This window comes from Cuculus canorus, chromosome 19 (assembly GCF_017976375.1).
Source record: "Cuculus canorus isolate bCucCan1 chromosome 19, bCucCan1.pri, whole genome shotgun sequence".
Classification (NCBI taxonomy): Eukaryota; Metazoa; Chordata; class Aves; order Cuculiformes; family Cuculidae; genus Cuculus; species Cuculus canorus.
This window is the reverse complement of record NC_071419.1, coordinates 2,422,626-2,674,858: the sequence shown is the minus strand read 5'-3', so window position 1 is coordinate 2,674,858 and position 252,233 is coordinate 2,422,626. Positions and strand designations below refer to the sequence as shown.

The following is a 252,233-nucleotide window of genomic DNA, read 5'->3' as shown; positions in this document are numbered from 1 at the left end:
TCGTGCGACCGCTCCAATATTTCAAACTGATTACTTATAAACACCATTTCTAAAATTAGGTCTTTGGTGTGCGGTATTGTCAGAGTGGGTGTATTATGATCTGCAGAGAGTATAAAAAGATAAATGAGTTATTTAACCAAGTAAATGATGTTGCCGTAGAAATGTGCAGAGGGAAAGTGTGCGGGGGGGGGGGGACAGGACTGGGATGTGATGGGATGGGCATTGCGGCAGCCGAGAGGGGAAAATGGTGGAGTAAACGCAGGGTGGGTGGAGGAAGGTTTCCTTTTCATGTTATTGTTATTATTTTTATTGCGATTGTTATAAAACAGATGATCTCTCTCTGCCCGGAGCGCAGCTGGGATTTCAGCAGCGCCCTGTGGGTGAGAGGGAGGAGGCTGAGCCTCAAGGCGATGGGTGCATCCATAGGTGCCGTCTTCCTCAGGGCATTAAAAAATGACATTTTATCAGTGCTGTATGATCCCATAGAATCATGGAATGGTTTGGGTTGGAAGGGACCTCAAAGCCCATCCAGTTCCACCCCCTGCCATGGGCAGGGACACCTCCCACTGGATCAGGGGCTCCAAGCCCCATCCAACCTGGCCTGGAACCCCTCCAGGGATGGGGCAGCCACCACTGCTCTGGGCACCCTGGGACAGGGCCTCCCCACCCTCCCAGTGAAACATTTCTGCCTAAGATCATCGAAGAAGGTGGTGCCCATTGCAGATGTCGGTCGTTGCAGAAGGTGGTGCCCATTGCAGATGTTGGTTGTTGCAGAAGGTGGTGCCCATTGCAGATGTTGGTTGTTGCAGAAGGTGGTGCCCATTGCAGATGTTGGTTGTTGCAGAAGGTGGTGCCCATTGCAGATGTCGGTTGTTGCAGAAGGCGGTGCCCGTTGCAGAAGGTGTTAGTCCTTGCCTTTGCAGCAGGGGGATGCCGGTGGGTGGCCAGTGGACACCAGAGGCTGTGGTATCCCGGCTCTGTGCTGCTCCCACATGAGCCCAGCACCACCCCTGCTCTCAGCCCTGTGGGAGAGAGGAAAGAGCAAGAGCTGCACTTGGCTGGAACTGAGACATCAGGAACGGCTGAATCCACCCCAGCTCAGCTCCCTTTCCCCAGGACCGCTGCCCGGGACGGCGGCACAGGCTCGGTGCACGCCCGGAGGTGCAGGTGCACACCTTCTCCCTCTCCCTAACTCCACACACATGAATGAAGTGTGAGATTTATGCCAGAGAAGCCCATCGAGCAGATGCTATAAATCACGGCCGCGAGCGCTCCCCGCACCAGCGGCTGAGGAACACTTCACAGCTTCTCTTATTTATATGCATCTTTTGCACCAAGGCGTTTTATAATAGACTGTGGAGCGGCACTCCAGCACCGGCGCTGGCTGAGATATATTGTGCAGGACAGAAAATACAAATAAAGGGTGAAGGGTAGAAACTGCATCATTCCCAGCGCACGCTGCCGTGCCCGCCTTGCTCCGCGGGGCTGACTTGGGGGCACCGGCGCTGAATTAAGATTGCCACTGGCACATAAATCAGCCCCAGCAAGCAGGGCTTTGGAGCGTTATTGTAGGGTACCTTAATAATAATAATAATAAAATAAGGATAATGCCCCGGGGTTGGCAAATGGATGATGGGGAGTGGCAGGGATGGGATGGGGTACGAGTGTGGCCCCCAGCCACATCCTCCAGCTTACACTGGGATGGTGACAGTCAGCAGTGAGGTGACAATTAACACGTTCCTGGGGTGTTTCCTGCAGAAAGCTGTCGCCGGCGAGCAGGTAATTAATGTGCGCCTGCTCCCCGAGCAGCTAACGGAGGGATGCGCTGAAGGAGGGTGGCTGAGTGAAGCAGACACTTGATTTTTGGCCCCAGTTGATGCTGTTTGTGCTGGGGTAGAGGCAGTGAGGAAGGTGGCACCCCAACCCCCCTGTAGCCCTCGCCCAGCCCTCATCCTCTGGAGCTCTGCTCCCTCTGGGAGAGGAATTAGATCAGTCTAATTCGATGGAAGGACAAAAACAAAAAGGAAGAAATGTTGAGCCACAAACCAAGATGACAGATAAATCCAGGAGGGGAATGTAATCTCACTCCCTGGGCCCAACCAGAAGTTACGATACATAAATTATTGCGCCTAAAAGCTTCTGTAATTTCACTTCTATTTGATTCACCATAAAGTACCACAATACCCTCTGCATCTGCCCGTTTGATTATACATTTGTACCAAGACACAGCTTATGCTTAAAATAACATTACTGGAATAGAGATGGACAAGAGAATTCATTTGAATGGAAATCAATTTGATTAGAAAAGTAAATTACCCGGAGTACATGAGCAGCGTATTGCAGGGCTGAAGAATAATCATAATACACAAAGAAAAAAATAAATCAGTGGTAGCAAAGGATCTTAAACTCATCGAATGGAGCCACTTGGGCAGTGACTGAGCTGTGATGGGTGATGAACACAGAGCCAGAGTGGGTCCCTGTGCTGGGGCACCCCATGTCCCCAGGGACCCCCTTTCCCCGGACCCGCTGCAGGTGATGGATGGGGCTGTGCACGCTGATCGATGTCTAAAGGGCAGGAGGAGGGGGGCACACTGCTCAGTGGTGTCCAACAACAGGACAGGGGGCAAAGTGGAACATGTTCCACCTGAACACGAGGGAAACTGTCTTTCCTGCAAAGGAGCCCTGGAAAAGGCTGCTCCTTCTGCGGAGAGATCCGAAGCCTGTCTGGATGTGATCCTGTGCAACCGGCTGCAGGTGACCTTGCTTTAGCAAGGGATTGGATTGGAGGAGCTCCAGAGGTGGTTTCCAACCTCTATGAGTCTGTGAGACGGTGATGTTGGTGTCATCGCGGCGCTGGCCCGGCTGCGCGAGGGTGGCAAAGTCCCTTTGTGTCTGCCCTCCCCTGCCCAAAAAGCTGCAAAGGAGGTGGATGAGGTGGCCAAGAGCCACCGGAGCCCGGCAGGAGCCAGGGCAAGACCCCAGTCGCTCCCCAAAGGTGCGTTTCCCCGGCGCCAGCTGCGGCGCGAGAAGGCGGCTGAGTCGCAAACTTTGCTGAGCTGTGATATTTTATAAATAATCAATCGGTATTTAATTCCCGTGTGATAACTGTCTTATTAAATCTAAATTTAATGTGTATTTGGGAAACCCTAACTTAAAGTGTTACTGCATGCACCATCTGGTGTGCTCTCTAAATACAAATGCAATAACATAATTCAGAATTACATCATAAAAGTAAGTTATAAGAGATTAAAATGCACAACTATGTTCCTCAGTCAAGGCAGCTTTTATGCTTTTTCTCCTGATTTAGACACAAATCACAGCCCAAACATCCCTGCCCTGATGAAGTGATTTTCTGCAGGGTTTTTTTTAATGGTTTTAATGGTGAAGAGGAGCGCACGGGAGGGAGGTTAGAGGGAGCAGGAGCAGGTGAAGGGTTCTGTTGCCATCAAAGACACCGGAGCTGTGGAAATCCGCTGCTCCCCAGCGCCAGGGAGGTTCATGTTCCGGAGCAACCTGGGATGGGGAGAGGCGATGGGCGCGGGGCACCCCATGCTGCTGCATCCCCCAGCCCAGCAGCGAGCAACCCCGGCACAGGGGAGGACTGCTCGCCTGAAGCACTGCGTTTGTTATAGGGAATCGGAGAATCACAGAATTGTTTGGTTGGAAAAGACCTTTGAGATCATCGAGTCCAACCATACCTGTCCACTACTAAACCATCCCTGAGCTCCTTATCTGCCTGTCCTTTAAACCCCTCCAGGGATGGGGACTCCACCACCGCCCTGGGCAGCCTCTGCCAGGGCCTCAGAACACGTTCAGCGAATAAATTTTTCCTAATATCCAATCTAAACCTCCCCTGACGCAACTTGAGGGCATTCCCTCTTGTCCTATCGCTTATTACTGGGGTGAAGAGACCAACACCCACCTCACCACAACCTGCTCTCAGGGAGCTGCAGACAGTGATAAGGGCTCCTCTCAGCCTCCCTTTCTCTGGGCTAAACGGTCCCAGATCCCTCACCGCCTCTCATAAAGCTCGTTCTCCAGCCCCTTCACCAGCTTGATTGCCCTTCGCGCTGATCACAGCATCCCCTCCCGACCCCTCTCAACCAGCAAGGGCTGAGCCGAACACGGAGGAGACTCAGCGACCCATCAGGCTGCGGAAAACCTGGTCAAATATAACCCAACCCTGGGTGCATCAATGATCTTTTATAGTGGCAGCAAATCTAATATCTTAGCAAAAACTCCTATTTTCTCTCTATGTTGAATGAAACATGAGATTCCTTAATAGAGAGGGAAATTAAAATCTAGTTTTATTGCAGTTCCTGTAACTGGTATCTAAGCTATTAATAATCAATCCGTTCTTGCTTAAAAGCTAACATTTATCACGCCAGCTAAGATGAGCTGACAGGCACTGGGGGGAAAGTACAATTGACTGCAATTACACTTTGAAAAATGTTATCTGTGCCACTGACCACTGGGGATAAATGATGAGATTTCATTTGTTTCTTCAAGCTTCAGATTCTTTTTCCCAACTTTTTGAGTTTGTGTTTGGTTTTGGTTTTTTTTCTTTTCCCTACAGGTTGTCTCAACGCTGAGCTCCTCAGGGCAGGACCCGGAGGAAGGGAACTGCACTGTCCCGAAGTCGTGAGGATCCTCCATGCTGTGCCCTGGTGAGTGCAAGTGCCACCCCTCTGCTTCAGTCTCGCTTGGGTACATCACGCGTTCGTCATCCCCACCTGAGGGCATCACAGTTAGGGACATTGCACCTTCCTTGTCCTTAAATGGGGACATCATGGCTAGGGACATCACACCTTCCTCATCCTCACCTGGGAACATGGTATTTGGGGACATCACGCCGTCCTCATCTTCACCTGGGAACATGGTACCTGGGGACATCACACCTTCCTCATCCTCACCTGGGAACATGGTATTTGGGGACATCACACCTTCCTCATCCTCACCTGGGAACATGGTACTTGGGGACATCACACCTTCCTCATCCTCATGTGGGGACATAGAATCACAGAATAGTTTGGGTTGGAAGGAACCTTACAGATCACCCAGTTCCAACCTCCCTGCCATGGGCAGGGACACATCCCACTGGATCAGGGGCTCAGAGCCCCATCCAACCTGGCCTTGAACACCTCCAGGGATGGGGCAGCCACAACCCCTCTGGGCAACCTGGGCCAATGTCTCACCACTCTCATGGTGAAGAAATTCTTTCTAATGTCCAGTCTAACTCCACCCCTCTCTAGTTTATACCTGTTCCCCCTCATCCTATCACCACAAACCTTTGTGAACAGACACCACACTACAGACACCGCACGTTCCTTGCCCTCACCTGGGGACATGGTACCTAGGGACATCACACCTTCCTCATCCTCACCTGGGGACATCCCACCATCCTCATCCTCCCCAAGGGATGGACGTGGTGCTCGGGGTGAGCAGTGGTTTCTGCAGCTGGGGGCAGGTGCTCACCCTGAAGGACACCCAGGAGAGCCTGTTGAGGCTGAATCGCCCAGCTGACCACCAGCTGCCCTACTGGGGGGGGCTTTCCCCTGATTTAGGATAAAATGCTGTTGCAGAGAGGAGCCGCAACCATCTCCAGGTCCAGCACAAGCACGGTGGCTGGGAGTGGGACTCGAGAGCAGCCTTCTTCTGGGCTCACCAGGGCTCTATTAACAGAGACCCCGGCACAAAAGTTTATTACTTTTATTCCTGCATTTTACAACGGGAAGGAAGAGGCTGGTGAAGGAATTGATTTGCTTGATTTACCGGTATTAATGAAAGAGCTGACCGTAGATCTCCCGCAGCAATAGCACGCTCCCCACGATAATTCTCCAGACTCCAAACTTTTCAAATGAGTTTTTGCAATTTAAAATTAATAATTGTTCTGTCTAGAACAAGGATAATTAAATGCCTGTTCATCCTCATTATTGTCAGCCTTGTGATTTGTTGTTTTCTCTGTAATAAAATTAACCAGTTTAACTAATGGGTGCCAAAACTTGATAATTAAAGCTGAGCAAACAATTTGCAACAAATAATTTACCCACTGGATTTGGCGGGGTCTGTGGCAGACACAGGGCTGACAGCGAGGGGCCGGGAGTTGGCGGTGGCGCCCAACCCATGCGAGGCACCCCAGGCAATATCCTTTTTCTTACAGTGGTCATTCTTTTCAATAAAAATGCTTTTATGTTTTCTTTCTAGGAGGTTCCCATCACAGGTTTTTCCACACTGCTGGAGCAAGAGGTGGATTGTTCATCAAAGTGTCGTCGAGCAGTCCATTGATGAGGAGGCCCATAAGAATCATAGACTGGTTTGAGTTGGAAGGGACCATGAAGGTCATCCAGTCCGACCCCTTTGCAGTGAGCAGGGACATCTTCACCTTAATCAGGTTACTCCAATCCTCGTCCAACCTGACTGTGAACACCTCCAGGGATGGGGCAGCCACCACCTCTCTGGGCAACCTGGGCCAGTGTTTCACCACCCTCAGCATAAAACATTTCTTCCTAAGGTCCAGTCTAAACCTCTCCACTTTTAGTTTAAACCTTTACCCCTTGTCCTATTGCTATGGACGCTGTTAAAAAGTTTTTCCCCATCTTTCTTATGAGCCCCCTTTCAGTATTGACAGGCTGCAATAAGGTCTCCTCAGAGTCTTCTCCAGGCTGAACAACCCCAACTCTCCCAGCCTGTCCTCACAGGGGAGATGTTCCAGCCTTTGGATCATCTCCGTGGCCTCCTCTGGGCTCGCTCCAGCAGATCCATGTCCTTCCTGAGCAGAGGACTCCAGAGCTGAACGCAGGGCTCCAGGTGGGGTCTCACGAGAGCAGAGGGGCAGAATCATCCCCACACTTCTTTGGACGCAGCCCAGGAGATGTAGGAAATAGCAGCTGCTCTCCGGTAAATCCCAGCGATGTGTAGGTGGTCCAAAAAATGGGAACTGTTGCGGGGAGGAGAGAAATTAAAATAATGAGCCTACAAAGGGAATTTGGTCAGACACATTCTTCTAATAAGAATGGACTTTAAAATTATGGTTATTAGCCAGGTTTCATTTCAGCAGCAGTTAAATAAGGTTTAGAAGGTATTGCAATTAATTTGTAAGTTTATATTACACATTACAAAGCAAGGGGCCGTTAACGAGGCGGTGATATTATATTTAATGTTCTTGGTGGATGGGACAGTTTGTGTCTCTCTCCTGGGTAGATTCCCAGATGGAAGCCAGGGTTTGGCACCGCCGTATTTCTCCCTGGCGGGCAGTGATGCCAGAGCTCCCTGATGCTCGAGAGGTTGGGTCGGGCTCATGGGCACGGTCAGTGCCCGCAACACCGGGGTGGGCTGTTGTGATGCCCCGCTGTGCCAGGGCTGGAGGGCACCGCGTGGATGAGACATTGTCCCAGCTCTACGGCATGGCCAACAAGGCTCAGATGAATATAAGGAGAATATGAAATGTCTCATACCTATAACTTTAAATTAAAAAAGCAATGTACTGTTTATTGGTTCTTCTGAGTGTCTCCGGAGCGGCAGGCTCATAAAGATCATATTACAGTACAAGCCATTATGCAAAGAGTTTACTATATATACATTTCTAAATGCTTCAGCAAACAGCAGCCTACTTACGAGCAGAGAAGGATAACTGGTTCGTTTGGGGTAACAAATGATCCTTGATTTGATTTTAAATGCAATGACAGCAAAATTTATTTCTTATTTAATCACTTGCCAGAGCTGTTGAGGACAAGATGGTATTAAACTGCACAATGCAGCATATGACTACTGAATCAGTCGAAATAGGCATAAGAATATATTATGTTTATAGGATAAAAAAAGATTGTACAGCAATGCGTATAACTAGAATGGGTATTTTTGTCATTTATACAGTAGCTTATATCATTATTTCTTCCCACTTCCAATTTTTCTGTAATAAAAATACAGGGGATGTGATTCTCTTTGCATTACAGATAAACCATCTTGATTCTTTATTAAATATTTTTATTAATCTGAAGTACTACAAAGCATTTGAGCAGATAAATCAGGCTCCGAATAGTCATTTCCCCTCTGCTATGGCTCTATAAAGTGGATTCATTTATGAGTGTGCAATACCAGAAAAGAAGGTTTCCATATTCATTAATACGCTCCCTTATGGTCTTATTTTTATATCCCGCTGTACCGTGCAGAAGGGCTGGCACTAACTTGGTCCCCAAAATGAAATAAGTCTTGGTAATCTGCTCTGCAATCCCTGCCTGGTTTGTGTCCCTTTGAATTCCGGATCACCCCTTGGTCCCACCCGACAGCTCCAGCGAGGAGGATACCCGGGGTTCTACCACCCCCAGCTCCCCCTCTTCGCTCCGGTCAGCAGTGGGGGGACACCAGCATCTTTGGGGTGATTTGGGGATGGATTCAGCCCCGGCACCGTCTCCTCCTTACCAACACCAGATCAGTGCCTTCACGCAGAGGGCGTGAGAATCCTTCGCCCCATAGGATATGGGGATCCCATTATGTGGCAGAGGGACTGATGGGAGACTTGGGGACCAGCCCCTCCTGGGATGGTGCCCGATACCACGGAGCTCTGCTGGAGCCTCTTCAACGCCCTAAGGTGTGTCTACCCTCTGGCTCCCCCTTCTCCCCATCACCCTACATCCCCCCATCCCACAGAAAGCAGCATTTTGGGGGCAGCATCGCAATTTTGGCCAAATTCCCCCATGCCCAAGTGGCTCCAGGCCAACCCAGGGGATGCTGGTGCAGGGGAGGGAACCAGTGTGGGGGCAAGTTGAAGCCGGCAGCGTTCAGCCTTCGACAGCTGACAAGTCATTTAGTCATCAGAGGAAGCTGCGGAGAGGCACAAAGGAATTAAACCTATTTAAAACAGCCAGGTGTGCAAACAAGTTTATCCTATTGTAACAGCTAATGGTGAATCAGGATAAAGGTTACAGCAGCTGTGGGGTTATTCAGGGCTCCTCGGGAGCTGTGACATTTAGTGCCCACCTTTGTTGGGGTCGTGGGACCCCCAGAGCTGCTGCCCTCACCCCGCGGAGCCCAGGGCTGCGCTCCCTGCCCCACACCAGGCTCAGCCTCATCCTGCCCCATTGCCTCTCTTTGCAACCCGCGGGACTTGGCTTTGATTTCAAGTTTTACTGCAGCAGATGTCTAACATTTGTTTGCTGTTTGAAAACAGGAATTACGGCACTCTGCGAAAGGCAGGGTCCCTCTGGGAACGCTGCTGGCAGCCGGCACAGCCCTAGACCTGCACCCTGGGGCTCCAGCATCCCAAGATGTTCCTCCTGTTACCGGTGGCCTTTTGCAGGTGAGCTGCGATTTCCCCGGGCACGCGGGAGTGCGGCTGCAGTGGGATTCAGCTGGACTTCTGCTGCTTTTGAGCCCCCCCTGCTCTCTCCAGGGCATCCTCACCCCCTGCACCAGCACAGAGGGGCCACGTACGCCCACCTGGTCCAGGACATCCAGAAGATCCCACCGGCATCGCAGAAGGGATGCAGATGGGACTTTCCCTTGTGTTTCCCATCAACAGCACTGGGCTAAGAAAGATGAAGAGGGGCCTTGTCCCCGCGGGGAAGGGTCTGCCTGGGAAACCACTGCAGGATGGCTGATTGGAAGCGTTCCACCAACGAGATCAGAGCTGGTTTGGGGGCAGCGGAGCGGGGTTGTTGCATCTCTCCATATGTGCCGGGTGCTTTCCTTGCTGGGAGCCACTGGGGCTGCGCATAAATCTCCCGTCAGCCGCAACTGTGTCACAGATGTCCCAGGACATGAATTTTTTCTCCAGTTTTAGTGCTGGCGTAAAGCTAAATTATGGTAGTTGTCAGCATTAGCAAAAATCATCATCTTCATCCTGCCCATAAAACGCACGGCGGTGGGGCCTGGGGGCTGGAAGAGGCGGAGGAGAGGTGGGTTAGCTCCTGTTTTCCTTAAATTACAGGGCCCAGGTTACTGTGCATGACACAGAGCTGGGACTGGTGCTGGTGGGTCAGCTGTGGTCAAGGTCACTGGCACCACGGTAAAAGCCACGGCAGGGAGGCAACGCAGACGCTTTGGCCGCAGGAAGCTCTTCTCCATCCCACCACCTTCCTCAGCAATGTCAGCAAGGACTAGCAGCACACTCCTCTCCGGTCTGCAGCTGGTCCTTCTCATGGTGAGGATGTTGGAAGCTGCCTTCAAGCTAAATCTGACCCAGAAACTCTTATGGCACCAGCCAGGGCTTGAACACGGACACCTTGGGAAGCGCTGACGATCTGCACCTCCACGCTACAGCAGATCGCTGGTGGAGTAGAGCACCGGCCCCGTTTCCAGGACACACTGATGCTATTAAGCACCAACTTAGGAAAAGCAGGAACGGAAGAATTTTACACCTTTGCAAAACAATGTTCAAGAAGGAAATGAGCAGCCAGCAGTTGTAATTGAGATGGATGAAAGGGCATCCGGCTTCCCCCAAAGCGTTTCAGGCAACGTACTTGAGAAGAATATGAAGTGCTGCTGCTCTCTAAAGATCGCCACGCTGAGGCTAAATTATTAATGACTAGGAATGATTTCATATTTAATCTAAAGACTATTAATTACACTGCAGAAGAGCAACACGCCATCCTGAAAACCCCTCTTACCAACTGAATAATTTAATGATGCCCCATATTTTACCTCAATGTCAAGGCGGGAGGTGACACTCCTCCTGCATGCGCAGCCCGGCGGCGTTTGGGGTAGACATTGATGTCCCAATGGGGTACATGGTGCTGAGGGCTACCCCTGAGCTCCCTGGGGGCTCTGGGTGAAGGAGGAGGACGTGGGGCTTCTGTGGGGCTGAGGGCACGGCCGCTTCCCCACCCCAGAGAGCCCATCGGCGGCCCCAGATGTGGAAATGCCGAAGACAGATGTTTATTTGTCCAGGATTATTTGCTGATCACTGTTACGGTGATCCAAGATGATCATTAAAAAGTGAAATGGGCTGTTTAATAATAATGCTCAGAGCACGCAGTGCGCCTCGCATTACGAGGATGTTTAAGCATGAGCCCAATTAAGCCCTTCACATCCCTACAGAATTACCCCAGTTGTGTAAACTATTAGGCAAACTCCAGGCTCCCCGCACTCGCAGGCAATCCTGGAGCCTGGCACTCTGCTAGAGACCCATTTCTACCCTGAAGCTAAATTAAAATCCTATTGTGCCGGTACTGCTAATATTTCCTGCTCTTGTTCCCAACAATTAAATTGTGATATTCTGCCAAGGAAACTCGGAAATGCTCTCGTTTGACTGGAAAGAGACGGCAAATCCTCCCGGCTGCCTCCTGCTACCCAGACACAACGGTGATGGGTGTGTAAAATGGCACCGGCGGGACGAGGCGCGGCGGGTGGATATGGGGATTTGTTCTCCGCCGATGTGTGGGGGAAGTGGACTTTAAATATGAAATCGAAAGGTTCTTCTCCTTTTAGGAAAGAAGTCTGTGAAGCAGATCCACACAGGACCAAAAAGGAAAATGCTGATGATAAGGAAGGACTTGAAGGGCTATTTCCATCACTGCCACCCCCAGCGCTGCCAGTGGCCTGATCCTGCCACCCTTCCCACACAGGTACTGTCACAGCCTTTTCATAGAATCATAGAATGGTTTGGGTTGGAAGGGACCTCAAAGCCCATCCAGTTCCATCTTCTGCCATGGGCAGGGACACCTCCTGCTGGATCAGGGGCTCCAAGCCCCATCCATTCTGCCCTGGAACAACTCCAGGGATGGGGGTCAAACAATGCTGCAGCTGCTCCCGGGGAAAAAAGACCTTGAGGGTCCCAGAGGGTGGAGTGGGGACCCCAGCAGTGGGACAGGAGGGGGCTGGCATCCGGAAAACCGTGGATCCCGCAAAGCTGGTGAGAGCAAGTTAACCGGTGGAGGAATAGAGGTGAAAAATAAAAGGCTGTTTAAGAAAGAAATGACTATTTGGTCATGGCTTAGGAGTTGGTACTTAGAAATTCCATGAATTTTAAAATAAAGACATTGTGAGATTTGAACTTTCTTTTGAATACTCACCAACTGCAGTGCCTAACGCCTTCCCTGGCCATTACGGAGCTGTGCTGGAAAGCGGAGAGTGCTAAGTACTACACTGATAGAGCAGTTAAACACCGTAATAGAATTGTGTTTGGAGAGGCTGCAAAGCCAGGTATAGAGCCCATACATAAACAAGGCCATTACCAGCCAGGGTAAGTAGTGATAGAATTTCATGAATATCCCCACAAAAAGCACTGTGTATTTATAGCAACCTACCGAGTCGTTTGGAGCACAGTCAGGGGCCGCACAGAGTGATTCCGGAGTTAAATTGTACAACAGATCTGCTGTCTCCACACTGGGGTATCAGCACTGCACGTGAAGCTGATGGGGCGGAGATGTCCTGGGGGGCTGAGGGGGGAGCTGGATGGGGCGGAGATGTCCTGGGGGGCTGAGGGGGGAGCTGGATGGGGCAGAGATGTCCTGGGGGGCTGAGGGGGGAGCTGGATGGGGCAGAGATGTCCTGGGGGGGCTGTGGGGGGAGCTGGATGGGGCAGAGATGTCCTGGGGGGCTGAGGGGGGAGCTGGATGGGGCAGAGACATCCTGGGGGGCTGTGGGGGGAGCTGGATGGGGCAGAGATGTCCTGGGGGGCTGAGGGGGGGATGCAGCCCTGGCTGGGTGCTCTCCTGCCCCACTGCAAGCCTAGGTTGCTGCTGGTGCTGAGCCGGTGCCAGCAATCACAGCCCGGCTGATACTGCCCACAAGTTTTCCAGTTTCCAACATAAAGACATTCTTTTTAGAAAGTTTTTTTGAGGTGATCCTCTGCCTGCAGGGAAGGGGAGGCAGGAGGGGGCTGCTTCTCCAGCTGGGATGGAGAGGGGAGCAGAAGGGCTTGCTCCTCCTCTGTCTGCCTGGAGAAGTTGGTAAGGGGTGAGAGAGAGAAGTTTCTGTGTCTCAGATAAAAGGAAATAAATCTGGAACCCACTGGCTTTGAAGCATCAGGACAGGGCTCTGGTGGGGCCTCAGAGCCGCACTCAGAGAGGGCTCGGAGAGAAGGTGGGACTGCGGCGAGGCACCAGCGTGGCTGTGATGGACGCAGCCAAGCCCTCATACTGGGGCTGTTGGGCACAGATGGATCTTGGGGCTTCCCTTGGCTGCTTTGCAGGTGACTCTGAACATGATATTCATGGGATCAGCTGTTGAAGATGCACGCATGCTTCCAGAGCCCAGGCAAGGAGAGCCATGGGAACCACCGCCCCTAGAAGCCTCTGCAAGAAATCTACACTTCCAACCCCTGCAGGTAAAACTCTAGAAAGCAATCTCTTGAGCATATTTATTGCTTTAATTTAAATAAATAGGTACTTTAAACTTACAAAAACTTCACTCTGCAACTCCAGCAAAACCTGAAGCCAAGCTATAGGTACCCAGCTCGAGAACGAGCCATAATAAAATGCTAATTGCAATTCATAAATTATATCAGGATGCCTGGGACTATTGAAGATCCTGGATGAAGTGTAGTGTTCAATTTAGCCTGTGCATGTTGCCGACAGTGCTGCCAGCCTCCTTCTTGTCCCTCTGTGTTGTTTTGTCATCTCTGTACTATCACCAATTCATCACAAAGTCAACTGAACTCTCCGATGTCCACCCACCAGGTGACTTTGTCTTCGCTACTCTATGACTTCTAAATTAAATTGTCAAAACACATTACTGAGAAAAATATCGTGAAGGGAAAGTTCTTTACCCTTTTATCCCATCTGAAGAGGGATTTGGTTTGATTTGAAGAAAACATGTCTGCTTCATTATCCCGTTCGAGATCATATTTCTTCACTCAGCAGCAGCAGGAGAAGGGAGTCGATACACAACTCTTGGATGAGATGATGTAGCATCCCAGAGGAGCCATCTCAATAAATTCTGAGATTGCCCAGGAAAAGCTGTTTGTCTGTGTAATTTTCACACTCTCTTATTCCTCCCACTCTCAGACAATTTAGAAGACGTTATGGGTTTGCTGGTGTGGATTTCCCTGAGATGGATCTTCCCGCTCAACCAGCACTGGTTGGTCTGGAACGAGCTCCTTGGAGTCCTCGCAGCAAAAAAAATCAGCCCAGGAGAGGAACAGTCAGCGCCCCATGTGTGCCAAGCAGCCCTTGGACCTGTGACTGCTCTTTGGGGGCCACCGACAACTTGCAAGCAATCCAGCAGTCCCCAGACTGCTCCAGCTTGTACTAACGAAGACCTTGGGCAGGAGAACCTGCTCCCACCCCTCTCCTCTTTGATTCCTGAAGGAATCAACACTAACGCTACTCTGCTCCCCAGGTGCAGCCCAGAGAGCCCCAACATGGGGTGTCTCACCGTGGGTGGCTCGATCCCTCCCTCTCCTGACTCGCTTCCCATAGATAACTCAGGGTAGCTCCCAAGACAACACCTGCAACCATCAGATCCACAGCGTTTTGCACCCATCTCCCCTAGGACTGCTACCACCCTCGGTAACGCAGGAGGTTCCTGCTGTGATGTGCAACCACAGAAAATAATTCACCTGGAGACATAAAACAAAAGGAGACATTTCTCAGAGGAAAAGAGCAGTTGATTTCCTCCTTTTCTCATTCACACGTTGGGCTCTCGGCATAATGGATCTGTCATAAAAAGCAAGTAACACATTGTGCACTCATTCTTTTGGCTTTGGACAATATTAACATAATACACACATATTGTTTATTTATTCTGCTATAGTGCAAGTAACGGAGGCGATGCCCGATGTTTAAAGAGGGTATTTTTAAACGCTCACATTCCCTTAGCCGTTATGATGCATTAGCCATCAGTAGTCAAATTGCTTTGTATTTGCAATTTTATGGGTACATTTTATCAAGCACACAGGAGCCAGGAGCCGCATTCAAAGCATGAAAATAAAGTCTTCCACTTGTGTTAGGCAAGCACTGTTTTGATGCAAGATATGGCCAGAAAGCTGAAATCTCTTTTTTTTTTCCTGCCTCAGCTTCAGATTCGTCTCCAGATATTGCTTCTACTTGCAGCAGTGACTGCTAAGAGCCCCCTTTATGGCTGCGTAACATCCACGCACCCTCCCTGCACTGAGAGCTCTCAGCCTGCTGTGAAATCACCCCATGTTTCGCTGCTGTTTTAAAGTACCTCCCAATAAAATGTTATCGTATCTGTCCCCTGCAGAGAGAGCGGCTGCCAGGGTCACCCAGAGTTGCCTTCCTGAGTCAGCATCCAGACTTTCCGCTTCCCCTGCGAAGCAGGAAAAGTTGCTGGGAGTAAATAATACTGGTGACAAGAAGGAAAGCGTGGTTCTCACCCAGCACCCTTACCAGTGCCTGCACCCATCGAGGGCAGCTTCGGCGGCGGGAATGCATGGGGCAGCTGGTGCCTGTCCTGGAGCTGGAGCCAGGGCTTCCTTGCCCTTCGCAAGGGCAGGACTTGGGGATGCCCCAGTGCTGCCCCCAGGCCCTGCGCTTGTGTTGGCCCTGGCGGACACCTCACAGCTCCAGGGCCACGCTCGTGGAGGGGAGAAAGTCATCCAAGCTGTCCCCGAGAAGAGCTGCTGGCAGGGAACTTGCTCCCTCTCCTGGGCTCTGGGAGCTGGTGTCAGCCCAGCACACCAACGATGGTTGCAGAAAGGGGTAGGATTCCTCAGCATCCTGGAAAACAGGGAAGAAACTCTCCCATCCCACTCCAGGGCAGGGAGACAAAAGACCGAATACCCCAGAGGTGCGTTCCTGGATCGGGGCTTCAGCAGAACCTATGGCTTTGGCACCCCAAAACGCAGTCTGCTTTTTGATGGGATAGATTTTTGTCTCCCCGGAGCTCTCAGCCCCTTCTCACATAACACTTTATTGCCTCTGAGTCTGCTAATTGTGTCTGGATTTATTTCTTCCAGGGAGCTTTAGCTGCCCTTCAACCAACTCCAGACTGGGTCTGTAACATGAATATTGCAGCGTTCACCCTCAGAGTGGAAACAATAACTTAATTCCTCCTATTTTCTAGACAAGTACAGCTGCATTTAACGCACGCAGAAAAAAACAGCAGCTATAGCTGTAGTGCTCTTTTTTCATTTCAAGCTTCCTTTAACAGTGTATTTAACACCAAAAACCTCACAGCCCATCAGGGTGTGGCAATAACCTGAGAAGGGAAAACAAGACACAGCATAGAAAGCGTGTGAGCAGCATTTTACTATGGATTAGCCTTACACAGCACGTGTGCCCTGGGAAATGAATCACGGCAGCCTGCAGCGCCCACAGGCACGGGACGAGGGTGGGAGGCGGGCAGCGAGCTGCAGACAGGCCTGGACAGACAGACAGGCCCGGACAGGCAGACAGGCAGGGCTGAACAGAGACAGGCAGACAGGGATGGACACACAGACAGAGCTCGACAGACAGATAGGCCCGGGATGGGCAAACAGGGCTGAAGGACACTCAGGCCCAGACAGACAAACAGGGCAGGACAGCCAGACAGGCCCGGACGGACAGAGAGGCCGAGAAAGAAACGGGCCTGGACAGACAGGCAAAGCGGACTGCAGTTCCCAGTGTGCATCGCGGCCCTCGCGGGAGGGGTAGCCAATGTTCCCCGCTGAAAACCACATCTCCCAGCATGCACCGCGACACTCACTGCAGGCGTATACTTGCTCCCGCTAAAAACTACATCTCCCAGCGTGCACCGCGGCCGTAACGGGATGTGTAGGGGCTGTTGCCTTGGGGAACTACACCTCCCATCCTACATCGCGCGCCCCACCGGCTGCCTTAGCCCCGCCTCTCGTAGAAACCTACATTTCCCGTCGTGCCTCGCGCTACACGTATTTCCGGTTCCGGCGGCACCGGGCGCTGCTCCCGGTGCTTTGGGAGGGAGAGCGGCGGAGCCCTGAGCAGCGGCGGAGCCAGGGCTGCACGGAGCGCCTCTCCGAGGTCTCTAGCGCGGCCCGGCCGGGCTCGCCGCTCCCCTCGGCGTCCCCTTCATGGGCGGGCGGTAGCGCGGGGCGCTGCCCGGGGCCTGGCGTGAGGCGGCGGCGGCGGGGCAGAGCGGCGCCCGGCCCGGTGCGGCGCCGCGGCCCGGGGCCATGTTCGTGCAGGAGGAGAAGATCTTCGCGGGGAAGGTGCTGAGGCTCCATGTGTGCACCATGGAGGGCGCCGAGTGGCTGGAGGAGGTCCCCGAGGACACCACGGTGGAGAAGCTGAAGGAGCGGTGCCTGAAGCACGTAAGGAGCCCCGGGGGCCCGCGCAGCTCCGCCCTGGGCCGGGCCGGGGGAGGAGGCAGGCAGGGGCCCCCGTGAAGGAAACGTCTTTTTCCAACGCCCTGTAAGCGTCTCCTCAAAAAAAAAAACCCAAAGGTCAACTGAACAAGTGTTTCTGTGTTCTTGTTTGCTATGTGTGCCACCTCCCTGAGTTATGTAAAACTGCCCTATATGGAAAGAAAACACCCGCTTTTGTGCGTTGGAAAAGGAGAGTTTAGGAGGAAATTACTTTGCAACCTCTAGGTACAGATCTTGGTGTGTGTTTTGTAGTGAAGTTGGAGACTACTGACTCCTGCCTGTGCTTTATGGGCTGATGGTCATGTGAAGGGAGAAGCTGGTGAGCTGATGGTTGCCCCTTAAAAACTATAGCCTGGCTTGCTGCTTCGTTATATTTTGGAACAGAGAAGGAAAACAGTGACTGTGGAGGAGAACTTCCCTGTTTGAACAAGTCTTAGGTGGCACTGTAGCTAGGGGCGTGGTAACAGATTTCTTTAATGCTCTCCCTGTGCTCTAAGCAGTGAGGTCTTAATGGGAGTGTCGGAAGGGTGAGTTGGTGATCACTGTCTGGGAGAGAAAATATGTGCAAATACACAGGCAAAGTCTGTAGGAGTTGAGCTGGCAAACCCAAGCTCTTTGTACTCCCGTACTCGATTACCATTGGTGTGTTTGTGGATGTTGAATGTTAAAACCACTGTTTTCAAAATTATTGGACTGGATTTCAAAGATCAGCCATGACAATGTCTTAATTTATAGCAAAACCGTGATTGACAACAACAGTACATAAGGTTGTGGCCTATGACCAGGCTGTCCTAAAGTCATTCTGGAACAAACAAAACGTGGCCTGGTGCTGGAGTCGCAACCTGCTGCGTCTTTTACTGAGAGACTATAACTTCTGCATGGCAAAAGCAAGAGCCACTACTCCCATCTCTAGGATCACAATTCACTGAATCACATTTAATAGCATTTTATCTTCAAAGCCTCACAAAGCCATTTCTTTTTCATAAAAGACAGGTGCAATAGGAGCACAGAGCTATAAAGTAATTATTTTACCCCCATTTGGAGGGTAAAAGGTTTTATTCTCTGAAGGAGCATGCTGTGCCTCTGCCTCGAGCCTGCTGGTTTGCCTTCAGCTGTAACCTCTGGAAACCACAGGTCACAGCACTGGTGTTCCTGTCCCATAGCTTCTGTAAGTGCCCTTTCATATAGGGAGAAGGGCTTCATCTGGGGTTTGTTCACCTGAGGTAGGTGTGATCCTTCTTGAGGGAAAATGGAGGTGCTGTGCAGAAAGCTGAGGGTTTCAGGATCCCCCGCCCCCGTGCTGTTTTTTTCCTGGAGGAAGACTTGTGTTCCCCTTTCGTCCCCCTGCAGCGCAGCTGAGTGGTGCAAAGACTGCCAAAACAGGGAGAGGTAATGATTATAGGCATATGTGTGCAGCTGAAAGGCCTTCAATTATCAGGAAGCTTAATTGAAAAGACACTCGCAATGCAGTGCAAGTCAGGGCAGAAGACAATTGATAACTTGGCACGATGTTTGATTTCATTCCCTCTACTGCTTTGTGTTGATGGTGTAGATTTGCATAACCATTATGGGTAATATATAGTTTTATGGAGGGGAAAAACAGAAAGGGAGGAATCATGCCTCCTGATCATGGCAATGTTGCAGTGAATCTTGAAAGCACCTTGAGATAATTTATGCAGCCATCTCTTGTAAGATGCTGATCATCATGTTCCCTGAAATCTGTTTGAGATTTGAACTAGGAGAGTGTCTAACATTGAAGTGCTCACTGGTCTCTGAATCATCACTCTCAATGTCTTTTTTTTTTTTCCTGAATTTTATGTGACTTTTTGTTACAGATTAAAAGCAAACTTCATGCTAGTTTTTTCTCTTGACCAGTAACAGTTTATTGATGATTGTTATTAAGCTACTGCCTTTAGTAATGCCATCTATGCCATCTGTGGACAAATACCCGGTAATAAATCATTTCCCTTCCTAGTTATTTTTTAACCCAAGTTCCACCATCAAAGCATTCTCTTGGAGCAGGCGTTTGTCCCCACCACCTCAGCAGGAGCAGACCCTGAGCTCTCCTCTGGCTTCCCTTAAAGAGCGACTGTTCATTCCAGAATGAGAATGAATGGAGAAGGGTCAGATTAGCCACAGAAACCCAAGCTTAATTTGAGTACTTTTCTGCTGCATAACCCTCGTGCTGGCGGGGCTCTGGGCAGGCCTGGTGCTGCGTTCGAGGGAGACCGTTGCTTCTTGCTGAGGCTCAGTGGTGTTTCTGAAACGGTGGTAAATCACGATCCTTCACTTGGGATGCACAAACACGGGCTATACGCATACTGAAGCCCTACCTGTGATTTTTCTGGCAGTGCTGGGCGAGCTTTTAATGCTTCTGTGCTTCTCTTCCCCTTTTTTTGAGATGCCTCAGCGATACTCGCCCGGGTTTTCAGGTGTGATAAGGAGTATCTGTGGAACAGAGATGCAAGGTGCTAGTTCTCAGAGTGCAAAGATAAGGTAGGTTGGTGCCCCCAGGCATGTTTTGGATTCTTTGAGGTATGCAGATGGTTTGACCCACCCGAGCTTAGTTGCAGGGAGTGTCAGTGCTATTTTCAGATGTTTCTGTTAATAAAAGCAAACAAAAAATGATTTTTCTTATTTTAAACACAAACAGAAAGCCTCATGGTTTGTCAGGATTGCAAGCTTCACAAATGGCACTTGACATCACCAGGGTTTGCAGTTTCAGCAGCTGCTCATCCTGCTGCAAACATACACCTCCCGGCTCCCATTTACAAGTTCTACCTTTTGGGTTCTGACTCTAAGGATCATAACAGCAATATTTTGAGCTCGTTGGGAGAGGAGAAGTTCCACTGATGCACTCCTATGCATTTTGGGTAACTGGTCGGATCAGTTACAGGAGGTGCTCCCAGCTGGTTCCAGGCTGCAGTGCGTTCTTTGGCGTTTGTTCAGCAGTTAATATGCTGAGGGATTAATAAGTAGCTACTGTTGTACAGAGCAGGACTCAGACATTCTCCCCTTAGTCTTACTGAGGCATCAGAACTCTACAGAAGTTCAGATGAGGAACTGAAGATCCATGTTGAAAACAAGGGCGTTATGTCTGGAAAAAGCCGATAGCTGGGTTTTCCATCCAGTGCGGTCACAACAGAAAAGGTGATGATGGACTGAAAGGGCTCTCTCATGGGAGGCTGGTGATCCATAGTGTGCTGGACAGGACTAAACGCTACATCGGAGCACAGCGCTGATTGCAGTAGGGTTTCTGGAAATTTCTTCCATGAGGGGTGAACGCAGCCCTCTGCAGACATGGTAGAAGTGGCTTGGTAGAAACACGTATTGAAAGAAGTGGCATTAAGAGCTGGTTTCTGCGAGCAGGGCAGGTGAGGGCAGTATTAAGCGTCCTATTTTCTGTCAAGAACAGCGTCAATTTTGTGGGTTTGTTAGGTGGTTATTTTTAATTCTGCCTTTCTGGAATTGCAACCACTCTGCTTTCTTCTTCCACTCAAGCAAATTAGCAGCCTGATGTAATGTTCTTGAAATCTGCTGCTGTGGATTTGGGAACTGCTCTGGTGTGAAGATGAGTCAGTTCAGGGTCTATGTGTGCACGTACTCTTTCCAGGATTTGGACTTGATTTCCTAGTGGATTAATAGATACAATTTAGAGTTGTAATAAAGGAGTAGAGCACAACTTTCATGTAGAAAAAGAATCAACTTTATGCTGGTTGCTTACACTTGGAAAGAAAATTTGGGAATAAAAGTTGTGAATGAAACTTTTGTTCAGCCCTTTCAGCAGGGATCCAGGTTAGGGCTCCAGCATCCAAATCTGTTGATTTTGACTTTAGGTGCAGAAACTGCCATTTCCTTCCCTGTTTAAGGTCAAGAATACCAAAAGCACTGCTGGCAGTTTCTTGTTAGTCTTGACAGTGTCTGTAAATAATTATTAGATGGAGCAGAGTCTCTCCACTATTTTGATTCAAGTTGCACATGAGAAACAGCACTCCCTTCCATAGACATACTGAATACTCTTGGCAGATGTGCATCCTTAGTTCATCATACTAGTTGCTACTCCCAGACCTCTCACTGAGACTGAGTGACCTTAGCAATCTTCTGCAGAATTAACGTAGCTGTGGGTCCCCGAGCATCTTTAGGACCAAGCACTCAGAATGAAGTGTGACAGAGATGTACTGTACCGCGGAAGTATCAATCCACTTGTAAAGACTGGTGTCCTTGAAGGGCTCATTTGGGGTGGTAGGGCTGTAGTGTTAGGTCTTGGAAACTGTCTGTTTAAAGAAGGGGTTTAGAGCATCGTAATCAATTGGAATTTAAATTATAGAATCATAGAGTGTCTTACGTTGGAATGGAACCATAAGGATCATCAAGTCCAACTCCCTGATGTAGCTGTTGATTTAACAGCAGCAAGGAAGGCAGGCTAGAATCCTTTTTTTTTTGTTGATAATTCTCCCCAGCTAGGAGCTTGGATATGTAGGTAGGAACCTACCACAGTCAGTAGTGTTACAGCACAAATCAAGCCTCAGTTTCTTTAATAAAATACAACCTGGCTCATTTACTGGCTTCTTAACAACTTGAGCTAGAGGCCAGTGCACAGAATGTATGTGGAGAATCTCAAATGCAGAGTGCAGTGATTCATGCAGTGGGCTCATTTCTGTCTTCTGATCTTCAATATTTATTATCTCTGCAGTGTCTACCCGGGAGCTTGGAGGATCCAAAAACCATGACACATCATAAGTTGATACACGCTACTTCTGAGAAGGTGCTGACAGACACAAAAACGGTCTTGGAGGAAAACATTCAAGATAGAGGTAAGACTGGCTGCGATTTAATCCCATCAGCCTGGAAACATGAGTTTATGTTGAACTATTTGGCAAATTCCAAACAGTAAGCTCTTTAATATCTACTCTCTGCTTTAGTATAGGAAGCTAAAAAGGTGGCAAAAAAAGAAGAAAAAGACACCTTTTTTTCCCCTCAGAGAAAGTGCCTTGAGCAGTTTGCTTTTCTTCACTCTTTCCTCTAAGAGCTGAAAATGCATTAGGAGTGCTCATTAAGTCAAGAAGTTATACAGATCAATTTTTTTATCTCCTTTTAAAGGAATTTTTTAAAGCTCCAGGACAGGATTTATCCTTCAAAATGATTCCAAAGCAGTGATTGTGGCTCAGTATTTCAAGATACAACCCAATGCTTTTGAAGGGTTTCTTGAGGTCTCTATGTCAAGCAGAAGGATGGTTGTTGAAGTGTATCTGAGTGTCTGCAGCTGAGATCTCATTCAGTCTTCTGCAAACCTTAGGTCAGAATCCATCACACTGTAGTATCGCTGATAGCAGTAGAGTATGTGAGGTAGGTTTTTGCTCAGGAACTTTAAAGGTGCGAAGGATTAATGTGAAACAGAAGATCTAAGTGTGGAGTCAGTTTTTACTAGACAGCTTAGGCTAATGGCTCTTTCTGGAGATAACAGGCAGTGGTGCAGAAAGTGAGAGAAGCAGGGCTGCTGCAGACAGAAATGTTGTCTGAACCAGAGACTCAGCAGGAGCAGAGTTCCTCAGTTTGTGCCTGAGTTCCTGCAGGCTGGACAACTGCTGCCATGAACATGAGCAGCATAGTGTCCCTTCCAAGGCAGTGTCACCTTTAGAGCTGAACAGGAGCTGAGAGGTGCCATCCTGGGCAGACACGAGGGACAGTGTTTTTGCTGATGGGTGGTGTATTATTTCTAGGTGAGGTGCCTGCTCCTGCGTAGTTTTGAGTTGCAGTTTGCAGCAACAAAGCAGCATTAACTGTGTAGTCATAGCCAACTGTCATGTGAAAGCCTCTCCACTCCTCTTTCCTCTGCAGCGTGCTCTACCTTTCATGTGCTTCGCTTGTCAGGGAGACGAGATTGCAGCCAGCAGCTGATTGCCACCGGCTGACTGCACAGGGCAGCCAAGAGTCAGCGTGTGGATCCTTTCGCACTCTGATCAGCTGGACAAATGCGTGTTAACAGCTTCCACCAGCTGTTGCTCTTGGCTGTTACTTGCTCAGCCAGACCAAGGAAACTCGTTGTGCACAGCATGCTTTGTTTGCTCTTTACCTGCTTAACGCAATGGACTAGAAACTGCTTTTTGGCTACATCTGGCTGATGGACCACGGGTGCTGCATGGGCCTATTTTGGGCTCCAGCTGGTGTGTCTGCATCTTTCCACCCTTAGAGTGTGCAGGATAGTAACTGAAGCACTAGAAACTTCTAACGCATCATGTAATCTCCAGAAAAGGGGTGCTGTGTAGGGGGAACATGTTAGTCTGAAGAGCCCAAATCAAGCTCGTATAGGCTCACATGGGATAGCTGAGTCTGAAGACTTGTTTGCCCTCGAGGCTGTCTCTGGTGGGCTCCAGTGATGCATCCCTGCTGCAGACCATGAATTACTCTGCTGCAATTCACACTCAAAGGTAAGATTCAGCCTGCTTGGGAAGTTCTTCTTGCAGCTTGGTACTTGCCTTGCTACAGCTTACACCAAAAAACACCCTTGTCCAGTCCCTACTGCTTCCTTCTCAGAAGAAGCACTGAAAGTGCTGATGTCTGCATACTGTGATGAGCCAATTGATATACTGTTAACGTATGAGAAAACCGGAGCCTGTAATGGGCTTTCTTTAATGGTGGTTGAGGAGAAGTAACCAGTAACAGTCATAGCATAGCTAATAATGGACCATGTTTTGAATTCACTGTGCACTAGGGGATTGCAAATACTGAAGGGCAGTGTGTAAAGGTTTTAAAGTCTTAGAAAGGTCTGCTGTTACAGAGGAATTAATACAAAGTCCAGGAAAAAATGAGTTTGTGAGGTATCTTACAAGAATTGTTTTCACATTAGAAAATAATGTGTTTTGGTGTCATTCCCTTTCTAGATGTCTTGCTTTTAATAAAGAAGCGGGCACCACCTCCACTTCCCAAAATGGCAGACGTCTCAGCAGAGGAGAAAGTGAGTTTGAAAGACTTCTTAACTTGGCCATTTTGATTAACTGCTTTATCAATGAGCTGCAGAAGGATTACTGTGGTGTGCTCTGTTTGTTTGTAGAGGCAAATGCCGCCAGTTGAGTTCTAGTGCACTTGCCTGTGCAACTGCTTGCTTTCTTCTAAGACGGCAGATATATTCTGTGGAAGGATAGGACTGTGTAAGAATAGTTCAGCAAGTGCCTTGCTTTGTCTCTGTCTGAAAACCCAGTGGAAAGACATTGCTTTGCTGTCAGGCTGTCTTCTGTCTTTATCTGTGTGGCTTGTCACCCTCTAACCCAGTCTGTAGAGCTGAAGTGTTGACCCCTTTTTATGCTTTTCTATTTTATTTTATTGGAATGTAACTGTTACTGAGGGTTGGCTATCCTAGGATGATGCTTAAGCACGAGTGGTACTGCAGTTCATGTTATCACATAAACACTTCCAACGATGCTTGTGTTTGACATTGTGAATTTCTAGTTCTCTCTACTTCGTCTCTGTTTCTTCTTGCTTCCTGTAGGTACTGGTTTGTGTCTCTGTATCCCTTCCTGTAGGTACTGGTTTATGTCTCTATACCCTTTCTGTAGGTACTGGTGTATGTCCCTCTCTTCACTATGGAATTGCTGTGCAGAATGTCACTGTAAGAATGTCCCCGTTATAAGACTGGGAATTATTTAGAGTTTGTACCCTGCTATGTTCTGTCCTGGAGTATGAGCATGTACAGAAAATCCAAGGCACCGTCTCTGCACGATACTTGCAAGCAGCGAAACACTTGCAGCGTTCAGCAGTTCAGTGTTAGTCTGTGCACAGTGTTTGACGAGAGTGTGCTTTGAGGAGACCATGTGGAGCAGGATATGGTCCTGGGTACTGAGGCCTCAGAGTTCTCCATATTTGATGCATCACTTTCCCTCTTTATGCTGGAATTTCCCCACATGTTTAGATCACAGAAATAGGTACAAGGACTGAAAGTGGGGCAACTCGACAGGTCCAGTTTTGCTCTGTAATTGCAAAATGATACTGGTGCTGTTAATCCATTCTCTTGCTAGACTGCTGTTTCTCTTAGTTGCAAGTTACAGAGCAAGTTTGATGGCTTGGTGAAGAATATGAAACTGCTCTCCGCTGTGCTGTGCTCTCTGTTCTGTGGATAATGGGTTATGAAATCTGATCGTGTTTCCTGTCCTTCAGAGGAAACAAGAGCAGAAAGCTCCTGATAAGGATGCTATTCTCAAAGCAACTGCAAATCTGCCCTCTCGCAATGCAGATCGCACTGTGGCCCATCACAACATGAGGGATGTAAGTATTGGACTGGACTTTTCTCTTACATGTGAGTGTGATTCTCTTCTCTAAGACAAATTCAGCTGTGTATAGTGTATATTAAATCAGATTGCTTAAGATTTAGACACAGGTCATACTATTTAGTGATAATAAAACGCTCTGTTCTAAATTACGATTTTAAATATTTTATTTCTCAACGGGAAACCCTCAGTAAATATATTCAAGATCTGGCAGATGTGAACTGGGGGGGGGTTTATTTCTTCGGTCTTAAATAGTTCAGGTATTTGCAGTGCTTTTTCTCTCTTCCATGCCTTTAAAAGAGAAATTAGGCATAAATTTTAACTTCAGTAATTGAATACTAATAGAGTCTGTAATACCTCTAACTATCTTCAGCAGGGCAGGGAATGCCCTTACCCTTCTGCATTTGGAAGGTGTGTGTAGCCGCGAATCCGCCGGCATCCTGCGTGCTCTCAGAGTGCCCTAGCGACCTGAAGAGGACAGTTGGCATTTAAGCTGTTTAATGGCCAACATGACTTCCTGAGCATGGAAAGAACAAACATCCAACCAAAAGGAATTTGTGGTGCTTCGGTTTAGAAAGCAGCTTTGATCTGTGTTGTTCAAATTTTGATGACTAGAAAGTAAACGATAGACCAGGAATGCTCATTCGTTCACAGAGGCGAGTGGTACTAGTACGGAGCTACCACAGCTGTCTTTGTCGTTTTGTGGTGATACTGGGTGGCAAGCAGTGCTAGAAATAAAAGGACATTTCTGCCCAGTAGCTTTTACGGATGTGTAGTGCTTCACAGGAAAGGCCCAGTGCTTTTTGAGAGACTAAAAAGCTGCTAATAAAGCCCTAATAAAGCGGCCTTTTGCACAGAGGGCTAGACTACTGCTGAGATACTAACAATAGATAGGTATTAAGATTTAATGATGTCTGGTAACTCCCTGTCTAAATGTTTTGACAGTTTCCTTTCTTGCAGTTCCAGACAGAGCTCCGGAAGATCTTAGTGTCTCTCATTGAAGTTGCACAGAAATTGCTAGCGCTGAACCCAGATGCAGTTGAACTGTTTAAGAAGGCAAATGGTATGAACATATCTTTATAGTTACTGGTTCGAACATGGGAAGTTGTTTGCTTCTGTAGCAGAAGAGTGGGCTTGCAGAGTGAAGTCCAGCCCTTGATATTAATAGTAAAGCCACTATAAACTTTGTGGCAAAGATTTTGCTTTGTTTGGTATAAGTTTGGTATAAGTTAAACGAACCTTATGAATTTATAAGGTCCCTTTGGGATGGACAAGAAGTTCAGTTAAAAAATAAAATCATTAGTAGTGGAAAAAATGTAAAACTTCAAGAGTTGTGCTTGAAGTATGGTTAAAAGTACCTGAAAATGTGTGAGGAGATGGTAAAATGGGGAGAAAGCGCAGCTGTTGGTTTAGCATGTGGGTAGTGCATGCCCTTGATCTGCCAGGACCAGATCCAACTTACTTTCATCAAAGATCTATTTTTCAGTTATCTACAATCTCCTGTATGTTTACTTATCTGGAAATACTATCATAATGTGAGAGTCAGCTGCCTTTCATTTGAGATCTTGAACGTATCTGGACAAAGTCTTTGTCCAGGAAGAATCTGTTTGAGCCTGATCAAGCTGAGTGCAGCAAAGTAAATGGTGAGCTAGCAGATTTGAGGCAGAAACAAAAGCAGGGATGGAAGAGAAGAATGGGGTTTGAACTTAACGCATGCCATTCCATTGAGAAAGGGGTTTATTTTAGTTCAAAGTCAATCTGAACGTTGTATTGTTTGTGTATGTGTAGCCATGCTGGACGAGGATGAGGAAGACAGAGTGGATGAGATTGCTCTGCGACAGCTTACAGAAATGGGGTTTCCAGAAAGCAGAGCTGTGAAAGCCCTTCGATTAAATCAGTAAGTGTACTCAGCATACTGCCTGTTAGTTATTTGATCTGGTTGAAAACAAATTGTATTTTTTTCTAAAGTCTTCTTATTTGGGTCACCTAAAACTGGGTTAAAAAAAACATCAACTCGAAGAACAGCGCTGCCTCAGGCAGCCTACAGGTGCAGATGGCACAGGGAAGGGGAAACCGTGCAGTACTTGCTCTGGAGAGTATTGCTGGGCTGCAGTTCACAAGGCTGCCAGGCTGGCACTGTTTCCAAGTAGTAAACTTACATTTTCTTTACTTAAGGATTCAGATTTTGGAGAGAAAAAAGCAAACCCAGCCCATCCACATTGGTCTTTCAGCTGTAGAAGAATACTTTGTGGTGATCTTTTAAAAGCTTTCCAAGAGTATTGTGAAGTCCAGAGAGCAACTGTCAGAAATCTGTAGGAGACAATGTAGTTCTTCGGCCCTAAGAAGAATCAGGTGTACTGCCTCGGAGAGGGAGAAATCCACAGAGGGATTTGTTAGGCCACTTTTGAAAATTTCTAACAATGCAGAATCCCCGATGTATTCCAGTCACTCTTTTCCAGCCTCTCTCCCCTCTGGCTCAGAAAGAATTTTTCCCCTGAGGTCTTTTACATTGTAACTGAAAAGCTAAAAGTGCTGGTACTCTTTTTGCACTGGCACCCTTTCATTATCTTTGCTTCCTCTCTCTTCATTGGGAAGAGATGTGTTGAGGCTGTCAGGATCCCTCAGCTTGAGCACTTGCACTTGGCAGCAAGTTCCCGTGTTACGATCGTGGTGTTCTGTTCCCTTGGGCTGGTCTCTCCTTTGAGGCATCACAGAGTACTTCTTAAGTCTGAGAGAAGGAAGAACAGGGTGGTTTATGTCCAAGTGCGATTGCCTGCGCTGAATTTTGTTCCTGTCCAAGCCGTATTGTGCATTATGCTTTTCATCCTTTTTCTTTCTTATGTTGTTAATGACATTCCGCGATCACTAAATGAATGTCAGAGACATCTTACAAAGCAACATAACGGTTCGCATCTGAGATGTGGTACCATGTAAATTTGGAACATGCTTTGTTTGCAGTTTTGTCGACAGTTGCAGGTCGTCAGTGTATGCCTGCTGTGAAATAAAGCAGATGATGTGGAGAACAAGGTGACTCCCACAGAAATGCCTTTTAAAATCTGGGTTGCAGCTGTCCAAGTTGAACTTCATGCCTCTGTCTTCCTGCCTTCAGAGAAGATTGTGGTGCCCTGAACACAGAGAGAATTAAGTTACTCTGAGATTTGCTCCTAAACTTAATTAGTGGTTGAAAAGTCATAAATAGACCTGCAAGTCAGTTATGGGAATAAATGGGAAGTATGGAATGCTGCTGTGCACCTGGAGTGCTTCTCACCGCTATGTGTTGGTTTGCTTTTCAGTATGTCCGTGACCCAGGCCATGGAGTGGTTGATAGAACACGCAGATGACCCTGCAGTGGATGCTCCACTTCCAGGTCAGACTCCATCAGAAGCCACAGCTGAAGCTGGTGCAGCCTCTGCGGAAGCGACTGCGGGTCCTAGCTCAGAAGCAGAAGGGGAAGAGGCCAAGGATGAGCTGACAGAAATATTCAAGAAGATCCGGAGGAAAAGAGAATTTCGTCCAGACCCACGAGTATGTGCTCTTTGTCTCAGCGTTTCTGTAACGGTTCAAATTGGAAGGGACCGTGGGCACTGTGTAGTTGAAATAAATGCTTAGTTAATTGGTGGAATGGGACATCTAGGTAGGTATACGTCATGTTGACTTGACAGTGTTTTAGGGACTGTTTAAACTCAGGTTACTGAAGGGATGTTACCTACTACATGGCAGTTTCAGATGCCAGTATCTAAATTACTGACACTATTACTCGTATACCTAAAAATTAACTGATGGGACTGAAAAGAGCTGCCAGACTCCTGGCATTGCTTTTTGACTGCTGTCTGGGAAGGAAGGGCTGCAAGACAGGAGCAGGTCCTTTTGGTGCAGGAAAGGACCAAAGAGCATTATTATATTTAGGGGCAAACAAAAATCTTACTTGCAGGTTTAAGTCTGGCAGCAAATGCGGTGGTTAGCCTTTTTTCAGAGCACGGTATTAGCTGACAATCTGTGGTGTTATTGCACTGTAAACTCACCAGGAGGTGCTCTTCAGAATCCAGCACTTTGCTTTTACAACTCGCTGTTTCTTGTGATTTCCATCAAAAGCTGCGAAGGTATTGGATGACCTGGTTACTGCTCCTAAATGATGCAACATTCTAGTAACAATATCTTGTCTAAATATATAAAGTTCACTAGCAATGTAATAATGCAGGAAGTAACGTTAAATTGAGCAAATACGACTACAAATGCATGTGGAGCTTAATCTGTGAGTGAGATGGGAACAGAAGCTTTTTGACATTAGAGACATTCTAAAATCAGATGTTTCCATCCACTCTTCTCCTTTCTACTCCAGGTACACTTGCTGTTTGCCTTTCATTCAGCTTTCAGTGCTAAGGATAGAAACTACATTCACCCTTAAGATTCATGGGAGAAGAATAATAAAGGCACTTTTGATATAGAGTATTTGAAAACTTTATAGATAAGATTTAGTGGACTGCAGATGGAAATAGTGGGGTATTTTACTCCACAAAAAGCACAGAAGGTGAAAGAATGTGACTGTTCTTATATCTGTTTTAAATGTTACACTTATTAAGCTGTGTAAATGTGATACAGGCTGTCATTGCCCTGATGGAGATGGGATTTGATGAAAAAGAAGTGGTAGACGCACTCAGAGTAAACAACAACCAGCAAAATGCAGCCGTGAGTACAGTATCATTTCTGTTCCTTATTGCTACAATTCTTCCCATCATTGAATGGGTCGATGTTTTGATCTATCATAAAGCGCAGCTGTTACTGGAGATGAAATGGGCACTATATATTCTGTGCCTCTTTCAAATTAGATGCACAACTAGAATGCGGTGGTTCTGGACTTCGTAGAGGAACACAGCATGCATGAGGTTGAGGCTCATCGGGTTGGGAGGGCAAACTAAATGTCTCAAAAGTTTTGAGACATTTCTGTTCTGATGGAACCAATCATGACATTTGTTGTGCCTGGTGATTTCTTTCAGTGTGAATGGCTGCTGGGAGACAGAAAGCCTTCACCAGAGGACTTAGATAAGGGCATTGACACCAATAGCCCACTCTTCCAAGCCATCTTAGAAAACCCAGTGGTACAGTTAGGGTTAACCAACCCTAAAACTCTACTAGGTAAGTCCTGCTTGGGTTCTTGGTATGTATACACTGTCTTTGTAGTTGCTAAGAAACAAGAGTCTGGATGATGACAGCATGCTTTGTGAGATAGGTGCAGCTCTGTGCCCTTTTCCTCACTTTCTGCAGCTGTATCGTTTGTTTGCTTCATTCTGCAACTCAGCTAAACCCAGGGCAGAACTTGGGGCTGTCCCAGAAACTATATTAATTCCCCAGGCTGCAGGATTACACTGACTGAACTCAGAACTTTAATAGCTGCTGGCTGCAATGCTTTTGTGGATTTAGGAGACCTTTTTTGTGCTCACTTTGGCCACAAGGGCAAAAATCAGGAATGTGTGTCTAGAACTCCGATTATATCACAGAAAAAACAAGGCTGTCTCGTGCTGTACAACTTATTCTGTGCAAGGACCTGATCACTGAGATGGAAGATAACGTGTGGAAGAGTAACTAAACAAGAAGTTGGAGCTAAGGCCCTGCCTATCAAAGTAGAAATAACATCTGTGAAAATACAGTTCCCCTTGCTCATGGTCAGACAGGCTGTGAGCACAGCGAGGGCCCAACTGATGAGTCTGACAGTGAAACAAATCTCTGAATTGGTCTCTCTGACGCTGGAGGCCGGTACGGAGGAATGAGGTTATCTCTGTGATGTATATAAAAAGTTTTGCGCTTAGTCTTTGGCTTTGAAATTTATTTGAAGCAAGGGCTTAATGTAAAGGCTGTATGTGCAGCACTTCCGAGACAGCCTTTAAAAAGATGACTTTAAATGTGATTAGGAGAGTTTGCAAGCCTTTAAATAATTCAAGAGCAGAACCTTCCCACTCTGATTTCTGAACAAATGGTCTCTTCATTTCCAACGAGGGTTCCACACTGCAGCTCAGCATATAAATAGAAAATGAAATGCCATTATATGTGCTTGTAAAGCTTGGATGAACATCAGAGAATGTATTCCTAATGATACATCTGCAAATTGCTTATGTCACAGATTTTAATAAAGAATGTTTGCATCTAGTTAGATACTCGCCTAAACTTGATAAATCTTTAATTTTAAGCTTTTGAGTCACTGTAGAAGAATATAGTTAGCGGTGAAAGGTGAGACCTGTACTTCATTCCGGGCTTCTCCGTAGGCACGCCGCATGACCTTGAGCAAGGTATTAATGATGAGCCTTCCCGAGGTGCTGCGGACTTACAGCTCCCACTAATGTCAGTTGGAGCTTTGCACACTAACGCTCCTGGGAAAATTAAGACACTGACCTTAGTGCCGCTCTGCCAGGCTCTTACAACACTGACATTTTGGTGACTCCTGAGTAGGTCAGCTGTGCAAATGCTTTTTCTGTCCTGTTCCATAACCACTGCCTCAAATGTCCAGTAGCCCAGCTCAGTGTCTGTCAGAAGGGTTATAAATTATTGCCTGGACATTCTCCTGCCAAATTTGTAGCTCAGCTCTTGCAGTAGCTGTCTGTTCCTCCAGTGTGAGTAGAAATTAGCATATTTTAAAAACAAACAAAACAACAAATCTTATTAAAAAGCAGCTGTGTATAGAAGGAAAAAAAACTTCTCTTAAATATTTGGATCAGTGTCGCTATTCAGAAATGGAGGTAATTGTTCTGCAGAGATGGCTTTTCCCCTTCTGCCCGTGTCTAGGCAGGTGGAACTGGTCGCCTTATTGGCATCCTCTACTCTCCAAAAACCGGGAAGAAGGAAGCATGTGCTGCTCGGAAGGAAGGTGATGCTTCCCTTCTGCTTCTATGAAAAGACAGAGCTCTGAGATTTGTAGGCTCAAGTGTCTACAGTTGGGCTGGCTCTGCTGCTTATTCCTGAGTAGCCTTTGTCACAGCTGCTTCCTTAGCTGGCTTCGTTTTACCTTCAAAGGATTTAGGAGAGAGCAGCCATGGGACAACCAAAGGGCAGCAGAGGAAAGCAAAGGTAGCAGAGGCAAGGGGATGATGGTGCTCTCTATGAACTGTGTTCGTTAAGTACCAGGGAGGAGAAAGATACCAGTGCGAGTAGTAGCCATTAAGAAATCTGGACTGGGATATGGAAAATCTTTGATCAGCAAGATTGGACTTGCAGAATGGTCTTCCCGTAGGAGTATTGGCAGCAAATGGCCCAGTTCTAAGATGGGCTTTCATAAATGGATGAGTTGTACGGCAGGTTCCCTGCTACTGCATGTAGACATCTGCTAAGGGTTTAGCTCTTCAAACCAATGTCCTTGAGGTTTTGTAAGATGGACTGTAATGCAGGCTGAGTATTTAATCAGCCTCTGTCTGCAGTGAATTTAATGCTGAGGAACAGGGAAGACGGAGCAGCATCCCATCTGTGGAGACTTTGGAGTCCAAGTGGTAAATGTATGAACCATATTCCCACTATCCCTGGGTGATGCTTGCCTTTGAGTTGCAGCTATTTCTAACTGTCTTGTTGTTGAAGTATCCCAAACATGGAAACCTTTAACTAAAGCACTGAGTGTTGCAATTTCCCTCTCTTGGCAGCCTTCGAGGATATGCTTGAAAACCCCTTGAACAGCACTCAGTGGATGAACGATCCAGAAACTGGGCCTGTCATGCTACAGATCTCTCGAATCTTCCAGACGCTGAACCGCACGTAGAAGGGAATGCCAGTTCACTGTGCAGCTTCCTCCTGCCCCTCGCTTCACTGTCTCCTCGCCAGGAGGATGCATGGATTGTCTGGGGAGAGGGGCGGCTGGAAGGCAAGAGGGAAGATCTGAACGGGTCTCTTGCACGAGAGCTTATGTAGTTATGGCCAACTGAAGTTAATTGCCTTGTGGATTTAGTGTTAGTGGAAGAGGTTTGAAGACTTGTTTATGTTTTCAGGTATTAGGTTTAAATCAAAGTATATAAAAGAAAAAAATAGGAAAAGGTTTTGTGAAAACAATTAAGAATCTAATTGTTGGAAAGAAATATGATATTGCTTGTTAAAAAGGCCTGTGACAGTAGTTTTCTAGCCAGTTCTGCTAGCATCTGGCTAGTGTTTACAAAAGGTCACTGACCACTAGCATAGACTATTAATCATCTCCATACAGTATTAATTTATGGCTATATCGAATTATGAAATGCTTTTAAAAATTGATTCCTAGGAAATGTTTTTTAAAAGTCCAAATATTGGGAGAGCAGGCGCATTTTTATCCAAACTTGTTTATCCTGCATTATAACTTAAACAGAACCATCCAGAGATGGAATTCTTTTAATAAATAGCATTACTTTTTCCTATTTATTTCCTGCATTAGTGCTGTTGCAGTCCCACAGTGGTTAGCCTTGCAGGAGATTCTCTCTCAGCTACGTTAAAGATGCAGTATCTCTTTCACAACAGAACTCCAGGACTTGGATTCTCAAGCAGGCTGCAGTTCTCAAGTTCAGACTCTGATGTATCCTAGCATGAGGAGAGATATACTCACGTAGTAGGTTTCTTCCATTTTTATGTGCGTGTTTGGAAAGGAAGACATGTGGGGTTTTACTTTGGTTTGAAGTGTTTACAAAAAAGCAACTAATTCACATGAGTTTTTCACTGGTGATATATAAAGCAGAACCACTTCAGTTTTGATCTTGTTTAACGTATTTAAAAGCACACTTGAAATTATCTTATTTGACATAGAAGTGGGGTTTTACCTCGGAAATATAGAGAATATCGGGCAGCATCTTCCCTTGGTCAGAAGGCTGACTTGAGATTTCAGATGGGAGTTGTGAGCTTTTAAAAGCAGAACTCTCTGAGAATACCCAGCTGGTTTTTATGATTGAGCTCTGCAGGTTTTACTGTTTTAACAATCTGAACAAAAATGGGTTTGTTTTAAAGTTAATGAAACCTGATTGACATCTGTCAATCCCCGCCACACCTTGCCCTTCACAGCCCTTTTTGGGGAAGGCAGGCTGGGCAGGAGTAACCAGATGGAGACCTTAAATAGCACAGAGGTCTCCTCTCAAGCTCCTGCACAGCTCTGCTTTTTCAGTGTGGAGTTTTCTTGTGCAATTGGGTTTTTTTAAACGAAAATGCAACACGATGCAACCCGAAACCCTACAACAAGTTTTAGCCTGAACTTGGCATCTGATCTCTGCTGTTATGCAGTCAAGGTGCTGAAGTTGCCAATTTCACATAATTAATATGGAGGGTGGGGAAATCAAAACAGCCTGAGATTTTTATCTTGTCTTACTATCCCAGGATTTTTTTTGTTACTCATAATTTCATTTTAAGCTTTGCAGTTTGTGACTGCTGGAATATTTTCTTCTACATTTAGAAATTCCAAGCCTCAGAGAGATGCTTCTCCTGCTCAGAATTGACAGTAAAAGTGTTTTCCTGGACTTGCTAAGAACAGATTGACAGCAGAACTTTAAATTATAGCCTTGTCCTGTAACTGTGAAAGCAAGGAACCTGATCCTGCAGCTCAGTGAGTTCAGCACAGTGACTTAGTTGTGACTAAAGGTTGTAGTGATGTGAAAGGTTTTCATTATTTTGCCCACTTTTTTCTTATTCCCCAAAACTTTTTGCCTCTGATACAACCAGAAGACGCTGTCACTCGAAGCTTTAATGTTAGAGGCACATGTCCTTCTCTACCGAGCGAGATTCTCGTAGGTGCTCCTTTTAATGAATGTTTTCAGAAGACTGAAAGTTTTCCTCTGGGAAAAAGTACCGTGAGGATTGGTGGGTTTTTTGGCTTCTGAATGAATGAGAACAGGTTCAGCCTTAATGAACACTCATGGTCTTTGAATGTAAAAGGCTTGTTAAAATGTTTCTTTTTATTTCAGTGATGCATGATCAGAGTCTGGAGGGGCTGTAGAGCTACCAGACAGATAAGGCAAGGATCATGTCGGCATTAAAGTCATCTAAAAGTTTGGCATCTGGTTTGTGGGCAGAACCTCGGGATGAGCCATATGTCAAGAGTGAGCAACCCATCTTGCCTGTGCTGGCGCAGGAGGAGCTGCTGCCAGGACCGTGTGGGTGATGAGCCTGAACCAGGCTCCCAACTTTTAGAGGGCTGAAGCTGGACACGTTCCTGATACGCAGTGTCTGACCTGTCTTGAAGGAACAGAGTCGAGCATTTCTAAGGGTAGAGGTTCTGCTGCTTGTGTATCTCTGCATCAACCCCACAACAACGGGAGCAGAGTGTGATCCTGCCAGGTCTGCTGATGAACTGGGCTCGTGCTCCAGTGTCAGTTTGATCAAGGTGATAAGTTATGGGAGCTGCTTCCCTTGGTGTGCCAGAACACAATCGGTGCCACTGAACCTTTTATAAAGTAAGGAAAAAACTGTTGGTAAAGCCAATCATGCCTCTGTAATAGCAGAACCCAGGAATGCTCAGGTTAAGCAACAGAACCTGATGTTGCAGCAGCAGTTAGAGACTGTAGGGATAAAGGAATACTGCATCTTTAAAATGATTGAAGACTCTAGAATATGTGGTTATTTCTGGATTTTATTATTCCAGAGTTCAACACTTACACAGCTGAAGTGTTGCAGAGTGTGTTCTTCCCGATCTGCCAAAGTTTTCTTGCTTGGTATGGCTTTAATGTAGCCCTGCTTGTCTTTTGAGGGCTTAGTTTCCAGTGGCCAATAGCTGAAAGAGGCCAGAGTATAGGAGGTGTGATGTTTGCAGCAAGGCAGAAGAGCTGATTTAAAACAAACAAAACCTACCCTTGAGGTTAAATGAATGCTTAGGGAATTAATCCAGGCAGGGAGTGTTAGACTATGGATTAGTAGCAGATGAGGGAGCTGTGTGTCCTCACCACACCTGGCTGTGTTGCTGTTTCATCCTAGTAAGTGGAGGGGGCAGTTAAGTCCTATGTGCTTGCAAAGGTATTGATTATCCCAGTTTTTACAAAACCTGCCAAAGCTGAAAGTTCCCTGCTGTTGAGTCAGAACGCACAGATGGGTCTCCAGGCACAAGGAGTGTGTGTAATAAGCTTTACCTGGTCATAAACTGTCCTGTTCCGTGGCTGAAGGGCAGGGCACTGGTGGAGCTGGTCTGTGAGCCACTGAGAGGTCCTGAAGCACATGGGAATAGGAAAAAAAGGAAGATTTTGCGAGGAAGAATTATTCGCAGGGGTAAAGATTTACACATTCAGGTCCCATGCTTGCATCTCTGGTGTTCAAGTTATAACTAGCAAAGACATGTTGTATTTAAGTGTCTCATAACATAGTCATGGGAACGTTTGGAAGCCTGTGGAATCGAGGAGTAAGGAAGGGGGTGGTGGATGGCCAATACAATCTGTTTCTTTTGGCTCTAGCTCTTGGCCCCGTCCAGTGATACAGACAATCTTCTGCCTTTTGATGTTAACCTGACTCCTGAAAGCTAGCTTGCTATTTATTTAAATATATAACTTATGATTTTGTCATCAAAACACTGATGTTTTTAATGGAAATGTATGGCAGTTTGTTCTCAGGGCTTCATATTTATACTCTGTATAAGGGATGCATTTAAAGGGATGTATTAGGAAAAAATGCCAGTGGCCACTTTACAACTTGGACCTTGATTGTCTTGACCTGTGAGACGGAGCTAGTGTAGCTCCCAATAAAGCTCTCGTGTCTGGTCCAGTCCAAAGACTCTGCCAGTCTCTCTCTCTCAGTGAGCAGTGACAGGAGTCTGCATTGCTCTCTGGAAACGGTCACACAGGATTACCCAGCTGCTTCACAGTTCCCTGATCTTTACACCATTTCAAGGACACTTCTGTTCTCCGTGCAGCTGGAAAATTAACTTGCACGGTTTCTGAAGCAGCCGTCAGCTCTGCTGGGGTGGAGCGAGGTTTGCCCCTGCAGGAGCTCCGAAGCCTCCAGCTCATTGCTGCCTTCTGGCTGCTGCAGGTGTCCCAGCACCTTCACCTCATTTCTTTACTCACTCTCCTGGAACCAAACTTGTCTTTTGGAGATTGATCTTCATGTCCAAAAAACACTCAAGTGGTTGCTGAAATCCTTTTTTTAGTTAGGACTGTTACAATTATTTTTTTAGACGTTGTCATTCATGGACTGAGGATCTTTTAATGTATTTTGAAAGTTGTTTAAATAAGCATTGTACCAAACGAATGTATAGTGACTCTGTCAGCAGATATTGCCTGTAGGAGGGAGACAGGTGACCAGGGATCTGGACTTCAGGGGCAGTTTTAGAGAAGCAGTGCGCACAGGATAGCGAGTGTTTCACCCGGAGTAAATGCCCCATTTTTCTACTTTTAATAAATAGCATTTTTATTAACTCGCAGAATAGCGGTGCTTGTGGCTGGGTGTTCCCATTCTATCTTAAGTCCTTGTGCTTTGAGGCACAGGCAAAGCCCTGGCTGTGTCCTTTCTGGTTTTCCAGCTGAAGGGTTTGTGTTGCTCTTGTTGGAGGGAGGGCACGCGGTGGGCTCGGCAGCACGGCCCTGCAGAGGGAACAGCAAGCGGTGTGAATTATGCCTGCGAAAGTGCTGTCGTGGTTGTTCGCACCTGCATCCTGACATCTAGGCATAACAAAAGAGGTTTTTAAGGACCTCTTGCCCTAGATCTGAAGGTCTTCAGTGCAGATCCCGTTAGCAGCACGTGAACCGCAATACATGTAAATGCCTTCAATTCTTACTGAATTTGGATATAGTTTTGTATCGTGCTCTGGGGAAGAGGGATGAAATTGGATCATGTTTTACACTAACACCCACAAAACGGTGTCTTTGTCGCAGCAGGTAACAGGCCTGTAGAGATTTTTAATTAGCATATTTTTATCATAGTTTTAACAAACAGAACACGAATGTGATTGCTCCCCGGCGCTTCCCACAAGGCAGCACCAGTACAGTCCTAGTGCAAGGTACTGACTTCACATGTTCCATTTCACCTGTGTATAAAGTAATTAGGTGCAGCATAGGATAACTTTTATATGGCACTGACACCGATGTGTGGCATGCGCAGCTGTTTCAAAGATGTAACGTTACTTTTATGAAGCTTAACTAGGGCGAACGTCCCTAAGCCTGTGGAATTCAGGGTTCATTCTGGACATGCTCCGTGGGTGGCTGACCTCTCCTGATGGGAATGCCTGCAGGCTTTGCTCCACTGAAACAAAGCAAGAAACTTGGCTGATTTGTTATCCTTTCAAGCAGCCACTGCTGTCTACTGAAATATTCCTGGCAGTTATTGAGGTTGGTAGCGAAGCTGAACCTGTTTGGACTGAAACAATTGTGTACCTTTGGTGTGTAGAGAAGTCGTACCCATGAATGAGACTAGAATGAACGCTGAGTCTGTAAACCTGCTCACACAGACACACTGAGACACTGATGTTACGTGTGTTGTAAATTTATAATATATCTTAAAAATAAAGGGTTTTTTTGGTTTATTACAAGGTGTTCTGAAACATCATTTTCAGGAGCAGCCAAGGTTTGTGAGTCCACATTGTTTGGTGTTCCTTGTGTCTGCATGCTGTGAGAATTCTTTCTTGGAAACTATAGTATTTCCATAGCTGTTCCAGAAACCTGTAACGAAATGTGGGCAAAAAGGCTTTGCTGGTTTTGCACCTGGAAGTTCTTTGTTTTCCAGGAAAGCTGCATTGGTAAGATTCATTGTAAGTGCCATGTGAAACAAGATTTGGTGATGCCCTGTGATGGACTGATGCCACTGCACAGGTTGCCCAGAGAAGCCGTGGCTGCCCCATCCCTGGAGGTGTTCCAGGCCAGGTTGGACGGAGCTTGGAGCAACCAGACCCAGTGGGAGGTGTCCCTGCCAATGGCAGGGGGTTGGAACTGGATGGGCTTTGAGATCCCTTCCAACCCAAACCATTCTGCGATTCAGCTAAGAGCGAATTGATTGTTGACTGATAAGTTGGAAGCCTTTTCTTCCACAACAAGGGAACCCTCGTCAAGGCAAACAGGCTGAGCCAACAGCAGCTCTCGGTGTGGCAGGATGCACCAACCTGCCTGCGACGAAACCAAAAGGCCTTTCTCGCTTCTGCGATGCCGGGGCTGCTGTTGGCTGTTTGGCAACGAGCAGGGAAGCGGCTCCAAGCTTTGCCCACGTGTGTGTGGTTGCTTGGAGGCAACTGATTAAGAGTGTAAATGCAGGAGGGTGTCTCTAAAGAAGAGGTGGGGTTATTAGCATTTTCACACTGTGTTCAGAGCAAGGAAGAGCACCTGCAGCAGCCTGTTTGTTCAGCACACGTTGAACTGGTGAGGAGTTCACAGTAATTTTTGTTGCATCCCATAAAAGATGGAGGATTGGCATGAGGCATCTGGATGCTTCTGGTTTGGTGTGGGTTTAATTGCGGTGTTACAAAATGCCAGTGTTCTCTTGGTAGCCTCTAACTCAGATTTCCATCAGTGCACAGGTTAGCAAGAGGCTGCGGGACAGTTCAAAGGTCCAGCTCTCCAGTAATTTCAAATTAAACCAAAACTGAAACCCCTTAAAGCAGCTTGTGGTGTGTCATTAGATAATGGTTCTTCTGAGCCCAAACTGGTACAGCAGGTCAGGGCAGAAATCCACACCTTGAACATGAAAAAGGGCTGCTATCTGAGTGACAAGATGGGCTGTAATTGGCGTCGTGTTTGTTGGCTCTCAAGGAGTGTGCTTTCAGCATGCAAACGTGTTGCTGGCGTGCAGCAGCGATGAGGAGAGAGGCTCGCTGCTACGTCGGCCCGGGAGCCACCTCCAGCAAAGCCGAAGTCTGCACCACACGGAGTGGAGAAGGTAGGAACAGGTTGCACTTGGCTGTGAAAACACAACCTGGCAAGGTGAGATGTGACAACACAACAATGAGAGTCGTTCCCATGCCCTCAATGGCCGGGTTACCGAGAGGTTTAGATTGGATATTATGGGAAGGTTTTTTTTCTCTGAAAGGGTTCTGAGGCACTGGCAGAGGCTGCACAGGGAGGTGGTGGAGTCTCGATCCCCAAGGGGTTCAAATAGTGTGTGCATGTGGCACTTTGGGAAATGGTTTAGTCGGCACGGTGGGGTTGGGCTGACGGTTGGACTGGATGAGCTTAGAGGGCTTTCCCAACCTCAATGATTCCATGAAATGGCAGGTGCTGTCCTTGGGAGCTTCTGCACCCTGGCAGCCAGATGCGCTCAGATCAAGGCTGCAGTCCCTGCTGTGACAATCCAATCGTTTGTCCTGTTCTTGCTATTCTTTTTTACTGGCGACTTTTACTCTAAGAGAAGAATTAGCCGAGGGAAGCAGCGGCAGCTCTGGAAACTGCTGGGGATGCTTTGCTATAGGGAAAGTGGATTTGGGGCAGAATTAATGAAGCAAATTCTTATGCTGTTCAAAAGCTTTCACTTCAAATTCAAGGCTTGCACTTCAGAGCTGCACCTTCGCTCCAGTGGTTTGGTCCTGGAAAGCAGCTTGAAAGCGGGCAGGTCTGTAGCGTAAATGTGCAAAACGCGCTGGTACGACTGCCAGCGAGCGTGACCGGAGAAGGGGCAGCCGTGCTCGAGCCCGTGTATCCAGTGTCACCAGGAATCCCGTCCCTTGGAGGAGGGACATCAGTAACTCGAGATGTGCTGGACCAAACCACACCAGACCAAAATAAATCTGAAGTACGGACCTGCTCTCTCAAACCCAAGGGTGCAAATGAGATGTCTGCCCCAAGAGCTGGTACCCAAATAAATGGCTTGAGTTCAGAGTTCACGACTTCCCTGGGGCTCCTGGGGAGCACCGTGGGTGCCAGCAATGTGCCTGCTGCCTCTCCAGCGCAGGTTGCTTGGCTGCGGGTGGTTTATGCAGCAGGTGGGAGGATGCAAACCCCGCCTCTTGGGGTCCTGCCCAGATCGTGCACCCCAGGATGCAGCGCTGGCTGTCAGAAAGAAGAGTTGCAGCTCTCAAACAGGTTTCATTAATGATGCCATCAAGCAGTTGCATAACGAGCTCTCCCACTCTGAGAAGCGGCACGCATGCGGTGAGCTGGTTGAGCTGGTTCAGCGCCAGGGCTCTGCGTGCGCCGTGCAAGCGGTGGCTGCGGAGGCTTCGCGCTTAATCCTTGGTGAGGGCTGCGTTGCACAGGTGTGACTGGCTGCATTATTCATGGAAGACTTGTAGTGCTTATGCATGATGTGGTTACTCGGCTTTTGAGCTGTAGCTTGGCCATAAACCACATTTATGTTGATGGGAACCTCTATTTGTCCTCTGAGGAAGGGCTGCTCCACAGGGAATCTGTGCCCAGGAGTCCCATACCTGCCGCAGCTCCCACACACCTGGAGTTTGGGTGAATTATTCAGCTGCTCCTCAAGCTGCTGTGCAGGGCAGCCCTTGGAATCACGCAGCATCCAGTGCTGCGCTAACAATGCGATCCCTGCAGCTGGGCAGCAGCACGGCCCTAGCTGGGGGGAGCCAGGCGATGCAGGCTGCTGGACCCACACGCTCCACGCAGCTCCTCTGTGAGACATGCAAGAAAAGGAAAATAGTTCAGACTCTTCTAAATCATCCTTAAAAGGGCACCAGCTGACTATTTCCGTGCTCTGGCTCGGCACTGCAGCAGCTCTCTTCCATCTGTGTTTTCCCCTACACAGGCGCCCGTTGCCAGGCTGCGTGCGATGAATCACGGGATACTCGCCGCATTTACCCCCGTGCGCCCAGTTTCCTCCCAGACGGGCACCTTCCTCCTCTGCTCCCACATCCAAAAGCTCACCAAGGGGAGGAAAAAATGCACAATCCGCCATAAAACCTGCACTGTGGCCCTTGAGTGATCCTTGCCCATCCCTCCTCTCCCCGCTTTCCCCCAGCGCAGGCAGGAGACGGCAGCAGCCCACTCCTCCTGCCAGCCCCCTGTCCCCCCTTGCAGGAGCATCCTGCCTGGTGCAGCCGAGCCTACAGGTGATTTGAAGTATCTTCCTTGGATTTTCATCCAGACCAGGTGTCCGGAAGCGGGACGGTGCCTTTCCCCACGGGACACCCAGTAGTGCAGCTCCAGCCAGGCAGCTCTGGCCATCGCCGGCTTCCCCAGTGCCACCGCTTCCCAGGCCAAGAAGTCGCTCAGATTCCCCTGGGTTACCGTGGGCTGTATTTATAGTTTGCTGTGCTAAAAATAAAAGCCCCGAGTGTTGTGTTTCCTGGTGCCCAGAAGCCCCGGAGCGGGTGGCTGGTGGTGGGAGTTGAGTGATGCCCGGGTGCTACTCCCACAGGGGGTTGGTGAAGTTAATTTCTTGGCGATTGCGTCGCTGCTGCATCCCTGTCTGATCCAGTGCTGCTCTTGCTCAGCACAGGGACTCATGCAGGACTATTGTCGTACTAAAAATATTTCATTCTGGCTCATCAGCCTCAGTCTAGCAGAGCCCGTGAGCGAGAGGGGATGGGGCATCAGCGCTTCTGACTGTGGCTATCAGCTGGTGCGTAAGGAAGCCCTACGCGGCACAGCTACAAGTGAATGTGCTACCAAAATGCTCGGAAGAATATCTGCGCGTGGAGCATTTGTGTGTGGTGGCTTTAACCTCCCCTGTATTTGCCCAGCAAATATTCCTCCCTGCTTGTGTCTACTTTCCAAGCGAGGCCCCTTTCCAGCTCCCACGGTGCGACTGTGCCGGCGCTGAGGAGCTGCGAGTGCCTCCCAGGAGCAGGCAGGGTCCCATGGGAACGATGTGCAGGAGCAGCAGAGCTGAAGACAAGGAGCCCAACACATCCTCCTGACGATGACCTCCCTCTGTTTGTGTACAAAGGTGAAGCCAGTCAAGGCAAGCAATTTCTAAACTGGTTTCCTTAATCTGGTTGTATTTTGAACAGAACTGAGGCATGGGGGAGTGGGACCCCGTCTGCCCAGAGTGTCCCTCCGGCTCTGCCCCAGCGCCCTCCGTGCGGAGCTGCCAACACAGAATTTTCAGAGCTGATCCATGAGGGGCTCCAGCGTCTCCTCTCCTCCCGACGCCAGGATCCTAACAAGTCGCTGCCTGGAGGGGGCTGCTTCTGGATATTTTCCCTGCACAAAACATTCCAGCTTCAACCAGCAAAACCAAACCAGGAATATCTGCTCCCGGCATCGCCCTCGTTCCCTCCAGCCCCCAGCCTCCTCCTCCACATCTCTGATGTCACTCATAAATGAGCGTGAGTCATTCAGTGGTTGCCATGGTGATGCCAGTGATGCCGGGGAGCGCAGCGCTGCCCCGCTCCCCCCAGCCCTTTCCAAGGAGTGGAGGGGATCGAGTCCCCTGGCACTGAGCCCCCAGAACGTGCCTCGGCCTCCCATGTCCCGAGCTGCTGCCCACGGCCCCCCACGACCCTCAAGGCTGCGGCGATGTCGACGGCTGCCATCGGTAAGTCAGCGCTGTAGGGGATTTGCCTGTCTCGTGGGCTTCTGCCAAGCACTCATGTGTCTTGCCCAACAGGAGTGGCACCCAGTGCCCCAGCCTTTGCAGGATCCCCTTCTCTGTGTGCTCCCGGCAGCCCCAGGGGTGTCGTCACCCCGATTCCCAAGGCCATCTGTGGGGTATGGGCTGCTCTCAGCCAGCTCTGAACCCCAGGGAGCAAGGAGAGCGCGGGGCAGAGCGGTGCCAGGCAAGCACCAGCCTCAGCACATACGGGAACTGCAGTGGTCTGGCACGGCACGCTGGAGAGCAGGGCCAGGCAGCCCCACGTGTGTGGGGAGCATCCATGGGCCTGAGCCACAAGCACCGTGCCTGCTTCGACGGGCACAGCGGGATGGGACCATCAGGAGCCACGTTGTGTTTCAGCCCTGGCTGCTGGGTGGTGGTGGTGCATCCTCTCTCCTTACTCAGAGCCGTCCCGGTGCAGGATTGTATTCTACCCACGCAGAGCCTCTACCAACCCTGCTGTGTGTCGAGACTTGGGAAGGGATTACAGGCGATATCCTGCTCTGGGCACCCCTGTGTGGGCAGGGAGCCCTGTGTGCCAAGCCTAGCAGCAGCGAGGGACATGCCATGCACCTCAGGGCACTGGCATCCCTGCTAGGAATGTGGGACCAGGACTGACCCCTTCCTGCCCCTCCGCCTGCTGCTGCCCACCCAGGATCCCATCCGAGGTCCATCAGCTTGGTCTATCTCGTTACCGGTGGCTCGGAGGTGCTGGTGTGGCTTGGTTTTCTGCTCGGTGTCTGAATTTTGCAGTCATGAAGTTCTTGCTTGTAAATAGGACCTGGCCAAGCAGGATTGAGATGTTTCAATTAGTCTGACTAATTTGTACATTAACATATTACTCTGGCTACAGATTTGAGAGCGTTCAAGCACTGCATGTGCACGCTGGCCGGGACCCAGGGGGATGAGGAAAGCAGCGTTTGCTTTGGCATCTCTCCCGAGGCAGGGTGAGAGCGGGCAGGGCTGGCAGGTGAAGGGCTCAGCACGCAGCTGACAGCAAGGTGAACCAGGAGATGCGTCCCACCGGCATAGCCTGAGCTAAAAATACTCACCAGAAAGGAGTCGAAATGCAGTGGGAAGGCACTGCCCACCCTCGCCCAGACCCTGCTGTGACAGAGATAGAGCAGTTTTAGTTTGCTTTTGAGGCAGTTTCTGCTCTGTAGAAGCTCTCTGGGGTGTAGCCTCGTGCATCAAAGTCACCTGAAGTGCATCGCGGTGCTGTCCTCTCAGCCAGGGCTGTGCGGTTTGCGAAGGGGGAAAGCCTCAAACTGCAGAGATGACAGCCCGTCCGTCATCCATACCCCTGCACCTCAAGATCAAAACACAAACCTGCCACGTGGAAAGGGAAACACCTGGTTTGGGTCCATTCCTCTGTCTCTAGGGTGGAAGAGGTGATTTTGCAGGACCCAGCAGGCAGCTTTTGCCTTTGTGCATTCCCCAGGGATCTGGAACAAGGCGGCCCCGGTTCTGTTCCCACGCGAACACCTCCCTCTGTGCAACCAATGTCAAACGTTTCAGTGAAATAATGATGTTGTAACATAGTTTTGGAAAAGATTGGATGGAGACCACTGTGAATTCCCAAAGGTAACGCTTAGCAGTTGTTCGGGACATTGCTTTTGGGACTAACCACGCTCTGGCTCACGAGGAGAGAGGAGGGTTATGTGCTGTTCTGCTGGAAGACAGGTTATCGGGGTGCTGAGCTTTTGTGCTGCTCTGGCTACAAACCTAACCACATTTATCAGGAGGAAGATGCTGAATATGTTCAGTTTTGCTCTCAGTTTTTGCACCTCACAAAGCGCAGCCTGGAGTAGGAGCAGATGTTGCATTTTGGAATTAAATTAGAATTTTTTTTCCTGTTCATTTTTTTCTGCCTTTAAGTTATTTATTGCTTTCCAATAATGTCTAAATAGTGATGAAAAAGTTGGAGATAAGTCATTCTCTCTTTGCATAGTTATACATCCATCGTAAATACAGTTTTACTTCCCAAGGTGTCCTTAGGGAAAAAGTGCATTTTAGAAAGAAATCATCAGGGTAAAGTGAAGCAAGAGTTCCCACTGAAACTGGTTTCTGTCTGAACACTACCCAAATAGGACTGTGAAAAAGGGTTTAATTAATATAATGGTACATGGAAATATAGAAAAATCTTGTTTGCTCATTAATTAGATCATGGCAAGGCTCAAAAACCCTTCAGCACTCACCCAGCTGGTCCCTGGGGTTCTCTGGTTGGGGTTGCTCAAGGACGAGGCATCGGGAAGGCAGGCTGGGACCAAACCTCTTCATATGAAAGCGTCTGGAAAACCTGGTGGGCTGTAAATGCTATTGATTCACCATTCTCCTAAACAGAGTCCAGGGACTTCAAAAATAAATAATCTTCTGGATAAAAATATCTGACACGCTAAAACCCCTCCTATTATTAATGTAGGCACTTAAAACCCACTGCCAATGTCTCCAGGGCTGTGATTGCCGCAGAGAACTGCAAGCTCTGCGAGGGGTCTGGCTTCCAGCGAGCCAGCCGGGCAGGGCGAGCTGTCACCCCTCCCTCTGCCAGCTCTTCCCCTGGCAATAACAGAGTCATTAATTAATGTTTGTACAGCACTTTGAGGATAAGTGTTAAATAGAAGTATTATTTCAGATGCGCTGGGGATCATCCTCGCGCTGTGCCCAGGAGCACAGAGAAGCCCCTCTCTCCAAGGACCAGGACTGCCAATGCTCCCTGCGTGGCTCGTTTGCCCCCAGAGCGGCACCGTCCAGGGTTTGGAGGGGCAGGAGCTGCCCTGGAGCAGCCCCAGCGTAGGACAAGCTCAGGCAAAACCCAGAGGTGTGAAGCATCACTTCCTACCCATCAAATGAGCATTTTAAGCAAGGGGGAAAGCCATAAAGCTGAGTAACTTGTTGCACTCACCAGCATGAAAACTGAACCGCATGCACATTACCTTTGAAATAATGAAGATGCATGAATGAAATAGAGAGTCTGTACTAATTTGTTTTATTATTTACATGAAAAATATGGCTTGTTACACGTGGTTCCCCATGCACAAGGCCATGCCACTGCAGAGTCGTTATGAGAATCAGAACTGGATATACGTAATTACTGACATCGGCGTTGTGCCATAGAAACGGCTCCCGTGGTGTCGGTAATCGCACTGAAGTGGCCATTCTATTACTAACAATAATATTCAGTTCTCTGCTCCTTAAGGCTGGCCCATGGTGAAATGATACAGGAAACCGTTTTGTACAAGGGAGAAAAGGACATTTTGAAGCTGTCGGAGCAGCAGCTGAACAAGGACTCCGCCAGCCTCCCCTTTCACCCCACGTTACCGTAACCTGGCTCCATTCACGTCAGTACTATTTTAGATGCCTTTTTGACCACATCCCTTTTTCCTTAGTGAATTTCTAGTAAGACGTGGCTATTTTTTTTGAACCTTGTAGCATGCGCTGGGGGATGTTAAAGCTCACTGGCACAGAGAAGACAGCCTTCTCCTCCCAGGCAGCCTGCAGCCGCGGTGGCAGCTCAGCCCCATGCTGTGACGTCCAGAAATGCTCAGGATCTAAGCAGATCCCACCAGAGATATTAAGTGCTCAGCACCAGGGCAAACGAGGCCTTGCAGAACTAAGCACAGGGAAGCAGATATAGTGGTATTCAAAATTAGTCCAGGGCTGAAAATAGAGGTGTAAGGAGAGGGCTGAGGCAGCCTGGGCTGCAAGAACCCGCAAGCTGCTCCTCAATGCTCTGCCAGGGCCATCCTCAGTGTTTTTGATGGAAATTTTGGAAGGATAACAGGACAAAAATCCTGTTGATTAATTTAACTCTCTTCTCTCACTGCTCCTGAGAGCACAGGGGCTGTTGAGCAAGGCTGAAGGCAAAGAACTCTTCCCAGGTCGAGCTACCCATTTTCACACGCTGCCAACAAGGATGGGTGGATTAGCAAAAAAAAGTCAGAGGAAGAAGTGGGTCAGTTTTCTCCCAGCTGTACCTTCACCGTTGCATACCGGTCACCTGCTGTAGGAGCCATAGAATAGTTTGGGTTGGAAGGGACCTTAAAGCCCATCCAGTTCCAACCCCCTGCCATGGGCAGGGACACCTCCCACTGGATCAGGGTCTCCAAGCCCCATCCAACCTGGCCTTGAACACCTCCAGGGATGGGGCAGCCACGGCTTCTCAGGCAACCTGGGCCAGGGCCTCCCCACCCTCACCATGAAGAAATTCCTCCTTATGTCCAGTCTAAATCTGCCCCTCTCCAGTTTATACCCATTGCCCCTCATCCTATCACCACAAGCCTTTGTAAACAGTCCCTCTCAGCTTTCTCGCGGGGCCGCTCACGTTCTGCAGTGCACTTAATGCCCGACCCGTCACGTAACTGCAAACATTCTTCTTGAGTTTAAGGGGATTTGGATTGGGCCTTAAGGCTTAATCTGAAAACAAGAGCAGCTTGTTACAATGATAACGTCATAAAACGACAGCCTGGAAAAACCGTATTGAAAAGCAAACTCTTCAAATGGAGATTATAAAACAACTCGCGAGTTGTTTGCGAAGGACATCTACTTTAATTGCCTATAATCATGCGACACGGCAGCAATAGAGGCTGGGATAACCTTTGAACGCCAGGTTGTATTTCCTGCTGACACGAAGCAGAATGCCCTCTGCTTGCACTTTGAGAAGATATAGGGAAATAAATGTTGAATCTTACGACCGACGCAAATTAATCTTTAATGACTTTGAAACATTTATGTGATCTACCGGGTACATACAGCAAAAAAAATAATTTATGAGAATCATAACAAAGAAACTCAGGTAGAATAAGGTCAGACCGCTGTCACTGTTGGGCAGCTAAACGTATAATCACATTTCCAGTAGCTGGATATTAAGATAATTCATCTATCCAGCACAGGCATTAAAGGCTCGAACCTCTACCCACTTAATCACAGAGCTTCACTTTTGAGATGAGCCCTGAAACTCGCTTGTCCAGTGAGTTAATCTGCGGGATCTCGCTCTGATCTCGCTCTGATCTCCAGCGTGGGGTGAGCTGGAGGCTCTCGGTGGGGCAGGGGGACAGCATAGCCGTCCGAAGGTGGTTTCGATGACAGACACCAGCAACCGCGTATCAACCCGGATGATCCGAGGGCTGGAGCATCTCCTGTGCGAGGACAGGCTGGGAGAGCTGGGGTTGTTCAGCCTGGGGAAGAGAAGGCTGCGGGGAGACCTTAGAGCAGGCAAAAGGGGCTCCAGGAAAGCTGGGGAGGGGCTCTGGATCAGGGAGTGCAGGGACAGGATGAGGGAGATGGTTTTCAGCTGAAAGAGGGGAGACTGAGATGAGACATTGGGAAGAAAATGTTTTGCTGTGAGGGTGGGGAGGCCCTGGCCCAGGTTGCCCAGAGCAGTGGTGGCTGCCCCATCCCTGGAGGGGTTCCAGGCCAGGTTGGATGGGGCTTGGAGCCCCTGATCCAGTGGGAGGTATCCCTGCCCATGGCAGGGGGTGGGACTGGATGGGCTTTGAGGTCCCTTCCAACCCAAACCATTCTGTGATTCTGTGACTCTCCCTGCCGCGGGGCTGCTCCGGGCCCGCCCGGGATGGAGGGATGCAGGGGCGGCATGGCGGCTCCCCGCTCCGCCGGGCCCCGTTCCCATGGCAACCGTTGCCTGGCGAGAGCGCCGGGGCCGCCGAGACCCCGCGCCTGCGCGGTGCGGTCACCGCCCCCCCCCCCCCTTCCTGCCGGGCGCGCGCCAGGAGGCGGGAGGGGCCAGACGGAGAGAGGCGAAGAGGAGGGAGGGGCAGGGAGGGGCCTAGGCCCCGCCCCCTTTCCCGCGGAGCGCGCGCACCAGGAGGAGGGCGGGAGGGGAGCGGGGGAAAGAGAGCCGGGCCGCGCGCGCGCGGCGGGAAGGGGAAGCGCATGCGCACGCGGCCCTGAGGCGGCGGCGGTGGCCCCGGAGGCTCCTCCCCGGCCCCGCCCGCCCCGGCCCGGCCCGCCCCGCCTCCCCGGCCCCGCCCCGTTGCGCCGCGGCGGTGGCGGCCCCCGCGCCGGGGATGAGGCAGCGGTAGCGCGGCAAGGTGAGGCGGCGGGGCCTGCAGGCCGCGCGGCGGGGTGGGGGGTCGGGGGCACAGCTGCCTTCTTCCTCTCCCTCTCCCCCCTCCTCTCTTCCTTCTCTTCCCTCCTCTCCTCTCTTACTTCTTTCCTTCTCCTCCCTCTCTCCCTTCTCCCTCTCCTCCTTGTCCCTCCTCATCCCTCTCCTTCCTCCTCATCCCTCTCCTTCTTCCTCCTCATCCCTCTTCATCCCTCTCTTCCTCCTTCTCCCTCTCCTCCCTTCTCTCTTCCTTCTCTTCTCTCTTCTCTTTCCTCCTCCCTCTCTTCCCTCTCCTCCTCCCTTTCCTGCTACTCCCTCGCCTTCTCCTCTCTCTCCTCCTCCTCTCCTTCTCCTCCCTCTCCCTCCCACTCCTCCTCCCCCTTCATCCCTCTCCTTCTCCCTCTCTTCCTCCTCCCTCTTCATCCCTCTCCTCCTCCTTCTCCCTTGCCTTCCTCCTCCCTCTCCTTCCTCCTTTCTTCCTTATCTTCCCTCTTCTCTTACTTCTTCTCCTTCTCCTCCCTTCTCCCTTCTCCTCCCTCTCCTCCCTTCTCCTCCCTCTCCTCCCTTCGCCTCCCCTCTCCTCCCTCTCCTCCCTTCTCCTCCTCCCTTCTCCTCCCTCTCCTCCCCTCCTGCCGGGCGGGGCGGGGATGCGGGCCGGGGTCTCGGGAGCCGCCGCGCCCCCCGTGGCCCGAGGGAATGGGGGTTCGGGCGCGGAACCTGTGCTGCTTCTCCCGGGCCCGGCGAGGGAAGGAACCGCAGGTGCTGCCGCGGGGGTGCCCGCCCGCATTGTTCGGTGCTGGGGGTGGGGAGGGAGCCTCATCCTTTCTTTATCCCGCAGGTGATGGGTTGTGCCTTTCTTCTTCCTTAGCCGAGGGCTTTGGGTGAGCGCATCCCTGCCCTTCCCCGACAAGGGATGCTCGGATGGCTTTTGATATCCGAATGTTTTTTTTTAAGTCATCCTTGCGATGACGATCCCGAAGGATGCAGGGCCTGCGGATTGTGATTCTATTCACGGCCAACTCCTCTCCTGCTCGGTTTTAAAAACGCGATGGGAGCGACACTGCCGGGTGTCAAAGTCCACCGCTGTCTTTTGTTTTTGTTGTAGATGGTGGATGTTGACGTTTGCACGGGTGGGGAGAGTACCAGAAGAAAAATGGATGCCCTGACAGATAGTGCGGTTGAGATTGTCCCTTTGGAGCTCTATGATTCAGCCAGAGCAAAAATAGCTGCTAATCTACAATGGATCTGTGCTAAAGCCTACGGAATAGGTAAGATTGCTTTCATCAGAAAGTCATTCTTGTTTTTGTTCTTGCTTTTTCTGTCTCCCCTGCTATTCAATTGGGCTTAAATCATCTTTGTTTTAAATATCAGTAATATGACAGTCGTTAGCCTGTGATATTATGTATTTCCCGGTACCTTTGACAAGAATAATGGAACTATATAATGTAACTGAATCAGCAAACCTAATGTGAACACTCGCGCTCTGTGCTTTGTGAAAAAAGCACACCTCAGAATGCCAAAATGCTCATTTTAGCCAGGCAGACTTCCCACTGCAGGCCTGTGTGTCACAGCGTGCAGGCCTCTCATCCCTCCAGGCTGTGAAGGCTTTAGTGTCCCTCCTTGTGCAGTCTTCTTGGCCAGTGGATGTTTGGCCTTGATACCCTTTGTGTGCTCCATTCAGACTTTTTTTTTGTCTGTTGTGGATTTGGTTTCAAAATGAATTAAAAAGCAAGCCTTTGTGATCAGCAACATTCATGTATAAGAAATGTTGAATGAACAGATATAGTCTGTCTGTGTTCTGTGACATGGAACAGCAAGGGGTAAGTGCTGGAGGAGTTCTTCTTTCCCTTATCTTGTCATTAAGCCTTAAGACATGAGAAAATAAGGATTCTTGGACTATGATTTTTATAGTATTTTCCTGGCATCTATTGGAATGTGCTTTTTTGTTTTGAACTAGATCTGTCGATTCTGAATTGTTGTTACTAGATACATCTTGAGTTTAAATAGCTTCATTATGAAGAAATATGATGGAATACTTGTGGGTTTTGTTTATACAGAACAAAGCATGCAATAAAGTCATGTACAGAATCTTGTTTTGGAAAATGAGGTAGCCCTGTTAATCTAAGTCTAATTCGCCAAACTCATAATATGCTTAATGGATTAGCACTAGCTTACTTTGTGGCAAGGCTGAAGAAAAGCAGTCCGTTCTTGCAGTTAAATATTCATCCTTGTTGGAATATTCATCTAAATTATCTTTGTTTTTTAATATTGCCAGTTCTGCCAGTGTCCTCATCATATTAATGATTGTGGGAAAAATGGGAAATGATGGGTTTGTGATATTTAATATCAGTGCAGGTATTTCATTATAAGCAGCAAGAAACAAAAAAAGCCCCGTTTATCAGATAGTGTTTAAAAAATGTGGGAATTTTGGGAAGGTGTTAGTAAAACACTGATAACTTAAAAAAAACATTACCTCATGTAAATATTTTCCAGTTTCTGGAATGGTTTGTAGTGTTTCCTGTAGACCTTTTGGTGATCAGAGATAAAGTGGATATTCCAGGCGTGGAGACAGACTATTTATGTTAGGACTATTTGGAAATAAAGCCAATCCTGTATTAGCATTGACTGGCACAGCTCCTATGCTGCAGAGAAGCTTAGGGCCCAGTGTTTCTTGGTAGCATCTTCAGGAGCTCCAGGGTTGTATCTGCACCTCTTGGACCAGTTAATGGGTTATCAGTAGGTCTATTTATGCACTTGGCAACACAGGCTTATATTCAGTAGGTATTTGGCTTTCCTTTGGCTAAGAATTTCAGAACAGAACCCTACGGTTCATAATGGCGGTGATGTGATCTCTAGGTAGAGTCTGTAGTGGCATTTGCCAGTTCTTCTGCTTGTATTTATGCCTGTCCAGATTACACTTTAATAGAAATTAAATGCCATCAGCAGTAGGATAAGATATTTTTGCTGAGGCTTTGCTGTCACATTGTTGGTTGGCTCCGGTGAGTGTGATCTTTGGAGAACCAGGGCCCATGGAAATTCAGTTTGATTTTTGAAATGGCTCCTGCAAGGCATTGTCACTTAGTAACCATTGCTTCTGGAACAGCATTGCAAACAATGTAGAAATTTATAAGCCTCTTTAATTCATGGAGCGATGGATTTAAGAAGGTTTCCTATGTGATTATCGTTTTGAATAATATTTGAATTTAATACATTACTTGTCATCTCTCAAGGGTCACTTTTTGTGTTAAGATGTTGGATGTTGTTCAATGAGTCTTGGGCAGCTACCAAGCAGTTGTGGATTTGTTACATGAAATCACACTATGCAGGGGAATGTTTTGGGGGGCATTTTTGTTATTTTAGACTGAGTTCTGGTCAATTCGGTGAAAAAAAAAAATTCTCTCTTGATAATATTAAGGCACTGTTCTGAAGTTCTTATGTTAGACAGAATTCTGTGCCTTCATCTTTCAAATGCTGGTGTGTGTCCTGGATTTGCTTTTCATCCGAGTAAGCCTAACCTCATGCTGAAGTGTGTGAGGGGTCAAGAAGAGGGATTTGATTCTAATGTAGGCTGTTACAAGAAGTCATTCATCACTGTGGCTTTTACCCAAAACTATATTTTCTGTTTACAGTCAAAGGATATTTTAATTCTTCACATATAAGCTGGGATCCAAGTAGGAGAATTCTTCATCCTTTCGTTTTTGTTTCTCAAATTACTGGGAGTATACACGACAAATAATTTGGAGTTGAAGTCCTAGTTCAGGCTTTGTTTCATTTGATGATGCATTCCTTCTTTTTTCCTTCTGGCCTTGAAAAGAGAGAGTTCTGGTACAGCTACCTTCTCTCTTCAACCAAATACTGCTGGAGGGACAGCCCCTCTGCTTGCAGATGTATTGGGCTGGACGGTTTGTGTCCGGGAGCCTGTAGCTTCTCTCTGTGGTGGCTACCTGGTTGTCAGAGAAGGGCTCCAGAGGGAGATTGTAGAACTGTTTGTCCAAATCCCAGAACACCAGAGGGGAAGGATGTTGTGGTGGAAGATGTTGCCTCAGTTGGTGTCAGCACCCTCCCTCTCCCCATATACATCTGGGAGTGGTGTCATGGATCACTCCAAAAGTCCGTGGACAGACATCTGGAAATCTTCTATTCAGTTGAGAGATGATAAAGTCCATTTAGCTGAGACAGTAGTTTGAGGGAATGGGATTTGATTGGAACAGAATTATCTTCTTCATCAGCAAACATTGATTGGAACCAAATGTGCGCTTTAAGGAATTCTATTGGCAGTGTGAATGTACAATTCATAACGTTTAAGTGGCTGAGGAGCAAGGGTGCCACTGCGTTTGTGGAACTCCAGTTCACAGGAGGCGAGCGTGGGAGGTTTAGAGGCTTGGCAAGCTGTCCGTGGGAGAGAGCGCTTTTTCACAGCTGGTGGAATGAACCAGATTGCCAGGCAGTGGTGGCTATGCGCTGCACAGAGCTGAGCAGAGGGAAATGGCCCTGTTCCTTCAGTGCTGCTGTCCCCTTGGGCTCTGAGCGGCAACAGAGAGAGCGTCAGTATGGTTTCCTTTAGTACAACTCAGGGAAAACAGACAATGAAAATGAAAAATTTGGATTTCTCAGCAGATTTAGTCAGTACAGCATTAGTTTATGTGTAGAAATCATGTTTTCCGTCATCAAGGTTATAAAATTTACATATGGAAGGAGTATATGGGAGTTTGTCAGTGTTGCACCTTGCTGTAAGTGGGTTGTTTGCAGCCCTCTCCATAACAAATGTTGTTGATTCTTTAAAACAGTTTGTAAAATCTGGATTTTTGAAAACAAACTTGATGGGGATTTACTTTTTTATTAGGGCTGGGAGCTTTATGTCGTTCATTACCCTGAGACCTTTGGCAAGATACGGGCGGGAAAGCCGAGGACTAATACAGTGCATTGTAGGAGAAATGCAAGTTGCGGATTTTTTTGGTCTTTGAAGTACTTAGCACTTAGCTGTTAAATAAGGTCTTACAGTATGGTAAAGCTGCCCACAGTTACCACTGGGTAGAAGCAGCATGAGCACGTTCCTTGGGCTAAATAAGTAGCCTAGATCCCCAGATTCCCTGCTTCTGTTCTTTGTCAGCTTTCTTCTTGGGTCCACAGTAAAAATATTTTTAAGAAAGCTGTTGTATTTTGCAAACATTTGATAGTTAAGAATTTGTTTCTGTAATAAAATCTATTTTGTAAACACTGAATGTTACTTATGTGAAGTTTAGAGGGGTGAAGAATTCCATAATTATTACTTTGTGTCTTCTTCACCCAGGTTTGTGGCTTTATGCTTGATCAAAAGATATGGTAATGAGACTGCAGTCACTCTCCCCAACAGTACACAAAGTCTTTAGCTTGTTTTTTGTTCTGCCTGTTGTATGTAAATTTTCATGTGTAATATTGTAAGTCACTTATGAAGCTTATAACAACAGTTCTGTAATGAGAACCAACAGAGAATGTTTTCATTATAATACAGGTGGTCTTAGTTGCTTGAGAATGTGTAGCTCCTGTTCATGCTCTGCAGCTTAGAGGAAATCTGTACAGAACTAAATAATTCTGTGAACAGACACTGATACTAATGAAATCTTACTCAGAACCAGAATAAGCTTCATTCTGTTTACCTTGATGCTTTGGCTCTCTTTCCATGTGAAACCAGTTCTTCATGCTTCTGGAGATAAACTAAAATCTGGGGTGTATCCATCTCTCCAGTTCAAGGGAGAAGTCAGATTTGTTCAGTTTGCTGTATTTTTCTTTATCAAATCATAATCAGGTAATCATCTTTGAACAGGTTTTTGTGAGATGATAAAGAAATGGTCCTACCCTACAGTGAGGAGAGGAGAACCTGGCAGTAATTGTCTCTCTGATGGCTGTTACAAGTGGTTATTTCTACAATCCTGTAAACCGCGTTGTACACAGTGATTTATATTTGGAACTGTGAGTTCTTTTGAGAGATTAGAACTCACTGATATGATGGAACAGGCTGAAAGAATTGCTTCATGAGAAATAGTGATGGTTTGAGTCCTTTATTTCTTAGAAAGATAGCTGGTTGAAGAACCTCTCCTGTAGGTTCAGCGGGCGGGAACACTTGCTGCTGAAACTTGGCAAGAATAAGTTATTACTTTATGAGTGTGGGAAGAAGCAAAAAATGAGCATTTTTTTCTCTCTTATAAGCTGACTGCATGCAACTCACTAACGTGATATAAAATCTGTGTGTGAAAGAGATCCATCAACTCTGATATTGAGGGTAGTGTGGTAAATTCTTTGACTGTTCATGATAGAAAACTTTGGACAAACTGAATTAATGGCCTGTTTGCAGATCTGATTATCAGGTTATGTGCCATTGTTTTTAAATTATTATGAAAACACTGGTAATTGTTAAGCTTTGTCTTCTGAACACCTCAGTTTGCCTGACGCTGGCAACTGTAAGGCTTGTGTTGAAGTTGCTGCTGACGTTGTCTTGGGGTCACAACTCAGAAAGCTTATTAGAAAAGACAGAAGGTGTTTGCAGTCTTTTCAGTAACATACAATAGTAACATAAGTGACTTCCTTTTGGAATTAAGATGGTATCAGAGACCTTTTTTGTATGCAAAAAAAAAGGACATAGTTTGATGGGTTTTGGTTTGTTGTGGTATGATTTGTTAAACTGCTCAAGCAGAAATTTTTGTAGCTATAGCTTAGAAGTTAATTGCTCAGAAGTTGTTTTTTTCATGTTGATATTTCCAAATTCTGAAGCATAAATGTGTAAAAATACAAGGTTTAATGAATGGAAGTTTTCTAACATCTAAGTTTAGTTATAAGTCACGAGAGTAGGGTGTTGAAAAAGGTGCTTATGGAAGTAGGGACTTGGGGAAGACTGGGACATTGCAGCACTGACACAATCTATAGTGAGGAACAAAAAGCGTTTGACGTTTGGGGTTTGCGGGATCCATAAAAAACAGGGAGAAAAGCTTTCCTTAATAGTGGTAGCTACTTGTGTATCCATAGTGTATTATTTAAATTAGTGCTAGGTTAGCTCTGGTGGTGTATAATTGTTCTAAAACTGACAATGTGTTTCTGAGATTTTTGGCAATGTGGCAGTTTTGATGTTTTTAATGGGTTTGTGGGAATGAGCAAACCTGGGTGCTGGCGGTGGTTTCTGTGAGTTATGCTACAGATAAGAATAATTAGCAGAGATGCGAAAGATAAGATAGGTCTACTGTGTTGTGCTTTCAAATGTGGAGTTCAGACGTTGAAGATATGTCACAGCTGGGGCACGATTTTTGTCTGTGGCTGTCTAGGGAGGCTCTGTTACCCTGCCTGAGATACTCGCTTTGTGTACAGGGCATCTACAACTGTGATATTTGGGAGTTTCTCAGTGCAGAGTTATGTGTTTCTGTAGCATCCTTTTTGCATTCCTGTTTTCCTGCCTTTTATTTCTCATTGATTTGTGCCTGCTATGTGGATAGTACGATTATGTCCAGTGTGAAATCAAACTGAATTAAATAGTAAAGTTAAAGTTACTGCTCTTGCGCTTTGATCTGTTTTTTATATCTTAACATTTTTGTGGGCAGGGCATCAGATAAGTTACAAAACCATTCCTTTCTGTCACAGATAGGCAAATTTAGCTGGCAGAGGTGGTGTGAACACCAACATAGAAAATAAAACTAGGTGAGTGTTTGCAGTGAAATAAGTTGCAATTATGGGAGAATTAATGTTTATGAATAACTTTTTATGATAGCATTCAAATTATTAATCCTGGAACTGGAAGTTGTCCCCACCCCTACCCATCTTTAATCCTGGTCAGCCCAAATCCAGTGAGTCCTTACGCACTGATCTGGAGAGCAGAAATGTGAAGTTAGAGGGTTCTTCAATATAGAAGAAAAAGATTTCAGATCTCTTGACTGGATATTAAGACTAAAGAACAGTAGCCGAGGTACAAAGTGTGTTTATTTTTAATATATTGATTTCTGTGACATGTAAACTCATCACTAAGAAGTGGATTCACTTCTTGCTAGAAAAAGACTTTTAAAAATCATTAAATTTTCTTTAATTAGCCGTATTTTAATGTGGGAAGTCTTGCTGCCCCTGTCATAGGGAGCTGAGCATCATGTTGCAGTAATTGCTTCTCTTTTAATAATTTGAAGAGGATATTTTTGCTTTCTGCAGTTACGGGTCTGTAAAATAATCTCAGCCTGTGCTGTGGAAAAGGTACCTGGAGTAAATCTGAAGTGAGCTGTCTATGCTGATGGCCTGCTTGGGCAGCTGGGGTGTGGGGGCCATTCAGGGTTTCTTTGTTCAGCCACTCCTGTCACCGCAGTTTCAGACAGTCACCTCGGCTGCCCGGCTCTGTGGGGTCTTTGTGGAGCTGGGGAGGGCGGATGTTCATATTAAAACCCTCTTATAAGTACTTCAGGTCTCAGACATATTGAATTTGCAGGTTTTTTTGCTTTGAAAAAGCCTTCAAAATATGGAGTGCTGCTGATGCTCTCATCAGAAATATACTTATTCACATGTGTTAATGGGCTAGTATTCTATTATTTCCTTTCACAAATGATTTTAGAAAAAAAAATCAATGTATTTTTGGTTGTTAAAGGTACAGCTGCTTGTAATGAAGCTAAAATACTGAACTAGAAGAGCTGCTTTACGTTTTGATTTTTAGATCTTACCCCAGTCTTTAGAAATTACAGTCTTTAGAAGCTGTAGTTCTCTTTCTGGGAGTGGCAATGACCATTAAATGGAATTAGCTTTCAACAGCCTTTGATTTTTAGGTCAGGTTGACTACTATTAAGAAGATTAAAAATATTTTAATTCATGATCTGTTTCACTAAAAAAGGACACCACATTAAGAAATGCTACTTACACAGTGAAGTGGAGTCTTATTGTGTATGTCTTGCAACTGCCTTCAGTCTGTAGGCTGTATCACAGCATTCAGTATCACATAAAGGAAAAATAGCAATCCTAATTTTTAAAAACTTAAAAAAACCTTCCCGTTCTGTAAACTAGGGACAGTGCAGTGTGACAGGCTGAGTAGCTGTTAGAGCTGGTAGGACAAGACTGGTTTATGACATTTTTATTTATTTATTTATTTATTTATTTATGTAAATGGTGGCATTCTGTCTCAGCTTCTCTTTATGAACATTAAGTGCTCTGCAGTAGGCACTACTGTGGGGCTTATTTTGCAGTTCAAAGATGCGCTGTGGGTAGGAGGATTTTTTGAATGGGGAAATTTAATTATTCTGGAAATGAGCTGAATGAAAAGTAAATATGCTGCCAAATTAATAATTCTTTTAACTGTAGATGTACATATTTAAAACAAATGAATTGACTTCAGGGGAAGATCTTCAGAGAGACTGTATAGCGTAAGATAGAATTTTATGGTTGAAAATGACAAGAGTGTCAGGCTTCTATTAAGACAACACACTTGAGGCCAGAAAGTGTTTTTCCTGAAGCTGAAGAATCTTACCGTAAGGCTGTTATAAAGATCAATAGCTTCTAGTCTGATTGCTGAATATGGGTAGAAGTATTTGTTTTGGGGTGTATCTATTTTTAACTTCAATAATATCAAGAAACCACTGCTTACAACAGCATTTCCGTCCATTTTCAACTGATGTGGTAGGTTGACGTTTGCCTCTGTTAGAGCATTACAGCCTTTAACAGTGGCAGAGTTTCAGTGCACAGTTTGGGTTTGAAGTGCCTTAGAGAGATCAGAATATTGGTGATTTTTAGTGCTTGCCTTTCCTGCCAGCTGTGAAGCTGTACTGATTCATAGCAAAAGTCCAAGTCTTTGAGGGCTGGGAGCTGGTGGGGAAGAAGTGAGTGGAACAAGGATAGAGGATTCTGTGGTGTTTATTTTAACTAGCATGTGAATTACTGCTCTTGGGATCTCTCTTGGTTCAGTTGGATAAAACCACAAGAGAACTTGTGGAAATGATGCTAGTCCAAAAGAAGTTAATTTTAGTGTTGGTTTAAAATTCATGTTCAATCCAAATCCAAGCGGAATGGTTTTGCATCGTAGGCTTTAGTTTTTACATAAAGGCTGAAAAGCTGCAATAGTTGGCTTCAGTACTCTTGTCTTCCAAACACAGATAGTCATCTTGCTTGAGACTTAATTGTTTCGCAAACCATTTGTAAAGTGCTGAAGCTATTAGTCAGATATTTCAGTCTTTGTATGAACTTGGGCAGTTTGAACCAAGAAATAGGTGGCTTAGTTTTCTTTTTCATTGAGAACGTTTGGACAGCCCCTTTCGGTGATGGAGGCTGCAGTGATTTAAAGGCTGGGCACAGATGTTTGGGGATATCGCTTGAAGTAGCTGCAAATTTTGCTTTGAAGATCTATGTGTGTTTGTATAGTTCATCTGATGTACAGAGTACTTCAGCCTGTGATCCAGTTAAATGAATTCATAATAAAATTAAAATGCTAATATTACACAGTAACCAGTGGATGTGATGGTGTGTCATTCTGAGTGAGCTGGGTCTTAATCAAGGAATGAGCTAGAGATGTGTAGGTGACAGTGGGTCCATGTTGAAGTACTTTCTTGAAAGGGACTCCAGCATCTTTAGACAGCTACCAGGTACTGTGTAGGATTTTTACTCAAGTAAGTATACGGCAGAAGCCAATTATAGATGCTTTACTTAATTAAAATGTAAGCTCTGAGACCGAAAACCCTGTGTAATAGGAAACTGCAAACTTAACTACAACCAGAATTCTTTGTGCTTGTTTTTCTGTTCTTTGAATTAAAGTTAAAATGATTATTTTTTTTATCACTGATGCCATGTGTTGAAACTTGTCTTTGCTCTTTCAGATAATGTCCCAGAGGAGCTGAAGGACCCATTTTACATTGACCAATATGAGCAAGAACACATTAAACCACCTGTCATCAAGCTGCTGCTGTCCAGTGAGCTGTATTGCCGTGTCTGTAGCCTCATTCAGAAGGGGGATCAGGTGGCAGCTCTGCAGGGGCACCAGTCAGTGATCCAGGCTCTGTCGCGGAAAGGGATTTACGTCATGGAGAGCGATGATACACCTGTGTCTGAATCTGATCTGGGCTGTGCACCAATCAAAATGGTTAGCTTAATTAAATCCGCCTAATGATCTTCTTTTTATTTAACACTATTTAAAATAGTCCATGGAATGAAGATCTCTTAATTTCTAGGTCATTAACCTCAGGAATTTTTCATTTTAAATACAGTTAGAATATGTTTTTTTTTTCTTTAAAGGATTCTATTTTTCAGTGCTTATTGTTTTCTTCTTTTAGAGTTCTCATATGGCAATGATTGATGCTCTGATGATGGCCTATACTGTAGAAATGATCAGCATTGAAAAGGTTGTTGCTAGTGTCAAGCGCTTCTCTACGTTCAGTGCCTCAAAAGAACTGCCCTATGATTTGGAGGATGCAATGGTTTTCTGGATTAACAAGGTAAAATTTACTTGGAGAAAAGCCTGTCTGTTTCTGACTGGCACTTTTCAGATTTTTAAAAACATTCTTGCTGAGTATCTTCCTTCCATCCTTCTTACTTGTGTATTTCTGTCATCTTTTCCATTTCAGATGAAGAGAACTGCTTTAATTACTGTTTTGTTACTTGTTACCTCAAGTGTAATGGTAGTTTGGTATATCCTCCCAACACAGATTATTATTAACAACGTTTGATTCCATTGTTACTGCTATGTATTGTAATTCCATCGTCCCAAGGTTTCCATATGCATTGGGAAGAGAATCAGACTGGCAGGGAAATGCAATTTCTTTTTCTTGGGGATGTTGTAATAAAGCTGGTAAAATTTTCTAGGCAAATTTTAAAATGAAGAAGAAAACTAAGAACTAAATTAGGAAGAATGTAGAAATTGGGTTCTTTATTTTTAGACAAGCTGCCTCGAGGGTATATTTTTTTAAGGTGAAGCATTGTTTCATGTTAAATAACAGGATAGACTTAATTCTGAGTAGCTTGAATACCAAAACTTTTGAAAGGGTAGAGGTTAAGTTACTGAAACCCTTTCGACTGACAGCAGAGTCACATTCCAAAGAGGATGCAAACCCACGATTCCCTTGTTGTGGTTATAGCTACTGCTAATGAGATATTATAAATGTTCTTGAAAACTGTTGTAGCACATTATTATATGAACTTTTTATGTTTGTGTTATAGAGTGGAATGACCATTAAGTAAGAGGAGGAAGAAAACTTGACTTGTGGAAACATATTCAGATGTATTTTAATATCTTTGCTGTGGTGTGTCCTTTTAGGTGAACCTTAAAATGAGAGAGATAACAGAGAAAGAGGTTAAATTGAAACAGCAAATAATGGAAAGTCCAGGGCACCAAAAGGTAAAGCAAATTTGTCTTCAGTTTTGATTTTGTGTATTGATGATTAATGGATATAAATAAAAACATCTCAGTATTTTCTTTGATGAAGAAATGTGAGGCATCCAGTCCCTGAAACTCCTGAGATGTTGTGCATGCGATTTGTTTTGTGTCTATTGTCAGTGCCCTTCCTTACCTTTCAAGCCCACCGGTATCTTCTGACTTCCCTTTAAGTTTCAGTTGGACTAAAATAACTTGTTTCAACTTAAAATAACTTGTATCAACTTTACATGGGTAAATATGACTCAGCTTTCACAGCACAAAATATATATTATATATTTTGAAAGCTCTTGGCATATTAATTTTGCATGAGTTAATTGACTATGTATATTGAGAGGCTTATTCAAGTTCTACCTAGTAATCAAATTCTTGGCATTCAAGTGTTCTGTGTATGTTTGTAGGTTTTTTCCACCTTTTTCCCTTGAAATTATATCGCAATGCACTAACATTGCAAAATATAGTACACTTTCATTTCTGGAGAATGTCAAATAGCTGTTCCTCAAACAGAGTGTGTGTCAGCTATTTCGGTTCCCAGTTCATGATTTGATGAAGCTCTAAGAAAAACTGCTATGTTTTCCTCAAATTGGCGTTGCCGTGCAAAGGGGATTAAAGTGTGACACATGAACAAGGCACAATTGTTTAACTGTTGTGTTAGTGGCAACGGGTTTTTATGTGCTTTTTATGTAAAATAGTATGCTTCAATGATAAGGGGCTAAAGAGCTGTTTAATTTACAAGTTGATGTGTGATCTGAAAGATCCCTTTAATTATTTGACTCTTTGTTTACTTTTGGGTCTCATTTTCATATTTTTAAATCTAAATTGCTAAGCTCCAACCCCTCTAAAATATGAAAGTGTTTTATTGCTGAAGTATTACTGCTTTTAACCTGCATTGCTGATGTTCCTTTCCTATTCCTACGTTCCTTTCCTTGCTTCCTGAGCAGTCTCCTTCCAAATGGTATTGGAAATTAGTACCTGTAAGTGAACTACTTTTACACCAGTTGTCATCCACAAAATCATGGCTTTTAAAATTTCTTCAGAGTGTTTGCTTCCATTACAGTGCTTCTTAGACGGTCTTTGAAAAAGAACTGTGTAGGGTGTCTGGTCATCAGGCGTAGTTTTCATAACATGACTTCAGCATACTGTACAGCATACAGCATAATCACTTCACAGCAATTCAGAATTGTTCCCACGGGGCAGGAGTGAGGGATGTGGAGTAGCAGCAAAAACCTAGAAAACTTAAAATCAAAATGGTTGCATTTACTGTTGTTGTTCTAAGTAGACAATTGAGCACAGCTCTAAGATGATGTAAAATCTGGTCAGTTTTAAGTGGTTGCTGAATCCTTGAATCCAGTTAAGATGCCCAGATGTTTGCACTAGTTCACTACATAAAGCTCTTGCGCTGCTCTGGTACAGGTTTGTAAATCTGTCAAAACCAGAGCACCTTAGTCATTGAGATAGGGTTAGAAACCAGTTCAAGCCCATCACGACAGTTGTTGGAATTGTATATTAGATTAATGAGACTGAAGTTGGTGTGATGGGAGAAAAAACAGTTTGCGTATCAGAACAAAATGCTGTTTTTCTCTCTGGTGTAGTGTGAAAATAGAATACCAATCCCACTATTTATAAAATCATAATAAAATAGTACTTCTTCTGTAGAGGCTCACTTACTTTTGACTGAATTTCCTGGTTTTATTTCAACTTGCAAAGGTTGTTCTTTGTTCCTTTGTTTTCCTCAGCCTTGATATCCCATCTCCTGCACTTCCTGGATTTAGTGGTTTTCATTTTCTCTCTGGGAAGATGAGCACTGTTGTCTCTGTTGCAAATTCCAAAGAGCAGTGTGCTTGGAAATGGCAAGTGTGACTAGGCAGTACCCTGTCCCCACAGTCTCTCTGCCTTTCCACAGAGAGCTCAGTCCCACTCCTCTGCCTCATGATCCTTTGTTTGAACCAAATGTATGGACCGCATTAAAATCTTTAAATATCTGAAATAAAGGAAATTTGAGTGGGGACCTGCAGGCTAATAAAATCCTAGACAGAGGCTTATTTAATGACCTGTGCCAACACGTGATGAAGTACTGACTTAGTGCTTATCACTTAGGTTCTAGTGTGCTTGAAGATCAACTATGTATTTGAGGCACACATTTGATGACCTGCTGAGGGGGTCAAGTAGGTTTGTTTAGAGAGACAACTCCGTGAGATTAGGAGGAGCTACAGGAGTGGGATTGACTTGCAGGATATTATTGAGCACGTTGGTAAAGGAAGGAGTAATAGGAGGTTATCTCGCTGCTAGTTCAATGCCACTGAGGTTATTCAGGTTTACTGACTGAGTTTACAGTCTCCATAGTAGTTGTCACACTGTGTCTTGTGTGTTTCTTTTTTTCTTTTGTGACTTTTTTAAATATAGCCATCACTATTTCAGCAGCACCCATTTCTGCACTTCAGTGCATACAGATATCATTAATTGTATGCATGGAGGGGAACAAACCACAAAACTTGGCTTAGAATATAAGAAAGAATTCAGAATTTTTCAGTATAAAAGCCTGAATGGTCTTTTCCATTCTCTTCTCCAACATGAGACTAATAGTTGAGACAATATAAGGAATTAAATCAAGTCCATAAAAAAACCTCCTTGATCATGAATTTGTGTGTTTTCATCAAAGCTAAAATGAACGTGGATTTCTTTTTATTTTAATTCTCAGTATTGACTGTGGCTGGTTTAAATTTCATTTAAGCCTGTTGGAAAGGAAATATTTGTATCTGCTTTGCATACAGGAGGAATTAAAGTTTAAAAAGGCATTTCTGAAGTTTACTATGCTTATTTCATCTCAGTGGATAAGGGATGAACCTTTTGAGCTAACCAGTTCACCTTAGTGAGCATACTTATCTATCGGACTTAATGACCACATTTCCAGTGCATAATGGATGTTGCTAATGCATTTGATTTGTTTTTTGTTTGAATAATCACCGTCATATATCTCACTATTTCTTTTTGTGTAAGCCTGATCTGATGCATGCCATATCGCACTGCATGCTGGAACCAGTGGAATATGCTCGTGTGGTACAGTATGATTCACATTCATTACATACTTGTGGAGTGCTCCAGGCTGGGGAAGAAGTAATTTGCACTTAGTAAAAGGAGAGGGGGAAAATAGCATTAGCATGTAGAGATAGCTTGTAGAATTACTTGTCTCTGCTAGGGAAACTGAACAGAGCATTTTTGTATTTATGCAACGTAAAGAAATCAAACAGGTTCTAATTACTCTAATTATGAGTGATGTTTGTTCTTCTGAACAGATTTTTTTTCTCAGCCTATGCCATCCTAAATTGATACCTATGAGTATGTGCGTTTGAGCAGAGAGCTTTCCCAGGTTGTCTTGGGATGTGTATGGCACCACTGGTAAAATCCAGCTTTCCTCTGGTGATTAAATACATGCTCTGTATATCTGCAGCTTAGGCCAGCACATCAGTTGAGATAGTCTGTTAGATGCTAAGTGATATTAATACATCAAACTGTGAGAGGAATCTTTATCTGACGCCGAAAGGTACCTCTGTTAGGCTCTGGAGTGCGTTGTTCTGTTGCTTGCCGCATCACTTTTCTGCTAAAGCTTAGATGCTAGTCCAGCTAGCACCTGGATGCTTAGTAGATATCAACACTCAAACATGTCTTGCAAAAACTGCAAGCAGCAATGCCAAGATCTTTTCTGTAGTTGACTGGCTTTAGCTACTCTTCAGCCTTGCTCCAAATTACGTGAGGGCTGGGGGTGCTTTGCAGAGGAGTGTGAGATTGATCCATACTGGAATCACGGAGAGCTGTTGATGCAAGAGGCTTACATGCTCCTCTTGCTGACCATTTCTGGAAAAGGCTGTGTCTTTTTCTTTTGCACGATATTAGTCTTGTATACTGGCTTGCCAGGCTGTTGTTCTGAGTCCTTCAGAGAATTTTACTCTCTGTGGAGATGGTGGCAAGTCTGTGGGTGTAGGTAATGTATGAGAAATTGAAAGCTCATCTGGATTATTTTTTGCTGTGTGTGGTTTTGTTGTTTGGTTTTTTCCCAAGCTTTTAAGTGTTTTCATGTCATTTTCTGTGTCTCTTTCTTTGGTTCTGCTGCATTCGTGTATCTGTGTGGAAGGATTATGACTTAAATTGCTTGTAATAAGTTAAAATGTGTGAATGAAGCTAGGAATTCAGCAGCACGGATTGCTTCTAGATATGAGGAGGATGATTTAAAGGGAGCACCATATTCTAAATCAGAGTTAGAGCAGAATGCTTTAAAGGATCCGCCATGAGGAGTTTTCAGTGCTTAACAGGAGTTCCTTTTTTTCTTCCTTGTTAGCATCGTATGAGCGCTTGTTTTCTGTTGTTAGGTGCGTTATCGAAGAGACCATCTCTCAAGCAGGCAGTTACCTTACTTCCCTTTGCTTGAAGATTTGATGAAGGATGGCAGTGATGGTGCTGCTCTTCTCGCTGTGATACACTATTATTGTCCAGAGCAAATGAAACTGGATGGTATGTGACAAAGGTGTTTAAAAAAAAAAAAAGTGAACATTTCTTCAATCTTTGAAACTTCAACTAGGAATACATTACCAAATAAAAACACAGCACATTTAATAGGTGGTGGACTACAGTGAGTTAGTCGGCTCACATGGAATCTGCATAAAATCAGTGTATTTAAAAAGCAACGGCTCTGCTTTTTTTTACTTAACTGTATTTAGAAGGCTCTGCCCTGTATGAGCCACAAAGTACTCCTTTCTTTTATAGAGATAGATATATCTTTCTTTGCTCAAATAACTGACCTTGGTTTCAATAGATGATAAAAAAGGAATGCACATCCCTTCCTGTTAGCTGATAATTCTCACAGTGTTCTGTGGGAGTATATAATTTGACATTTTAAAATCTAGATTTTAAAGCAGTTTCTCCCAGTCTTCAGCAATTGTCACTCTTCAGCCTTACAAACATGAGTTTTCTTTCCCACAAAATGTTTTTCTTGATGATTCAGTGTCCTCATTGCGTTTAACTTCTACAGATCAACATTTGGTATTGTTTTTTAAATTCTCAGTTATGTTGCACCTTGCAGAGCTCCTGAGTGGTTTCAGAAGGAACCAGCACTGGGAATCCTAGGAGTAACCTTTTATTATTCGCAAACCAAGATGTCTGGTTTTAATTGCTTTTGTATTTTGTCATTGTGTGTGTGTTCTTTGTAGCCTGCTTACCTTTTCTGTCACAGTGATAGACTGAATCCTATGTGGATTGTAAAATGAATGCAAAATTTATACTATGTTAGCTGGGTTTTTTTTCCCTCCTTTTCCTGTCCCTCCAGTACTTAACAGGTAGAGAAATGTCACTGGTACCCAGTAAATACGAAATGATGGTGTATAAGCAGTCCGCGAAGTTCTCATATGTAGTATTTCTGTTGTGGATGGAAGGTAAATGCATTGGAATAATGTCATAACTTACTCTTTCTCATCTTTCTAGATATTTGTTTGAAGGAGGTGACATCAATTGCAGACAGCCTCTATAACATTCAACTTCTGAGAGAATTCTCAAATGAGTATCTAAACAAATGCTTTTACCTCACGTTGGAAGACATGCTATATGCTCCTTTGGTTTTAAAGGTAAGAAACATAATGAAGGATGTATTTTTAAATAAAATGTGGATAAATCATAGGTATTTCGTTATTGAGAGGAGTGTTTATTCTTTTTTTCCGCTTTAGCCTAACATCATGGTATTCATTGCGGAACTCTTTTGGTGGTTTGAGAATGTCAAACCAGACTTTGTACAACCGAGAGATATTCAGGAAATAAAAGATGGTAAGTTTTTAACTCTTGATAAATATTAACACGTTATTTAAAAAATACTTGTATTGCAATCAGAATGTTGCACAGTGCTGTTTCCTTTGGACTTTTGTTTCTGCTCAAACTTTCTGCTTGCTAGGGGTCTTTGAAACCAGTAAAAATGGAAGGAATGTTAGTGCTAGATGTACTTGATTTCTTCAATGACAGGTAATTTTTTTCCCCTAAGCCCACTAATTCTTTACTTGTAACTTTCTTTCCATCAAGGTCACCATAAGATTTTAAATAGACTAGTGCTTAAGGTTTCATTTTAGGGCTGTGTCATGAAATTTTCATTTTAATGTACTGCAATCTGAAAACTTCCAGTTCTGTTTTGTTTTCTTATTGGCTACTACAAGTTGTGTTAATGTTATAAATATATGCACAGTTAAGACAGGGTTGCAGCAGAAGAGCAGTCGTCCACCCGTTCCTATTTCCAATGCAACCAAGCGAAGTTTCATGGCTGGTCCTGCTAGTACAACTCCAGCAGACTTGCAGCCCTCTACTCAGACAGGCCCTGAAGCTTGCAACAGATACTACCTGCACCCCGAGGAGCCTGACTATCTGTGAGTCTGGTTTTATGTTCTTTAGACTAATCATACAATCATAGAATCATTTATGTTGGAAAAGATTTTTAAGATTATATGGTCCAACTCTTAATCTAACACAGCCAAGTCCATCACTAAATCGTGCCCCTAAGCGCTACATCTCAATGTCTTATAAACACCTTTAGAGATTTAAACAGTTTGATTTCAGGTGGTAGGTTTGCTTTTGTATTGTTATATGTGAAAGCCTTTTATTGTCTTTAAGTAACTTCTTTAACATTAAAATTAATGATGTATTACTGTATTGTAAAAGAGAATGGGGGTAACTATTACCAGTGTAATTTTGCAGCTATGTAATTTCTCTCATTTTAAAAAACCTCAACTTTAGTAGTAATGAATTTTTGCTTTTCTGAATTAGTGGCAAAGGAGGAAGCCCTGCCTTTAGCCCTTCCCATCCACTGCTGCCTTTGAGACAAAAGCAACAAAAATCTTTACAGGGAGAAGACAGCCCTGGTAAGTCTGCCTGGAATAGCATTTCAACAGGCAGTGACCATCAATGTCGATATAGTGATGAATAAAGTTATAAGTTCATAAATGTGAATGGTCTAACATTGAGATAAACTGCAGTCAAGTGGTGAGCGTGTTTAGTTTGAGTAGATCATCTTTATTTGCATTAAAACCAGAAAGTTACTGGATTTAAAGAAAGATATTCTTTCTCAAATGATCTTATTTCTCAGAATAGCAAGTGCAAGAAATTAAGACTAATAATGTCCATTGTGTGGGAAAAAAAAGAAAAAAGGAAAAGGCCATTTGTTAAATGCTCTGAAGATTTCCTTTTGGAGGTTGAGAGGCTGACAGGGAAAGCAAATTGAACAGTTTTGTGTCGGAAATCTAAAAGTTAGATATGCACGTGTATTTTTTTAGCCTCTTTGTGGGGTTAATATTTCAGCAAATCTGTTTTCTGCTGCCATCTCTTGGTGAAACAGTTTATTATGTTTGCTCTTAAATAAAGTTGAAAGTGCTAATTTAAAGACCATTTCTAAACTGCTAATCATTTAAAATGTGTTTCAGGTCATCGTCATCGTTCTAATTCTCTGACCCGTGTTGACGGGCAGCCACGAGGGTCCGTTCTTGCTTGGCCAGAGAGGAAACCCAGGTAACAGATGCATTTAAGTATTACAAAACTCAGTGAAGTAGTGAACAGATTGTCTCTTTTTTTTGTTCTCTTTTATGTGCATTTTCAGGTATGACTGACTTTTTAGGGTTGCAATTGAAAACACTGTAAACTTGATTTTCAGTAAGCACTGTGGAAAATTTAAGAATTTGAAGTTGCAGTTTAGTATTGCTGGTTGTTTTGAGACTGGTTGCATCGGAGCAAGATTTTAGCTGTATATATTATGGTTCTTAGTTCAACAAATTGTGACTTTTTGTTCTTAAGTGTCAGTAAACTGTTCTTCTGTTTTCTAGGCCTCTGTCTCAGCCAACACCATTCGCTGTTCATCAGTCTGCCAGTAGTGATGTGGACCCTGGATCTAGTGATACCATTAGTCTGGCTCGGTCAATCAGCAAAGACAGTCTTGCTTCAAATGTTGTTAATGTAACTCCAAAAAATCAGCCCCATCCTCCATCATCAATGAAAACTAACAGGAAGAGCTTACTGAGCAATGTTGAAATTGAGGATGAAGATGAAGAGCTTGTTGCAATTATCAGGCCTGAAGAAAGGCCAAACCGTGTTGATCCCGAATTGCAGAATGCATCAGCCAGGGTACCCAGCATAGTTGCGACTGCCTGGTCTCCAAAAACAAACAGCGAGACTTCAGAAAGCAAACCAGAGAGCTTTTACTTGGAGCCCTTAATGCCTGCAGTTCTAAAACCAGCAAAGGAAAAACAGATCATCAATAAACTGGATGAATGTGGGGAGGGGAAACAGAGGAGTTTTATAACAAAGAGATTAAATGAGGGACACTTGTCTTTGATCCGCAAGAAAACAAATAGCAGTCATGTTGACCATGACCTCAATAGAACTTTTACTCCCATTTCTAGTTCTGATTTCACTCCAGTTACAGATCCTGGTACTGCAGACTCAGTGACACTGGTGGACGCAGGGTTAGAAGCTTCCAGACCTTTGGCTACTAGCAGTTTAGATCCTTCCACTCAGGAGCTCTCCACTGGGGGATTTTTTCTTCATGCTGCTAAATCTGATGATAACATAGCAGGTAAAGTTAATATAAGCTATGTGAAAAGTCTCAATTCGCATGTTCCAGATACGGCATGGACTATGGTGAGACAGGACTCTGATTCAGATCTTTTAGACATAGAAGATGCTGAGCAAGATTTGGTAGTCATAGATGACCATCCTATAGTTGCTAAATACATTGGTGAGGAAGAATCTGCAAAATTGCAAGAAGATATGAAGGTAAAAGAACATGAGGATAAGGATGATGCTAGTGGGCGTTCCAGCCCGTGCTTGAGTACAATTTCTCAAGTTAGCAGTGTGTCAATGGCAAGTGGGAGCGTCCGAATGACCAATTTTGCAGAACGAAAGCTTCAGAGACTTAATAGCTATGAAACTAAGTCCAGCACAAGTAGTTCACAAAAGACCACTCCAGATGGATCAGAAAGCTGCCCAGCGCCTCTGACCACATGGAAACAAAAGCGAGAACAAAGCCCTAACAGACAAAATAAAGATAATGTTAATCTTTTAGCTTCTGAATTAGTACAGCTTCATATGCAGTTGGAGGAGAAGCGAAGGGCAATAGAAGCGCAGAAGAAGAAGATGGAAGCCTTGTCAGCGAGGCAGCGACTGCAGTTGGGCAAGGCAGCCTTCTTGCATGTTGTTAAGAAAGGGAAATCTCCTGATGTTCCACAGCCTCATAAATCGGAACATTTTGGAAAAGAATATTCTCGGCACAATGGTGAAGACTTAGATGAAGTTTCCTTGGGTTCCAAATCTGACGAGTTTCTTGGGAAGGAGGAGGAGAGAGAAGAAATACTTAATGATTCTCAAGAAGTAACAAAAGTGAAAATGCAAGAAAGCATAGCTTTTGCTGAGCAACATAAACCAAAAGACTCTGCTGCTATACATGATTTGGAAAAAAATAAAATTATTTCTGTTGCCCTCCTAGAAGACAATGTGACTGATGTGGACATAAATGAATGTGATCTTTCTATTGAAAAACTGAATGAAACAATCAGTACCCTTCAGCAAGCTATATTAAAGATTTCTCAGCAACAGGAACTGCTTATGAAATCTCCGTCAGTGCCATCACCGGGAACCAGAAGTAACTCTCAGGACCAAAAGGTAAAACCATCAATTCATTTTGTTGAGCCTCTGTCTCCAACTGGAATGAACAGTCTTCGTAAACCACCGCGATTTGGTCAAGGAAGGACGCCTCGGTCAGGAAGACCAGCTGATCTGAAAGTCGCTAAAGACAGACAACAAAATTCAGCACGTGTTAAAACCCCAACCCCAAGTCTAGAAACCTTACCGCATTTAAGACCATTTCCATCCAATAGCTTGTCAAAGACACCAACAGAAATTGGCTTGGAAGGTAGTCCTGATCATGGAAGTGGTTCTCAAGAAAAGTGTTTCTTTGATACCTATAGACTTCATGATGAGAGCAATCAACGGGCGCTCATTCTCTCCACCTCCAAGGATGCAAATATTATTTCTGAAATGAGCAAAGAGGTGAATAACAGCTTCAAGGAAACAGAGCTGAATTCTTCTGATGGCTCAGGAAAAGAAAATGTCCCAGTGGATGAGCCACTGAGAAGCAAGGCTAATCTCATTGAAGTAGACTTGTCTGACTTGAAAGCTCCAGATGAGGGAGAACTTGAAAACCAGGATAGCTCTACAGATGTAATTAGTGAAGGTGATCAGAAGTCTGGTGTAGGTTTTTTCTTCAAGGTAAATACACTACCTTTCTATGTTAAGTTATTGTTACACGTTTGTCCAGCATTAGAACTGATTTTGTCCATTTTATTCTTCAGACTTCTGATGGAATGCAGTATGTTTTGGTTGCATTATTAGTATTTTAAGAAACGCGTTGGAAAAGAATTGCTTGCGAAAAAAAAAGTTTTGACCTAATATATGAAATCCTGGTTCTTGGTGACTTCACTAGGAACCAGGATTGACCTTGCTTTTCTTCTCTTTTGCTTAGTTTTTTTTCTGAGAGACAAACATGCATATATGTACATACGTGTAAATACTTGGCATAGAAGAATCACACAATGCAGGGGTAGAATTTACTGGTTTGAAATCCCAGCATTCTGTGAGTCTCTATAAACTGAAAAACAATTTGAAGAGAACACAGGTATCTGATAAAAGCCTGCTGAACAGGTTTGAAAACTTGTCAGGGAGCCAAGCAAACTGGGTTGGTTTTGGCTTTGGATCCAAATTTATCTGATTTTCAGCAGTCTAAAAGTCAAGGGTTCTGATGGAGAGTTTTGTTGTATGGCTGTAGATGCAGGTGAAAAATGAGATGGTTCAGTGAATGGCGGGAAGAAATTACTGTTTTTCATGCAGCTTTTGTTTTGATGCTATGATGGTTGTGTATAGGGCTCGTGAGGGAAATGGATTCCATTTAAGTAATGTTTCTCATTTTGCACCCAACCCTGCCATGGGGAAATGGTGGTTGTTAAAATGTTGGGATTTTGGTACAGCAGTGTTTCTTATATTGTTGGGTTGAGTTTTCCTTAAATAATGTGTCTACTCCTTCTAGTGAGGAACTGCTGTTGGAACATTAGGCAGATTAATTTGTGTTTAGCAGGGATTATTGTAACTATCTCAAATGTGCTGACATGACAATGCTTCCTTTTTTATTTCTCTTTTAAGAAAGTAGAGCTAGGCTGTCTCAGTCTCAGTGAATTAACTTCTGGTTTTACATAGCGTGATTAATATTGACTGACTCAAAGTTATTGTTGTGCTGGGGTTCTTTGTGCTGTCCATTCTAAGCTTGTGTGGTAATTTCATCGTACTTTACAGGTTTTTTAAGGTTTTGTGGTGAATAAGCATACTTAAAAACAAGTCAGAGTTAGATGAGACACATTTTTTTTCTCCTTGCAGGCTTAAGGGAGTAGTGAAATTGTCCCTCAGTTCTTTTTCATGATACAGTTCTGATTTACACTCACCGATTCTAAAAACGTAAAGATTTCCAAAAGAAATAGCTTATGTTTTCTAAGGACTCCAGGAAGTTTTTAGGAAATCTCGTCATGTCCAGCTTAATATATTTTCTTCTGTTCTTTAAAACTCTCTATCCTTACAAATTTTGCAGGATGAACAGAAAGCAGAAGATGAGCTCGCAAAAAAGCGTGCAGCATTCCTTTTGAAACAGCAACGCAAAGCTGAAGAAGCTCGGATTCGGAAGCAGCAGTTGGAAGCTGAAGTTGAACAAAAAAGAGATGAAGCTCGGTAATATCTTGGAAAAGGATACTTCTTTTTATCTCTAGGATGAGGAAGATTATAATATGGTGAATATAATGTGTTTGCTTTGCAGTCGCAAAGCTGAGGAGGACCGAATACGGAAGGAAGAAGAGAAGGCTCGAAGAGAACTTATCAAGCAAGAATATCTTAGGAAAAAACAGCAGCAAATTTTGGAGGAGCAAGGGCTTGGAAAGCCCAAATCAAAGCCCAAAAAACCCAGGCCAAAGTCGGTCCATCATGAAGAATCTTACAGTGATTCAGGGACGAAGTGTTCTTCCACTCGTAAGAATTTTGGTTTGATTGCTCTTACTGCTTCTGCAAATCTGCTTTAACAAAACATGTGTCACATTTTTGCTTTTATGTTGTAGCTGATAATTTGAGCAGTGCTCAGTCTGGTTCCAGTCTGTCTTTGGCCTCAGCAGCGACAACTGAACCTGAAAGCGTACACTCTGGTGGCACGCCCTCTCAGAGGTAAAGAGAGAGGGGTGATTTAGATTCGTTTGGGGTTTTTTTTTATTTTTTTACTGTGTTATGAATCATAGAATCTCAGCATGGTTTAGGTTGGAAGGGACCTCAATGTCTATCCAGTCCCACCCCCTGCCATGGGCAGGCACGCATCCCGCTGGATCAGAGGCTCCAAGGTCCATCCAACCTGGCCTGGAACCCCTCCAGGGATGGGGCAGCCACCCCTGCTCTGGGCAACCTGGGCCAGGCCCTCCCCACCCTCACAGAAAAACATTTCTTCCTAAGATCTCATCTCAATCTCCCGTCTTTCAGCTCAAAACCATTCCCCTTCGTCCTGTCCCTGCACTCCCTGATCCAGAGCTCCTCCCCAGCTTTCCTGGAGCCCTATTCACTGCTGGAAGCTGCTCTAAGCTCTCCCTGGAGCCTTGGGATTCAGTGTTGTTTGATTCATTTCATTGGCATAGAAGAACAGCAGTAATTAGTGAATCCATCTTCTGTTTTATGTCACTGCCAGCTCCAGTGTTCTGTACAAACTTGCAATTTTGTTTTGTTTTCTCCCAAAGGAATAATAGACTTTTGCTTTGATAATCTAGCAGGGAGAATCTGACTGTTTTGGGGGAGGAAAATGGACAACAGCCTGTTCCATTCAGGATCAGTGACTGGTGAATTTATTTGAGATTGGAAGGAAAAATACCCTAAATCTTGACATATCTTTTCTTTTTACTTTTTTTTTCCCATGACAGAGTTGAATCTATGGAATCGCTACCAATACTGAGCAGAAATCCTAGCAGGAACACGGAAAGAGACTGGGAGAATGCTTCGACAGCATCTTCTATTGCTTCAGTGGCAGAATATACAGGTGACTTCTTTTTTAGTTTTGTTACAAATAGCAGGTCATAAAATCTGTGGTGTATTTGATGTGACACGCTGCTCTTTTTGAGAAGCTGTCAAGTGTATTTTGTTCTGTTTAATAGCTCTAAAAGTGAATTATTATAGTATAATATTTAAGTTGGGTTTTTTCCACTCTGAATGAAAATCTTAGTGTTCGTAAATGCACAGCAAATGATTTTTACTCACTTATTTTCCTTAGGTCCAAAATTATTTAAGGAGCCCAGCAGCAAATCAAACAAACCTATTATTCACAATGCTATCTCTCATTGCTGTCTCGCTGGAAAAGTGAATGAACCGCATAAGAATTCAATATTAGAGGTAAATATTAAAATACACATTGTGTCTGTAATGCTCATTTCATAATCCCACTGATGCCTGGTATTGAATGCTGTTTCCTAAAATGTACCTGTATGCAGAATCCCTTCCTTCTGCATGGACTTACAGAAAACATAAGAGTTCAGTTCATATTTTATAGAAGGACTGAAAATCATAGTTACTGATGTAGTGTTTCAAATGCTTTGAACACTTACTGAGCTATGTGTTGAAGCTGAGCGTTTGGTGCGATATGAGAATTTTCACCGTCTATGTATGTGTGTTCGTTTTTAACGCAGGAACTAGAAAAATGCGATGCCAACCACTACATCATTTTGTTCCGTGATGCTGGCTGCCAGTTCAGAGCACTTTATTGCTACTATCCTGATACTGAAGAAATCTACAAGCTGACTGGAACAGGGCCAAAGAGCATCACCAAGAAAATGATTGACAAACTTTATAAGTACAGTTCGGACAGAAAACAGTTTAATGTGATTCCAGCCAAAACCATGTCTGTCAGCGTGGATGCTCTCACTATTCATAACCACTTGTGGCAAGCCAAGCGACCTGCAGTGCCAAAGAAGACTCAGAGTCGTAAATGACACTGAGTTCTTGGGAGGAGATTGCTGAATGGGATTGCATCGAAAGAAGACACGTTTACCATTTTCCTCCAATTTGGTATGAAATGTGCAGAACCATAATGATTTTTCTAAGAAGCTTCAGAACAGAAACCGTGGATGCAAGCTATTGAAGGATGAAGGAACATTGCCAGTGTTTTTTATGAATGATAAATCTGCTGTTACACCCAATGCTAACTACTGTGGCTTTCAGTTGATGAGAGACTGTGCATGTAGCAAGATCTTTAACAAGTGGATTTCCTTTTACTTGAAGCTTTTCATCGGTACAAATTGGGAATAACTTAGTTCTCTTTCCTCTCCACCTCATCCCCTCCTTTTTCCTGTCATTCTTAAAGTTGGCGAGCTCCAAACTTCAGTCGAAGGATTGAACAGATCTTGAGTGAAGTGATTTGGGTTTGGTTTGGTTTTTTAAACAGTCTTTAGGGAACTCTTCCTTTCAGACTTTTTTGAGGAACTGTTTAATACACCACGTTGTTGTACTGTATCTACTGCCAACCTAAGTCCAGTGCTCAGATTGCAAGGCCCCAACTTGTGCTGCTCAGAACAGAGTTTACTCGCAGTATCTGTTTAGGATAAACGTTGCAAGGATTGCAAAAGCCAGTCTTTTTTTACAAAAAATAGTTGGCAAATGTAAAGCTTTCTGGAATACAATCGTGAAGAGGCATACAGGTGCTACTGGCTGGAACATGCCTGACTGAAACTTAAGGCAAGCTGAAAGGAGCGCAGTTATTACTGATTTCGGTTTCAGGTAGTGTCCTAAAGATTTGTTTGCTTTAATAAAAGTGGATTTTGGTAGGTATAGAACATTTCCACTCTGAGCACGCTACTCCTGTACGATGGTGCACTTAATGATCACAAATTTTAATGTTTTTATTACATCATGAAATGTAATTCTACTTCCTTTGTCCTGTCTTTATTCTGAATGAGCAGCATGCTCAAAAATGAAGAGTGTGTTATGTTTTTTATTTTGGGTGATATATTAATATATATGGATTTGTTTTTCTCATTTAAAAGAAATTTTTAAACAGAGACATTTGCATTTGTTTCAAAAGCCCAAATAAGTCAAATGGCTTGGATTTCTTTTCATGTTGAAATATTAAATCTTGAGTTATGACCTTAAAAGTCTTTGTGTTTCAGCAGATTAAATTTTTTGTCTGTGGTAACAGGGTATATTTGCAGTTTGGTTCCATTTTTTTAAATATTCCCATCTCTCATTTTTCGGCCCTGGCTGGACTTCAAGTAGATTTCTGTAGCTCTGACCTAATTTAATCTGCTAACGTGCGCCTGCTACAGCTGACACTTCTACCCGAGGGTCGTGTAGGTATAGAACTTTGGTTTGCACATGTTTACTTTTATTTGAAGTGTTACTTGAATACGTATGTCTGCAGTGCAAAAGGCACTACACCATCCAAGAGATGAACTGAGCTCTACAATACAAGACAGTGTAATTATTAAACTTTGAGAAAAATAGAAGTTACAGTTATGTACATAAGGGGAAGGTAGGGTACGTGATAAAGCACTAACTGGATAGAGTAAAGTGAAGGTCTTCCATTGCGATCTCTCCATTTTGTTCCCCTTCCAGTCCTCCCCCGACTAGGCTGCTGCGACTTTGTAAATTATGTTAGATAGTTTGCTGCTTGTAAATAATTAAAGGCTTTATGGTTTCTAAAGTGCTAAGTATTAAACACCACCATGAGTGTAACTTTTGTTACCATGCTTTTCATGCTTGTGCTTTATTTCTCACTGTTTGATATTATAAACCATATTTATTTTATGAAACACTGAAATTTAATAAAAATCATTAACTGATTTCCTTTTTATTTCATGTGTACTTTTGTGGTTGTGACACTTCATCCTCTCAAAGCACTAATACGCTTTAAAGATGTGCTATTCTGTGTCCACTTGTGCTCTTAGAAAGCTTCACCCATAAGTAGCCTTAATAACCTTATAACAAGAGCTGAGTTCTCCTGACCCTGATTGTAAGAATTTGACCAAAAGGCTTTCAGAAAATTGGAAGGCAATTTCTGTAAGGATTTATTTCCTCAGTGTGCAGACTCCTGAATCTGACGGGTGAGTTGTCTTTGATCTATGCATGCAGTTAGTGACAGGATTCCTTTTGTTGGGCTCTTCAATATTAACCTTGCTTGTGATTTGTTAAGACAAGTTGCTTCTAGAGTTTAGAAATAAACTGGTTGTTTAAGCTTCATAATCATTCCATATCAGTTGTACAGAAGTGAAGTTTGCATTCTCTGAACTATAGACTTTTCCAATGCAGAAATAATTTTCTGTGACTGCACAATAAATTTCTCAAAGAAGATAGTTCTTGTCTGCAGAGACTGAAAAAATATGATCGGTGATTCCAGCATTTTGTGCTTTTCTTTGTTTCAGTCAGGCTGGAATACTGCTGCTCATAGAAAAGACTGGGCTAAAAGAAGGTGATGGGTTTTAGTATCCTTCTGAATTGTGTTGCACTAAATCAGCTTGTTTTTCCTGCTGTTATGTGGCTTCAGTTACTACTGGAAATAACAGGAGGTGACATACATTTGGAGAGGGAGAGGAATCTGGGAGTTCTTTGTAGGCAGTGTGTAGTCCCAGGTCCCAAGCTGAGGCTTGCAGAGGAATAAGTCATTTTCTAAGAGATTAAATTCTTTGAAAGACTAATTGTTTTAATAAAAAAAACCCCAGAACATTAATCTCAAATTCCTTGGCAAAGAATATAGTGTATTAATTTAATCTGGAAAAGGAGGAAGAGAAGCTTGTTTGTGAAGAACGTAACTTAGGATTTGTGGGTGAATGTGCAGAGGAATGTAGGAAAGCTGTAGATGTGTGTAGGCAAATGCAGACAGCCTTGTAGAAAGGAGAATTAATTCATTTTCTTGAATAGGTTTTGTATAATCAATGACCAAAAATGTCAACTTAAATGTGTTCTCAGCTTGGTGTCAGCCCGGGATGAAATGTGGTGTAAAGTTGTGACTGCACGTCTTAGTGTTGGCGTTTGTAATAAGGTTATTGAATTCTGAATGCAAAGGATTTCTAACTGTGTGTGTAGTGCCATCGTGCTTGACGCTTCACTGTAAATGGCTGGAATTCATTATGTCAGGAACAGTTAGATGATCTGCAGGCTAATAACTGTCGAGGGAGATTGGTGCTGATGAGAATACAAGGTTTTGTCTCTTCCACAGCCACTTGAGAGCCCCATGGAAGATAACAGATATTTCAGTGGCATGATTCTGTGTTTGTGGCTGGGTGCCTCCTGCAGATAAATAGAAATCATTTGTCAGCCTGCAGCTTAAGCTGTTGGTTTAGTTTGTTTTTACGGGGATTAACTGGAGCCAGGGTTGTTCCATCTTAGCCGTGTAAAAGCAAGTAGAACTGGCTTTGGATAAAACCCCCTTCCAGCTGCTCACAAAGGTTCTTGTTGGGAGTTTGGGCAGGAGGAGAGAGTGATAACTTCAGGTACAGCTACAGTGTCAGCCTTCCTACTGACTGTAGAAGGGAAATAAAATATGATAACTGCCTAAAACCGAGTGATATTTTCTTTTTTTCTGCTGAATTTTCTGGAGATATGCGTAAGCTGAACAATCTGTAAGCCTTTCGTAGCACCCTTGAAGTGAACCACATTTGCTCTGAACTAGAGGGTGGGTTTCCCACATAGCAATTAAGTTTCCCATATTGAACAGTGTGAAAGTCAGTCTCTGACCTCTCTCAATTTCTTACCAGTTTCCTAATAATAAATACAAGAATGTACATCTTTAAAGTGCTTTTAAATGCAATTTGTTTTTCTCAGGCTTTCATGCATCAGTTCGTGTGTTTGCCCATGCTGTTTGCATTTGTAGTTGATGTGTCTTTGTCTCGTTTTCCTTATGCTGTCCCATAGAATAAGGATTCAAGCAAGAATAATCTTGAGTGTTGAAAATACTGACTTTGAAAACCTTAATACAGTTCCATGCTGTGTGTGCGGCTGCTAGAACAGTTTGAAGAGTTAAGAGTATAGAAACCAGTGACCTCTGGAGTTCCTGCTTATGCTAATGGCTTGGAGCTATGGTATAAAGTAACAGTAACGTGGATGGGTTCTCAGGACTTAGATTTTCTGTTCCTTTGGCTTTTTTTTCCCCACAAGTCTTCAAAACCAATGACCAGAGGCAGTGCTGGAATACTCAGCCCCCCCCACACACACTTTGTTTTTTAAATACAACAGTGAACAAGAACTCATCATCGCTCTGAGCTCACTGTTGTTGGAATTTGGTACCTGTTGTGCTTTCTGGCAGCAGGATTTTTCTTCCATCATATATTAGTACAGCTGGTAGTTATGGTTGGGTATGAATCATCAAATCATAGAACGGTTTGGGTCAGAAGTGACCTTGAAGTCCATCCAGTCCCAACCCCCTGCCATGGGCAGGGACACCTCCTGCTGACTCAGGTTGCTCCAAGGCCCATCCAACCTGGCCTTGAACACCTCCATGTTATGTTTATGCAATCAAATAACCCTTAATTAATGAGGGGTTTATATTTAATTCGTTGTAAGCGGTGCGGGGAGGTGCAGGTGGCTGCATATTCCTGTCCTCGCTGATGTCGATCAGATGATGTACATGGAGGCTGAGTATTAAAATCAGAGAAAACATTGCTTCCTTTTACCTCTGTCATCTTCCTTGGTGTTACGGGTGTATTATGATACACCTACAAGTTTGGTGGGTGGCGAGTCTGGTCACAGCTTTAGCTTTAATTGCTTGTTGCAGTAACCAAGGAACATGGATTTGACACATCTCAAAGATTCTCTGCAGGTAATCACGAGCAGTCACAATATAAAGGCACATTTTATCCGCCTGTATCGTGTGCTTCAGAAACGTAGGAGAGAAAACAGTGAATCCTGACTTTCTTTTCAACTGGAGGGCATGACAAGCATCGTTATAGTCCTTTGTCACACACATTATCTGGGCAGAGACACCAGAATTACAGGCAGAACTTGCACATCATGACATGTAAGTATATGGCCCACCTTGTATTTAATATTTTACACTTATCTAAGATCACGTTCAGACAATGAAGTGCTGTCATGGTGTGGCATGGGAAAAAAAGGGTATTTGGATATTTTATTTGGATGCATTATAAACACAAAATTACTGTATTAGTAGAACACATCCCTTGTGGTTCTGAGCTTCCTGTTTACAGGTGTATTTGGGTTTATTTTAATTTTAAGGGGTTTGAAGGTCTCCAGATTCCCGTGTGCACATGAAAAGGTGAGGTTTTGCTCTTCTGTTCCAAACGGCAAGTTCAGCTCTTATTTTAAAACTTACTTTATCAAAAACGCCATGCCTACCACTGAAACGCTCTTAAATAGGAATATGTTGTTTGGTCTGCAGTCATTTGGGGATTGTTTTGGTGTGTACGTAAAAATATGCCAATATTCTGCAGAGTTAGCCTATGTCCAGATTTTTTTCAGCAGACTGTATCGATCCAAGTTAATAGAGAAGGACTTGTCTTATAATTCTGGTCTGTACTTAACCATTCATAGTTGGACTGCATTGAATGCAGTCCCATACACACTGTTATAGGATGGATTTATTTGCTTGTCTGTGCTGAAAACACACTACTGGTTCAGAAATAACATGGATTTATTACACTGGGGGTCAAAAAAACCTCTTGGGAAAGCTTCTTAAACTGATGGATGCGGCAGGGCTGATTAAATATTCAATATACAGCGTTTCTTAGAATTCAGGTGCAGCACTTGAAAAAAAGTGGCTTGAAGCATTCAAACCTCCCAGAATTACTGTGGTTTTACATAGAAATCTTACCGAGGAGAAAAGTTACTTCTTTTGATTGTATGTCTTTTGGGGAACAGCTCTAAAATCAGAATTTACAGTAAAATAAATAACCTTTCATGGTTTTGGTTAGCTTCTTTGCTGCCCAGCCACATCACTACCATTCCCTTTTTTCTTTTTAATGTATATTTTAGTGCTCTAGATTTTTTCACTGAAGAAGTTTTCAGTGTTAGGAGCTCATTTTTCTCAAGTGGGACAAAGTTTTGAATGAATTTTGTTTCCTTTTGCAGTATTTCCCTTCTTTTCCTGCTTCTGTTGCTGTGGAAGGTGAAGCAAGATAAAAAGCCACCACTTAAAGAACCTACAGCGGAGAGCAGCAGTGAAGTCCTCCTGGCAAAAAGCTACTGAGACACGGAGAAGGACAGCGGTGAAGAAAGACACAGCCCTGGAAATGGCAACGCAGGATGGCTGAGGTTTGAGAACTGAGGGAGATCTCAGAGCCAGAGGTTTGTAAGTGGGAACCGGAGACAACCCAAACCCAACCCACTCCAGAAATGAAGCATACTGTGATGCCATCAGCAATGGATGAGCTTTCACAGCTTCACTCGAAAGACCACAATCAGTAATAATATATATATATATATATATACATATTTTTAACCAGCTACCACAACCACCTCAGCAACACAGAGATGTTGGAAAAGAAACACTGAGGTTTGTGTTGTAGCCAACAAACTGTGCAACCAGGTCAGAATGAGCCGTTACCTGTGGCTGCTTGTAGAGTGTTAAATCCTGCTTTGCAGTCTTTAATGGGTTTTCATACCAGCGAGGGTATTCCCTTCTTCTAGTTGGAATCATAATAATTGAGCTGTTCTGGAAAATTGGAAGGAATTAATTCTGCATGTATAGGTTTGCCTCGTTTAAAGACAGGAGATAATTCACTTCAACAGGGACCTGACTGTCCTCCCTGACTTCGGTGAGTTTACAGCAAAATGACTTGACGGCTTCTAAACTTCTGGCTTGTACATGTATTATTCCTAGAATTATCTTCACTATTTAAAGTACATTGTTTGTGTCTGTCTGTATGATTTTAAATCGATCTATTATAACCTTTACAGCATTTTTTTTATCCCAAAATCTGTGTTTATGTGTGTGGTATGCTCTAGAAATAGGTTCTCTTCTTGGATGTATTGGGATGCAGACATGAACCAGGGAATCAGTGAAAGATTTTGAAGTGTTTAGAGGTAGGAGAACATGTACTGGATCCTGACTTAATGTCAGTAAATAAAAAGTATCAGTTAAATAGCCACAAAACCTAACACATTTGTTGGATTATGAGTCACCATCCCTGGAGGTGTTTAAAAGATGTGTGGATGTGGTATTTACGGTTCAGTGGTGGGCTTGGCAGTGCTGGGTTAAGGGTTGGACTCGATCTTAAAGGTCTTTTCCAGCCTAAATGATTGATTTAAAGGTAATTTGCACAGAATGTTACAGTTGTGCTGTTGCTGTAACAATGAATTTGTGCCCTCGCTACATCCATGCACAAAGACTTCTGAGAACCGGGGTGAAGAAGTTTACTCCTAGAATAAAACAGACAGCACCTCTCCTGTTGCTGCATGCAGCTCTTTTATTGTAATTTGTCTTTACAGAAATGTGAAGCATCTTCACAGTAATTGTACAAAACCATCTCCAGGTGGCTGTCTGCAGTGCGTCCCAGCAGAACATGGCACCAAAGTAGGGCTGGAGAGGGAAAGACGGGAGATTTGTCCCGGTGGGTGATAAAAATCCATGCAGGAGCTGACCTTGAGAGATGCAGGGCTCTTGGGGGAAATAAAAAGGCCACATTCCATAGAGAGGAGTAAAAAGGGGTATAACAGGAAATAAATATATTCTAAGAGTTGTTTGAATATTTGGTTTTACTTTAATGCAGGATATATGGATTTAGTCCATATTGAGTGTATGAAACCATTAGTGGACACAGAACATGCGATGCAACCCTTTGCTTGTAAACCTGAAAATACAGCAGCTGTCCTCGCTTCTGCCTGTCGGGTCTTTGCACCCAAACACAACCGTTCCCTTCAGAAAATCATGTATTTTCTCAGTTTATTGGCAGCAGTTGGCAGCGATCGTTTTTCCCCTCGTGCAGGACAGGGGTTGCAGCAGGTTGGCCCCCACCCGAGTGCTCTTCATCCCTCCAGGACAGCCCTTTCCAAGCAGAAACAGCTCTTCTTGAAGCATCAACGTTTCCAGGACCATTACAAAAATAAAATACTTTGGTTTTTACATTAGTATCGTAACTGAGTCTAAAGAATTAGAAAAAGTAACCGTTTGTTCTTCGACTTGCATTGACCACAGGTAAGTATCTACAGTATTTATTTCAACATCCCAGTAGAATGTCTGCTAGAAATGTACACCATAGAAAGAACGTATGCAAAATGGTATGGTTTATACACAGAGCTTTCCTTTTAAATACATATATTTATACATTAAACAAACAGAAGCATTGTCAAAATACAGTAATACCCAAGGTTGGGGTTTAATAGTATCACAAACCGGGTGTAGGCTATGCTGCTTTTGGTAGGTGGGGTGCCTCTTATGTTAAATATCCCCTTGAATTAAGGGCTGAGAAGAATTGAGAGTGCTGAGGGAGGAAGGAGAGGAGCCTCCAGCTGAGCCCCTGGCGGCGCTGCCCGCTGCGGGGCCGCTGCCCACTCAAACGCAAAACACCCCCATATGAAACACTTCTGTTCGGAGTAAACCCATGCAGAGGATCCCCCCACCCGCACTGCTCGGGGCTGAGGGTCTTTCTACTTGCTTTTAAACCTGTGACGCTGCTTTGTTCCACTCTGCCTTGAAAGCTAAATGGGGATTAGAAAAATCACCTAAAATCTAGGAAATTAGATATATTGATACTTGATGAGGCATTTCTGGAGTTATCTGAGCATCTGGGCACAGACCCAACATGTGCTTTTGTACTTCAACTGTGCTCACTTGTTTTAGCCTGCAAGAACTTCCTTTTATTTTTAACTTTTAATGATATTTTGGGCATGCTGAGCGACAAGTGGAAACAAATAAACCATGTATCTGAATAGACGAAAAATTAACAAAACAAAACAACCCAAAAAGGCATCAGCAACAGTTGTTTGTGCCTGAATCTCAGCGGAGCGGAAGAGTCAGGCTCGGCTGCTGGGCTGGGCTCATTGGTTTTGCCCAGCGTTCCTCTCCAAGCCTGTGCTGTGCTGTTGGCTGAGCTCATCAGGAGAAAGGAGCAATTAAAGAAAAGACAACCCCCAGAGCCCATCCAGGCACAAAAGGTCTTTCTGGACACCTGCTCGCGGCAATGCCAGTCCCGTGCAGGTCCTACCCCTGCCCTGGGCATCCTTCCTCCTGCATTTCTCCCTCCTTGCAGCTTTTCCCACGGGGGAGGCAGGACCGGCAGTGACTCCCCGCAGGCTGCGGTTGCTCCAGCACATCTCACCAACTGTTTAAAACTGCAATTTTAAGCAGGTTTGGCTTTTTTTCTTTTGTAAACAATTTTTATCAGGGGTGTCACGGGGAACGACCGGTGAATGTTCATGGCAATAAACCATTCGGTGGCAGCGGGTCGGGATGCTGATGGGATTTCACGGTGAAGTTGTGCTTTACAGGCTTTAAAAACCAAAAAAATCACGCTGGAGTTTCCTTATATGAATGTAAAAGTATATAAAGGTAACAACTTGGTTATTCATTTGGCAGTCAAATAAAACCTTTACAACATTGACGTGTAAAGTGTGCAAAAACAGATGGATAACACATCTGGCGGTTCTGCTACCTCCAGGTCTCTCTGGGTTGGCCGATAGCGGTTGGCCGGCATAAGCAATGCTGCGGCGATGGGTTGGCGCTGCTCTGGACATTCATGCACCTCTGCTGCAGGCAAAGCCGCGTGGACGCGGGGGGCTGCTGGGTTATAAAAGTCGAGCGAGGACGGACAGAGCTGCCAAGGTGCCCTCGGTGGGCACAGGGGACGGGCAGGACCTGCTGCCTGGAAGGAGGTCACCGGGCTGTGACCCAGGGGAGAGGAAGGTGCCAAGGCACCAACACACAACACCCCACGGTGTGTGTCCCCAGCGAGCCTGCCCTGTCCCACCCCCCGGTACAGACACCTCTGGGTCCGTCATCCCTGGGGGCAGCTCAGCTCCGACAGCAGCAGCGATGGGATGAGCTTGGTGGGGGATGCAAACCCGGGGGGACCGCGGGGCACCTGGGGCTCAGGCCAGAGCCGGGCACGCGTGACAACAGGCATTGCCGCAGGGACGGCGCGGCTTTCAGTCACCTGCGATCGGTGTGGTTTGGTCTGCGAGATGCTGAGACGCGCTGGAGGCATCGCAGCACCTGCCGTGGCACCGTCCATCCTCTCCCACAGCTGCTGGCGAGTCTTTCCCCATCTCCTGACACAGCTCCGCCTGCTCCTCATCGGCGTCCGTCACAGAAAACCAACAGATGAAGAACATGAGTTGGGGTGAAAGAGCAGAAGTCTGGGTACCCTGGGGGATACCTCGTGGAGGAGGAGGGTGGTGGTGCAGTTTCGCTCTTGTATTGACGAGCCCCACCAAATGCAAAGGACCTGCATCACCTTGGGGCAATATTAAACACAGTCCTCCTGTTCACACAGGGTTATTGGTTGTCTGGTCTCAGCCACGCCCCACCAGCACCAGCACAGACTTTCTCACTAGTTGCGGTATTCGTATAAAAAGTTAAAAGCCGCGGGCCGTACGACCACCGGCCGTCGGTCTGTCTGGGTCCCGGCACCCCTTCCGCAGTGCAAAGCCAGTCCGGGCATCGCCTTCCTCCAGGGCAGCAGCAGCCTTCCCCTCTGGCTGGCCATCCTCTTCCCCATCGCCTCTCCACGGAGCCCCTGCCAGGGCTGCGGGTGCTGCTCACAGCTGGGTCTCATCGCGCGTCTCCGGGTTGCAGGGACCCATCTTGTTGCTGCAGCTGCTCTTGCGGCTGTGGCCGTCGTTGGCCACGTGGGCCAGCGGGTCGGAGCGGATCAGGTACCTACGGGACAGAGCCTGGTTACGCCGCTGGGACCCCACCAGATCCGCCCCCTTCCCAGCAGGATGGAGCTGGGCGAACCCTAACTGGGGTCTGGGAGGTGTGGGGATGCCCCACGGAGCCCTGCCGGGCGCTGCCGCTCACGTTAGCGGTTCATCGCGATTCTCGCACCAGACACCGCACAGCAACAAAACTCAAGCCAAGGGGGAGAACTCCACCTCCCAGGGATGAGCAGAGCTGGGGTGGTTTGGGCACTGCTCGGAGGAGCTGAGGGCACTGGGAAAGAGGCAGCAGCTGCAGGTGATGATGAGAACGCACGGCAATCCATGGGCCGGGGGCTCCCACCGCGCTGGGGTGGGTCGCGGGGCGCGGGGAGAAGCCCGGGAGAGAGCGAGGGCAGCACCTACACGATGTCATTGAGCTCCAGCCGCGTGTCCGGCGGGGGATTGATCAGGACGTAGGACAAGGTGTTCTGGTGGTCGTTCATCTCATCTGTGAGAGGAGGGGAAAGAGCGGGTGAGGGATGCCCTGACGGATATCCCGACAGACGCCCCAGCGGCTCTCGCTCCCACAGCCCGGCTGCAGCACCCCTGGCTCCGAGGGGTCATGGATCATCCCCAAGGACAGAAAAATGAGTCCCTTTATGGAGGGAGGCCACGGGCAATGGTGTTGCCACCAGGAGAACACAGAGACCATTGCTGCCACCTCCCTCCACGCCTCCCCAGCTGCTCCCACACCGTGGCACATCCCAGGGGATGGGAAGATGTGACTCTTCAAAGTCCCCACTCCCCCCCACCAAACAAAAAATAAGATCTCTTACCTTGGTTTTATGCAAAAAAAGGAAACAGGTTAGTGTTGCCCATTAGGTATAGCACAATGACTCCAACCACAGGGTCAGGGCAGCCGAACCCTCCCCGGGCCGCTCGAACGCTCTGCCCGCTTCTCTTCTTGCACGATTTAATTTAGCATCATCCAGCAGGAGGATTTAGCTCAATGATTGCTTCTTTCTCCCGCCCGAGGGAAACAGCCTCCGTGGAGTTCCAAAGCCATCAGCGCCGTTTGGGACGGCTCTGAACCACGGTGACCACCCGGGGGGGGGGGGCTCGGGGCCACCGCGAGCTGCACCCATGGGTGCTGCGAGGGCGAACGTGCGGCCTCGAGGCCAAGGGCAGCCCTGCACCTTCTGCAACCGCTGAGAACAAGATCATGGATGAAATGAATGGGGATGCAAGGCTGCGGGCAGCCGAGCGGGGGGTGGAAGCTGCGACGAATAACATCATTTACAGACTGAGTGACCAGGTGTGGATGGACAGGATGGAGAGGGGACGGACAGGCGGACGCCGGGGGCAGCGTGATGAGGGCAGCGGGACACCAGCTTGCTGCAAGGCTTGTCACTGGGATGCCTCTCCAGGCTCTCAGAAAGGCTCCTCTGAGCAGCGTCAGTGCATTCTAGGTGTCTGCTGATCTCGGTTTGGCGGCCGGCCGGACCGGGGACCAGCCTGCATCACCTCAGAGTTTCTCCCTTCCACCTTCCACCCTGGCTGTCCCCCTGGCCGCGATCTGGAGCGGATCCCTGGGTCAAAAGCTGCCCTGGCACTCAGCAGCACACGGGCTGAGTCTCCCTAATGGTGCGCAATTGCCCTCGGCACAGGGTGGGATGTCTGAGCCAGCGCACGGGCAAGGAGTGCTGCTGCTCTCCGGCCTCAGGAGTGGAGAGAAACCTTTGAAGTGGGCTTTTATCGAGCCATGAGATGAGGCACAGCAGCACAAGCCGCTGCAGCCACCTGCGGTTTGCAAACACGTCCGCCTCTGGGCTGCCTTCATCGCGTATTTGCCCCGTGCAGACGCAGCCCAGGGCATCCCCGGCTGGACTGTGCGGGTGCCCCACGCAAAGCACTCGTGAGGTGACACCAGACCCTTGTTTTGCTGCGCAGACACATCTCTGGCACATCGGAAGGTCCCAGAAGGACTGGGACCACCCGCAGGGAGATGCTGTGCGGGATCCGCGCCCCACGGCAGGTGCCCAGCCCCGCTGCTGGCTGCTCCCTCCAGCTGCCCCGGAGCTTCGGCCATCCCAGTGCTCAGCCTTACAGCGCAGCGGGGGCAGGGGTGGCAGTGCTGGCGTGCGGGTGGCACACGGACCCTGGGACCCACAGGAGACACGGGGTTTGCCATGACGGGGGAGGCGAGGAAGGACCCTGGCTCGCGGCAGGTTTCCCTGCTCCATGGAAGCACCTTTTCCTGACCCCCCCCATGCAGCCGAGCCAGGCTCTGCTAAGCCCAACAGGAATATTGCCATATCGTCCCCTGCGGCACCCTCCGACAATTGTTTTTTGCAGGGCAGAGGCAGCGCTGAGCTCCAGCTGCCGCCCCACGCAGCCCCTGGCAGCGATGCCACCGCACGGCAGGTCCCCCGCGGGGTCCTGGCTCAGCCGGCGGCTGGGGCGCGTTCCCGGTGGGACACGGGCGCTGGCTCAGCCCCAGCTCTTCTGCGGGAAGGGGAGATGCCAGCGGGGTCTGAGCTCTGCCCAGCACCTCCTCGCCAGCTGGCAATATACTCTGCTGGTCTGGGGCTTCCATGAGCCCCCGCTGGGGCGGCTTCTCTGATGAAGGACACAATTCGTAGGAATATGCCAACTTTTCACCTTAAGCATGGGCTGCTGAAGCCTAAAATACAGCTAGGGCGGGCTATCGCTGATCTCTAGGCTGCTGCAGCAAAAAGGGGTCTTTAGACCCCTGAAAGTGCTTTTCAGAGCACTTTACACCACTGGCTAAAGGTGGAAATGTTGCAATAACCCTGCAGCTCCCGCAGAGACCAACAAGGGGTGTCTGCAGCGCGGGTGGCACCTGCGGCTGCTGCCTGGCACTGAGCCCAGCACTGCCTCGGCTAGAAACCAGCCTCTCCTAATGCTAGAGAGTGGTCCAGGAACGCAAACAGAGGATTATGAAGGGTCTTCCAAGTGCTGCCTTGCTCCTGAGCTGCAGCTGACCCACGTACAGGTGAGAGGCCAAGGGGCTGGTGCAGGACCTCCAGCATCACCTTGTAGCACTCACTGGCAGCTCTGCTGCGCTCAGCCTCCTGCAAATCCCAGTTTACAGACCAAAAACAACTTGCAAAACAGAGGAGAGAGGATTTTAACAACAGGGCTGTGATTTCCCTATGAGACTTCAGCTAGAAAAGGGTCCCTGAGCTTTCTGCCTAGAGAAATCGTGGCTGCCCCATCCCTGGAGGCGTTCAAGGCCAGGTCGGATGGGGCTCGGAGCAACCAGATGCAGTGGGAGGTGTCCCTGCCCATGGCAGGGGGGGAGCTGGACGGGCTTTGAGGTCCCTTCCAACCCAAACCATTCCATCATTCTGATTTCGTGGAGCTCTGTGTCTGCACCACTGCTGCAGCACAGTCTTATGTTTTCCAATGCCACCCAACAAATTAGTGCTTGAAAGGCTTGGGTATCTAAGGTGAAAACCGGCAAGGGTGTGGATTGGGCTTAGCTGGCATGATCTTGTTGTACGCTGCACGCCATGAGTCACGCGGGACTCCCAGGGAAAGGGAATTACCTTGCAAATATCCCAGGTTTACCCGATTCATCACATCACTGGCTGTTAAATTTGCTACATCCTCTACAGAACATACAGGGAAAGGCACAGACATAAACAGAGAGAGAGAGAGAGGTCAGCAAGCCATGATTTGGCAAATATCAGAGACGAGCTCCTGCACTGCAGCAATTAAATGAGCAAAAGAAAAAGGAGAGGGGGAGAAGGCAGAGCAACACGTTCTTCCAAAACGCCACGGGTGTCCAGACACTGATGGTGACACATGGTGACAACACTCCTGGGCACAGCTGGCTGCAGATGTGTGGCAGCGGTCAGGGAGCTCCGGTCCCAACGCCCCGGTCCTGGCCAGGCATCTCCCTCCCACCCCAAAGGAGACGGGTGCTGCACTCCCCAGCTGCTCACTGCTTCCCAGAGCTCCCCCAGTTTGCTCCAGCAAGAATTCATCGGTTCAGCCAGGAGAAGGATGCAAACTCTGACTCTAACCCAGCAAACGGTACCCTGAGCATCGCAGCGGGACCGGCTGCAGGGCAGCCTCTGGGGACCCTCCGCTGAGGCCACGCAGGTGGGGAACCTGCTGCCGCCTCACCCTCTGCCAGGGATTGCGTGTGTGGGCTCTGCTTTGGGCGCACCTCATTTCCCAGCCCCCCCCTTGCCTGGCATCTGTGTTAAACAGCCTTTTCTAAGGCGGCAAATGCCATCAGCCGCGCTCCAGACTCTGCAATAGAGCTGCAGGGAGCTGGGAGTCCCCCCCAAAAAGCAGCAGAAACTTTTGGGACCAGGAATGTAAGAAAAAAAAAGAGCTGGGAGTGGGATGCACAGTTGCAAGCTCTCGCCTGGTGTGCCCTGTGGCTTCTCTGTCCTGCCACAAGCAGGCTCTCCTGCCTTGCTCGCCAATGCCACCCCAGCCCGCCTGCCCTCCAGCTCCAACCCCTCTCCTGAGCTGCACTTCTTCCTATTTTCTCCTCCTCTTTCCCATACTTGAAGGGCTGTAAGGGGGAAGCCAAGATGGGAGAGAAAGAATTCCCCTCTGCCTTCCAAAACCAGGTCCCGTCCCAGCCAGGGCACAGCGGAGCCTGCGTGTGGGCAGGGGCTGGCACGGGGCGGACAGACGCTCTGCAAGGATGGAACAAACAGGCGGCAGCACAGGATGGCATAAAAGGAAGAAAGGAAATAAAACCAACCAAAAAAAAAAAAAAACCAGGAAAGCTGCGGGCTACAGACTTTGTTGTAACCAAGGGGTGGGGGATCATCCAGGAGGACACAGACGCCAGCACCGAGGAGCTTCATGAGAAATGCGGCTGCATGGAGAGACCCTGAGCGCTGCCCTGTGGGCTTAATCACAGCCAGAGACACTGGTTTCACACGCAACAAAGCAACCACTCAGCCCTGCAGCTACCGAAATGCTTCCCATGGAAGAGTTTTATGAAGAATTAAAGTCTATAACCAAAGGGGTGTACACCAGCTGAGGGGCTTCACCTTTCCCTGCTGCACTATAAGGGCTCTCAGGCAGAAGGGTTTTGCTGACTTGGAATCAGTGGGTCCTGAACCACCATTTCTGCATGGCCAGAAAGCGGGGTGCAAGCGGGGCATCGCGCCTGAAAGCTGCACGGTGACGCTCGTCCAGCTGCAGGCAGAAGGGAGAGAGTTACTCTGCCACCGCAAACTCCCGCCTGGACCCATCCCAGAGCCCCGAAAGGGGGGTGGCTGCCTGCAGTCGGGCGAGGAGCGGCAAGCGAGTGGGCTCTGCGCCGCGGGACCCCCGCCGTCAGCGCGCTCGTCTGCAGAAGCACAAGCAAGCTGGGGGATGAGGCGCTGCTCAGAGCTGGGTCTGGCAGTGTCCGCTGGGGTAGGCTTGGCGCGGGGTTAGGTTTGGTTTGGGGTTAGGCTTGGCATGGGGTTATGCTGGGCGTGGGGTTAGGCTCGGCTTGGCTTTAGGCTCAGCATAGGGTTACCTGAGGAGCCTGCGAGCAGGACGCACCACTGCAGAGAAGCGCAACCGAACGGCACTTACCGTACCCAGTTGTGGGCAAGCCCAAGTGCTTCATACGGTTTTTGACGAGCTCGGAAAGCTCCTGCCTCTCGGAGCGCCGGTACAAGCTGAGGCGCTGCTGGCTGATCCACTCGGCCGTCTTGCTGGAGTGCTTGTTGCCCTTCCTGCTCAGCCGCCGCGCCCACTGCATGCTCTTGCGCCGCAGCAGCGGGTGCTCGGACTGGTCGCTGGAGCACGAGTTCCTGTGGTGGCTGGTCTTGATGCCCCAGTGCTCCTTGACATCTTTTGTATCCTCACAGTCCTCGACGTTGATTGAGATCTGTGACTGGAAGCCCAGTAGGTCACGGGGGGCCAAGGGGGAGTCAAAAAGAGCCTGTCCTGTCTCTGCTGGGGTGGGGTCTCTCCCATGGGATGGGGCCTCCTTCCTCCGATTCCCCAGCGCTCTCCCACCTCTGTGCTGCTAAAATGACCTGGCCGGCAGATTTGGGATCAGCACTATCCACTGGAGTCTAACGAGCACCCAGCATCTCTAACACCATCACCCCAAGGGACAGCCGTGCCCCTGTCCCCCCTCTTTCACCCTGCAGCAGATGTGCTGTCACATCTCCAAAACACCAACGTGCGCTGATAAGGAGGAATTTATTAACGAAGCATCTCTAAGAAAGAGATGAGATGAATTTAAGTAAAACTCATCTTTTGGCTCCCCACAGCCGCTTCCTGCAAAGCTGAAACCTGAGGGTATTTAAGACAGAGCTTGGCTGCTCCTTATCCCTGTGGAATCTCCTTCTTCTGGAGATATTAAAAATCCTGCCTGGATGAGCTCCTGTGCAACCTGCTCGAGGTGAACCTGCTTGGACTGGATGAGCTCCAGAGGTCTCTTCCAACCCCAACTATCCTATGATTCTGCAATCCCAGTAAATGACACTTCATGACTTTTGTCACCCCAGCCTGCCGAGGCACCACCGCGCCAGCACCGAGGCAGATGGCCGGCACAAGGGGCACAGGGACTCTTGGTGGCCAGAGGAGCCGCTGGGGAAGCCATCGCGGCTGCTCGCCCGTGGTCCACCTCCCGATGGGGGGACCAGCGCTGCTCAGCCAGGGTAACGCCCGACACCGCCCCGGCAGCACTCACCTGCGCCCTGATGTCGTGGGGCTGCAGCAGGGGAAAAGGAAAGAAAAACAAAGTGTTAGCACAGCAAAAAGGCAGCTCTGCCTTGCCACATGCCTCCCTCTCCCCGAGGACTCGGTGCCACGTGGCACTGCCGAGCTGAGCCAAGAAAATCCCCCCACCTACCTGCAGCCAGGCTGCTGCCCAGAGAGACGGGCATTTACACCAAAGCAGCTCACCCAGCTTGGGAACCAGGACATCATCACCACAACACAGACACGGGGCTGCTAACGAAGCCAAGGCAGAGCTTCCGCTCCCCTCGCGTCTCCCCACCGCTGCTGCAACCAGGTCCAAGATGTGTCACAGACCCAGCCAGCCCCATAGACCACATCTCCGCCGGGCGGTGATGCTTAGCCGGGACCACCAGTTTCCTGGCACAAGCCACCACTGTGCCCCTACCTCAGAGGTTGCAAACATGTGTGACTCCGTCCTGTAAATCCCGATGGGAATCTCCGCACTGGAAGAGCAGAGCTTCTGGAAGAGGCGGCCGTATGTCCGGATCCACAGGTCATCTTCAGTGATCTTCATCTGAGCAACAGAGGACAAACTTCAGCTGCCCTGTGCCATGCAGAGCCTGAGGAGCAGCACATCAAGGCTGCTCCTGAACTTCATCCCAGATCAGCCAATTCAGTCCCAAAAGTGAGATGGACTCCAGAAAAAGCCCAGGGGCAATTTCCAACCCCAGCTTTCAGAACAGGGACTTTGGTTCTTGGTAGCTCTTGGTTTTTTAGACTCTTGACAGCACTGAGGTTCCTCACACGCAATGCAGGGGAGTGACGACCTGGCATGTTCTGCCTAATGTTGCCTCCCCCTATTCCCCAGAAGAGGGGAATCCTCCACCCCCACATGCCGGGTGACAGATCCACAATGACTTGGCCCGATGGTTTCAACCCAGAGGAACTTGGGCACCTACCGCACAGAGGTAGCCGGAGCCCGGCGTGGTGTCCAGACCCAGCAGCAACCGAGTGATGGTGATCATGTAGTCCTTCACGAACGACTGGAGGAGACATTTGGGCAGTCATTCACTGGGAGATGCAAAGGGGCAGCCCCAGCTGTAGGCAGGCGCTCCCCAAAGCCCATCGGGCTCTCACCTGGTAGAGCAGCGTGTCCAGCATGCTGATGCTGAAGACCCTCCCAGCCGCAAAGGGCAGCCGGAACATGAAGGCCAGGTTGGAGCCGTTCTCACGCTCTTTCTGGGAAAAGAAGGGGAAATGTGAGCACCCACAGACAAACTCCCTTGGCAGGGGTTTGCTCATGTCCTTCCTGTGCACTCGGCAGAGCAAAACCAGGCAGCCTCCCTGTGCACAGGTTGCACAGAAAGTAAAAGGCTCATGAAACCAGAGGATGCCAGGGCAGCGTTCTGGGGGTGCCAGGAGGGAACCAGGGAAGCATCCTATTGTTTTTTCTCTCCGTGGAAATGGGTAAGACATGGTTGGGTTTTTTTTTGACGTGGGCTGGATGAGGCCTTTCATACACCTCAGCGTCTGGTTCAGGGCTACTTCCCCCCTTGTCAGATCTGTGTCAGCACAGTGACCCCACTGCCCCCCTCACTGCAGTCACGGCACTAAACCTCATTCAGGGGTCCGGTGTGCCCACCACAGCAGTGGGCAAATCCAGAAACACATAGATGAAGGTAGATACTCCAAAGGTTGGCTGCCCACTTATTTGTTTGCTGCAGGTTATCTCACATAGACACACACGATGGTGGCTACAGCATGCAGAAGAGCATAGAACCTTGAGCAGCTCAAACATAGTCACTCTCAGCGCTGACTTCCCAGGCTGCGCGTGCAGGGAAAGACCTTCTCTTACCTTTTCTAGCTTGGAAAGGGCTAGGGAGTAACTGTCCTTTGCTCTGAACTGCATGAACCTCATGTTGGAGGGGTGGGTCAGCTCTGTGATAATGCTGAGGCTGGGGAAGAGCCTGCAATGGAGAGAGACCTGATGTCCTGCAGCTCACTTAGAAGTGAGAGCACTCACTGCATTTAAAGCCTGAAGAGGACCAAACCCACCCCTGTTCCTGCCTGAGGTCAGAAATAGCCGAGTAATTGCCGAGTTTCCTAGAGCAAGCCCAACAGCAGATGTGTCCCACTGCCTACAGCCACCACCACAAACACCAGTATCCTTCCCAGTTTTGTCTCCAGCAGAGGAAAGTGGCTGTGATGGAGCTGGGGCAGCAGTTCGCCCCTCACCTGAACATGGTCTGGACGTTGACAATCGTTTTTGCATCCGCCATGTAGTCCTCCTCAGCGCTCATCGTGCTCTCCTTGTCCACAACCACCAGGTTGTCAGCGTAGATGATGCCGCACTGCAGCAAGCTGTCCAGGCTGGGCAGTTCCCAAAGAGAAGAGCGCAGGGTCAGTCCTTGGAAACGACACAGGGAAGCAGCAAACTGCGACGTGCAGCGCTACAGCAAGCCCAGGCTGCTCTCAGCCACCTGCTCTTCACCTGCTCCCGTCTACCGAGGGCGTGCGACAACCCGAGAAGCCAAGAGTGGACTCAGATCTACAGAACTAACCCTGGGGCTTCGCATGGGATCACCCGAAAGTTCAGGAAATGCAACTCCTTTAGACATCACTGTAAGTAACGACTGCCACATGCGGAAACACCTACTTGTCGATCGTGCCCTCCATGTAGTAAACCATGGGGAAACAACAGATGGCTTCCAGAAAGTGATGCTCGGGCCTGGAGGAAGAGCAAAAGAGAGAAAGGTGGTTCAGCAAGTCCGTGGGGCAAAACCAGACACAAAACCTACCCAGAAGTCCCCAGGGTCAACGTCAGCCAAGGTACCTAACGTGGGCACTGCCATGCCCCCACACTCCCACCCCCACAGCGTGAGATGCCCATCGAAACACTGGGGAGGGCTCGACGTGTTGGAAAACATCTGTGAAAAAGTACTTGCTTGTTGTCCAGCAGCAATACAATCGGGTTCAACTCTTTGCGGGACCGATAGTAGGCACGGAGTGGGACAATGAAATTATACAGTCCATTCCCAGCTGTTTCCGCCGAAACGATAATCAGTTTGTTCTTAAACCCATAGGCTTTGGCATCTTCGAAGCTGTTGTGCTTGCAGCCCTGTGTGGTGAAAGGCAGCACAGGGACTCAGAGCGTGGCTCTGGGCTGCCCACCCGCCGTCCCGTGCCCCCGGGCAGTCGCCGGCATCCCGGTTGTACCTTGTCCAGCCTCAGGCAGCAGAAAGGGGCTTTCTCGGGTAAAAGGTGGCACAGAGTTGGGGAGCTCCCAATGTAGGGGGAGTTTGGTGGGTAGCCCTTCACGTACCTGTAGCAGAGAGAAAATCCATCAGCGTGAGGACACAGGGAGAGCTTTTCACACATACAACACTCAGATGCTGGGAAAAACATTTAAAAGCAGCAGACCTAGGGCTCAAGCCCATCACAGAATGGTTTGGGTTGGAAGGGACCTCAAAGCCCATCCAGTCCCACCCCCTGCCATGGATAGGGACACCTCCCACTGGATGTGGTTGCTCCAAGCCCCATCCAACCTGGCCTGGAACCCCTCCAGGGATGGGGCAGCCACCACTGCTCTGGGCAACCTGGGCCAGGGCCTCCCAATCAATGGCAAATGCTTTGCAAAACTGTCCCACAGCATCTGGAATTTTTCCAAAAATACACATATTTAGGAATTGCTTTTGCTATGCAAAGGGTCTTGAGATCACAAAATAGGCAACGTTCCCAGCACAGGTAGAGGAGGCAGCATATAGGACCATCGAGTGCAGTTGAACGATGACAGAACAGTGAGATCCAGGAGGGGAGGGTGGTGTTGAGCCATATAAAGAAGCAAAATTTTGGTCCTTATTCAAGTTTTTTCTTGTGAATAGATATTCTAAAAATCACCATATTTTTTTTTGATAGAACCAGAAGCAGAAATTTTCATTTAACGAGCACCTACATGTGGACATGAATTAAAAGCCAATTTTTGAGTTTGCGGATACTCAGTAAACTCCCTACATCGCTGTGACAGCATCCAAAGAGGTAACCAGTAAAGCAAATACTTTTTTGGCTGTCATAAACTAACAGCTTTAAAGCTGGCTTTAATAATTATTTTGCATTTTTTATTTATGTGGAATAGAGAAGAGGTTCCTCTCATGCCGGTGAGTGAAGCCAGAGGACTGATGGAACAACCCTGCCCGTTCCCAGCAGTGTTTGGCTCAGTGCAACTCTGCTGATACCCAAAGGAGACTTCTCCAAAGCTGCAGGAAAGGCTCAGGGAAAAGCAGTGATTGCCCACGTTAGAGGTGTTGGTGTGCTCAGAAAAAGTCTCCCTTAGGTACCACTGAACGCCCACCACGTGCAATGGTCCCCAACTCTCTGAAACAAGGGACGACTCGACCAAAGGTGGGCAACTCACTCTGCAACCGCTGACCCCTCCTCATCCGACTGTGTCATCTCATCTTCTGACTGGTCGCTGAGCAGGTCACAGGGCAGCAGGGAGGAGGTGTCAGCGAGCTCGAGGACGGGCGCGATGCTGGGCCGGCGGTTGCCCGAGCCGTTCTCCGCCGGCAGCGTCAGCTTGCTGCTGTTAGCAGGGCGGCACTCCGTGTTTTGCAGGTCCATGGCTACTGTACCTGGACACGGTGGGAAGGAAGCACAGCAAACACGCTATAAGGAGGGGAAGAGACCTCTGTCAGCAAAGCGTCACACCCAGGCGGTCCCACACAGGGATGAGGTGGAGCACGCGGGATTGTACATCATGCCTATTAAATACAACCTGTATGAAGATAACTGGCTTGTGGTGACCTGGTGACCTCCGCCTGGGCATTGCTGCGTGGAATATGTCCCAGGGACACAGCTCGGGCAGCTCCCGTGGTGGCTGCAGGCTGCTGTCCTCGAGGAGCATCACCCTCCCCGTCCCCCAGCCCTGGTCACCTCCCGCTGAGGCTCTCAGTCAAGTCTTGGCCAAACAATGATTTTCAGATGGTCAGGAAAGCAGAGAGCTTCCCAGCAAGCAAAGCCCAGGCACTGGGCTCGCTGGGCATGCGATTTCTCTCCTTCTCATTACCCTTCGCCAAAGGTCTGTCTGCCAATGAGCCCCATAACGAGAACACTGACAAACGTTGTTCAGCAAAGCGCTTATGGCTTGCTGGGGGACAATTCAGGCAAATTGCTGCTCATGAGTACAAATGCATAAATTATTTTCCTGAAATATAATCTGCTTGCATAGCGCCGTCTCTCCAGGCGGCCCCAAAACTCACTTTCCCCCGATGCCAGCGGGAAGTAATGACTCATGGTATTTTTTATTTGCGAAAATGCACCACTCGCTGCAGAGCAAACTACGCTCTTTGTTGGGTTGTGAATCATAAACGTGATTTAGAAGGCAGCCAACAGCACTTGTTCTTCCAGCTAGGGCTTGGGGGATTTATGCAAATACTGTTAATGATAATGGACATCATGAGTTTTAACAATATTTGAACCTGCTGAGAGCATCCAGGGTACAAGGAGCAGGGTGTATTTCACTGGCGAGGCAACCAGGACAGGGAATGGCAAAGGATTTTTGGTGGTTCCCAGCAACAGAATCATAGAATGTTTTGGGCTGGAAAGGACCTTTACAGCCCACCCAGTTCCACCCCCTGCACAGAAGCAGGGCAGCTTGAACCAGACTGAGCTGCTCAGAGGCGCATCCGACCTGACCGAGGTGTGAGCCATGGCAAGCAGTTTGCAAAGTAACACCAGACTTGGGGAAGGAGGTGAAACCAAACCTGGAGAAGGAGCCGAGCAGCATGTGCAAGATCCTATCCTGCCCTCCTGGGAGCCCCACTGCCCCCTTGCCCCCCGAGGTCCCCCCGACTCACCCATGCTGGCGATGATGCTGTGCACAGGCAGGCGGGATGGGCCATCATAGGTCCCTCTCCCTGCAAACCCCTTCTTCTTCTGCTTCTCCTCCTGCTTGAAGATGAAGGCGGAGTTCTCCTCCTTGGTGATGTTGATGTAGAAGCAGGTGTCAGATGCTGCCATGATGTGCCGAGGGCCGGGGTTCAGCAGGATGCTCTTGTTCTCCTCCCTCCGGATGCCAATGAGGCAGACGCCGTACCTGTGCCAGAGCGTGGGCATTCACAGCTGGAGAAAAGTCCCTCTGAGGCTTTGACACAGCACAAAGGACCTTGTGGCATCCTCCAGTCCCAACCCCAGTCCCCCAGAGACACAACTGGCAGGTACACTCTGCCCACCCCTGCCTGTCCCCTCCCTGCCCTCACTTCTTGTGTGCGTGGAAGGCAGCGTATGTGAAGCTCTTCCCTTCGTACTCCATGAAGAACTTGCTGTCACCCATCCGGATGTGGTAGACCTCATTGCCTGAGCAGCGTCCGTACATCCGCTGCCACTGCTCCGGGGATTCCTGGCCCTCCCTGCAACGACAGCAGCAGAGTGCTGGGATGGGACCCCATCGTGGTGCTGGGATGGGACCCCATCATGGTCCTGGGATGGGACCCCATCGTGGTCCTGGGATGGGACCCCATCGTGGTGCTGGGATGGGACCCCATCGTGGTGCTGGAATGGGACCCCATCATGGTGCTGGGATGGGACCCCAACGTGGTCCTGGGATGGGACCCCCTGGCACCAGCACAGACCCCAGCACGCCAGTGAGCTCCCGGAGCAGAGCGACACAGCAGAAGTGCCAACAGGCACCAAAGCTGTGTTTAGAGCAACAGGGGTGATATTATGGCGAGGCATTGCCACGAGCTGTTGGTGTTCACAGGGTGAGGACAAGCTCATTTTCATTACTGATTTTAAGTGCCTTTTTGTTTAATGAGGGCTCCTGGGGTGCACAGAGGCTGGGCTCAGAGCCCAAGCTGGCAAACAGCTCTGAGAGTGGGGCACGAGTCCTCTGGGAAGGATGTTCCGTAACTCTTTAATGTCACATTACCCAAAATTCAAACATTTTTGACTGACCAAGAGGTGCAGGACTCACACCACCGCTTTGCTGGGCTGGTGGAGCTCCTGCCAGCCGTGCTTTATATAAACCCACCACTCAGCCGCAGGGTCTGGGTTTGCTGTGAACTGAACCCCCGCCAGCGGGACCATGCCAGTATAAAGGTGACATTTTTATTCCCATTCTCTGGAAAGGTGGTGTTGGCCAGCTCATCGCACTGGTGTTTCCCTGCTAAGAGATCGGCTTTGGCTCCTGACCCAGCTGGGGATCCCAGGTCCCAGTGTGCTCCCACAGACCCTCCCCACACCCAGAGCCTCTTCCAGCAGCTCTGCCGTCTGCTCCACGCTCAGGTTGGGGCAGTGGAGGCGAGGGCAGGGATGGGCAGGGATGCGCAGGGATGCGCAGGGATGGGCAGGGATGGGCAGGGATGGGCAGCACTTACTGTCCACGGGAGGTGTGCACCAGCAGTGTGATGAGGGTGGAGGTGGCGGGGCAGACGCAGTTCAGCGCCAGCATGGCGTATTTGCACTCCTCTTCGCAGACGACGTGATCTGAAAGGCAGAAGGGACCGTCACAGCAGGGAGGGGGATGGATGGTCTCCTTGGCTGGTGGCTCCCGGCAATTTCAGGGTGGTGTTGGGGGCTGAGTGCTTCCTCCTTCTGCCACTCCAGGAGGGCTTTCAGCTTATCAACTGCCCATGGGGAGCATCTCGGATTAATGCAGGCTGGAAACCAGCCAGGTGGGCTCAGCTCACGGATCCCACTGCCTCCGTGCCGCACACCCAGCACACATGGGAGTGGTGTCCCCCCGCAGCCTGGAGCCAGCCCTCCCCAGCCACACTGCTGCAGCTTTAGTGTGCATTGGGATAATGAGACTGATGGCCCTAAACTGTCTTCCAGCAACCAGGAGGCTCAGCATCAGGTCATGGACTTCTCCAAGGTGGAAATACAGCTGGAAACACCCGTGGTGGCAGGTAAGACAGCTCAGACCCCTGAAGCGAGTGGCGTTGCCCACTGCTGAACAGCCCCTCCGACTTACCCGCAAACTTGACGTGAAACTTGTTTTCGGGCTTTAAGATCTGAACGTAGAGAGGACAGTTTGGAGCAAAATCTTTCACAGCCCAGGCTCTCAGGATGGTCTGGTGGTCCTAGCCAGGAGAAGAGCAACAGGCACTTGTCTGATGGCTTATTCTCCCCAACACTTCTACGCTCGGGATGCACTGCAAGGCACCCTGCCACCATGGAGACATACGGCAAGGGCTCCTCCGACACCCACTGCTAACAGGGGATAATTGCCCTCACCCTGCTCTGTGTTTCTCTGCAGTCACTGCCTGCCCACGGGGACTCTTCATCAGTGTCATTACCAGGAAGAGCGCCAAGTGCCAAAGGAGGGGAGGACCAGGAAGCACCTTGGAACAGGGAGGGAGTGCAGCGCTCCTCGCTCCACACTTTACAGCAAAGACCCCTCCAGCGGGGCACGTGGGCTCAGGACAGCGTGGGCAGACAGGAGCCACCTCCACAGCATAGGCAGCATCACTGGCATCAGCTGGCAGTGAGACTTGTCACCGCTGCCACCTCATCCCTCTCCCAGGGTTCCCAGACTGAGATCTTCCCAGCAAATTCCCTGCCTGGGCTGGGGTAAGATTGCATCAGGCGAGGAGGCTTAGGGGTGAGTGGGGTGCACAGCCCGTGCAGGTGCCCAGGGGACAGAGCTCAGTCCTCCGCCCCAGCTGCCTCCTGGCACGGTCCTGTGCCAGCCAGAGACGATGCAACGATCACCCCAGTCCCTTCCAGCCCAAGAAATTATGAATCCCCAACCATGCCACCGCCCAGGCCTGGCTCACCGCTGCCGTGCGGTCCACCTCGTTTCGGCTGCTGAGAATGAAGCAGGCTTCTCCATTGTCCATCCTGCAAACAGAGAGCAGAAACCACATGAATTGCATGGGCCAGCAAAGCCAGGCGTGCGCCTGCCCCAGCCCGGGCGCTGCCAGCCCTGCCGAGACCCCTGCGAGGGCACGCAGGGGCACCCATCGGCACCCATCTGGGCTGACATCACTGGGCACCCTCGGTGGCTCGGCTACGCGGCAGGACCAGCCTCGTCGTGGATGTGCAGGATGCCCCTTTGCTCACTTGGCTCTCATGAGGTCCTGGTCCTTCAGCGCAGAGCCCTGGAGGTAGATCACTCGCTGCGACCACAGAGGGATCTGCAGGACCCGCCGCACCTGGATATCCATCTCAGTTGGGCAAAGTATCACCACGTAGTAATCCTGAAAGAGAGAGCCTGGCGTGAGCCCCGCACGTGCCTGCCGCAGCGAGCTGAGGCGTGGGGGTTTGCTCCTGAGCAAACAGAGTTTTGGGGCTTTTGTGTGACACTCCCTGCTCCAGAGCCCTGCAAGGGCCTTGGGAAACACAGTAGCAGCGTCTCTGTTCTGCATAATAAAGCCAACACAGGCACATCCCACGGAGTACGCAAGGAGTTGCGTGCCCGTAGCAAAGCAGAGCCTCTTGCAGTTACTGCAGGGTTTTAAAGCTTCAATGTATGGAGTCAAAGCTGAGCGACGGCGATGAAACATATATGAGCGTTGGAATGAAATGCAAATCTGAAACACGTCTGTGATGCTCTTGTGCTGCGGAGCAGGAGAGGCACAGGCATTTGAAGATCACTTATTATGTGGGGGTACTCCAGTAAGAGCTGCCTAAAGCCCACTGAGCAATTACATGCCTGCCTGAGACTCTTCACTCAGCAATGACACTCCGGTCCCTCTCCATGTGCCCACACAGCGCCCTAACAGCCCGGCCCAGGAATGGGGTGGATCAAGCAGACAGAGTCCCACCGCTGAGATGACAAAGTGGGGTGGCCCCAGGATACCCCTCGTCACCTCTGGCCAGTGCAGCACGAGCTTCCCAGTGCTGGGCTGGAGGGTTTTTACCTTATTCTTCACCACATCCACCGTATCCAGGCAGCGACCTGGCCACCAGCAGCGACCTGGCCATACCCCTGGCAAGGGCGAGCGTTGACCAAGTGCAGCATGGCAACGTGCCTGGTCCTCACCTGCAGGCGCGGGTGGGCGTAAAACTCATTGAGGAAGTCCATGAGGAGATCGATCTTGAGGGAGCTGACACAAAGGACGACGTGTTTCTCTGTCTGGGCACGATGACGGCTGTAATTGCCTCCTGACTTCTGCCGCTCCATCCACAGGTAGACGAGCTCCTCGAACTGCAAACGAAGGCAGAGAGCTGATGTCCCCATCGGCAGGGCTGCCTGGGTGCAGGTTCTGCATCCCCCTCCATCCGTGGCCGCGCAGGTCTAACCTGGAGTGGCAGAACGACCAGGGCGACACAAATCATTATCACAACGAGGAGCTGGGAAGGCCAGATCTTTGGTGTCACATCTCCATAGCCCACAGTGGAAAAGGTGACGATGCAGAAATAGAAGGACTTGAAGAGGGACAGCTTCTCACCTGCTCTTTCTAAATGCTGGATACCACAGGTCCTGAAGGGAGAGAGCACACATCACAGCCAGCGCTTCCCTGCTTGGGAGACAGTGCCCATAGCACCTGCTGAAGTCAGTGGGAACTCTAAAAGGTGACTTACACCCATGTCCATGGGGGAAATCTGTTTGTAACACACTGCCAGCATCAGCAGTGGATTTATGTCATGAACAGAAATGATTCGGCTAATGGCACTTACAGACGAAGGAGTTAGTGCTCACCAAAGCTGCATGGGGAGGTCTAGGTCCTGGGTGATGGCTCACAATGAGACCATTGGCAATAAGACCATCACAGCAGCACATTGAACATCACTCGGGGCTGTCCTTGCATTGCCAAAAAACCCAAAACATGGAAGCAAGCAGCTATCCCAGTAAGACTCCGGAGGGACCTGGCCAGCAGGAATGGCTCTCAGTTATAGGGGTGGATGTGCTCCAGCAGGCAGATCCCATTGCTCACTCCCTGCCCTTGCGAGGCTATGCTGCAGAGCCACCTCGCTCCCCGTGGACAAGCAGGCGGCGTAACTCCACAAACCCGCAGTTTCAAAGTCATCTTGCTTAACACAAGTGTCATCTGAGTCGCCCTGGACACGGATTGTAGCCCTGCCACATCTGCCAAGAAACACATCCGTGGCCCCAACGGGCAGGAGATGCCACAGGCGGGGAGCAGCGACGAGCTCCAAAATTGCATTAGTCATTCACATCAGAGGATCGTCTTTATTGCCGAAGACTCAGGAGCCTAAAAGCTTCATTTCCTGTCCGTTTAGCAACTTAATGGTATTATGTGCTTGAAATCCAGACCAAGGGAGCCAGAAGAAAATTCAAGAAGTCTAATTCAAAGCTAAGCAGCAAGCAATGAGAGCTGAATCCTTCATAGAGAGATGCCCTTGTTGGCAACGTGGGGGATAAAGGGCCCAGTTAATTAGCAGGAGCCCCAGTGGTCTGTTACACAAACGAGCTCAGCAGCCGTGGTAATGATGGGGAAGAAGGACGTGGTCGGAGCCAGTGAGTGCAATGGGTCATAGTGAATGATCCAAGCCCGGGTCCGCAGGGGAAGCTGCTGTCCCTTCCCTCGACCCAGCAGCACTTGCAGCCCTGCTCTGAGACTCATGTCCACTTCACCCATCACCCTCCAAAGCTCTCAGCGTTACCATTAAAAGTTTTCTCTTAAAATCATACAATTAGGGAGGATAATTAGTTTCCAAAATAGGAATTGATCTTGCCAGTGCTCAGCGCGGTGGGGAGTGAAGCAAGACAGAGAGGACCCTGGCACCGAGATGCTGGCGGTGCAGGGGTTCCCCCCACAGCTCCACCAGACGTGACTGTGTCCAAGCCAAAGCCCATGGGCAGGAGTGGAAACGCGGGGTCCACTCTTGACGGCAGCTCCCCCAGTTCCCAAACTGAGCCCAAGGAACTGGGACTTGTCCCGTTAGTGAAGGAAGAAAGCCGGAGACTTGGGAGCTCAATCCAGTCAGCAGCCCTGAGCAGTCATGCCTTCCTCGGCTTGCACAAACCTATCGGGCTGAAAAACCAGGCTAGAAGACACTGCCTGAGGGCTGAACATCCGCTGCCTTCCCAGATCACCCTGTCCCGTCCTGGCAGTGCCATCCCCCCACAACTGGGAAGGTCCCACCCCACCGCCTGTATGCCCTGCAAGAGCCCAGCTCAACCAGTCACCCTGGGATGTTCAAAGCTGGTTTTCCCGGATGAAGAAGATGGTTTAGTGAAACGAAGAGCAACACTCACCCCGTGAAAACCAGACAGAGGAGGGTGCAGATCAGAATGAGCACCTGGTTAAACATCGCAGACTGGGTCCTTTGTATGGCACGGTGCAGATCGTTCTGGGAAGAGAGGAGAGGGCTCTCACCAGCTCGGAGAGCCTGAGGGTAAAGCACTCCTCCAAGCACCAACTGCCGTCCTGCTGCCTCCAGCAATGCCCCCTCAGATGAAGGTCAGGCCAGAATGTGGCCCTTGAAAAGGGATGTGCCTTTCTGCGAGCGGGTCTGGGCTCTGCTGCTGGGAGAGACGGCTCGAGTGGGGATGGCTGGAACATCGCATCCTGCTGTAATACCATATCCCAGGGACAGCCATCCCTGTCAGGATATAGCCAAGAGCATCAACACGGCTCAGACACTGAAAGGCTCCTGCTCAGGTCCACAGCTCAGCATCACCAGCTGGCAAAACCTCATCTCCCACCAATCCCAGCACGGCTGGACACCGAAAACCTGCCCGAGAGCAGGTGGCAGGCAAGGGCCCTCCTCCCAGACACACCGCCCTCGGCATCCCGGGGGCAGAGGGGCCCAGGCGAAAGAGGGGGGATGCGACTGGTCACTCACAATCATGTTCTCCAGAGCATACTTGGCAAGCCAGCAGTTCAGAAACACAGGAATGAACAAATTCCGCAAAGGAGGCCAGAATATCTATAAAAGCAAAAGTTACTCATAGAAAAATCGATGTTCTCGATCAGAAAAAAAAGCTATAAACAGCCAATTCGAGCCCTGTCAGGAAGGATCCATCTCCAAATTAAGCACCGGCCTCTGCAGAGGCTGTCGCCGATGCTGCCCCGCTCCCTCGGCTGCAGCAGAGCAGCTGAAAAGGGAGGATGGGTTTGGAGATAACGCTCCAGAGAAAGTCATTATGTTGAAAAATATTGAAGAAAAAAAATCTCCTGCCAGCTTTAACTACTGCTTGGCCAAACACCCAGTTTTCCTTATTTTACCACCAAAACTACTGTACTTATCAAACGTAAAGCTGCTTTATAATGTCACTGAGAAACACTCACTGTGATAATAAATGGCACTGTGTTGATCATCTCAAGGATGAAGGAAATGCGAAAAATCTGCTCCCAGATGTTCCCCTGAGGAATTAAAACCAAATAATAGTTAAACAAGCTTCAAAATCTGCCAAATGATAATTAAAACGCTCCCACTCTGCCGCAGACCCTACTAGATGGAGGAAGAACACCAGAGCAGCAGAAACATGTTGAGATGGGGTGCTGGTGGTGGGTACGCTGGAGTCACACCTTCCCACAGCGCCCCGTCCTTTCCATAGCTGTGACATCCCTCTCTCCATCACCGCTGCTGCCCAAAGCCACGGGACAACAACGCTTTGTGCAAGGACCAAGAATGAGAGTGAGTGATACAGGTCACCGGCACTCAAACCAAGTGTGGGACGCAGGGTTGGAGTCTTTCCTGCCAGCTGCCCCAGGGCTCCTGAGAAGATGCCATTCGTTAAGGTCACTTTTCTTGGCCATTTTAAGTGGCTTTGATCCAAAGGAGTCAGCCTGTGCCTGTGCCTGTCTGGCCTGGAGCAGTGCCTGCCACCTCCGGAGGCAGCAGACGTGGCACAAGTAGGGGTCACGCTGCCAAGCTCAGCTCCAGGTCCTCAACCTTAGGAAACAGCGTGCGTCAATCTTGCCCCCGCAGAAAAAAACAAGCAGCGACCCTTTGTTAAACAGGTCTGAATCTAAATGAAGGTGGCAAAAAAAGAGATCCCCCAGTTCTGCTCTGACAAACACTTATCCAGCAGCCCGAGGGGGAAGGAGAAAGGAAAACAGCCGCAGCTCTCTGAGACATCGGCGAGACAAACGTTCTCTCAGGATGCTTCAGGCTTCCGACAGCTCCAAGACAGAAATGAATTCACGCCAGGGGGTCAGACCCAGACTGCGCATCACTGTCCACCGCCCGCCCGGGGTGCTTACCTTGTAGCTGAGATAGATGAGCAGCATGGTCTCCAGAAAGCTGATTAAAGCGATGCTGACCTGCGGAGACAGACAGGCGAAGGCTGCTGAGGGCTCCTTTGAGGCAGCATCAGTTGCTCGGAGGCTGTGAGAGCCGCTGCTGAGCCCACCCTGCCCCGTGCCATGAGAAGCCCATGGGTACGGCAGACACAGGACGGTTCCTTTGATTTCTCCGCACCCGCTTGTTCCCACGGCCAAGCAACGGGCAGCCCTGAGCAGGGGTGATGGGCGCTCAGCCCTCCTGCAAGCGATTCCCCAGGCAGCTGCCCAGCCTGAAAACAGCCCTTTACCGGTACAGCTGCATCCAGGCTGGAGAGTAGCCGAGCCAGCCTCATGATTTTATCTTCCTACAGCTTGTCCTCTCCTATCCTAGGATTTTCACCCAGGGCCGTGTGGCTGCTCCCGGCAGAAGCCCCACTTCGTTTTCTCCTCACCCAAGAGAATCCATTGCCCCTCACTGCTGGGGGCAGAGGAGATGCCCAGAGACCCACCGGCAGCAAAGCTCAAACCTCAGCTCCTGCTGCGCTCCCGCACGGCCACGCCAAGGTCTGGGCGCTCACCTGCACAGCCCACAGCGGTGTTTTTCTATCCACCCAGAAGATGTGTGACCTGCAAAGAAAACGTAAAACGGATCTAAACTGCAGCCCAACGAGCAGTGCTTTGACCTCTCACCAAAGTAAAAACTAAGACCAGCACAGGATCCAGCACAGGACTGGTACTGGTGCTCCTCACCAGTTTGCTCAAGCAGCCTCTGCACTGGGAATGCGCCGTTCCCAAGGGTGCAGCCACAGGCGTTTGGCAATAGATTTGATCCTGGGATGCTGCTCCACATTCCCTGAGCAGCCCCATCGTGTTGAAACACCCACGGGCAGCTGCCGGCACCAGCAGCATCCGTCACTGCATCCCGAAAGAGCCAGACTCCAGCACTGGAGCAACTCTCCACTCACCAGTTTATCTTCGTGGACTGGTTGAATGCTGTGTAATTCTGCTTTTCGCATTCCCAGCTAGGAGAAGAGAAAGACAAAACAGGGGAAAACAGTCAGCAAGGGCGAAGAAGGAAAAGGGGTGCTGGTGTTGACTCTCGGGGCTCATGGGGTGCTCTGGCCCTGTTCCCACGCTGAGGGAGGTCCCCAGACCACACTCCCACGGGTCCAAACGCACACTGGTCCCTATAGCCAGGGCTTTCCACAGGAGCCTGTCTCACAGAGGCAGTTTTTAACATTTATTGCTGGAGAATAAGACCCGTCAGGTACCTCAGCACATACCAGGGATGCTGTGAAACGCTGATACTCACCAGGCATGGGGCTCCCTGTGCTCAGTGCTCAAAGACAGAGCTGCAGCAGGGAATTAACAGGTTACAGTCAGCAAAAGCTGCTGAGCTTTGGCTTCTGGGACAAGGCTAGCTGAGTGCCAAGCAGCAGGCAGGCAGCACCAAAGCCAAACTCTCTCCCTGCCTTGCTGTGAGAAATGTGTTCCCTCTGTCCAGCCTTTATTTTGTCCCACAGCCTCAGGAAAGTGGCCTTTCCCTGAACCACAGCTGCGCCAAACCTTTCCAGGACGTACAACTGTGTCACACTTAATTCCTAAAGGTTTGAAACCACTTTTGGACCACGCAGGTGTACTTGGTAATCTGCAACCTTTACAAAGAGAAAATCAAATTGCTAATTCTCCTAGCTCCTGGTAAAAGCCCTACACCGTATGAGAGCTGAACAAAGCAAGGACATATTAAAAATAGGCTTAAACCGAAACGCAGAGCAAAGCTGATGAATGTAATCATCTGCCACCTCGGGGATCTAAATGACAAAACATATTTCCTTCCCAAACGCTTAAACGGGATTTAGCGTAAATGTCTTCAAGGGCATCAGGGTTCAGAAAATACTTGCATGGTGATGCCCTGTAATCATGAGATCTTGCCCGTGACCGCAGGCCACGCTGCACCCCTTGCCGCGAGAGCCACGCAGCATTCGGAAATGAGCGTGACCCTGAATTTTTGTACCAGCTCCCCTCTGTGTGCCACGTAGGGCCAGCAGATGCCTGTTCAAGGGGGAGCAAAGCCCACCAGACCAGCAGGTTTAGCTTAAACTACCAAATCAAACAGCTGGAGTGGGTAAAACCACGAATCGTGCATCTCCACGCCCACCGTGAGCAGCTGCCCTCGGCTCTGCCCTCCCCGCTGCCCAGGGCGGTGCGGGCAGCCGGCGGCAGCGGTGCCACTCACCAGCCGATGCCCTCCTCCGGGTTGTCGAGCAGGACGCGGACGATGTACAGGAGGCAGGTGAGCAGCTTCAGTGAGAAGTTGAAGAGCCGGATCCTCAGGCCTGTGGCAGAGAGGAGCACGGTGTGGGCAGGCGGCGCAGCCCGGGCGCCCTACAGCAAAACCTCTTTAATTTCCCACAAGCTTTGCAGGACCCCTTGGATCCCCCTCAGGATCCCGCTGAGCCCCAGGGGAGCTGCAGGAGCCCCAGGGCAGCACACAAACGCTGCTCACACTTTGCCTGGGGCTCTGCACATCCTACCCAGTGTCAAATACATAGAAGGCTAATACAGAAATAAATAACGATGAGTCAGCTTCTTCCTGGCCCCAATAGGTATCCCAGGAAAACAAGGGAGCTGCTGGACTGTATCCCCCTCATTATCAGGGATCCAGTTCAGAGCATCAGACAGTCAGGGCCAGGGCTCCACTCTGCTCGCTGCGCTGCTAACGGCTTGCAGGACGAGGGGTGGAAAGCAAAAGCTGCGGCTTTATCGGCTCTCCCTCCCCAGCCAGTTCATTGGGTCATTACTCAAACTACAAGTGAGAAATTCATCACATTTTCATTAAAAACTTCCCCGCGGGCATCCTGCAGTGCAGCGCTCCCACATTTGAACAAAACGACAGGATGCAAAGAGGAAAAGAAAATGTGAATTTATAAATTAACGAGCAGGCTCCCTTCAGACAGTTAATGACATCACGGAGAAAGAAAATAACAACACCATCAGTCAAGTGGAGGCTAATCCAGACGGCTGAAGCTGTGAGCAAACTCAGCGCCTGCCTTGGCTGTCCCCACAGCCACCAACTCCCCGGTGGGCACGGGGGCATCACTGGCTCCATGGTGGGGATGTTTCTCCCTGAGCAGCCCGGGCAGCTCCCAGTGCCCACCCTGCTCCCAGCCAATTTGTCCCAGCTGGTTCTGTGCTGTGTTTGTCCCCAGCGAGCAAAGGTGGCAGGCAGCATCACTGCCTCCCCGTGCAACCACGTCCCCCAAACTCAGCGGGCCAACACCCAACAGAAAGGCCAACAGGCAGCAGCAGCAGCCCTGGGCTGGGCAGCCAGAACTGGGGACACCGGGGAGCAGCCACCAGCAGATGGCAATGGCTTCTCATCCCATCAAGACCCAGTATGGCTCTGGAGCTCTGGCAGGGTTTGGTTTCTCCCAGCAGACACTCACTCGATCGCTGGTTTTTGATGAAGAAGAGCTTCAGCCGCTCCTTGAAGGTGTTTTCATTCACATAGAACTCGACCTGCACCCTGCAAGGAAAGCAACCAGAGGAGCCCATCAGAGAAGTGGGAGGTCAGAGCCAGAGCCCCTCAGGAGTCGTGTCCACCCATCCCAGCTGTGTGACCCCCCCAGAGCAGCTCATAGCAGAGCCCGGGCTCAGCCCTGGGCTCCCAGCTGCTCTCACTGTACCAAAGCACGGTACCACCAACCATAAGCACCAAGACATGGCACACTGATGACTACCAAAGCAGCCAATATGACCCACGGGGTCAGGCCTGCTTTGAGTTAAGGGCTTTGCCTTCGCTCACGTGCAACCAGCTGATATCAGACTTGCAAGCGTCTCCTTTCCTACACGCTTTACAACATTCAAAGCCTCTCAGAAAAGTGGTGGCCTTGGAGCAGTCTGCCCCAGCCATGTTCTGTCTCCTCTGAACCTCTTGGCTGCAACAGAGCAGGAGCTGGCAAAGGCAATGTCCCCAGTATGGCCATGTCCTTGCTCTGCCCAGGTAGGAGCGACATTCAGCATCGAAGCTGTTAAAAACCAAATCTGATCTAAAAGGAGAAAAAGTCTCTTTGTTGCTAAGATACCACATTTGGCCATTTCAGAAGAACCCAGGAGCTGCCAACCAACTCCGAACGTCACTTGGCATCCGGGACAAGGCACAGTGGCAGAGAGCCGCCCACTGGGGCTCCTCGCGGAAACCAACGGGGAGGAGCTGCAGGTGACATTGAAAATGCCCCGTCCACTGCTGTGACCACCATGGGCACTTCTTCATCTTCATCTGCTTCAGTCTCCATCACTGACCCCATCCTCAGCCCTCCTGCTGATTCCTACAACCACACAGACAGTTGAAAGCCTCACCAGGGCTGGAGGTTCCTCCCCACCGATGCCAGCGGGGCCCGGGATGCAGCACACCTGGATTCAGGGCGTGCAGGCAAAGTTGGCCCTGGCTCGGTTCATCTGCCTCTCAGCAGCCCTTTACAATCTCGCTCACTCACACCAGGCAGGGCTATGCATTACACTCCTGTCTGCTAAGGGGGATCATTTCCTGATGTCTTGGCTTTAGATTCTGAGCAAGACGAAGTCTGTTCATTAATTTACAGCCGAGAACAGAGTTAAGTGCAGCCAATTAGCCACTTCTCCTATTTCACTGTATTCAACAAGACTCTTAAAACTAAATGTTACTGGTATTACTGTTTTTTAACTGCTTGGAAGAGGTCACCGTGATCACATTAATTGGGTGTATCACCAAGCCAAGGCATAGACCAAGGTGAGTAAATTCACGGAGAAAGTCAAAACTCTTTAACTTTTGCCTGTGCAACGCCCGTGCACGCGCGGTGCCGGCTCCAGCCGAGCGTGCAGCCCGGCACACACCACCAAACCGTGATTGATTGGAAAGCAGCTGCTACTTGCTCTGACAACAGAGAGCTAAACAAATATTTACCGAGCATTAATGCCGAGCTGATCAGGCAGCAAATTGGAAAGGGGTTTTATGAGACCGTCACTGCTCAGAAGTCCCTCATCCTCCTCGTACCCACTGGCACCCTCCGGCCTTTCGCAGCCGGCCTGACTGCTTTGGGGGAAACCGCTCAGCGTGTAAAAAGCATGGCACACGCTTGAGAGATCCTCAGGGCTTCCCGTGGACTGCCTTATCGGGTTGAAAAGTCAGATTTTTAATTTACAAGGCTTTTATATACATAAAGGAGACACAGAGAGAGAAAACCCATCAGCTCAAGCAGGATAGCTGGGATGAAATTGTATACAGGCTATTAAACTGTGAGTGCTTCTGCCAGAAGCCAGTAACCGCTGTCTGGCTTAACCTGCCTCGGGCGCCTGCTCCGGCAGCTGGCGGGGACCGGGCGCTGGGCTCAGCATGGCTGATGTGCTGCAAGAGCCCATCCCTCAGCATCACCCTAAGAACTTGGAGCAGGCGCAGCGCTGGGGGTGGGGGAGACACAGCCCCCTGAGCCCCTCTGGCTCTGGAGCTGCTGTGGGCAGAGCCAAGGGGGTCTGAGTTGAAAGGAACCTTAAAGATCACCTATTTCCAACCCCACTGCGACGGGCAGGGACACCTCCCACAGATCCCACACACATTCTCATTGATGCAGCCCGAGAGGAAAGAATCAGGAGCCTTAACTGGGAAGTAAAGACGGAGGTCCCGTCGCCCATCCACGGGCACATTCCTTGCAGACACCGCACCCTGCCCAGGTCCCTCGGTGGGATGTCACACACTGAGCAGCCCCGTAATGGAGGTGACAACAACCAGCAGCTACAGCAGGGCAGTCACCAACCCCGCTAAGACGCTCGGCCCTTGTGCTGGTTACGATGCCGACGGGATGGATGCCCAGGGACCGCTGGTAGCGCTCAGCAAACCCATCAGCAGCGATGGAACGCTGAATAGCATCAAGCGAGGGAAATGCTAAAACACAAACACACCTGAAGCGGCAGCAGTGGGATTGCACCAAGAACGTACCTCATTCCAAACGTTCCCAACCAGCAGCAGCACAGACAGGGGCTGAGCCTGCATCTCCCCTGGGGCCCCAGCCGGGCTAACGGGCAGGAAGGGCAGCCAGAGGGCTTTACACCGAACCCAGTGCGTGCTCGCCAGCCTCACTCACTGGCGTGAGAAGGGAGCAGGGAGATGGGTGGGTGACTACAGACCCCACTGTGGGGATGCTGAGCACTGAGGAGCGACCGGGAGAATTTATGAGCGCCAGCTCAGCCTTGCACGATGTGTTAGGAGCGAGCAGTTATAAACAGCTTTAACACGTGTTAAAATGAATCGTTTCCAAAGTCAGACTTGGCAAATAATTTATCTGTGTCAGGGCATAAATCAGTTGGCCGCAACTGCTCACGACACTGCGCACACAAGCTAATTGCTCCTTCTCCTGATTAAAAATGCCCAGGAAATGCCAGGAACTGGCTGACAGCTCCGTCGTGAGTGCTGGGCACCCTATTCATCAGAGTCCCCGGGGACTGAGACTTCAGGGAGCATGATTCCTCTCCCAGACATTCGCCTCCATACCGAGGAAACAAACAGCAACATAAATCTCTGTCACCAGACAGATGGTTTGCTGATCTGTAGCGTTGCAGCCCACCTCAAGACTATGAATATAAGCGCTGACGGATAAAAGAACTGAATGATTAGAAGATATCTAACTTTCTATGACAAAGTAGCCCGTGCATTCATCCGTCATAACGGCTGCAGAAAGCAGAAACTCTTGGAAATCCACTGAAGTGGATCTTGGGGAGGAAAGGGGGTATTTATCACTGCAAAGAGATGAAGACATAAAAGCATGTAGAATGAACATGTTCCTGGGGAGGCAATCTGCGCCATCCTGGGCTGCACCCCTGGAGCCGTATGGGACCCTGGAGCCATAGAATCAAGGAATGAGCAGGGACACCTCCCACTGGATCAGGTTGCTCCAAGCCCCATCCAACCTGGCCTTGAACACCTCCAGGGATGGCGCAGCCACCCCTGCTCTGGGCAACCTGGCCACGCTGATCCTCCAGCCAAGCTCCAGAGCACCCATGGGGTGACCATCCCACGGGGCTTCTGTCTGCAGGAGGAGGGAAGGCAGAGAAATGGCTTGGCACGAGGGGGACCAGGGCACCACCCTGCTCCGACAGCCTGCTCCAGTGCTGGCACCCGCTCTGCAGGCACCACCGGAACACAGCACCACAGAGCCAAACACGGCTGAACGGGTGATGGCTTTTACCAGGCAGCAGCAACCATCTCAAAGTATCTAAGCTTCTACTCCATTTCCAGCTGAAGGAAGGAGATTAAATCATCTAAAACGTACCCTTTAATTTTGTTGTCAAGAAGTTACCTTCAAACAAAAATCAAGCTCTGACTACATTACTGCCCTGAATCACAAACCCTTCTGATTTCACAGCATCTCAGCTCAGCCGGTCCATTTAAACTGCCTTCATCCCTGCTACTGCAGTCCAGCATCCCTCCTGAGGACTGGGCATCCCTCCTGAGGGCTGGGTATCCCTCCTGCCAGCCCAGCCGAGGGGCACAGGCAGCGGCACACTCTGCGGGCAGGGAGCAAACAGAACGCTGCTCCCCTCGCCTCACCCCGGCTGAAGCTCCCGTGCCGCGCAGATAATCATCACAGTACAAGTTTAGTTACAAGCCCTTTGCTTAGAAGTGTAATTACCGCTATTATGCACTTCATAATGCCTGAGCAATTTCATTTTCTTCGCTCCGTTATTTATTGTACTTTATTAATCTAAGATTAGAGGCAGTTTGTTCTAAGATGATGAGCTCCTAAAAAAGACACAATAGTTTGTTCAGGAAAAGTGCAGAATGAGCACAGCCCATCTCACCAGCATTAAAATAGGCACCGAGGAGCACAGCCCCGGCGCCTGCCTTCCCCAGAGAGCCTGGGATAAACACGCTCCCCTTCAAGACAAGTGAACCACGAAAAATAGCATCTCAGCCCCAGCCCCGCGCTGGGACAAACCTGCACAAACAGGGACGGGGGAACAGAGATGGACCCCGAGCTCCGTGCCCCCAGGAGACTTACATGGGCAGTTGGGCGCAGGCAGCTCCGCTCCGGACCCTGCAGCATGTGACAGCCACCGGGCATGGCCTGAAAACTGAGACGGCTCCAAAATCCAGCAGCCAGCCAAGGGAGCGAGCTGCCACCCCTGCGCCGGGACGCTGAACTAAACCTCCCCGCTGCTTCCCAAAGGGCTTAGGTGCACAGGGAGCTTTTGTTCGGTTTAATAATAGAGACTTCTTGCCATGAGAAGCATGTTTTCAAATACATACAGATCTTGAAAGACAAGAAAATATCTCAGCATCCCTGCACAGCTCCGGTCCTTGCCCTCACACTCTGGCTGGGACAGAAATGCTGCTCTTGTTCCAGGAAAATTCTTGAGGAACGTCCCCCACTACGTGAGGCGATGGAAATAAGTTTTTTTGAGAAAAAAACAAACCAAAATGAAACCAAAATCTCTGCAATCTGATGGTTGCCAACACCCACCCCTACCGAGACAGTGTAGTTTCAATTGAGACCCCACTTCATCCCCAACCCTGGCTGAGCCCACAGGGCGCCTCTGCATCCTCCCTGCAAACCCACAGGAGTCAAATACATATGAAATGTGGCTGCAGCAAACGGCAGCTGAAATTCCAGATGGTCCAGGCGGGCTGGGCGGTGGGTACCAGACGCAGCCCTGGAAATGCAGGTCTGCAGGGTTTCCTCCCGTGCGAGGAACAGTGGGGTGTATTGTGGAAAAGGCAGCGCGCCGTGGCCAGGCTACCGTCGGACCTTTGCTGAGCACCGGCCGGGGCCAGCAGAGCCCTGCGGAGCATCAGGGGAAGCTGAGCAGAGGCTAAAGTCCTTCCCAAATAAACCACTGAACCAGCCAGCTTGAGACTCGGACCCCTGCTGCTGGCACCCTCAGGAACTACCCAGACCATCTCCAGCCCCTGTCAGCCCTCCCAACATCCTTAGGAGATGCTCTTCCCTTTTTGCCACTGTTCTCTTGATGGTAATAGGTATTTGGGTGCAGAAACTACAGCGAGACAGATGACCCGAAGTGAGCTTTGCCTACTGAACACCATCCCTGTGATCTACGCTTTGCCATCCTCCGTCTACCCCGGGGCGAGCAGAGGACGGGGAAGCCACAGCCCTTCCCACCAGCGCTCCCGGCTCGCTGGTGCAACGAGCTGCCCATGGCTTTGAGACGGAAAGGGGAAACGACTTCACGCCTCTGTGTGTGTATAGAAAACCTGGGCGCCTGCCAAAGTGAGAAACAGGGAACAGGCTGCCCCCACGCTCAATAAGCAGTAATTGAACAATTACTCAAAGGAGGAGGGTTGTGGATTTCAGCAGGGCTGCACCGGCTCAGCGCTGGCAACCGTGCAAGGAAGCGGCTTCAGAAGCACAGAGGGCTGCATGGCTCCAGGGGGGCATCTCCTGCCACAGCCCCACTGTCCCCCGCATCCCCCCTGTGCTCCAGGACCAGCCTGCAACAGGGGCTCTGCAAAATCCGCAGGGTGCAGGGTGCAGCCCTGCACCAGGCTGGCAGCCCATGGTGCCCTGGTACTGCTGTGCTGTCCCTCTCACCAGCTGGGGAGATGCTCAGGACCACCCTTCCTGTGGAGAAGCTGGGCAGGATTGATGCTGTGCTGCAGGTGGAACACGGCAGGACACCCAGCCGCTCTCCCAGTGAGCCGTGTTGCACCGGCAGGACACTCACCAGAGCCGCAGTCGGGAGCTCTCCTCCATGAATATCTCAGCTTCTCCAGGGGGTTTGCAAACAGCCCTGAACGTCTCTCCCTGCAGCAGCTCCTGGCACGTTTTTAAAGGAGAAAATGCAAAACGACCACAGAGGGAATGGGAGCCAGGGCATTGCTTGCCTCTCCCACCTTTGGGGGACAAACCCCCCACCCTAAGAACACTGCCGACCTGCAGAGGGAAGGGCAAAGGGCAGACCATCCTCAGGGTGAAGGCTGGGGCCAGGAGGGCAGTTTCAGCGCTTAGGGGGCACACAGCCCTTGGGAGGCCGGTGGGTCTGTCTGCGTGGCCCAAATATTGCACCTTTTCCACAAATCAGTCTTGATCCCCATCCCTGGGCAGACAGAATACTGAAGCCACAGCACCCTTGTTCTGTAGAGTCCCAGCTGATCCCCAGGGCTCGTGGTACCACCCAGCTCTGAGGCGCTCAACACAACCCCCATCAGCCTCTCACAGGCACCACCGCAGCCACCACGGCATCAAACGATGATTAGCAAAATTGAGTTCCACACCAATAGACGCGCTGCACCGGGAACCACAATGCTGTGGCACACATCACCCCTGGATCAGCTCAAAAACTTGTTTCTTCAAGCTTTCATGCATTTACCGTGATTATAAACCAGTAAAAAAGCATCTCCTGTTCTATTACCGAGTGTGATTTTTTGCCCAAGGAAAAGGAGGGCTATTGCCAACCACTCTGCAGCAAATTAAACACAGCTGGATGCAGGTAATGTCATCCCGGCTCCAGCAGTAACACCGCAATTTTATTTTATGGGGATGAAAAGCGAGCTCCAAGCAACTGCTTCTGCAAAAACTCTGCCCAAAACTGAGGCCACTCATCCTGCACCAGGAGGTGAACAAAGCCCCGATCTCAGCCGCACAAGCGCTCCTGCGTCGGAAGGACAAAGGCAGGGTAGGAGGCACCGCACCGAGGGCGCAACATCTCTGCCAAGCTGGGATTGGCCAGCCCTGACGGATGCTGCGGGAAAGGCTTCACAAATCCATAGTGAGAAAAAAGAAATCCACTCCTGGACCTATCTTTTTTTTGCTGTTTTTTTTCATCAGGGAGGACACTGCAATGAAAACGCGATTTTTATGTTGCAAGAGCGCATCGATTCCTCATTCCCCAAAGGCAGCTATAATCTGTCTCCAACTGTATTTAGCGGTTGCGGAGCTCTCTTTCAGGCACCAAACAAAGCAGTGGAGGCAGCAGGGATGCACTCAGGGGTCAGAGTTGAAGTTCTCTCCATGCAAGTGCCCTCAGTACCAAAGAGCAAGGGGAGGCGATGCACGGTGGGGTGGGCAGCGCGGCACTGACCTGGCAGCACTGCGTGCCCCCGAGAACAAAAGTTCAGCTCTGGGGTGAAGCAGGACACGCTGCTGGGTGCCACCAGGGCTGCTCAGGTGCCTCCTCAGGCTGGGAGCCCCAGCTCAGGGCCACCCCCAAGCGACAGCACTGCTCTGGCTAACGTGCACCGCAAGAAGGTGGCACAAGGCGAGCATGGCCAAGAGGAGCCAGGGGAGCACCAAGGGGCTCCACACCATGCCTGTGTACAACCCTTCCGACACACCTGCACGCCTCGCTCAGCACTGTCCAAGCACATACATCCCCAAACGGGGGTCTTAGGCAAGGACACGCTCATCCTCCAAGATATCTTCCCACTGCGTCTCCCGTTCAAGGTCTCAGCAGCCTCGTGGATGCATGCAGAAGACCCAGCGCTGCTCATGTACAAACGATGGCACCGCTTGCTCTTCACTAAATAATAACAATACAAAAGCTTAAAACCCAGGAAGAGCAGAAGCACCAGAATAACACACTGAGTTTTGTTTGGCTTATTTGTTTTACAACATTGGAGATTGACACTCATGAGTCTGCTCCTGTAATTGCTTCTGCTGATGAATCTGGATTGTTTAATTAGAGTCTGCGCATGGAGCTCATCGCTAATGGATAATCATCAATTTGCTGCCAAGGGTATCACTTCTTCCCCAAGAAACTTGTCTGCCTCTGAGCACAGATAGTCCTCCCCATGGTGGGAACAACCGCTGTTTCAGAAGGGTTTGCTGGTCCCGTACACAACTCCTTAGTGCCAAGAGCAGTGAAGGACCAGCCTCGTGCTCATCAGCTCCCTTAAAAGCAGAATAACCTCCCATTAATCCAAAGCCGATGCTGACCACTGCTCCTGGCAGCAGGTATGGCCCCGAATGCTCGGCTCATGAGACACCGTGCACACGCGCACCGCACAAACACCTCCAGCTGGAAGGAATTTGCCCTCTGGAGAACGCAGCTGGCTTTTCCCTGGGCAACGGTCCCTGGGACTGGTGGGGTCATGGCAGTCCTCGCCCCCTCCCCGCCGCACCAGCGCGTGGGAATGCATGCAGCGCACTTACTGTGAGAAGGAGGAATCCACGCTGAAGTCCTCGGCGTGAGGCCTACAGAGCAAGAGCATCACAGGAGGTGAGGGAAATGTACGGCTGCCGGGCAGAAACCGGCAACAGCCGGAGCTGGGCCATGGGGAACACCATCGCCAGAGGGACAAACGGCCACCCGAGCGCTCGCCTGAGGGTTGCACAGCGCCCGTGATCTGCCCCTGCTGAGCTCCCCAGGGTGGGATGCTGGGGACTCGGTGATGCTCTTGTGGCTTTGCCAGCGTTTGGCCCCTTTAAGGACTCAGCTCCATGGATAAAAACATCTTTTATGCTTTTTTGATTGGGTTCGGGTGGTTTTTTTTTGTAATGAGTGTCTCAAATTGCATCACTGCTCTGTCTCAAATCAGTGCCACCCTGCAGAGAAATTACATTTTGAAAGATGTTGGTCGAGGTGATTTTAGGAACCTAACATTGCATTTCTCTTACACACACCCTCACAGAGCTGATTTTACACAAACAGGTGATGACCAGAGAAGGGAAAACAACAAATAAAGGGGAAAAAAAAACAAACAACAAAACAAAACAGAAAGGAACAATGAAGGTAACACTGGAGGACATGGCAGGGGGGGAAAGAACACAGAGATGTCCAGGAGCAGGTGGGAGGTGAAGGCTCTGCGAGCAGCGCCTGCAGCCCCCGTGTTTGTGTACTGTGCATCCTGAACAGAGACAGCAGCGCAGTGCTGAAACAAAGCAATTGCAGCTGTGAAGGGAGAAAAATCCCTTTGCAAAACCAACACATTTTTCAAGACATATCCATCCCCGCAGGTGACCCTGCGTGCCCAACGCCGTGAGCGCTAGCTGAGACTGCTCCTGGAGCAAGCTGGAGCCCTGCCCTGCCTCCCAGCATCCAGCAGTGCCCTCTCTCCATCCCTTGTTTAACCCGAGTCTGGGTGATCAGGAAATATAACCAAAGCAAAGAGGGCAGTTTCAGCTCACAATGGTTTTTCTTTTACTTTGCTTTGTGCTTTATGAGTCCACAGCACTCCAGTACAGTTCAAACTAAATAAAAGCAATAAATTCATATTTCAATTAAAACTTGAGTCCCGAGGACAGCTAATTCATCCCCCAACCTAGAAGACGCACAGAGCGGCTCCCTGCGACATGATTTAGTTTGCTTATACTCTTTCATTATCTGAGGGGAGGCTGCAGGGAGGAGCTCGTGACCCCAGAGCTGAAATGCCACAGAGTGCAGGCTGTGCCAGCCGAAGCCACCACCCCAGGTGACACCAACAGTGACATCCTCCATGGCAGACCCAGAAGACCCATGGGAGATGCCCACTTTGGGAGAGAGAGATGCTCACTTTGGGAGAGATGTTGGGGACCTTGTGGGGAGGGAGTCGTGGAACTGGGATGGGAGCTGAGGAAGGGTTTTGTCTAGACAAGAGGCTCCCACGCAGCTTTGCTTCTCGCGAGTAGGTGGCTCCACACCAAGGCTGGCCGTGAGCTCTCCATGGGAAGCTGCTCAGAGAACCACCAGGACTGAGCCTCTGCTATGCTCCCTGCCTTCAGGGAGCCCAAAGAGCCTCCCGCAGGCAGCCCAGCATCCTTGGGTTGGGGCTCCTGGGGCTGCAGAGCCAGCCTTGCCCGCAAATAACGCACTTGTGAAAAGACAGTCCTTGACCTGCCATCTCCCCCCGGCTGACTTTTAACTCGCTGGTGCGATGATGCAGCAAGTTAGTTCGCACCCAAGTGGTCTCTCATGCCATCCCTCAAGCAATAACAAACTCCACGCTGGGTCCATCAGCTACACCACCTCTCAGAGCAGCCTTGGCATTTATTGACGACAAACAACGCAGACTTTCTCCAGCTGCAAAGCAGAGGCAAGTGCAGCCCTGGGAAGGAGCCCTGCCAGCTCAGCCTCCCTCCTGCCAAATTGGATTATCCCACATTAGCAGCAGGGGCTGTTCAAGCCCCTCCACTTGCATTTGGTTTTGTGCAGGAACTTTTTGTGCATTGCAAGAGACGTTTATGGGAAAGAAACAGCAACTGATTTGGTTTTCTCCTAATATACTGCCAGCTGGCAACTGGGACGACTGTACCAACAGGGGCTTATTTCAGCGGCAGCTCCCGGAGGCAGAGGAACGTTCCTGAAAACCAAACAGCCATGGCACATTTTATCACACAGCGTGGTAAGGTCCTGCAGACCCCAAAGGTCTGGCATCACTGGAGCACTGGGATGAGCTGGAGCGATCCCCTAGACACCTTCCCCAGACAGGCAAGCGATGGGTTCAAATAGCAAATAAACCTCTGGCTCACAAAAAGGTACCATGAATCAAAGTGAATCCAAAGTGGTGGACAGACCATAAACCTCCCCAGCTGCAGCTGCGGTCGCTCTGTGCCATCGTTAAAGCACATGAGATAAAATAGTAACAAAAAGGTACTCTCGGCTTTGAAATGAATGAATTCCTTTCTGTCGATCACAGGGGGAGGAAACGACCCTGAGATGTCACACCCAACCCTCTCCTTCCCACCAGACCCTGAATTCCACAAGCAGTCCAAATGCTGAGAAAACGTGGAAAATTTAGAAAAAAAATAAAAAACACTTAATTTCTCAAAGAAAACCCCCCAGTTGTTTCCAGACCTCAAACACTTCTTAGAAGTTTCAGTTTGCAGAGTGGGGTTTAGTATAGAAAGGCCACATTTTCCGCTGGGACAAGGAAGCATGGACAGACCAACGGGATGCCCGGCACTGCCCCGTGGCTGAGCCATCCCCGCTCTCTGCCAGGCACCAGCCTCAAGCCTGGATTTTCCGCCTGGCTCCAGTGACCAGCCCTGCGCTGGCCTGGAAACCCAGTCCGTGTGGAGCTGCTAACGAGCTCCAGAGGGACTGCACAAGCATCCCTCGGCTTCTGCTCCTCCCAAACTCCACCCCAGCCTTTATGGACTCTGCGGTGTCACTTATCTCACAATTAATCCAGGTTATCTGCCAGAGGAGACTCGCAGAACCCTTTTGTGCACAGTCTCACTTGAAAGGAAGGAGTAGATTTACAATATAAAGATTGAAAGCCATTTAACTGAGTCAGAAAGGTTACACCAGCTCTTAATGCATTTTAAATAACCTACTTCAAATTCACCTTCTTATTTCATCTCGAGCTGCCTCCCATAGCGTCCCCTGTGCAGATAAACACGGATTCATCTCATTCCTGTCATGGGAAGTAAGGTCGACACGGGAGTGAGCCTGACCTTCGCTCCTCTCCGGATTCCAGGGTCTGGGAGAAGAGCATCATACCTGGACAGAGGAAACCCAGCCCCTCATCCTGGCACTGCCAAACATTAAACCGCGATGCCGAGCCCCCAGCGGGCACAAGCAGCGCCTCCCGGAGAGAGAGGCAAAGGAGAGAAGGAAGAGAGAAAGGAGAGGAGCAGAGGGGGAAGAAACTTTGCTGCTACAGAGACAGGTCTGTCACTGCCCTTGGAGGTGCAGCCCCTTGCGAAGTGGAGGGGTTCTATTAGAAGGTGAAGAGATAATGGTGTATTTATTATTAGAACAAAAGCCACTGATAAACCTTGCTTATGTACAAGAGAGAGCAATCACCTGCCCACCCACGCTCGCAGCAGCTCCTCGGCTGAGCTGCCACCCTTGCACCCCATCCTGCCGCCAGCACATCCCTGGCAGAGGCAGTTCTGCCCCCTCGAGCTGGGCAGGGATGCGGGCAGCACCCCCGGGGCTCTACTCCCCCAGGATTCGGGTTCTGAATCCAACCACCTTCACTCTGGAATGGGGAAGGCAGCCCCAAGCCCCAGCTCTGCGAGGTCTGGGTGGCATTTAGCTCATCTGCCTCAAGCAGATAATTTGAGGCTAAGTACTTCCCTTGTGTTTAAAGTGCCTGAAGATGCTCAGATGGAGGAGAGAGCAGCAAAGTACGGCGGCAGCTCAGTTGAAGAGAGCTGATCTTTCCCAGCAAACTCCCTGCCAGCTCCATGCCTTCGCTGTTGTCTCCTGATATTTCTAGGAGGTATTTTGGTAAAAGAAGGGTATTAAAAATTCATTTCTTGGTGTGCAGTCCTATTCAATTTACAGCCATCATTTCCAGGCAAAAAAAAAAAAAAGATATAACATCCTGTCTTTACTTAACGCTCCTGGAAGGTACAAACAAAGACACGAGTAATGACCTGCCAGCACCACGCTTGGCTTCGGGCTGCTTAATAACTGCTTGCAAGTCTCAGAGGCATTTCAGGACTCCATCTCAGAGCTGGAGGCGAGAACTATCAGATTTAGTGCCCTTAGCCCCTGGCCTCAAACCTCTCCAAAAGAGAGGCAAGGCTGAGATGAAGCGAGCAAGGTAACTGCTAAGGAAGGCTTCCCAAAGCAGTGTTCATCCTCTAAGACACAAGATGCACCACGGTTCCTACCATATTGACAGTGAGGAACTCATCCCCAAAAATAACCCGATGTGAGAAGGACAGATGGGAGGAGACAAAAAAAGAAAGTAAAGAGGGGGAGAAGGAACGAGCGAGAGGAAGGGGAAAGGGAGAGGAAGATGTACGCGCCTTGCTTGCAAACATGCGTGCGAGGGGAGGGCATGCTCAGCGCCGGGGAAGGGCAGCCCACCTCCCCGGCTGTCGGACGGAGCAGGGATGGCCCCAGGGTAGGGACACCAGCCCCCAGCACCCTTGGCCCAGAGGATGCTCAGCGGGCTGTGCCGGCAGGTACAAGGCAAAGGCACCGACTGCTCCAGGCACACGCTGCCAGCTGCCTGATGGATGGAGAAGTGCCACCGGCACAAACCCTCCTGTCACTGGCAGCAACGCGTGCCACACAGGCAGGCGGGCAGCGTGCTGGCAGCAGGGGCGCAGCTGCCTCCTCCCCAACCAGCGGCACCTCAAGGGGCTCTTGTTGAATCACAGAGGTATTTTCTTCCTTGGCATTCCTCTGCAAAACCTACATTGCAATTAAAATGCACAAAGTTAGAAACAAACTAGGAATAGTGCTAAAAACACAGCACTGTTCAGTGCAGCCAGGCAAGCCCCATCCCTGCCCTGCAGCTTCTGCGCTGCCTGCAGTTACCTTCCAGAAAGTTTTGGCTGTCCCAGCGGGGCACGCACCGCTAAGCTTGGGCTCTGCCCGTTGGGCAAAAGGGCCCTGCAGATGCTGAGGCTGCTCTAACGCACATCTCCCTGCCTTTCTTAACCAGCTAAACGATTCCCTGTGATCCCCTCAAGCGACTGAGCCTTGTGGAGGAAGGACTGCGCATGAGCTTGGAGGTGGGCTGCGAGACGCCGCTCCATCGCAGTCCCGAAGGCTGGGCTGGCAGCTGGAGCCCCCTCAGAGGGTGGCTGTGCCTCGCATCCCGCTCTCACCACAAGCAGGAAAACCTCCACTTGAGGAGGAACATGCTAATCCCCATGCCCTGATGGAACCTGACCGGGAATGAGGGTCCTAAAATAAACAGAGCAAAAGCCCAACTGCCTGTTTCGAGTGTAGGCATCCTCAGGTTAGGCGCCTCGTCAGCATGTCAGCACCTATATAGGGCACCGAGATTTTCAGCGGCGCCTGTGTCTCACCAGCAGCCGTGGGAGGAATGCTCAGCACTTCCAAAACTCAGCCTGGTCCCTGCAGGCACCCACCCGGCTGCAGCGCCGCCAGCTCAGGGGTTAGCATCGCCCTGCGCCCATTGGGGTGCTAATGCTTTCCATCAGAGCGTGTCTGGGAACAGGGACCACAAACATGGGACCAGTCACCAAAACACATCCAAAACTGAGTTGAGCTCCGAGTGGGACACAGCGGAGTGGGTCTGGTCCCTGTGCAGAGGAGTGGGTACGAAACAGGGAGGATGAGCAGAGCTCGATGACCATTCCAGCACATCTCCCAGACAAGCACAAGAATCAGCTGGGCCAAACCCCCGCACTGCATCCCGGGATGAAATCTCGGGCTGTGTTTACGAACAGCTCTGTTTAGTGCGAAGGATGCCAGCTGTCAGCTGATTGTACCGGCAGCCGGGATCTGGGATCGCTTCCCGTTCATCGGGATCAAGCAGTGCATTTGCATATTGCCCTTAAAACAGAGTTCAGCGATCGAGGACACGCGGCAGCGCTGCCACCACAAAGTGGCACAGAGGGTCCCAACTCAGAGAGGAGAAGTGCAGGAGCTGTGTCTGGCACAGACACAGAAATCATCCCGCCAAACCATCCCAATAATCCCAGGTTTTTTCTCAATTTCTGGTATAAATCCTGCTCGAGGACAGAAGCTTCAGCCCTTCCAGTGGCAAAGCAGGGGTTGGAGGTGGCCAGGTATGGGCTGACCCTGCAGCACAGCCGCCCAAGGGAGCTCCTTTTGGAGGGTCAGCAGTCAAGAGACCAGCAGCAGAGATAGCAAGGCTAGACCACGCGTGTTGGCGAGGGGTGGGGGCAAACCCCGCTCAGAAGTCCCTGCCACAGCCTTTCTCCTGCACAAAACCACCTCACTGAAAGCCAAAGTGGCAAACCAGCACATGCTACTCACTGAAGACAGGGATATGTCTCCAAAAGCTCTTTGTGGGGAAAAATGTTTGGTTAAAGAAAAATAAATTAGCTGTTGAGTTACTGTTTCCCCTTGGAGAGGATTCAGCAACACAGCACAGCGACGGTTCGAGAGCAGGGGAATGGCACGCAGGCGATTCCGGGTACAGTTCTGCTCTGACCAGCTACAGAGACCATCACCGTGAAACCTGGCTGCTAGGACAAAGCCATGCTAAAGGTTCCAATGGCCGGACAGGACCTTTCCTCTGGTCTGTTTATGTATGAACATCACAGGCAAGGAAAACTCATTTAGTAAGACCTTCTTGTTAGTGCCCGATTGCCTCGGGGGAACAAACATCGATTGGTCAGAAATTCCATTTTCAGCCACCTTTGAGCGGCTTCCTCGTTCTCCAAAGTGCTTCACTTTGACGAAACAGTGTGTTAAACTCACCCTAGCAGAGCGCTGCTATCTCTCTCTGCCTAGACTCCAGCCACCTTGTTGACTGTGTCGCGGCTGAAGCAAAGTCCCATTTATTCCTGCCAAAAATATCTCAAACTGAGAGACGAGGAGAGGCTGCGGGAGGTGAGAGCATGCAGCCTGAAGGAGAGAAAGGGAGGGAAGGATCCAATTGCTGCCCTCTGCTACCTGATGGGTGAGGCGTAGTCGGCCTTTTCTTGGATGCACACAGTAAAAGGTCAAGAGAGAACAGGCAGAAAATGCAGAAAGGGGGAAATTAATCCCCCTGAGAGCGATCGAGCCCTGACCCAGGCACCCAGAGCGGCTGAGAAAGCTCCAGCGTGGGAGACGTTCAAAACTCATCTGGCCTGGTCCTGAGCCGGTTGAGCCAACTTTAAAGTCAGTCCAGCTCTGAGAAGGGGTTGGACCAGAGCCCCCCAGAGGTTCCTTCCAACCTCAGCTCTTCTGCAATGCTAATTTTCTTCCTCAAACCTCAGCAGTTCAGATTTTGGTTATCGCAGCTCAGCAAACGCGTCTCAAAAGAGGCAAAAGTGGAAACACGGGGCAGGGAAAGGACATGCAGCGCCGCCAGCGCCTGGCCCTCCGCGGGCTTCAAAACCAGATATCTGAAGGGTATGTTTATAATCCCTTAAGAGTATCAGTGTGCCCCAGGGCTGTGGTCAGAGCTTCCTCTGCTTCCAGCAGGGCTGTATAAACACACACGATTCTTCTGTAAAAATGTTTGTTTGTGTTTTTCAATCCACATCTCCGGTATTACAGAGAGATCACCAGCCCATGAAATGTGATCCAAACGCTGATATTTACACATCCTTACGCCTGCCAGCAGCTTTGTCCCAAACACAGAGCTGCTCGATGGAGAGCACAGCACAGCATGCGGCTTTCCTGTGACTTTGTTTCTTATCTCACCTTTCTCTTTCAAATCCCACCGCCCAATACAAGCCATACAGGACCGACCTGCCTCAAGGAAAGCAAGACTCAAACTCTCACGGCTTGCTCCATCCTCACGATCGCTGCACGCATGGACAGCTTCAGTGCCCAGTGGCAGAGCCTGCTCTCTCTGGAGTGGCCAAGAGCCTACCCTGCTTGCATCCTCTTCCCAGAGCTGCCCCTAATGCACAGAAGTAGCTCCAAGCATCTTCAGCGAGAGCTATTTCTACATGAGCAGCCTGGGTCAGTGCATGCCACCCAGAGGTCTCCACCCACAGGAAAGCATTCTCATCCTGATGCTCAGGGCTAGCCCTGAACTCCCCTGTTTGCCTCCAGGTGTAGGATAATATATGTCTGTAGAGTGGTTTCTCTTCAGATGAACTCAAATGCTTTCCTCCTGTTTTGACTGAGAACCCCTAAGATTTGAGATCATGCAATGACTGAGAGTAAGGAGCAAATAAAGTAGGTGAGAATAAACTTCACTGGCTTCGGTTGTCTAGAGAATTCATTTGCATCCCCGAGAACATCCTGTAACACAGCATCTTCTTCCACCATCACCTGGTAATTTCACTCCCAACTCCCAGTGACGACTGTCGCTGCTAACTCGATAACGCTGCTTGTGTCTGGCTTTGGAGGAGATGAAGCATCTCAAACACACTATTCATCATTTCTGAAGCAATCTTCCTGCCTTTGCTGCTCGCATATGCAGTGAAAGAGAACCGCACAAATCTCAATCTTAATTGCCAACTCAATTGTCGAGAAGCAGCGCACAGGGAAGGCAAGCCCAGCAGTTGGGAATTTAGACTGCAAGTGGCGGCTTGCTGCACTCTGCCCACTGCCAGAGGAGTGTAGAAGTGTTCTCATCAACTTCTCTACCTCTCAGCAGCAGTGCCTAAGGCACCATCACTCCCTTACAACAAGACTGCAGCAAAACACTCAGAATTCCAGTGAAACCCATGGAACTAGGTTCTTTTATGAAGCCCTAAGGAACCATGGTGTGTTTTCCACGCTTGGGCTTCTGGTAAGGGTCCACCTAAATGCTATAGCTATGCAATTTTTGGAACTGTTGCCCCCGGTCCCCCCCAGATCTAGTGATGTTTTGCAGCATCTTTCCTCTGTGCTATGCTCCCCTCATGAGACAAGGAGGACCAGCCTTGAGGATGAAGGTTTGGCTCCCTGGTCCTGGGCAGGAACCTGCCAAGCCCCTGAGCACACTCCCTTGGGTGTTCAAGCCCAGCTGATTAGCAGTGGCCGCGATGTGTTTGTAAGAGCCCCTCACTTGCAAGTAGGAGTCTTTTTCCAGCCCCAGCACACCTGCACGTGAACGTCCTGGCACTGTTCTGAGGGGTACATCAACAGTAACTGAAAGGGCACAGGGAAGGAAGCAAGTTCATTCCAATGGCTCCTCTAACAGAAGTGTTAGGGACATGCCTTCAGAGATGTAGGTACCCCCAGAACAGGTCAATCCTTTATATCTTTTTGAAGCGACGAAAGCAAGACATAAACAGAGCAAAAGCAGTCTGACCGACACTGGGACCAGATACAGATTGCTTGTTAAAACGTGCTGTTCAGGGATTTAGTTCCAACGCACCCACACGATGCCCATTTGCAGCTTTTCACACACATAAGCCCTTGCCTCACGAAGTCAGAAGGCAACAACCCACAAGATCCAAGTGTCTGCTCACCAGAGAAGCAGCATCAGTGCCATCTGGAGAGTTGACACACCAGACGTTACACCAAGACAGGTACTCTCAGTTCCGCAAGTACACCAGGACTCTGCCTCCCAGACCTGAAGAAGCATGTGCCCAGCACAGCTCAGCACCAGGGGAACAACCACGCTGCTGCCTCTCCCTTGATCCCGCAGTGCACACCTCAGCTGCCCCAGTGGGGACACCATCTCTTAATCCCAGCTTGTTGCCATCCTCCCCCCAGCCCACCAGCGAGATACACCAAGATACTGAAACTGAGGTGGTTAATTCCTTCCAATCTAAAGCCAAACAAGTAAAAATCACCGTGAGCAGCAGCTTTCCTACAGTGCTGAATTGCACTGGAAAACAGAGCTAGAAGCAGCACCAAATTACATCCTAGAAGATACACAGTACACAATCACAGGTGAGGCAATTTTTGGCAAGAAGGGAGACAGCGTGGATGGGCTGAAAGGCTGAATAGATGGGGAAAAAAAACCAAAACAGAAAATGGAATGAACAACACAAGAGCTGAATTACTGCCATATGCATCCTCATCATAACCAGGGGACCTGGCTTCTTCTGAAAGAAACTGTAATTGAAGTACATTTTTATCCTCCTGAAAAGCAGCTCATTTCTTTCTGTACACATCAGCTGTGTGTTTGCAGGGAGAGGCTGCAGCATTTTGTATGGTAGCTTCTTTTTTTTACGTGTTTTTTTTCGGTTGTAAATAAATTATTCCTCAGATGAGGGATTGAGCATCTCTTCTTCCATGCAAACATGGTGCTTATGTACAGTGCAGTGTTAGCAGTGTAAATAAGCTTCAGTCTTATACTGCACAGCTAAGGTGCAATGCAAGTTAACAGTGTGGCAGCCCCACAGTCTCAGGGCTGCCATTCACACATGCTTTTGGCATATAAAAACCAACAAGCACTTATGAAAAATTTAAAGGAACTGAATTTCTTCTGCTCCAGCTACCTATTTCATAATACAACTTTGGAGCTGGCGTGGCTCTTTAACATACCTATCAGAAACATTTGATCCACCACCCCTCCAGCCCATAGTGGCACTAATTCTTTCCCTCTCATTTAAAAGATAAAAGGTGCTGCCTCCCCCACCCACCAAGCCCCACGCACCACTGCAGTCCTGCAATACCTTGGTCCGACATCACTCCCCAAGGATCCCATCCTTCGAGCCGGTAACAAGGGGCTCACCCCATGGACATCTTCTGTCGTCACTGGTGGGACAGTTTTTACATGGGCATTGCTCTCTGAAGGGGAATTCTTCAGCTTGGCTCTTGCCATCCAGCGAGCTTTGGCTGCCTCTGTGACTTCCTCCTCTTTCCCCCCTGAACTCTCTCATACATAGCAATCCTCACCGCATTCAGTTTAGAGCTGTCGGCACGTACCATCTCCTTCCGTCTTCGATCTCCCCACTCCCGGCTGCTCAGTGGAACAATCCTGCCCTGCACATTTATTTTGGTAGTGAGGGGAGTCAAGGCAAACTCTCTGGCCTTGCTGCTGCAATGAATCTGCTGCAAAACGACGGAGAAAACATCCACAATGCAGAAATCTCTGAAACGGCTTTGTTTGGTATATAATGTAATTGCCTTGGCTGCCTCCTTTAAAAAATGATTGTGTTGCTCTTATCACCACAAGCAGGGCAGGGTCTGAGGGATTATTTTTTCCCCATCCCTGTTTTTCAATAGCAACGTGAGGGGGAGGAAGCTATTTTATCTCATTCCTCCGTGCAAAGAGCAGTGTGTGGACTGTGTGCCAGGGAACAGACTCAGCATGCTTGGCTCACAGACACAAAGCAGCTGAGCAAGATCCCCTCCTAAATGCACCTGCTGTGAACTGAGAAGAGAGGAACTCACTGCTGCTTCCCCCCTTTGAGCTGCCATCAGCCATGGGGGCTCAACCACTGCTCACCCGGTCAGGCTAAAACGGCACCCGGAGAGGTGCACACTACCTGTCCCAGAACAATGCAGGTGAGAGCAAAAACCTCCTGCTCTTTGAACATACCTGGCATTGATTTCTCAAGATGTCAAACAGAATAGGGAATTCACTGTAGCCAGGGGTGTCCTGAGCAGGGACAAAACCCACGAGTCACCCAGTGCACATGTAGGACTGGAAAGGGGGATGCCACCGGCCCACAGCTGCTCCAGCTCATGCTTGATGGCAGCCCTCAGCACGGAGCATCTTGAAGCGGACGATGAGGGTGCCGTGTCGCGGTGGGATGGAGCCACTTCCCCAGGGCTTGGGGCTCAGCACCACGGACAGCGGCAGCTGGGCCCCGCCCCCTCGAGCACCGCAGCCCCACCCACCAATAACACCCCATGGTTCACCAACACTGCCCCACGGCACTCCAACATTGCCCCATGGCACTCTAACATTGCCCCGTGTTATGCCAACATTGCCCCGTGTTATGCCAACATTGCCGCATGGCATGCCAACACTGCCCCACGGCATGCCAACATTGCCCCACGGCATGCCAACACTGCCCCACGGCATGCCAACATTGCCTCACGGCATGCCAACACTGCCTCACAGCATCCCTACCCTGTCCCACGGCACGCAAACACTACTCCACAGCATTCCAACATTGCCCCATGGCAACCCAACACTACCACACAGCATTCCAACATTGCCCCACGGCAACCCAACATTGTCCCATGGCACGTCAACACTACCCCACGGCACGCCAACACTGGGTGCCAATGCTACCCCATGACACACCGAAGCTGCCCCACGGGGCGCCGATGCTGCGCCACTGCACACCAGATTTTCATAACAATGCTGCCCCACTGTATACTTGAAAGACTAAATTCGCTGACCGATCACCCACAGGGCATCGTGATGTGAAAGGCAATGCTCTGCTCACTGTTCTTCACCCAAAACTGGTACCTGAAGGTGACTTAATCCACGACACAAAGCAGTCTTGGCTGATCTGGGAAGAGAAAACAACTCCCTGTTTCCTGTTAACCAAACCCTTGTTTCCCTATTCAGAGTATTATTTCTTAATGAGATATGTCCGTAAGACATACTTTCTTTCATCATTTTGAAATGTAAAATGGATAAAAACCCACAGCCCATTTACTAATGTGCCGGCTTTCAGCATACACTTAATATACCCTTTTTGCCTAAAAAGGATTCATTAGCTCAAAGCGTTCATTTTCTATCCGTCATTCCTTTCTGCTTCATGGTTCGCTTCAGCCTCGTCTTCAACTTATTGCTCCATATCTGTTTACTTCAGGGTGTTGTTCTCAAGTCTCAGCTATAATTACTGCTGTCTGGATTGGACCGTGCCCAGCTCGGGGCTTGAGGAATCCTTCTGGACACCAAGAGTCCCTGGGACTGGGGCAATCGGGTCGTGCCTTAAGAGAGATATTTGAAAATTCTACATTGGATTGTTTTCCTAATTCCAAAGGAACATTAATTTCAGGATTGCAGTTTGATATGAAAAGTGGCTTATGCTTCAATTCTAATCGCAGCACTGATGCCGTCAAGCAGCAGCACTGAACAGAAGTATTAAGGGAGAAAACGGAGAATTTTAATAGAAAATGGAAACTCTTCTGTCAGACTTCGTGATGGTGACAAAAAACACATCGAAGAACCCCCTGAGCAACTCAGTTCCCGCTTGCAGGACCCTCTACATGAAGACACTTTTTCTGTTCAGCACTTAAACACAAATCAAGACACAAAAAGCAGAAGAAGGGAGCGATCCAATGCCGGGTCACGAGAAACTGCAAACAGGGCGGCTGGTTTGAACAGCCGTTTCCCTTCGAAGGAAGAAAAGAGGTCACCTGATGCTGAGGACCACCTCTGTGAGGACGGATAATCCCAGAGCTACTCAGACTGCTCAGATCTGGGCTGCTGAAGCAATTCCTTTGCTGTAGTTCTGTCAAAAAAAATATTCCTCTCCCATGAAATGCAATGTGTTCGCTCTTCACCTAAAGACCTACAGCCCTGGGAGTGTCTCTCCTCCCGAGCCACCTCCCAGACAGACAGCGCGTGCTGTCATCTCAGTAAGATCAGTTGAAGGAAGAGGAGTAATGCAACACAGAGCTTTCTGGGTCACGGAGCCACTAGGAACCCAGGAGAAGTGCCCTGGTCCTCTCAGCTTGGAGGTGGGATGCCAAGGCACTGGTGAGAAGAAAGGAGAAAGAGAAGTACTTGAGTTGCTGGGTTGTCGGTGGGGTACGTCATTGTCTGTCAAAGAGTAAAGGATCACATGGACTGGATAAAACAGCCTTCCCGCAACTCAGAAAGTGCAGGGCTGTTACTTAGGAAAAGATATTTAAGAGTAACTGCAGGTTCCCTGGGCTGGTTTTGCCTGTTTATGGCCATTTACCCAGAACTCAAAAAAAGTAACAGGTAAAATGCATCACTCAGTACCTCCAGGACACTCATTCTTGTTAGGAAACTGCATGTTCCTAGAAAGAGCCACGGCTTAAAAGTAACCTGAGGCAGAGCCGGGTGAGTCTGCTCTGCAGGGACACACTGTCGGCATCTCCACCTGTGGTACCCAAGGGTAAGATGTACATCAAACACCTTGTTCCGAGGGAATCCAGGAATGAAAATTAACAAAACACAACCACGGTAACATCAAAGTCCAACTAAGAATTCCTCTGGTCCAGAAACATTTGCCCAGCTAACTGAACGCCAACCATCTGACCGTGAGCCAGGAAACCAATGTTTAATTTTAGTTTGAGAGCCCATTACAAACTGCTGATATCTCATTTCAGCGTCTGCATTATGCAGAGCCCACTGCTGTGCTGGGGGCTGGAGAGATGGCTGGGAATCGCTGAGCAGCAGTTGCAGGGGTAATAATATTTCTGAAAGTAAGATTTAGAAAGAAACAGATTTTTCATTAGTCTTAATTGAATCCACAGCAATTGCATTGTCAAATATTCTCCTTTTATCCAGGTAGCTTTCAGTCCCAACTGCCAAAACTCCCTTTAAGAACCTGTTCAATTTATTATCACTGAAGCATGACCCAGCCTGTTAGAACTACTTGATGAAACAGGAAGCGGATGGGCTTTTTCTTCATATTCTTCTGGCAAAAAAACCTGTTATGTTGAGACACAACCCAAAAGTGTGAGCGTGCAAAGCCTTCTGTAGGAAAAGACAGTTTAATACACTTGGTCTTGAAAAGTCACCCTGAAAGGCATTGAGTATGCAAAGATACTTCAAGCCACAACAGGTAACTTCTGTAGGAGAGGATGTTTTGCTAAAACATCCTCGCTCATGACCACGTCAGCATCACACAAGAGGCTTTATCAACCATGGTAGAGCTGCTGCCTCTACGGCAGGGGCTGCACTCATACAAATACTTCGAGGGACCCCTGATAATTCAATGGACTCCAAGCTGAAAAGTCATTAAGATTCACCATTATCTCTCCAGCAAACCCCACAGTTCTATGGACACACCAGCAAGCAGCTCTAGGAAAAGCATCTTTCCATTTGAGCTATCGCCCAAGGACCAGTGCCCTGTGCGGCCCTTCCAGCTGCTCCTCATCAGGCTGGTTTGTGTTCCTGCTGCCTTTGCCAGGCAGCCCTGACCTCCTTTTATTTAAGAATTCCAAGGAAAAGCAAAGTCCCACGCAATTTTATTACTATCACAGCCGCTCCCTACATTTCAAGACCCCAACAAATGCAATAACACAGTATTAATGGCTTAATAAACTTCAGAGCACTATAAATACTTTGACAAATGTTAAGACCTCTCTGGCTCAGCCATTTGCTGAAGTGTTTTGCAAGAAGTGCACACACACCAGTTTGGCCCTTCAGTCACCGGGGAATGCCCTACATTGTCACCACGCATTTTGCAAAACAGCTTTTCAAACCCCGCCAGAGTTGCGAGGTCGCCAAGGCTCATGCATAGCCCTGCAAAACCACCTCCACGCTGCACCGCCAGGCCAGCACCGAGCTGCATAAAGCAGCACGGTTCAAGCACCAGCAGAAGCACCCCTCTCCAACAGAGCTGGCTGGAAATGTTAATATTTTTGAGGAAATGTAAAGTTATTGGGGTTTTTTTTTCTGTGTACTAAGCATCCTCAATGAGAAGTTAAAATCACAGAAGACGGAGCTTCTGCTTCCTCACTAGAATATCTTTTTCCACTGACATCTTTTTCAGTTAAAATAACAAATTTGCCAAAAAGCAATAAAAATGTTGATGCTCCATCCTCTTTCTTTCTGTAGGACTTGGCCCTTCCATCCCCATGGGGTACCAGCGCTGCTTCTCTGCATAGGGATGTGGCTGAGCTTGGACACACTCAGAGATCCCCAGGAGCCCCTCGCCTGCTCTCCCAAACAGACACCGTGCACAAAAGAGGCCCAAGTAACTCTTCTCCTCATAAGACAGCTCATTCTGGCCATATTTTTGACTATTGATTAGCAGGTGGAGCTGCAGTTAATGAGAGTATTGAATCCAAAGAGTTTTAGTTCCTTTTACAGTAAAAAATGCAACACCAATACATTGATTATTTCAGAGTGCAGAGATATTAGAATATAAAGAAGATGCTTGGGAATCCTCTCTGGACAGCAAGGATGTGTGTGTTTATTAACAAAAGTGCTTAGAAAATATTATTTGTATTGATCCAGGGTCAATTTAAAAAACTGCTCTCAATTTTCTTTCCATTACCTGGGAGAGGAAGGTCCTCTCTGGCACACGGCCATCAGCAAGAGAGCCGGACCTTGGCACTCAGCTGCTGCAGAGAGACAGCAGATCCTTCTCGGAGACGAGTTGTGCGATGAAAAAATCAAAGTTTAAAATGCTCAGATCAAATCCTTCCTGAAGGTTCTAGGGGAAACCCAGGGATGGGTGCTGACTCCTACCTGCTGCGGTACATCCCGGTGGCTTGGGGCTTCGCAGGGGCTGCTCCCCATGAGGAGATGCAAATGATCAGCCAGTGGCTCAGTGCTGCCTGAGCGCTGCTCCGGCCAGGTTAGGGCCAGGCAAGTCCTTAGCAGCACTTTGCAATGCAAAGCACCTGCAAACATGCTCTGCATTTCTCTCCCGTAGTGCTCTGTATCTGCTGGATCGCCGCTCCTGCCTTCCCCTCTCCTGCGGTGCCTGTGCGCAGAGGCGCTCAGCAGCGTGTTGCCAAAGATAACGGGAGGGCTTCCCAGGAATTCAGTTTTCTTTGAGGTGAATCCATGTCTTGGCGTCTCCACAAACAGGACCGGTTATGGGCTGTAAGCAGCAGGGCAGCGACACGAGAAAGCCTCTCAATGACTCTCCCACCTGTGTTCACGGTGCGCAGAGCTGCTGTTATTCACCACGTGCATTACCATCACACCAGGAGATCCCAGCCAAAACAAGGCTGTGTTTCCTTGGGCTCAGCACAAGAACACAGCCTTCTTTTTCCCCGCAAGCCTACAGTCTCAACAGGGTCAAGATGCAAGAGGGGGATGGAAAGCAAGGCAGAGAAGAAAGAAAAAAAGCCTTATCCTCAGTGACTTTGCAGGAGCTTGAGCAGAGGTTACGGCTTCTTTGAGCCCCCAGCTAAGAAACTACAAACAGCAATTATTTCAGTGTAATTTCTCCATGTACTACGCAGAGCACACCAAGACCCAGGGGACATTCAGGAGCTGGGAAAGGGCTCCCAAAGAATGGGGCTTTGAGTGGCTGGAGAGGCAAAGTGCAGCAGGAGCAATACACCCTGCGAGCAGGACAACAGCAGCTCGCTGCACTGCCTGCTCACCAAGATCTAGGGCACTAGCGAGTAAACGATGTGCCCTGTCTTGTATTCACTGGTTTCTGCTCCCTCCGCACGATGCCTTGGCAGGGTTAATGCCTTCGCACCACAGGCATTGACGAGTTCCCTGAGAAGCCGTCAGATGGATTTACACCACTGTGAGTTCTCCTTTGTATCTGGGACGGTTTCCTGATGTTTGTCTTTAAAAAGCAACACCATTCTTGGGAAAAAGTTGATTAATTCCACTTGTTATAATTATTCTCACAAATAAAATCCAGCTATTTCCCCCCCTCCCCGTGAACATGGGGGATAATGGTCCTTACCCTTCTCAGTAAAGCATTTCAGTTCCAGGGGTGAGAAGCTCTGTACCCAGCACTAAGTGTTATTATTAAATTGTCATTAAAAGCAATTTAGGAAAAGTTCACAAGCTGCAGAGATTTCTCTCATCACAGCGGCTGGCTGGGACGGCAATCGGGCTGAACGGTTACTGCCAAAACCACAAGCCTACTGGAGAGCCTGTCTCCGTTCAGGAGTCCCCACTGGAGCACATTGACTGCAGGCGATGTCACCATTGCAGCCGTGTCCACCTTTGGAAGGGTGTCACCTCCAAGGCTCTCCCTGTTCTGCCACAGTGGGCTCAGGGGCTCCATCCACTCTGCTCTTCCAGAGGGTGCTCAGCACCAACGCAAACCAACGAAACCCAACAGGAGGGGCTGGAGCCAGGCAACCCCAATATTTGCTGACGGCATCACACAGCTCTAGAAATCTTTGGCCAACCAGTGCAGCACCAGACACTCGAAGGTGCCTGGATGATTAGCACGACACAGGCAGAAATTAATTGGCTGCGTTTTATTCCCTCACTTCTCCTATTTAGTCTTGGCAGCTGAATCCGGCAGTGCAACTGAAGGGCACCTGGCAGCAGCTCACCGCCTCGCCCAGCGGCTCCGCAGCAGGGTTTGGGAGACTCCTCTAATGAACTGGAGCACTGGAGCTTCAGGGAAGAAGTAACATTTTAGAAAGCACAGAGGAAAGCATATTTAGCAGCAGCAAGAGAGCTGGAAACAGAAGGAAGCCTTTGAAGAGCTGGGCTGATGGAGAGAGATGGAAAAATTATGTAAAGTAAGAGAATACATACAGAGCTTGCAGGCAGGCTGTGAGCTCAGAGGGGGACGGTGTGTCTGATAGCAGAAGAGTCTTTGATTTCTCTCCTCTGCCCCAAGTTCTCTGCATTGACATTTCAAACGGTAACAATTACAAAATGTTAGCGTTTAGAAGAGAGGAGAGAATCTCCCTTACAGACCCAGGACTTCAGAAACTGCCCAGTAATAGGCAGTCGTGCCCTGTGGCTCCCATTCCATCCACACCAGCCCCACAGCACCCCCACTGCTCCGACTGCCGGGGGGCTCAGCCGGTTCCCCCACAGCTACACCCCGGCACCCAGATGGATGCAAGGGGCTTGCAAACAAGTTCTCCCCTGGAGGAAGGACGACAGATCCCCTTCGCCAAGCAAATCCCCAACTACCCGGAGAGTTGGCGACAGCCATTATGTAACAGCGACGCAAGAGCTTCGCACGCTGAATCCCAGAACTGTCATCACAGCCTTTGCAAACCCATTTTTACCTCTCTAAGTGTGGCTCATCAGCGACGAACATGAAAGCTGCAAAGCCAGCATGTTAACTTGGGACTGCTTAGCAGGGAGAAGAAATAGAGCAGACCCAAGCAGATGCTGAACAAATATCCCTAACAAAGTCGCGGTACCTCTGACAACAGTTTCCTATTTCTATGCTGCATTTTAAATGCTTACAAGCAGAGCAATGAGACCCTGAAGCTTTACAGTGACTTGTAATCTCTTCCCACTTTTTAACTAGGCTGATGCCAGGTTAAAGTGTCTGGAGGAAAAAGGGAAGGTATCTGTATAACTGTCACAGCTGCTCAAGCCAGGGAGGAAATTAAAAGCCCTTGGGTAAAATCTAAATATATATCTGCAAGGGAAGCATGAAAAGTCTCCAGGCAGAGCACAGTAATCAGGCACGGCCGAGTCACTTTTCCAGGTGAGTACATAACAGGGTCACTATTTGTCTCCCGAGATTTAACGAGAGCAGCGCCAGGATCCTCAGCCCGGCAGAGCCGGCAGCCTGCGCCAGCAGGGACGGGCAGCGCTTCCCAGAGCATGAGTCAGCCCTGGCCCTGCGCACGGAGGCAGAGCGATGCGGTGAGCAGGGAGGAAGGCGGGGATGCTCAGAGAAGGGGGCAAAGCAGGACCCAAACCCAGGCGCAGGGCTCGGGGCCGGCAGAGCTGTGTGCCAGGCATGGGCCGGCTGGGTGACTGCTCTCCACCGCCGTTAGCTGCATTTTATTGCCACCCAGCTACGGCAATCTTTGCAATCTAAATGTTTATTATTCTAAGCGTTCGTACAGTACTTTCTCCTCATGAATCTGAAGGGCGTCCCTCAGTACCGCTGGCGATAACCCGCAGGAGGAGCAGGGCAGGAGAGGTCCCGGTACTCCAGCCGTCGGTCAGGACGAGGCACAGTTCACCCACGCTGCGTGGCGTAACTGCCATGGCGATTCTCTAGTTTCCCAAGGGCCCGAGCCTGCAGCTCCCCTCCAAGACCAGAACCTTCTCTCTGCTCCCCTCCTTCTGCAGGTGGCTGAGCCAAGACCCAAAGAAAGGAGAGGGATGCCGTGAGCACCCTCGGCCGGTGGCTGAGGGCAGGATGGACAACAGCAGCGCGCTCCGGCCCAGCTCCTGCGCACACTGGCCAATAACGCTCTGCTCCGCGAGACCCCAGGGCTTGCCCCAGCCTTCCCCAAGGGATACGACAGGCAGCAAGAGCTGAAAAGGCACCTTGTGCCTCCCCACGCAGGCTCTCACCAGCCCTCTGAGCGCTCGCTATCTCCAGCCCAGCAGCCAAGTGCCTCCAGGAGCCAGCGACGCTCCGGATGGAGACGCACCATGGCGTTTAACGAGCTGGGAGCACAGGCGGCTCACTCGCTGCTGCGAAACACCTCGCAGAGCTCCCTGGCAGAGCTCACCAGGAAGCACTTTCACAGCGTCTTTCAAAATGCCAAAATGATTCCTATTTTTGCCATTTTAAAGGACTCTCGGCCTTTTCTGTGTGACATTTTCGTGGCAACTTTGTTATGAAAGTATGAGGGTTCTAAGGAAATGGTTAAACTGCAAAACACTGTGTAATTATTCAACAGCTCTAACAGTTTCTGCTAAAAACGTGGAGAATCTAAAACTTTCTTAAAATTTGTTTCTAAAATGGTGACTCTTCAAAGGAGAAGCTTTGGGGCTCTCCTTCAGCTCTGCCAACTGTGTCTCACGGTAATAAAATTTTCTTCCTTCCTCAGAATCGCTGGATCATGCTAAGCACCATTTGCCATACATTTTCCATACATTTTCCATTTCTGACACCATTCCTTTTGTAATACATTATATAAGACAGAAAATGGCACGTCCGTATAAAGAGAAATTCACAACGTGCTGCAGAAATGAGGCATGAACTCCACGGAGTCTATGACAGCCTCATCATGCGTGGGAAGGACTAGAACAAGGGGTTGTACCAGACCATTGATCTTCAAGTACGTTTCTTATTTTAACTTCAACAAGAAAAAAAAATTGCTCACCAATCAATAGCGTGCGGTAGCTGAAAGTTCTGCCATGCAATAGGAGTCCCTGCCAGCCAGGGGATGGGCAGTGCCCAAGCCAAAGCCCACGCTGCATCCAGGTGCCACCAGGGAGCTGACAATGAGGGTCGCTCTGTTTACACATTCAGCCAAAAGCAGAGGTCAGGACCAAGGCATTAAAAGGAAAAGAAAGGTTTCTCGTGTAATACTTGGACCATCCAAACAACTATCGTGAACAGGCGCTGTGTTCCTAAAACCTTTAAATACTGCAGATATGCGATGGCAAAGGGATTTTGCGATATCTACTCACTTTGTGTATGCTGTGAGAGAGGTCTGCAGATCATAGAACCATAGAATAGTTTGGGTTGGAAGGGACCTTAAAGATCAACCAGTTCCAACCCCCCTGCCATGGGCAGGGACACCTCTCACTGGCTCAGGCTGCCCAAGGCCCATCCAACCTGGCCTGGAACACCTCCAGGGATGGGGCAGACACAGCTTCCCTGGGCAACCTGGGCCACTATCTCACCACTCTATGGTGAAGAAATTCCTCCTTATGTCCAGTCTAACTCTGCCCCTCTCCAGTTTACCCATTGCACCTCCTCCTATCACTACAAGCCTTTGTAAACAACGGCTGTTTCACGCAGATGACTTCATGAAACACCACGTCCCTGATGTAAGAGGCCTCTGGAGCCCCTTCTGCACAACCTCACCCATAAAATCCCCCGCAAAGTAGACAAGCGCCGCAGCACGCGTGCAAGAGCTGTGCTGCCTTCTGCCAAGCACACCCCGTCAAGAGCAAAAGTTGAACTTAGACCATGGAAAAGGATTTTAAGTCAGGTTATTAGACACCGTTGGTCTTATCAGCTTCTCAGCCTCTGGTTTAACTCCCATGACCAAATCATCTGTTGGGAAGGGAATAATCGCTCCAGGAGTCGGTCTGACAGCAGATGCTATTTCACGGATGCCGGGTCTCAACCGCCTCACACATTTAAAGCAAAAAGCACAGTTCAAAAAAAAAAAATGCCTTGGCTTATTCTCATCCCTCATATAAAGACACACAAAAATAAAAAGCAATAGGCTCCAATTTTTTACGCGGCATCGCCTTAAACGCAAACACCATTCTTTCCATTTATATTCATTCTGGACAGGCAGAAGCTTTTAGGAGAATGATTGTTTAATAAACAGAGATTTATAACAAGTGTCTGATCTTGCAGCCTCATCATCTGGAAAAGAGTCCATAAAAAAAAAGTGAGAAACTCTCTGATCATTAAGGGTGTTTAATGGGATCGAGATGAAATTGCATCGTGATTGTGTTAATATCTGCACCAGCAGGTTCAGTTGTTCTCCTTTCTCTCCCTAAGATCTGTAGTGGGAAACAGGACAGCTTAGAGGGGAAAAAGGCTTTAAAAAAGTGGGAATAATTATTACAGTTGCTCAAGAAAAAACAGCCATCGGGCCGCAAAGCACTCACTAATACATCAGATCAGCAGCACCCGCTGTGCCTCTTGTGAATCATCCTCCTCTGAAAGGAAAACGGGGGATCACACCAGCAATAAAAAAGCACCCACAATGCTGGAAAAGGGCACAGGACTTATCTAGACATGCATTTCATCTCAGCCTTTCATAATTGTTAAGATTTCCCTGCCACAGAGATGAATGACCCCTCCTTTGCCTTCTCCCTCTCACTAAAAGCCCGATCCACGTTGCTCTTTCTCCGTCTGAAGCAGTGCAGTCCCTCAGGAGCTTGGGAACACACTTAACAACAGCAAAACAACCCCTGGGGGTGCAAATGCCAGCTTCATCCAGCACGGCGAAGTCACGCCTGAAGCCTAGTGCCTTCTGCTTCACCACGCTTAGGTGACGAACAAACTTTGCCCCTCACATCCAAAGCTGGATGCCTTCCTGGGGCAAAGTGCCTCACCAGTTTCTCTTGGAAAAAAAACGCATGTCCCAGATAGAGAAGGTGACCCTTTATCTCCTCTATGTACTAGCATCGCTCGCTCTTCCTTCAGCAGCACAGCTTTGCTATGCAAATGATGGCTTTGCATGTACTTAATTAACCTTTTGAGCTTAACCTGAACCTGCTGCTCTGCCAGGAGGGACTCCTTCACAAAGCTGCACGAGGCTCTGGAGAGCAGGCGTTGGGGTTTGATAGCTGAGCTTTGCCCTTTTTCATTGTTATTGAGTTGGGGTTCTTTAACTTGCACTGTTGGGAAGGCATCCGTCCTTAATACATGTGCAACATGTTTTACATATGTCTGCGAGCAGAAATATCTTTACCACTGAACTCTGGAAGGCTGAACATTTCCTAGCCACAGAGCACTGCATCTGGCATTAAAATGCATTTACAAGTTCTTAGCAAGAAAGAAATAACTCCCATTAGAGACCATAACAAGACCTGACTAGAAATTGGTTTTCTTCTCAATTTTAGCACAATAGCTGCTGCCCATAAACCTCTCCATCAGCACTGGGCAGTTCTAAGTGCAGATGCTGTGTGGGAAGACTCAAAACAAAGTGACAATATTCAGCTTTAAAAGCACTTTGGAGAAAGACGAAAAGGAGCAATTGTTGAATGTCAGCTCTGAAAGAAGCTGACAAGATGTAATGGCTCTTCATGTCACCACCACTTCGCCATAAAAAAACTCTCAGTGATCCAGCAGATTATTAACTGCTGCAGCGGAGCCTTCCGGCTCATAGCATGCCCAGTACAGCAGCTCTGGGATGGCAACACGAGAGATCTCCGCTCCAGATCGGGACTATCAAGACTTTTTGCACATGGGAAAACCTCACGTTGCCAATTTAGAGTTGGAACTGATGCCGCATGTACAGGTCGTGATGAACTTCAACCAAGCAGGGATGAATGAGTGGATAGGGAAGATGAACCTCCCCTTTCCCGCTTGCATGCCGGCGTGTGGGCGAGCACACTCATGCACGTACGTGTGTGTGGCACCGCAGGAAGGGTATATCCCTGTGCCAGAGAGACAGAGCTGCTCCTGCTGACTAGAAAGACCAATCTCAAGTCATCCAAAGTGGGAACTGAAGTGTCACAGAAGGCCTTCACTCTCAACAGCGTGGGTGCAATTGCATCAAACTGTAATGAAGCCAATCCATCTTCAAAATCCAAGCTCAGAAACAGTGACTAAATAGCTTCCTCTAATAAATGTCTCTCCAGACACCAGCTGTAACTCACTGAGAAAAACGGGCACCACCAAATACTCATTTCTCTGTCCTTGAACAAACAATGTGACTGTGCATTATAAATACCAAACTAAATTAGCACACTGATGTCCATGTCAATTATTTCAATTAAACTCTCTTCTAATACCTATTTTATTAAATTAGAAATTTTTCAAACTATACTCCCGTATGGAGCTATTAGCCCAGATGTAATTAAGCACTTCAAATGTTGACACATAGACATGGGGCAAATGAGTCTCTTTAGGTCTCTGCAGTTCTCCCTCTCCTGGTCATGAAACCACATCCACAGAGAGTCTGAAAGGAGAAGTTTTAGACTGTGTCTTAGCTTCGACAAAAACTGTATTTAGCACCTTTCTGCAGGGAAACTTTGTTTTTAAGCGTTTTTTGTCACATACAAACTAGCACACTGCACGCAGTAAGAAGGCCAATTTCTAATTAATTAGCTCTAGGGGACTCATTAAGGCATTCAGAAATAATGTAGTGTGGCTTGGGCAGATGCTTATGTCCTAACAGCAGTAGTTACAAGACCAACTCAGCTGAACCAGCAGAAGACTTGACGCGATCTCTAAACCAAGAACGTACTCTTCTTCTCTCCCTGCAGTGGGGCACAAGCAGCCCGATCGCTCCGGTAAGAACAGAGATACCGCACTGGGACCAGTGATAAACGGCAGTGCTGGATGAGCCCAAGCTGCCCAAGCCCTGTGAAAAATGAACTCACATGAGTCGCAAGGCCAAGCCTCACTCATCAGACAGAGGCACCTGCATCTTGCCAAAGTTCCTCGTCTGGCATCACCCCTGCCTGGTCGCTGCTCAGTGCGGAAGCGGAAGGAGGTGAGATCCTGCAAAGGCAGGGGAAGCTCAGAGGCTGCTTCTTGGTAAAACCCAGAGAGAAGCCAAGGGAGCCAAAAAAACCTAGAAGAGAAGGCAGGAGCCACGGCTCAGGAGTCGGCAGAGGCCGGCAGCCTTTGCTCAGGAGGGATGGTGATGCGCTGCCTGCCCAGGTGCCGACAGCTCCTGCCTGCAGCCTCCGCATGTGCAGGAGCAGGATTCCCACTGCTCCAAGGAGCTCTCAATCCATGACTCTCACGGGTGGAAAACCACCCACTTTTGGCAAAGGCTTGCCTTGCTCGTAAACATTTAGCTGGTGGATTTTTTGTTGCTTTCTGACAGGATAACACATTTCTCAGCAATGTCTCTTATGCCCACAGGATGGCAAGGTCTCAAGCTGACATTTGCTAAATATCTTCACCACCTGCTCCCCAGAAAATGCTCCTCTCTCCTAGACAGAGGAAACATTTTTCTTGACAGCTCCTGCCATTGGGGATCTGGGGCGGACTCTGCCTCCGAGCGTTTGTGCTTCAGGCTCCAACTGCTGCTCAGCACCGCAGCAACGGGTGCTGCAATCACCAGTGCTGACCCACAGCCAAGGCCCACAGAGGACTGGCCAGGCCGAAGCAGCGGCGTTGGCATTTGGAAAGCCCGATTCCCAAATCAACTTGCCTGTATCGATCTGAAGTTAGAAATCTATTGCAGCACAGCTCAACCAAAGCAATGGCTTTGCTAATAGTCACCACTGGCGTACCGGGAACGGATAGGAGACACGCAGAAAAGCTCGATGGCTTTAACCCACAGCCTATAAAGTAATCGCTCCCCACCTAAAGGTAGCTGCTAAATTCGCAGAGCAACACTCCCGCTCCCGCAGGAGCCTGCGTGGGCTGCGGGAAGCTCGGCAGAGTCACTAATCCAAACACAGCCGCCGTAGTACCGGCACTCGCTCCGCAGCCTCCCTGTCACACTCCCCCACGGTTCCTTCCCAAAGACACCGCAGACGCGCTGCCGTGCCGAGCCGGCTGCAGATGCCGGGTCTGAGCAGCGCAGAGCCCCAACACGCTGCGATCAGCCTGCAGAGCCCTGTGGAGAGCACGGGTGTTCGTCACGCAGCAGAAATCACCGCCTAAACCTAACAAAAGCCAGAGCTCAATCGCAGATCAATCACAGAAGGTGCGATGGGCTTCGCGCAACCTTAAAATGATAATTTTTTTACTATTCTGTTGTTGTACAAGATAGCAAAGGCTGGCAAACGCATAGCATCCGTGTCCATTCCCAGTGTTGCAGGAGGACAACAAACCCTAGCGTGGAGCAGGGGCTCATCCCAATCTTCTGCAAACCAGGACTAGGAAATAGCCAGCATGGGAAGCACAGCAAGAAGTACTCAAGGAAGAGGGAATACAAGACGCAGTTCCACATTTAACTCCAAGAGAGCCAGGACATGCAGACAGGAGGATGACAGCACCTTTCTTAGACCCTCACACATGCCAGGCAGGATCAGGCCAGGTGGAGGATCTCAATCTCCAGCCTCAGCTAAGCTGCTGTGGCAGGGGGAGCATGAGGACTGCTGTGCGGACAGGAGACACCGACATAGCCCCTCCACACACCCCTGCACCTCACAGACAGCGTATCCAGCATCTCACATGCAACTGCACCGCACCAATCAGCTTTATGTAAAGTTGCAACCAAAAGCTACAAAGGCAGGTGACAGCAAAGAATCACGGAGAGAATAATAAAATCACAATTTTGCCATGGGTTTGGGAGTTTTGTTGGGTAGGAGTCATGTTTGTGTTGTCCTCAAGAGGGCTCTGCCACTGTACTATGAAAAAGCAGCAGCAAAAATCATCTGTGACAAAGAAATTGTTGATGACAGTAGACATCACATGTGGCTCAGTAAACCAAGCACAGTGGGGCACAGAACGAGGGCAGACACTGGGCCTGATGCGGGTCAGGGGAGCGATGCCATGTGAGTCAGAAAGCAGCCCGTGTCAGAGATGGACACCCCCAAGCAACAGGAGGCTTGCATTGGCCACAGCAAACACCTGCACTCTTCTCCATCAGTTCCTTGCAACATCCAACCCCTCCCCAGGCAGCGGAAGGCTGCTCCACTCCCCAGGAGAAAAAGCGAGAGCTCAGCGCTGCTCCTCACACCTCAGCTGGGAGCAGCTCCAACGCAGAGGAGCCGGGGAAGCCTCGGTGCCAGCCTGCCGGAGCACGCTGAGGCGCACAGCACCGTGCCGCTGCAAGGCAGCCAGCGCCTCGCCACTGCCCAACTTTGCACGCAGCAGTTGCACTCTGAGCAAAAGCAGGTTATTGCTGAACCAACCCCCTCAGGTATGAGACCAGCCCTCACACCATGTTTCAACTCACATCAGGCAAGACTTTAATACATCAAAAGTAACTTACAAGGGGAAGAGGTGAATGAACCCCCTGGCTCCCCTGAGGTGGCACCTCACTGCATGCATCCTCTCTGTCGCCACGCTTCAGTCTTTCACCTTTGGAGAAAACCACTTATCTCACTCAATTCATTGCCATTTCGCTGTTTACATTACCCAGCTGACCCATGAGCTACACACCCTCTGGCTAATGAGCTCATTTGGCGTCTGCTGTGAGCCTCAGTCTTCAGTACAAACTCTCCTTCCTTCCTTCCTTCCTTCCTGCCTTCCTTCCTTCCCTCCCTCCGGCTGCGCCCACGTCCTGGCCCAGCTCTGAACTCTCAAAGGCTACGGCCGTGGCTACTTGTACATCGTGCCATGCGTATGTGCACACCCACACAAGTGCTGCAAAAAAGTGCAGAAAAACAGTGATGGCATCGGATTAGAGACAGCGTGAGCAAGCTGCACCCTCTCCACTGCGAGAGGATCCTATTCAGTGGGGAAAACATGGACAAACACAGGGCAAAACACACCCGTGTACGGGTACCCTCACGCACAGCAACTGCCATCTGACTGCAGAAACTTTCATTCCCAAAACAGAGGGCTTGCACCCACCCCGCTGGAACTGAGTGCGGAGCAACAGCTTTGGAGGATGTCACGATCCCAACGTGTTTCGTCTTCACAGCTTCCACTCACAAAACACTTCTTCTACGTCCTGTTTGCCTATCAGCAAAGTGCACAGCCCCAGACCACCCCTTGAAACGAGATGATGAGAAGAGAACCAGATGGCCTGTCTTGAGGAAGAAGACACAAGCAAGACCATGTAAAGGTTTCTGAGTTGGAAAGATTTGGAAAGCATGCCTTTCTTTTAACTTTAATCTGCTAATACCACGCTAACATCCACAATCTATCTGCCTCACCAACACTTAAGCCTTGGATTTCAACTCTATCACCACAAACTCCTTCATTATCAATTATTTATTGTCTACAATAATCAAAGGGGCAATGCTGACACCTACCCATGGGATCTGCAACCTCTGAAACCCCATCCGAGCCCTCTGGATACGTGGGGGAGATTAAGACACCCACAATAAGGTTGCTGGGACATGACAGAAGAGCAGAGGCTGCTGTTCCCCACAGATCTTTATTCCCAGGGCCCTGCATTCTCCAGCGTTTGGACTTTGATCCCCTCCCTGCAGTAAAACAGCCAGCCATGAATTTGCTAAAACGGCAACTAAATGCTCCACAAAGAAAAGAAATAAGGTCACGATGGCAGATGAAATGCAGCAGTATCATTTTATACTAAGTGCCATGTAGCAAAGTAATCAAGACTCTGAACTCTCGGAAAGAATGGAACATAGAATTATTTTCATTGCAGCAATGCAGCAAATTAATAGAGTGATAATAGAAGAAATGTCCCGATTGAGGGACTTGGGAGGCTGGTGCTGCTCAGCCTTGCCCTGCCCAGCAGCCTGCCCTGCCAGCCCTTCCCAGGCAAACTGCAGCCAGCACTGAGCCGTCAGTCAGGAGGAACGTGAGGTATTTTCATCACAAATTAATCCCCACATCTTTGCTATGATCCAAGCAAGTGCCAGCAGAGAAGAGGCAAATGCTTCATGGCAAGGAAACGTGCAGTAGCTGCGGGGCTTCAGCAGGCAACGTGTTCACATCTCTCTTGATAAACAGAGTTGAAAAGAGTAGACAATAAAGAATTAATCCTCTCTATCGGTGGGAATTCTCAGAAACAGGGATGTTTTGATTCAAATTTCAGGCCTTTTATTCCTCTGTAAACCCCTGTGCTGCGTAGCGTACCACAAAATGAAGTCTTTGAGATGCTCTGCCTTAACAAGAGAATGCACAGGGGTGATTTACTAACCGCTACGTTTAGGCTTTGCTTGTGGTCTCTTTTTACCGTGACCACACAGGGGTCTACGAGAGCAGCTCACGCCCGAGCAGAGGCAGCGTTAGGCCAGGGCTGGCTGCGGAAGGCAGGGATGGCACAGCAGGAGTCGAGCCCCCATCTCCCCCGAGGCAGCGAGTGGGGGATGCCTGAGCTCCGACGCTCCCTATGCCGTCAGTCACTGAACAGGTTGTGCAGAGAAAAAGGAATGAGCACCACCTTCAGAATGGCAATAAATTATTTCCCTTGGGAACAAAGATGCAACTGTGATGAGATAAAGCAAGAGGAAAACATAGCAGAAAAAAAATTTAATGCATTCTCTGCAATTACAGCTACAGTTGCCAAGTTGTTTCTCATACTGTCACTATGGCAGCGGTGACAGCTCCAATCTCAGCCTGACCTTCCACCCTCACCAAAGCCATCAGCAACACCCCGATTGATTCCTGCAGACACGGGGTTTTGCCGTGATGACAAATATCACTGATTCTTCACCAGACCTGTGGTCACAGAGTCACCTTTGTGACACTTCCCTAGAGCAAATGGCAATCGCGTCCCTTGTAGCTCTATACCAAGATCTTACACACAACCGAGCTTCTCCCACTGTAATTTCTGGTCTCTGCTCTTTACCATCAAGTTCAAGCAGACGTCTGTCTGAGCACAAGAGCTCCAAGAAGCCCCAGGCAGAGAGGTGCACCTGGAGCAGCTGGCGATGTCCCCACCAGGCTTCAGTCTCGCACCGAAGACACATGGAAGATTTGCCCTAGTTAACCATGGCAGCACCAAAGATTCCAGCATTTTTCATGCCACTCTGCACTTCCTTCAGTTTCACTGCAAGAAACTTTTCAATTAGGACTTTCCATGTGTCCTGTACAACCACTCCAGAGGAGTAAAACTGTTCATTTTGCCAATGTGTCCATTTTCCCTTACGTAAGGCCAGCATCCTCCACCCAGGCGCTCCCCTCTCAGAGCACGCCCACCTCTCAGAGCACCTGGAGACCGAGCACTCACTGCTGGATTGAGAGGTCGCTCCTTCCCATGGCTTTGCCCTTCCCCTTTGTTCTCGCACACAACACGAGCCAAAAACCAACTCTTCACCTAGCGTAGGTCTCTGCTGGGATGACACCCACCGCTCTCAGCAGGGACGTGGCTCTCTGCTCACGCTTTCCCCTTCGCTTGGGCGGGTATTCTCCGGTGCCTTGAAACACTCCATCTTCCCCTTTCAGAGTCATCTTCCCAATAAATCAAATAGAAACCAAAGTGAAAGTAAATCAACTGAGAAAACACACCAGGGAGGGATGGAAATTTGTGCCCAGAGTGTTAAATTGCACTAAATAACTGAAAATCAATGTTGTTCTTCCTTTTCACCAGGGCACAGCTGTACGTGCTGCAGCACTCCAGGGACACCTCCACTCATTCCACCAGGCTGCTATGTGCGCTTATTTTTATTGCTAGCAAGGGTCTGTTACTGACAGTAAAAGCAATATCCCTGAAAAGAGTGATGATATTTTTTTTTTAAAAAAAAAACCAAATATAATTACAAGAGAAGTGTATTTCTTCTCTTACTTTATTACTTTCGTAGCTTTCCTATCATTTCTGTTGATGTCCAGAGGTTCTGCCTTAAGATGAATGCTCAAAGGTACACCCATAGCTACAGGAAAATATCTATTTAAAAAACTCCAAACAGCACTTCAATTAAGACAACTCATCAGTAAACATCACTGCAGACTTTCAGAATGACTGAAAGAGCAAACTGCAATGAAGAATGCTATGTGTCACTACAAGAACAAATCTACGAGCGCAAGAAAACCCATAACCTTTTTATAAAGCTGCTTCCAACAGGCTCCTTACCCTGGTGCATCCCATCTAGAGCTGGGCTGAGGAATCCAGTGCTGATACATGTTGGTTTTGCCTCTGTTAACGGACAGGACCTGCTGCAGCCACCCTGGCTGGAGAGGAGCCGGCCACCCAGGACTGCAGACATCTGGGTTACTTTTCCATGCAAGGTGGTGAATTGGGCTGGCAGGAGATTTAAATACTCCAACACACCCCACGCCAGGTGCTTTTTCCCTACATTCCTATAAGTTCTGCTAGCCTGGACCTAAGGCACTGTGCTTCAGAGCCATGCCTGATGGCCTGGGATGCCCCTACCCACTCATTCAGAGAGTAGGAACAAGCCCCATCAGAGGAGTGCAATGTGTCTACTTTCCCACCACCTCCAAAAGCTCTTGCAGCTGGCAACAACTTTGATAGCACCTGGGGACTGAATCCAGTCTTGCCCACAGCTTCTGTCGCTGACACAGCAAAGCTGTAGGCATCTACTTTGGGAAGAACTACACCAGTATGTGTCACCTGCCCGACACACCACGCTGCCTGGCTCAGGAGCAGGAGCCCACGCAGAGCAGCAGTCGCTCCAGCCGGGAGCAGGGTTCCTCCCGCAGGCTGCCTGAGCATATGGAAGTAGACGCTTGCTCGTGTATGGACAAAAACTTTCTGACAAAGTGTAGACTCAGGAAAGCAGCCTCATCCAATTAACAAATGTCTTGGTTTTGCTTTGCCAAGTGGCAAAAGCGGAGGAGAAGAAATTCAAGCGGTCACACAGGTACTCCTGAGTTTCTGTTTTGGATCCCACTATCTTCACCAGTGCCATTACTTGGTTTGGAGCCGGGCTCAGGCACTGCAGCTGGGACTGAGCCACCCCTTGAGATTCTACACGTAGGGGACTGGATCTGAACTCCCTTGCTGAGAGAATGACACCTTCACCTGTCACAAGCAAGGGATCAAATTGTTGGAAGATGAAGGGCCTTTGCCAGAGGAATTTTGTAGAGCACAGGCATCAGAGCTGGATCTCTTAAATCCAGGCACAAACCTTCACGAGCACAGATGGTACAGCCTGAACAGCCACTGCAGTCCAGAACCTAAAATACTGGCCATTACCTCACCATCACAGAAATAAATGTCTCTAACTTCTGGAATTTTCAAATTAGCATCTGCAACTTCCAAATAAAATGAGGGAAATTGCCCATTAAATCAAATGGCGATGAAGTGAGGATTCAGCTGCAGACATATTCAAGGAATCTGACAGAGGGACACAGAACTGCTCAGATCCATTAATCTAATGATGCGCTTGATGAGGAAGTCACTTGGGGCACGTTAGCATGAAAACTGCAAGGATGAGCTCCTACAAGACTGAAATTTCAGCACTCTGCTTTGCTTGTGCCAAGTATAATCCAACCTATGATGTAGAGCCACCATCTAGTGACAAATCTAAGAGACAAAAGACCAGACATCAGTGAACAGAGAAAGTATTTTTCAAAATCTATCTCACTTGGAAGTAGAAGCCTAAAAAAATTGCCTCAGTTGTTAAAAACCTCTCTTTTCTTGGTTATGCAACATCTGAAAAGATCTTTGATTTGAAACAGTAGATGTTAAAATTTTTATGGAGATGTTGCTGAATTCTTCTGCACAAGCAGCTTTTCCAAACATCCTCACCATCAGAATGATTCTTTGCTGATAATTAGCCTCAGAAAAACCCACTTAATCAAAGTGACATCCATTACTTTGTGCTACTGTAAATAGGACTGTGGCTTTTGATGACGATTTTCTGGAAAGTATTCAGACTATTTAAATTAGGCAACAAATAAGCTCCTGATGGCACTTCTCTGAGATACGGTTTAATTTTATTTATGGGCTTTTTTTATCCCTGCCCCAACCAAGTTGTCAGCACTGCCCAAGAAAAGGGAATGCAGCAGATCAAAAAACTGCCGTAGTCAGGACAGCAAAGATCAAAGGGATGCCACAGCTTGCGGTATAAAACAATATTTATCAGTTCAGCAGATGTGCTTTCTCAGCTGCCTTTAATCAGCAAAAGCCAGTATCACTTTAGAACAGAAGCCTTCCTTCCAGAGCCCAGACTTGCAGCTCCGATGGGACGCTGCATTCAGCTCCTTCGCCCTCCCACCAGCAGCCCTTGGTATGTCTCCTACACACACAGGTATCGCCGCACAGAGGATTCCCACGAGTGGAGGGGTCGTGTGCCAAGTATGGGGGAGCACAGCCAGGCACAAGCAGTACTTACAGCCCCAGTTCTTCATTTTCTTCTTGCTACAGGCTCAACATCTCAAACTCTGCCCTCACTGTTATATTCCACTGGCTCTGAATGCTTTCATGACAACAAAACATCAGTGAGATAAGAAATGCAATACTGCCATGAGAAAGCAGAACAGATCTCTTTTTCTTCCAGTATTGACATCGACCGAACCTTCCAAAAAGGGGGGAAGGAACTTTGGAACCAGAAAGGACTTATGACAGACAACTGAGGCAACTTCAGCGTTCCCAAAGAGAACCTTCTCTCTCCAAAGGAGAAACCATCTCTCAGACCCCAGCAGTCAGATTTATGTGCTGAGATGATAAAGTTTGTATCTTCTGGAAATTTAGAGCTGAATGACAGCTATAACCGAAAGACCTGCCTTGCAAAAATGTCAAGCCTAGCACTTAAATACAGTTGCACTGCATTCAAACACAGCTAAGCCCAAAGCCTTCCAGACGCCTCATGGTAGTGAGTTCCAAAGATTAATAAGACTACATTGGAAAGAGCACTTCCTTTTGACAACTCTAGATTTGCTTGTCATTAGGCTTTCCTCTCTGTGTTGCAGAAATCCATTTACCTACTCCATTCCTCTTCTAGTCGGTCTTTTCCTATTTGATTCCTGACAGATTTATTACCATCCCCCACACAACATTCAAAATATTATTTTAATTCTCACGTCAATCAGTCTACCTGCCGACGAGTAAGCCTCGCTTGGCCAGACCGACTGTCTTCACCTTTCACATTCTACAAAGAAAAGAAAAATAGGAGCTGACTATATCAGCTATTTCACTTCATATTCACTGTTTAGTTCTTTCTGTGCCGTGGGTTGTCTGGACACACTCTCTCCTCCTGCCATACCACAGCTCTCTAATTATCCACTTGTTCCAGCAAGCTCTCATCTCTTCAAGCTCCAGCATTATCTCATTCTCCTACCCCAGTCCGGTGTTGGTGTTTTTCAGCATCTCCTGCGATAAGGATGGATTAATACATTCCTAACAGAAGCGGCTCTAATTACCCAGAAGCAGTGAAACCTGTATTCCCCTACGGCCTCCCATCCTTTTAGTCTCCTGCTGACCCCAGAAACCTCCTCACGTTCATCAGCACACTGTCATTCTAGGGGACTTTATTAAAAGCAGATATTTGAGATGTTAATGTTTTTGGCATCGCTTTTATAAACAAAAGAGATATTCATTGCTATGGGTGTTTTCCTTCCGTGTTACATCTCTTAAGTCCAGTGGGCCGTATTTTACCATTCACAGTTCCCATAGTGTTTACATGGGCAATTTTCCCCAGCAGTGAGATACCTCATTCCTGTCAGCGCTTTAACAAAGCACTTCAAAGCAAATCTCTGAGCTGATTAGCATTTATAAGGAGCCAAGCCAAGAGCAAAGCCCAAAAAGGCTTTCTGCTTTTCTTCTGCTAGCCTAAATCAGCTCCTTATTCAGTTGGTTTGGAACAGGCTAATAGACTAGTCATAATTACTGAAGGGAGCTTGCTGCATCTATAGGGTCCCACTGTTATTAATGACTTGGACTGAAACCAAGGCCTAACAGCAACATTCCCAAAAGCCTACGGCACTGGTTCACCTCAAATCCCAGTGAAGTCAAGGGGACTACATGTGAATGGCAAACGTATACTCATAGATTTGTATTCACATATACACTGAAATTTTCAATATTTTCTAGACAAAGGGGAAAGTCAAACAACTAAAGATAGCAGCACATAAAGCCAGGGGAACACAGATATCTTGAGAAACAAGGCTAATGAATTTCATAAAATAGTCCAGACTATCTCCATCCTAAAATTAAAGGGAGATGCTGAATCAGAAACACTCAAATCTAGATGGAAATGAAGGTTAAGGGATACATCCGTGAAACACAGAAAACCCACAATCTGCTATCGGCATCTTCTGTATTTCAGATCCACTTAAACATTTAAATCCAAAAGCTACTAGAATTCTCAACTTTAAACTTATCCAAATGAGCCAGATCACAACCATTCTGAAATAAAGACATTTTCTGCAGCAGGAATTTCCTATCAACCTCCCACCTCATGCCATAAAACTGTATTAATGTTTAATTGCCTGCTAAGGAAATCTAGGCTTTAAAACCTTAAGGATCACAGACTCATTTTTGAGACAGATCAATTCTTATGCAGCTATAAATGTTAGGAACACTTATTTAGAATATTTGTAAATCCCACATTCTCAAAGTCAAATTCAATTTTTCTTTGAATAACACTCGTACACGTTGAAAAAAAATAAAACTGAAATTACCTTTCAACACAGATGCAGAAAAGCGTTGATGCGGGTGCACCAAATACACGGCAGCTAGTCAAAGGCTAATTCACCAGCACTTTTTCAACAAGAAATACATCTCTGTCTGATTACATCGTGCAATTAATTGGTGGGAAAAGAAGACAATCTAACCGACTCCTCATTAGCACTGCAGCTCCTTGATTCTTACTATATGAACAGAGTTGAAGGGTTGTTATGTTCCTCTTCGTTTAACTGCTCTGTTCATCGAATTCACTTGCTACTCATGGCATTCTTTTTGCTTTAGCTCACTCAACCTGGTAATAAATCCCTGCCAGCACAAACAGCACAACACAAACAGCACAAACACAAACAGCAGGCTTGGCGCTCAACCCAAAAAGGCCATTTCTCTGGACAGCTCAAGAAAGGAAGAGTTGTTCCACATCCACAGCATCTCTTTAGAGTTACTGCGCTCCCATCAGCATCCTCTGCTGTAAAGACAGCCTCTGAGAACAGCCTAGGTGTGCCATACCTCCTAAATAAACGTACGCACTCAGCACAAACTCTGCATGTAGCTTAACAGGGAGTTTCACCAGCCCCTCACTTTACCCACGTACATCCCAGACAGCGGTTCCTCTTCCTCCACGCCTGATGGGACTCCCAGACACAGCCCAACATACCGACAACTCCCAAAGCCCAGCAGCTCCGGTGTGTCCACCAACCCCGAAATACCCACACGTTCCCACTGCCTGCTGTCCGGGGCATATCCACACACATGCCCCATGCCTCCTGGCCCGGGCATGCCCACCAGTTCGTACAAACACAAATCCCAACGCCTGCGGACTCCGACATCCTCCCGCCTCCCAATGCCCGTCCGCACCACCGCCCGCCGCGATGCCAGCCGGCCGTCAGCGCGGCCGGACGGGCTTCAGCACCGCGGACAGCTCCTTGCCGCCTCCTTCCCCCCCCCAACGCGCACGTGTCCCACTTGGAGGGGCGCGCCCGTGTCCCAGGTAGGTGTCCCCAAGCCCAGGCGGGTGTCCCCCACCCCGTTGGAGTGTGTCTCCCGCCCCCCCCAGGTGTGTGGTTTGTCTTCCTCCCTACCCTCCTCTCGCTGTGTCTCTGCCGTGCCCCCCACCCCGCTACGCCCCGAACCTGTCGTCGCTCTGGAAGGACTGGTCCCCCAGCAGCAGATCTCGAAAGCGGTATCGGGGCGGCAGCGGCAGCACCTCGGACTCCAGCTCCGTCATCTTCAGGGAGGCGATGTCCAGAATGACCCCGCTTTTGCGGCTCCCGCCGCCGTCCCCGCCTCCGCAGCCGCCGGGCGACGAGAGCCTGCAGGAGAGAAGGGGGGAGCGGCAATGAGGGGGGGGGGGGGAAGGGGGGCGCCCTGCCTCGCCCTGCCCGCCCCCGCCCCGGCACCTCCTCCGGGGCCGGCCCCGCGGCACCCGCACCCCGGCGCTGCCCCCAATTACATTGTGGGGCAGGCAGCGGTGCCCCCACTGCAGAGCGCTCCCCCCGGGGGCATTGGGTGGCGAGGGGCGCCCACCGGGCTCTGCGGGCCTCAGGCGAGGGGCCGGCGGGACGGGCACGGCACGGAGCCCGCTCCCCCGGAGCGCCCCGCAGCCCGCTGCGCAGGGCAGCGCTCCGCACAGGACATTTGCTCCTCAGCAGGCGAAAAACAGAGAGCAAGAGGAGCCAATGGGAAAGCCCATTCGCCAGGAGGAAATAAAACCGCTCGCAAGGAAGATCTACAGCTGACAAGCAAAGCCAGATCCACCCCCGGCAAAGAAAAGTATGGATGGGAGGCAGACGAGGCAACCGTGCTGGGAGCGGAACCACGACCTCCTCTCTGGGCTGCCAGCATTTAAATCATCTGAACAGCCCCAGTATTAAATGAGAAACCACGAACACTGATGAGTCAGGCATCTGTCCGGCTGCCAAGTGTCGTGGCCGGGAGGATATATCACCCATCCCTTGGCGCGATGATGTCTCTGATCGAGGAGGGGGGATCGCAACGCATGGGAGAGACCCAAGGTGATTGCTCAGACAAAGAGCTGCGTATGGCCACTTACAGGCAGCCTGTCCTGCCAGGCGGAAAAGAGATGGAACTCAACCAGCTCTCAAACTATCATTTCAGTGGGGTTAAGAGCTAAACTTTGGTCTCCTTTTTCAAACCCCATTTACCAGCCAGAACACAGCTACGAGACCGCTCACCGTGTCAGCTAGGGCTACAAATTATAGCAGATGAGGGTTAAGCTGAAACTTCCCTTCACAAGGCAACAAAGCCATTAAGTGCTGTAGAGCCAGCGTACAGGCACACAAGGCAAGATAACAAGTTCTGATCCTTTGGGTTCTGACCTCATCAGTGAAATTCATCTCACTAGAAATTCATCATCAACTTTATAGAGCCTTTGTGGAAAGTGGGAAGCACAGGGAGAGCTTGGAACAGGAGATGTAGTGCCTCTGCAGTGAGTTGGGTTTTTGTCCCTTATGTGTAACTTTGGAGTGTGAGGCAGGCAAAGAGCTGAAAGGCTCCAACTCCTGTCAGATGTACTTCCAAGGGTCTCACCCGAAGCTTCACCAGCCCACTCCCACCACCTTCGTCTCCAGTACATACTGCATAAGCTATATGGTGGCCAAAGAACTTCAAACAGCTGAATACTAAATTGGCGACAAGCAGACATCCAGGGCTTTTGCTGCAAAGATGTGCTCTGAGGCTCCTCAGACTGTATTCTATAATGTAATACCTTTGACAACTCAAACCCATGTAAATACATCTCACCAGGTTCCAAAGTCCTCTTCAGCTGTTGTTTCCGAGTTTCTGAAAGAGCCATCAGCATGGAAAATTTCTGCTGAACGCAGCCCCAGAAGATAACACAGCCCACTCTCAGCGCTTTGGGTGATTTTCACTGATGTTATTTGCCACTTAATTCTATACCCCTAGAGACTCTCAATTCCTTTTAGCTGCCATGTGCACACTGCGGCCAAGGCTCTGCACTGAGTAATGCATCTGTGCAGGCCCTTGGGCATCAGAGAGGTTATTCTATGATATACATCCATCTAAAATTTGGTCTTTAACAGAAATCAAGCCAAACACCTGTCAACTCAAGGACTCTTCTCAGTTCAACTGATCACAGAATCACAGAATGGGGCTAGAAGGCATTGGTCAGGGTTGGAAGGGTCTTCTGGAGATCATCCAGTCCAACCCCCCTACTACATCCTCAAGCAGGTTGCACAGGATCGCCTCCAGGCAGGTTCTGAATATCTCCGGAGAAGAAGACTCTACTCCCTCCCTGGGCAGCCTCTTCCAGTGCTCCATCACCCTCAAAGGAAAGAAGTTTTCCCTCATGTTGAGGTGGATCTTCCCAAGCTCCACCTTGCGCCGGTTGCCCCTCCTCCTGTCACTGGGCAACACTGAGGAGAGTCTGGCCCCATCCTCCTGCCCCCTGCCCCTTTCGATATTGATCAGCATTGATGGGATCCCCTTTCAGATTAGTCTCCTCCAGGCTGAACAGACCCAGCTCTCTCAGTCTTTCCTCACAAGAGAGAGGATCCAGTCCCCCCATCATCTCTGTGGCCTCTCCTGGACTCTCTCCAGTCACTCCTTATCTTTCTAGAACTACGGAGCCCAGAACTGGACACAGGACTCTGGATGGGACCTCCCTAGGGTAGAGTAGAGGGCATACAACCACCGAAGTCAGCTGACCACCTCTAGTTTACACTGCACAGGAGAATCTAACATCAATCACAAAACAAAACAAAAAAAAAAAAGTCACAATTAAGTTTTTCCTCTCTTAACTGTGATAAATTATGCCAAAAGCACACTTTCATCAATCCACCTCCAGCAAAGTTCTAGCCCAGATGAGATTTCTTATTGCTGTGAGGCCAGGACAGCATCTTAACAATGGACTTCCAGGAAGGAAAAAAAAAACCCAAAAACAGCTTGAAAACCACCCATTCTCCTATTATAACGCACACTTTAAAGTGGGGAGCCAGGTGCCTAACTCCAAACACGGGCAATCATAATTGCAGTTGAAGGAGATGGTCACACATGGTAATCTCCATTGATTAAGCACTGGTTTAAAGGAGCACATCGTTTCCTTTCCCAGAGGAAAGGCTGAGTGCTACCACTGCACAGCCACAGCCACGTGGAAAGGGCACCTTTACACAGAGCCACTACCCTGCCTTACACGGGCGAGGCGGGCAGGTCCACCGTCCTCCTGCACCCACTGAAAGGATGCTCCTATCTATACACGACCGTCCTCTTCAAATGACAAACAGTTGCCTTTAAGGGTTTGAGTGTGTTGGGTTTTTTTTTTAAACTCCATGTGATTGTTTTCAAATCCAATCAATCCATTTCTCCTTCCTCAGATTGTCAGATTGATGAAATAAAGCAAATATTTGCCACCGTCCTTTCTCAGTGTTAAGAAATCGTAGCAAAATCCAATTATATCAGTATCTCAGAAGACATAATTTCTGCTATGTATTTGCATCTGAGTTTCCTTTCCCATCTGCAATAGCAGCTACGTTTTTAATATATTCCGTTTTATTCTTGCATATGAAATCATTTTAAAAGTTTGGCACATTTGTTTGTTCTCAAGGAGGGTTCAGTAGGATTGCATGCGCCTATTCGATAAAGGTACCTTAATCGATTACACAGCGACTTTAAGATACATTGCACATCAGCATCTCAGAAAAAAAGCACTCCTGCACTGCACACAGATCTGACATGGGCACAGGGAATTTCCAACCCTCCTTTCCACCCAGACACAGGGATTCTGAGCTATAGCAATGCCACAGCAACCCGGCTACTTCTTCAGAGCAGTAGTGATATAAAATAAAAAATTCATGAACGAGCTTGTTTATTGCCTACTCTTCAAATACTACTGAAAAAGAAATGTCCCAAAGTGATCTATAGCTAAATACAGGACCGCAGCTTTATTTTTATCTTGCCTTTCCTTCCTTCCTCCAGAACCATGTACCACTAAAAATGCACACTGTAATCAACATATGGAAACCTCAACACTATTCCACTCTCTCGCTACGACACCGTCTCTCCCCCAGCTCCCTAGCAGTGATCGGCGCGCTGGAAAGGGGGACACCCTACTGCTCAGCCTCTTGGGAACACGGGAACTGAGATTAAGCTGAGTGTGATCCAAACTAGATCTCCGTGTTGATCTCTCCTACTGTGAAACTGCAGCTAGACATAATCGCTGTCCCAGTTTAGCAATCACAGCTGCTCCTTGGAGCACGTTCTAGAAGCCTCAGAGCTGCACCAACCTTGAGTTTCTTCAATCAGCTTTCTCATGTGTGGGCTGGTCGTAATTCTGTTCTTCCCGTGTTGTATTTCCACTCGGGGCACACAGGAGAGCTGCACTGCTGAAAGCACAATCCCCTGAGCCTGGAAACACAGGCAGGAGACCAGTGACAGCCCACAGCTCAGCCTGTGCCCAAACACGGGGCTCTGCAATGCACGTGCCCTGTGGAGCTCATCAGGGGCTGCCCAGGTTCTCAGCACCCAACAGGCAGTTTTACCTCAGGAGAAACTCCACAGGCTGCGGGCTTGCTGCAATATATTTTAGGATTTTTGATATTATATTTGACTACGTATGTCAAAGAAGAGGAAGGACACAACCCAAGTTCCTTTTCTGCTCTCTTGCATGCAGCGCACCACCGAAACCACAGAGCATCCTTCTGCTTCCCACCACAAATCAACCCCACACTGCCTGGGGTTGTTAACAGACCCCATAACCCCACATTCTGCTACGTGCATGATGTAACAGCCCAGACCTGCCAGGCACCCGCAGGAGCTCCAAAGCTCTGCTGCTCCGTTGGCACCAAACATTACTGAAGATCCTCCCAGAATACCCTTCCTGTCCTCCTTCTAGGGGCTGGGGTGCACAAACAGAAGAACCACCTGAACCTACCTTTAGTGCAAACTCTTGCATAACCTACAGTCTAAACCCCTCCTCTCCCACTACTCCACGCTATAAAAGGAGTCAGCAGGACCTCGTCTGCCCCAACTCCATCCTGTCCCCAGGAGGATGTCTGGGGGTTTTGGATGTGTAGCCAGGAGAGCAATTACATCATGGCCAATCTCAACATCCCTTCTGCAGGCAAAGTCACTTTTCCTCAAGCTTCAGGACGGCAACAGTGCAGGCAGCTCTGCTCCTGTGCCTCCTGTCCATGGAGATGGAAAGGACAAGATCCTGGCTGAGAGGAGTGGGGGAGCAAGAGTCATACGCAGAGCCCGATCGTTGCTGTTGGCAGAGACGTGGGGCTGCAGCACAACCTGTTGTTGGGGAGGCAATGCCAGCCTTGCCATCACCACGGCCAGGCTAAACCCAGCCTTTAGGGCAGCAAACAGGCACTGGTGGGGCAGGAGCCTCCAGCTGCTGTTGGCTGACCCAGACCCATCGTAGAGCAACGGTATCTAGATTGCACTCAAGAGATGGGACAGTCCTCACGAGGGCTCTTGGAGCCGGGCTCCCCCAGCACAGAGCCATGTCCTCTCCTCCCTGCCAATGTCTCACCAGCCACGGCTGCAGAGTCTGGCCCTGCTCCATTAGCGAAGGCAAGCTCGGCTGCTGCCAGGCTCTCAAAGCCTCTTCGATAAACAAAGCCACACAGGAAATTCTGCCCTTTCTTCTTCTATATTTATTAAAATATATGCAATCATCTTCTATTTGCTTCTCCTCCCACGGCTCTTATGGTTACCGGGTTACAGTTGTTCCCCCATCTCTTTTTGGTTTTTGTTCTGAGTGACATCCCTGTGGGGTCTCCTAATGGCCCGAGCACATGGGGAGAGGCACGCTCGGCCTCCGGAGCTGGGCAGGAAGGCAGCACCCCATCCCGTGCTGGTGACGTGCAAACTGCTGCAGGCGTTGGCACCGCTCTCCTGGCAAGGAGAGGCAGCGAGCTGGCATGGCAGCACAACACAGCCCAGCGGAGGAGAGGGCAAAGACCATCCAGGAAGGAAAGCAGCAGACCTGTACACGTGTGGGCGACCACGTGTGTGGGCTACATCCCATGACAAGTGTGCCTTGCAGCCCGGCTCAGCATCTCCCTTCCCTGGCCGCCAACCTCAGCAGCTTTCAGGGCAGGGGTTCCCTCCAGGGATGTCTCTGTGGAAGTTGGGGTGCTCATTCCAGACACCTCTGAGACTCCTTCTCTGCCACTGCCTCAGCAGCGCGTGTTCCTTATCTCCCTGGGAGCACCGGCCGACACTACTGTCAGTTACGCCTCAGTTTGTCAGAGGAAGAGCCCCTGATCGGTATTCCACCGTCCTTCCCTCCCTCCCCAGAGGTCACACAGTGACTCACTAATATCATTCACAGTCATCAGCAGTCCTGGTGACGCACCCAGAGCCACGGAGGATCTTCTGCACCAAGATGTGGCCCTAAAGGCCTTTGGAGAGGGGCCATGGATGGTGAGGAGCACATGCATAGGCCAAGAGATAGAGCTCTTTCTTCCAAAAATTGCAATATTAAAAACATCTCGTCCATTTTCTAAGTGCATCTTCCATGATCAACTGATAAATCGCAACCAAAATTATTCCCAACCTTAGAGACAATCAATATGAAGCACAAACGCTGCCAGCTGCAGCAGAGCCTGCCCCTGCCACACCTGCACGCAAGAATCACTTGGAAGGAGCATTTATTGTGGTCAACTCCAAAGATAAAACCATGGGGACAGGAATAATGAACTTGCAAAGTTACCCTCTAATAACGTATGAACAAGAACTAAAAAGACCAGCACTAAAGACCCAGGCAGTAACGCCCGAGCTTGGTACAGAAAAGAGGAATCAGGGAAAGATGGGAGAGGTCTACTTCCTTTAATGCGATCATTTCCTTTACTTCGCAAACTCTCCTTTGTCCATAATCAACCGCTTTCCATTTTGCTTAATGTTTTGTCATCTTCCTGTTACTCATCCGACAGTTGTGGATTGAACACTTTTTGATTGCAAGAGTTTAAAACGCCCCAAGGGATGTGAACAGCCCCATCACAACATCCAAGTCATTATTTCATAGAACCATAGAACAGGTTGGGTGGGAAGGGACCTCAAAGCCCATCCAGTTCCACCCCCTGCCATGGGCAGGGACACCTCCCACGGGATCAGGGGGCTCAAAGCCTCATTTCCAGATACTCTGAGCAGCTTTGACCCCATTCATGTTTGGTGGGTACAACGGCTGCAGAACACACACACAGACACGCAGCATAGCAAGGGCTCAGTCTCCCACATTAAGGTCCCGCTTCCAAATCCGCAGACTATCCCCATCAGGGGCTGTTGTTGCTCAAAACTTCTACAGAACTGCTAAAGCCCTGTGACAAATCCATCCATTGCTTTGCCTTCGACAAGCGGAGGCAATTTAGCACCACAGGCCTCATGGAAAAATTAGCATTTTGTGTATTTCACATCGAAAATGAACAGGAAGCGTGAGTCAGTGCAAAGCTCCACAAGCCTTCACCCTGCTGGCAACGCTATTTTCTAGAAGATAAAAGTAGAAATTGTACCTTCCAGGTCCAGAGCCATTTTTCTTATTAGACAACCCCATATTAGCAATTCAGCCCCACGTCTCCCCATTCCCTTTTTGCAGGGTGCACACCTACACTTTGTACAACAAGGTAAAACTCACAGAAGGAAAAGCCCTGCTGAGAAGCCTTTTCACTCTTCTTTGATCCCAACAGCAGCACATGAGTGACACAGGCGGGCAGCTCAGCTCCTCCGGCGCTGGGAGGCCAGCGAAGCAATCCGTCGGTGGCCCTGGAAAGGGAGCTGGGATGAGGGAGCCACCGCCAACCTCTTCCTCAAGAGCATCCTGCAGGGAGGGCCGGGCAGGGCTGGGGGGTTTCCAACAGAAGCAAAGCTAAACAAGTCATGCTGATCTAAGGACACGGATCTGTTAGAGTCACTGCCAGAGCTCCACCACCACAGCAAGGGTAAGGAAAACGTCAAGCAGGATTCATGCTCCCATCAGAGCGATAGCCATGCGCTGCAGCATAATGGTCCATTTGTAATTGGTTTAGTCTGTTGTGTGAATATGCAAATAGAGTGCCAATTAGCCCAGATGATCACTTACAGCACAACATACCAAGGCCTGCTGTCCTAAGGCAACAGCTCTGCTCCCCATCCCAACGCCGTTAGGCGAGGATCTCCAAAGGGTTCACTCCAGCACTCGGGAGGGCTTCTGTCACAAGAGGACCCAAAGGACGCCGCTCACTCACCTTCCACCAGGAGTGGAGATTGAACTCCCCACCAGGAGCAAACCATTCATACCAGCAATCTGCACCCAGGGATAGGATGGGAGCGACATTCTGGCCAAGCTCTGCCTGCAACCACCCATCCAGACTGACATTTCCTACCAGGGACAGGCTCAGGAGCACCCACAGCACTCTTCCCAGCATTTCCACCATGAGCAACCTCAGGAGGAGAGCCAAATCCAAAACATGCTCAGCCTGAGCCAACGTCACTAACACTGCTGGGAAATTCCTGACCCAGCAATCTCCAGGGCTATTTATGGATTCCAACATTAAACTATATCTTCCTTGCAGGAGCTATATGCTGAGAAGCAGGTTTCCCAGAGTACCTGGTCCTTCCCCAGCAAGGACACGACCCTTTTTTTTTCCCCTCCTCATGGTGCTGGGTTTGCAAGGATGCCTGGGAACATATGCAAGTTCCTTTAAAAGCAGAATCATCCCTGACACTCAAGAAACCAAGCAGCCAGGACTCGTGTTAGCGGCAGGGAGAAACAATCCCTCTTTAATGTTCCTTCACTGTGAGACCCCAGATGTCCCGCTGGGGATTTCAGAGGCCACGGACACCGGGGACCCCTGGGAAATCACCCAGCCTTTAATGACAGGGTGCTGTTGCACGCAGGGATAACGCCGGGCTCACGATCCATGGCAACCAACCGTGAAAAATCTTAAACCTAAACAGATTATCAAACTAAAAAGAGAGCAATTCGCTTGTCACAGCCTCCGGCTTTGCTCCTGCATCCAGTAGCCAGCCCTCTCCTGCTTAAGAAGGGGAACATAATCCCCACTGACACCACAGTAAGTCCTCTATTCAGAGTCATTAGGTATCGCTTACCCCAGACTCACCCCTTGGCTGTTCCACGGGTCCCTGTTCCAGCAGCTGGCATCATGAGGAAGGTCAGAAAGCCAAGTGGGTCTTGGTCAGTTATAATTCTCCCATGAGAACTCTTCTCAGTCCCCACAAATCCTAATGCTCCATCGGTGTCACTACTGCCAGCGCAACAGCAGCCCTCCTTCCTCCAGTCCCAGGGACAGAAAAGCTCCTCTCCAGCTAAAGTGAAGTGTTAAGGTCCTCTGCCCTCTCCCTGTCGCCCAACCCATTATTTCCCCGGGGCTTCCCCTCCCACATGGAGCTTACCTGGGACCAACGTCACCCTGGGAACCAGCCAAAACCCTCATCTCGGTAGATGACCGGTTGCAAGCAGGACAATGCTATCTGTTCCCAGCTCTCATCGGGAAGAGCAAGGAGATGCTCTCAAGGCAGAGCTCATCACACTCCAGAATCCTTATTCACAGGAGCGGATCTGGTACCCCACGGCACACAGTCCTGGTGGTGTGTCACTCCCCTCACCCCGAGCTGTTACACCCTCTACCAGATCTGCCAGTGCCCTGCATTTTTCAGGCTCACATCAAAAAAAAAAAAGGAAAAGGCTGCAAGATTAGAAAAGTGCTAATTCTTGCTAATGATCTGCTGGGAAAATTATCTCTTCTGCACAGCCTCAAACTGCTCTAAGCAGCTAAGGATGAAGCACGGAGAAGAAACTTCTCCACACTCCAGACCCCTGCAGAACACTCCCTTCGATTGAAAGCAGAGAATGAGAGACCTGTGGGAGGAGGAAGAGTCTTTTCACACTGTTCAAGAACACAAAGACTTACAGAAATAAACCCCGAAAGGCAGGCTTGTCAACCCACCTGCCAGACCAGGATGTGATGGGACAAAGCAGGGAATGTCTCCTGGATTAGAACAGAGGAGCCAAACAGAAGGGGAACACTGAAGCAAATCTGTTCTGCGGGGTCCCATTAGGCTCACTGCTACATAGGTTTCCTGGGAGGAAAGATGATTACTTTAAGTATGACACTTTAAAGAACCAATTTATAAGAGAAGTGATGGTGATGACTGCAAATTATCCAGTACGGTCAAACCTAATCCTGACTGCAAAGAGTTGCGGAAAGATCTTGCAGCACTGAGCAACCTGGTGATAAAAAGCCAAATAAAAAATTATCATCAATAAATGCCAACTAATAAAAAAGGGATCGGGGAAAATAAATGACCTTCCTGCACAGGCACTAGAAGGTGTGAATTAACTCTCAGAAAAGAGCCAAAGTCATAGTAACAATATAACAAAGCCAACAGCTGACCGTCAGTGATGGTCAAACCCCCAAACTATAGGAGAGGCTGTTGGGCTACAGCTAAACCCGCGGCAGAGCCACCCACCGTTCCGGCTCCCCTCCCCAGAGACAGTACGGCACAGAGAAGGGCAGCGGAGGGAACTACTGGGTTATAAATCATTTTATTCAAGGAGAGAATAAATAGATCAGGAGTCCTTTTCCTGGTAAGAGACACGACGAAAGGCAGGTGAAATCAGAGCGGGCGACCAGGGAGCAAGCACATCACAGGAGCTGTGGGGACTCAGGGAAACCACGGAGCAGCAGGCTCAAAGGAAAAGCAGCGTGTTTCCTCACAGAGCAGCTGCATCAGAGAAGTCACATCCTCTTGTGGAGGCAGAAAGTACCAATGGGTTCAAGAGGGACCCAGCAATTCCCAGGGGAGGCATCCATCCACGTCTTTCAAGCTCAGCCACTGGGTACAACCTCCAGCCCAGGACCCCGGTCCGAGAGGCTGCAGCAGTACAGCCTCGGGAAGGGCTGCTCTGTACCTGCCCTCTGTCCTTGTCACTGGCCACTATCAAAGGACGCGGGGTCGGAGGCACCTGTGCTCAGACCTAGCACAGCTCTTTGCCCGTTTTTATTCATGAGACGGATGAATGAGATGTTCCACGCTCTGACACAGTTTGGCACGGATGCAAGAGAAATGCTAACAAGCTCCAAAACAAATTTCACGCAGCACTTTGGAACCAGGCGTGGAGGTCGGGAGGAGGTCGCTGATGGAGAACTGTGAGGATTCAAATAGATGCTGTAAATATTTTTGCAGAGCAGAAAGAGCCCTTGAGCACAGGCAGTGACCTACTTTGCTGTTCTCCAGCAAAGGGTGACACAGCCATGCCAGAACCCAACGGCACTTTCTAAGGAGAACATTGAGCACATTGGGGGTCTTTCATTAATCGGAATAGCAGGGGGGTTCCCAAAACCTCCTCCAACTGACCCAGGTTTGCTGGCGGGTGCTCTCCTACAGTGTTTTTCACAGCATGACCTGCTGACCGCCCTTTCAAGCCCTAGATTTCAGATTTCAGCCAGAGACACATGTTTCCCTCCCCTAATCAGTTGGGGAAAACGAGCAGAATGCCTTCTTATGTCTGCTACGTAAACACTCTGAAAATATAGAGAGTTTGGCCCGGTAGTTTTATGGCTCCCTATCAGTTTCTCCTAGAACAGGGAGGCCAGGATCCCCACGGGCAGCCAGAGCAACAGATATTGCAAGCCACAAGGCTGACTTTTTGGAAGCTGATAAATGTCTAAGCTAGTAAACTTGCCTGGAAAGACTGGTTATTAATTAGCTACAGAGCCTGGTTGAGCGGAAGCTCTCCCAAAGAAACATCTTCCCATCCATTTCCAGAACATGGAAAACTTCAGAGACAGCAGGCTCTCAGAGGCAGGGATCATCCTTGTGCTAAACTGAGACAGCCCACCTGACAGATCTGAAGTGCAGCAGGAGAAGCCATGGGAGAGTCAACCCAAGTCCGGACGAGAGCATTCACACTGAGCAAGAATCTAAGAACTCAATGCTTTTTTCTTTTTTGCATTGATATCCTTCATGGATTCAGATCAACTTTCCCAAGCTCCCTCATAGAGACACAGCCCTGTGAACTCACCGACCACCTTGGGTTCAGTGAGGACAGCAGGCAAACACCTGGCTTTGGAATCAAAAACACCGAGTCTTTGACCAGAGCAGCAGATGGTGCCTATATAGGTATTTTCAGCCTTTCTGCCACTGCTCCAAACCTTGCTGGGATTTCTAGGGCCAGAAAGGATGATCTATCCTGGCTGTCCAGTTGAGTGCAGCTGAGGACAGACTCCACCACAGTACAGCTCCCATCAAGCCAAGTCCTCTCCAGCTGGTGCTCCGCAAGCATGCCCGGAGCTGCCACACCAGTGGTGCTCACAGGTCTCTCTGATTGCTGCATTCCAGCCCCCAATCTTGGCTTCTCCAGCACTTGCACTACTGGGACCCACCCGCCCTCCATCTCCTGCTCCCAGATCCATGGCAAGGTACCCAAACCCGCCCCACTCGGCACAGGACACCTAACGTTCACTCCAAGTATACCCAGCAGCACTGACCCTAAGCAGAGCGGTGCAGCCTAGCAGACAGGCAGATCTCCTATAAGAGACATTAAAACAAACATGAGAAAAAGCCACGTACGTCTAACGCAAAGACGTGATCTTCCTAAACAGCTTCTCCAGGTATCGTCACACGAGCCACCCTCGTTCACCTTTTTCTTCTAAAATAAGCCATGGTAGCAGGAGAGAGCGGATAGAAAACCCAAGTCTCTTCTTGCACATCTCTGCTTCTCCCACAGGCCCTCTTATCATTTGTGCAGGATATTTTTGCGTGAGTCCTTCCATATGGCCGCTCATCCATCACTGCTCCTACCAGAGTGCCCTTACATGGGCAAGGCAAGGGAAGCAGAGCTGCTGGCCAGAGGAAATCGAGTATTCCCCTAAATGACAGACTAGCTCCTTGTACAAACATTTACCCAGATTTCCCACGAGGTAGGAAAGTAAAATTTAGGCTATTTGTACCCTCTGGGTGCCAGAAACGCATATTTGCTCTCCAAACATACTTCCAAGAGCTTTTATAGTTAACCTCTCGTTTTCCGTCTGTAAGGGACCTTCAAGACCATTGTTGCCTTATAAAGAGAACCAGGATAAAGCACGCAGACAGCTACACCCACGTCTCCACACTCAGGCAACTGAAATGATGGAATTTCTCTTCCAGAGCTTTTAAGCCGTCTCTAGCTTTGCTAGGCAAGGGGATAATTGAGGCTCCCATTTATTTTAATGGGGACAACCCAGCTGAAGCCCCCTCGAACATTTAGCAGAAGGTACATGAAAGATGTTATACATCTTTGCTGCCTCTCGCATCCTTCGCGCACACCTCTGGTGACAGGTCTGCTTGTCTGACATCACGTCTACAGCGACAAGTACACGCCTGGAAGCACAGAGCAGAGACAAACCAAGGAGTCCGCGTTGGCCTCCTGAGCCCTGGTGTCCCCAGGGACTGCCCATCCAGGACAGGGACACAAAGGCCGTATCGGACACGGGCAGGTGCTGCCTTCACAGCCCTTTCAAATGAACGGGGGTAAAGCCCGCGAGAGGTGAGGCAGAAACTTCTGTGCTGGGCACCGGCTGAGTGACAGCAGGTGGGTAACCAGGGCTGATATCCCCTGAAAGGGATGCGCGCTCCTAGTCCAAGCTGCAGAGAGGCAATCAAGCACCAGATCAGCCAGTGGGTCCCTGGGATCATCTAAAGGGGAATTTGCTTACTGCTCTGCCTGCTCCTGCACCGGTCTCTTCAGCTGTTTTACCACAATCACTTTCTACTTTTTCACTCTAAGAGCATTAAAAAAGTACATCAGAGACCCAGGCTGCTCCGAGCTGGAGTTGGAGAACGTGCAGCTATGGGCAAAGCTGCCGAGTCCTGAGGGCTCCAACCAGTTTGTTCAGCAGCTCTGAAAGGGCAGCAAAGATGCTGAACGCAGAGGCAGGCAAGACAAGCCGTGGAAAGCAGCAGCATTTCAACCTCTCTGGAGCCAGAGGGGGGTAGAAACACATCGAGCAGCAGAATAACAATTAGAAAACAAAGCTCTTCTATTCAGATTGAAAGAGACAGACGGGAACACCTTTGGAGAAGGATTTTGTTATTGTGCATTAGATAGGGATAAATGACCCGGAGCAGTACCGCAGTGTAAGTAATAAGGAGCAATAAGTGCTGTCTGAGCTGAGCTACTCATCATTTTCCCATAATGTTGGAGTCTGAATCCTCCACAAGCTGCCGCCTCTAGCTGACACTCTCATCCCCCCCACATCGACGTGTTCAATAACCTCCTCAAGAGTATAACTTCTGCAAACACACTTAGTACAGATGCAAAATAAGGACACTGGGTTTGGTGAAGGCTCTGTGGCTCCACACCCCCCCAGCACGCCCGAGGCCACTGAACGGTGTTCTCAGGAGTTCGGTGGTCCCGGTTCCCAAAGGACATTGTGCCTCTGACGATGACGAGGGACTTAACCTCAACAACCAATATTTTAGCAATTCCTCAATCAGTGGCGATGCACTGAAAGTTAAAGAGTTCACCAAACGGACTGTTCCTTCTTTTTTCCATCTAGGTTTTTAGGAGCCAAGATGGTCTCCCTCAACCATAGCAAGCCAACGTCCACACGGCCGAGCAGCCCAGGGCACAAACCCAGCCAAGGTCCTCGTCTGCCAAGAACCAAGTGATGCACATGCTTCATTTGACCAGTTAAGCTGGCATTTGATGAGCGCGACAATCAGAAGAACCACACGGGTAAATAGAATCAGAATAACGATAATGTAAAAGAATTATCAGGAAAAGCTGGAATACTTCAGCAACAAGCAGTTGTCCCCTTGAGAGACACGGCTGCTGCTGCCTGGGCACGAGCGCACAGCAGCACCAGGTCCCTGCGATCCCCTTTGAGCAGCTCTTTGCTTCCACGTCACATCTCCTCCCTCACACCGGACATCATAACTTTGGTATAACAACAGCCCAAACCTGAACACTCACAGACCAAACCCCTCTGGCAGCCCCTGGGGACCCCAAAGTCCACAGACTGACCCCCACCCCGAGACCCACAGACCCACCCCCATCCCGACACCCATGGACACCCTCTGGCAGTCCCTGGGGACCCCAATACCCATGGACCGACCCCATCAGCAGCCCCCAGGGACTCCCACCCCGATACCCATGGACTGAACCCCACTGGCAGCCCTCACCTGACACCCACGGCTCCCCATCCCTGGTACCCACAGACTGTCCCCCATCAGCAGCTCCCAGGGACCCCCATCCCGGTACCCACAGACCGAACCCCTCTGGCAACCCCTGGGGACCCCGATACCCAAGGATTGACACCCCCCTGGCAGCCCCCAGGGAACACCACCCCAGTGCCCATGGACTGGACCCCACCAACAGCCCTTAGACTGACCTGGATAGCCCCGGACCTCCATCCCAATGCCCACAGACCCCCAACCCTGGTAGCCCCAAACCGACTCCCATCCCGACACCCACAGACCCCCATCCTGATACCCGTGGACCAAAACCTTCTGGCAACCCCTGGGGACTCCGATGCCCACGGACTGACCCCACCAGCAGCCCCCATCCTGACCCCACCCTGATACCGAATGACCGAAGCCCTCTGGCAGCACCTGGGGACCCCCACCCCGATACCCATGGACTGACCCCCATCCTGACACCCACAGATGGACTCTCATCCCCAGTAACTACAGACTGACCCCCCACCAGCAGCCCCCAGGGACCCCCATCCCGATACTCACAGACTGACCCCCACCAGCAGCTCCAGAGACCTCAATACCCACAGACTGACCCCCACCAGCAGCTCCAGGGACCCCAATACCCACAGACTGACCCCCACCAGCAGCTCCAGGGACCCCAATACCCACAGACTGACCCCCACCAGCAGCTCCAGAGACCCCAATACCCACAGACTGACCCCCACCAGCAGCTCCAGAGACCCCAATACCCACAGACCGACCCCCACCAGCAGCTCCAGGGACCCCAATACCCACAGACCGACCCCCATCAGCAGCTCCAAGGACCCCAACACCCACAGACTGACCCCCACCAGCAGCTCCAGAGACCTCAACGCCCACAGACTGACCCCCACCAGCAGCTCCAGGGACCCCAATACCCACAGACCGACCCCCATCAGCAGCTCCAAGGACCCCAACACCCACAGACCGACCCCCACCAGCAGCTCCAGAGACCCCAACGCCCACAGACCGACCCCAGAGACCCCAATACCCACAGACCGACCCCCACCAGCAGCTCCAGAGACCCCAATACCCACAGACTGACCCCCACCAGCAGCTCCAGAGACCCCAACGCCCACAGACCGACCCCAGAGACCCCAATACCCACAGACCGACCCCCACCAGCAGCTCCAGAGACCCCAATACCCACAGACCGACCCCCACCAGCAGCTCCAGGGACCCCAACACCCACAGACCGACCCCAGAGACCCCAATACCCACAGACCGACCCCCACCAGCAGCTCCAGAGACCCCAATACCCACAGACTGACCCCCACCAGCAGCTCCAGGGACCCCAACACCCACAGCCCGACCCCACCCCGATGCCCACGGACCCCTCTCGCTACCTGTGGGCGCTGCCATCGTCGTAGACGAAGGAGCGGTTGGTGTAGCCCCCGGCGCGGCCGCTGCCCTCGGCCGGTTTGTAGATGCCCTGCAGGCTCCGCTCCTCGCCCGCGAACGGCATGGGCGAAGCGGCGCGGGGCAGCGGCTCCGGCCGGGGGCACAGCCTCCCCGCCGCCCATCACGGCGCGCCCCGCATGCCGGGGGAGGGGAGGAGGGGGGGAAGCAGCAACAGGTGCGGGGAGTTGCGGGTGAGGATGCGCCGGGAGGGAGAGGAGGAGAGGGGGAGTCCTGCCCTACGCGCTCGCCTCCCCCCGCCCCGCCCCCTGCCGCCCGCCCCGCACCTGCCCCGCACCCTCACTGCCCCCCAGCACCGGACCCCCACTGCACCCCGGTACCGGACCCTGCCCCGACACCCCCACTGCCCCCCCGCACCTGCCCCGCAGCCCCACCGGACCCTGCCCCGCACCCCCACTGCACCCCCACTGCCTCCCTTCACCGGACCCTGCCCCACAACCCCACTGCACCCCGGTACCGGACCCTGCCCCGACACCCCCACTGCCCCCCCGCACCTGCCCCGCACCCCCACTGCACCCCCACTGCCCCCACACCCCCACTGCCCCCCAGCACCGGACCCTGCCCCACAACCCCACTGCACCCCGGTACCAGACCCCTCCCGATACCCCCCCTGAACCCCCAGTACCAGCCCCGCACCCCCACTGCACCCCCACACCAGACCCCGCCCCAACACCCCCACTGCCCCCCCGCACCAGCCCCTACCCCAATACCCCCACTGCACCCCAGTACCAGACCCTGCCCTGACCCCCCCTGCCCCCCCACACCAGCCCCTCCTCCACCACCCCACACCGGATCCTGCCCCACAACCCCCACACCAGCACCACACCTGCCCCGGGACCCCTGAATTGGGCCCTATCCCCCACTCTCCCCACACCAGAGCCACAACCCCTCAACCTGCCCCATCCTGCCCCGTCGCCCCCGTGACACGGGCACAGCCAGGGACCCCACACCACCCCCGTGACCCCGGCACATCCAGGGACCCCACACCACCCCCGTGACCCCGGCACATCCAGGGACCCCACACCACCCCCATGACCCCGCGATGGAGGCACAGCCGGGGAGCCCATCCTGGTCCCACGCCGAACCCCCAGGGACCCCACACCCCCCCACAACCCCGGCACATCCAGGGACCCCACACCAGCCCCACGGCAGTGCCGTGCCCCCCACACCGCAGCCCCACACCCGGTGTCCTGGGTGCATCCCCTCGGCCCTCAACCTCTCCCCACGTGCCTCACCCGTGGGGGTTTTGGTTGTCTCTTTTATTCTTCTATTTTTTTTTCTGTTATTATTTATTCTATTTTCTTTTCTCGTGGCCGTATCAATATTTGTGCTGAGCGCTGCGGGGCTGTGCCGAGAGCAAGCGGGGCGGCCGAGCCCCAGCCTGCTGGGCCGTTCCTGCGCCGTGCTGCGCGGCCGGGACTGGGAGCGTTGATCTTCCAGGGGAGCCCTGCTGCAATAACACAGCCCCACCCCAGGGACAGCCTGGAAACGAGCTGGCCACCTCTGGAAAAGGGTTAACGGGATGGTGTCCAAGGTGCCTTCTCTGCTCTCAGTTCAGCCCTGCGGATGCTCCACGGCGGGAGTCAGGAGGTGCCATCCGTAAGGATGTGGCCAAGACCAAAGCGCCCCAAAGCTGACGCTGCCCGAGCTGCGTTGCCCCCCACGATCCCACCGGGTGAGAGCCACTGCAGGCACAGCGGCCGCCTCACGGGCTCCCACCCAGCACCCACGACCCGGACGGGCCCGCGGCCATGGGTGGCCATAGAATCACCCGGTTGGAAAAGACCTCAGAGATCATCGAGTCCGACCATTCCTATCTGTCACCAAACCGTATCCTTAAGTACCTCATCTACCGCCTTTTAGATAACCCCTAGGGATGGTGACGCCGCCACCTCCCTGCGCAGCCTCTGCCAGGGCCTGATGACCCTTTCAGTGAAAAATGTTTTCCTAATGTCCAATCTGACCCTCTCCTGGCGCAGCTTGAGGCCGTTCCACCTTGTCCTATCACCGGTCACTTGGGAGAAGAGACCAACACCCACCTGCCCCCGAGGCACCGAACCCCTGGAGGAGCGGTTCTGCCGCAGCTCTCGCACGCTCCTCTCTTTTTTCACCTCTTTTTTAATCTCATTTCCAGAGATCACGCTGCCGCACGGGCACTGGGGAGTTCTCCAGCCGATCTGGAGAACCCCGAGGCTGCACACGTGAGCAGGTATCCGCAGCGAGTCCTGTTTATTACCGAGGAAATGCTCCCACCGAAACACGGGGGCCAAACAGCCCCTGTGCGTGTGCAACGCTCCTCTGCCGCCTCAGTCACCCGAAATGCCAAAGCCCACATCAATCAGACCCTAAGGGAGGGTGACGGCCTCCGGGCCAGGACCTCCCTGCTTCCACAGCAGAGGTTCCTCTCCATCCCCGCGGCTCCCGGGCGCCCTGGCCCTCGCGTGATGCGTCGGCACGCGGTGCCCGTTCGCCGCCGCAGCCTCCAGCTCCACAGGGAGGTGCCCACTCAGATGCGCTGGGATTTACTCTTCTCGCTAGAACCAGAGACTTTGTTTCTCCCGCAGCATCTCTTCCTCCTCCTCTCTCTCCATATGGACTCTCCTACACTAGAAGTCATTTGAGAGAAAAGCAATTAATACTCCCCGTGAAAGCCATCCATGTGATGCCTCCCGACCCATCATGCTTTGAAGTAGGAAAGTTATTCTTCATTCACTAATTGCCTTACATTGTCGGGTGCAAAATGTTAACGTGCGGCTCTGCGAGGAGAGGGGTGGGTGGCACAGCGGCGTGTTGACATGCTAGGTGATAAGGAGGAGGAATTATTTAAAACAGTTACGGTGGGGGTGGGGACAGGGAGAAAAGAGAAATGAAAAACGAAAGAGCGAGCCAGAAGAAGCGAACATCCCCATCCAAGTGCTGCAGCTCGAGCAGCTCTGCCAGCCTGCTCGCATCCACCCTGGTGATGGATCGGCCTCGGAGCTGTACCTGGAAGGTGCCTTCCTGCTGTGGAGCAGGTGACACAGAGGCCTGAATGCTGGGCACAGGAACAGCTGTCCCGGTGGTGGCACTTGGTGGGATCCTACCTGAGAAAGGAGAGCCCCGGCATGGGGGTTCGCAGCTCTGGCATGGATCAGCCACGCTGGGCTCGCATTCCTCTGTCACTGAATGGGTACAAGAGGATCCTCCACAATGAACCGCTATACAATCTGTAGTTAACAGAATAAAAAGCAAAATTAATTCCTTCCTTCCTCCCTTCCTCCCTTCCTTCCTTCCTTCCTTCCTTCCTTCCTTCCTTCCTTCCTTCCTTCCTTCCTTCCTCCCTCCCTCCCTCCCTCCCTCCCTTCCTTGGGCAGAGAAGCCCCAGGGGATGGGGTTGGTTACCCCCTGACCACCAGGGCAGCAGTGGCAGCCCCCGGGCTGACCTTGCCTGTTCATCCTCTGCCGTTCAGCAGAGCACAGTCCGATTTTGTCCCAAACTCAAGTTGGGAGCCCAGATAGTTGAATGGCTTTGGGATCTGGGTGCCTTTGGGTACGGTCAGGGTCTGTGTTGGATTCCTACTCCCTCACGGTGCCAGGTAGGACCGCTTCACGCTCTCCCTGTCCGAAGCGACACTTGGGATCACACCCTTGGCCATCCCCGGGGCCATCTGTGCTCCAGGGAGGCATTTGTGGGTGCTGAGATCTCCCTCCTTTGGTACTTCTTTCCCATAGCTTCCCCACGCGCTGCCTTGCTCATTAGTCAGCCGCACCTCCTCCTCCTAACGAGGATTTGTCTGACTGCAGCTTCCAGCTGCGGCAAAGCCTGCCTCTTCCCACTAGATCAGGAGGCTGCTTTTATCCTCTGTTTTCCCCCCATTCAAACATATTGCAACACAAAACACCTCTTCCTTTTCTTCACGGAAAGCCGAGCGCTCTCCCTCCTCCCCAAGGCACTGTCTCCAGCCTCCAGGTAATTTTTAGGGCTTTCTTCACGCTCTCCGTTCTCCACCTGCTCGTCTAAGCACCACCCTTCCTCTCTGCCTCTGCTCTAACGAGATCAATAACAGTAAAAACCACTTTCCTCTGGAAACTCTTAGGTTTTTTGGGTCCCAGACAGCGCTACCTTGATGAAGACCTTTTTCTTCCCAGCTGCTGTGATTTATGATGATCTTTCATCATGAATACATCGCAGGTGCTCAGCCATTCAACCCCAGCGACGCCGCAGGCTGTCACATCTGCCCGGGGCTCCCAAAGCCGCCGGGGGAAGGCTCAGCAAAGGCACCATTTGGCATCTTGGGGGCACAGGTCTGGCTGAGCCCATCCTCTCTGCCTTCAGCTACAGCGCTTCAGCTCAAACACCATCAATGCTACCATTCATTGTTTCCCAACAGTCACATTAACAAAAAGTCAAATTCGTCAGGATTTTACGTACCTACTGGGACACCATGCGTCCTCCTTTCCACGTCTGTGTCCCGCCTGGGCAGGGAGGACGCAGCACGCTGGGAAACGAGGCGGTTCAAGGGTGCTGAGCGCCACTGGCACGGCCCTGCGCCACGTGTGCGCGCGCAGGAGTGCTCCATAGCAGAGCCCAGCTCGGGGGGCGGCGCGGGCAGAGCTTGTGTGGGGCTCCCAGAGAGGAAAACCCCCCGTCTGTGACCCACCAAGGGCTGAGCACGGGGGAAGGCACGGCTGGGGCCTGGCACTGGGCAGTGGAAACTCAACTCTGCTCTTTGTGTGTCTCAGAGAGCAATAAATAAACCTGTGGGAGGTAACGGTGGGGATGAGTCAGAGGCGAGAGAGAGAGAGAGAAAGTCATCTTCTGAGGAACACGTTACCCAAGTCCAGCGCAGCACGGTGCTCCGGAGCCAAGCGAGGATCTGCTTCAGAGCGTTTCCTTGTCCTGCTCAAGCTCCCAGGTAATCCCCTGCCAGGAGGGTGATGGGGATGGCTCCACCGGTAGGAGCTTTGGCTACAGCCAGGGGCTGCAGCCCCTTCCCACTCCCAGCTCCGCCTGGCTGGAGTGTGGTCGAATCCATCCCACACCATGGGACCTGGAAAGGACGGGCTGGGGCATTGCACGAGCCCTGGAACGTGCACTCAGCTCCCATTTCCCTCCATGACCTTGGACAAGCTTTGCATTTGTGGGGACAGCACGCAGTGCATGCACCCCGATCAATCCCAGCTCTCCAGAAAGAGGAAACGTCCAGGCTCGCTGCCCAGCATCGCCGAAGCTTTAAAGAGGCCGAGGAGTCGGGCACTGCAACGCCCCATCTGCTCCCCATGGCAAATATTGTCAAAGCATGGACTGAATTTAATCAAAGCAGAGCTTAATTCAAGACTCAAATCATTCAGATGTTGTGCGTGTCAAATGAATTTCACATGAAATCTAGATTTGCCAGGCACAAACACAGCCTACGTCGAACTTCGGGGGGTGAAAGGGCGAGCAACCTGCTTAGCAGGCAGTGAAAATTAATAACAAGGGGAAAGCTTCTGGTCAACTGCAAAACAGGCAACTTTTCTGTCCAACTGGTGTGTTGGCAGGGGAACAAACTCTTGGGAACCAGTTTAGCTGGAGCCCTGCTGCCTCGCAATACGACATTTATCACAAGCTAATGCTCTCTCCATTCAGCTCCGTCTATCTGAGGCTGAAGGCAGCACTTGCAGAATGCAGAGAGAATTTAAGCCGTCTTTATCAAGAAATATAGCGGTACTTAGTTGTCAAAGCTGTCATTAAACTCCAGAAGTAATAATCAAACATACCCATTAAAAAGATAGAGCTCTATGGCTGCGAGACTGATGTATGCAACGAAAAAAAATGAATGCTAGAGGAACTTGGCTATAAAAATGTGTTTTTAACCTAGTCAACCGAGCTATTAAATAGGAAGAAAAGACACCCTCATCTGTGTAGCAGGGTGGCTGATTTATTTGTCTTGTGTGCCAGCACTGCAGTCTGTTCATTTGTTTTTAAGTTTTCTCCTTACGTTTAACACCCAAAGGAACGTTAAATATCAAAACTCAAAGGAAAGGCACACTGTGGAACTCTCATAAAGCCTCCTCTTCCATCACCTCCCAAGCCTCATGGGAAACTTAAGGTGAAGAATCGCCTGCAAGAGCTGAATCATATCTTTAAGCAGAACCACTGCTATTAGGTGACTAAGACCAAAACGATTTCTCTCCCGTTATTTATCGCAACTGATGCTGTTATTAAGAACCAGACAAGTCCCTCCCCAGCCCCTCGTGCTATCAGGTCTGTGTGTGCGGGTGAAGCATTGCGAAAAGCAGGATGTAAATAGGGGGGGTGCGTTGGGCAGGGTCTGAAACACAGGGATGGGTTTGTGGTCCCAGGAGCATCCCGGCTGGAGAGCTGGTGGAGGATGCCTCGGGACAGGGTCATCCCCAACCCTCAAAATAAAACAATCAGCCACATCAGGGCATGGGGAAAACCTCGTGGAAAGAGGCTGTTGTGTGAGAAAAACCGTCTGCCGAGAGGGGAGCTAAGCAAACAGGATCTGGCACATCGCTGGAGCAGGAGCAGTCGAGGGAAGATCTGAAATTCTGCCTGCAGGGATCAATGCAGCATTTGGGAAGAGCCTGGGAGCAGCCCGGACCGTGGTGGGGATGGAGAGCTGCGTCCACCCTGCAGGGAAGGATAGCGCAGGGCACAGAGCAACTGCGCAGGCACCCGGGGCAGTCAAAGCTTGGGCTGATATATCAGAACAAATTTATATCGGCACGAATTTATATTAACAAACCCAATTTTCACTGGTTTTCCCCAACAAACCCCATCCGCCCCTCCTCGCCTGCACCAGTGCCTGTGAACGGTGCGTCATCCAAAGCCTTCGCATTTTCATGAAGCAGAGTCGAGCAGAACTGAGACAATCCAGGCTCTGCTCCCCCCTTCCAAATGTTCACCGTGGTGGGAGGGAAGCCAGGAGACTTTAAGAGACATAAGAAGCTATGGGTACAGCTGCTCCTCTGCAGCACGTTGCGATACAGCTGCCCACCCTGGGCTTGTCCTGCTCCATAGCATCTCCCACTGCCCTGCAATCACTTCTGCTTTTCTCTTTGGATATCAGAGAGTTTCAGGGCCCTGTCCTCTCCAAGAAATCAAACTCAGACTCCAAACATCCTTCAGTCTAAACGCTTACGGTTCGTTTGGTAGATCTGCAGCTTTATCGGCACATCCCTGCTCCCACGACGAGGTTTGCTTGGACTTAAAATTTAAAGGAAATGTGAAAACATCCTACATAAAGCAAATTACAGCCCTGTGGCTCAGGAAAACTGCTTCCCAGTTGCTCCCCTCCTTTACACCCACAAGATGTGTCAGGGTTTGAGGGAAGATGTAAGAACAACATTTCTTCCCCAAGACTGACCCTGGCTCGAGGCGCCCCATGGTTAAAATTCACTCTTCTGGAAACTCTTGGATCCCCCTGGGGGGATGTTTTCCCTGAACGTGTCTAACTTTACCCACCAAAAAAGGTCAATAAGGTCGTGCCTAAGCTCTCATGCATTATGTTTGCCTGAAGCCTGGGTTTTAAAGGCAATCGAGGGATCGCCCCTTGGCAAACGCTCCTGGAGCTGACGGGGTTCGTGGCATTCACAGATCAGTTATTTTACCCTTCAGCAGTCTTTTCATTTCTGTGCCTCGGCTTTCTCCCAGTGGGACTCAGCCAGGCTCTTTGGATAAACAAGACACCGTGCATGAGAGCTGCTCACACCCCGCCTGTGGTTGGATAGCGTTCATCTCATACGTGCTATCAGCGACCGTTTGAAGTTCCTGCTGCCACCACAAAGCAGTGCTGAAGAAATGACTTCAGAAGTACTGCGAGCACCACGCTGGGCGTAACTGCAACACGGACGATACACATGTGGGTTTCATTATTATTCTAAAAACTCACAATTGGGAAAGCAAATATTTTTAATGGAAGTGCTTTCAAATGCTAATATTTATTTGCTTATTAAATGGTTTAGCTGGAGACAGAGCATCTTCAAAGGAGGGATTTTTTTTTCCCCCAGAATGGGTATCTGGGGCTATAGTGCTGTATTATTAGACATGAGAAATAGTTCCTTATTAGCTTTTTAGTTCAGGGAACACACTTAACTGACACTTCCCGTGCTGACAGCTTGCCAAGCTTCAAAGCCCAACTTCTGCAGGGGTTACAATGATTGTGAGGCTGTTCCAGACGAAGCTGTAGCCCAGCTGACACAGAAGCTTTGCAAAAGGAGTTTTCCCTGTTCTTGGGAGAGCCTAAAGCCGATGTCCACGCTGGGACACACACACGGTGTGTGCTTGGGCCATCTTTCAGAGGGGCATGAGGCACTTCCAAACTACGACCACATTTTGGGGGACCGGTTTCTTCTGTAATTGCAGCTGCTCCCTGCATCAATGTGGATTTCCCAACAAACGTGGGAAAGATCTCCACTGCCACAGACCTAGGGACGGGCACTGGGAGAGCCGAGAGGCTCAGCCACAGCTCGGGGATTAAATCTTGGTCACTCCAAGCAAGAAATCAAAGCTCTTCTCCATCTCCCAGGGACATTCCGCTGATACAGGCTCCTCTAAGGATGCTTCAGGGTATATTGCGATGGTCAGAGCCTCGCAGCCCGACAAGGGACACAGCTAAGGCAAACCACAGCAGTGCTGCATTCCTTTCGTACCCTTTCACCGCAGGATGCAGTGACAGAAATGCGTCCTTACCTATAAGAAATCCTTTGAAACATTAACAAAAATCTCAGTCTCTCCGCTCTGACACGGAAGCTGGAGTTCCCACGCTTCTGCTGATAAAGGCCGACACCTCCCACCACAATTTGCCCATCAAACAGCATCACTGCCATCATCCAGCCCCCCCACTTGCCCTCCCAAAAGGACTGATTGGGACCTGCAAGCCCCTCTCCCCTCAGTGCTCTGCAGGAGCCACATCTTACAGAGCAGCTGCCAAACTCCACTCTCCCTCCTGCTGACACCTCCATCCTGTTTGTGGTGACTTTGGCACTTCCCCCCTCCAGCACTTCCAGTCCCCTGTGGCTCCCCAGCCCAGTCAGCTCCAATGCAGCCCATGGCTGCGCCAACATCAACACGCGGAGGCTCCAGCACAGCCGAGGTGACCACCAAAGGCAGGAGCCTCTCCAGGGGTGGATCAGCACAGCTCTTCACCGAGACACGCAACCACCACAAAAGCATGAATCCATATAGTCATTTAAAACCACAGAATGACGTGAGGACAGAAAGCAAAGGACCGTTCAAACCAGCTCACTAGAGTTCACATCCCCGCTCCAATAAATGGATGCTGGAGGAGCAAGAGGTCAGGGAACAGCTCAAAACCTCCCGGCCACAAGCTCTCTGCCTGCACAGCCCCTTCTTCACACCTTGCTCTGAGGGTCTCTTTGAAAATACATCTGGTATTAAATGATGCCCTACATCTTCCTCAGCTCCAGAAGTAATGGACACCCCATCAAGGTCCCTGGAGTGGGGTTCCAGCTCCCCCAGCACAGGGAGAGCCCCAGTGCACCGCTCTCCGTGCTCAGCCTGCTCCCGCGTGCCACGGACAGCCTGGCCCGGCAGCACCCACCGTGGGGTGCCCTCCACCTCCAATGGGTCCCCAACATCAGGCAAACCTGCACGTTCACACACCAAACCTCCACCTCGGAGGTGCAGAGCGCTCAGCACAGGGGGCAACTGCCATGGACACGGAACCAGCAAGGAACAGGCAAACCCAGCACAGGTCCACATCGGTTTCAGGGGCTCCCTTTCATCAAGTGAGCTCTAGCATTCCTTCACTCCTTCATTTCTCAGAGACCAAACCTCAAGCATCAGAAATTAATAAAGTGAAAGGGTAGAATTTTGCTTCCTTTGTGTTTTATGCAGCTGCAACCTGAGCATCCCCTGGGATCACCTTTCCTCCCCACCTGCAGCTGAGGTGGAAGCCATCGTCTCTGAGTACTGGGCAGTAACTCAATCCCACAGACCCAGATACAGACGCTGCCGGGGAGAAACTGCCTCCGCGGCGAGCGCAGACCCTGCTGCGGGGAGATCTCCCACCACCATGCAGGTAAGTGCTTCGGCTCGTTGCTCAGCCACAGCAGAGGCCGGCACAAGGCTATTTCCTCTGGGACAGAGGGGATAAGAGCTTTGGCTTCTTATTCTGCCAGCTTTCACGAGGCTTTTTAACAGCACGTGTTCTCATTAGCATCTCAGACCTTCAGTAACAGATTAAAAACAGAAAATAGTGAGTTATTCCTCAGTATTTCCATGTGTGGATGCACAGAAAGGGGCATTCTGAACTACAGCATGGTAATGTCCTTCTCAGCTCAGGATCTCACTGTGCCACAAGAGTTAGGGCTTCTTCAGTTCTTGGGAGGAAACAAGACTTACTCTAACAGTACAAAGACCACAGTCTAAAAGTCATGGTTCTGTTTTGCATGAATGCATTATAAAATGAAGGAAAGCCTTTCTGTTCTAGTAGCAAGAGAATTCAGCATCCATGTCTTCTCTTCCCAGCTGACACTCTGCAGGCTCCGGACTCACCAGTGGTGCTTCATTCTCTTTAATGTCTTGCTTTTCCATGTGCTGCTTTTTGGAGCAGATTTACTGGAGGAATACTTCCTGCACTCATTACCTCTTTCTTACACTGATGCAAAGGCTCTTGAAATAAGGGAGAGGGCCAGGAAGCTAGATCTGGATCCCTTAAAGGCCAATCTGTCTCACACTGTCAGCAGTGAAGCAACATGCCCTGACCAAGAGATATTTTTGCTCGTTCTTGTCTGCAGTAGCCCAGAAAACAGGACATGGCGCAACGTGATCAGGCAGACATGGGGCAATGTGACAGACGCCAGAGGTTATGCTGTCCTTACTCTGTTTGCTTTAGGAAAGTCAGCTTTGGTAACCACCCAGCTGGAGATCAATGAAGAGTCTCAAAAGCACAGAGACATTATTGAAGGCAGCTTCATCGATTCTCCTGAGACGCAAACAGAGAAGATATTGATGAGCATAGAGTGGACAGTGACTTTCTGTCCCCACGCAAGGTATATTCTTAAAACAGATGAAGACATGTTTCTCGGTATTCCAAGCCTGGTTGGATACTTGCTTAGCTTAACGCAGCTAGAGGATGTTTACATCGGGAGGGTCATTCACCAAGGAGAGCCTGACAGAGACCCCGAGAGCCCTGGCTTTGTTCCCCTCCATCAATACTCAGAAGAGTTTTACCCAGATTACTGCGACGGGAGTGCTTTCGTCATGTCCCAGGATGTCGCTCGCAAGGTGTACGTGGCCGCCAAGGAGCTGCTGGTTTCAGTGCCCCCCGATATCTTTGTTGGAATCTGTGCTAAAAAAGCTGGTATCACTCCCATTCACAGCTCTCGGTTTTCTGGGGAAAAGCACATCAGCTACAATCGATGCTGCTATAAATTCATTTTCACCTCTTCCAACATGAAAGAGGACGAGTTATATAAAGACTGGAGAGAAACAAGCGATGGGAAAGATTGCTCATTACTGGAAACTTACTACAGTCTGGTGTCCTGCAGGGTTTTGACCTACATTGATAAGTTCAAACAGCTTAATTTTGATAGAATTAAAAATGAGGTTCTTCATTTCGTCAATTAAGATTTAACTTCTGTGAAGAAAGCCTCAATTTTCCTTTACCAGCCGTTCTCTCCTGCTCACACTCAGTAGTAACAACTGCCTCAGTCAGTCTCTTCCCTTCAACAGCAAATCAATTCTCAATGCTACAGTTGTTTCAGCCGCAAGAGAACTGGATGTACTCCAGCTACCCAAGCACCTACAAGTGCATGCATACAAGTTAAAAAAGTATTCCAAGAAACTTCATCCGTCTCCACTGTTTTCCAGGTCTTTGAAGTCCTCTACCTTATGCTAAAACTCCATCCACATTTCCACCCAAGTGAGGAATCATCTACTTCTCAAATATTTAGTCACAAAGGGAGCTGCTTCTGAGCAACCTGTTTTACAGCACCAGTAGAACGAGGGAATAGACATTGGATCATCATGGGAACCGCTCAGGTAAACAGCCCGGGGGAGTCTAGACAAGAAATCCAACTTAACTGTCCAACAATCTCACACACACACCACCTTTGAGGGCACCGCTCACTCTTCCGGCTGTGACTGCAGGACATGCTCCAAAGGACCCACAGTTCTCAAGTTATGCTGCTTGTTAACCAGGGTCAAACAATGTGTTTTGGTTTGGGGTTCTGGTTTTTTTAAAACCAAGTTCATCAAATCCACAAGAACACTTCCCCATCCCTGGAGGTGTTCCAGGCCAGGCTGGATGAGGCTTTGAGCACCCGTACCCAGTGGGAGGTGTCCCTACCCATGGCAGGGGGGCAGAACTGCATGATCTTTAAGGTCCCTTCCAAGCCAAACCATTCTATGGTTCCAAGTTTAGTGTGTTATCTCAATTCTTGCTCTCCACCATTCCATTTCTGGTTTTAACTCAATTATATCCACTCATTACTTTGCGGGGAGCAGGCTGGGGACACCACACAAACTTCTCCATTGTATCCAAGACACCAGCAACAAGTAAATCATACGGAGATATGCAGGATGGGCAGGGAACTACACATGAATAATTATGGGTAAGCATCTGATCAATTAATCGGAATGTTGAGCTCCAAGCTCAACAAAATAAAGCATATGTGCATACATAAAAATCTTTGTCATCTCTGTGTATTCTAAAATATTGTATTTGGCAAGAGTACCATGCAAAGCAAATGCTAAAGATTTAGCACACAGAGTGGCCTTCAAAAGCAACAGCTGAAAACACACAGGGAAGACACTCATGAATTGCAGAAAAGGTTTATAGATTGATTTCTTTCACTGACATTTTAGTATACAGCTCATACAGCTCTATGAGAACAGTCACCTAAAATAACAAAGCTGAACTGTCCAATATGAGTACAAACTAAGGACTTCGATACTCTCTTCATTTCCTTCTTAGTGCTTTCATGTTTTTACTGGAGACAGGTTTCATGCAGCTTCCGTGCTCTCTGTTCACAAACGAGATGCTGTGTACCGTGTTTCCCACTAGCAGATGTTTATTATGCACATCTAGGATGAAAGCATCAGCAGCAGTATAATGTTGGATGACAACTTCTGTACATATTAGATCATAAGCAACAAGGCAGATCACCTGCATTCGTAGCTTATTAAACATTAAGGGATCTTCCCAAATACCCTGCTCCTCTGAGCCCTGAGCCCACTCTGACTCCTTGCCAGCAATTTTTGGCAGGCAATATCATCACCTCCACTGCAGCTCAAAGCTACTACAAGCAAGAAAAGAGTTACCGTGTGACGAGATCATCCTGCTTCACTTGGCAGCATGGGGACACGGGGCCAATACTTTCCATAGAGGTGTATCTGCCTTGATACACTACTAAAATAACCCCAAGAGTACTAATTTCATGTTTTACTACGCTCTTCCCCAGCAATTCCTCAGATTTGTTTCTTATGTCCTCAACAAAAATAATATAAATCTTTTGTATAAAGTACATTGTGGTCTTTGTTCACAGACTCAGACACATCATGAGTCTCTAGAGTGAGCAGTGGCCCAGCTACTCCTGAATCTCACCCGCAGTGAGGTAACCACCTTCAGAGGAAGGTGCACAACTTAAGGTACAACATTTTCATCCTCCTAATTCAGTTCAGACTCTTAAATATGAAAGCTTTATCTTCTTACCCCTTTTACTCTAACTCAGGCAACTAAAATCGTACATTTTTTAAATAACATCTAAAATTAAAAAACATCTGTTAAAAAATAGTGTAAACAAGTTAAGATTTGGTTCAGAAACAGATTTGTAGTGCCACAGCGCACGTTCCTCTTGAGTAAGTAAACCAAGCTACCATACAACAAATGAGGGAGACAAAGCTCCCAATTTGTTTTTTGTACACTACAGCTTGTATTCACTTGTTTTTAAAAGGGCTAAAAGCTTTTTTTTCATCCTCAGCATAAAATGTAAACAGTATTCAGGATTTTTATTCAAGCAAGACTTATATTCAGCAAACTGAAAACAGAAGAGAATCCCGTTCATACTCCCTCATGTGGGCAGAATGTTACAAGCTTGTTCTTACCAACAGGGTTTCTGATAGAACACAACTGGCTGAAGGAGCACATTTCACAGGAGTGCCAGCTTTGGCAGATATAAAAACATTAAAAAAGAACCTGTGACAGCATCAGAGGTTACAAATTTCAAGATGTTTTGGTATTTGAATTTTTTTAATTGAATGGTGATCTACTGAGACAACTCCAAACTCACAATCAATTCAACTAAACACTGATAAATTCCGCAAAATAAGACACAGCCCACAGCTGCCAGAGCACTTACTTTGGGTACCCGTCTCATGACGGCACAAAGAACTTCTGCCATAACATTCTATGGGAAACTATCCTGTGCCCTATAGGTTTTGATTTGTTTTTATGACTCATTTCAAAGAGAGCCCAAGTGCTTTACGTTCCCTTAAAGAGACAACCAAAAGACTCCAGTGCGGGGAGTCTACACGCACACGTCAGTAACACGGTTTGCAACAAAGGGGACCAAGACATCAACAACATTATTCTGCTCCCTCCACAGCCGTAGTAGAAACTGCCTTAACATAGTACGGGCCTTCATGCAAGTAGGCCCTCAGCCTCAGGTAATACTGATTGCCAAAGATTTCCGCGATTGTTTTAGAGTTTACAAGAGCCTTAACCAGTTCATATTTAGCATCCTTCGAGGCTTTGTCAGGCTCCACAGATCTGTCTACTATGTATTCCACAAACCCGGGACTGTCAAGCATCAACTTCTGGGCCCACGGTTGATTTGCAATAGCCTAAAGATGAAGACAAAAGAGGGGAAGGGGGGGATACACTCCATTTAAAAACTCAAGAAAACAGTTGCACAGTAAGCTGTTACATAAACAGCAAAGGAACAGAAAAAATGAAATGGGATATTCATTCTACATAGTATCCGCAAAACCACCACTCGAACTGAGCAGCAGGGTTTAACCTTGCAGGAGGAAGAGCTCAGCACTTATCTTTAAAATTTTAAGTGAATTATCACAGCAGTGCCTCTGATACTGAAGCAGTGCCCCAGGGCACAGCTGTTGCTTTTTTTTGGTCTCTCCAATTTATAAGAAAATAAGCACTACAGGTGTGACATCGTCTGCTGCATTATTTAAATAGCCACAATGAAGAAGGCCTTATTTCTGAACACTCCAGGGCTTCAAGAAGAACTTTGTGGCATTCACTTAAAAAAAAAAAAAGACTGAATGGCAATGCAATTCATTACCTGATCAAACAAAAAGCACTTACAGTAAATACTCGCAAAGCCCCACAGTGGAGATCAGGGAATGGCTGAGTACTGATGCTCCTGAAGAGTTCCAGCGGTTGGCTGGACAAGGATGTGAACCAGGATTCAGTCATCCTTAAGAGGTCTTCTGTCTGCTGCTCTGGCTATGCACAGCGTGTACAAAAACGAGAGTTTGGTTAGGGTTATGAAAAGCTTTCAGGTCGAGAGTACATGCTCAACAGTTAAAGAAGTTATTTTAAACAAACCATCAGCAGATTGAACTGAAATAGTTTACATTTTCAACGTATTTTCATGAAGGAAGAAATGGCCTTCTGTATTTCATTAGTTTGGAGGACAGATTTAAATAAGCACTGTGCTGAGATATGAAAATGGCTTACTTGCTCCCTTACAGCTACACTACTAAAACCAGAATCACTGGATCTAAACAACATACAGAGGAATTAGAGCAGTTCAGCACTATCCCTTTTAAAGCACAAGAAAATTAAACTGCTTCCTCTGATTCCCTTGCCAATATTGTCTTGATTTCATGTTTTATAAACAAACTGCAGAACACCTGGCTTCCTACAAACAAACTCCTACTTTACAGAAAACAAAACCAGGGAATTTCAAAACAGTAAAGACTGGAAACACTACAAGGTTACCACTTCTACCTAAACTGGATGCTGCAAAAGGTCCTTACACAATCAGTCAGGTGCACAATAATTTCCTTCTTGTAGATTTAAAAAAACAACCAAACAAAAATTACACCAAACCAAACCACAAACTTACAGGCAAGTAAAGAAGAGATGAAATTGCATCCAAGCATCGAAGTCGCAGCTCGGTGGGGGCATTCTTTGCCTGGTTCCCTATCCTGTTTAATAGATTTTGAAATCTGCTTCCTTTGAAAATAAAAACAGAGTGCTTTGCATCAATTCAGACAGATCTTTACAGGAATACAGTTACCTGTCAGTCACGTTATATCTGAGAAAGGCAACTTTTTGACCTACTATAATAAAAAACAATGTAAGATTCTCTTTGCTTCACATTTATCTAAGACAGACAAATCCAAAGCTTTTATGTTAATTCTTCAGACTATCCAAGCGTTTCCAAAAAGGAAATTGCGTCACAGATAATTAATCCTGGGAAGCGTGGACCCTACTGCACTTGTAATTCAGAATCTTCAACCCCACGCTGTAACGCTCCAACAGATATCCACTAACACAGATTTTCACTCAAGAAACCCAAAGTTTCGACTAGCAACAAGAAGCCCAGCACCCATTTTGAATCCTCTGAGCAGTTTTATATTAAGAGAAACAACACAGTCTTTACAGAAAGTATCATTACACAATAGTTCCTATCTTTCTAACCCTGACGAGAAGGTCATGACATCAGTAGAAACAGTAATCTAAAATAACATGTCTACTGATGATTCGTATGATGCAGCTCGCTAGAAAAGACGCTTGCAATCGCAGAATTCTAGCTGCCAGGCATTCACACTGCCGTGCCCGGCCAGACACTTAAATACTTTACCTGCTATACTACAGCTCTCCAGACACACTTGTTCATTAGATAAATACATTTTCAGTTCCTTTACTATACCAAAACAGTTTACTGTTTTATATTATGACATACTGAGAAAGTGTCATTAAAGAACAAAAAACAATACTAACTGGTCTTCTGCAAAACCTGTTTGCCTTCCACATTTGATCCCAGGATTCCTAGCGTGTCCACAGCCACTCCAATCATGGTCGGATCGTGACTTTCTGCCATTTCAAAGACTTTTTCCATAAAGACAGGGTATCGTTCACAGATCTGCTGTGCGCTGTCTACAACAGCCAGATTCCCAAAAAATTTAACAAAACCTGAGAGAAGATGACGACAAAACCATTCAGAGCAGAGGAACAATAACTTTAGCAATATCAAATGAAACATGTTAATGGTACAATTATTTCACGGCTAAATTAGTGTTATTCAATCTCAATACTATTTGTGAAAGGCACTGGAATAAGGGCAGAGCTAAGGAACACACCAGTATTTCAGAGGTTACTTAATTCATGACTTAACAGCTGCTGTTCTTGAATTCATAAAAATACCAAACTACAGTGGCACAAACTTCCAACCATGGTGGAGTCTCTCCAGAGCCTATCTGTGCCCCCACTGTTAACGAACTACACTGAACACGTGTCTGTCCTTCAGCATTTTTTGTACACATCCAACACAGGTGTTCCAATATTAAGAAATATGCATGAACTTCCAAAAGAGTGGCTTAATAATCCTCCCAATTTATCTCATTAATAAAAGCAAGCAGTAAACACTAGAAGCAAGAAATGTATTATTTAACCTGGCAAATAGAAGCCCGAGAAAGGATCAGACTCTGCACCAACGATGATGTTCGAGATTTTATCGATAACTCCTTGTTGAGCAAGATACTGACGTCCCTGTGGAGTATGGGCCAGCGAGGTCACCATCTCGATACACGTTGCTCTGTAACAGACCAAGAGTTATTTTGGCCTATTTCAGATGGGGTTTTGAAGTACTCTGTGATTAAGAAAATAACAGGAAAAAAACAACAAAAAAACACCCAAAACTAACTCAAACCATCCAATCCTCCTCCAAACTCACTCAGCTACTTTCCTTTAACTGTACAGTTGGTTCTTAGATTTAAGTACACAGTATTTTACACTCAAGGCTGTTTAACAAGAGGCAGGAAAAGTGTTTTCCTGAAAAGGGCTTCACGAGAAACAGAAACGTGTTTAAAGACGGTTGAGACTGTACATCAGCATTTTAACCACAGGGAAAATCCCTTCAGCAAACTAAGTACCAACATACCTGACCAGCACATCATCTCCAGTCAGCTCTCCAATTAACTCTGATATTAATCCACTGTTTGCACAGTAATTTAGCGATTCTGCTGACACTGAAGAAATCTCAACAATTAACTGAGCACAAGCACAGAAAAAAGAGGATAGTTAAAAAAAACATTATAATGTTAACAATTCACAGTAATGGCCATACATAACTGAGAAGGCTGACCAGCCATTTGTATATTAAATCTAGAATTTCATGACTGTTTTCATAATTAATCTAAATGTTTGCCTGGAACAAGTAAGTTCATGGAGAGTTCCAAGTTTACGGCATTTGATTTGCACTCACAGTCTTCTTTTCTTCAGAAGGTTAAAGTCTGTAAAGCCATGATGAATACTAACTCAGAAGTAAGCCATAAAGAACAGGTTGTAATTCAGAAACACAGTTCAAGAGAACGGCAGTATCGTGTCATTCAAATGTTAACACTGATTGCATTCCTACCTCATACACTCTGTATCGAACAATATCACTTGTTGCCATGACATTTTTCAAGTCACTCAACAAACTGCTCACAAATAAAGCCTCTAAGCCTTCTTGCGTCTGTGCTATTCTTGAGAGAGATTTGATGGCCTGCAAACAAAGAACAGCAACTTCTTATGAGGAAAACAGACAAGAAAATCCAAGATGATCTGACTTAGCAAGGAACAGTGAAACTAACAGGCTAAATCATGTTATACAGCTACAATTTCAATTGCAATTCCCTTTTCAAGGAGAATTACTGTATGGTTGACAAAAGCCTGTTACACTTACTGCAATCCAAGTCTGGCATTAAACTCAGATCTATGAGTCCGCTTCGGCATTGAAAGCTACTGGAAGGTAACAGTTCTAGCTAAAGTTTATATCACATCTATAACTTCTGATCTTGCGGCACCTTCACGCTAGTAACATCTTTCAAGAAACACAAGCACTCTTTTCTTCAAAGAGGAGCTGAGGCTGTCATCTCTGACACAGCAGAAAAGGTGTATTGTGCAGTGTCTACATCAGTTTGTAGAAGGAAGAAAAGAAAAAGCAAGGCTTACCTCTTTAGCCACTGCTATTTTCTCTCCACCAATGCAATTTATTATTTGTCGCAACAGTTCGGGATTGTTGAGAATTTCTGTAACAGCATCTGAATCTTCAACAATCCTCCCAACCTAAAGACATGATTTAATAATTACAGAAAACAACATTAAAGCAGACCTTTTTTTCACCATAAGGACATTAAAAAAAAAATGGAACAGCCACCCAGACAGAAGCACCATTTTTTAAGCTACTCAAAACTCAACTGGCAAATACCCCAAGGAGCCTGCTGCAAAGCACGCCCTGCTTTTAGCTGGGGCTGAAACCTCTAGAATTCCATTCTAAACAACATTCCACCATTCTGTTCCTTTAAATTAACGCAACAAATGTCAAGTTACTATAACCTACTTCTCTTCAGTGTTTCTACAATACTCTTTAAAGTATCCTGAATATCAAAATGTTGCTGCAGTTAATCCTTACAGCACCTGCTGTCAGTGCTGGATTAGAAAGCTTTATCTGGAACACGAGAGATTCGATTACAAGTTACTTGTATTGAGACACAGTTTTATACATTACATTTAAGATACACGGCATAAAGCATTGTATACCAACACACTGCATTGTATTTATCCAAAAGTGCAAGTGTGTAAGAGCATTCCTGCAAATAAAACTCAACGTGATGCTTTTGTCTACAAATGAGGCCACGGAATAGCAGTAGCAGATTAGGACTAACCCAGCCTAGCTCAGATAGAGCCCTACCCGCTCTTCCTAGGGGAAAACCCCATACCTGCGATATGGTGAGGATCTTCACGGAGTCATCAGGGTGGAAAAGCCCTTTCTGAAGCTCTTCTCTGAGGTTCTGGATCATGTAGAGTGGGTCCAGGGCCGGCAGAAGCCTTTCCAGGATGGAAACACAGGCAGACACCTGCTCCCTGGGCAGGAAAAAGATAAAACCAAGCCCTTCAGGAGGCGGACACCACTGACATGCTCATCTAGGCCAGCCCTTGATATCAGAAATGCCAGCAAATCAGCTCTCCAAGACTGGCTTTAGAGATTTAGAAAGTGAGCACCCTTTAATCAAGCCTGGGCAAACCAAGGAGTGATCTCCAACAATCGTGCAGCAAGACAAGAGCTGGGGACAGAGCGTATTGCCCACTTATACGCATATGTATAGATTTTCCCAGAAATCTTACGCATATTCTGTTACTTCCAAAGGACCAATCTTAACGACATTATGAACTTTACAAGAGTCAAAACTCTTGTTGCTAATTCAGACCTTAGAATGAGCTGTCTGTCCGACCTTGCCTTCTCAAACAGTGCTTCAAAGAAAACATGGTCTCAGAGGGACATTCTTTCAAAATAATGCAATTGCTTAGGCGAACCTTAGCTCTAGTTTAAGTTAAATCAAAAATATTCCACTTTCGTAATAGCAACTACTTCTAGGATTACAGACTGGACAACAGTCAAAATTGTTGCCGATTTGGAGCTTTGGAGCCAGCTCTGCCTCATTTCAATGAATAAACACTGCCTGGAAAAGCAGTTTGAAAGGAAACACGCTGTCAGAGCAACATCCTAGCCTTCAAAAACATAACTAAGTAGATGAAACTGAACTGTACTTTAACTTAGATCAAAAATATTCCACTTTTGTAACAGCAACTACTTCTTGGATTATGAACTTCACAACAGTCAAAACTCTTGCTGATTTGAAACCAGCTCTATCGGACTTAAATGAATAAGCAGCATCTGGAAAAGTAGTTTGAAAGAAAAAAAATGCTGTCAGAGGGAGATTCTCGCTTTCAACAATTACAGCTGCGTAGATGAAGCTGAGCTGTATTTTAGCTTAGATCAAAGATAGTCCACATTTTCTACCAGTAACCACTTCCTGTACCAAACCAAACCCGATCCCTGCAGCAGGGGAGGGCACCGCCCGCTCCCCCCTCAGCCCCGAGGCGGAACAGGGGGGAAGAGGAGCGGTGAGGCGGCCGGTGCCGCCGCTCACCGGTCGCCGGCGCTGAGGAGGCCGAAGAGCGCTGCGAGGTGGCGTTCGGCGAGGCGCGGCCGGAGGGCGGCGGGGGGCAGGCCCTGCAGGGCGAGGCGCAGGGCGCGCAGCTCCTCCAGCCGGGCCTGGCGCCGCGCCGCGCGCTCCAACAGCTCCGACACCGCCTCCGCCATCTTGGGCCGCGGGGGCCGCGCCGAGCACCGCGCGCAGCCAACGGGCTCAGCCGGCGACGAGCCCCTTCCGCCTCCGCCGCGACAAAATGGCGGCCGCGACACGCCCTCTCCGCGCTGATTGGATAAAATGAGGCAGACGCGAGGTTACGCCCCTTCGTTCTGATTATACAGTGTGGAGCGAGGCCACGCCTCTCATCTCTGATTGGACGGGATGGGGCAGGTGCGGTGGGGCCACGCCCCCTCCGCGCTGATTTGATTGTTTGGACCAGGGGGCGTGGCCACGCCCCATCGCTCTGTTTGTGCAGTGGGGCGTGGCCTCTGTCGATGGGGCGTGGTTATTGCGGAGGGGGCGTGGTTATTTCGGAGGGGGCGTGGTCGTGCTGGGGGCGGAGCTTCGCGACGCTGCCGGGTGTCACTGCCTCACACCGTGGTCTGGGTGGGAAGGGAACTGAAAGCCCATCCAGTCCCACCCCTGCCATGGGCAGGGACACCTCCCACTGGATCAGGGGCTCCAAGCTCCATCCAACCTGGCCTTGAACACCTCCAGGGATGGGGCAGCCACCACTGCTCTGGGCAACCTGGGCCAGGGCCTCCCCACCCTCATTGTGGAAACATTCTTCTTTATATCCAGTCTAAATCCTCTCTCTTAGTTTAAAACCATTCCCTCTCATCCTATCCCTGCCCTCCCTGATCAAGAGCCCCTCCCCAGCTTTCCTGGAGCTCCTTTCAGCACTGGAAGCTGCTCTAAGGTCTCCCCGCAGCCTTCTCCAAGCTGAGCAACCCCAGCTCTCCCAGCCTGTCCTCGCACAGGAGGGGCTCCAGCCCTTGGTTCATCTCTGTGGCCTCCTCTGGACTCCCTCTAATGGATCCATGTCCTCCCTGGGCTGAGGGCTCCAGGTGGGGTCTCACCAGAGAGGAGCAGAGGGGCAGAGTTTCTCTGTCTGATGTTGTGGCCAGATTTCACAATCAGACATTGTGGAGATGTAACAGCTGTTGTTCTCCAGGATGTTTCTCCAGGAGCTGTTGTGGAGAGATTTCTCCTTCAGATGTTGTGGAGAGGTTTCTTCATCAGACCTTGGGGAGATATCTCCACATCAGATGTTGTGGACAGGCTTCTCCATCACGTGTAGGGGAGAGATATCTCCAGAAGATATTGTAGACAGACTTATCCAGGAGATGCTGGGGAGCGATTTCCCCATCAGATGTTGTGGAGAGGTTTCTTCAGGACATGCCGGGGAGAGTTTTCTCCAGCAGATCCTGAGGAGAGATTTCTCCAGCAGATATTGGGAAAAAATTTCCCCATCAGATAATGAGCAGAGGTTCCTCCAGGAGATACTGGGGAGAGATTTCTCCATCAGATGTTGGGGAAAGTTTTCTCCAACAGATGTTTGGGAAAGGTTTCCCCATCAGATGTTGGGGAAAGTTTTCTCCAGCAGATGTTTGGGAAAGGTTTCCCCATCAGATGTTGGGGAAAGTTTTCTCCAGCAGATGTTTGGGAAAGGTTTCCCCATCAGATACCGGGCAGAGGATTCTCCAGGAGATGCTGGGCAGAGATTTCCCCAGCAGATATTGGGGAGAGGATTCTCCAGGAGACGCTGGGCAGAGATTTCCCCAGCAGATATTGGGGAGAGGATTCTCCAGGAGCTTTTGAACAGATTGATCCACCAGATGTTGGGGAGAAGTTTCTCCATCAGATGTTCAGGAGAGGTTTCTCCAGCAGATGTTTGGGAAAGGTTTCCCCATCAGATGCTGGCGAGAGGTTTCGAGAGGTTTCTCCAGGAGATGTTTGGGAAAGGTTTCCCCATCAGATACTGGCGAGAGGTTTCGAGAGGTTTCTCCAGGAGATGTCGAGGAAAGGTTTCCCCATCAGATATTGGGGAGAGGTTTCTCCGGGAGATGCTAGGCAGAGATTTGGTGCGGGTTTTGCCCTTGCCGTGGCTCCAAGCCCATTTCTGGGGGATGCCCGGCACCTCTCCATCCGGGCAGGCAGGCGGGCAGGAGCCGGGGAGGAAGAGGAGGAGGAGTTATGCGGGCTCCCGGGCAGCGCTCCCGGCTCGGGGCAGAGCAGGTGGAGGGGAACGGGCGATGGAGCGGCTGAGCCAGCGCTGCCCGAGCCGCGGCACCGCGCTGCTGGTGAGTGCGGGGCGGGGGCTGCACCTCATCCTCCTCATCCTCACCCTCACCCTCCTCCTCCTCCTCGCAGCCAGCCTCACGGGACTTTTATCCCACTTCCAAAGCTCACAGCTTGCTCGGAATTGCCAAAAGATGGGATGAGGTTGGGGTTTGTTTGTTTTTTTTTTGCACAGAATCTCATCAAAACTAGGCAAAAAGTCATGACTGGCTTGGGGTTTTATTGTACAGAACCTCAGCAAAACTAGGCAAAAAGTCCTAACGTGGTTGTTTCAACCCCTTTAAAGCTGTTTTTTAGTTTAGTTTGCCAAAATGAGCCTTGCAGAAATCTTCGTCTCCCTCTAAACCCATCGTTTTGCTGGGCGGTGCTTTTTGATTAAATACTTAAACACAGTGGGTTTGGGTTTTTTTTTTCAGTTTTGTTCACTTTGACTTTTTTTGCAGTCATGACTTTATTCACTTTATCGGGCTGGAATCCTGAAGTTTCACTCCTTTTCCTTTGCACCATCCTTTGGCAAACACAATTATTGGTGGGGGGGGGAAGAAAGGAGGCTTTTATCTTTCTTTTCATAAAGAAACAGGGGAAACGACCCAAAAACCAGAGGGTGGTTACGATTGTACTAATATTCAATCATAAATGTTTGAGGGGATTTCCTTATCACATGCAAAACATCTTCCAAAGAGATTAATGATTGCCACGCTGAACAGGTTGGATGTTTTTTTCCTGAGCAGGGAGCGTGATTACATTCTAATCTGCAAAGTAGATACACCAGCAGATCTCTGGCTTGTAACTGTCTGAGTAGCTGCTGGGATTTGTTGCATAATATTTGTTAAATGGCTTTATGGGAAAAAAAAAAGGCATAAAAGAAGCTCTAAAAATTATCATGAGAAGCATTGTAATAACAAAGAATATTTCCTCAAATGGATTGGAAAAGACGAGACAACCAATACAGCACATCAGTCATTTTCCAAATGGAAACGAGCTCCTGTCTTTATGGTGACAAGCAAGAATTCTTTTTTTAATTAAATCTTTCAAAAAAAACCCCCTCTCTGATATTGGTAACAGGAGGGTTTTTCAGAGGGTAAAGGAGGCCGGAAACAAGGGAGAAAAAGGACTATATTCTTAGTCTTATAAGCATTTTTTTACCACTGTGGTTGAATAAGGGCCAGATGCTGTTTATTTCCAAAACAAGACAAAAGACAAAGAGAAGAGCAGCTGTGCTGAAGCAGCGCGCGGGTACGGGCACCGTCCCTCGGCTGTTACTCAGCACACCAAATTAACCTTGCTATTCCAGCAACATCCCCGCTGAGATAATGATATATTTTTTATGCGACTGTGTTTATGGCATGTGAGTACAAAGAGCAGCGAAGCAGCTTGCCAGGAATAGCATCTCGTGTACAGCAAAACCAACTGTTGCCAGCGCCCTGCCAGGCCACGGCGAGAGCGTTGCTGTTTTCTGCACCCGGGCAGGACAGGCACAGCCCTACAGACCTGGGCTGCGTCCATTAGGACTTCTGTGCCTGAAAGGATCCAATTTCGCGATTAGATTCAGATAATTAAGGTGAATTCAACTTAAAACCTGCATTTAAGTCTTATCTCCGCTTGCCTGCTGTGTGACTCTGTATCATAGCCTGGGTGGGTCTGTCAGAAGAAGAGAGCGATGGCGCTGGGCTGATGGGGTGGAATGAAAGCTCTCTGTGCCCCCAGGCTTCCTGTGGCTCTGGTCCCACATCAGGCTCCAGCCCACATCTGTTTTCCATGGCTAGACCCCTACCTGATATAGTCCTCTCCTCCTTCCCACCTCTCCAGGGAGGCAGAGGGTCCAATCCCCACCATTTCCCAGACGAGTGGACACCTCACCCCATACGATGCCTGTGTGTCCGCATCAGGAAAGAAGAGGTGTTTGCTGTGGGAGCCACACCTGGTGGTTCCCTTCTCACCCCTTTTTGCAGTAGAAATGTATTTTAACCGAGGCAGCCAGTGATTCAGCTGTAACGCCACTCCTCCGGGGTGTGCCCTCCTGCCGCCGAGGTCTGGCGCTGCCCCGCTGCTGCCCCAGCACTTGGCACAGCACTGGATTTGCCCGGTTGGAGGGGAATGGCTCTCCCCACGAGCAGTTCTCATTTAAAGTACAACTAGCGTTAGTGTAATGTTGCAAGAAAGAAGACTGGAGGCTTCCCTTGAGCCACAGATAAAATAAATGCTTTGCTTTACAAAAATGCACTATTTCAGCTGACATCATCACTCCTGTATTTTGGATTTTAGGCGGTGACGCTGTCTTTGCTGATGTACCCAGTGCTGAGGAGCCTGGCTCTTCAGCTGCACTCTGCCATCACCGGCAGTTACGTCTCTGGGACACACTCCGTTGCCTTCATCAACTGTCTCAACGAGCAGATCGCCAAGGATATTGCGAGGTACAGAGACGATTGCCCTGCTTGTCTGCCTGAACCCTTCAAAAGCAGCTTCCTGTGGAAGAAAGCCTTTCCTTGTCCCTTGAGAGGAGCTGTACCGCTCTGTACTTTGCACTTCTACCCCACATGCTGTTCCTTTTCTCTCTCTGTACCACACCACCACTTACCAAGAGCTGTGCTTTCTGAAAGAAAGCTGACAATTGCCTCTAAAGTCAGCACCACAGTAAAATCAAGCCAATTGTCAGCTGATTCCACTGCCATTCATTTTCCAGACCTATTTTAAAGCCGTGGCCCTATATCCGTGGGTCCCCAGATGGACCAAGCTCCAGCCCCGTGTTCTCTATCTGCCACATTCTGTCTTCTCTGGAACAACATAGATAACAAATTCCAGGTGAAGTGTTTATGGAGAGGGACAAAATGAATAAAAGTGGTCCCCAGCAAACACAAAACAAGCCCTTGTGAGGCTCTCTGCTCACCAGACAAACCTCGGAGAATGAGGGCTTTACCTTGAGAGGGTTTTTCTTTCCTCTTTTAATGTATGGGATACTTTGCATGATGTTTTGCATGCAGAGTTTTTTCACCCATCTGTCAGTCCCTGACTCAATAGATGGTTTGTTCAAACTACTGAAACTGTTGACTGGGGAAATGTTTATGATGGACCATTAAGTTTCCTGCAACACCTCCTGCGGTGTTTTCCCTGCTACCCTGCCGCTTGCCAAAAATTCCCCATCTTCTGTAAAGTGCTCCCAAACAGTCGTTCAGGAACTGACAGGTTCCTGAAAGGGAGTTTGTGTCACTTTAAATGCTGCAACTGTATTAAGAAATTGAGATAGAATAATATCTGCACTGCTTGATGTCTTCTGAAAAAAAAGGAGTAATTGTACCTGGCTGGTGAAAAGAGCCTCAGTTCCTGAAAATGCTTCAACTTAACAGCTTTGCAAGTGTTTGGATTCCACTCTTTGTTCCTTATCTCGCAGGGAAGGGAGCGGAAATAAATCACTCCCCATTGCTAAGATACATGCACTTTGGTTGTCTTTCTACTGGTGGAATAATTATTCCTTTGTTCCTGAATTTGGGTGAATGAGTGATGGCAGTAGAGGATGACACAGGGCTTCTACACTCATTTTCCCACACACCTTTGTCCTGTGCTGTCATGTTTATTCCTTCTTTACATTGTTGAGTGGAGCACTCTCTCTGATGGATCAGTCTGCAAGGAAACATTCTGCTGGTTTTAAGGAAGAGGAGTTGAAGGTTTGTGAAAGCAGACTAGCCGCAGGGAGGATTCAGCACCTGGCTTCTTTGTAGAGCCAGTCCTACCCCAGTTCATCTCAATTACTATAAACTTAAAATCCTCAGAAGAAATCCCCAAGCCTCCACAGGAGATGTGGCCTCTCCGTGGAGCCACTGTGAGCAACTGATCCCTTTGGGCTGGATGGTGCAGTCACTGTACTTCACACACCTCATCTAACACCCATCCAGCCCGTCAGCCTCTGGTTCTGCGTTAGATTTGTGCATAGAATTTTCTTTGCATTTCAGCTTATTAATATTTCATCTGTCTCAATTCAGAGCCTATTGTAAGTCAGGGACAAAGCAGCGCACATTAAGTACCCAGCCCAAAGTTATCATGCATTATGCAGATGTTTTCCACAGATCATCTTCAGCTGCTTCTAACGTTACCCGTTGCCATGGTGGCCACTTGTTTTCCACCCAGCTTGCTAGAACAAAGTTCAGGATCTCAGTGAGGATCACGGTTTATTAGGACAGAGCAGAAGCAATTAGAAGGGACTCACCCAAATCAAAAGGTTCCTGGGCTGAAGTGACTTGGAAGTTGCAAGCAGCAAAAACAAAATGATTGGTGCCATGTGTTTGACATGACAAACGCAGCATGGATATCTCCGCTCATGCTGCTGCAGCATGTTGGTCTACAGATTAACTCAAGATGTTCTACAAGCATTAAACGCCTCGAACTGGCTGCATGTGGTGAAAGCAAACAACCTGGAGCCTCCTCAGATGGTCCTCTCAGGCCAGGGCTGCTCTGAGCCATCGGCAGAGAGAAGTTCATCTCTGTCACCTTGCTGTACTTCAACTTGAAACCCAATCTCACGAGTCAGCTGGGTCCGGGCACTGGTTCTCCGGTGCATTGTTGGAGAGGCAAGATGCTGTAGGATCATTGGGAAGGGCTGCTTTCCTCTCAGTGCCCGGGCTGCTTCCGATTCCTTCCTGCCCTGCAGCAGAGCCTGCGCAGCCCCACGAGGGCACCTTTGTCTTGTGCTCGTAGTTGCAAGGTATAAACTTCTACAAACAGGCAAAGAAAGCAGGACTGGCAGTGGTGACGTGCAAAGGAGCTTATGCACATCCAAACAAGAGCCCAGCTTTTCTTACAGGTCAGAGGCCGGATTGCAAGGCGTGATGTAGTTGCACATGATCACCTTGGCCAGGGTATCTTCAGGACACAGCCGTGGGGAAGGCACCTCTTGTGCTCCTTCTGCTCATATTCAGGGACCAAGCAACTCAGTCTGCCGTGTTCTTACAGTTCGTAATGCTGTCTTTTTGAAATCTAAGCGTTTCTTACAGTTTGTTTTGTAGACACCTCCAGGCTGCACCGTACCCTGGGTGTAAGGATAATAAATTTTTAACTTGCGCTGAGCCAAAAGCATTCTGGAGGACGTGTTGAACCGTAGTTAACTGGAATGTTTTTAATTCTTTAGCTCACTAAGGGTTAATTTTTGCAGGTTGTTGAATCCAGCATTCCAGTATCTCATAGCTCCTGCCTTCTCTGCAAGTCAAGGTCATCGAGAAGTTAAATGTTTGCACTGTCAAAGCACTTGGTACAAATTAGTGCCTGTGTTAAAGAAAACCAGCGCAGGGCCCGTAAGAGAGCTGCCTGCAAGAGGGACAGGGCTGCCATCTCTGCGAGAAGGGCCCAGATATTGCTGTGGTCAGAAAAAACAACAATTGATCTAGTTCTTCTAAAAATCCACCCTGAGATTGCTTTAGTTCTCTTCAATCACTTAAATATCACTTCTGCTGGCAGACCCAAGCAGCTCTGCAATAACAGATCAGCCCCCAACTAAAGGAGGCAGCCCGAGGGAAGAAATTCATTGGGGCTTCAGATTTATAGGATGTTTTGGGTAGAAAACCCTCGATGTTGTTAATTTAACAAGATCCCCATTTCGTCTGCTCTGTAAGGGGCACAGTTTGACAGCATAAATACAGGACTGGGAAACAAACACCTTTGCGTCCATCCCAGCCCCAGTTCTCTCAGCCCCGTGGCTCAGCCCCTGCCCTGGTGCCCTGCAGCGAGATGGGCATCGGGCTGGTGGTGGGCAGGGTCCTCACACCGTGCCAGGCACACGTCCCGCAAGATGCTCCAGGCCAGGAGCAACACCTAACCTTCCTGCTTCAGGGAGGGACAGCGGGGACTGTCCCAGAGCTGTGCCAGGAGGACATGACCTGAAGCGGCTGTGGCTGGAGGTCACCTTTGCCTCTGTTTCCCAGAGTAATAGTTAACTCCAAATGCTCCATCTCCAATGTCAAAGCTGCCGCTGGTGGCCGGGGGCACAGCTGGGGGTGAGCACTGAGCTGCAGCAAGCTGGGGACAGGCACTAACTCCTCCTCCTGTCTCATCCAGGGCCATCATGGATAAGAAGCTGGCTGCCTACGTGAACATCCTACCGAAGAGCTCGGCTTTGTAAGTTGGGCTGAATATTCCCCAATAGAGGAAGCAGAACCAAACTCCCGGGGTAGGAAGGAGGAGATGGACACCCCATAGCCTTGGGGAGAGTTGGCAGCTTCCAGAAGGCAGCTGGGTCTGATTGTTGCTGCAGATGGTAGAGATGATCCCGACCCATACAAAGTGCGCTAAGTTTATTAAGGAACACAGATGCTCCAGCTGCCAGTGGGGACCATTTATTCCTTGGTTACTTAGCTACGTGGAGATCTAGCAAAAAGCAAGGTGATTTATGGTCCTGAGGACATCGTGCCTGTTTTTAAAGGATCTAAAAAGAAGCTAAGAAAAGCTTGAAAGGCCTTTACAATATTAAACAGCACTCTCAGGAAGGAAGAACAGTATCTTTGACCTTGAAATACAAACAGCCGTGGTCTCCGCAGGTATTCTCAGCCATCCATGCAAAGGGATTGCGCTTTAGAGAGGTTAAAGAACAAAGCCCCAGGACTGCTGCTTGCTCATAGGAGCACCCTGGCCTGGCCCTGCTGGAGGAGCGGAGAGGGTCCCACATCACAGGCGCAGGACCCTGCAAGGAGGGGTTCCTTACAGTGCACACACACCCCCGTAGGCTGTCCCAGAGCCCAGCTGGGGCTGCTGAAGGAAGGCAAACCAAATAATACCCCTCTTGCCCTTACACTTTGTTTCCTACAAGTCCCGACAGCTGGAGCAGAGTCGCTCATGCCCAGCCCTGCTTGCTTCAGCTGGTTTCTCCTGCATACCCTGCTCAGGCAACATCTCTGAATGCCTCCTCGCGCAGGAACCCAGTGTGCAGATGAAGTCACCGTGGCCCTCTGTCAACATAAATGTTTTGAAAGGTCATATCTGACTCACGAGAAGTACATCTCCTCTCCTGCAGGGAAAGAGGAAAAAGGCGTGACGATGCTTGTTCTGCCTCCCAGCTTACAGCCATGCTACAGTCTCTGCAGGCACTGTCCCCGGCCGCTCTTTTTGAGTGGTACTGCCACCACACACAGCCCATGGCCCCCCCAGTCCCAGCTCCTTTGCCGTGTTGTCACCCCATGGCAGCTCTCTTGAGGCTGGCACAGCCAGGGAGGCTCTGGGCTGTGAATCCGGGCTGCTCAGTCACAGGCACAGCAGCCTTTTGAGGCCAGGGATGCTCCCCGAGCATCATTTTGTAAAGGAAGGGCCATGTACAGAAAGCACCAAGCAGGGAAACTGAACCCCGCTGGGCTGCACCCCAAGCTGTATTTACTGATGTTTCTTTTCTTTTCAATCCAGGTATTTCTGGAAAGGGGAATTGGAAGAATCCAGTGAAATATTGCTGGTAAGTGACAATTCCCCATATCATGAAAATCCCTGTCCCAGACTTGTTTTGCATAGTTTTGTTTTCTGCTCTCCACAGTTAGTGAAAACAAGGACGTCCAAAGTAGGCGAATTGTCCGACTACGTCAGGTGAGGCTCTGGCTCCGCGGGAGCACTGGGTCTCCTGTCCAAGGTATGCTGCCATCTGCTCAGGCTTTGAGAGTCAGGTTCCTTGAGCCCAGGGGAGGTTTAAGTCCTCCTGATGCACTTTGTAAACCAGAAAAGCCCAGACTTTGCATCATTAAAAGAAAAAAAAGGTTGGCAGGAATATAAACCCACACTGGGTACAAGGATTCTCCTGCTCCTATCTCGGTCGCCTCCCGGCAGATTTCCCCGCGTTTCCCAAGCACCGAATGGTGAGCACAGCCAGTGCTGGGCCAGGGCCCCTGGCAGGCTGCTGCTCTGTGGTAAACCCCATACTCAAAGCAAAATTCTCACGTGGCCAAAAGAAGATGCGGGTGCTTTGAAGTCAGTGGAGAGCATGGGGCAGGGCTGGCGCGCACGGCGGGGAGCAGAGACCTCCGCTTCCTGCGCCTGCGAGCGGGTCTGCTCTGCTGCCGCGCTGTGGGTGACACTATTCCTCTCCGTCTGTTTCCACTTAGATCCATCCATCCCTTTGAAATTCCTGAAATCATCAGTCTGCCTATTGACCAAGGAAACCCTCTCTACCTCAAATGGATAGAGGAAAGCGTCCCACGGGACTAACTGAAGTGGGCAGAAAGCACTTTGCTTTCATGGGGAGCAGGAGAAATGTGCTGAGCTGTGCTGGTCCCCCTGTGCAGGCAGGAGTTATGCACACATGGGGAGGCAGTTTATATCTTCACAGGTTTGCTCTAACACAAAAGCTTGGGATTCGGAATTTTGTTTGCACTCCAAACATCCTGTGCTCAGCCTGACCCTGTGCTCCAGGGAGCACCGAGCAGCCCGGAGATGGCAGAGGCCAAAGTAGGGAAGGGCTCATGCACCAAGGGCTGTTGCAGCATTGGGGATGAGGATACACAGAGATGCTCATGTCAGGACACTGCAGCATTTGGGGGCCGTCTCAGGCCCCCAGCAGCAAATGCCAGCTGGCAGCCTTGGCCTGGCAAACCCCAGCAGCTCCTCCAGCACCTGAAACCCATCCTGGCCTCCCCCTGCTTCCCCACTGCGGCTGTCGCAGCATCCTGCCCTGCTCTGCTTCCCACTTCCCAGCCTGGAGGCAGCAGGATGTGGCCAGGCACCCTGCGGTGCGCTGGCTGATGCTCTCTCCTGCTGTCATCCAACATGCTGGTTCGAGTCATACAGAATCCAAGGAAACAGCAAACTCGAGCAGATGCTGCGTTTACCAGGAGCCACGAGCAGCACATGCACTGACCTTGCCCTGCCTGCTGAGCCGGGAAGAGCTGGGCCGAGCTAGGCAACAGCCACTGCCAGCGCAGGGAAACCAAGCGCCAGCAGGACCAAGGCATCACATACCCTGCCCACGCCTGAACAGGGGCTTTCTGCGCAGGCCAAGTGTAAGCTTATAACAGGACACTCATGTTGATAGTTCAATGGAATATAACTTAGAGAGCAATATTGAGTTATTTATGTGACTGGAAAGGGAATAAACAAGAGCATTTCTTACCTGGAGAGGATCACATAGTGTCACGGTTTGCAGGCACAGCGCACAGTGAGCTGGGCGGGAGGAAGGGCCCATCGTGGGTTTGCAGTGACTCTCTCCAGCATCTCTCCAGCCTGATGCTGGCTCACAGCTGCTCATCTTGGGCTGATGGAAAAGAGGTACAGGGTGCTTTGCAGGCATTGCGAGCTGTCCCCATGGGCTCACAGGGCCCCATCAGCCGTCAGAGCTTGCACAGGGAAGGTGAAAGAGAAGATGAGGGAACTTCCCAGTGAAAAATCCAAAGAACCAGGGTACCATCTCGGGACCTGGTGAGAAGGGACAAAGCACACAAAGCGAGCAGCACCAGGGCAGATCTGCCCTGGGCCCCTCAGCGCTACGTAGTGCAATGCCCGAGTCGGGGAGGGGCCATTTTGAGCCCTCACCCACCAGTAGGGCTGCGAGTGAGGGCAGCCCCTCTTGACAAAACCCATCCTTGCCACGAATGTCCCTGTCCCTCACCGTCCCCGCACCCTGCTGGGCTGCACCCACACTCGCTCCTCTGCATCTTCCTGTGTTTCACAACAGCTTCTCCCCAGGCACGGGCACACCTCACCCTGGCATGGGGTACAACCCAGCGGCACCAGCTGCGTCATGGGGGGCACTGGGCACTGCCCAGGAGCACACGCTGACCCCCAGGGCCCAAACTCAATTATCCTGATAATACAAAGAACCAGTGATGTTAAAAAAAAAGGCAGACTTTTTAATTGTACATCAGACATATTAATTACAACTTGGGTATATCAAGAGTTGGTTATTACAAGCAGCAACCTGAACTCATAAATCTTTAGAAGGTGCACAGAGTCATTATAATATCTATTAGAGCTAATGCAAAATATACTCTGCAACAAAAATACTTTTAAGGCTCCACATTCAATTCTCTGCAAGAGGCCAGGAGGAGAGAGAAGGGAAAAAGAGGAAGGGAACCCTGTGGGTGCTCCCATGAGTACAATGTCCATTGGCGCATCCCGCGGGAATCGCCCTGCTCGGCCTTGGCACACCTCCTGGCAGCCCCCACCACCCTCAGGCAGCAACTCGGACGGTGACAAGGGCTTCATAGGCACTCGTGAAAGGGAAATGCTTGAAGGGATCCTTTGGTGACGAAGCCAAGGCAGGACAGAGTGACCCAGCTGGCTGAGGGAGCTGCACCCATTCCTGCCAGGGATGGGGGTCCCAGCAGCAGGTGTCCCAAAACACGGTCCCTCTGGAGATTCGCTCCCCGGATGAGCTGAGATGCAGACCCTGAGGGTGCCGAGCAGCCCTCCCCAAGGCAAATCCGACCCTGCTTGGCTCAAACCATCTCACGGATGGAGCTGGACGGAGCCTCCTCTCCCAGACCTCACACGGCACAAGCAGCCAACAGCTTCTCTACCAAGCACAACACCGGGTGCACAACACCGGGCAACTCATCAGAAAGGAATTAAAATGCTTTTACCTGCCAAGCCAAACACTCACGCTCCTAGAATGGGCACTGAAGCAGCTCACACCTGGCTCTATACGAGCACATCCTGAGGCTGCAGAGAACCTGCTGCTCTGCACCACTGCATCATCACCAGTATCATCACCTCACGGCCGTGCACAGGCCTGCTACCTGCTACATTAATTAAAACAACCGATAAACCCCCCTTCATGAGCATCCCACGACGTTATTTTAGCAGCAGCTGAAGCAGGAGTTTGTTTTTAAGGACCACACTTTGGCCTCTGGTTTGCAAAGATCACCTGCTCCCTCCTGCTGATCACAATGATGAATTTTTCTTAAGTCCTTTTCCAACAAAACCACCTTTTCAGGCAGATCCCATGAGCGCATATATGAACAATGACAGGGCTGTGCTGACAGGATGGGCTGTGCCAATAGAGCAGGACCACACAGTACCCCCTGCATCACCCACCCTCCATCCTCACGGGACAGCCACAATGACGATGGGGGAGAGACGAGGACAACATTAAAAATATATCTATATATCTCTCAGGAAAAAAAAACCCTAACAAGTAAATCTGATATTAGATTTTTTAAAAAAAAGAAAGACAACCGCTTTGCCCCTGAACAACCTGTCAGTATTGCTTTACTTGAAGAAGGGGGCTGCTCCTTCTCTTCTGTAGACAAATCGACCCAACACACACGAACATTGACATTATCCTAGAAACAGAAAGTGTGGCTGCCCTCCAGCAAGGCGCAACCACAAGGCCACGGGGATGGCCGCGAGGACCCCAGTACAAGCCTCTGCCCATGCCCCCGCTGTCCCCTTCAGCCTTTTTGGTTTGTCTGCTGATTTGGCACGTTCAAGACAAGGATTCCTGCAGGAATAAAGGCCTTGGGCTCCAGTCTGTGAAATGCCCATGGTGGTTTTAAGGCAAGGGTGTATCTTTTTGGCTGATGTCTTCCAAGACTGTGATTGTCAGAAGAACAGGGAAACAAAGCTGGCGCATCATCACACACTGTCTTGGTCACAGAATTGGAGCAACCCTGTACGTCTGCCCTGCGGCTGTGAAGGCTGGCTGACGCAGGGTGTTTATGGGGCATTTTCCCCTCACTTGTAACAAACCACATTCCTTTAATGAATGGATTTAGGAGGAGGAGGAAAACCCTGTTTACCGGCTCTGGTGATACTTGCCCACCATTTGCTATGGGCAGAAGGACAGGCTGTGAAACGGGGGCGAGGGAGATGCTTTTGGCATTAGCAGCAGGAGCCCCTCGAGCCTGCTCTGTAAGGCTGGGATGTGAGGAGGAGTCAGAGTGCACCAGGCACCAGCACGATGTCCGCCTGCATGAGCAGGTTGTGTCCCCAAAGGGCCACCCAGCCACGCTGGGAGAACCCTTCTGGGAAGGCCAGGCTCACTGTTCTGACCACCACCAGGATGATGCCTCAGGCTCAGCCAAAGGCTCCATCCCAAACGCGCAGCTGGGCCACGCTCTTTGCATATACACAGCCAATAAAATAACAACTCTTAAAATTAAAAAATACAGCAGCAAGGCTGCAGGTTTCAGCGCTAGGGATGCTGCTTCCACTCGTGGCGGTTCCTGGGGAGCCAGCCCCAGCAGGGACCCCCGAGCACAGAGGGGTCACAGCCCTCCCTGCCGGTGAGCGCCTCTCCTCTGCTTCGTGGTGAGGGTTTCCCCATCATCCAGATCTCCTCTGGTTTGGCTCTGGGAGAGGTTTGGGGTTGGCAGGGTTCAGTATGGGGTCGTGCCTTCCCACTCCACCAGGTACTGCACCTTCCCCTCCAGCGTCACCCGCCGTGCCAGCACTTGGTACTTCTCGCCGCAGACCAGCCTGCCCGCCGCCCCGAAGTAGCTGCTGATGGAGGACTTGAGGTGGGAGAGCGAGGAGTCGTCCTCGCTGATGCTCTCGAAGGTGTGGCTGTCGATGCCATCGTCCGGGCGGTCGGGGCCGCCGGTAGTCTCGCTGCCCTCAGGGGTTCCCCGGGCCGGGCGCACGCCAGCCTCTCCGCCTCTCCTCTTTGCCCCCGCCGAGGCGTAGGCTGGTGCTGCCAGCTTGCGCTTGCGGCTGCCCACGGTCCGCTGGCTGCGACAGAGGAGACAGAGAAGCAGTGAGGGCAAAACCCAAAAGGTGCCCCCACCATGCTGTGCCTGCCACCCTGTGAGCCTGGAGGGAGCATGCCAGGAATTCGGGCATGCCCAGCAAGGACCCGTGGCTCCGACCCTGCATACCCAGCAAGAAAGTGCTGCTTTGGGACCACCATCCTGCTTGGAAGGCAGGGAGGAAAGGCTCCTCAGTGCAGGACATCCCTGTGACAGGACGTGGGTGCTGCAGGGGGAGAGGGGCAGCCCCTCGCCCCACTGGCTGTGCCACCAGGACCCCTCCGGAAGGGGGCGGAGGGGCAGAGCCCTCACCTGGACTCGTAGGAAAGGCTTGTGGTGGCTGAGCCCGAGGTGCTGGCAGCGTCCGTGGAGTCCACATCCGACAGGAAGTTTTGTCCCGAGCTGGCACTGGGGACAGGAGGCAGCGTTGGCCCCAGCCTGGCACAAGGGACACCGCGGCTCCCACCTCCCCAGCTGCTCCTGCTCCAGTCTCACACGCGCCTGCAGCCGGAGGCTTTCCAGGTCTGCCTCATCCTGGGGTGTTCAAACCACCCCGCCCTTGCGGCCTGCAACCCCGGGCCCAGCTGCACAGACCTTTTCAGGCTCTGAATTTCATCCAGTGTGAAGTCAAAGATGCTGGCCAGGTGGTGGTTGGTGCTCCAGGCGGAGGTGAAGTCACTCTGCCCCACAAAAACACAGGCACTCATCAGCGCTGAGCAGAGCGGAGCTGCCCACGACCCCAGCATCAGCACCCTCTGCCCTGGCACCACCGCACTCCCTCCCATGGCCCCACAACCACCGGGAAGCGGGCTTGGCACAGAACATCTGCAAACCCCAGGGCGAGGGACAGGAGCCCCTGGGATGGGGGCTGCAGGGTCCCACCCAGCTGCCAAAGCCCAGGATTCCCACAGAGGAGGAGGTGAAGGACTCACACTGGGAATGGCGTCCTCCAGCAGGAACTTGGCCCTCTTGCGCCGTGCCGCTCGCCGCTTCTGCTGCTGGAGCTGCCGTGGGAGCAGGCTGCAAAGCAAGGAGGGGTGAGGCTGCCGGACCGCTCCAGGGGAGCGTGGCAGTGGGAGAAGCTGGGGTGGGTGAACTTGGACACTCACTCATCTTTATGGACGTATTTGCTTTTCCCCCTCTTTTTCAGCTCACAGGAGCTGCTCTCGCCCACACCAGGGGCTTTCTCTGGCAGGACCTTGCTGGGGGGGTTCGGTGGGACGCGGATCCGCAGGCGAAAGATGCATTTCTTCTTTTTGATTTCCTTCCCACACAGAAACCTGGGTGGCAGAAGGGAGGAAACAGCTCCAGGAGCATCCTGCATCCCATCCTGTCCCGTCCCTCGCCCCACGCTCCCAAGGGCTCACCTGCTTTTATAGCTGTTGAGTGCGTTGAGGAGGTGGGGGCCGCGCTCAGCCATGGGGGTGCCCGTCAGCTGCAGAGAGACGGCAGAGGTCAGGCAAAGCTCGGCTCCCACAGCAGTTATGCATAAACTAAACAGACGGGGGAACCCGAACTCCAGGTTTTCCGCTCCTGCCTAAGGTCAGAGAGCGAGGGACGCCAAAGCTCAGAGGCGCAGGGGTTTGGCACTGGCTCAGTGCAGGGGAAGGAGGCGTTTGCAGGGATCTGATCCATCCCGATGCAGGGACAGGTTTCCAACACACCCTGGTTTTAGCAGTTGTCTCAGCTCTAGCTCCAACTGGGAAACTGCTCCCAGAGCTGGGAAGCGGTGCTGACCCCAAGGGACCTTTCCTGACGCTGCCCGTTGAGGGCACCCTACTCTGACACCAGATGAGTGAACAGCAGCACAGGGGAGATGCCGTGTGCTCCCCGTGGGTGCAAACACCCCAGGTTGGGGGTTTCTGCTCACCCAGAGATCCTGGGCAGGTGTTTTTAAGCTCCTTCCAAGCGGCACAGCTCACTGCCCCACCGTTTCACTGCGAGCACTGCCCTTCATAGAACGCTTTAGCGATAGAAGGGACATTAAGCTCACCCAGTTCCCAACCCTCTGCCATGGGCAGGGACACTTTCCACTGGATCAGGTTTGCCAGCCAGCCTGCTCCAGCCTAAGGGGCTCAGCTGCAACAGGGAAGGAGGATCCCGTCTCTCTGAGCCGAGGCTTTGGAAACAGCCATCCATGACTTAAATCCCTGAGAGCACCTCTCTCCCCACAGCTGCTCTCCAGCCCAAGCCCAGGCTGCACACTTTTACCTTCCCAAGCTGCAGCGGATCCCAGTGGTGGTTCACGAAGGCCAAGATCTCCTCAAAGTCAAAGTACTTCTTCTTGCTCTGCACACCAAGGTTGTAGAGGGCGAGATGGACGACATCCACCCTGCAGCAAAGGGGGTGAGAGGGTTGGCAGTCTGCAGGATGGTGCCCACCACAATGCTCTGCTCCATCAGCACCACTCGAGCGCAGGCCCCAGCATGACCCCATCAAAACCTTCTCACTTCTCTTACTGTGACCAAAGGAGCCCTTTAATGAGGCAGACTGGGCTTGCGGGGAGCTGGGTCATGGACACACGAGTGGTCAGAGGCTCCACTCCCCACCCTGAAATTTGCACTCACACTGGAATGAGCAGGAAATGCTCTGAGAACACGCGCTGCCTAAACCTGGCTCTGGGGCCAGCCCCAAGGCAAGGGCTTGGCAGCACCAGGAACCGGCCAGCCTGGCTCACAACCACCCCAGCTGGTCCCAAAGGAGTCAGGACCGTTTCTTACCATCTCAAGGGCAGGCGCTTGATGTATTCCGGTCCCTGGTTGCATACGGAGCAGAAAAACACATAGAACCTAGAAAGCAGAGAGGGATGGAGAGCTGGGGGTCATCCCTGCAGCCCAGCAGGGCCTGGGGATGGGCTGGGGTGAGGACAGTGCTCTGGATGCTGACGGTGACAGCACAGTCAGGTGGAGCAGGGCTTTGCGGGACAGGACCACCCGCCTGCTCCCGCGGCAGCTGATCTGCACCAGTGCCACAGCTGGGTCTGGGAGATACAGAAGGGGCTGTGCACATGTCCCACCCTGTGATGCCAGCTCCGATGCCCAGCACCAGCCCAGCAAAGTTTGGAAGGGACGTACCGGTCTCCAAACATCATGGGGTCACTGAGGCACTGGGTGCAGGCTTCATGGAACCACTGTCGGCAGCGGTAGCACTGCAGCATCTTCAGGTACCACCTGGGGAGGGAGAGGAGGTGGGTGACAGCAAGGGCACCGTGCAACAGCCACCGCCCCAGCCCCCCCCCAGGCATGGAACACCCAGCCAGGGAAGAGAAAGTTTGGCCCTAACTTCTATTTTCTGCAGCCACAGAAGTGGGTGCAAACAGTGCCTCTGGGAGTGAGCAGAGACCCGGATGGCAGAGGCAGCACAGACAGCAAAGCCACCAGCCCCAGGATTTCTCCCTTGTGGGAAAAAGCTCCCCAACCTGATCCCACCTGCCTTTGCAAATGCTTTTCCCCACAGAACTGAACACAAGAGCCCTCCTAGCCAGCAGGCAGGCAGGCAGGGGCTTACTCGCCAGGGCCCCCACAGTAGCAGTAGCACTGCTGCTGGTTGGTCCGGTGCGGGGAGTCCCACTCCAGCAGGTCGGGGTTGTAGGACAGCACCATCTTGACAGCTTGCAGCGTCTTGGCGATGGCTCCTTTCTTCAGGGCACCCCCTTTCTGCAGGGCCAGGATTGGGGGTCAGTACAGGCACTGCAGGGCCCCCATCTCGCACCGCTGTGCTGAGGGCAGGCGGCACATGGAGCTGGTGATCCCGGGCAGCCCCACTCACCCGCACGGCCAGGGCGAATATACAGCGGCGGCAGAACCATGGCGTCCCCAGGGGGCCCTCACCGCCGCTCGCCACCGGGATGTGGCACTGCTGGTGATAACCTGTGGGAGGGCTCGGCTTCAGCGCCTCCGGGCTGGCTGGACCCTCGGCGCTGGGGCGATACACCCACACTCACCCAGCCCGCACTTCCCACAGATGAGGATTTCGTTCCTGGGACCCGTCGTCTTTCCCAGGCAGATGTTGCACTTGGGCTCCTCCCCGGGGACACCGGCTGCAGGGTGGAAATGGCAGAGTTGGAGACATGCAAGCACAGCCAGGTCTCTGTGGCACCGGGAAGGACCCTCTGGCATGGTGGTGGAAAGGAAGAATGGGGCAGCACTTACCATGCTGGATGTCCTTCCAGAGGACCCAATACTTGGAGTTGTCCTCAAACGTGACGAGGCAGCTCTGCTTGGAGCCACTCACCTACATGGGGAGAGCGGGAAGAATCATTGGGCATCAGCTCCCACTCCTAGCACTTCCCTGTTTTCCCTGGTGACCACCCTGGCCCCTTGGGACAGCCCTCCCCTTGTGGAGAGCCCTGTTTGGGGTGCGATACCCAAGGATCATCAACCCAAAAGGCCCTGCTGACCAAAGACACATTGCAGCGCAGGCCAGTGCCCCTATGAGCTGCAAGCCCACCCAGGGAACAGTGCTAGCTACACGTTGGGTGCCCGCTTTATCCTTTTGGGTGCCCTCTTTATCCTTTTGGGTGCCCACCTTACCCTTTTGATCTTTCCGAGGTAATAGAGGCCATCGGTCCAGCGGCACAGCACGTACTGCCCCTCTGTCAGCTTGACCATGAGCTCTCGACAGCTGCCACCCCTCCGTGCCGAGGCGGCGGCCGGTGCTTGCTGGACACGGCCAGCAGCCGCGTAGACATCTCGGATGATGGGGTTGAGCTTGGCGGTCTCCATCAGCAGAGCCTGGAAGGGAGGCACAAGCTGATCACCTTGTCCTCACACCGCCACACAACACATCCCTTGGCCAAGCGTGGTGTCCCAGAGGGTCCCACCTGAGAGCACCAAGCCCTGGGATGGTTCAGCCCCACCAGCGGGTGCTCAGGACCCAAAAAAAGAGCACCGATGAGCCAGGATCCTCCACCAATAAGCTGAAATCAGAGGGAGGAGCTGCAAACTTTGCTACTCTTGAGATAAGGTGAATTAACCTCCTGCCTCCCTCAGCTCCCACAGCACGAAGCCACCCCGGTGTGGGGCACAGGGACACGGCACCAGCCTGCATAGCTGAAGGGGCATCTGAGGGAGAACAGCTTTACATTTAATGTGATTTTTAATTCATAGAATCATTTGGTTGGAAAATACCTTTGAGTCCAACTGTACCTGTCCACTGTTAAATCATGTCCAAGCACCTCGTCTACCCATGTTTTAAACCTCTCCAGGGATGGGGACTCCACCACTGCCCTGGGCAGCCTGAGAACGCTTTCAACAAAGAAATTTTTCCTAAGATCCAATCTAATCCTCCCCTGGCACAACTTGAGGCCATTCCCTCTCATCCTATCACTTGTTACTTGGGAGAAGAGCCCGGCACCCGCCTCGCTCCAACCTCCTTTCCCCATTTCCTAGCAGTTTTGCAGGCTCCCAAGCCAACGGCATCGCTGCACAGGCGGGGAAACGGCAGCGCCACACGCAGCGAGCGAAACTCAGCAGCCAAGTTTCACTACCGGGAGGTTTGAATCGCATGAAAGCAACCAACCACGCTCAGCCAGCATCGCCAACCCTGCCACCGGCGCTGCCATCCTTCCCAGCCACCCGTAAAACAACTCAAAAGTTACTTTTCCCATCTTTGCGCTCCCGTCAGAGCAACACGAAACCTCCCTGCGCCACACGCAGCTCCGCTCTGCCCGCATCGTGCTATTAATAACATTCCCATTTTCCAAGAATGCCCTGGCTGGGCAGGAGCAACCGAACTTAGGGTAAAGGAAAGCAGCCAGCTCGCCGGGGCTGGCGGGAGCCCCGACATGTCACCCGCAGAGCATCTTCCCGGGGAGCGGTTATGGAAGCGGAGGGGCTGAGCATTGGGATGGGGGGATGCACACAGAGGGGGAACCCACAGGAGGGAGGGGGAACGCATGCAGGGGATGGGGGAGTCACAGACGAGAAGCGGGGGGACATATGAGAAGGGGGAAATGCACCCACAAGAATGGGGGGACACAAGAGAATGGGGGGGACACACACGAGAGGGGGGAAATGCACCCACGAGAATGTGGGGACACACGAGAATGGGGGGAAATGCACCCACAAGAATGGAGGGACATACGAGAATGGGGGGACACACACGAGAGGAGGGCGACACACATGAGAATGGGACACACAGACACACGAAGGAGGGGGACATGCACGGGGAGGTGGGGGGGACACCGACACTGGGAGGGATGGGACACACACCCTGGGACACGCACATGGGGGACACAGGGACACACACAGATGGGGGACATGACACACAGATGGGGGGATACGGGGTCACACGGGTGGGGACACATGCACACACGTGGGGGACACAGGGACACGGACACACGAGGGGGACAGGACACATATGGGGGGATACGGGGTCACACATGGGGGGCGAGACACAGATGGGGGACACATGACACACATGGGGGGACAGGTGTGACACACACATGGGAGAGACACGGGGCAAACACGGGGGGACACATCGGGGGACAGACAGACACATAGGGGGACACACGGGGGGACAGACAGACACATCGGGGGACACGGGGGGGACAGACACACATAGAGGGACACACGGGGGGACAGACAGACACATGGGGGACACGGGGGGGGACAGATAGACACATGGGGGGACAGACAGACACATAAGGGGATACGGGGGGGACAGACAGACACACGGGGGGACACACGGGGGGACAGAGAGACACATAGGGGGACACACGGGGGGCCCCGGGGGGGCCACACAGGACACACCCGGGGACACAGACACCGGGGGGGCCCCGGGCCGGGTGCGATGCGCACAGAGGAGGGGGAACACCCGCACCCACCGGGGAGGGGCCCACCAGCCGGGGTCCGGGGGTGCGGGGGTCCCTTACCGGTGCCGCTCAGCGCGGGCGGGGGGCGGCGGGAGGCGGCGGGTTCGCCATCTTCCCGCGCTTCCCCCGCGCCGCCTCTCGCCCTGACGCGCCGCTTATGCAACGGGCGGGGCCGCCCCCGGCGGGGGGAGCGGGGGGCTGCGGGCACCGGCACCCCAGCGGGCCCCCGGGGGTACCTGGAGCCCATCAGCACCCCCAGCCGGTGCCCTGTGCCCCCCAACATCCCCCCGTGGGTACCTGTCAATCTCCGTGGGCCTCGGTACCCCCCCCGGCGCACCCCGTGGGCACCTGGTACCCCCCAACATCCCCCCATGGGCACCTGCTGGCTTCCCCAGTACCCCCATGGGTGCCTGGTACCCCCTAACATCCCCACATGGGGTACCTGGTGTCCCCATGGGTGCCTGGTACCCCCCAGCATCCCCCCACATGGGTACCTGGATACCTCCCAACACCCCCCCCCATGGGTACCGTCTACCCCCAAATACCCCACCATGGGGGATCTTCTACCCCCCCCCCCCCCATGGTACCCGCTATCCCCCCAATACTCACCCATGGGGACCTGGTACCCCCCCAATACCTCCGCATGGGGTACCTGTTGCCCCCCCCCCGGGGTATCTGCTACCTCCTCCAATACTCCACCATGGGGTATCTTCTGACCCCCATGGGGACCTGCTTCCCCCCCCCCCCCCGGGTACCTGCTACTCCTGCTGACCCCCCCATGGGGTACCTGCTGCACCCCAATACCCCCCCCATGGGGTACCTCCTCCCCCCCAGTACCTCACCATGGGGTACCTGCTGCCCTCAAATACCCCCTCAGGGGGTACCTGCTGCCCCCCAATACCTCACCATGGGGTACCTGCTAATTCCGCACCAGCCCTCTTTCTGTACCCCGACCTGGGGCCGCAGGGCCGGCTGTGCCTCCCACCCCCGGCGAGGACACCGTCACCCTGTGCCACCCACAGGGGACCCCTTCCCTGCCCCCTCCCTGGGTGGCATCTGCAGCCGCGTCGCAGCACCCCCGCGTCCCCCCGAGACGGGGTGCAGGGGGTGCCCTGCCTGCCTGGCATCCTCCCGTGCAAGGGAACAACCTGTGCTCGCCGGGATTCCTGGAAGCGGGGCAGCCTTTCTCCGAATCGCATCTGAGAGAATCAACCGCTGCAAAAATGCTGCAGTCGGTGCCAAGAAGAAAACTTAAGGATTTGCTGTTTGTTGGAAAGCGCTGCCAAAATAGACATGTTTGCAGGCCTGCTCGGGCGGCAGAGAAGCCGCGTCCCGCTGTAAAGTCCCAGCCAAGCACGAGCAGAGTTGATAGGAATTTTATTGCCCGTAACCGGGGGGCTCCACGTGGTACTACGGGACAGCTTCCCCCGCGCTGGGGTTCAGAACAGCTTCCCTGGGCACCAGGAGTGACTGGCACAGCGCTGGAATGACTTTTAACCCCTCCCTGTCCTCCCCCCCCCCCATGCAATTCTGTCATCTTAGAAATCGTATTGTTTAATCAAACTTTCCCATAAAACACTGGCAACAGAGTGCTCCCTGCAGTGCCACCAGCCCTTGGCGCTGCGCTGGCGATGCCACCCACGAGAACGTGATGGGGGACGAGGTTCCCCAAGGGCCGGGAGCAGCGAGGCCGCTCTCCTCTTGGCTTTGCACATCGGGATGTGTAAAGGGGGGCAGAACGCTGTGCCAGGCTGTGCCGTGCCGTGCCAGGCTGTGCCATGCTGTACCAGTCTGTGCATGCTGTGCCAAGCTCTACCGTGCTGTGCTATGCTGTGCCAAGCCATACCATGCCATGCTGTGCCATGCCGTGCCGTGCCAAGCTGCACCAAGCTGTGCCAGGCCATGCCAGGCTGTGCTTGCACCCAGCCGCGGGGCCCACGTTTGCAGAGATTTAGGCAGCTGAAAAAGAGATGGCCTCTCATTCCCTGGCATAAAACACTTTCCTTCACAGGGAACCTGACGCATCTTCAAATCAAACGACCAAGCTCTGCGGTGAGTCACAACGTTGTAGCTGTGAGTCACCGTGGGATTAAAATAACTCTTGAGCCATAAGTCTCCCCCTGGACAGACCCTGCTGCTCACTTCACCGAAGCTGGTGGTGCTGGGTTTGACCAAAGGTGAGTCATTTGCTTCCATCCCGTGCGGTGCTGGTGGAGCAGCGAGCAGGGATGGGCTTACACCCTCCTCCCAACCACCATCAGTTGTGTTTGCAGCATCTCGGCCATTTGCCATGGGAAGGGGGGTGATGTGACATGTAAATCAAACGCTGTATCAAGTTCACCATGGATGTAAACAAGGATAAACTTACTGAAAACCTTCCAGCACGGAGCGGGCACCCAAACCCAGCGCCTGCCCATGGAAAAGGCGCAGTAACATAGCCTGGAACAAAAGTCCCAAACACAAATTAAAAATCATAGAGTCATAGAATAATTTGGGTTGGAAGATACTTCCCAGTGGGAGTGGAACTGGGCGATCAAGACACCTTGAGCCACGCAAAGCCTCAAGCACGTTCAGTTCTGGTTTTCATAGAATCATGAAATAGTTTGGCTTGGAAGGGACCCCCTGCCATGGGCAGGGACACCTCCCGCTGGATCAGGGGACTCAAAGCCCCATCCAACCTGGCCTGGAACCCCTCCAGGGATGGGGCAGCCACAACCTCCCTGGGCAACCTGGGCCAGTGGCTCACCACGCTCATCATGAAGAAATTCCTCCTTCTGTCCAGTCTAAATCTGCACCTCTCCAGTTTATCCCCATTGCCCCTCGTCTTATCACTACAGAACTTTGTGAACTAAAGGCATTTGATTTGAATGAAGCCCTGGGTAGATGACTACTCCAACACTCCCATTTTGGCTTTAAAAGCTTTTTGTCACCCCTCCACACCCTGCGCTTGCAGAGGTGGCGAAGGCACTTTCCTGCTTGCACGAGGATGGAGCACCTGGAGAATCTCGGCTCAGCCCTGGCCGGAGCAGAGCCCGCGGCGTGCGTGGGGCGAGCAGCTCCCAGCGCTGCTTCTCTTTCTGCTTTGAACAGCACCCAGCAATCGGGGAGCTTCTTTTCACAGTGTTTTTCTTTCTTTGAAAACAGGAGTGGGAGGAGGGGTTGTACATTGGCTTGTAGCCTTGGAAACCGAAGCCGAGGAATATTGAATGGAAACCCAAACATGAAGCTGCCTCTGAACTCCAGGCCTGATGCGGAGATAGGATCTGCAGAAAGCACTCGCGCTGGCTGCAGCCGCCCCGAGCCTCCGGCGGCCGAGCGACACGGGGCTGCGGTGCAGAGACGGGCACAGCTCTCCTATGTTGTTCAAAACAATTCACAAGTGCCGTTTCCATCTGGAGACTCAGCTGGTAAAATGCAACACATCCGTGCCAAGAAAAGCAGCTACAACCAAAGCAGCTTGGCCATCTCTCCTGGCCAGCGCTTCCCTTTGCTGCACGGGTCTCAACCACCTCTTCTCTTACACCACCTGATGGACCAATACGACCAAGTCAAGTTCAAAGCAGCTGTGTGCAAGGTTGTGAGTTCTTTTTCTGTCCTGAAGAAGGGCTTATAAGCCTAAAACCTTGTCTGGGTTTTTTTTCAGCTGTATTAGTCAATTCAAAAAATATCTTTTCCTACAGACATTGTCTTCGATTGTTTGAGACCATGGTAGTTACGGAAGCACTAATACTCCTTGCCAACCTTAGCCATTAAAGACGGAACAACCAGTTCTGATTTAGCTTACTAAAACGTTCTTTGATTTTTTTCTGCATTATTTGATTTGATCCAGACTGAAAAAAAACCCCTCTGGCTGCTCATTTCCACAACAGAAATGATTTGCTGGATTAGCGAGGTCTTGCTACTGCTCCGATTTCAGCTTTTTTTTCCCGGGAAGTGTCGTCTGTTTCCTTATCGAGACGTGTTTGCCGCTGAAGGTCTTGGAGATGAGAAGCAGGAGCCTGTTCCAGGAACAGCAGAGCCCGGCGCAGAGCCCCGTGTTTGGAAAGCGTGGCGGCTCAACGCATTCCACATGGACACAGTAATGCTCCGGCCGTGCCTCTTGCGCCGCAGCACAGGGGGTTACCCCTTGTTTGAGCCCTTTCAGAGAGAAGAACTGTAGCAAAAGGCGTCTTTGAACAAAGGTGTGGCTGTAATTGGAATTAGAATCCTTAAATCTGACATTCAGCTGGCTTATGCCAGCAGTGCCTTTAAAAGCAAGAGCATTTAGGCATTAGGTTTCACGTCCTTTTATTATTTAGCAGGAGTTTAAACCACGTATATAATATTTTTTTGTAACTTAGCTTCCTTTCTGTGCTTCAATGCAATTGCATAAGACCTGAAGAGCTCGTAAGTGTTCTCACAGCTGTGCCAAGTTTTATATTCACAGAGTCCTTGCATAATTTTGACACAGATATGTTAGATACACGGCTGCAGAGCCTGTCACGGCTCAGCAAAGACATCTCCTGGGAGGAAAGAAGGGAGGAAAGAAGGGAGGAAAGAAGGGAGGAAAGAAGGGAGGAAAGAAGGAAAACTAGTGTAATTGTTCCTGGTAGAATCACATTAGAGAAAAGCACAGAAGTGTCGGGTCATTCACTCCCTTATCCTGGAGGAGGCTGAGGGGAGACCTCATCGCTTCCTGCAGCTCCCGGAAAGGAGGTTGTGGTAAGGTGGGTGTTGGTCTCTTCTCCCAAGTAAGAAGTGATGGGATGAGAGGAAATGGCCTCAGGTTGTGCCAGAGGAGGGTTAGATTGGATGTTAGGAAATATTACTTCACCGAAAGGGTTCTCAGGCCTGGCAGAGGCTGCCCAGGGCAGTGGTGGAGTCCCCATCCCTGGAGGGGTTTAAAAGATGGGTGGACAAGGTGCTTAGGGACACGGTTCAGTGGTGGAGTTGGCAGTGTTGGGCAAGGCTGGACTCGATGATCTTAAAGGTCTTTTCCGACCTAAATGATTCTGTGATTCAGGATTCATCTCTCAACCTGCACACGCACACAGGCACACACAGACATTTTTGCTTCCCTTGCTGCAGACACACACAGAGAAATCTCTCTCACACATACATGCCCACCTCTTCTCTCCCACACACCTTCTCTTTCCCTAGCTCTCACCCATGCACGGTTTTACTTCTTCCTCCACCCTCTCTCTCTGTCTCTCACACACAAGGAAAACCCTCCTAATTATTTTTAAGCAATCACAGCTCTAAGTCGTCTGCTCCAAGTAGCTCAATTCCCTGTTTTACAGTGAAAACAACACAAAAAAACCCTTTTTAAGTTAGTGAGATTTACTTATGAAATAAATAAAATGGTAAGAAAATAGGAGGGATGGTAATAAATAACAGCACTTGTCCAAATTACACAGCCATGAGAAGCATCATATTTTTAGACTTATTACTCCAGTGTGGTTACAGAGTCTGGCACATTCCTGGAAAAAAAACTTTAAGTCCCTGAAAGAACATTTTCAAAATGGAAGAGAGAAAAAGACAGAGAGAGAGAAAGAGAGACTGTATATGTAGGCGATGGCAAAGAATAGCCAGTTCCTTCCCAAACAAGATCTGACATAGATTTATTTATGGGGTGTGTTGTTTTGAAATATGATACTCCGTCACAATTAATTATTTTAAAGGATGCTGTCAAGCTGGAAATGAGAGATTTGAAACCCCTCTTCCTATGCCAGTGGGGTTAGGGGTCAGTTCCAGGGCACGGTATTTCACCAGCTCTGCTGCACGGCTGCTGCTCGTATGGTTTGCAAAATATAAGGTGGGCAAACAGTTCCTCCTTTCCCTTCTCACGCAGTGGGCACAATATTGTCTGTCAGGCTCATGTTTTTGATTGAGACACAGGAGTTATTGCAGAGGGAAAATGAAGACAGGTCCGTCCCTTACACATGCACACCTGCCTCTGCAGGGTCAGGCTGCGGTTTGTCCCTGCGTCCCGTGGAAGCGCTCCGAGTCCTGCTCAAGGAAGCCATCCTGCGGGATGAGTTCAATGGAAATTCAGAAGCTGCTGCACCAAACCCAGCTCAACCCCAGAGAGTTGTTAAGCAGGGAATGGTGAGCCCTGATGGGTTTGGAAATAAGGTGTAGCATTTGAACTTTGCACACAACCAGACATTTCCAAGTTTAACTTGTTTATAGAAAATTATTCATTCCTTACCTCTGTTTAAAAAGACAAAACCCTGTCTAGAAATTCCTTCTATTTTAGCGTGTGAAAAGACTTAAACATCAGAGCACATAAAAAAAGAGTTATGCAATAAACCCAAAAATCAATACTTTCTAATAAGTCACTTGCCTTGAAGGTTCAGGAAGTGATGGAACACTCTAAACCAAAGCTACCAAAGGGTCCTTCCCACTGCTCGGATCGGCAGCTCTGGACTTCCCAGGGCTTTAACAACCCTCACAGCTCTGTATCTGAAATGGGAAAGTCAAAGGACTCCTCTGGAACTGCAAGAGGTGATTTCCCCATGGCACAGTGTAATCTGGTCACCGATTGCTGATGCAATAGAACATCTCTTCTCAGAGCACATAAATAGAGGTCTAAAACAAATAGCAAGAAATAAATCATCTGGTATAAGGAAATCAAGCTATAAATGCTGTCCACAAGTCCCTGCTTTCAAGGTCATCAACGAGCACAGCGACACCCGATTGGTGCCCTGGTCGGGGAACAGCCAAAACCCTGTGTCAGGGCTGCCTTCAGTGCAGTCAGACAGGGGCTCACTCCATACCTCGCAGGAAGGGGAACCGCACGCACTGTGGTGCTGCTGGAGCACGGAGAAAGCTCTGTTTCAGCCCTCGCACCCCAGAAACCTTCAACCCCAGGGGTCTGGAAGGGAGCTCAGGCCGCCCTCCCTGCCAGCCCTGGGCAGAACGGCACTGGGTGCAGTTTTGGGATAAAAAAGGATCTAAAGCTACTGCAGAGCGTCCAGAGGAGGCCACGAAGTTGGTGAAGGGGGAAAGCCATATGAGGAGCAGTTAGCCACTTGGTCTGTTCAGCCTGGAGGAGACTGAGGGAAGACCTCATCATGGTCTGCAGCTTCTTCACAAGGGGAGAAGAAGCAGGCGCTGATCTCTTCTCTCTGGCGACCAACGATACCAGCTGGGGGAACGACAGGAAGATGATCCCAGGGAGGGTTAGTTTGGACATTAAGAAGAGGTTCTTCACCCAGAGGGTGTGGAGCACTGGAACAGCTTCCCAGGGAAGCAGTCACGGCACCAAACCTGACGACATTCCAGAAGGGTTTGGACAACACTCTCAGCCACCTGGTGTGAATGCCGGGGTTGTCCTGTGCAGGGACAGGAGTTGTACTCGATGGTCCTCATGGGTGCCTTCCAACTCAGGACATTCTACGATTCTATGACCTAGGCCAAGAGTGAGGGAAAACAGCACCTCCTCCACAAGCGCATCTGCAGAGGCGTGACTGTAACCATCTAAAGCAGGAGGGCTGTGTGGATGAAATAATCACAGATCTCATTCATAAGAGCACAGTTTGTGGGGTACAGGGCAAAGCACTCAGCATGCTCAGCAGCAACGGATTCAGTGAGGCTCAGGCTCTCTGGAATTTCTGTGCACATGAAAATCAATACAAGGTGACGTGGTTTTTTTTTCTCTTGTAAACTGATGAAATTCAGTGAGTGATTTACCAGGCACCCTTATTTCAAGATGTACTAATTTGTTTCTATAATACATTTAAGGAAAAGCGTGTCTTCCTTCACATAGGCGTACTTGGGAGACTGCAGTTTGGACAAAGGGAGGAACATGGGGCAGCCACTTGCGACATTCATATCGTTCACTGGTCTCTGAAACGAAGCAGAAGTCAAATCTGGGCGAAACGCGTCAATAATGTGTTCCCTGTTATTTTGGTCAAGCAACATAAACGTAACCTGAAAAACAGAATGCTGAGTTATTGAACTGAAAAACAAAGCAAAAACTATCAGAGACAGAAGTGCAAACATGCTGCAAAAGCAGCTAGATGCTCTATTAATAATTAAATACAATAATTAATGTTTCACAACCTGCAAGGTCAGTTAATGTGAACAAGGGAGATTGTAACGGTTCACAGATGAAGTATTTAAAACTTTGACACCCGTAAAATAAAATTAAATTAAATTAAGCAAGGGGTTATTTCTTGGTAGAGAACTGCACAGTCCAAAGGCTTTTTTCCTCTGTCTCCCAACAGCTTAAACAAACCACGAGTTTGGTTACAGTCATTACATTCACTCAGTTGTTGTGGTTTGGAATCAAAAGATACAGCTCAGCTGCCTGTATGCAAGTACATGAAAATTCAACCTAAATATCAGTGTAGAATCTCCCCATCTTATTACCACTTCTATTAGCTCACTGGTTTTTAGCTTGAAACAGCAAATGTATGTAATAGTTTTTTAATACAGTGAGGATTAGGAGCTTTTATTTCTATTTTTTTTGGCTGCTAAGTGGTAGTAAAGCTATTTATACGAAAGGCTTACAGAATTATTACCACACGAAGGCAAGTGCTAGAACAGAGACCAGAACCTTGGGCACACTTTCACTGCTTTTCTAACCATTGCTGCCATCATCAGCATCACAGAATCATAAAAACACTAAGGTTGGAGAAGAACTCTAAGGTCACCGAGTCCAACCATGGCCTGATTGCACTTGTAACAAGAGGAAAAACAAGATCAGGATCACGTAAGACATCCCTGGCATGTCTGCAAGCAGAACTCGAATCTCACATCTCTGACACCTGTGCTTCAGGCAGCAAATCATAATTCTCCCCATAAAGTGATACTATCGATGTATAGCAAAAGCCAGGGAAAAATGTGTCTCTGGCTTTAGCCCAGGTGGACACAGGTTGGGATACATCAAACACCAGGATGTCGGTGCTTGAAAATCCTACAAAGCACAGCATGGAATCTCAGTAAATCACTCCATTCATGGTCAAATTATTATCCAAGATTGGAGCATGGCTAGTAGCCGTTGAAGACAAAAATGGAAAATTGCTCCAACTTCCACTAAATTTAAAAGAAAAAGTCCCCTTGTGTTCACTGGGAGAAGCAGTGGGTTTGTGCTGGGATCAGATGCAAAAAGGATGTCCATCTTACCTTGTGTCTGAAAGGCCACGGGAGCAGAGCATCGTAATCTCCTTTCATAATAACAAAGAACAGGGACACGTGGGTTCCTTTTCCCGTCCCATCTCCATTGAGATAAACTCTCAGACAGACCTTGTAGCCATACTTTGCCGTGTAGAAAGCTGAAAACCAGAACTTTTCATTAGTAAAGCTTTTGAAAAAAGACATAATGAGTGTTCTGACATATGAGAAAAGATGGTGTACAACGTGTTTTGCCATCACAGAGATGAGAACAGACAGATCAGGTTACCCTGGAAATTATAAGCAATGAAAATCCAGTGCCTGGAACCCTTTAGTGCCTCACACCTCAGAGAACATTACTTCTATTAGCCACACAAGCATTTTTTATCTAACCTAATTATTTCTCCCGTGGGAGGTAAAGCCTCCTGCTGCAGAAAGCCTCTCAGTATCACAGGCAGCGAGGTGTGGGCTAGAGGAGATAAATCCAGCAGATGTCACTGCAAGTAGACGTGGTGGAGGGCAAATAGCAAAATGAAAGCCCAGAATAGAACACAACTCGGTGGAAAAGCACATCACAGCTGCCCTGAATTACAGGCAGGAGAGCATGACGTCTTCGCATAAACAACATCTTAGGTTGAGGAGGATTTTAAAGGACCTCCTGCCCACTTGAGCAAAAAGGAGCGCTGTTCTAGAGAAATCAGGGGGGTTTCTAAAGGACTGAGGTTTGGTAACATGCATATACATCCTGTGTTTTACCTGGTGAATGCAAACTGACTGTTCTTCCAGTCACAGAGTCTTGTAACTTCCTGCCAACATCCGTTATTTTCCACAGAAAGACCCCATCGTAGGAAGCTTGCTCAGAGAACAGAAGGCTGTTATGAAGACTGCTCAGGCCGGCATCCTTCTGCGTCAGGCACCGGTGCAACTCCGCAATCTAGAAAAAACAAACCAGTGCTCATCAACCCCTCCTCTCCAGACTGTTGTGCTGTGGAAATAGCAGAATTGTTCTGGAGACCTCATGTTCTGAAGAGTCTCCTTCGATTCCTTTCTATGTGACAGCTACATATTGACACGTAAGGAAAAGAGCTGGTTGTTTGGTCCTCTAGGCACAATGCTGCTTTAAGAGGATCTGTCAATCAAACGACTGCGTCACGTGCTCACAGTCTGGCCATGGCAAATTCTGAACGTGCAAAACCCTCAGGAATGCTTAGATACCTAAACCTGGATTTAGACAACGAATATTAGAGATCTCCATTTGAAAATCTATCCAAAACAACAAAAGGATCCTGTAGATGTGTCCAGAACTTAACAGATCAAACACCTGTGCCCATCCCTGCCCTGATCTCTACACTCTCTCTCTGATGTATGCAAATATTTGTTATCTGTAGAACAAGCACATAAACAATGCTTATCAAAACTATTTACCTTCAGTTCAAGGCCTCGTATTATATTTTGATCGAGTTCACTCTGTCTCTGAAAGGCTATGATTTCCAAATTAGAGGTCTCCACTTCTTTATTGAGCACTGCCACGATATTCTCAAACACGTGCAGCTTATTTTCTAGCTGAGAAATCATTTTCTCCCTCACAAGTTGTGGCAGAACAGGTTCATCTTCAGAAACAGAAGACCCAGGAAAACAGTCTGCTTCCAGATACCCATTGCGTTCCAGCCCTGCTGGGATCTGTACATCAGAGATGCATTTTCCTCCACTATTCACATTCAGTTCTGCCAGTGGGATGAAACCTTCTGCAGCTTCGGCAGCAGAGCACAGGCTTGCCTTCAGCTGCTTTATGTGCTGCAGCAGAAGCAGCACGTGAGTCCCAACTGAAGATTTTTCATGCTCCTTTATCTTCTCTTTGCTTCCCTGTAAGAAGACGACACTGTCAATATACTCTCTGTACCATAACTGCCCTGAGGCCAAACCAAGCAATATTCCCTTTAACTTCCTGCGAGAGACAGAGACGGAAGAACTGCAAGATACAGGTCCAGCTACAGAGCAACTGACTCCCAGAGGAGACAGAGAGAGAGGAAAGCCAACAAGCCCTCCGAAGATCAATTCATCTCATCAATTCATCAATTCTATGCGATCACATGTGCACAAAAAGTGTAAACTTTCTGTATGAAACAGGATGCCAGGCAGAGTTCCAGCAAGATTCACAAACAGGACAGTATTTACTGCATATACTGTGCACAAAATATGACATATGGCAACAGATGCAAACAAGACCCATTAAGCTGAAAAAGGGGAAATTGAGATGGGACCTTAGGAAGAAATGTTTTGCTGTGAGGGTGGGGAGGCCCTGGCCCAGGTTGCCCAGAGCAGTGGTGGCTGCCCCATCCCTGAAGAGGTTCCAGGCCAGGCTGGATGGGGCTCTGAGCCCCTGGATCCAGTGGGAGGTGTCCCTGCCCATGGCAGGGGGTGGGACTGGATGGGCTTTGAGGTCCCTTCCAGCCCGAACAGTTCTATGATTCTACTGCTTTAAGAGGTGTTACCCTGAAAGGAATATCGAAAACAGATTGGAACAGCATATCCAATAAACCAGCAGAACCATAATAAACATCCATCTTTATTTGAAGGGAATACACGGTGCGGGATACAAAGCACCACAGGCCCAACTGTGCCTCACTCACACTGGGTAACCCTGGCAGTTCCAACATCATCTCTGCCGGTCTACTGAAATTGGGTAGAATTTCCCACTTTTCTTAGAGATATATTTGAATCGAGGCTTACTGCCTTGAAGGCAAAGGCTGGCCAGACCAAAGGCACAGTGCTGACCTGTACACCGTGTGAGACCTTCCTAACGGCTGCCATTTTACTCACCCTAAATGAACAGCCGACCTCAGAAAAACGACATCCACCTTTGATGATTGAGGGTATAGAGCAGTTCTGCTGCCAAAAGGGAAAGAAAATAATCAAATATCAATTGAAAGGGATTATTTTATTAATCTACAAACAACTAGGCCACAATCCCAACAGCTATAAATCACGTTAATTCAAGTCAAGGCATTACAGCTTACAGCATCCAACCAGCTTTGAAAATTCATTGGTAAATCAATCAAAAGTGTGGTTGATTGCAAGCTCCTTGCACACAGCCTGGCAGTTAAGCATCCATCTAACAGACCCCATAATGATATAACATAGTTTAACAAACCACAGTGATCCCCTGATAACAACTTCTCATAAATAAGATGCCAAAAAACAAAGTGGCCATCATGGGAGATAACACAGCCACTTCAATCCCCTTCCTGCTCTTAGAATATGCACAGGAAAGCTGTGTCGTACAGCACGTCCTGGGAATGGATGGATCTATCGGACCAAAAGCCCTGACTGATGTTCAAATCAAGTCTCCTTCACAACCAGAAGCAAGTCTCTTCAACCATGCTGTTATACAGCACATTCTTCTTTCGCTTCCTCAACATTCGAAAGGAAAAAAATATTTCCCCATTTTTGTAATATTGAGAAGATAATTTAATAAAGTTAATTGTGGGAGCAGGGAAGATAAGATATCAGCACAGCTATGTTGGGATGTAAATAGTACCCAGATACATTGCCACATCTGAAGATGCTCTCAGATGTTCATTTAATCTAAATGAACACGTGATACCTGTATAAGCTGAAATAAACTGCACTGCATTCAGTCACCTTTTACCTACCTTCTCCACGGACGATGTTTCTGATTGCACATATGTTTGTTCCTTACATAAATTCCCTTCACATGAATGTTCCTGTCATTAAAGCAAGAAGAAAAGAATTCGGTACATTATTAAAATCACTGAGCATCTCTATTTAGGAGCCTTTGAAACAATATTTGTGTTTGGGAATGCCATTCGCATCTAACAGACACCTGGAGGTTTGGCAGGCTTTTCTGCAAGAACTTCTGTATTCTGAAAGAAAATGTTTACATTAAGTTTCTTGCTTTCTTCCTGGAAGGTGTAGATTTAGGGAAGAGCAAAGGAAGGCAGGGTAACTTCCCCTGGAGCACCATGAGCTCCACAACGTGTGGTGCTAAATCCCATCTCCCTGCCCAGGCAGTGCCCGCCCTGGGCTCCCGCACAATGGGCTGCAGGGTTCTCTGCCTTCTGTTTAGAGGAAATAACCTGCTGAAATCTGGGACTAAAGCACATCTGCTAAAAGCGGGTGCTGCCCTCTGTACAACGAACTGCAGACTCAGAGGTTTTTCAGGCTAAGCCTCTAAGCCGATTACTCTTCTCAGTGACGGATCTCCAGATGCAATACCCGTTAAGTGAAAGTACTAAGTGGGATCTTTCACTCATGGGACCCAGAGCTTTTGCAAACCACTCACAGGTGCTTTGGGAAACCGGTCAGAAGATTGGCGACGTGCAAGTCTCGCCCAGTTCAAACCATAGTTATGTGCACACACGCATGTGTACACACACATACACAAGCAATGACATGCAGGTGGAACAGAAAGCAGATATACAGGAAACCCAAATATAAACTCATCTTGAATTGACTTTGCTTAATTTGCAGACCCTTCTTGCGTCCTGCTTATTAACATTTTGAAGGCTGGAAGCCAAATCTTCCATCACGATGTGCTAATGCAAAATGCATTACCGCTAACAGGAGACTTCCTGACATTTCTGGCTCTAAGAAGGGTAAAGTAATCCTCTTGCCATTGGTTCGTGTGACTGTAATATGTGTATTTAATATGGCAACTGTCAGCTTTCAATTCATACTGTTCATATAAACACCTTCACATGCCAGGACATTTCCTATAGCAGTCTAGAAACTTTCTGATAAAACCATTCCAGCAACCTTGTCTTCCCTGCAGACTCCTGAGATTTCTCTTTCGATGCTCAGAAATACAGACATTGGGGTTTCTCATTCATTTTTTTTAATACTCTAGATCTGAGCTATAGCACAAAGCATGCCTTTATTTTCTTCCTTCTTGCTATTGGACTCCTTCAGATAGCTGATTTCTTGAGGGGCTGGTGAGAAGTTTCTTTAAAGTATGGAAATACAGAAATCTCAAGACCAATAACTGACTGGCTAAGATGGAGAGAGCAGCGCCCAAAACCTATTATTTGCTCCCAGGAGATTGTGGATACGTGGAATACACACAAATAAACAAAATTCATGTAACTGTGAGTTTAATAAAGAAGATCATGTAACCAGCTAAATTCCAATTTTGCAAATACTAAGGCAGGCAGAGAAAAATCAACATCTCAAGGCCAATCCTCTGCTTGGTTGCCAAGGCTTCCTAACCAAAAAATTAATTAGATGATAGCTAACCGGAATGAGTGGGAGGAAAACTGCTCTTCATTGCAGGAATGAAGCCCGCTGAGGTGGATCTGCAGTATTACAGACCTCTGTAAAGAGAAAGGTGCTCAGGGAACGCTCACACAGCTCAGGTTTCCGCCTCCAGCCTGCCTACTGCACTCAGAGAAGGCTGAAAGGGATTAAGTGTTGCCACCTTCTGGTATTTACAGCCTCTCTGAAATACACATTGGATTTAGCTCTAGTAAAATGTGCCTGGGGTCCAGATATTTTTTTCTCTCTGTGAGAGTTAGTAAGGTATGAAGAGCACATGCGAAAGGATCCCAAAAAGCACATTTTAGCACAAGTGCGTTATTCTTACCCTAGAAGGACTGTTACCCTGATACCGAGTAAATCTCACAGCTCAGTGGTTGGAAAGGTATAAATCTGTGATGGTTACAACATACAAAGTTCTCCATTCCTAATTTCTTCGGGCTACGTTTTTGAGATATTCACAACCCTCCTGCCATGTAGGTCTTATATCACTGTGCTTCCATTCCAGGACAAAACTCCAAGGCTGGCAGTTATTCTCTTTAAATCATCTGGAGGGAACAACATTGGTGACGGTGCAGCCTGGCGTTTTCTGTTATAACAGAGCCCGCAGGGTAAGGCTGGGATAAGAACATTTTCAGAGCTTTCAAATCCAAACATACATCGCAGCGTTAGCAGGTGAGGGGCATCTCTCATTCATGCTGCTATTGCTTTGCTCCAGGAGCTTTTAATCATAAAATGTCCTAACCAACAAATGATGTACTTCCACCATGAGGCTGAGAAGTGCAACGCTGAAGCTGTATCTCTTTATATAAGAACAGACAACTGTCTATCACTTTTCATTGGCCCCACCACACCATTTGCTCCTTCAGCAACACAAAGCAGTTTCTGTGAGCTCACTCCATGCCCTCGGACCACTCTCAGAATTTGTACCATGCTGTATCTATAAAAATGAGTAAAAATAAAGAGCAGATTTTATTTAAGTTAAAATGCATGTACAAAACACTGAAAATCTGCATCTCAGTTACTCTGTTATCATAACTCTGAGCACTGACTGAGGAAGTCATTACTTTTAAGAAAGAATGTGATATATTTAGTAATATAAACTTAAAAGTTTGATGATCGAGTACAATCTTGTGGAAAAAAAAGGTTGTTTTAAAGGGGATTTTGAGCAGATGCTGAGGACAGACTGGTGCTACCCTGTGTCTATATGTATAAAGAGTATATATACATACATTTCACAAGTCCCTGTCACCACAGTGGGAAACACAACTTAAACCTAACAAATACAATGTAAATGTATTCAAATAGTCACCGAGAACTTTGTGGCAGGTTCAGAGTATGCTCTTCCTGGTCTGCATGGACACTGCTGTTAATTTGGAGAGTTATTCTTGGTGTATTTAACAGAAATATTATCTGACAAAGTCTTGTCTTAAAAATTCGTGGGCAGTTTTAGTTCTAATAAACTCCAGTCACCTTCAAGGCCTCTTCCCTCCCACTGTCTGTGCTCTTCTGCCTCTTACCCACCTCACTGGGGGGGACATGCTTTGAAACAGGAGCTAAAATAAGGCTGCCCAGGCTCCGGATGAGCACAGACTTCCTTCTCTGGTGTAATATCACAAGCAAACTATCCAGTACAGCTCATTTTCCCCTCCAACACATGCATGGAAAGACTGGCAAACTCAGGAAAATCAAATGTTCTCCAACTGCACTTGGAGCATTCGTTAAATCAGGACGAGAAATGTGCTGAGAGATTATTTAAGTCATTAACACAAAGCCCTGATTTGAAACAGAGAAACGCTCTTACTTGGTACTCACTACTGGATAAGCTCCTCTGACACTTCTGACACGTTGTCACGTTATTAACACATCCATTTTCCAAATGATCCGCGAGTTTCTCTCTCATCACCATGTGTCCACAGCCAGTGTGACAAGGGATTAAAGCATATTCACATAAGCTCTGATGTTCCTGGAAGAAGAAAAGTTATGAATCAAAATGTAAACTGCAGATACTCACTTGTCTCTAAGCAGTCTGTGTTCTGCCAGCCTAGAGCTTCGCTTTGCTGTTTTTCTAAGCTTGGGAGAAGTCCCACTCCACAATGTTACCAAGATTACTGGTGAAAAATTCATCAACTTCACTGGGACTTTTTTTTGTTAATTCTCAACTTAAAAAAAAAGCCCAACAAACCACAAACAACTTTTGATAGATTCAAACACAAGGTCTCCCTTGAACCATCTCTCTCCAGTGTTTCTGTTCGAAAATAACATCATCCTGCTCCCAGCTTTTTCCCTTGTCTTAGAGGATCCCTAACTTTCAGCCTAAGTTTTTTTCAAGGTGGCTTTTTGGTTTGGTTTTTTTTGTGGGTTATTTTATTAAAAATAACTATGAAAATGTTTCTTTTTCGCTATTTGCATCCTCTCATCTCAAAAAGGGAAAATATCAGCATTACTTCTTTCATAACTACATCCAACAGGTCTGCTTTCAGGTCCTTCAAAACACAGCATTTCAATAAAAACTATTTACCCTGACTTCTTTCAGGGCAGCTTCTGCAGGCATCGTGTCACAACTGATTTTTTCTTGAAAGGGAGATGGCTGTCCCCTACAGAACAGGCTCAGAAATGCCAATCTCAATCACACGCCCAACTCTCAAATCAATTTTGCCATCTATTCATGCTGAGAGGGGCTCCGGTTCTCAAAACTATGAAGCTAAGCAAACCGGGTAGATTTTTACCAAAGGAGGAATACATTCAAATAGAGAAACCGTGCAAAATTAGTAAAGAAAAGGCAACAGCACCTCAGGTGTTTCTCAGATACACAGTTATACAAGGTACACAGCAGACAGAAATGCAGAGAGACCCTCTCTCTGTTCCTACACCAGGAGACTAAAATCGAGCTGCTTTACTATCTGAATTATCCCTATTTTTCTGTTATTCAAATTTGCATGGCAGATTCACAAGTCTTGCCCATTTAAATACTTTACCAGGGGCATTTCACATCAGTCTGAAAAGAACGATGAACACATTGAATCAACAGGAGTCATTTACACAGGAGGAAACCATTTCTCTTAGAAAAACATACAAAGGACATTGCCCATAATGATGTCCTGGAAACCGAAGTACTCTAGTCTGTCAAAAACTGCTTGTAGCATCTTCACATTTAAGTAATAAGAAAACCCACTGGAAAAGAAAGATCAGTTGATGTAAATTTGCGCAACATTAACTTCACAACCACTCCAGATGTTCTGGATTTGGTCAAAGCCCCTGTAAAGTTCATGACACGTTTTCAGATACCCTGCTGGTATAAATCACTACACCTTCACTCATTCTAGCACTGTTCCATTAGTTTGTGTTGGCTGAGAACCTAATTTCATAGTCTTTCTGTCCCAGTTCAAGTAAGAGCTCATGTTAATACGTTAAAAATAAATTGCCTTTAAACATACTTCAAAATTTCTCATGATCCCAGACCAACTGCATCCAAGGGTCACACAATGTACTTTGAGCTCAGAAATCTCTTTATTAATGGCAGCATCACCAAAAGCCTGGAAAGTAAGGAAAAAAACACTGGTCAGGAAGTACTCCAGCACGTGTTTTTGACATAAGAATAAGGTGACTGTGTCAAAATTTCAGATCTTGATAAATCTCTTACTTTTAAAAATTTTACTGTACTGAGAAAAGACTCTCTAACCCAGCAAGTTACTCTTAGTGTAGTAATTATCAAATCATTTCTTTCTGATGGTTCAAAAATAACCTATTTGATGTGATATAAATTTCCCGAAGCCCTGCCTAGCCAGCTACAGCTATTATTTTAAGGTTCTTTTCACAGCAGCCTGAAATGTGTCACAGGCATTGAACGTGCTGACAGGACCCTAACTATAGGGTGCTGCCATGTGCCACTCTTAATGAATGCATCTCATTATTGGGGTCATTAACACCTCCCAAACGTGTTGCAGAGAGGACTCAAGACTGTTCCTGCAGTGACAGTACATTTCTCAGATCACTGCTGTTTCCATTTAGCATGGCACTGTGCACTAAAGAAATGTAAACCATATGTGAGGGGTTATTTTTGTACTATGTAGATTTGTTTTTATTATGCTAACCATGAAAAATTGTGCAATTATTATGTAAACTACGAAACACTACACACTTTTAATATTACATCTTGCTCAATCAAAATAAGCACAATGAGACAAGAATAAGCCTCATTGAAGTAAATGGCTGTTGGTAAGTACACAACACCAGATCTCCCGTGTAACAAACTCAGAGAAAGGCAAGAACTCGGAGGGAAGAAGCTTTACTAATAAAGGGAGGAAAATATTTACAAGCGATGCCCACATTGCAACACAGTCACTGAAATTCTACACAATGAGCTAAAAAAATAAGCAAACAAAATGATGGGAATCAACATTCCTGATTGTTTTTTCAAGCTAGATACAAGATGTTTGTACTGCCCTATATTTGGCATGTTTGATCACACAAGAGGAGCAGAGTCAGTTCTGTGAATGGTAAAAATGTGATGCACTCCGATACACAGAGTCGCACAGAAAATCATTTCCTAATCTCAACCTGCAAGCAAAGTCTAGAACTTTACACACAGATTGCAAACAATTCCACAAACAAGGAATTAAAAAAAATAATTGTGTAAGTTTGCAGAAAAGCATGTATGGCTCCACCTGCATGTATGGAAGAGTTTATGCGATAAGCTAGCAATCCATGTACAATTAGTGAAAGCAGGCCAGCCCCATCCTCTAAATGTTCTAGTCTGATTTATGAGTAATCCAAACAGAAGAAATGCAAGTTATCGGGTACATGGTGGCTTTTCCCTCCCCCGTGTCATAAGAGAAAAACTCAAGGAATTTACTGGCATTATGAAACAGATCATTTAAATTATATTTAACTACAGGGAGAGTCCCGGCAGTGCATGGGATTTGGACTGCTGTGGGCATTCCCTGGGCTTTGTGTGTCACGCTTGAGGGTGCTAAATCATTGTGGACGCTACTGAGGTAAAAAGCAAGGCAGGAAATCCTCACCTCTTATCTGCACAGGTCACTGCTTCGAAATATTCACCTGAACCTCCACCTACTTACATGGGATCCTGAGTTGGTACAGAGCTTCCTCAGGGACCCAAGCCAGACCCTCGCACAGTAAATGAGACCACTCGCACCGACATAAAAGTGCTCTGGGTCAAACAGAAGGAAAGGAAAGCATTTCTCTCTGCTTTGATCTATTGCACTCACAGGTCTCCCCTCTTGCATTTTAGTTGGTCAAAGGAAGATGTTGGTGCAGGGGCTACCAACGTCGATCACGGGGGGCTGTTGAAGCCCAGACCTGCCTGTCTGAGATCAGCTGTGACGTAAGCGGAGGCCCCTGCCATGTCCCACGTGCCAGATGCTCTCCTCCTCGGCACTCTGACCCATACCACGTGTATCTTATGGCTCTGGCTAAGGGAGGACACTGGTCCACAGCTCACGTGGTCAGCTAGCAATAAGTTTAAATGGATCAAGCTGACCAAAAGCTTTCCAGAGTAAATCCAGTGATTTTTTTTTTCTCTCCAGTGAAGGCTGGGCCTCTGCAGCTGAACCAGGATCTCTGGTTGCTCTAACACATGAATGACAGCAGGCAGGGTGTGAGCAGAGGCTTGGAGGATGCCCCACTCCTCCAACTGATTTCCGCGACAGACACAGATGCTTTTTAACTGATTCTGATGAATGACATCACAATACAACTTGAAGTGTAAGTTGCAGAACCCGATGGACCTGGAAAGCTCTCAGGTTGCCGTTATACCCTTTTAAATCAAAAACGTGAGGAATCCAAACAACAAATGCACAAGTCACAATGCATAATTATCAGTCGCTATCGCATTTTATATTATTCCCTCCTAAACTGTAGCCCTGTGATGATTGTAGAGTAGCCCAGAAAATGGCTAACAATAAATGAACGAACTGTGAGCTACAACTTACCCTTTCTTCTGCCAATAGACTTTCCTCACTTATAATGCTGGGATCTTCCTCTTTACATTTCTGGCAAATCGCATTTTTATTGTTTCTAGGAAAAAAAAAAAAGAATGAAATAATAAGCAGTTGCTGTACTGTAGTTTAGGAGGTCTTTGTACAGGTACTGACACAAATAAAAACACAAAACCTGTAATTTCCACTCAGAATGCATAGCCCTTGTTCATGAAAAGGCCAGTCCTTGAACACAATGACATCAAAAAACCCTGCTGTTCTGCTCCTCAAGACTAGGATGAGGCCCACAAGTCTTACCTGTACTGCAGCAAAATAACAGCAGCCTGCATCATAAAGAAGAATGCAGCTGGGAACCTATTTATCTCATGAAGAAAGTAAAAAACACCAGGTAGGAAAGGTAGCACAAAAAATAAAGTCTTTTAAAACACAGAAAATGCCATTTTTTCCCCAAGATAAATATACAAACATCCAATCACAAAGATATAGTAGAATCAGCATTTTCCAAAACATCAAAGCCAAAGCCAGTTCTTATACACCGGATCGTACTGCAGTTTCACTCTCACTTGCAGGGCAGACGTAGCCTTTTTCAAAGGTGTATTTGTCAAAGGAAAAGGCAGGAGAGAAATAGCAACCAATGCAATCCCTACCCAGCTCCTGGTTTTCGGGTTCTCCAGGACAATGACTGCAGTTGTCACTAAGGGCAGCAGCACCTTAACGTGCAGCGACCCAGCTGAGCTACTGAAAACGCAGCTCTAAGCTAATATTTATTAAAATCCCATAACATCGCTTACCAAAGAACTGTAACTTCCCATGCAACTACTCAGTCAGCTTTATGCTAGTTCTTCAAGGTTAAATCAGCATCATTACCTCACAGTTACACATTAAAAAACCCAACGTATGCCAAGCCCAGCATCCCAGCCTTCCCCACCCTGTGGGCTTTCACACTGGAAACCAGAAGGAGGTAGAGAGTAGCCTGCAGGTAAGTTCTTCCAACAGTAAAGTGGCTGCAGGCCAGGGGGACAAGTAGCCACAGCCTCATCTACTGAGCACAACAGCACAGTGAGGCTCTCAGGAGCACTTGCAGGCACAGAACCTGCCCCGGCGGCGTAGCCTTCTGCAGCAAGGACCTACCGCACGATCCAGGAGAAGCAGGCGGAGCAGTACCTATGCCCACAGAGCGTTTGGAGGGCTTTCTTCAGGACGTTGTTGCAGTTGCTGCACAGGTACTTCTGATCAGGCGCATCTTCACAAATGTTAGTGGGATATCCAAAAGGAAACTCATTTTCATCAGGAGAAGAGCTGGGGACATCCTGTGGGCCTCTAGTTGTTCTCTCAGCCATCTGAAGGGATGAAGGCAAAAAACCCCAGTGCTCAAGCAAACAGACACACACTCGCTTTGATGTGAGAGACTGTATCAGGCATCAAAGTCTACAAGCAGCTCCAAGCCTGTGCAGTAATCTAGTGATCTGTTTAATTGTGTCTGTAGCTAACATGCGTGGCTAAATGTCACAGGGGGGTTTGACTAGGTTCCAGCAGGAAATTACAGTACAGATTTAAAATTTCCCTCAAACACAACATGAAAATGGACAACATATTAAAATGAAGAGTTGGGGTTTTCTTTCTAGGGTTTTTTAGCTTGTAGAAAGGTGAAGTAAACATTGCCATCATCTTTAGAGCAACGCTGTCATTGCCCCACATCACAGTTATTTCCTGTACAGTAAATCCCCAACCACCTTCAGTTCCCAGCAGCCAACATCCATGTTCACACTTCAGAGATGCGAGAACTGAGCAGCTGATGCATTTACAGTGACTTTCCCTCAAGGTCATAAAACTAGTGATGAAATGAAAAAGGAAATCTCAAGCTCACAGAAGGCTTTATGCTTGCGCTTTAACCACAGAATCACAAGGTTGGAAAGGACCCATTGGATCATCGAGTCCAACCATTCCTAACACTCCCTAAACGATGTCCCTCAGCACTTCATCCACCCGTTCCTTAAACACCTCCAGGGAAGGCAACTCGACCCCCTCCCTGGGCAGCTGTTCCAGTGCCCGATGACTCTTTCTGTGAAGAATTTTTTTCTGATCTCCAACCTGACCCTCCCCTGACAGAGCTTCAGGCCATTCCCTCTTGTCCTGTCCCCTGTCACTTGGGAGAAGAGCCCAGCTCCCTCCTCTCCACAACCTCCTTTCAGGTAGTTGTAGAGAGAGACACCTTGAGCCACGCAAAGCCTCAAGCACTCAGTTCTGGTTTTCATAGAATCATGAAACAGTTTGGGTTGGAAGGGACCCCCTGCCATGGGCAGGGACACCTCCCGCTGGATCAGGGGACTCAAAGCCCGATCCCACCTGGCCTGGAACCCCTCCAGGGATGGGGCAGCCACCACTGCTCTGGGCAACCTGGGCCAGGGCCTCCCCACCTGAACAGCAAAACCTCGGGGCAGCCGGGACCCCCGGGACGGCCAGGGGATCCCTCAGAGCAGCCGGGACCCCCGGGGCAGCCAGGGGACCCCTCAGAGCAGCCGGGACCCCCGGGACAGCCAGGGGATCCCTCAGAGCAGCCGGGACCCCCGGGGCAGCCAGGGGACCCCTCAGAGCAGCCGGGACCCTCGGGGCAGCCAGGGGACCCTCAGAGGAGCTGGGACCCCCGGGATGCCCTCCCTGGGGCATCCGCAACCCCCGCCCCCACCCCGGGGCAGCCGGGCCCTTCCGAGGCCGCTCCCCCCCGGGCCCCGCGGGTGCTGCCCGGTCCCGGGGAGGCGGAGCCGCTCTCCTTCCCTCCCCCTGCCGTTACCTGAGCCCCGGAGCGGAGGGACCGGAGCGCGCGGAGCTGCGATCGCAGCCGCCGGGGCAGGAACTGCAGCTGCCCAGCCCGGCGCTGCTGCCTCGCCCGGCCGGGAGGAGCGGGGCCCGGGCCCGGGCCGGAGGAGGGCAGTTCCAGCCTGGGAATGAGCCTGGCCCTGGGACAGTATAGAGCAATTCCAGCCCTGGGAATGAGCCCGGCCCTGGGACAGTATAGAGCAATTCCAGCCCTGGGAATGAGCCCGGCCCTGGGACAGTATAGAGCAATTCCAGCCCTGGGAATGAGCCCGGCCCTGGGACAGTATAGAGCAATTCCAGCCCTGGGAATGAGCCCGGCCCTGGGACAGTATAGGGCAATTCCAGCCCTGGGAATGAGCCCGGCCCTGGGACAGGGAAGGGCAATTCCAGCCCCGGGAATGAGCCCGGCCCTGGGACAGGGAAGGGCAATTCCAGCCCCTGGGAATGAGCCCGGCCGTGGGACAGTATAGGGCAATTCCAGCCCTGGGAATGAGCCGAGTCCCAGGCCAGTGGAGGGCAATAGTGGCTTCTGGGAACAGTGGGATATGAGCCACGTCCAGGACCAGGGAAGGGCAATTCCAGCCCCCTGGAGAACGGCTTGACTGCTGACCCACAGGAACAAGGGTGGGAATGGGCCAAGGGAAGGCCCGAGGGAGTGAATTCATACAATCATTGGATCATTAAGGTTGGAAAAGACCTTTAAGATCATCAGTTCCAACTGTCAGCCCAACCCCACCGTGCCTGCGAAACTACATCCCAGAGTGCCACAGCCACACACTTTTGAACTCCTCCAGGGATGGAGGCTCCACTCCTACCCTGGGCAGCCTCTGCCAGGGCTTCACCACTCTGCCAGTAATGAAATTTTCCCCAATATCCAGACTAATCCTCCCCTGCTGCAACTTTAGGCCATTTCCTCGCGTCCTATCGCTTGCCACTTGGGAGTAACGGGACAGCTGTAGGGGTGGATCTGTTCAGAAAGTGCTGTGATTGAGGCTGTCTACAGCCGTGACCTGTCCCTGTAACACCCGGAGCACAGTTGCAGGGCAAATACCTTTTCCATACCTCTGTCTGCTCAGAAAAACCCGCTGGCACAGCAGCTGGCAAACTCAATTTCCCATTGAACCATGCTGAGAAACCCACCAGTCCAGGAGTGGGAGCCCTGAATTTCTATCTGAATCCTGCTGAAAAACCTGGCACAATCCCCGCTGTGCCTGGCCCTCCAGCACAGATAATATTAACAGCCCAGGGCATATTATATATGCAAATCCTTGTAAGATGCTTGCAGTGCAGTAAAGATTTCTAAAAAGGAAAGTTCTGCTGTCAGAAGAAGGTTCTGTTTTGCCTTGACAGCAGTTCACTACGAAATCCCACCCCGCAGCCTTATCTACTTAGGATTCAGTCAGAAGAGAGAAAGTTACTGATGCAAATCTGTTATCTCCTCCTTGTGAAAGAAGCGTGGGGAATACCATTGGGGGTGAGCCCGAGCTGAGAATTAAACATAAAAAGCGGAGGTGGTTCTCTAGATGCTTCACTTGGCTTGTTCCTCTACTGCAATTACGGGTGTTCGCATCCCTGTACCTTGTGACTGCGTGGAAGTCAGCGAGGAGGTTGTTATTCATCAGGGAGTGCCTGCCTGAAGCCTGACACCTTCCCCCGTTATGTGCGCACAGGTATCAGTTCCACATCTGGAACAGCTGCCCGTGGTGACTGCCCCCAATGCAGCAAATGTAATACCAACCAGGCACAGCTGTGCTGAGTCAGAGGGCAGGAGGGCAGCTCTGGGGTCAGGACACGGCCCTTCATCACCTAAGTGGAGCATATGCTTTCCTAAGAGAAATCATAGACTCATAGAATGGTTTGAGCTGTAAGGGACCTCAAAGCCCATCCAGTTCCACCCCCTGCTATGGGCAGGGACACCTCCCACTGGATCAGGAGCTCCAAGCCCCGTCCAACCTGGCCTTGAATCCCTCTCCAGGGATGGGGCAGCCACCACTGCTCTGGGCAACCTGGGCCAGGGCCTCCACAGCCTCACAGGAAAACATTTCTTCCGAAGATCTCATCTCAATTTCCTCTCTTTCAGCTTAAAACCATTCCCCCTCATCCTATCCCTACACTCCCCGATCAAGAACACCTCCCCAGCTTCCCTGGAGCCCCTTTCAGTACTGGAAGGCTGCTACATTGAAATTAATTCCAGAACGTTTTTCTACTCACGGTTATAAACAGCTATGTTCATGTTTTCATAAAGAAGCAAAGAACATTCATCAACTCTGCTCCCACGGCTCTTTGTGACTCAGCCCTTACACTTGATTCTATGATGCAACATGATTCTTTTCCATGTGCTCCTCTGCTACACACATACTGTATTCATTGAAGTTCCTAGAAAAAATTACCACTAGACTTCTACCTTTTTGTCTCAAAAGGACAAAAGCACATCAAACAAAGAAAGAATAAAAAAAATATTTTTCTAGACTTCAAAAAAGGCAAAACCCAAATACACCTGAGGGAAATAAAAACTCTAAAGAGACAGCCAGGTCCATGGGTAGGAGATATATGTATCTTTGATAGAGCTGATATACTGGAAGTCTGTGTACACACAGGAAAAAATTATTTTCTAAGTACACAGTACTGTGAGGATATTATAAGCACCAAGCACTTATTTGCAGAGTAGAGGCTAAAGAAACACATAATATTACCAAAAAACAGGATGAAAAATGTTTGCATAAAGGACTCAAGATTGCAGACTTCAATTATCTTTGTGGTAAATTTAAAATAACAGGAAGCATTAAAAATATACTCGGAACATAGTAAGCATATGCCTGGTCTCTTTAAGGCTGAGAGCGGCTCAGTTCTCCCTACCATTTCAAGCTCTGCTCTCTGCAGCACAGCCTGCCTCGCTCCTTTGCTGCACCGGCAGTGTCTGTTCACAGCTGTATCCTAGTTCATCACAGGAATCAAGATGCAAGACTGTTTCCCAAGAGAAGGATTTGATCCTTCACCTTGTCAGAAAACCCTTTATTTACTTTCCCTTGAATTAGACAGGCTTTCGATAAGTGACATGATTTTTTTTTTTTTAAGGCTTTAACAGTCTAAAAATGATGCTGCAAAGGAAATTGTCATCAGAGAGGGGAGAAAGCATGAGCCTGATGGAGCCAGTCGTGGGGTATCCATGTGGATTTACCGCCATACATCACTGGATAAGCTACTAGCCTAGCAAATGCTTCCGCTTTCCTCTGTAAAGAGGGAATAACATTTGCTTCCTTTTGTTAAACTCGTACATCTCACCAGATGAGAAGCACCATGTGCAGTTCCGTAAAGCTGTCACAGCACCATGACTCATTTAGCAAGGTGGATGTGCAATTATCTGATCAGATGCAGCCACGATTCCTGCATGTGGAAGCTTTTTTAAGAGCTGGGGTGTTAATAAGGTTTGGCAATGAAATTGTGGGAAAGGAAAACGATGTCAGTTTTATTAGAGTTATTTCTAAGGCTTCCAGTTTAAACATCAACATCGCCCTGTGCGAGTGGGAAGATTTTCCCTACTAATACATGCAGAATCATGCGATGCCTCTTCATTTCCACTTCCTTCTCTGTGCTGTAAAGGTGTGTGTAGATGTTCTGAGTGCAGAGTCATTGGAGCCATGTATTAACTACAGTTACATGTCCATGGGGAACACATGACAGCCGCCGCGGTGCTCTCAGCCTGAAACTCTGGCTCCTGCTGCTTTATGATTAGGGCTGTTAGAATTCACGGTAAATTAATCTGGTGCATGCAGATTCTGCCACGATGCAAGTCTGTTTCTGAACAGGTTCTAAAACTATTGCTGGCTGTGGCTTTCTGAAGCTTTCAGAATATAAAGGGGTGTGAGTTAGTGATTTCAGAAAGGTCAGCGCTGCAGCAACGGGGCAGTTTCTGTTTCGGGATGAAGGGGCGCGTGTGCCTCCTCCCTGTGCTGTTAGCTCCCTCCTTTGCTTTCGCTTTGAGGCTTCTCGAAAGTATCACACCTCTGGCTTAAAAGGTGCTGAATTATACAAAGAAACTAAATTTTTGGTACTTTCCAAACTAGAGAGATTTCCTCTGGTGAATTTCCCCCATATGAGATCAGTTAACCGAAAACAGGATGTGGCTCATCGAGAGATGAAAATGTGAAGCTTAACTGTAGTGCAGAGCCATTCCATCCGTGCTCAGCAGTGGAGGCATTCTGTTACTATTTAAGCAAATGATTGTTTTTTACATCCAAGGAAAAAAAGTTCAGAAGGGAATAGATTTGAGTATTTTCTTAAAATAAACCAAAGTTTTGAGATTTTTAATGAAACAGATTTCTTACTACATTTAAAAATTGAATTTAGGCTCAGATACTAAATGTTTTGAAGAATATAGTCAAAGGGCAATAACATTTCCAGGGAATATTCTTTCCTGGGCATCTCATTTCAGAGAGATGCTCGAGACAGAAATGCTTCGTTCTATGAAATCATAATTTTTAGTTACTATAAATTATCTGAAAATGTGCACATGTTCTTGGAAACTCTGAAAAACTGGTAAAACAGGAAGGAAAAATTGTTAGGAAGAGAAGATCCAGTCCTTGTGAGATGCAGTGCTTCTAGGAACCGGAGTGGAGTGCTCCAAGTCAAGACTCCTGCCTGTTCATAGCTCTGATATTAAGTAACTTTTATCCTACTACTTTTCTGACTTAAGCTACCAGCTTACAAGACAGTGGCTGTGAGATTTCATCGTCTTCAAGATTAGAAGAACCCCAAACACGAAGAACTGTGACATTTGATAAACTGCTCTCCTCAGCAAACCTGACAGCTTTGCCACAATTCAATCTCTTGGCCACAATAAAATGTTTCTGCTCTAACTGTGACTCCCAGCCGTAGCTCTGCTTTGCTACGGTGACATCTTAAGGACACAACCCAACTTGTATTACAGGAGATGGAAAGTTTCTCACCAGCTTCCATAAAGGTCAGACTGTAATCCTCAAAGAGACATCAGGAATCCATATTTTTTTTTCTTTATCCTCACTCTGCCTCAAGATTTTTCCAGATCATATTCTCTGTAACATCGTATTATCCACAGCTTCCCAGTGACAAGGCTTTGGGGGAGACCTTAGAGCAGCTTCCAGTATCGAGAGGGGCTCCAGGAGAACTGGGGAGGGGCTCTGGATCAGGGAGTGCAGGGATAGGATGAGGGGAAATGGTTTTCAGCTGAAAGAGGGGAGATTGAGGTGAGATCTTAGGAAGAACTGTTTTCCTGTGCAGGTGTGGAGGCCCTGGTTGCCCAGACAAGCCATGGCCGCCCCATCCCTGGAGGTGTTCAAGAAGAGGCGAGAGAAAACTGAGGTGTTTCTCTCTGTCACAGTGGCCTTGGTAGTTCCCTATAAGCAATCCTGGTTCAGAGTAAATCATCATTAAGAGATTACCGAGCCTGCCTCTCAATTTAGACAACCTCACTAGGCAGCCCTCTTTACATTACGAAACTTCTTGGCTGTGTACCTGTTCCGGTCACTCTATATCCCTACCAGGATAAACACGGCAACAGATGTGGGAAGCTGACATGGACCAGTTTCTGATAGTTTCACCGGATTAAGCTCTGCTTTCAGTTGCAGCCTGTCTAAATTAAAGGCTTATACTGGTACTTCTGGTTATGCTTTTGCTTCTCTTATCGTGCACAGAGCCTGATCTAAACTGGAAAATTCTTAGCTGCTTTTTTCCATTCTCAATGCTTCGGAGAGAACTCTGAGAATGGGAGCTGTGCCCATGGGAAACCTGCCAAAACATGCTTCCAAAGCTCTGGATGTAATGAAAAAACAAGTTAAGATTCAACATCTTTCGACTCTAAATCAGCTGGCAAAATATGAATGTTCTATCAATAGCTCAGGTCGCTCGTACAGTATGTTACAGAAATCTCTGCAAGTATCAGAAAATTCAGTGTGTTTGAGTAGGACTAATTAGTGGAAACAGAAAAAGGAAACAACAGGTTTCTTTAATATCATCTTCATAAATTCTCATTAATGGCAAGAACAGAGGGGAGAGTGAAGGGTGTGGTAAATCTCCACTAATCTTTCTAGAAGCTACTCATTTTACTAGAAAGAGAGAAAAGAAAAAGAGGTGCTTAGAAGATGTTCTTTTATACGTGATAGAAGCGAAGAGAGAATGACTGTAACCTGCGCCTCTCTCCGGTGGAGGCTGTAACTCACGTCACTATTGTAGAGTGACCAATAGCACCAGGCTTCTCTCCAATGGTATTTTTCAGCAGGGTTTCTAAATTTGAATTATATCCACACCACCACTGACAATGTTTGTCTGTTCCAGGTGTATTTTATGGCAACAAACCCAAGGAACACAGAAGTTCCAAGTGTTATCTAAGGTTTCACTGGAGGAAAATGGTATTGCAAAGAGAACCAAAGCTCCCATCAAACTGTTGCTACAGAAAGAAAAGCGAGTGTTCACAAACCAGTGTTTTTAAGCAACAATCTGAAGGAGAAAGGAAAATTTATATTAAACACAGGAGAAGCCTGAATGAAAAAAGTAAATTTGGAAGTCAGAGAAAGCAGGCATAGAGACTGGTCTATATTCTGACCAGAGGCAAGGAGACTTAGTGTTCAAATTCCTGAATAGAAAGAGTCCTCTCATGAGGCCAAGTATCTTGGCAGCTTTGCCAGTGATGGGACTCCAAAAGCACATCATCACATACAAGTTCCCAGCAGCGTCCTTGGAATTCAGTCAAGAAAACTAACCTTGTAACTCCATGTCGAACATCTGCATCACAAATTGGATGTTGAAATCCCAAAACAAGTGAATGGGGCGCAAAGCGCTGAGCAAGTGAATGCTCCCATCTATCCAGGTTCAGTAACAATGGGTCATCCTAGAAGAAATCAATACATAGATTAGCATCAGAGTGCAACAGTTTGGAATCGTGGCAAGTTTTCACAAGCTAAGGTTGTATTTTCTTTGTGCCAAGATATGTGCAGGAAGGAAATCCAGCATTTCTTAGCCTGGCTACCTAAAATCATACATAATACTTTCTCTTATCATAGATATTTTGCTTTAATGCCCAGGACCGGCAGGCAGGACTCGGAAGTGTTTCTAGGCTGGGCTGCCCTCTGCTGTGTGTCACCCCAGAGCTGCTCAGAACTGGGCATGGAGATGAGCAAGACCCCTGTGGACACGGGGCCAGCAGGCACAGACAGCAGATATGCAGGAGTGTGGCTGTCCAAGAATTTGATTTGAACTCATGTGGGTTTAGATACATTCCCCCAGGTTCTGGTATGAATCCACAGAACCCTGTTAAATTATGTCACAGATTAATTTAATCACTCATGTTTCCATGGGAAGCTTTTGATCCCAGCTTGTTTTTGAGATTCCTGACCAAAACAGAAGCTTAGCTGATCCTGCCAGGCTTCTTCAGTGTCATATGGAAACTGTGAAATAGGGTTAGCTTTGATAGGAAGCCACAAATGACGCCAGGAACATACAGAAGATTCCCCCATCAGCCTGGTTGAATAATTGTGCATAACCACAAGTTGGGCAAGTTTCATGGAGTTTGAAGTTTCAGCATGAAAATACATCTCTGACCACACAGAAGTACTTGGTGCAGAAAAAAACCCCCATGTGCTGCCTTTTCAGCCACTGTGGACTAAAACATTCATCCCAGGAGCTGAAACCTCTGGCACAAATCTATCTCCAGACTTCTCTAGTAAATGGGAGTGCAGGATTCTACAAGAGTCCTTCCACCCTGTCCTCAATTTTACCATGCCAATGCTTTTCACTGGCTGCTTTGAAAGCTCTTACCTGACAGCAGGTACTGAGCTTCAGGGATTAATGCTGGGAATATCACCCAGGAAGGTTCTCCCCAAACCATGAACACAGTATGATGGATGCATGGTGAAAGGTTAGTCAAAATCAGGACCAAAACAGACCTCCTGAATTCCAGTTCAATTTATAGCTTTCTCTGGATCGTGCCAACTTGCACCAAAAGCAACTGCAAAAGTTACTTCAAACTATTATTCAATACCTATTGTTTTAACATAGCGAGAGCAGGGGTTGTTCAGCCTGGAGAAGAGAAGGCTCTGGGGAGACCTTAGAGCACCTTCCAGTATGGAAAGGGGCTCCAGGAAAGCTGGGGAGGGGCTCTTGATCAGGGAGTGGATGAGGGGGAACAGTTTTAAGACAAAGGACAGGAGATTGAGCTGAGATCTTGGGAAGAAATGTTTCCCTGTGAGGGTGGGGAGGCCCTGGCCCAGGTTGCCCAGAGCAGTGGTGGCTGCCCCATCCCTGGAGGCCAGGTTGGATGGGACTTTGAGCAGTCTGGTCCAGTGAGAGGTGTCCCCACCCATGGCAGGGGGTGGAACTGGGTGGGCTTGAAGGTCCCTTCCAACCCAAACCATTCCATGATTCATTCTATGATTCTATATCCCAACTAAACAGGGTTAGGAACAAAACACCTTTTCATATTGCGTAGACTGGTGACTCCAAACTTTAGGACTTACAGTAATGGAAACTAATACCTATTTCTGCCTAGCTGTCAGAGCCTGGGGCTGCATGTTCTCTCAGACCTTACAGCAGTAGGCTCTAATGGAAAATTTTATGATTTGGGCGGCAAAAATGACATTTTTATGGCATATTGCTTTTTATAAATAATGAAGGGAAACTGGCTAATCAGCCCCTGGCAGAGCCACACAATGTGGGCACGTAGCGAGCGGGAGTCGCCCATTACAGCTGCAGTTTATGCTCAGTCTGTCACCAGTACTAGTGTTTATGTCTATATATCATAAATCACCTTTCAGCAGGTATAACCTGGCATCGGGAAACGGGATTCCTCGTCTGCAGATGTGCCAGATGTTTATAAAATAGTTTCTCTTTGGAAAGATATTTTCACGTTTACTTTGGGGGATTCAGTTAAAGGAATACTGCATGTACAGCTCTAGGTATCAAGTATAAAAAGCGTAGCTCTACGACGCTGATGTGCATTCACTGAGGATGTGCTCCACGGCCTCACGGTACAAACTGCAGAGAACACATAACAGCCAGTGGAAAGAATGCGCTTTTGAGGTTACTCTTGTAAAGCCAAACTAGACAACGCGAGTCCCTGACAGGGCTCCTTAAACCCTCTTGCAGTGCTCTCTAAACCCAGACTCTGAAGCTCACTCTGTTTCCTTTGGAGGACTTTTAACCGGCGCCAGTGGGGCTGCTGTCATTAACAGAAAATTGATTTTCCATTGTAACCCCCCATTTTTCTGGTTTAATATCTCAGCTGATTCCAAGTGCATCAAACAAAACTTTGTGTTTGCTTTACTTGCAAAAAAATTTGCCATTTGTCGAACAACAAATAAAGGAAACAGTCTGAAGCACAGCACCTCAGAAATATTATGCATTTCACAACTTTTAGCTACAAAGATGGGTAAATATAACTATTTTATAAATAACAACCTTTGTGTAACAAGGATTTCTTAGGTTAGAAAAGAAAGGGTTGAATATAGCAATATTTACTCAAGATTTCCCTGCTATTGTTTTCTGAACTTGACTGTTCTTTTTATGACAGTTGCGGCATTTAATTTCCAGGAAAGCAGTTGCTGCTTAAACAGACATCCAAATTCAAAGTTCATTCAGAACTTGGAAAAGCAAAATTTAACACAAGGAATGGAATTTTCTAATGACCCAGCAACTGGCAAAACCAAACTCCTAGTTCCCAGGAGAATAAAAGTGCCAAACCCAGATATTTCTCCTAATTAGAGGTGAAAATAATATTAAACATCTTAAAAATGGGAATCATATGTAACTATAAGGTTTTTTTTTTTTACTGGAAAATAAATGATGGCCATGCCAAATTTCAGCGCGTTCTGCTGTAAGAATTCAGTGCAAGATTAAAAACACATTTTGCTGGGAGACAAGCACAAACATTTAACATTTACATAGCCTGAAAATAAGCCTCTGTAGGTAGGGTCAAGTGAGAACTCGTGATGGATGAAAACCAAACGGGCAGCCTTCACAGAGAGAGGTTTTTTTTAAACTACAGAATTATATTCACTCAAAAGGAAAAATGGATTTCCATAGGATGATTTCACATTTCTCCCACACCACTAATATCAATGAATCAAATGACCCCTCCCAGCAGATTCCACAACTCTTTGTTTGCGGAAATGGGAATTTGAGATTATTTAGGGAAATTATTTTTTAACTTGATAGTAATCCTCCTAAAGATTCAATTCTAGGATTTCAATTCTAGGATGCTCTGCCCAGTGCAGGATCCCTCCTCCTGACTCAAGAGTGGCTGTGCCTATAATGAACAGGGGTTTTGCTACACAAAGAAAGAAAATAGCATTGGTATGATATAGTGAGTATTTCTTCTCTGCTTCCAGATGATTTCAGACTCCAAGTCTACCTTCATAACAAAACAAACACAAGTACAAGCGGTAACTTGTACTTGTGTCCTACCAGCCCACGCAAGCTATTTTCTCTTTCACTTGGTATTTAATATGATATGTTCTCAGATCAGCCAAGACAGAATTATGGCAGTCACTTTGAGGTACTGAGGTATTAAAAAGCAAGAATATTAGCTTGCTCCAGAGATTTAGCCTTCCTCTTCTAAAACTGTAGGGTATTCCTAATTAAAAAAAAAATTGACAGAGCCTTTGCCTGCCTAAGGCTGCTTAGAGCTTGTGGCATATCCTGAAAGGTTATAGGCACAAAATCATTCTTGTACTGCTGATAAAGAGAATAGCACCGTTTGGCTCTCTTCCTGAATTAGTCACACTACTAAGATGCAGCACAGCAGCTTTCCTGCCCAGACCAAAAGAGTGCGAGTTTCACGTGTCACTGTGCATAATAGGGTGGAATTTGGTCTATTCAAGCCACTTACTGGCTTGGATCAATAGATTAACTTCTGCTTGCAATGAAGTGAAAAGCGAAATTAGTTCATTTTGTGACACTTAGCTATCTAAAAATTAGTAGAATACAAATGGAAACTTACAGAAATATCTATTTTTGAAAAGGACTAAAAGGCTTACCCAGTGTTAACCCTTAGAATTGTTATCTCAGGAATCCAGCCAATTTGGGTCTTAAAGATCTGCCACGGGCATTCAGGGAGAATCACGTTAGAATGGCATCTGGTGTAGTTTCTTATTCAAAGGCCGATCTGGGGAATATATTAAAAAAAGAATAAAAGTACAGTGACCAAACTAATATAACGATGTTATTGGGTCCTGCTTTCAGGTTACCTGTCCGTATCACTAGGAGCTGCTCTGAAGTTCACATCGAAGACAAAGGCTGACTATAATGTGCTGTTACATCAATAAATGATGATAAAAATTGTGTTTATAAATGGCTCTGGGCATCTTGCCAGAATGGACAGACCAGACCAGTCCTCTCCATTCTAGAAGATGGAAGAATAAATTGGGACTAAAGTATACAGCTTTCTGGGCAAGCGCATTAATCTGTAGGCAGCCAGCAAGCCCATACAGGGGCTGCCGGCTGCTGAGCACAGTACAAACGTGTAGCAGTCGAATGCGTGTTTTTCTGGAACCACTGAAGCTATTAGCCAGTGATTCAAAGCCTGGAACATTCAGAGACTTACACATTATGTATATAAACAGCCAAGGCATAGAAAAACACTGTGTACAATTCAGATATAAAAGGACCTTTCTGATGTCCAGAATCCCCAGTAAGCATGGAAGTACAGAATGTGTTCTGAAATCATTTCCATTTCCTAATACAGATGAGTCATCTAAGCTATGATTATTCCAAGAATTTCCATCTTTGCTGGGATTAATCCTGTGAGTTGCTTAGTACCTCAGAACTCCCCGACTACAAATTGCTAAGGTTAGCGTGGCAGGGGGTTCCAAAAAAAAAAATAAATCCCCTTGCATGTTTTTATCTCACTAACCAGATCCAATGGAAATCTGCCAACGTAATTTGCATGTGAAACAGATGAAGACGTAGACACACCTTTCACATCTCAGCAGTGTAGCCCATGGCTATGGCATCTGAATCTGATTTGCTCTTTTTCATACACTGACATCATTGGGCTTTAAAGAAACCTCCAGGTTCAACTCAGCTATTCCTGCTAAGGTGAACATCCCTGTGATTATCATCAGGTGGGAGAAACAGAGGTTTACGAGAAGATGGAGAGATCATGCTTTGTAATACCATTCCACTCACAACAGGGTGTACCATTCAGAAGGAGAAATGTTTACAGGTGGACTGAACAGACAACCTCACTAATCATTGACATGTCCCTCTCTCTGCAGCTGGATCTTATATCCAGTTATTATTGGATGCAGCGTTATCTTCTCACACTTCTTAGGAAAGTTTGGAGGATTAAAAAAAGTTAAAATACTCACAGAGCCAAAATTCAAGAGCGCATCATCTGCGACTATCTTCTTTCCACGTACTAAACCCTCTGGATCAAGGATATTCCTAAGAGAGCAGGAAAACAGTAATTTCAAAGTTCTTGGACTTGTTGCTTTTGGGCAACTGTTCAATAAAAATAAAAACGTGTGCGACTGTACTTTGCCTTAAACTCCCTTCTCCGTTTTACTGAGAACCAAGCAGTTCGTGCCAGGAGCTATGAGAAGGAAATTTGGCCCCTCATCTGCCACTTTCCTGGAGGCCAGGCAAGCTTTTAACTGGCAAATTCAGTCATCTAAGGCCAAAGTAGCATTTGTTGTAAATCCACCTAAGTTACAGCAGACGTTCATTCAGTCCATTGTGCCTTAAAACACAAATTGTGAATGGCACGCATGATATTTAGGAACATTTTTTAACAAGAGAGCAGAGTGTGAGACAGCATCAATCTGTGTCACCAACGGAAAGGCAGGAATTCAAAAGAAGAGTAGAGAAGGAAAATTGAGGGACTAAATTAGTTCCCTTCACAGAGAGTATATGAAGTGTCTGCACATAGTTACAAAGCTGAACAAACATGATTTCATACCAGCAG

The 252,233-nt window shown here is 48.9% G+C and overlaps 8 protein-coding genes across 34 annotated transcripts; 4 read left to right on the top strand and 4 right to left on the bottom strand.

Annotated features, from left to right (window-relative positions):
- The first annotated feature begins 16,760 nt into the window (after nt 1-16,760).
- UBAC1 (UBA domain containing 1) lies at nt 16,761-38,908 on the top strand. Of its 2 annotated transcripts, none has more exons than XM_054084302.1 (10): nt 16,761-17,167; nt 21,915-22,035; nt 24,103-24,176; nt 25,373-25,480; nt 26,443-26,545; nt 27,271-27,379; nt 28,776-29,007; nt 30,082-30,168; nt 30,477-30,615; nt 33,102-38,908. In XM_054084302.1, the coding sequence occupies exons 1-10, from the start codon at nt 17,030-17,032 to the stop codon at nt 33,215-33,217; spliced, it is 1,227 nt and encodes a 408-aa protein (XP_053940277.1). In that variant the 5' UTR covers nt 16,761-17,029; the 3' UTR covers nt 33,218-38,908. The 2 variants fall into 2 exon arrangements, with proteins under 2 accessions (XP_053940277.1, XP_053940276.1); XM_054084301.1 differs by having other exon boundaries at nt 26,428-26,545.
- A 4,717-nt stretch (nt 38,909-43,625) lies between these two features.
- Nucleotides 43,626-78,176, top strand: CAMSAP1 (calmodulin regulated spectrin associated protein 1). 5 transcript variants are annotated; one of them, XM_054083787.1, is made up of 20 exons: nt 43,626-43,800; nt 51,024-51,186; nt 60,715-60,977; nt 61,168-61,329; nt 62,148-62,228; nt 63,206-63,238; nt 65,262-65,321; nt 66,629-66,770; nt 67,737-67,876; nt 67,976-68,072; nt 68,482-68,659; nt 69,057-69,151; nt 69,710-69,794; nt 70,106-72,545; nt 73,912-74,048; nt 74,134-74,342; nt 74,429-74,531; nt 75,269-75,384; nt 75,616-75,734; nt 76,028-78,176. In XM_054083787.1, the coding sequence occupies exons 1-20, from the start codon at nt 43,732-43,734 to the stop codon at nt 76,328-76,330; spliced, it is 4,995 nt and encodes a 1,664-aa protein (XP_053939762.1). In that variant the 5' UTR covers nt 43,626-43,731; the 3' UTR covers nt 76,331-78,176. The 5 variants fall into 5 exon arrangements, with proteins under 5 accessions (XP_053939762.1, XP_053939763.1, XP_009567817.2 ...); XM_054083790.1 differs by lacking the exon at nt 43,626-43,800 and adding an exon at nt 49,824-49,904; XM_054083789.1 differs by lacking the exon at nt 43,626-43,800 and adding an exon at nt 50,576-50,677.
- Nucleotides 78,177-82,915: 4,739 nt separating this feature from the next.
- KCNT1 (potassium sodium-activated channel subfamily T member 1) lies at nt 82,916-173,407 on the bottom strand. 13 transcript variants are annotated; one of them, XM_054083792.1, is made up of 32 exons: nt 173,209-173,407; nt 156,796-156,975; nt 111,406-111,485; nt 110,196-110,295; nt 108,925-108,981; nt 108,538-108,586; nt 107,939-107,998; nt 107,021-107,095; nt 106,575-106,658; nt 105,985-106,079; nt 104,064-104,244; nt 103,804-103,968; nt 102,882-103,018; nt 102,596-102,659; nt 101,791-101,899; nt 101,195-101,303; nt 100,079-100,228; nt 99,677-99,915; nt 98,236-98,446; nt 97,041-97,146; nt 96,770-96,942; nt 96,481-96,552; nt 96,060-96,194; nt 95,680-95,791; nt 94,962-95,063; nt 94,784-94,867; nt 94,270-94,398; nt 93,835-93,855; nt 92,724-93,027; nt 90,716-90,778; nt 87,567-87,651; nt 82,916-87,162 (listed from the first exon to the last, which is right to left on the bottom strand). In XM_054083792.1, exons 1-32 carry the CDS (start codon nt 173,325-173,327, stop codon nt 87,042-87,044), a joined length of 3,771 nt encoding a protein of 1,256 aa, XP_053939767.1. In that variant the 5' UTR covers nt 173,328-173,407; the 3' UTR covers nt 82,916-87,041. The 13 variants fall into 13 exon arrangements, with proteins under 13 accessions (XP_053939767.1, XP_053939768.1, XP_053939766.1 ...); XM_054083793.1 differs by having other exon boundaries at nt 92,724-93,021; nt 98,236-98,452; nt 173,209-173,406; XM_054083791.1 differs by having other exon boundaries at nt 82,917-87,162; nt 98,236-98,452; nt 173,209-173,406.
- Nucleotides 173,408-183,687: 10,280 nt separating this feature from the next.
- B3GALT9 (beta-1,3-galactosyltransferase 9) lies at nt 183,688-185,016 on the top strand. The gene has a single exon (XM_009569638.2). The coding sequence runs from the start codon at nt 183,696-183,698 to the stop codon at nt 184,857-184,859; it is 1,164 nt and encodes a 387-aa protein (XP_009567933.2). The 5' UTR covers nt 183,688-183,695; the 3' UTR covers nt 184,860-185,016.
- A 994-nt stretch (nt 185,017-186,010) lies between these two features.
- On the bottom strand, nt 186,011-194,670 carry PSMD5 (proteasome 26S subunit, non-ATPase 5). Its single transcript, XM_054084473.1, has 10 exons — nt 194,397-194,670; nt 193,185-193,329; nt 192,418-192,531; nt 191,840-191,968; nt 191,363-191,472; nt 190,875-191,017; nt 190,204-190,395; nt 189,323-189,432; nt 188,557-188,697; nt 186,011-188,075 (listed from the first exon to the last, which is right to left on the bottom strand). The coding sequence occupies exons 1-10, from the start codon at nt 194,567-194,569 to the stop codon at nt 187,818-187,820; spliced, it is 1,515 nt and encodes a 504-aa protein (XP_053940448.1). The 5' UTR covers nt 194,570-194,670; the 3' UTR covers nt 186,011-187,817.
- A 1,915-nt stretch (nt 194,671-196,585) lies between these two features.
- LOC104066848 (protein CutA homolog) lies at nt 196,586-205,772 on the top strand. 2 transcript variants are annotated; one of them, XM_009569524.2, is made up of 6 exons: nt 196,586-196,702; nt 198,966-199,114; nt 202,743-202,802; nt 204,078-204,123; nt 204,202-204,251; nt 204,764-205,772. In XM_009569524.2, the coding sequence occupies exons 1-6, from the start codon at nt 196,655-196,657 to the stop codon at nt 204,864-204,866; spliced, it is 456 nt and encodes a 151-aa protein (XP_009567819.2). In that variant the 5' UTR covers nt 196,586-196,654; the 3' UTR covers nt 204,867-205,772. The 2 variants fall into 2 exon arrangements, with proteins under 2 accessions (XP_009567819.2, XP_053940296.1); XM_054084321.1 differs by having other exon boundaries at nt 204,202-204,294.
- A 2,188-nt stretch (nt 205,773-207,960) lies between these two features.
- PHF19 (PHD finger protein 19) lies at nt 207,961-217,491 on the bottom strand. Of its 5 annotated transcripts, none has more exons than XM_054084317.1 (15): nt 217,304-217,491; nt 213,874-214,074; nt 213,493-213,574; nt 213,285-213,380; nt 213,110-213,210; nt 212,849-212,997; nt 212,416-212,511; nt 212,062-212,130; nt 211,553-211,673; nt 210,709-210,776; nt 210,451-210,621; nt 210,274-210,361; nt 209,936-210,021; nt 209,654-209,749; nt 207,961-209,324 (listed from the first exon to the last, which is right to left on the bottom strand). In XM_054084317.1, exons 1-15 carry the CDS (start codon nt 217,352-217,354, stop codon nt 208,973-208,975), a joined length of 1,827 nt encoding a protein of 608 aa, XP_053940292.1. In that variant the 5' UTR covers nt 217,355-217,491; the 3' UTR covers nt 207,961-208,972. The 5 variants fall into 5 exon arrangements, with proteins under 5 accessions (XP_053940292.1, XP_053940295.1, XP_053940293.1 ...); XM_054084320.1 differs by lacking the exon at nt 217,304-217,491 and adding an exon at nt 217,072-217,156; XM_054084318.1 differs by lacking the exon at nt 217,304-217,491 and adding an exon at nt 216,216-216,316.
- A 3,821-nt stretch (nt 217,492-221,312) lies between these two features.
- TRAF1 (TNF receptor associated factor 1) lies at nt 221,313-251,790 on the bottom strand. 5 transcript variants are annotated; one of them, XM_054084248.1, is made up of 13 exons: nt 251,638-251,790; nt 250,306-250,433; nt 246,037-246,164; nt 237,617-237,825; nt 236,480-236,564; nt 233,963-234,061; nt 232,330-232,491; nt 228,908-228,979; nt 228,075-228,140; nt 226,680-227,117; nt 226,011-226,188; nt 225,267-225,415; nt 221,313-224,069 (listed from the first exon to the last, which is right to left on the bottom strand). In XM_054084248.1, exons 4-13 carry the CDS (start codon nt 237,823-237,825, stop codon nt 223,854-223,856), a joined length of 1,674 nt encoding a protein of 557 aa, XP_053940223.1. In that variant the 5' UTR covers nt 246,037-246,164; nt 250,306-250,433; nt 251,638-251,790; the 3' UTR covers nt 221,313-223,853. The 5 variants fall into 5 exon arrangements, with proteins under 5 accessions (XP_053940223.1, XP_053940222.1, XP_053940221.1 ...); XM_054084243.1 differs by having other exon boundaries at nt 221,314-224,069; nt 228,075-228,143; XM_054084244.1 differs by lacking the exon at nt 251,638-251,790 and having other exon boundaries at nt 221,314-224,069; nt 228,075-228,143; nt 250,306-250,452.
- Between the last annotated feature and the right edge of the window lie 443 nt (nt 251,791-252,233).

Bases quoted from the DNA above. Each gene is read 5' to 3' on its own strand.
- UBAC1 (XM_054084301.1), top strand. From the start codon at position 17,030: ATGTTCGTGCAGGAGGAGAAGATCTTCGCGGGGAAGGTGCTGAGGCTC. The intron at 26,546-27,270 runs GTATGAACATAT...GTGTATGTGTAG, and splicing joins ACTGTTTAAGAAGGCAAATG to CCATGCTGGACGAGGATGAG. The intron at 29,008-30,081 runs GTATGTGCTCTT...AATGTGATACAG, and splicing joins AATTTCGTCCAGACCCACGA to GCTGTCATTGCCCTGATGGA.
- CAMSAP1 (XM_054083787.1), top strand. From the start codon at position 43,732: ATGTCCCGAGCTGCTGCCCACGGCCCCCCACGACCCTCAAGGCTGCGG. The intron at 65,322-66,628 runs GTACAGTATGAT...TTCTGTTGTTAG, and splicing joins CAGTGGAATATGCTCGTGTG to GTGCGTTATCGAAGAGACCA. The intron at 68,073-68,481 runs GTAAGTTTTTAA...ATATATGCACAG, and splicing joins TATTCAGGAAATAAAAGATG to TTAAGACAGGGTTGCAGCAG.
- KCNT1 (XM_054083791.1), bottom strand. From the start codon at position 173,327: ATGCCGTTCGCGGGCGAGGAGCGGAGCCTGCAGGGCATCTACAAACCG. The intron at 107,096-107,938 runs GTAAGCACCCCG...TTAATTCCTCAG, and splicing joins TCATCTATCTCAGCTACAAG to GGGAACATCTGGGAGCAGAT. The intron at 106,080-106,574 runs GTGAGTGACCAG...CTCTCTTCCCAG, and splicing joins ATGCTCTGGAGAACATGATT to AACGATCTGCACCGTGCCAT.
- B3GALT9 (XM_009569638.2), top strand. From the start codon at position 183,696: ATGAAGGAAAGCCTTTCTGTTCTAGTAGCAAGAGAATTCAGCATCCAT.
- PSMD5 (XM_054084473.1), bottom strand. From the start codon at position 194,569: ATGGCGGAGGCGGTGTCGGAGCTGTTGGAGCGCGCGGCGCGGCGCCAG. The intron at 191,018-191,362 runs GTATGTTGGTAC...GGTCTGTTACAG, and splicing joins GGAGATGATGTGCTGGTCAG to AGCAACGTGTATCGAGATGG. The intron at 188,698-189,322 runs GTAAGTTTGTGG...CGCTGTGCATAG, and splicing joins CATCTCTTCTTTACTTGCCT to CCAGAGCAGCAGACAGAAGA.
- LOC104066848 (XM_009569524.2), top strand. From the start codon at position 196,655: ATGGAGCGGCTGAGCCAGCGCTGCCCGAGCCGCGGCACCGCGCTGCTG. The intron at 199,115-202,742 runs GTACAGAGACGA...TGTCTCATCCAG, and splicing joins ATCGCCAAGGATATTGCGAG to GGCCATCATGGATAAGAAGC. The intron at 204,252-204,763 runs GTGAGGCTCTGG...GTTTCCACTTAG, and splicing joins GAATTGTCCGACTACGTCAG to ATCCATCCATCCCTTTGAAA.
- PHF19 (XM_054084316.1), bottom strand. From the start codon at position 215,015: ATGCGGGCAGAGCGGAGCTGCGTGTGGCGCAGGGAGGTTTCGTGTTGC. The intron at 210,362-210,450 runs GTGAGTGTCCAA...CTTGCTTTGCAG, and splicing joins AAATACGTCCATAAAGATGA to CCTGCTCCCACGGCAGCTCC. The intron at 210,022-210,273 runs GTGAGTCCTTCA...TTTGTGGGGCAG, and splicing joins TGGAGGACGCCATTCCCAGT to AGTGACTTCACCTCCGCCTG.
- TRAF1 (XM_054084243.1), bottom strand. From the start codon at position 237,825: ATGGCTGAGAGAACAACTAGAGGCCCACAGGATGTCCCCAGCTCTTCT. The intron at 228,980-232,329 runs GTAAGAGCGTTT...CTTTAATGACAG, and splicing joins TATCCAGTAGTGAGTACCAA to GAACATTCATGTGAAGGGAA. The intron at 224,070-225,266 runs GTAAGATGGACA...TCTGTTTTTCAG, and splicing joins CGTGGCCTTTCAGACACAAG to GTTACGTTTATGTTGCTTGA.